The sequence below is a fragment of the Drosophila pseudoobscura genome, chromosome 4, assembly GCF_009870125.1.
Source record: "Drosophila pseudoobscura strain MV-25-SWS-2005 chromosome 4, UCI_Dpse_MV25, whole genome shotgun sequence".
Lineage (NCBI taxonomy): Eukaryota > Metazoa > Arthropoda > Insecta > Diptera > Drosophilidae > Drosophila > Drosophila pseudoobscura.
Genome location: NC_046681.1, coordinates 14,801,528 through 15,014,598, shown reverse-complemented (window position 1 = coordinate 15,014,598; position 213,071 = coordinate 14,801,528). Strand labels below are relative to the sequence as shown.

Sequence of the window (213,071 nt, the reverse complement as noted above, 5' to 3'; positions counted from 1 at the left end):
TGGGAAAACTCATTAACTGTGCACGCTACTTGGCACCTTTTCTCCTCCATGCTCCTCCACCTTTCACTTCCTTCATTCCTTTCAATTTGTTTTCGCCTCTCTGTTGTCTCTCTCCCGCTCTGTGCTTTCTTTATTCTTTATTCTTCTTTTTCACTGCTCTTGCGCCTCACTCACATTCCGTTTCCATTTCCATTTCCATTTGTGGGCGAAGGTCGCTCAACTTGCGAGAGTATCTGCATAGCAAAAGCTGGGCTGGGCGCCTTAATAGCTGGGCGTGGCCCCATCCGCGTGTGTGTGTGTGTTTGTGTGTGTGCACACACACGATTGCACAATAAGCCGCTTTCAATAACTTGGCCAAGAAACGCGGGGAGATGGGTTCGGATGAGAGCAAGGGGACCTACATTAAATCGAGCACAAAATTTATGCCATCGAAATTGAAAAAATGCAAAACGAATGGGGGATATATATTAGAAAATAATATATAAAAAAAGAAAATTGGGCGACATAAAAAATAGGATATGGGATAAATATAATATACAAATTTATTTGCTTAATTTATTGCTAAAAACGTTTATTTTAAATTGTTTTTTTCTACGCGCAAAATGATAAATGATAAATGAGGGCGTGAAGGATAATGGGCCACTGGGATTTACTGTATATGCTTTGAATTTTCCAAAATTCCACCCAATAATCATAGTACCAGTACCTAATGGAAACAGAAAAACCGTACGATCTCACTTCCTTTTTTTGAAACCATCTACGGCTTTCTTTATAAAAGTTTACACCACGCAATTCCATGGGAAGATATTAGCTCTTATCGGACGACCAGCAATCTAGCGAAGATCGAAGCACCATAAAATACATATGTGTTCCAGCATATATTTAATTAAATACATTTTTCAAGAAAGAAATTGTCGAAGGATAATTCCATTAGGAATTAATATTAAATTATTAAATATTCATGTTAAATATTCAATAATTAATATTTAATCTTAAACCCTGATATTTTCTAAAAGTTATTCAAAACTTTAAACCCTCTCAAGTTGATTACTAATTTCTTTAACTTTTCTCTCCCTCTCTCTCTCTTCTAATTACAGAAATGACGAAACTTCCTAGCCGCAACAAAATTGTTTGATAAAAGTTTCTCCATAAATAACAAGAACTTTAATTTTTTTTAACCAAAATTAAACATAAACTTTGTTGAGCAAAAAACAACAAAAAAAAATGGTTAAATAAAAAAAAGAAATCAATATATTTGCACTATTTAAAATCCCATAAGTAAATAAAAGATGCAGTAAATAAATTATAAATAATCCCCAGAACACAGCAAATATATATATATATATAAAATCAAATCAAATCAAATCAAATAAAATAAATTAAGGAGAAAAACACACAGTCGCAGGGAAACCAAAACAGCAACCCTCCCAATTTTTGAACATTGTAACCGACCGACAAAATAGGCAAACATTTACATAAATTTATGCAAAATAGAAAATGTTAAATTCCCACAACTCTGCAAACCAAATTACGCACAATAAAAATAATAATAGAAGCCACAAAAACAAAAACCAAAGCAACAGCCACAGCATCTGCATCTGCATCCGCAACAGCAACAGCAACAATAATAACAATAAAAGCCACAAAATGCATTTGAAAAGTGCAATAATAACAACATCAACGGCAAAGGCAACAACAGACACAACAGTAGAAACAACAACAGCCACAAAAATACTGAAGCATATGTTAAGCAAATTGTATGGATACTACGGATACGGATACAGATACGGTTGGATGCAAGTCTTCCTACTACTGACACTCCACGTGATTGGTAATCAAAGTGCCTGGCAGGAGAATATACGACCAAAACTCTATGTGGAATTAGGTGAGTCTTTATAGATCTGTAATAACCATAATATATAAACGACAAATATTTACTACACATATATACACAAGCAAAGCGCGTGTGCAGGGGTCTTGCCCCCTAGCGAATATTTAAAATACTTACATGATGGGGGATTTAGCTTCTTTTCTGGTTGTAGGCAAGCCCTAAGACATGATTTTAATGGAATTTCGTTAGTATTCCATACCGGAAATGATTGGGATTGTGAAATATCTGCCCTTAAAGATTTATTTCTGGCTGAAACGATTTCGCTATGGTTTCTTTTTAATAACTCTCTTGAATCGCAACATAAAATGTATTCCATTTTGATCAAATCTCTAGGTTGAATTTTATCTAGTACTTAACATTCTACCAATCACATATAAAATTTACATATTTATTGCAATTTCGTCTGCTCATAATCGAATTTATGCTACGTCTTACATTGTGTGTCGTGTCAGATGTGGGATCTGTCAAAAGAGTGACTGTAGTCGTAGCTGGAGGAGCCTGCAATCATTGAAACGAGATTAAAACTACAGCAAATGTCAATTTAAATTATGACTAATAAAAGATGCAGACGAACGGAGAGGCAGAGAGACCAAAAGAGAGAGAAAAACGAATCGAAGTCAACTGCCAAAAACTTTAATGACAATTTTCTATTTTTTTTTTTGTTCTCCTTCTTCCTCTTGTTTCTTGTGTGAGACTACAGAATGTAATTTGACTGCAAGACACACACACAGAGAGACATGCAGTGGATAGAGAGATGGCAGATGGTAGATGGTAGATGGTTACTTTCCTATATTCAAGTTTGACATTCAAAAACTTGCCCATCCATCCACCAGCTTGGGCTCTTCTCCTCGAAAAGTATCCACTTTTGTCAGGTGCTGCAGAAGAAGTTTGCCCGAGAAATGAAGCAATAACTTGTATAGAGGAGAGAGAGCAGGAGACAGTGTGTCCCGGGATCTACGGAGACATGGCTACTAATGCACACACACACGTAGATAGTTTTTGAGATATATCCACAGACATCCACACGTTTTGCTATCTTAACTATAAATAACAAAAATTCCAGGCAAGACATTATTTGCATAAAAGTGGCGAAGCTTTCAGGAGTGCTGCCTGGCTGCTGGCTGCCAGCAGCTATTCCTACCCAGTGCTGAATGTCCTGCGTGTGTGCCTGTGTGTGTGTACGACTCCTTGCGACATCATCATCATCGTCATCGCCAGGAGTAACGTCGTTGCATATGCAAATTTTTACTTGATTTTTTTTGTTCGTTTCGTTTTGTTTTTTGGGCTAAAAAGTTGGACGACTCACGTAGGTTGAACCTCCTATGTATCTAATGTGTGTGTACATAGTGCCAGATACATATGTATCTGCAGTGGAGTTTGTTGCAAGATGAAGCAGAAAAAGTGTGGAAGTTGCCAGCATCAGCAGCAGCAGCTGAAGTTTTGACGAGGAAGAACAACTAAATGTTAAAAATATCTTTTGCACGCTTCAGAAATTACGTTATTAAACGTGCATTTGGCACACACTTAAATCTGAGGAACAACAAACATGCTGGCACTTTCTTTGGTGTAGTTTTGAAAACTCCCTCCAGAGGATACACATTTTAGAGGCAAAAGAAATAAAATTCGAATGTTTTTTCCAGCCAGGAAGTCGTACAAATGAATGGGTTACCTTTTTCCCAAAAAAATGGTTCTGGAAACTGCCACGTGTGCAAATGAAACAAAATTACACCTCGATAAGAAATGATGGCCACCCATAAGGTGGTACCCCTCCCAAAAAAATAGGAGATATGTCAAACTTCATAAGTTCTGCAGGGCTAAAGGTAATTTCCCGCTTTGATAAAACGATCCAATTTTCATTATACTCAATATCTCATTAGGAAAGAAGAATTTCATTTCATCGTGGCACCATCTGTTGCCCTGAACTCTGAGCGGAATGAAACGTTTTTATTATTAGTTTAGCTCTCTCAAAATCAACTCCGAGTATAATCTGTGAAACGAACCCGTTCGTGCCACGCCCTCGAGAGCACTGCTAAACCAATTACTTAGCTTCGTTCCGCTCCCAAGGACCACCAGGGACATCGCGCACGTGTTAAAGTTCATTTAAAATCCATCAGGGAGCAGAAGCAGAGGAGAAAATGGGAGAATTCATCGTAAAAAGCGTTCTCCAAACGGGGTTGGACGGACACCCCATAGCAGAAGGGTGACGATATCATCTTGGAGGGGCCACTCGTGCATAACAGGAAAATAAGGTTAATGGGGAAATTATGAGTGCGCCAAATGAGAGGGGAGGCTGGAGAGCAGTATCGTAGGGGTAATGCCATTCATATGCCATTTTCCATTGTGTTGGTCAAAAAAAAAAAAAAGAAAAAGAAAAAAACAAACATCAGGCATCTCCGCAGGGTTGCCCATAAAATATTACAACCCTGCGTGCCGTGCAGAGTTGCATTTGACAGCCGCAAGTGGTTGTCATTAGAGGAGCTGCGACAAAACGGTCATTTAAATGCACTCTTCTTCTGCTGCTGCTGGTACTGCTGCTGCTGCCACTTCAGCTTCGTATTCTTTCATCTTGCCCCTGCCTCGAAGTCGGCGGCGCAACACTTGCTGCAAAATTACGTCTATCAAGTGGGCGCGGCTGTTGAGGGGGCCAACGGCAGTTAATGTTGATCGTTTTGTGGCACTCTCTTGCGTTGCATCCTGCACACTCACACACACACATACACACTGTAAAAAATGCCCGCCCCCGCCTTTCCTCTCTGTAATTTTTGTGGACATTTTGTGAAATGTTTCTTATGCTTATTTCTGGATACGTGCAAGGACTTTCTGATTACATCACAGGCAGGCAATCAGGAAAAGTAGAGTGCCTGCACCGGGATGCCGGAGGGGGAGATAAAACGAGACAGCGCTTGGGCCATCGAAAGAGTATCTCTGCGCAGTTTCAGATATTTAAAGGAGCAAGTGCTACGAGATATGATGGAGGAATGGAATCGTACTTCAAGCACTCTGAAATATAACCCCATCGTATTATCTGATATGTGAACTCCAAAGTTCTAGGACAACTGCATCACAGATTATTTTACTGCCATTCGAGACGTTCGAAATATTCGAAGCCCTCGAAGCGTTCAAAGAGCTCGAAACGTTAAAAGTTTTCACTCGATCAGACAGTAGTAGGCCTCGCCTATGTCTTCCGAAACTGGCTAGAACTTCCCATAGCTCCAAAAGAAACGAAAATGAGTAATTCATCTTGGCTCGACTTGGACTTCATAAATTCCTTCACTCCGGTCGAGTGTGGCACCACCATCATGGCTGCCGAGTTTGACGGTGGCGTGGTGCTGGGTGCTGATTCCCGCACCACCGCTGGGGGCCATGTGGCCAATCGAATCACGGACAAAGTGACTCGGATCACGGATAACGTCTACTGCTGTCGCAGTGGCTCTGCGGCGGACACCCAGGAGCTCTCTGAGGTGGTCTCGAATTTGATGTGGCATCGCGAGATGCACACGGGGGAGAAGACCCTAGTGCGCGACGTGGCCGCGGAGTTCCGGGACAAGTGCTACAACGGTCGCAAATACCTGTATGCCGGCATCATTGTGGGTGGCTGGGACGATCTGCACGGGGCCCAGGTGTACAACATTTCGCTAGGCGGCATGATGATGCGCGAACAGTTGAGCTATGGCGGATCTGGATCCATATACATTAGTGGCATGCTCCGGGACGGCCACCGTCCGAACATGGAGAAAGAGGAGTTGGTGCTGCTTTTCAGGTCGGCCCTCAAACAGGCCATCCATCACGATTCCTTCTCCGGGGGAGTATCGCGCATCGCGATCATCACCAAGGAAGGCATCGAGCGACGGGTGTACTACAACACCAGCACTGGCAAGGCTCAGGCCACAGGCACTGATGTCCTCTTGGGCTGTGGCGAGACCAAGAAGCCACGCAAGTCTTAAGTCATAAATAAATATAATCCTCCAACGTAGCTAATCGTACTAATGTGTCCGTTCGCTTATGGGAAATTACCACAGCTAATAGGGAACAGTGGAATGGGAGAACTGTGGAACACACCTTTTCCCACTTGAGCTTCCTTGAGGAATGTCCAACCCTCAAGGTCTTTCTTTCTTTCTTTATTGGCATCTTCCGCGCAATTGAACCACCCATTCCGGAGTAAATGTCTTGGCCGCCAGATGTTGACCAGAGTTGCCACCATCGAGTTTAAATTACACGAACTTCCGTTTTCAGCCAATTACGCGGTGATAGGGTGATGCTAGGGGGGGGGGGGGGGGAGTGAGGCGAGGCGAACAGTTACTTCCTGTGGCATGGGGAGCTGGGGATGTCCAAGTCACCTAAAAATAGTTTTGCCTCGAGTCCGCGTCGCGTCGCATCGCGTCGTCCCATCCCGACCGTTCCGACCGTCCCGACCCGTCATTAAAACTGTCTGCAACGTGTTGGAACAGCAAACATAACTGTTAATTGCCATTTGTGTGCGGAGTCTCCTCCAGTGGCGGAGGCTCCACTCCACATCGACTCGATTCCGCTACGTCGCGGGGTCTCATTTTCATATTTCGCCGCATGCGCCTCATTACAATTTAATTCAGAATGTAATTGCAGACGTTGAGTGGAATGGTGGTATGGGAATGGGTGGGCTGGCGAGGAATGGAGATGGTGGCGAGGAATGGAGGCAACCACCGACTTGGCAAAAGTTTTCTTACAGTTTTGTGCCACTTGACACGCGCCTCGCATAATTTCCACACGTCTTATGTGCCACAAAAACTCCAATCCTCGCATATGTACACTGCTCTCTCTCTCTCTTCCTATTCCCCCCAGTCATTGTCTCTGCATTTCCATATGCATATTTTTTGGCAGTCGCTGTCGGAAAGGGCGGAAATGCGACAACTAAAAAAAGTATATAAATTCCCCCTTGTAACATCGGTGGCTTTTGTTCTCCCTAAAAACTCCCTACGCCCTACGCCCTGCCCATGTCGCTGTCTCTTTGTTTCCTCTTCACTTGCCTCCATCTGGATTTACATACTACTTTGATTCCATTTATATTTCTGTTAAGTAAATTGTGAATGTGAATGTGAATTGATAATCGCAGTTGTCGCCCGTTTTGGCTTTGTCTATGTTTAGTTTTGTTGAAAAATATTGTGAGAGTATGTGAGATGCATAATTAAAGCGATGATAGTGTTCTTCCAGATAAAGGCAATCATTCATAAGAATTCTGAACAAAAGTCGAGGAATATTCATTGATGGTAAAGGTATTCCTTTTGACTTCCATATGTTCCAGATTTTCTAATTGTTTCAATGGTTCCACTGTTCCAATTGCTGTCCAAAGGGCGGCCCTGTTCATTCGACACTCATTCGTTTTACATTCGAAGAACAGAGACCCTTTCCCATAGAGATTGTAGACTTTTTTAGAATGAAATCCTTAAAATACGATAAATAATCCCCACACTCCTTTAAAGCCTCCTTAAGGCCCATTTTCAAATACAATTAATATCAGGAAATGCTGCGCTTAGTTTTCTTCAGTCTCTGGGCTCAGTTTTAAATGGAGAGGAACATTTGGCCATGTAATTTGAAATGGGAATTACAAATCACTGGGATGTGCTTTAAGCACAAAAAATAAAAGGAGCAAAAAGAGAGAGAGAGAGGGAGAGGCAGAGGCAGAGGCAGAGAGAAAAGTAAATCCAAAAGGCACACCCAATCAATTATATAGACAGCAATTTTTACAGCCCCCACTGGGCAATGTCGTTCATCCAGTCCCCCAGCCCCCGAGCCCCATCCCCCCTCGCCCATTCCTCAGACCATTCTGCACATTCTGGCCATTCGAGCCATTCAGGGCATTCATCCTCCTTCCCGTCGTTCCCTGTCGACTGCCACTGCAGTCCGTCTATGTGTGTGTCTGCAATTGGAACATTTCATGGATTAAACGTTTTCTTAATTGAGTGCCTCATTTTCCGGTTAGGAAGTTTTTCTCATGCCGAGAAAATAAATTACACACATGAGTGCAATTTGGTAGCAGGCAGGCAGAGACACGGCCAGCAGGACTCGTTCCAGGTTCAGAGGAGAGCAGCCTGATAGAAGCCTCCAACCTTAACTGGACAATCACCTCATAATGGCGTTAATCAAAAAGTTGCCTCCACTGCAGTTGCAGTTGCTGTTGCTGTTGCAACCCGTTGATGCAGCAGATTGAACGTTTAACGATTGAACCCTGTACATACACACAGGATTTTGTTCAGGAGTTCAATGGCTCTTGGTCACCAGGGAAATTAGTAATATGACAAGTGCAGCAAGCAGCAAGAAGCAAGCAGCATCATCCCCCCCCATTGTTCGGGATGTGCCACCATTTTTACACATTTTACTCACTTCCTTTGTTCGCTCTGGCTATGGTCTGTGTTGGTGTCCTTTTCTAGCTTTTTGTCTCTATAAATTTGCCACCGATCGTCCAGCTGTCCAGCTGGCCTGGCTCTTCGTCCTGTGTCCTGGCACTTGGCCAGTAATTGAAATGGCGTAACGACTGGCGGCGAAAATTGAGCAGAATCTCCTTGCTGCGCTCCCCTTGCCCACCAATGGGAAAAGTTAGAGGTGGGCCTGGGAAAAGTTGTGCCGCCCCCTGCACACAAGCAAAAAGTTAATATTGATAAATTGATTAAAAGTTTAATAATTGTACATTTTGTTTTTGCACAAACGGGGCGTGTGTGGCATGGCGTGGTGCAGTCGTCGTGGCACATCAAAGTTTGTTTGACGGTGTGAAAATTACAAAAATGAATAGCCAACGATTAATGCAAAAATAAAGTGGAAAAATGGGAGAAGGAGAAGAAACTAAATGTGTGTGTCTATGAAAATGTAAGAAGATTGTCTTTAAGAGAATTAAATACATAAGGATTAACCTGGGCCAGGAACAGAGCATGCCATGCCGTCGCAGATGCTAGGAGTAATTTTTTATTGGCGGTATTCCGGCTGATGACACGGATCGCTTGATCATCCTTGCCGGCCTTGCTGGAGTCCGTGCCCCAGGAATACAGAAGACCATCCGCGGTGATGGCATAGGAGCAAACGTCTCCGCAGGCCACAGACACAATGTTGCTGGACTCCAGATTCCTGACGGGCGCCAGTTGGGACACGCTTTCGCCCAGCCCAACGACAGAGAATAGGCGATTCCCTTGGAGCATCAAGGTATCGTGATCCCCGCCAGCAATCTGAGTGACGTCCTTGAGGGTTGTCTTGATTGGCGCGAAGTGCTGGCAGTTGTTCAGATCAGCGGCCCAGATGGTTTCCGTCTGCGATTCCCGCAGGAAACAGCAGGTGTTTGTGGTCCAAATGGCATTGAAAGGATTGGCGGAACGGATTTTTATTTGATTTGGGCGGAGCACTGAGCGCTTTTGGATGCTCCGCAGCTGTCTGTGCTCGGCGCTGCCCATTGTGTAGACCTTGCCGCGAGTTGATAGAACCACCAAGTGATTCCTGCCTGAGGCGATGCTGCAGCACTCTGTGCCGGCCAAGATCTGGGTGGGTTTCAGTACAATGCCATCGATCGTGAGGCGGAACGAGCCCCACGCGTAAACGCTGCCATTCGCCAGCAGGCAGGCCGAGTGCGAGCCGCCTGCAGTGATGCACAGGGCCTTGCCCGGCAGATCGACCACGGCGGGCAAGGACTCGCTGCCTGGCTCACTGGAACTGGTACTCCTGCCCAGAGCGCCCTCGCCGTTGCAGCCAAAAGAGTAGACATCCCCACTCCGCGTCAGCACCAGAGAGTGCTGCCCACCCGCACTCACATCAACGGGATCAGGGATGTTCTGTATCTCCGTGAGGCGGCCAGCCGTGTCGCAGGCCAGGACACTGCCAATGGACTGCCGTCGCTTGGGTAGTTCCATACAAAAGTCTCGCACTGAGACTCTGCGCTTGCTCATTATTTTCGTTTTCGTTACGATAAAGATTGTAATATTTGAAAATAACTATGAGTTTACTGATCCCTAAAATCGAAAATGTTGCTTCTAAAGAAAAACTTCTAAAATAGAAAACAGAATTATCAGAATAAGTGTTTTCGAAAGCAAATAATTGCAATATGCCCTTGGATTTGAACGAGGCTCAATCGTTATCTCTCGGATAGTGCTTCTCTGTCTCTCTCTCTCTCCCTCTCTCTGCGCGTATAGGGAGCTTTTGACACCTGTTGCTCAAGTGCCGAAATAGCTCAGTTGGGAGAGCGTTAGACTGAAGATCTAAAGGTCCCCGGTTCAATCCCGGGTTTCGGCAATCATTAATATACTTTTTTCTTTTTATATATATTTTTTGTTATGCCTCACATTCCACTTTCTTAAAAAAAAAAGAAATATATGTAAGTCATGCTTGTGCCTGTGGGAGAGGAAAGTCGTTGAATTCCTACAACAATTCACTCACTGCACACAAATCACAATATGAAAGAACTTTTATTTTACCAAAAAAAAAAGGAAGGAAACTTTTCCACCGAACAAATGTAGAAAATGCTGTGGCTGTGGGGCTGTCCCTCTCTCTCTCTCTCTCTTTGCTGCCGAGCAGGAGCACAAAAATCAGCATGACAATTATAATGATAATGAGGAGGAGGGCGCTACGGGGCAGGGGCAGGCAGGATCTTGATGAAAATGTCATTAAGTGATGGCAAGGAATGCACCCACCCATCCGACCCACCCCGCCCCACCCAAGCAATTCGTCAACGTTGGCAACTTCATCATCATGGAGTTTTCTGCTCCTATCTCTTTCTCAGTTTTTTGTGGGACTCTCTCTCTCTCTTTCCCATCCTTGTGTCGTTGTCCTTGTCGTCGTAGTTGGCAGCTCTACATTGAATGCAATTAAAAAAGTTTAGCTTGATTCCCCGCTTTATATGCCCCTTACGCAGGGTATATTGTGTGGACCAGAGGTTTGGCAGTTCCCCCAAGAGACCCAGATTGGATCCCCATAACATAAAGAGATCTTAGCAGCGAACGATCTGGATCTGGTAGGGTATGCAAAGCCTCGGCTATCCTCCTTGGCTTTTTATAAATTATCTTATTATGCTCTCATGACATTCTTTTGTTCTCTAATTAATTTAATTTACAGGAAAATGAGTTGCTCAACAGTTGGCCGTACCTTAATTGAAAGTTGAAAGATTTTTGCATGTGTCAGAGCCGCTCAACTATTTCGAAACTCATTTGTGTCTGAGGTGGAACAGTGCCTAAGGTTATTCCACAAATGTGTGGATAATAAAATGACAAAGGAAATAGTTCTTACCAGGTGGCTGGTTCCCTTAGATCGCTCCCTCCCATACTTTTCCATGTAATAGAGAGATATTTCGAAGGATTAAGGCACATGTTTTTGTAGCTTCTAAGCAATAACCTCAAGAAGCCTTGAAGGCGCTTCATCAGCTTATATTCCCTCTTTTGGCCGTCCAGCAATTGCCATGATCCTAATTACCCATTGGTATGTTTTCTGCTGTCCGCTTCCTGCTTCCTGATTCCCTCTAGGCACTAAAATAATAAACACTGTCCTGGACAGCAGCAATAACTTGCCTTCCACTTGAATATTGCAAGCCATTAAACATAAATCAGACTTTTTTCCTCCACATAAAACATAAAACATAAAACTTCTTCAAGTTGGGGCCGCGACGCGCACGCCTGTCAGTGGCAGAGCCTCAAAGTTGTTATATTTTTATTTTCTTGAGCAAAGAAGTAAACGTTTACCCCGCACGGGGACTGCTGTCGTCGTTTGTGTCACTCTCCTTCCTTCCTTATTTTATTTATTTATTTTTTGTTTTTTTTTGCGGCTGGCAACGCTAATGATCTGCGGCTATGGCGCCCACGTACCAACCTCGTCCTCGTCCTCATCCTCCTCAGACGTATCCGCATCCGCATCCGCATCCGTAGCTTCGATTGTGTTGTCGTTGAGGCATAAACTTTGCTGCGGCAGCTGCCTCACGTGACTTCCATTCAGTTGCAGGCGAAGCTAGAGATGTGCCATGGCCGATAGGCAATAATAGATCGATTTTTGTAAAGAGGCGTCGATTAAAGGGGAAAGCTTCTCTCTTTAGGCAACCCTTTCATAATTGAAACATCTGTTTGTCGGCCCTGACATCGTTTATCATTCCCAAAGACATTATTAAGACTGGAACGGACAGCTCTAGTCGTATCCCCCGACATTATAACCCATTACACGCGTCTCATACGGATGCTTGTGGCGTAATTGTGCGAACAACCCTCGTTGCGATGACGTCTCGAGCTCTCGGCCCCCCCCTGACATCCGACCGTCCGACCCTCCGACCATCATCATCAGGCGACAGAAGTTGACATCCACGAAGGCCCACGCAAGCTGCTGCTCACTTTTTCCCCCGTGCAAATCAGTGGACGTCATCAGGGCGGCCTACCACTTGTGCACCCCTTTGCTCCCCTTCCTCCAGCTCCAGGGCTGAAACAAATGTCTTCCGTCTCCGCCTCCGTCTCCGGCCTGGCCTGGCCTGGCTCTGGCTCTGGCTTCTGTTTTACCTTCTTTTCTGTGCTTTGGCTTGAGCCAAATCCGTTGTAGAGTTTTTCTTGGGCTCTGTGTTTCTTTTGGCGAGATTTATCGCCTTTTATTCATCATTGTCACTGTGAAGGGTTGGGGTTCGGGCGCTGGTGGTGTTGCCACTGCCACACGTTTTCTGCGGTGACAACGTGCAACCGCGTCAACGCAATTTGCCGCCATGTCGGGATCGAAGTCGAAGACGTGGCTTGTGAGAAGGCCCTGTCTGAAATCTTTGCGACGCCTTTTGGCCTTCATGATGAATTATTGAGACGCATGTCGCTGTGACAATCGGCAAATCAGCCTGGAGCCCTGATGCCATGTGTTCCTTTATCTGGGAGGAGGAGTATCTGTATCTGTATCTCTATATGTATCTCTCTCTCTCTTTGACTGATGATTTGTTAAAGGGACATCCGTTGTGGGGTCGCCACTGTCTCTGCATTTCAAGTGTATTAGATTTAAAAGTCATTTACGAGTTTTGACCTAATCCGCTTACCATCTAAAGTGTTTGTCACATGAACAGCAGATGTCTTTGCTTCTATTTGTATTGGCATTAGTCCTTATCTATATATATGTCCTCCATCTGTGTGTGAGTGTCTCTGTCATTACATTAATTTGCGGTATTATGTCCTGGCCTGAACTGGACTGGACTTGACGCTTAATGAAAATCTTCTGTAAAATCCCCTGGCCAAAGCAATTTGTAAAAGCATTTTGCAATTCGCCCCCAAGCGCCATTCAAGAGGGCGCAGGAGGATATTATCGATAGAAACAGAAAGATAGGCATACAGAGGGGGAGAGTGGGGGAGAGTGCGAGTGGAGTAGACGTTGAGATCTTAAAGTTTTGGGTTAAACGAGTAGTAGTTTTTACTAAATCATTACTCGTTACTTCTGGGACTACTCTTAATTTACTAATCATTTTTCACTTAATATTAGCTACTTCGTACTACTCGTTACTTCATAAAAGTAGTTATTTAATACTCCTCGTTACTTCATGTTCCTTGTTACTTCATACTACTTGTTACTTCGTACCATTCGTTACTTCGTACTACTAGTTACTTCGTACTACTCTTTACCGTACTACTCGTTACTTCATATTTCGTACCACTCCTTTCTTCATACCACTCGTTACTTCGTTCAGGTCGTTACTTAATTCCACTCGTTACTTAATACCACTCGTTAATTAACACTCGCTAGTTTTTTATAATTTTTGTTTTTTTACTCTCCTGATAAAGTAAAGATCTTACTCTATAAAGTAATTCCATAGTTGTTCCATTATCAGTTTTTATACCCGGTACTCGCTTGAATCAAGCTTTGGGATCTTTATTTTCTGCAATTCTACCGTTGATTATTCTTGATTCTGCTTTATAGTCGAAATTTATAGCTCAATTTAAGCAGAAAGAGCTTTGCTTTTTTCATAGTTTACAGCTCGTTAGCTCTTTTATAGTTGGATGATTTTTCCGCATACATATTTAATAGATGGTCAGCGGGACAGAAACTGGTGACAGCTTTTCACTTTTCACTTCGGTCAAGGCTGCTGTTGCTGCTGCTTCGGCTGTTGCTGCCACAGTTGCTGCTGCTGCCACTGCTACTTGAGCTGTCATCGTTTTCAGCCATAGTTTTCTATGGTCCTCCTCCCATTTGGCCATGGCATCTGAATCGAATGTCTGCCTTTGCAGTTATCGGAATGGCATTCGGCCACTTTGAAGTTGAAGCTGAAACTTAAAGCCACGGGAGCACAAGAGCCGAAGAGCAGAAGAGTCAGCGTTTGAGGATCTTGTTTTTTTTTTTTTTTACGAGCACTCGTATGCCTTGCTTTGGTTACGTCTCTCTTTTGGGCCGTCTGCAGGTTATGGTGCTGCCAGAGGTACAGAGGCTGGCGGTAGGCTGGCAAAAACACATTTTAGAATTTTTAATGTGCCGCCTTCTGCCTTTTATGGCGACAGAAGCAGAAACTGTCCGAAACCGCAGCAGCAACCAGGAGGCCAGTGGACAGAGGACAGAGGACACCCTGCTCTGCTCTCAACGTGTATAGCCAGAAGATACCCGTTCTTTTCCATCCACATCCTCCTCCAGTTAACATGCACATGACATTTGTCTTTAGACGTTAATCTCATTAAATAAGCAATGTGGTGCAGACCAGGCAAGGGCTTTGTGGTGCCACACTCTTTGCCCCGGCCTGGGCCATTGTGCGTCCTGAATTGTGAGCTACTTTTGTCGCCAGTACAGTGGATACAAGATGGGAAAGGTACTAGATATGACACTGTAATTATAAGAGAAACTCTAGAATGAATAGAGTTCGAAAGCCAGGTGTTCAAATAGACAAAAAACTGATAGTAATGATTGCAATCTACAATCTGATAGATCGCAAAATACATCCCAAAATGTATCTAAGTCACGCTCCACGATTCTATAGGTTCGCACCACTGTGCCGTGTGATTTGTGAGCCTGGAATATTGGGTCCAACCTCCTCTGACTCCAACTTCGACTCCTACTGCGACTCCGACTCCGACTGCGACTCTCTGGCTGTCTGACAGTTTGGCTCGTACCGCTTTTAATGCAAATTCAGAAGGAGTAGGAGCTGGAGCAGGAGCAGGAGCAGGGGCTAAAGCGCATTAAGAGCGGCACAAACGAACGGCCGCAAAGTAAGCTGTTGGTAGGCGGAGGTGAATGGTGGATGGGGCTGCAGATACTGCAGATACTATGCATACTAGTAGATACAATGTGCATCTTTTATGACATGGCAACGAGAGTGACTCTCCACCAGCAGCGATTGGGTTGTGTTGGGGAGTTTGCATTAGGCTCTCGCTTTGTGTCTGGGCAAATGTTTCGCCATCGATTAGTTTGCTGCCAAATTGCCAAAAGCCGCACATTGCCAGAGAGAGAACGAGCTGAAAGCCTGGATCTACCTCCTGGCTGGCTGGCCTGTGCCCAAAAACTTTTCAGGGTGGAGGGGTGGGGTGGGGGGGGCGAACATTTGCATTTTGTGGGTGATGCGCCGGATGCCGGATGTGAAATGGTGAAATGGTAATTGGTAATTCTATAAAGGCAGGGTTTAATTGATGAATTACTGTTGCACTTTAGAAACCAAAATCCCCAAATGTATCTTTGAGATACATGTACACATTGTGTGTGTGTATGTGTGTGTGTGCTTGTGCGACTTTTGTGGTCGGTTGCTTGTCTGTGGAAGCAAATTTCGTGTGTCCACAAAAGATAATTCGAACGAACGAACGAACGAACAGCTGACGGGGCACTCAGCCGTCTGATTCCCATTTTAGACTGAAGCAAATACGAATACCAGTAAGAGATACAGATGCAGATATTTGCATGAAGTTTTCCACTTTTAATTCCCCAGAACACATCTTCCATCTACAGATACGGACGGTTAAAGCTTGAAATTAGTAAGGATTTCCAGAGATTCAGTCGGTGGGTCCTTTCGACCAACAATTCAACTGTGGAAAACAATGGAAAATCTTCATCTCACAGAGAGGGACGGAGGAGGAGGCGGAGGATTCGGGGGTCACTTGAAGCTGCCAACGGATGCGCAACTAAATCGTCCGTGTCATCACGCAGAGCGACCCGAGACGACCCGTTCCGACCCGAACCCTCTTCTCATGCCCATTCCACATTCACATTGCATTTTGCTATCCGTCTACACTGTTGACTTATTTGCTTTGAGATAAACGCCAAGTTGATTTATACAACCCACCGACAATTCATTCAGCCATTTGCACCAGCAGCAGCAGCCACCACCACCCCCACTCACGCGCTCGGTCGTTCATTCATTCATTCGTTCATTCAGTCAGTCATTCAGTCAGTTGGTCGCTTTGTCGCTGCTGAATCGCTCGTGGCAGAGACATGCAGTCAAGCGCACAAAATTCTTGTTTGTTTGTTTCTTTATTCATTGAGCAAGCAGCCCGACTTCCTTGCCACCAGAGTGTGCTGCTGCAGTGCCGTGGCAATGCCTGGGCAGAGGCTAACCGAACGACTAACAAACTAGCAAACAATAAGTGCAAGAGGAGGCTCCAAGGATGCGTCTGGGAGAGTGGCAGGAACTCCACAATCAATCCGCATCGACTGCGGGCCAAAGTCGGAAATCATTTCCAGTCGTGTTCAGAGTTCAGGTCTCTTTTCTTCTTCTGCTGCTACTCTCGCATGTTTAATTCAATCAAAGACCTTGCCTATTCACATAATTTAATTCTTGATTAAATTAGGTCCCAAAAATACTATACTAATAAATAAATTGAATGTGAAAACAGCAGCTCCACAGCTGCCTGAACAATTGATTTACTTGTTTGACATTTGTCGCCGTCGTCGGTGCTTTCTTCTATAGATACTTTTATCTATCGGATGTTTTTGTTGGTTGCATGCGACGGCTGAAGGTTCAAAGGGTAGCAGCACCCTGGCATTGTATTTGATGATTGATTGATGATTGTAGTTCCATAAATGTGGCCCCTGGCAAAGGCAAATCAAGGTCGAAAGAAAAGACACTCGATAGACTATACTTTACAGAGCTAACTTAACCTAGAACTAAATACTTGTGTTTAAAAAAATGGTTAAAATTTGTAATTGAATAAAATAAACAAATTTCTTTGAGTAAAAATTAAATTAAAAACTAAAAAAATCGACAAATCAATAAGAACAACATAATTGAAAAAAGAACTAATGAAATAATAAAAAATACATTTTATGTAAAAAAACGAATTTAAAGAAAAAACTAATTACAAAACGCAAAACCTAATAAAACTAATTACAAAATAGAATAACTAATTAAGCAAAGAAAAAATGAGAAATTTTAGCTTATCAAAAGAAAAAAATAATTAATTAAATGAATTGAAAACAAAAACGACTCTAAAAAATAAACATACATAGTTTAAATAAAATTAAAAAATAATTAATTACAAAATATAAAAAAATTAGCAAATTAAAAAATAATACGTTATAGATAATATAGATACATATATAGAAGTAATTCAAAAAACTATTGGTACTATGCAAAAAATAAAAGCAGGGTTCTATTTTAAGGAATTTCCAAAAGGTGACATCATCTATGATACTCCACTGAAACGGTGCCTCCACAAAAACGACTGGCTTATAGAGACCAAACAGATTGAAATTGAAGAAGTTGTAGGTGTATCCATCTAGATCTCCCTTTGAGCTTCAGTGCTCTTCGTCTTCAAGAAGTCAAACCTTTTGTGTTCCTCTATGTACAGAATTGTATACTCACCATTTCGTTTATGTGGGGATCTGTTTTATGTATAGCCTATAGACCGTACGAGTAACTGCCACCCTCTGTGGTCTTTTAGTCGCTGGGTCGCTCTGCGACTAGTATACGTGTATATTTTGTGGGCCTTTTCGTGGGATGTGGTATGGCGGTTGAATAATGGCGGCTTGTATGCTTAGCGGCAATTAATCAGCGGAACTGTCCGCACCCAAACATGCGTGAACACCCCACCCACAAAGACACCACACTCCCAAGCAAGAAAGAGAGCAGCGATAGTATAGTGAGAGCGAGGGAGAGCGAGAGGGAGATGCGAGGCGACCCTAAAAATGTTTTGCTGTAATTAACTTAGATAAACAAAGAGCAAAGAGCCAGCACGGCCATGGGGACATTCAGCGTCGAGTCTGAGTGCCGCCGAATGGCAGTTGACGACGGCAGTGTCCTTGTGTGCCCGGAGACCATCATCCCTCACCGGGAAGGAGGAGTGGAAAGGAGTGCTGTGGTGTGGTGTGGTCTCTGGATTATATCGGACAGACTTCCGTTCTCATCTATGGCCGCTGCTGTTGCTGCCACTTGGCAGACTGGCAGTTGAGAAAAATGATTGCCTCAAATAAATCATAATTAGGCATGTAAACATTTAACAGATGTGAAACGAGTCGGTGTGTGTGTGTGCATGGGGCAAGACAAAGCGATAACATAAATTGTTGATTGCGTCCAATCCAATCTGCAATCCAAAACCGAACCAATCGTGTTCTTTAGCGCATAAAAATTCACTCTCCAGTGGCAGCCCGTACAAATTTATGACCGCAAAAACAGAAAATTGTACGAAAATCTCTGCGCCTGAATTGTATCCGATAAATCAAGTGGTAAATATATCAATTTCATTGTTGATTTACATGCATAAATCTGGGGCAGGTATTAGCTTTTTGATGTCGTCCGCCGCAAGCAATCGAATATTATGTCATACTCGTGTTTATTTTTGGTGGTTATTCTATTCATATAAAATCATGGCCTATGGGCAATAGCCACACTTCAAACAAATGTTTTGTTGTATTTTTAAACGTTAGAAATAATTGAAATCGAATTCGATTAATTATATTGTGGATTTATGGCACCTATCGAATGGTGGCGCTTTTCGGGTAGTAATTTAGGCAATCTTACGTTGTTTTTAACAGTGGAAAACAGTCATTGGAACCCGAGAGGTTCGGATAGAAGATTGAGATGTTCGAGACATTCGTTCATTCTCCTTCTTTCCAAGAAAGAGTGATGCCCCAGTCTTTGAAGCATCTCAAGCATTAATCTTATTAATTACCCACTGATTTGCTGTTGCTGATTAAAGAAAAACTTTTAATCGCTTGTTCATCGTTGCAATATCGATAGATATCGATCTGTTTGCATGGCTGCAAGCCATTGGGTCATCTGGCCATCGTCTTGAGAGTTTATCGCTCCCTCACATTGTCGGCTGCTCGTAAATTTCATGGAATTAATTAGAGCATCTGTTGGCTGCTGTCGCTGTGGCTATTGTTATTATTATTACTGTTGATATTGTTTGAGAGAGAGAGAGAGAGCTCTTTTAATTTCTCCGTCTCCGGCCTAATGATGCATGAATTACTAGACGTGGGCGTGTACACAGGCCCAAGCGTTGGGTCGAGGTCAACATTGTTCATGTTGCATGTCATTCGCTCTGCGGTTCATTGACTAGGCCCGAGGGGGGGGGCCCCCTCCCTCCCCCCCGCAGCACCGTTTTATGGTAATTGATTTCTTACCTCTTTCGCCGAATGGCCGAAAGGAAAACAGGGAAAATACCCGTAATTACGAGTATTGCTGACATGTGAGTGTAACGCTGAGTACCTGTGCTGTCTGGGCAGCCCATTGTGCGGTAAATGATTCAGTTTACGAGTTCTTTGTGCATTCGTAATTGGCTGTGCGTGCGAGTGGGGTCATCGTTATAATTGCTCCGAGAATAGGATTGGTAAAGGGATTTAAATGGATTTTCTAATGATGGAAGGCATGATCTTGATGTTGAATCATTTTCTAACCAGATTCGTTTCTCTTTTCTCTCGTTTCAGGTACGTAAATTAATCAAAAACTGGAAAAACAACATGAATAGAATGTTTTCAACGAAGGTTTGGCCTTAAAACTTTGCTTGTATTCACATTTAAAACCTTTTTGCAGCGCACTTTTCAATGGTGCCCAAAAAAGGCGAACCCGAACGTTTTTTCTCCCTTTGACTTTCGACTTTTGGGCTGCAATTTATTTGCAGCAGCTTATCAAATTAAAGTTTTGCGGGATCTTTCCAGCCAGCACTTTTTTTTTTGTGGCAGCTTAACCTTGCCACTCTTCCGCGCACACCCACACACACACACCCAGGGGATCCACTTTTCTCTGCTTGTTTTTTTTTTGGTTCCGAGTGTCTGAATGTTGTCGCTATTTGCGTTGAATGGCGACAGCAACAATAGGAGCAACAACACTGCGTAATAGAGTCGGTTAGTTGAACCCAGACTCCCGACCCCGCGACCCCGCGACCCCGCGACCCCCCGACTCACGGCACCCGGCTCCCGGTCGAGAACTAGAGGACTTCTCCCCAATTGGCTCTGGCCAAAGAGAAAGAGGGTGGAGGGAGGATGAAGGGTGAATTAAGTCTTTGCAGCAGTCAGCACAACAATGGAATGTCGTGCTATCTCTCGGGTGCACAATGTTAGAGTTGCACTTAACTTCAGACACAGGAAGGCAAAAGGAAAGCAATAGAAAGGAATAGAAAGAGCTCCACAATAAGCGCAAGGACAACCGGAGAAACGTTAAGCAGGATGCTGAGCCCCCACTTTCTCTATGTGTACGCCGTACAGCGGTACTCCTGACAAAAACAAAAGTCGCCTGAACGTTGCATGAAATAGCTGCAGCGTTTGCCATTGCCGTTGGCAAAGTCAAGTGCCAGGCGATTTTTCTTGCACAATAATACACTTTTCCCTATTTCGCTGACAGGGCACCCACTTTAATATCCTGTAGGTATGCGCACTGGGAAGGTATGACAATTGTTGAAGAGAAGATGTAACCATACAATAAGAATGCAGTTTGTGGGGTCTTTAAAGAACTGTCCAGGGAGTTAGCCATTGATTGGATGTATCTTAGGCAAACCAACCTGAAAGTTACAAGAATACAGGAGGAAACGAATACTTCCGAATAGTTTGTGGTATATAAAGAAAGCCTAGAATGAATCTCTTAGGGTACTTAATACCCTTCGTAATATTTACCGAAAAAGTTACCTTAGAAAATAATATTTAAAGTCTATGATTAGAGGCTTTAGATTAGAGAGCGCGTGGCTCTGTCATTGAAAGCCAGGTGTTCAAAGAGCCAGACGCCAAGTAGTTATAGGTTATAGTTTCCGTGATTCGCATACACACGCTCAGAAATGTTAATCGTATTGCTAGATGTAATCGATAATTATCGATTAACAAAAGTTCATTCCAATGGAGCTAAGTTTTTTTTTAATGGTAATCTATAGGGTCTAACCGTGTAATCAAATATTCTTTGCTGTAATTTTTGTCTCATTTCATTTCATTTCATCTGCGTCTCCACTCGAGTCGTGGAGTTCTTGCACATGCAGCGTATGACGTCACTTAGCGCAGACAACTGTGATAATGATAAAATTAGATTATAGATGCTTTTCATTTTTCACACCCAACTTGGTGTGGCTGCTGTTGCAGCCTCTTTTGTTGCCTTGGAGGCAGAGTGGAGCACGTAGGGTGGCGTGTGGTGGCATGATGGTGGTGTGCGGAGTGTATTTCAATTTATGGCTGCTCGGCTGCCTCCCATGTGGTGAATTCCATGCGGGTGTTGCTCTGGAAAAATAATTACCATCAAAGTTTTATATTACACACATATGTATTTATTATGGGAGCAGCATTGTCGCAGCGGCGGCATTGTGGAGCGGGTGCGACAAAAAGTCAAGTGGAATGAAGCGAAAATATCCAAATGCATTTGACAGTTTGCTTAAGCGCATTTGTTCTCGCAGAAAGAATTTTCCGAAAGATGCGAATACGTATAAGAGTGGGGGAGGGGGCTGGTGGCTGGTGGCACAGCCGTGCAACAGCTGCCACTGTGGCAACAGTTGCTTGAAGCAACTTCAGCTTCAACACTTTTGACGATTATCAAAGTGCCCCCCGGACCCTATCTTTCCACAGCTGCTGCTACATCGAACAAACAATTTCAATTGAGAAAAATATTTCTATATTTGTCTTTTCTCGTTGGGCGCTTTTCTCTCTCTCCATCTCTATCTCTATCTCTGTTGTCTCTGCGAAATTCGACACAGTTTCGTTAAGTAATTGAATTCAATTGTATCCGCAGTAACCATCGATGAAGACTTTGGTATTTCTGAAAATGTTGGTGAAATGTAAACGAAACTGCCACACACGAAGGCAAGTGGCAAGTGTTTTAGGAAGATATCATATGAGGCAGATACTGATAGGGGGAATGTACATTTAGGCAAGATATTTATTCCGGAAACAGCATTCGATAGAAAGAAATGGGGAAAAATGTGTGAATCTAGGAATCTGTATCGATAGGCACCGATTAAATACACAAGAAAAAGCAATAGATCGATGTCCTACCACCGTTGAGCCGCTGAACTCCTCTCAAATATATTCTATATACATTTAATGAATTAAATTAAATACTTTTGGCTTTGTCGAAACACTAAAACCACCGTTTATTTCGTTTTGAAACGAAAAACCAAAATAATTCATTCGTAATTCAATCCGCTGCCCCCCCCCTCTTCTTTCTCTTTCCCCCTCCTAACCTTTTCTGTTGTTTCCACAACAATTATTTTCACATTATGTGGGATTTACGTTCTGGAAAAAAGGGTGAAAATATACAAAAATTAAACAAGGCAAACCATCAAATTAGTGTTAGCCGCAAAGGATTTTGAAAACTATTCCGAGCCCTGTCCGACAGAAAAACAGGGAAACGCCATGGAAAATACTAATTACACTCCACTAAAAAAAACTTTAACGATGAGTGTCGGGCAATCTTGACGAGGGTAGAGGCAGGAGTGAGGGGTGTGGGATGGAGCAAGGGGCATGGTAACCGCATTGCTATAAAACCAGAAATATTTGAGTGTAAACACAAGTTGCAACCATCCTCTGGCCCAGCCGGTATAGAGGCGCCACACAGAAGAGTGTTTTTCATGGGCGTTGCAGGCCACACACACGCGTTGGCTGCCTGCCTGGCAACGCAACAGCCCAGATACATTTGTATCTTCTGAGCTCTCTTCTAAAAGAGGGCGAGACCAAATGTAAATGTCTGCCCGTCTGTCTGGGTCCCCTGCCCAATGGGTGGATCTCTAAGGAGGGGGTGCACAAGTTGCAAATGCATTCGACGTGAACGTGTCGAAAGCAAGTTGCAGTTGCAAGTGACAAAATCGCGTTTTGCTACGTGATACAGGCTTTGGGCAACGGCCATAAGCCACTCCGAAGCTACAGAGACTCCTGTACGAGTATGCAGATACATGGATACATATGTATCTACGGGGCACTGACAGCGCAAACTATTTGTCACGGAATTCCTTCGACACTGGGATTAAGTTCTCGCATTGCACTCCGCGCGTCTCGGAAATTTACTTTGCCGAGAGAGCCAGAAGCGAAAAATAAAGAAAAACGAAAAAGTAAAAGTGTCAAATGATGGCAGGGGCATGTGGCAGGGGCATGTGGCAGGGATTCCCACCTGATTTTCCAGATTCTTGTACTTGCAGCAATTACGGAAAACTTTCTTCACTCTTGTGTGCTGGGGTTTGACTTTCTGGGGCACAAGTCAAGTGTCCAATTAGGCGTGAAAATGAAAGATTCAGATGGGGGACAGTCGTACATGGAAAGATAATTAAGGGATGTATCGATCCAAAGAAAGCAAAGGAAAGAGCCAATTCCCTGAGAAGCTGGAAATATCTCTCAAAGATACATAGTACGTATCTCTATCTTTCTATGGCAATCTGTATCTACATGTGTATATATATCTGAGCTCATTTATAGATACTCTTATGAGTGGAAGAACGGCAGCACTCTGAAGTATGTAAAAAAATAACAATAAAGAAATAAGAATAAAAATATGATCACAAAAAATAAATGATAATAAATAAATAATAAAAAAGCAATAACAATAAAGGAATTATAAAAAATTAATAATATTAAAAAGAAAAATTAATAAAGAAATCATAATCAATAAAAAATTGTATGTAAAAGTATAATAAAAAAAGGAAAATAATAATAAAGGAATAGTATTAAAAAACAATAATAATAATAATACAAAAAATTGTAAATAATAAAAACAACATAATAAAAAATAAAAAAATTATAAAAAATGTATTATAATAAAAATACAAAAATTAAAATAAAAAATAAAAAGTTATAATAAAAAAATTTGTAATAAGAAATTATAATGCAAACATAATAACAAAAAACAAAAACAAAAAATGTATAACAAAAATAATAATGAAGTATTATTATTAAAGAAATAATAACAACAAACTAAAAAATACTTGAATAAAGAAACTAAAAAAAAAATAATAATAATAAAGAAATGCTTATAAAGAAATGGAAATCTGTCTGTCGATAGAGAAATTGTGTGGAGAAACATCCCCAAGAACAGAAATTCAAAGGAAATCCTGAAATCGATTTGTTTTCCCTCCACTTAGGATCGTTCTGTCAACATCTAGGAGAAGTTGTACTGCCCGCAAACGAGTGTATCTACAAATTAACGCAAAAATACAAGAAAACAAAAAAACAAAAAAAAAACTAAAAGAACAAAGCGAAAAAGATTGCTGTACAGAGTGGAGTCGTTTACATGAACACAACAAACAAACTACTGAACAGAGCAAAAAAAGGAGGGAAAAACCAGGAGAGGAATAGGGGGGAAGAACCAGCGTGTGACGTTCTGATATGTGGAACACGCCCCGTGGATGCCACACCCACTACTGGCCCCTGGCGGAACGGAACTGTACGAAAAGAAATAGAAACATGTGTCTACATTCGCATCAGAGCCGAAAGGAAACAGCAAAGGAGGAGGCAAGAGGCAGCATGCATTAAAAATCCACGCTTCCGGCAGGAGTTTTTCCCCCCCCAGAAAGCCATCGCCCACACTGCCGCCGCACACCCTCACACCCTCACACCCTCACCCCCTACCCATTCAGGGTTTCAATAAAAAGATACAAACCAACACGGGGATGGGAGGGAGTTTGTATCTAGGGGGAATGGCAAATGCATTTGGAGTGTTTGCGGCAAATGCCAAAATGAAATACATAATACTCGTACTCCCGTACGCCTCTCTCCTCCCTCCACCCTCCTCCCTCGTGCCTCCTCCGTCGTTCTTCGTTTCATTTTGTTTTGCGCTGAGTTGCATTTTTGTTTTCGCTCTTGGATATATACATATACAAATATATACTGTATATATATCATGACCGATTTAGCTAAGGGAAAACCTCCCTCACCAAATGTTTTTTTTCTCATTCAGTTTTGGTTTTTTTTGTTGTTTGAAAATTTAATACCGTTGGATGGTATTTTTCCCCGTGTTTCGTTTCGGCAGAGATGTTTTGTAATCCGCTTTTAAAATAATGAAAGAGCGACAAAAAATAAAAGTAAAAAATGTTTGCTGAAAATTTTTAAAGCTAAACTTTTTACTGAATTTTTCGAGTTTCGCTGGGAGTCGGGTTCTTCAACTTTTTAATGTTTTTCGAACCCTGGGAGTACCCTAGGAGCAGTACTATATATATCTATATATATTGTTGTGTGTCTGGAACAATAAATCTCTGGCAGGCGAATCAATAAAACTTGCTAATTTTCCGCTCCAATTAGCAGATTATACTCTCAACAAATCTCGGCAAATGGCGATAAGGGGGATAAAAGGAAATAAGTTTGCACAATGGCGAAACAAGCTCCGAAGGAGCACCAGCAGCAGTAGAAAAACAGTTTAATTCTTTATTTTTTCGTGTACATGGATTTTGCCCTCGCTCTAAGGAAAGAAATAAAAACATTGGAAGACATAGAGAACCGAGGGCACTGGCCGGATTATAGAGAAGCAAGTCCTTGCCTTGGTGTCTTTTTTTCGGGGCATTCATCGCGTGGGATCTAAGCGACGACAGAAAGAAGACTTCATTCTGTTCTGTAGATTGAAGAACTGTGTAAATGTTGGACAAAGAAACGAAAGCACGGATTAAATTAGGCTTTTCTTTGGACGGGAATCGTTGCTCCCTCGATTATTTGTATAATTTTAAGCAGCTTCCCAATCGATAGTTGATCCAATTCCAAATGTATCTGTGAAGTAAATTAATGCCGGAAATCAAATGTAAATTCCAAGTGTAAGCACTTGGCCAAAAGCTATCAATTTCGGAATTACAGCTCCCCCAATGGGGATGGTGGGGCTTCCACCCTTTTTGAACTGTGCAACTTATAAACAAGATTGCAAATTTAATTTAAAGACCAATTGGAATTCTGTTGAACAAGAAGAACAATATTTATCCAGGCCATATATCTATCGTTTGTGTGTTGTGTTGTGCTGTGCTGTGCTGCTGCAGTGCAACCGTGGTGCTGTGTGGCAACTTTATAGCTGATTTGTAGCATGCAGCAAGCAATAATTCAATGCTCTATGAAGGGGCGGAGAGATGCAGCCAGATGGAGGACACCCCATCGATGGGCGGTAGAGAGACAAAAGCCTTCCATTGCTGGATATTCCAACACCTTCGACAATGTCGTTGTCACTTGGTGGCAAACGGAGGGACGGATGGCGCGGCAGCGGCAGCGGCAGGGGGCAGGAGCAGGCGCCGGCTGCCTGCAACTGCAATCTGTCTGCCCTGCCAATCTCTCTGTCTGCCTGTATCCCTGCCTGCTTTGCCCTCCCGTCTGCTAGCCAGCTCTTCCCTCTATTCTGTTTGATTCGCATTCTCGGGGTGAGGATTCGGAGCCTGCCATATGCGTCCTCCTGACGCCAATGCCAATGCCGCCGCCACCTTGAGTGCAGCGGCAGCAATCGGTTGCACCTTTGAAGCGTGTCCGTGTTGCACCACCAACAGCGTCAGCAACAGCAACAATTTGCATAGACAGTCGCACTCCATGGTCTGCTTTCATTGATTAGAGATGGACGATGTTTCATTTGTCAAAAATGGGAGAGGGACTCGGGGATTGAGATTCGAGAGTTTGTCGGGCACTAAAATCCTCTATGAATACCACAAAAATAAAAAATTAATTAAAAAAAAAAAAATAATTAAAAAAATATTAAATATTAATTTAAAAAAAATTAAATTAAATTAATATGAAGAATAAAATGAAGTGTTAATAAAAAGTATACATAAAATGTTAGAAAAATGAAATTAAATTAAAAAAAAAAGAATAAAATAAAATTTAAACATAAAATTATTTAAAACACATTATTTTGACCGAAAACAGTTTAGTTGAACAGCAAAGTGCCTCGTTATTTACACTCTTTGTATTTTGGTTTTGCATTTTCGGTCCGTAGGCTATTTTGTTTTTGCATTCTCGGTCATTATATTTGGCATTTTTCGCTTGTGCTCCTGGCACTGACTTCGATTAATGATAGAAAGTCTAAGACTATTCGATAGTCACGAGCACGTCTCTAGCGAAGCATGCCCAATCCTATGGTCTCTTTGTCCCTGGTCTCTGGCTCCGTTCCCTCCCACAAAATGCATATGCAACATTGTATCTATATGTGTAAGCAGATGATCTGCACCCGCCGCCAGCCGGACGGCAGCACACACACACGCTCTCTCTTTTGTTGCATGTTGCATGCCTTGTTGTGGTGTTTATTTTTTCCCTTTGTGGAGTGCAATTTGTTCTGCAACGCTAACATAAACACCCATGAATCCCGTGCATCCGTCCATCCCTTATTCCGCCTTGCGAAAGTTCTTTCAACTTCCACTTCAACTTCACCTTGTGTTGCATTTGGATTTTGTCATTGCCATTATAATTGATGGGAGTATAATTTTGTTTCTTGCTGTGAAACCAATTTCCACAATCCCTTTGCCGATGCGATGCCAACATCCATCCCTTTGGCTTTTGCCAAACGGAGTTTTATGCAAATTTTTGCGTGCAAATTGGTTTTAATGCATTTTGAATGCAATTTGTGTTTTGTATGTTTGAAATTGGAGTGCGCCACAGTGCGCCAGCGCCAAAGCCAATGCCACTGCCACTGCCAACCAGAGAGCCGGAGAGCCAGCCAGAGAGCCAGGCAGCCAGGCAGCACACCAAAAACTCGTAATTGAAACTGAAAGATTTTAATTTAATTTGAGTTTCTGTTTCTCTTATCGCCATCACAGCCCACAGCAGCTGCCTCACCATCTGCCCCATCTCTTGGCGGCTATTGTGTGTTGCCTTTGCCCCTCCTCGGAGTGCGGAGAGTGGAGAGTCGAGAGTGGTGTGGAGAGTGTGCTCTGTATTTTTAGCTTCAGCATGCGGAATGCGGCATGCGGGATGCCTGCAACCTGCCCAGCGCCTCTGATGTGTCTGCCTGCATCTGCATTTCGGTTGTGGGGGCCATTCATTGAATTGATTTAGATAAAATTCATCCGTGTTTCTGTTTTTGTTGATTACGCCACGCACAAGCAGCAGCAGCAGCAGTAGCATGCCACCAACTTCATTATGCCAGCCGAAATGTGGCATGTAAATTGTGCATCATGGATGCTATAGATTGAGGTGCCACACACCACACCCCACACCTCACAACCCACACCCTGTCCCTGGAGTTTCTGTCAAACGAGCTTGTAAGTGTGTCTGGAGGAGGGTTTTGGGGTGGGGGCAGGCTCTGAGATTTATGAGATGCACACACACTCCATACGGCAAATAAATCTCAATCTGGCAGTGTCCCTGGAATTGGGAGGGTTCCACAGCCCCCACAGTCATGTGTGAGGTGAGGTGTGATAAAGACTTTAATTTGATTTAAGGATTTGCATTGATTCCAGTATTCATTAAGTCATTTGGTTGTGATTATAGGAATGTCATTGCACATAGCAATCTTTTGGATCGAATCATTATTATAGCCAGAGTCGTTTGGCTCTTTGAACACCTGGCTTTGAGGGTATTTCCTCTTGTGACTCGACAGAAATAAAACTTGGACGGACACGACGCTCTTATGTCTAAGAAATGTCTGCTGTCTAATGACCTTTAGCCTTATCATTAGCTGCATTAGCCTTAAAGCATTTTGAAATAAGTTCTTAATCTGATTAGGGTCTCCTGGTCTCTGGGGCAATAAGCTCCTTCACCAGTGGAGCACTGACCATCTTCTGCGCTTTGTTACGAGTGCCCAGAGAGGGTGGGTCGGAGCGGGGCGGGGCGGTGGATTCCCATTCACCCGTTGCCGCCAAACAATGAGCAATCAAATTAAATCCACACTTCATTGTGGGATAATGAAAGACTTCCTTTCGTCCCTCCCCACAGCGCCATAAAAAAGTCTCTCTGGCCAAATGATGTTAATGAAATTAACGCCAAGTTATGGCCAACTTTTGAGCAGATGACTTACCTGCTCCGGGATTATGCTTAACTTTTGTTGGAAAATCAAAAACTTTTACTAACCCACACACACACACACAGACACACAGAGAGGGGTCTACTGTTGGCCACTTTGGATGGCCACTGCCAGAAGGGATTGCCATGGCCACACATACCACACCACATCCAAAAGGGGGATTTCGTTTACGAATAAAGTAATTTTTAAATCCCCAGCTCGGGTTACCACTCGAATCCACAGTGCGTGGTGGGGCGACCTTTTATAACCTTCAAATGAGCAGCAAGCAGGCGGGTAGCAGGTGGGGTGCGGAGTGTGTGGTGTGGGGTGTGGGGGATGCAAATAACAATTTAATTATGAACATACTCTGTCTTGCCCGTCCTCTTCCTCTGTGGAGTGTGTCCCAATACGAATTCAAGGACAAATTATAGCCATAAAGTTACCGTCGGCAGCAGCCTCTGGGATAAGCTGAGAGCTCATTAATGTCACATTCACGGTGGCACTCTCCATCTGGATAGAGCATAAAACGAGCCCAAAATTCTATCAGGGCATATCCCAGGACTGGGACTGGTATCCATTTAAATTGAGTGCACACACAACAAATTGTTTATGGGCGTGTGCTGTGCTGTGCATCTCTCTATCTCTCGCTCTGGGCCAGCGAGTGCCCCAGCGAGTGTCGTCTGTGAGGTAATTAACGTGGAGTCCCCCCACTCCAGCAGGCAGTAAAATAATCAAAATTAGCCAGAAAACGCCATCATCGTTTTGGGGCGGACTTTTTTGTTTGGAGGCGCAGCAATTTATTTTTGCTTGCATTTTGCTATCCACCAGAAGGACCTGCTGTGGCTGTGGCTGTGGCAGGCGAATTATAAAGGGATTTGCCTTCAAATTGTGTTTGGGGTTCGATCGAAAGGGTATGGCTCATAGACATTAGAGGGGGCTAACATTACACCACCTAATACATGGTAATGGAACTAATTGTGTATATTCTGCGGTAAAAGATAGAGATGTTTGCTGTCCCTCAATTGCTTGTTTTTTCATGTCGGGCAGCATTAAAGAAGCATCAGATTGTGGAAAATACTTCTAAAATATAGCCAGAACCCTCGGAAAGACATACGAGGCAGCACATTTCTCAATTTCCATAATGAAAAGTACCGAAATCTCTTAAAAACTACAGTCGTATATGGAGAAACAATTCTTCTAAGCCGTATTTCTATTTGAATGTGGAATATTTTAAGAAATATCTATCTTTGAAAAAATAGCTTTAACCAACCTTCGAGAGAGGCTTTTCCTGTGGCTAAATTTATGTTTACCCCGTCGCTCTAATTAAATTTAATATGCATATTGCCAAGGCATTTGAAGTGGCCAGTGGCCAGTGGCTAGTGGCTGGTGGCCAGTGTCCAGGGAACAGAGAACCCGCCCAGAACCAGTTAAAAGGGGAGCGAAGGAAGGACGGTCGGGCGGCAGGGAGGGACCACCCTTGCGGTTGGTCTGCCAGTGTCTGTGTCCCTCTTTATGTGTGTGTGTGTGTGTGTATGGGTAATAAATTTGATTAGTAGGATTTACGGACCGGGGCCTGGGACCCTGCTACGTAAACGCCAAATGTTTCTTGGTGCAGTAAATTTTATGCTAAATAGCAAAGGAAAAAATGGTTGAATGGCTGTCCGTTCGAAGGGAGTTTGTTGGCCTTTTCTTTACTGGTTTCGCCATGGCGTTTCTTCTGTTTTTCCTGCTTTTCCTTTTTCCCTTCTACATTTAACGAGTTGTTACAATAAAATGTTTATTGCATGCTTTATGGCGCTCAGTTGTTTGGCATTTTCCTTGCACTATTTTGCTGCACGACAGACAGAAACGGAAGTGCACAGAAAGTCCGAGAGGGAACCCAAAACTTCGCTTCCTTTGAGCTGGTCCCAGATGCCGCGCCCTCCGCAGCGCCCCTTCCCATCAGCATCATTTTGGGCTGCCAAAAAGTATGCAACACATCGGCCTCCTCGTCATTAACGTCATTATCGGCTCATAAAGCCAGAGAGCTGCAAGGGGGCAAAAAATGCCCACAAACGATGCCAAGCATCGGTCGAGATAAAGCCGCTTCACGACGTGAAGTGCCGTCGAAATGGCCAAGATTTCGACTCCTTGCTGTGGCTGCGGCTGTCAGTCCTGCTGTGAGGCTGCTCTGAAATGCAGTCAATGCCTCCTGGATTTGCCATTCACTCTACTTCCGTTCACTCATTTCCAGCCAAAATTATGCGCATTGGACTGCTTTTGGTATTGAAATTACGAGCATTTTCCACTAACCCCCCCTCCCCCCGCACTCCCCACCCACTCGTGTTTTTTGGCTGCTGCCGCTCGTTTGTGTGCTGCTGCTCTGATGATGATGGCATCCACACCCTGCCCTTGTGTGCCTCTGTGTTTGTGGTTCAAAAGTGAAAAGGAATTTTCTGTGTGCCCAACAAAAAAAATGCACTCAAAATGCATTTTGATGATTTGCGCTGCAGGGACATAAATCTACATATCCCGAAATTTAGAGCGAATGCATTGAGCTGAACGCTTGAAAAGGTGCCAAAGAACGCATCTTGAATGGTTTTGATTGTAAGATTTGATATGGTTTTCAATATATTATATTTAAAGGTTTTTCAATGTTTAAATCAACAAAATTTTAATGTATTTTTTCGTTTATTTTTCATTGCAGGTAAGCTTTGATGAACTCAGGAGGGACATAGGAAACAGACAAGAAGTCTGTTTTCGTTCGGCCTTAAATTTTATAATAGGGGTAAATACTTTTCAAATATATTAAGAGTCTTGAAAATTTCCTTGTATTCACTGCTCTGCTCTACACTTTGTTGCTGTTTTCTGTACCCTGATCGTGATCGATCCTGACTCATCAGGCACCCGGCACACCGATAATCACTCTGCATTTTGTCTGTTTTGTGCATTGAGAGCAGTGCAGGCGCAATAGTCTTATCTTTTGATCTTTATTGCATTTGCGAGCTTTGCTCTCTTCACACGCAATGCACATGCTCTCCCGATTGCTTCGTTCCCTTGCTCTCTGAGAAACAACAACAACAACAACAATGCGAGCGCAGGGCAATCTACACTTTGTTGCTCGTTTCGATCGATCGTCTCGAAAAGCGGGCCTCGTCTTTGCGTTCCACGAGCACCGCTCTCAATCTCACGCCATGTACGTGCTCTCCCAATAGCTGCATTACATTGCTCTCTCTCAGTGATGTCATCTATCGCTCTCTCAGCTAAAATAACGACATTAATGCGCACCGCAGCTCTCTAGCTCTTTGAAATTACGAACCAAGAAACGAGACTACACCGGTACCCTTCATGTACCGTAATGTATGCTTATTTTGTTCTTTATTCAATCCTCTCTCATCACCCAGTCATAAACATTGAGCTTTATAAAAATGGACATGGATATGTATACCGTTTGCCAATCGATTTCATGATACATGATTCCCCAGGCACACAGCACCGCCAATTGGGATTTATGAGCACTTAAATAAGCTTCATTTCGCTGCTCAAATTATCTGAATGAACTGATGAAATTATAATTTCCGACCAGCTATATATACATATTAACATATCGCATTAATTATTATGCATTTTTAAAAGAGGCTGAAGCGGGGGAGGAACACTTGAAAAATTTGCGACACATTTTCAGCATTCGGTTCGATGTTCGGCGGGGGGTGGGTGGGGGTGGAGAATGCTAATAAATCAATGCAAATGCAAACGCCAGAAGCGGGGAAAAAGAAAATCGCAATCAATGACAGCAACACCTACCTACCCGAGGTGGAGTGAAGAGGGAGGTGGACTCTGCGTGTGTGCGTGTGTGTGGCTGGGGGCATTAACATAACAGTTATGTGCATATTAAGTGTACATTATGTTCCTTAATCCAGACAATAAAGCACCCAACAGTGCGGCAGCCGAGCAGCAGAAAATTAATGAAATTATGCAACAATTTTACAACAAATCAATGAAACGAAAGCCCCAGTCGGACCTTGCAACATTTCCAAAAGATTATGCGAAAATGTTAATGCCACATGCCACATGCCACTTGCAGGAATCAGGTCAGAGATTAAATAGAAATATGTATGTTTGTTTCATTCACTTTCCATAGGGATTAGTGTGGGAATTTTATTTTGTAAACGTCAGAGGCAAAAGGTCGATAAGAAATTGTGTATGCGATTAGATTCAGGCCTCATTTTCCGCCACGAACATTGCAAACGCGGCAATCGCCATTAATAATGACGTTTCCTGGGTTTAGAGGGGTAGCTAAAAGCAAAGAGAGTATTTTTTGATTAATTTAAGGAACTTACTTTTATATATTCCGTGGATATTTACCATTAGCCAGAGCCAAGAGGCCGAGCACGAAGGCAAGCGAAAGGAATTTCATCTTTGAAGAGATACTGCAACAGAAGCTGTAACTGAACTGATGTCTGGACCAGTGGCATTCATTGGCTTTTATACGCTGCCCCACGATCGTTTTGTTATCAGCTAAGGGAAACCCGTATAATCGGCTCTACGGGTGGATTTGCCCTGTTCTGTCTGTGAAATTCCCAACTCGAGCGTAATGCCAGAGACACTGAGAGATTAGCTCTCAAGTTTCAGATTCAATTAGCGGTGCAGCAAGGGAATGAATGCTTCTGTTCTTCAGAAGTTTAGAACCCGTTTGCTAATCGCCTTTGATTGACAAGCGTTCTATGGAATCTACGATGAATGCGTTAAAACAGGTTTCTAGCTTGGAACTTGTAGAACTTGTGCATTCACGTGTGTTTTACGATATTACTTGGAAGCGAACCTGTAAAAATTCTACATTTGGGGAAGGGAAATACTGCAATTTAAATATTCTTAAGCACAGATCACAGTTTTACATCATTTAAGATTTGTTCAATCCTTGATTCTATTTTATTTGAAATCAAACATGGTTTTAAATTTTATTCTGTGGCAATAAATAAGGCACACATTAAACATTTTCCACTGGTTATTGATTTCCGTATTCGGTTGATTTTGTTATATCGCACTTCCAGATTTTGGCATTCGGCCTGGGCGTGGGGCTGTGGGGTAACCAAAACACTTGTTAGTTTTTCACTTGTTCGACTGCCATATAAGTATTATTTTGTACCAGTTTTCTTCCATTGCCCCACCGACTAGGTACAACATCATCAGAAGAGCCATTGAAAATGTTAAAAATTTCATTTTAAATATTTGCTCGATATTTTTTTCGGGACTATTCACTGAAGTGGAACCAAAGTTGAACTGATTTCAGTGACCGCTGTATAAGGAACTTATATATGAATATTTATCCCATATGCTGTGTGGGTGGCCCTTATCGGAGTGCGAATTCTCTTGAGTAATGGCCTGTATATTATTACTCTTTTGCTGATGATTCAGGAAATTCAGAGCAATAATATGAGAAGCGAAAATTTACCATATATTGAGTATTTTTTGTATCCCTAGAGATGAGGAATTTCCTATAGAACTGGCAATGAGATTCCACAATTATTTCCACGAATTTTTTGGGCGTCTCTTTGTTTTTTCCTAAAATTAAAATCGTTCGAGCATTAATTCAGAATTTTTTTTTTCCTGCGATTATTCCGTGTAGCAATGATCAGTGCTTGAACTCACGTTTTCCATTCGAATGAAAATTGCAATGGCCAAAGTGAAAACGAATTTCGTTTATTTTAGGGCAAATAAAATGGCAGGATGTGCAATGGAAAAGTGAGAAGAAATGTAAGCAAACATAAATCAGTTCATCATCAGAGTAGGAGGGACTCCGCCAGCCCCCTGGGTTCTTGTTCCATTTTTGCGAATCGTATCGAGGATTTTCTTGTTGTTTGCAAATCGAATACCAAGTGAACTACGAGGAGAATTTTTTTCAATTTTCCTCGCTGCATTTTGCACTATCTGCGATAGTTTCTCTACCATTTCTATGTGGAGGAATAAATGTAATTCGTTAAAATCAAGCAAGGAAAAAAATCCACGGGGCAAATCAAATGAGGGAGCGTCTGAGTGAGTGGAAAAGGAGTGGAAATTGTGGAAATTGAGGTGAATGCTGAGGAGAATGATGAATGCAAAGGGGAGTCCCCTAAATTTTGCCCCTAACTTGCAAATCAACTCAGAATAGGGGTCCGTTGTCCTACTATTTTTTATATATTTAAATTTATTTTTATTTGGGGAAATTTTCCTTTTTATTTCGTTGCGCCAGGGTTGTTGGCGGGGGGAAGGGGCAGACATGAAGAGACATGAAAAGCTCAGCGAAAAATTTGCGATGCATTTTCATCGACTTCACCTTTTCAGCAGGAGTACAGTCCTTAATTTATTTTATTTTTCATTGTACTTTCGTGTCTCCCTCTCGTTTCTGCCTGTCTCTTTGGGGCTGCTTCTTTCCGCCAGGTCCTTCTGCAATTTATGTGCATACAAAATAAGTCCAACAAAAAGGAGGGACAACTTTTTAAGTGCGAAAGTGCGCTTTTGTGCCACACTGCCACAGCAGGCTTTGTAATCAGATTTTCAAGTAGTTTGTTCATTAATTAACAAATATATACAAAAAACACCACAAAAAAAAATACGATTAATTATCTGTAAAATATATATTATTATATTATATTATATATTTTTATATATTTTTATTGCATACTTTCGGGCTGCAACATACAACTTTTCTCAATCAATATTTTTAAATAAATTACGAAACAAATCTCCTGCATAGCCCACTCCTTTCCTCCGGGAAAACTCTTCACTGGAGACAGCTTAATTTAATTTCGCATTTTTGTCAAATATTTATCAGAGACAATGTTCTGCCTCTGCTTTGAGTTCTGCTGTAAAGTCCATTAGCTTAGGTCTATTAAATTAGAATAGAGAGAATTCATCTATTCATTCGAATGATTCATCTTTAATGACAGCCATGGCATATTTTCCTTTCAAACTTGTACCAAAAATGATAAATGCTGCCATCAAACTGATAAGGAAATATACGTACAGTATATTGGAAAGATACATATATACTGCTGTTAGAGCTCTTTAATCAAATTACGCCACAGGACACACACACACACACGCGCACGCACACTCACGCCCCAGCAGGCAAGGCATCCTAGCAGCTCGCTCAGACAATAAAGTTAATTAATTTACTGGGCCTCGACTTGGACACTGGGTTGGATATCGGGGTCTCCGGTCCACTTGGTGCGGTTGGCCTTTGGCTGAGGCTTTCGGGGGTTTCGTGTGGTGCCAAAGTGACACGCGCTGGGGGAATGTCAAGTCCTGGCCAAAAGTGCATCGATGTCGTGCGGCGTGCGTGTGCAGTAAATTAAATTTCGTTGGACACACACTCTTTGGCAGCTCTGACAATCTGCAGTTATTACGTGTGAGTACCCTCTCACACACAGGACTCTGAGCGATTGTTTAAATGCCCTGGCATCCTTTGCGACCGAACTAAATATGCAAATCACGAACGAAATTCGATTATAAAATATTAATTTATTAATTTGCATTCCATCCTGGGCACACCCCTTCTCGCCACACCCCCGTCTAATCCATTCATAAATCAAAGCGAGACCTGTTAATGTCCTTTATTTAAAGGATCCCCCTCCCACCTCCACCCTCCCCCCTGCCCAAACACATTTACATGTCACCTTCCAGGCCCTTCATCTATGGTTATAATCGAATGCGCTGTTGTCAATTTTCATGCCACAATTTATGTTAATTTAGTTGTTGAACCTTTCTTGAACCCAGAAAATGGTTTGGGCGCTCAGCGGAGGGAAAGTACCCAAAAAGAGCAGCCATTACGCACACACACACACACACAAAACACATGAATGGATGATGGGACAACAATCCATTAGTGGGTTACTAACGGTACACCCCGGCCGCCATTTTGTGGCAACAACTGCAAATCAATGCTCTGACATGTGAAAAATGGCAAGTCAGGGCCATGCCATACCCTTTACCCGAGGCAAAGAGAGGGTTTTATGATTTACTAGAGAAGTTCGCGCATTTCTAAAGGGCGATATTATCAATCTGCTGTGTCATGCCCAAGCATTTGCACGTCGCCAAAGACTGGGTATTTTGTTGTTGGATTTTGGGGACCAACTCAGCTGCCCGAGGTACCGAGGTACTGCTGTCAGAGGCGGAGGATAGCCCAAAAAATAATTAAAATACCATGAAATGGGATTTGTGCCTTATGCAATATATTGGTATTTTATAGGCTTTGATCCAATCCAGACTATTATGTCATATTTCCTGCAATGAAACGACTGTTGTATCCTTCGAGAAAATGCCAAAAACTTTAGTTAAATGATTATCCATCTATCCACCTTTCTCTCCATCAATGTGTCTTCCAGGGTATCTGTAAATTCGACCCCCATATGGGCTGCTGTTGTTGCTGGCTGATGCTTATGTTGAATGTCTATTATAATATTGCCATATTATTTTATGCATGCGACTGCGGCTCTGTGTTTGTCTGTGTGTCTCTGCTAAGTGTGTGTGTGTGGCCCACACATAGAAATTTTGTGATTGTGTCTGCATTTTCGTAATCAACCTCATGATAAATCGTTTGCGCAAAATTTATTGAGTTTTTGCATGACATTACCAGGAGCGACAGCGACAGCAGCTGCAGCAGGAACGCAGAAACCACCCATAATAATGGCAGAGATGGCAGAGAGTAGTCCTTTTCTTTTCTTTTTTTTTTGGGTTCCATGCCCGTTCTTTTTGGCTGTCGCTGGCATTTTATCTCCACCATATATCCATATCCTTTACATCTCATCCCTTTATCCTGTGCTACTTATAATTTCGGGCACACAGCATGGGTATCCTTGAATTTCAACCCGTTGGAGCCTGGCTAATGGATTGTGGAGGCTCCCGTTTACATTCATGCAAATGGATGTGGTACTTCAATAGCTCCTCAGATGGGAGCAAGAGCAAAAGAAATATTACTAAAAGCAATTAGAAATTCCATGATAGTTTGAAAGTTCATTTACAGAATGCAAATCGAAGCAATTATTTCCTGTTACACCCATTTGACAAAAGATAAAAATCAATTTTCATCTACAGTCTACAGTCTGGGAGGCATCCTCCGAAATGCAATTTGCAGAATTGAATCAATGTATGTCCTGTATTTTTTGGGGGTCCATCGGCATCGTCATCGGCATCGGCATCGACATCCTTATCGTGTTTGTCCAGCTGCTGCTGCAATTGCTTTGCCGAAAAATATCTCTAGAACACATTTCTCCATGTAAACCAATCGCAGTTAGATTTATATATTGTACATATAAATAAAATATACATATATCTATTCGTATGTGTAATTGATGAGCGAACCGTTGGATTGTGTTTTGGGTACAGGATGCCTGAGCATTTTCCTTGAATTTTTCCTGCCTCTTCTACGGAATGATTGATGACCAAAATGATTTTTCCCATTGAATTTTGTTTAGTTTTTTCGTTTCCGTTGCTTTTACCCACTCTTTAATTGAGATAACGTAAATATTTTTCCCCAAATTGTAAAACATTTCGCATACTATACCATGGACACATATAAATATTTTTGTTCATGCATAAATATGGATTTTTGGGAGGCAGGCGGCACTTTGATGCCATTAAAAGCCATTAACATGCCTTAACACTTTTGCTCTGTTTTTATGATTCTAAGCTGACCAAATTTATGCTAAAATCATTTGGATATATCGTATATTTTGCATATATTTTGTTTATTGGTCTACGATGCTGCTTGATTCAATTCTCATATCATTTTTTGCCATAAAAGGGGAATCTCTTAGAGAGAATTTGGTTGCTTTAAATATACAATAAATATATGAAATACGTATTTAAATATTCATAAAATTGAATTAAATATAAATGAATTCAGTTTATTTTTCATCAGAAAGCAATCATGGGGTAAGCATATATAATTTGTATCTCACATTCTGTTCCAACTTAAGAAAGACACCTATAATGGCATGAAAATTCTGCACTGGAATGCAAGTTTTACAAGTGGATTAAGTCATTAGAGCTACCACTGCCCACAAGAATTGTATAACCCAACAGTGGAGATGGAGAGGGAGAGAGTGAAGCTCCAACTATCGTAAACACACTCGAAACAAGTGGCAGATGGACATGGGACTGGACAATGGCACTGCACTGCACTCCATCCTTGAGGCTTGTCGTCAATAAAGATGAAATTATGAGTGGGGAAACCCTTGACTTATATGGGTTATTATGCCCGGCCCCCGCCTCAGCTCCCCCCCCCGCTCTAGAGATGAAATTTATTTATGAAATATGGCTAGAGGGAGTCCAAAGTCCGAAGCCAAAAACCAAATGACAAATGAGTGGACTCTGTAGTGGGTGGGGGGACTGGAAGTGGGGGGGAAGTCCAGTCGTCTGTCCCTGGTCTTGTGGTGGGACATTGTGCCAGTGCATGAGCATGAATGAAAACTATTAGCCTGACATGTTGACTGCCAACGCAGGCAGAGGGGGGATTTTGGGGGGTTAGAAAAAGAACATCATTGTGCAGTTGTTAGGTGACTCCTCGCACAGACAGGCCAACCAGAGATGGACCTACATGACACAGGAACTGCATATGTCCTCTGCCAGACGGAGAACAAGTTTTTTGGTTTTTGCACCCGACTGAACCCCCCAAACACAGCCAAAGCCAAAGCCAAAGCCAGGGGTCAGGAAATGATACAAAAGCCATGCAGCAAGGCAGCAAATACGAACAAGTGCTCTCAAAAAAATCTAACCCTCTCCAATCCCCATTTTGTGATGTGGCAGTGTGTGGATGCATCATCCGGTGTTCTGTTGGCCATGTTCGTCGTGTCGCTAATGTCGCGCTCTCTCCCTCTCTCTCCCTCTCTTTATCTCTGGAACAACAACAACAACGGCAGCGGTTTTGTGGACAGCAGAAATATTTTCTGTCATCGTTGGGTTTTGGGTTTCTAATGCGATCACAGCCAAGGGTTTTTGGTGGGTTTTTGGCCTGTCTTCAAAGCCAAATATAAAGAATATATTTTATTTAATACCTATTACTTTTTACCTTTAGAAAGTGCTAAATATATCTTTTAGATTGTTAAGACCTTGCTTGATATTTTCAGAAAATTTGCCCCACACAAATCCTCCTAAACACTTTTGTTGTAAAATTTTCCAATTCTTTGGAATCGCTTCACCCTCTGCTGCTAGGCCACACTGGGAGAGGGAGAGGGCGAGAGCGTCATAGCCATCAGTATTCCATTTTTATGCTCATATAAATACGGCGGCACACACATCATATAAAAAGATTTCTGTGAATGGTTTAACGATGAAAGACAAGCCCAAAAAAATGGCGACGAAAAATATCAACCAAAAAACGAAAAATTGAGGAAAGCCGAAAAAAGGGACAACAACAAAATATTTGTTTGCCTTATTAAAATTCCATGCAAATTCGCTTGTGGCGACTACGGTGGGCGTAATCCCCCCACCCCCTGCCATGCAACATCATGTGTGTGTGTGTGTGTGTGTGGCAACAATTGTTTCGACTGCAGAGCAGCAGGAAAATAAGTGAAAACCTAACGAAAAGTTATTTCATATGCGCACCAGACAAAACAGTGGAGCAACAACCCTCGCATCCACAAAGAAAAAAGAAACAAAAATGGAAAAGGACGAGTATTCGAGACGAGCCAAGGACTTTTCCTGCACAAGGACCACAAGGAATGGGCGTGGGGGGCGGCGGCGCTGATGTGAGCGCGCGTGTTAAGCATATTTAGTTCATTTATTTCAAATTAGATTCCTTTTTTTTTTTTGGAGCGACAACAAAGGAATTGCCACGACGGCTGGCTGCTGGCAAAGGGCTGCGGAGGAAGGACGAGTGTCAGCATTGATAAGAAGGACAACTGTCTGTCTGGCTGCTGCCCTGCCACTCTTGTGCCACACTGATGGCTGCTCATTTTGGGGGACTTTGCATACATTTTCAAATTATTATTCAGCATTTATTTTGCCACACATTCGCTCGTTTGCTAAGAATCCTATTACACAGCATATACGAGGACGAGCACGAGCACGAGTGGATATATCCTTCTCCATTTGCTGATTAAAATGGCCGTGACAAGGGTGTTTCCTCTGTGTGGCCCCCGAAAAAAGGGTTAAAATTACAATAACCGAAAGTGCGCTTAAATTTTGGGAATTGTTTGATGTGCCTTTGGGTTTTCCCTCTCCATACATTTCCCCACTTTTTCCACTTTTTATTTTTGTTTGGCAGTTTTGTTTGGGTGTGTGTTTGAATGGTTCATTAAGTTAGTTCTGTGCATGCATTCGAGTGGGCTCTGGGACTTGAGTCGGACTGAGGGATTAGCTCGGAAAATAAATAAATAATTCAGAGACCTTTGTGGGGGGCTGACAACTGGTCAGCTTTTGGTTGAGGCGGCAAGGGGATGTACGGATCTCTTAAGTGAACATATAAATATAGCTATTTTGGGGCTATGTGAGGCATGGGGCGGAAGAAGGGGGTTTCAGCGAATGAATGTCCAAATTGTAGTGATATTTTTTAGAGGTCTTTGTTTTATGGGGAAACTTTTAATTGGAAAATTAAAGAGATTTTAGATTTTCGAGATTGAACTATTCGTTTAAAAATTATACAATGCAACACAATAATAAATAAAAAATAATATATTAAATAAATACAATAATTAAAATAGAATAACAAATACAAAATAAAATACAAATTAAAAATACAAAAATTTAGAATAAATAGAACTATAATTAAAACTATAAAAATATAATACAGAAAAATTATACAAAATAATAATTAAATAATACAATTTGTATATTTTAATGTCTTGAACGTTTAAAATGTACATATACATAACTAATAAATTTAAATCTTGTTGGAACAAGTTTATTAATGTTCATGAAGACTATACTAAATAACAGAGTGTGTTTCAAACCCTAAAATAGCTTATTTCTTATTGAACAACCTTGTATTTGCGACTTGAAAAGAGTTTTTCTTACTCAAAAGATGATGGAGAAAACCAGTCTTTTGTCATCGCTTGTCATCGTCTCACGGGAAGACTTTTTAGTTTGTTTTGTGTAAAAGGAAACATACTTATTTCCTTGTGCTAAAATATGTTTTCAATATCAAAATGTTGCTCTTTGCTAAAATGTGCCTACAATACGTGTCTCGTTTCTCTGCGAGCAAAAACCTCTTCGATATTATTGCTGCCATCAGCCTGCAAAATGCTGCAACATTTTTGTGGCTCGTACACCTGAATATGGCCTCGGGGGCACCTATGTATGTACACTCCCGAAGAGGTTGGAATATTGCTTTTGCGGGGCTTTAGTTTTAGTCTTGTTTTTCCCTGCATCAATGTCCTGGCCCTTGGACCCTGCACTGCGCTTTGTTTCCATCGAAATGAGCAGCGGCTGTGGCAGTGGCTGTGGCTGTGGCAGTGGCAGTGGCGGCATGTGTTGTGCATGCTAAATTGTTTTTCTTTTCTGTTGTTGTTCCCCCCTTCAATTTTTTAGGAATTTTTTTCCTGGCCCTTTACGGCTCAGGGCTCAGGGCTCAACCGGCTACTTGGCTGCTTGTTTGAGTTTATTTTTCGTTCGTTTTTTGTTCGTATAGCGGGTATTTTTTGCTGCCCCCTGGTTTGGCGCTCGGTTGACCTTTTATGAAATCAGCCAAAAGTCGTTGAACGTTACTTGGGCCGAGAAACGGGGGCCCCGTACCCAAAAGAGTCAGGCAGCTGTCAAATATTAGTTCTTGTTAGTGGAAGGCAGGACGAACGAGCACCAGTGACGGGTGGTACGGGGCACGGGGGGGTGCAGAGAGCCTGTGTGTACATGTTGCGACCAACATTGTTGGTCAACACATTCGTCCCGTCCCCGTTCTGTCCCCATTCCTGCCTCTCTGCCACTTGTTATAATTGTGTTTGCGTTTTTCAATCTTTTCTTTTCTTTCGTTTTTTTTTTGTGCACCATTTTCCCCCCTTTGCAAGGAGTCTCCTGCACATCCTTTGCTTGTTCGCAATGTCATAAAATTTTTGCTTGCTCAGCAACATTCTTCTTTTGCTTACTCAACACTGGCTCTTTGCTCTTTTCATCCTCTCCCTCCGGCTGGTCCTGCGACATCCTTTTGGCATTCAGTTTTGCGGTACTTACAACGCCCTGCCCCCCCTGCCACCCTCCTCGCTCTGTTTCACTCTGTTTGATTGAACAGCGAATTTATCCCAAGATCCAGACAACAGACAACAGGAAATTGTCTTATTGTGGGTTTGGTCGAGAGGGAGGGCCGTGTCGGATGGCGAAAGGGTGTGTCCCCACAAGGGTCCGACCAGTCCAGACCTCAACAAGTAATAAATGGTTTAACAATCATAAGACAAGAGATCATCTTTGTTAAGTATCCCCCAAGCCCTTACAATTGTGTGATTCCTGAATTGATTTCACTGTCGATAACTTAAATCCCTTTAAACCCTGGCAATCCTTTAGTTTTATAATTTACGGCCTCCCCCTTTGTTCGGCTTGGCAGAAACCCATTAAACAAATTAAAAATGTGCAAAAAACGAAAGGGATTTCCGTTTACTTTGAAATGTGAACAGATACCCACAGATATCGAGGGGATGTTGACTTTCGACGTGGTCCTGGGGGCCAGTTCAAGCCAAGGACAGAGCCAGACACTCAGACATTCAACTATGCAAATCTCCATAGAGAAAACCCTGCACCTGCACTCTCGAACGAAAGTTTTATGTTTCATTTTAGAACGGGATTCACAGGGATTCACAGGGATTCACGGTGGGACCCCTGTCTGAGCGAGGGCACAGTGTGTGGAGAAATGCCAAATCTAGTGGAGGGTTATGCCCCGACACATCCATCAAGTCGTGCGGCCCAATGGCAACCCCTGAATGCATTAGCCATAACTCTCATTATGTGGCCCCCAAGGGTCCGGGCTTCATGCGTGGTCCAAAGACCAGCGAACCATTCAATCACGCCATCGCGCCCCACAAAACGCCTCTACTCCATCGAATGGGGTTTTTAATGCGAAAAGGGATCTCTGGCAGGCCAGAAATCAACCACAATTTTAGGATTGGTTTGGTGGCTGCACTATAGTAGCGGTGGGAAGGCTTTGGGAGGAGTCATGCACACGACATGTATGTTGTTTTTATACTTTTCTGTGCAATGCCAGCATAAATATGCTGCGTGCTCTTTAGAAACGTTTTATGGAAGTATTCCGATATGAAATATTGTAGTGCTTTGAATCAGCACGAGATCCAGGTGTCTTTCGCTGCCACTCGTGTCACGCTGCCATCTCTGGGATGTGGTTTTCACCCTGTGTATTCACTCCTAGTGCATATCCTTATGCCATTTGCTGTTCGAATTGGATTGCAGATTCCTGCTCCAGCGAAAGGGAACCGGAAGGTGCAACAAATTATTCGGACTGCAGCAAAATGGATAAGTGAACGGGGACTCTGCCTTGTCCTGCCTTTGCCGTTGCTGGAACGGGGAAAAGGCAGTTTGCTGCTACGAGTGCTCCTACGGTTTCTCTGGTGGACCACTCCCGCGGTGATGAATGCGAGGCCTGGCCACCTGGCCACCTGGGCCACCGGCAGCTTCAACTCTCGAACTCTAACTCTAACTCTCTAACTCCGTGATTCTGGGATTCTGTGACTCTGGGGCCGGGCATCACGGGCATCCCGGGCATCAGATTGGAGAGCGCCGTCCAAGTGGGGAGTCGGATTAATTTGCCACTGATAGCACTGGCGGCGCCTGGGCTTCCCCTCTCCGCTCCCAAACTTTTGGTGTTCTTTTTCCCCAAAAACTTTTTCGCAGTTGTGCAAATTTGTGCAGCAGCATAGCATCACGGGGAAAGTTGAAATGAAATACAGGAGAGGCATACTGGAGAGCGTGGAAATTGGAACGTGGTACGTGGCGTGTGTCCCGTCGTGTCGGCTAATCAACTTTTGCAAATTTTCGCAGTAAAAAAAAAACAAAAAGTGGATATTGCGTTCCCCCACTGCCCTGCCACTCCTGCCTGTCTCTTTGTCCAGGGCCCAAAGTGGGTTAACAACATTTAAAACTATTAAAGTTCCCTGTGCTCTAAAAGTTAATTAAGTTTTCTATCCGTGTAATTGAAGCCTGAAGCCATTTGTTAGTTGGAAAATCAGTCGGACAACAAAACCCGATTAGTTCTGATGAAATGATGGGAACATAAAGAAAGGATTGCCGGCACATACACGAGCACTCTCTAATATAAATTACCATAATTTTAATGGAGAATGGCATTAAGAGATAATTATGTTTTGTGTGTGTTTTGCTTTGTTTCCCAAAAATTATGTTATTAAATCATGCAACAATTCCGTATCCTATATTCCCGCTATCCTCAAGCTAAATTGGCTTCGAGTTTAATGTGGGATTATAGAATGGAAAGTTTTAAGTTGTTTGCCATTACAAGGGGCCAACTATTCTGACAGGATCTGCCTTCCACCAGCAGTTGATACAAATGTCTGTGGGCATTATATTTTATTGGTTGAAGTTGGCTAACGATTTATATTGGATATTTTGAATGTTTCAGCTTAGCATACAAATAAATAACCAGCCCGCAGTGCCAGACAAGACATCTTTCTTAGTCCCGTATCCCGAGTCCTGCCGCCTTATCCTTTCTCTCTGCTGCTGCTTCACACAACATCATTTATATTCAACTTGTTTTCGAAGCGTCTAGAGAGCCCTGTAGACTACTGGATGTGTGTGTGTGCGACAGGCAGCCATTTTTGCGTGTTTTTACAGCATTATGTGGTGGGTCGGCTGTGTGGGTGGGTGGTGCGGTGTCTGGTGGCCTGGCGTTGTCCCGTCTGGATTGCACGCTTCAGTGGAACGCACAGGCAAATGTTGTTGCTCAATCGAAAGTATCAAATTGCCCACAATAACACTTAAATCCAGAGCGTCTCCTCCCAAGTCGAAGTCAACAGCTGAGCTGGTGGATGGCCTGGTGGGGTGTGGGGTGTGGCCCTCAGTCGGTGTCAAGGAAATGAGCAGACCAAATAAAAATGTTCAAAAACTCAACAAGAAATACTGTCAACATTTGTTGGCTAGTGTTCGGTTAATCGAAGGAAAATATTTGAAAATACTTGAACATTTTATGGCGCCAGAATGCCATCGAAGAAGAAGGCTAGATTTTTGTGGCCAACAAACAACCATAAAAGAACAAACATGGAAGAGATGGAAAAACAGACCAATAAATATGAAATTGTGGAATTTTAGACTTAGGCGAGTATTTTAGTGCCTTGGGAGACGGCTTATTCTCCAGAAAATCAGAAAGAGATGCACAACAGTTCAAAAGTAGCTTGACTCATAACGAATGCATACCCTTTCGCTTATGGGATATTCATACAGCGATTCAATGTCGCTTTCTCATCGTTCCAAAAGGGTGCAAAATGGAACAGTGGAACTTGTGGTTTAGCTAAATCTTGGCGCACGTGGATCCTTTTGACATTTTCAAAACCTTTATCAACCAAAAATTCTATTTTAAGCTTCTTTTACAAATCATCCTTCAAACCAAAGAAAATCCATCGAAATCTTTTATGTGCAAGGCACTTAAAATTACTTCTTTTTGCATGCAGATCTATAGAGAAATGTATTCACGAATGCTCTTCTCATTATAACATTTTCAATAAAATTTGTTCCCAACGGGTCTCTGCCTCTCTCTCTCTCTCTCTCTCTCTCTCTCTCTCTCTCTCTCACTGTCGTTCTAATAAGCCAAGCCTCAAATTTAGCTGCAACTCCAAGTCGAACTCCAAGCCGATTCTTGGACATCTCAATCGTCCGCGAAACGAAGTTCTCTGCCAGCAATAAGTGTCATAAACTTTCCTGCAGCATTCCTTTTTTATTCCTTCGCATTTCGCTGGCAAATCTTGGCAAGTATCAGAGCCAACTTATTCAATCGCAAATGTTTGAAAAGCAGACACCAGAAAAGAGAAAAAGAATTGAAGAGTTTTTCGAGGAAGTCGGGTAAACAGCAGTGAAGCAAAAATGGCAATGGGAAAAACTTTGCGATGGCTGGAGCTGAGGCTGCCAACCATTCGATGGACAGAAGACAAAAACAAAGCAGCGAACCAAAAAAGAGGAGGAGAAGCTTCCTCCTGGAAGCAACTGCTGTGCAATCGTGTCAAATATTAAAACATGAAATACATATTAAACGAGCACTGAGACTAAGCGGAATACCAATTGGAAGAGGAGTCCCCCATTCCCATGCCCATTCCCAGTCGCCGTCGCAGTCTCAGAGTCTCGTGTAAACAGGAGCACAATAAGTTTGAAAATATATACAAAAAATATACTCGTACTCGTACGTATATACAGTCTGCTGTTGGATGCATCCACTATCCTGTATCCTGCCATAAAGCATTGCAAATCAGTAGAAACAAAAACAGAAGCCGAAAAACGAAAAACGAAGGCAAAAATCAACCATCTGAAGCGAAAGGAGAGGAGTTCTAATGGCCAGAAAAACAGATACCAGATATAGGAAAACCCCTCGCATTGCCAGCTGCCTGAATGGCATATAAAAACTATATCAGAAGGGAGAAATAAATAAACCCAGGCTACGATTCATGTGGATATAAATAAACTAAGGGAATATCAAAAGAAGCAGAACGAATGGGGGGGAAAATGCGTATAAAAGCATAACATTTATACCCTATCTATATGGAATGTGCTTCAACCGAACACATACTACAGGACAGTCGTTTCCAACTAATTTCAATAAAGATTTACATACGAAAAGCCTTTTCTTACGAGGGATTTACATGGAACCACATCTGATTCCTGCCTCAGGGATAGCTCTGCATTCCTAAGACACCCCAAAATGCTTGTAATCATATTGTTGCTTACCCCATAATCTGAGAAAGACCCTCGCCAAGGAGTACCAAAAAGGTACTGCGAATTCCAAAAAAGATGACACTAATGACCTTCTGCTAATGCCACCAAATGTTCGACTTCTTGTTCTTTCTTTTTTGCTGCTGCCACGCATCTGACACGGAATGATGCCCCAGCTGTGCTTCCAGCTAACGAGAAAACTCTCTCTCTCTCTCCCCCTCTCTCTCTCTCTCTGTCTCTGACTGTCTGTCTTTGTCCAGGGTCAACATTAATATTTGAACAACGTACGCGCTCTCCATACCACCACCAAGCGGACCACAATCCAGTCCAAGTCCATCCGATTCCGACTCGATTTTGGTTCTGTTTATCTGTTTGGCTCTTTCGTCCTGCTGGCTGTTGTTGCTGATTATTCAAGGATCAGAGCCACAAACAAAGCACATGGCAGCCAGCAGCACCAGCAGCGGCAGCAACGCAATTTCTTCACACTCTGCGGCGTATAAATTTTGCTAAAAAAAAAAAGAGAGAGCAAACGAAACCCGCAAAATCAGCAAAAATTTTCTAGTGTAAAAACACATTTCGCCACCACCAAGCAGCCAGCAGGAGCGGCCACCATTCTCCTCTCCGGCGGGCGCTCTAAAGGGGGAGGGCGTGGCAAAATATGCGGCGTACGTGTTAAGTGGCAAACGTTTTTCAGCCAGAATCCCAAAAACTGAAGCCCTGGCATAGCTCTGAAGCCCAAAGCTAAAGCCGAGGCCAAGTCCGTCAGTCAGCGTCAGAGACGAGATGTGGACGCGGCCGCGGATGAGGATGAGGATGAGGATGCGGATGGATGGAGTTCGAGTCAAGTCACGAGGTTTTTGCCACGCATTTGTAAACTTTATAAATCAGTTCGTGTCGAAGCTAAAGTTGGTTCCCCTCGAAAGCAGCGTAGGGTGATGCGGGCGGCGGGCGGTGGGCGTGGGACCCCAACGATGCGTTGCGAAAATATTTCACGTTATTTTTGTAAATTGCATACTTTGCGGCGCTACGCTGTACGTCGATTCGACGACTGAGCTCTTCTTTTGGCGCTGCCTCTTCGCTGGAGAGACCATTTCTATTTGTTATACAGAGAGAGCGAGAGTGCACTCCTTCTGATGACTGAAATGAACAGAGTTTGAAAGTAGCAGCTGGTTGCAGGGGCTGCACTCCTTCTAGGAATATACTATATAGTGCACTTCGTTATCATTTTTGATGATTGCTTGAAGCCTTGGCATGTTTTCTGTATCTTTATTGTTGGTATATTTTTGGGGAAATATCTTGGAAATGTATGAATGAAAAGAGCTGAATTTCTACAGCCAGAGAAAAAAGCGGTGGAATTTTAATATTGGCACTTGGATTTTAAAAACTAATAGATTTTTTGCAAGAAAGGAAATTGTAAAAGGAAAGAGGTTTCACTTGTATTTTGACATTAATATGAAAATAATTGACTTAAATATATTTTAATATTTAAAATAAAATATACATATAAAATAAGTATATTTCATATTAAATATAAAAAAATATGATTTATATATTTTTTGTATAGAAAAAAAGGTTTTTTAAAATTTAAAATAAATATATTTGATATTTTTCCATAAATTTGCTCCGTCAAACTAAATATATTTCCTTCAAAAATGAGCATATATTTATTTAATCATTTAAGGTGCTTTATATTTACATAAAATAAATACATATTACGTTTAAATCCAAAGGGACTTCTATTTAATTTCACTTTGTTTGTATTTATAAACCGAATGGGTGTTTTTTTTGGCCCTGCGTTTGAGCAATCTGCTTTACTCCTGCCATTATTTGTTGTTGCTGCTGCTGTAAATCTTTCGTTTTATTTTCAAAGTATCTATAATTATAGTCCAATCCAATGAAAGGTGTGTATCTTCCAAGCAATTAGCCCAAATGGAGGATTAATGCCACTCAATCTATGAACAAATAAATGCACACACAGCCATTATACAATTTCTAATCGAATGCCATTCTCTCTCTCTCTCTCTTTACATTGCAGGTATGTTTGGGTTCTGTGACAAAATCAGATACCGAGTATCGATGCCTAATTGAAGCTATTAAATTGAGTAAGAAACTAAATACCTAAAAGCATTCAATGCGGGGTCCGATGAGAAATTTCATTGTTGCAACTTTAATTAATGGCCATTACAGAGGAAGTAAATTGCTATGCTATGCAGAGCAGTCCATCCCCCCTCCCCTCTGTCTCTCTGGCGTCGGTCGTCTGGCGACTGCTGGGTGGGTGGATGGATGGGTGGATGGGTGTGTGTGTGTGTGTGGGCGTGGCACAATTTCTGCTTTAATAAGCAATTTTTAATTTGCAATTACTCAGAGCATTGTGCGGCACACACTCGAGTGAAGCGATTGTTAAAATTAATTTTTATTGCAAATGCACACACACACACACGCGCACGAATTACGTATACGAGGCGTTGGCCCGCACACGCCACCCACAGAACGAACCACAATGCGCCAATCAATGCTCCACGAGTAAACGGATGGATCCAGGATCCATCGGATGAATGCATACAGATATAGAAGTTTAATAACTCTGGTGCTGCGGCTGCTGCTGCTGCTGGTGCCCGTTAACCATGGCTAAGTCGACAACTTGGTCATTAGGGAGCTTTGACCGAAATGTTAATCACATTACCGCAAAACGCTATAACTCCTTCATTCTCTCTCTCTCTCTCTCCCTCTCTGAGGCAACAATAACAATTATTTTGACCAGGCCAACACACACAGAGCAATAGAGAGATGTGTGTGCGTGTGGCGCATTGAAATAGTAAACCGCAATTTGGCTGCCGCCTGACTCTCATCGAGACCTGCTAACTAGTTGAAAATGCAAACACAAACCGAGAGCCGAGAACTGAGAGAACCAAGAGAAGCCCTTCTCCGCCTCCGCCTCCGCCTCCTCTGTTGCCACGCACCACTCTGAGGCAACAACATAATCAAAGTCTCAACTAAACCACAGGCCGCTCCACACACACACACACACACACACACACACACACACAGCTAGACAATCGTTGCCCACAAGCCGCTCACTGGGCCAACCCCAGCCACCCCACAAGTTGGGGGTTTGCCTGCACTGTCCTGTCCTCTTTGCCGTGCCCTGTCCGCCTTCTTGCCCCAATGTGTTAAGCGGAGTTCGATCTGCCGCATGGGTTTGGGGCATGGGCGTGGTGGTGGCGGTGGCGGTGGCGATGGTAGGGTGGGGTGGGGTGGTATTCTCATATGGGGCTTACAGACCATAATTGTTGGCAAAGTTACCATTTCCTGTCTTTTGCCTACACTGAGCGAAACTTTCACTCAGGCAGAAACTTTGATTAGTTCAATCAATTGAGCAACTCAACTGTGAATAATACTCGTACTCGACGGACGACGCGTCGATAGTGGAAAAATGTCTACCCCCACCCACATATTAGCCAACTGAAGAAAATGTGATATGGTAGCGGAAGGAAATGAAAGAAAAGGAACCAATCTTTAGAGGCAACAGCTAGAAAGTTGAGGAATTGTTTGGTTTCGATGTGAAATGATGATAAATATTAAAATTTTGAAAGAGTTTCGAATCGTTCCTGCAGCAAAGAAGGAAAACACGTTGAGAGCATTTTTCATAGCCTTAATTGAGAAAAAACGCCAAGAGGTGTGTTTGTAGCTCGTGAATTGTCTTTGGAGATGTTCCCAAACTTACATTTAGGGAGGGCATTTCTATAGAATATTTATTATATTTTTATTTATTTAATTCTATTTTTTTTATTTATTCATTTTTTATTTATTTATATTTTATTTATTTATTTAAATATTTTGTTGTACCTTCCTTTTTTGCAAGAAATTTTCTACACCAAAATATTAATACCCTATGGTTCTGAGGCCCTCTTCGAATTTCTGTTGACCTTATCCCCAAAGATATCTATTAAAATGATTATATATAATATTTACAGGGTCTTTAAACGTCAAATTTGCAAAACTGATTTCTTGTTTTCCTTTTCTATAATTTTAGTAATTATTCACGCATTTTTAAATAAATAAAATGCTCGTAAAAATTAACCCTGCCAATACTGGGCTCTTTGCCATGTTTTACCATAAAATAAAATACAATTGCTATACCTTTTCGTACCAGGAAAACCCCTAATTTGCCATATCCATAAAATGTAACCAAGATCTCCTGAAGTATTCTTCGAAAAATCTCAAATTATTTTCCCCGGGCTTTCCGGTTCTCATTGTGTATCCCACGTACGATTAAAAGATACATTGTGTGCGTGTGTGTGTGTCTGTCTGATGGGCTCTCATCGGCCGCCAGTTACAAAGCATCAAATCGATCGATACAAATTACAAAACCAACGTAAGGGCTGGGGGCTTTAGGGCTAGGGATAGAGGATGGACCATGGACCACGACCAGGACCAGGACCTGGACATGAACGTGGCTGACTGCCACCGCCTGGACGATGCTGGATGCTCTCGGGGGTGGTGTTCGGGGGTGGTTTATCCCCAGATCCCGAACTCCCAACTCCCTTGGCTTCCTTCCTCCCCCGTTTTGGTGCATAGTTGGCGCATTGATGGCTCCCATTCACATTCACATTCACATTCACGGAGAATGTCTCTCTCTCTCTGCCCCTTCTCTGTTGTGTGTGTGTCTCCTTTTGTGCGGTGTGCCTCTCTGTCCCTGTCTCTCATGTCTCTCTCTGCTTTTCTCTTCCACTTCAATCATAACTGTGTTCAATTGTTGTTTTTATTACCACATTTTGCTTCACCTTTTTCCCGGGGAGGCACAGGGACAGGAGTTTTGGGAGGCAGCAAATTGGTTGGCTCTGCCTCTTACCCCGCCTCGTCCTCCTCCTGTCGTTATCCTTTGGCGTACATTTTATTTTATTTTTTTTTGCTTTGTTTTTTGTGGTCCTTTATGGGGTTTCAGAGCCTCAGCAACCTTTGCACGGTGCTTATCTTGCGGCCTGCGTCTGCCCCTGTCCTCTGATGTCCCCTCATTTTGTACATGAGATTTTCCGCATGAGAGGCAGCCGCCACAAGCGACTGTGTGTGTGTGGCACGTGTGGGTGGGTGTGTGTACCCTGCCCCGGCCGCGGCCCCGGCTTTGCAACAATTGCGCATAATATAAATTAATAATGCAACAATTGCATTTTGTTATGCTTCCACATCTCGCCCTCCGTCCACATTGTGTGGCACTGCTGATTTCATTAAATATTTTTGTTGCCTGCCACTCGACCTCCCCCTCCTTGCCTTTTGGAGTCGGGGGGTGTTTTTATTGCCGCTGTCCCTCTCACTTTTACGAGGCTGCTGTGCAGACATGGGCATAACCATTAAGCGTGAGATCTGCAGAGAGAGAGAGGGAGAGGGAGGACCCCGCCATCAAATGCATTTGGCATACTAACGGATGTGCCCCCCCACCACACGCTCCTCTCCCTCTGCCCCTGCACCTCCCCCTTACGATTCTGGGGCTCCTTTTACGAGGATACCAGGGATAACCAGAGTGCTGGGACGAGTGTTTCCTTTCGTTCCTCCTTCATCGTTTGTTTGTTCTATCAAATGTCGAACAAGATACGTGTTGGGTTTTTTTAATGGCCAACGATGGGCAATGGGCAATGGTCAATGGGAAACGAGATTTGTAGTTGGAACATAACTAATTACTTGAGCAGAGAGATTATAGTAGTTGTTGTTCCTAGAGTTGTGAACAGGAGAAAACACAAGACCTAATGATTCCATTTCCCAGGACCACAGATAAATGGCAGCTACAAGAAAATTAAAGGAATGACATGAGGAAAGGCAATTGGAAACTGTAGAGAATCTGCTTCAAAAGGCATTTAAACAGTACAGGATAGTGGGAGAAGGATTATTTTGATTGAAAATCAACTCCCACACTGGTGATTGAAGGGAAACCTTAAACGAAAATATGAATAAACTAGAGACACTAGACACATATCAAACGGGTTCCGCTCGATATAACCCATTATAATCAGCTTAGACCGAAACAGTCCTTGCTAATAAATATACATATAGCAGGTACCCATCTAATAAACCGAATGAATGCCCAGATTCAACCATCCATTGTATTCCCAAGGAAACTGCTCCACAAATTTGCTGCTCTCCCCAGGTGCCAGGAGGAGGAGTAGGCTCCTGCCAAGAAGTAGCTCACAATATAGTATATGGATACAACACAAGATTTCGTACATCAATGAATCGCCAACTCCTCAATTCTCATTTCAATTAGCATTTGGGCTGTGCGCTCCAATTATGTGCTGCTCCAAGGGGCAGCCATAGCCTCTCTGGGCCATCTAAATGCCATTGACTAAGCAGAAACTACAATATCTAACGAGCAGAAGATGGTCTCGGGGAGATGGGGAATAGCAGCGTGTCTCATTATCAGAAAATATCAATATTAATTAGTATGTATTACGTGACAACTGCTGGTCGGAGCAGTTGCTCTCTCTCTCTCTCTATCTCTCCCTAGTTTCGCTAACAATTTGGCCATGGCTCCTGTGGATCCTGTGGAAAGCTAGCCCGTCCATAATTGTTTTCCGAATGTGCCATGGGAATGGGCATCCGAGTGCTGGAATGGGGCCATCATAGAGGAACTGGCGGGGGGGAAATCAACTAACCCGTCCTCGATGGATTAACAAAGTGATTGGCAACGACATTAACATTTTCATCAGGCCTCCGGCCTTTCAGTGTTTCCGTAGATGGGTTGGGTGGGGGTGGTGGTGGGAGTTGACGTCGTAATCCATCATCGATGCCATTTCAGGGGTTGGGACTGGGGGCGGCACAAAAGGAGCTTTGAATTTTTATGATTATTATGTGCGTTGCGAGCGGGTTGTATGTGTGTGTGTGGGGGACTGTCCATTCGATAGATGGCTTACTATCAACGGATTCCGCTGTGTCCGCCATTTATCGCAACTCATGGCGCACGTTTCCCCATTAGTCTTTGAGTTTATGCCCCCTAACCTGCCCCATACCCTTCTCATTCGTGTGTCCCCCACGGATGTGTTCTCTTTGTGGCACAGTGGGAGTGACTGGGAGTGGTGATTGGAGTAAAGGGGTAACATAAAGGGAACAAATCAAAGGATTGGTCACTTAAATAGAGATAAATTCGATAAAAACCGAAACATTCGATAAAAATCGAAACAATCGATAAAAATCGATAAATATCTATCGATTAGTATAGATCACTATCTAGGAAAATACTCAGATTTTTCAATCAATTCTTGGCACCCACTGTATCGCATTTCGTGCGGCGGGTGGCAAAGTGCCGATAATCATGACTGACTTCTACAAAGACAACTCATTCCATGCCATGCCTCATTCCTCTTTTTGGAGTGGACTCCAACTCATTCCTCATTCCCCATTCTCTGCCTCTCCCTCTCTCTCTATCTTTGGCTGTGAACACGTTTAATCTGCTTGCCACAGATTTCTATCACTGTCATGGTGGCTGTTGCCTTTGCCGTTGCCGTTGCTGTTGCTGTCATTGACATTGGCGACGTTGCGAGCGGACGCTGACTCTGACTCTGATACGCTGTCACAGTCCCCATCTCCGTCGCTGTCGCTGTCGCTGCCATTGTCAGTGCCCCATCGATACAGCCCAGGCTGCGGTGCGGCTTGAGCCTGGAGCTGTGTTGGGTCTTTTCGCTTTTTTCGCTGTCCTGCCGCTGCCTCCTTTTGGATTAACATCAGCGCCGATGCTCCGATGGTCGGAGCTGTGCCGTTTCGCCTTTTTTAATGATACACAATTAGTGCGATGATAAATGGTCTGTCAAATGCAGCATCAACAGCAAGGAGCCAGCTTGGAGCCAGTCCTGCTCCTCCACTCTCCACCCTCTCCTCTACTCTCCTGCTGCTGCTGCTTTGTCGCCCATCTACTTAGCCCGAAGCTGAAGCTGGCCCGCGCTCGCCTTTGTTGTAGTTTTGCCCATTGATATCGTCAGCTTTTTGTAGCTGGAAGTGAAACATCTCCTCCGTCAGATAGAAAAAGAACACGAGAGGCGAGCGGCGAGAGGCAAGATAGAGAAGGGGCAAAAAAATAAACTAATGATGGCAGCATCCAGATATTGGATATTAATTGTTACAAATAACAAGATGCGCTCGCCACGTCCTGCTGCAGTTGGAGCCCTCGGCTGGGAATCACTTCGGGGGCGACGCCAAGCGACGGAATCAATTAAAATGACGGAAATAAATTGTAGACACAAAGTACATTGTAGCCAAAGGACTAAGGACTCGGAGCGGACATCAGGGAACTATTTCTGATTAGCGTCCTCGTGCTCCCACCAAAAAGGGGGATAAGAGGATAAGGGCCATAAAATATTTCCAGCAGCAGCGGAAGGGAATACATATGTAGATGTAATCGATAGCCGGATAACTAAGGATACAATGTACATATACGGGCATACATATGTATTGACAAGTGCTTACGAGTGTACATACAATGAGTCATAAAACTGGAAAGGACTTACCCCCAGTGATGGTTGGCACATGGCTGAGAAAAATGCCATAAAATCAATAGAGCTTTCGCAGAGATGATATCTTGAAAGAAGACAAATTCATGCATAGCAGTGTGGAGGGAGTGATATATATTATTGGGCTGAGCCTCGACTTTATGAAAACTCTGTCGAGTACTGCTCTGCTCGGCATTGATTTGTTTCATTAAATATAACTCATATCCTCAGAATCCCTTCTTGGTCAAACATCAGAACTTCATAATAATAATGATTAACCCACTCAAGCATTTAGTGGTGACCCCAACCTTATGGTGACCCCGACATATACATAGATTTGACTTGTTTGATTAGATTAAACTGGCGCTGATAAGGGATTACCCGCGAAACGAACACCTACTCCCCATTCCCTTTGTACATTATTCGACTATTGCCATTAGGAGCCACCTTTCCTGCCGCCTACAGCCGCCTCCTCCCTTTAGGTAAATGCAAATGTGATGGCCTTCATAACTGTAAATTATCGTTAGCACAAATCAGGTTGCCACAACGGATACGGATCGTATAACGCGTCGGCAGGACGGTATGTTCAGTGTTTGTCTTGTGATTCAATTGGGCGCCGACTGCCTGTGCCTGCCACATCAACGTCCAGAGGTCGGAGTGGGCGGAGCGGGCGTAACTTCATTTGCATGTTCCCTGACTATCGGAATCGCTGATTGTTCTGGGCAACGTGTGTATCGTGTAACGCACCCACCCGCATTGTTATCGAATAGCCAAATTATGTGGCAGAAGGAGAGGGCTGAGGCTGGGACTGCGACTGGGACTGGGGGTTAATTTTGTGTACCATTCGGGGTGGATGCCATGCCACGCCAATTCTCTATCTCGTTTAACATTTTGAACTTTATTATTAGTTTTTGCGGTTGGATTTCGATTGCGAAAGCGAGTGCAATCAGAGCCGAGCCGCCGCAGTTTGCGGTGGCCAATGTGACCCATTAATTTGCGGAACTGGAACTGGAACTGCGATGCCAGTCATTCATCTTGCGATTGTTTGCGGTGTTTTATTTGTGGCTTTAAACATGAACCCACCGAAGAGCAGAGAAGTGAAAGATCGAATTGTGTATTGGTTGTTGTTCTTTATTTTAGTTTTTCGTTAGAGTTTGGCTTTCGTTAATAGTATTTTGTTTTTTTTTTTTGGTTTGGTTTTTTTTCGCCTTGGGCATTGCAAAGAGTTAAAGTTAAGATGGTTTTTAGTTTAAAACTAGATCCAGTGCTGGAGTCTAGAATTCGAAGTAGGAGTAGTCGAAGGTGCCGAACTGGGCGTACTTCTTCTCGAAGTACTTGGCGAAGGTGTCGACGAAGAAGATCTTGACATCCTTGAAGTAGCCGTTGGGCACGAAGAAGGTGTACTCATCGATCTGGCGATCGAAGGGATAGCCGAAGGGCTTGCTGTCCACGTAGCGGGTGCCGCTGCCGACGCCCGACGAGTAGGTGTAGTCGAAGTTGGAGAACTGCTCGTAGTCCGCGGTGTAGGGCGAGACGAAGAAGTAGAACTGCATGGGCATGCCGGACTCCCAGCCCTTGGGCAGGACCAGGCGGTCGGGGAAGGCGCTGTGGGGCTCGCTGATGTCCAGGGGGAAGTCGTACTTGCCCTCGGTGGCCAGCATCACGTACTTGTACAGTTCGGTGTAGGTGGTGCGGTCCTCGGCGGTCCACGAGAACTCCTTGGAGCTGCGCTTGATGGTGTTGCTGCCGGCAACGAAGGGATACACGAAGCTATCGATCTGCACGAAGTTCTTGCTGTTGTACACGAGGGGAATCACGCGGCCGTACTCGTCGAACTTGGGTCCCAGGAAGACGCGCACGACTCCCTTCTGCACCTTGTCGGAGTCGATGGTGAACTCGAAGTCGAAGGGCTTGTGGTTGAGGCGGGCCTGGCGGGCCAGCAGAGCCTTGTCCCACACGAACTCACCGTCGACGAAGGTCATCTTGTCGTTCAACAGGGTGGTCACATCGAAGTCAACAATGTCGTAGTAGGTCACCAGCTTGCTCACGCTGACATCCTTGATCTTGATGCCCTCGTAGACGAGATCCTTCTGGGTGTAGGGCTTCAGGTAGTACTTGAACTGGTAGAACACATCCGTGAACTTCTTGTAGAAAGTGTAGAAGAAGGGATCGCGCATCATGGTCTCGAAGTTGAGGAACACGTTGGGGAACACCTCGAAATCGTAGAAGTCGACATCGGCAAAGTACATGTGCGACAGCATGTAGAAGTAGTTGAAGAAGTACTTGTCGTAGGTATCGACATTGCCCTGCAGGTAGTTTCCGATGAACTTGATGGCCTCCGGCTTGCGCAGATCGATGACCACACCGTCGGCGGTCTTGTAGAAGCCGGTCTCGAGGACCTTGTACACGCGGCTGAAGAAGTTCTGGATCTGGTTGAACATTTCGAAGTTGCCGTAGGTCTGGTAGTCGTAGTAGTTCTTGCGGTAGCTGTAGCCGACACCGTTGTAGTAGATCAGCTGGGGATCGTAGCCGTACTCGATCTGTTTGTACCAGAAGAATTCGGGAATGTCACCGTAGCCGTTGGCGAGACGCTCCTGGTAGTAGCGGGCGAGGATCTGCTGGACATTGTAGATCCACCACTCTCCGCGACGATCCTTGTCGAGTCCGAACTCCTTGCCGTTGAGGAAGAAGGCGTAGTCCATGTTCAGGTAGTACCAGTAGGCGTTCCAGCCGAGATCCTCGGTGAAGTAGGACAGCTTGCTCTCGGCGTTGAAGAAGTCAATGTCGCGGGTGTAGTCGACGGGCATGTAGAATTTCTTGAGTCCCTTCATGATGTCGACGTACTTGGGGTCCTTGTTGAAGGTCTCCAAGTTCTCGCGGAGGAAGTACTTGTCCTCGACGTACCATTCCTGGTCCAGACCCATCATTTTGTACCACTGCCATGTCTTCCAGTCCTTGGTGTAGAAGTAGAAGTTGTCGCTGAATTCGCTCACGTCCTTGTACAGGATGTCCTTGTACTCCTTCTCGTACATGATCAGCTTGCTGAACACCTCATAGTCGAACTTCTCGGCCTCGTACACGAACTTGCTGTTGAAGAAGTACTGCGGGAAGATCTCGTAGATCTGGGGCAGGATCAGACCCTCGAATTCGGGCTTGTGGATGACGGCGAGGGTCAGAGCATAGACGAACATGCCCTCGTTGACGTGGATGCGGGCCCATGCCACGTTGTGGACGAAGGTCTCCCAGTCGTTGGCGTAGTAGAAGAAGTTGAACAGACCGTAGGCCTGCTTGTGATGGGTCTTCACCAGAGAACCGAAGAACTCGCCCTTGGGCAGCAATGCACCAAGTTTGTAGGACTCCCAGAATTTCTCCATATAGAAGTCGAATTCCTGCAAGGACAACACATGGTCAAACAGTCCTTGAAAAAGACAGTGAGTGTTGCCTTTTGCTTACCTTGTACTGGGCCTTGTCAACGATCAGCTTCTGTCCCATCTTGATCCACTCCTCGAACATCAGGGGATCCTCGACACGGTAGACCATCTCGAAGAGGAACTTTTGCTTCTCAAGGAAGTCCTTGTCGGCAATCTTCACCTTCTGTGTGGGCACACTGAATGCGCACACACAGCCCACAAGGGCCAGTAGTACTAGGCACAATTTCATCCTGGATTTTCCTGTCGCTCCTTCGCTCTTTGTTTGCTTCAACTGCTCCGGCTTTGGTTCGCTCAACGACCAACACCTAAAGTCTGTTGTCTGATTGCAGTCAGGCCGGTGTCTTTTATACCCCTAGAATGCTGTTCAAAATCTATCGATCCGTATGCTGCTTGATCCCCATGGCCCCCACAGCACTGTCCGTTGCACCATATCAGTCGCAGACAATGCCATCAGCATAGCCCACACATAGCTGCTGCTGCTACTGCTGCTGCTGCTGTTGCTGCTGTTGCTGCTGCCACCGAAAATAGCATCATATCATCCAGGTCGCCTTATCATCACCGTCGGATGCTGTCATCGCACGAGCGAACCGACCAAACGGACGCTTCTGTGAAGTGCACGTCAGGTGCGATAGCATCCGTGGCACTGCTGCTGCGTTCGCTATTGTGTAATTGATTATAATGCTGATGCGGTAGCGCCATGATAATATTTTATTGGATTATTATGATCCGTCAATGACACTGGACTTTCGCTCTCTGGGCTATGGCTGGGCGCAGCTTCTGTTGCCGCCTTCTGATATGATTTATGCAAAGTTCAAGTTTATTTTCGGTGCGCTTCAATCTGAGAAATGAATCTCTTGTTGTTTTGCAACAGTAGCATTGCACGAACGCATTAAATGAGTCTAAGATGAGATGAAAAAAGCATCAGCATCAGCAGTAGACATTCCTTTTTTCCCTCTATGGCTACATCAGAAATGTCTTCAACTAAAGGCATACCATACCATACCACATTTTTATTGTTCTTACTTTTCACTGTCTTCTTAATACCTTCTTTCAATCTGCTAATTGTTTGATGATTATGAAAACCACACACGCATAAACCCTTTCTGCAGGCGCCCTGTCCTCGGCTCCCTGCCCCTGCCCCTTGCCTTCAGTCAATGGCACTCGAGGTTGCACGGTTAGTTAACTTTTGCCACCGCAGCACAGCACCTGAAGGAGTGAAGAAAGAACTGCAGCAAAGTTGTTTTAAGGAACATCAGCAGCACCTCTCCACCCACCCACCTCACGGGCTCTGGTCCCGCCAGGACGCGAAAACTCACTCAAAATAAATGCGCAATTAATTTTCATGGCAAAAACTCGACAGGAACTTGGACTAAAGGTTGAGTGGAGTTGAGTTGTGGCGCGGTGCGGCGCGGCGCGGCGTGGCGAAGGGGCGAGTGGGATTTGGGGAGCAAGGAAATTGTTTCCTGCTACACAACTTTTGCCATTCAAGGGAGAAAAATAATAATAACAAGCTGCTTGCTGGCTCGGTTCGTTCGTTATTCTGGCTAAAAGTCCATAGAACTTTGCTTAGAATGGATGCAGAGAAAAAAAAGAGAGAAGGCATCGAAGGACTTGTAATGAAAGCAGTAACCGAAGTAAGCAGCAGCAACAAAATATTCTTTTCAATAAAAACAAGCGTGTGAAATATTTATCTATATATTATGTATAGAAAAAGGAGTCTATGGAATATCAGATATCCTATAAAAAGGCTATAAAAGCAAAACAGGGGTATATCAAATATGCCAAAAGTACGAGTATATATTCTTGAACAGAATCGATAGTCGAGTCTATATAGCCACAATTTTTAAGCTAAAAGAAAACTCCAAATAAAAAATACTAGATAAAGAATATAATCTACATCTTTGAACACCTGGCTTTTGTGGTATCATAGGGTCATGCCACGTCTGCCGCGACTCCAAGCGTTTTAGTAGGGTTTTCCACTTCTTTTTTTTTCTTGACTGAATTATGTACTTCCTCTACAAATTCGTTGGTTAATAGTAGGATTTCTTGTAAGAAAATCCTCGCTCTCCTTTGGCAGGAAATTGAAACTTTTACAAATTATTGTGTGTTCTTTCTGTACTTTTAATTTTCTTTGCTGAATGCTGGATGCTGGGAAGTTGGAATCCTGTGTTTGGGGTGCTGCAATTCTTAATTTATTGTATATTTTGTGAGAGTGAGAGAGAGAGAGAGCTTTGCTGAGTGAATATAAAAATGAAATCAAAATATGCAGCGGCCGCAAATGAGCAAAGTTTTCTTTACAGTTTTCGCCATTCCGTTTCGTCCTTATTTTTTGTATGTTCTGTTTATGTTGTTGTTGGTTTTTTTTTTGTTTGGCCAACTTCAGCGCCAAAGCTGCAGAATTTATTGCTTTTGAAATGCGGTTGCGCATAAATGTGCAAAGGAGCAACAATGGCAATAGGAGGGAAAATAGTATGAAAATAGGAGGAGGAGGAGGAGGAAAAGCTGTAACAAGCTGCGGTCTGGAATGAAGTCTGAAATGAAATGAAAAATCCTCACATAATTGCAAATGCGTGAGATATTTGCCAAATGGTGAAATTATGAAAATGAAATGAGACCTTTTCCTCTCCCCCACCCAATCCCCCCGCCGTGGGGGTGAAAATCTTTTGGGGCTCTCTCGCGTATTTATTTTTAAGTATTCCATTCAGGTTTCGGGCCTTCGAGGCATTTTGACGCCTCGTTTTTGGGGGTTCGCCCAACTATTATTTGGATGACTTGCTGAATTTTGGGTGGCAACTTATTTTTCTGCCTTTCACATTGGAAATGACTTTGACGGGGGGCATTTTTTTTAAATCAAAATACTGACCTTCAGCTCAAGCTCTTATCTGCCGAAACAAGGGGCAAGGCGAATAGATAGTGGACCTAGACAACCCAGAGACTCGAAACTATTAAATATTCGAATATATAGTATAATTTTTTGGTTTTAAATATTCAATTAGAGTGTTTGACAGCTTATTACTTGGGTCAGTGACCATTCTATTAACCACAATTATTTGTTAATTAATTAACGTCATTAAATGAATGTGAATATAAATTTAAATAAATTCAAGTGTTTCTGAATTGATTTCTTTTCCATTCGTTTATTTAAATTGATATTCGAGACTTTTTAACCGACAACTAATTAAATCAATAGCTTTATAATTTATTTAAGTTTTATACTGGATAAAATCAATTAAAAACCAAAGATAGTTTTCAGTATGTTTTTTTTGCGAAAAAAAAGAGAAATTTAGTGCATAATTTAATTGTGTCTTTAAGAGTATTTCTGTGCTTTCATAACTAAGGGAATTTTTGTCATTGGTCTTATCTGGGGGTCGAGGAAACATCCACTGATTAGGTCTGTTCCCAAAAGATGGCAAAAGGAAGAGTATGGGATGGAAAAATCATTTCAAATTTCGTTATAGATTCTTTTGTCCTCGAAAGTGCTTCAATATTATAATCTCTCTCTCTCTCTCAAATGAATTCACAAAGCAATTTCAAATTCTCTGCAGAGACCACCAGACCTAATGCAAACAGACCGAAAAGGGCTTTAAATCAACATCAAACATTCATTGTTTGATGGAAGTCCACAGTATAAAGTGCATGAATATTTCAACCCAACCACCGACTTGCTCACCGACTTCCCATCGACTCTTCATACAATACGCAGGGCAGAGCCCACATAATTGAGTGCTCTTTTATTTAACATGCAAAATTAATGGCCAAGCTCTACATGAATACAATAAAACTATTAATCAATAAGCGCTCATATGCCACCCGGATGGTCGGACGGACGGAGTCTGAAGTGGAGGGAACCCTGGAGGGAGGGACTCGTAAAAAAAAAAACGTTAAAGAAAAAGAACAAAACTTTTTTTTTGCCCACTTTATACATTTAATGGAGTTTGCCAAAGCAGCACACAGCAATTATATTTTAAAACTTTTTCCATCCGCATGAGCAATGAGCAGTACAATATATTGTTCAGATACCCTTCCCTTGCCAGAGGAGGGTATTACGAAGTTTTTGACACAGAAAGTCGTTCTATGGAATGTTTTCTAGAATGGTTTCTATCAGATTAGACAAACATTTTGCGACTGTTTACCCTCTAATTGTGATACGGATGCTTATCTGTTGAGTTGTTATTATTATTCATTTTAAAGCATCATTAAAGAAATTATTATAATCCAATAATCTTTTTTTTTTGCGTTTGATATAAAGTAATATCAGAATTGATATGCAATGAGGCCTTCCCTCATGGGAAAAACTCTTTTCAAAACTTCTTATAAAGCCACATTTCTGATTTCTCATGGGGTATATAGGGCTTCGACCGCCCCAGCACTCCCCACCGACTCTTTGTTCATTTCCTTTTTTTTTATTATTTTTTAGAGGCCTGTCGGAACTGGCTTTAGTTCGGCCAAAGATTCCAGAGAAAGTCCGCAGCTGGAAGCGGGTGCAGGGAAAAAAAATGTACACGAGTATATCCCCAGCAGGGGGTGGCAGGGCGGGGAGTGGGGGCCAGAAGTACAATAGCGCAAAGTTTCAAGTGGACTCGCATGTTGTGGATCGTAAGGAAAAAAGGGAATGGAGGGGCAGGGTACACTGGTCGTTGGCATCTGCTCAGCGTTGTGGCGCATATTCCACTTTTGTCTTTTATTGCCTGTTGTTGGACTCTCTCCCGCTTGTAGCGCAGCTTGGTTTCGACCGCATCTACCCCCTGCACGCCCTTTGTCCACCATTTAACAGCCAGCTTGTACGAGAGCATTTCATTGTTTTAAAACAATGTTCCCCCCCTCCAACTTGGTGGCGCTACTGACTTTGATTTTCCATCCCGTTCGCACGCCCTTTCATTAAGAACTAAGGTCTTTAAGGTCTTAAAGCTTTCAAATATTTGCATATCAAAATATCAAAGTTCTATTAAGCTCGTCTCACCTACGAAAGCTTTTTTGGATCAAGCTTTTGTGTTCTAAACAGTTCGTGATCTCAGCAGATGATAATAAAACGTGTTTTTACTGCCAAGATCTCAACGTCCTCGATAGTATAGTGGTCAGTATCCCCGCCTGTCACGCGGGAGACCGGGGTTCAATTCCCCGTCGGGGAGAGATGTTAAAATCTTTTTTTTTCTCTTTCATGCTTATTCGAACATTCCGAACCCTTTTTAAAGCAATTGTTCTTGTTGTTTCTTCTACAAAATGCCCCTTCAAAATTGCGTTGAAAGCAATAACAATATATCTTTTTGTGCTAGAAATAAGAATAAATTGTTTTCGTTAACCCTCTGCATCCCCAACACCACCGAAAGCAGTCAGCAAACAAATTAAGGTGAAACTAATAAATTTTCAACACTTAACAAAATGCAAAAACAAACCGAAAAAACCCCCAACTTTTGCCAAGCCCCCGCCCTTGCCACGCTTGCCTCAACCACGCCCGTGCCCCAAAGGCACTTGAAAATGTCTGGGTGTGTGCTCCTTCTTTTTTGGTTTTTTTTTTGTTTTTGCTGGCTGTGGAGCACATGGCGAACCTTAACAAAGTTTCACTTGAAAATTAAGTTGCCTTCCTGGCTACTATGCGAATTCAATAAATTTTCCTCAGGCAATATATGTGTGTGTGTGTGTGTGTTTGGAAAAGCCAAAGAGAAGGAGAGTGAGTGGAGAAAACAGGGGAAAACAGCAACAGAAACAGCCACAGAAACAGGAAAAGCGAGAGCGAGAGCCAGAGGAGAGAAAAGTTTGTACAGGTTCAGACGCAATATGAAGACCACAGAACGGAACCCAAAAGCAACACCCACGCACACACGAACCACTTCCCCTTCCCCTTCCACCCTCTCTGGCATAAAATATTTAACGGCCAAGGGGGCTCGCTCCCCCCTTTTGAAACAGTAGAATTTGAGGCTAGCATTGAAAAAGTGCGTCCCAAAAAATGTTTTCCTTTCTGGCTCTGCAGCAAACAATGAAAGTTCGCTCTACTCATTTTCCGCCATTTGCAGCCTGTGTGCTGAAATGCAAACGAAAGGACACACAGGCACAAACACGCAACGACACCTGCGGCCAGGGTTGCCAAATACACAAAAAAAAGCAATACCATATCGGAGCAAAAGGGGATCCGAATCTGGGTTACAAACTTTTTCAAATTGCATTCTGTTGGGTTGTTTTTTTACGTCTCTGCCGCTGCCCTCAAAGTGAATTTATGCCAACGCGAATATTTCCATTGATTTTGGTCTTCTTTATTGGTATTTTTGCCAACCCCTCCCCCATAAAACCCCACCCCAGAGAGCCATCCTTCCACTGTTCGCATCTTAAAATGTTGTTACAAACGATATTTTGTTTGTTTCTTTACCTACACTCCACTCGACTCGACTCTCTGCCACTTCGTTGTTCCTGCCACTGGCAAATAAATTGCTGGCATGATAAAAAACACACTCCCAAAACTACCGAACAAAAAAAAAACCAACAAAAAGAACTGCATAAAAACCAGCTGCAACGGAACCAACCAAAAAGGCAATATGCACACAGAGGACAGACAATGATTCGGTACTGTTCTGTTCTGTTCGGTTCCATTGGGTGGACCAGTGGCGAGGAGGGGGCCGGGGTCGAGGACGAGTACGGGTACCATTCGATTATTCATTTCGGCTGACAGCAGTCGCCTGGGCAACCCAGTTGCATTACTTCAAATCGACTCCTAATGGCTGTTCAAATTGAAAACTAATCAGGGAATTGAATGAGTTGCCTTGCAATTGGGGTCCTCGAGCAAATGCGATGAGAAAGCGCTCTCAAAAGCGTCTGCCAATGCAAATAAAAATCAATACCAATGCAAAGGAAAAGTTTCAGCAAAAAATTAAACCCAGGGGAAAATGTAATTGATAATAATCCGTATCCAAGATGATAATAGAATAAAATACCAATTGAATTCCATATAAAGATAGATTTAAATAACCTTTATTTTTTCGTATATTTTTCGAAACAAGAAAACTAATTCGATATTCGTTTCTGTATCTTTGCAGGTGTGTATCCAAACATAATGGAGCTATAAAAACTACAAATCCTTAATATCCTTCCTAGAATCCTACACCCCATAAACCTTAAAGATTTCCATTGAATCACTCGCGAGCTTTTTTATAGAATTGCAGTATTCCATTCATCAAGAGTCCCCGGTCCACCTCCAACGGACTCCGTTTCCAAGGTGAAAATTATTGAAATATTTGCCTTTGCCAAACGCGGCGGGCGTACCTTTGACATGATGGAGCAAAACGAGTAAAATGAGTAGACTTCCCCCTTTTTCTTCATGTCTCCTCATCAGGTCCTTCTGCCTCCTTCCTTATCATTGTCTTTGTACGTTTTCACTGGCCTGAGGCACTTTTATCTTTACTCCCAGTTTACTTTATATCTTTTGTGCTCTTTATATCTTTTGTATTTCTGCTACGTGCGCCGTTCGCTTGTTTTGCGCTTCCCTTTTCGGTCCTCCGCCATACGCCCCCCAATGGCAGGGTAAAATTATAAAAGCTTCTGCCTCCTTTACTGCTCTCAAAGCAAGCGTTTTCCTCACTTAAGACTTTCGGCTTCATCGGCTTTGCGTTTAAATAAATAAAACGCTGCTGGAGAGAACTTTCGCCCCGACAAAGCGCTCAGCAGGCGGAAACTCCTCGCTAAGACCCGGAAAGGACCTCGAAAAGCCACAAGTAGTCCAAGGGATCTATAAATATGCCCCCACCCAACAACCAGGCCACCCACCCATCAACACACATGATTGGAATGATGACATTGACGATTTGAATGCTTGAGAGCGTCCATAGAAAAACAATCCCAAAGGAAACGTCTGTACGATATCCTTTCTTATGATTTGATGGACCATTGAAGCTATTGAAATATTTAAACAATTGAAACTAAACTGAATGTTAGTAACAACCAATTAATGTGAAACTAAACATCTTTTGGGGATTTCAAGTGCGAAAGGATTTTAGACAGGATTTAACATAGTTTAATTTGTTTGACAAAATTAGTAATGCCATGCACAAAAAAATCTTTTCCCTCACGTAACGGAAACATCGTTGGGAGGAAGATTTCCTGTTTCTATGAGCAGGTCTTTCCTTAAAATCATTTCATGAAAATGACTGCGTGTAAGCCCCATTTCATGAACTCGGCTATGAAATGGTGTGGCGCAACCAACTTAACACCGTACAGAAACCAGGTGGCAACGCCAAAATGACTTCTAATTGAAAAAACAAATCTCTAGGCGTTTTTGCAATCAACTGAAATAAAATAAACAAAAATTTAGGCAAAGGAAAATATCTCTTCAATATTTGATTCTCTGAAAGATTATTGCCTTAAAATTTTGGTAGAGAAAAGGGTTTATTTATGAAATTTAGAGAATCCTCTTGCACAACTTTTATGAATTGCATTTCCAATGAAAACTGAGATTTTTTTGTGGGATTTTATTGCCATATTGTGAAAACTAGAATCCTTCTTCAATGAAAACCAACTTTGAAAAGGCTATCCTCTTGACTAGGCGGACATTTATAATCCCATGGACACCATCCATGAGAGTTCCATCCCAATGAGTGTAATCGTTGGCCCCAATTCGTTGGGGATGCAGATGCATCGATGGAAATTGGCAGAGGGTTTGGTGCTGGGCTGACAGTTACTAAGTTAAGCCCTACCCGTCTCTCTCTCTCTGTGTTTCTGTCTCTGTTTGTATTTGTGGCCAGGAGTAGTCCTCCTGTAACGTAGTACCTGCAAACGCTCGATTTGACATGACCCGCTTCTCGTGCACATGTGGATGAGGACGGAGGATGAGGATGAGAGGACGAGGAGGAGGACGAGCACGAGGACCGAGTATAAGCGCGCGTGCCATGTGAACCACAAAAGCCTGGCAAAGCTGATTCTGCTCCTGATGCGATGCTCCTCTTTACACTACAGGGCCAGCGTCCGTTTTATGGGTCATTGGAGCAAGCGTTCAGAGGAGCGGACATGATGCTCTGACTGGCATGCAGGCAATCATTGGGCCCAGCCCGGCAAGGCCCGGCCCGTCCCGTCCCGGCTCGGCTCGGGACGAGTTGATGAAAAGCCAGCGAGCGTGCAGCGACATAACCTACATGACGAGGCCAGGAGTGGAAGAGGACAGCCAGTTGAGGGCTCAGCCACGTTAAGATGAGCCAGAGAGATGTCTGGTTGACAGCCAAACGGCATCATTAAACACGAACAAAGTGCCATACTCTTTCGGCGTCATCATCATCAGTCGGAGCATCAGTTGGCGATGCAAAAGGGGGGGGATCTGGGAGCATAAACTTTAGCACGTGCTTACGACTCTTTGCCGCTTTCTCTCTGGCACTGCAAGAAATTCAGAGAAAGAATTTCTAAATACCCCAGAAGTTTCCAGAGAAATGTTCTGCCAGCTGTAAGTGCATCACATACTCGTCAGAGTCTTTCGTGCCAGGAATTTCTTAGAGCATCTGCATCCAAAGTGGATGCCAATTTATGGGGCGACTGCCAGTCATTGTTTGATTGGGTGCGTGCCCCAGTCAGCGTTGATCAATTACACGAGCCCCGCCGCCGACATTTGTTTGGCTGCATCCAGAGCCCAGCCATCCATCCTTGTGGAAGGCAAAGGCAAAGCCTCTCGTGCTCATATTTGTGGCGGGTCGCAGCATATCATTGTCACTGTAATAAGTGACGCGTGTGCTTAGTGCATACACCTGAGCCCCGGGACCTCCTTCGTGCTTTTGGCCTGTTTGCGATTCATTCATGCGTGCGCCCCGGTCCTAAATGGATGTGGGTGTTGCCTGCACCTGACAGCAGACCCCCATGCCGTACCTTGCCTGAGCCTCGGCCTCGGCCTGTGCCTCCTGCCTCCTGCCTCCTCCTCTTTGCCTCCATCTCTTGGCCTCGTGTTTGTTTAGGCACATGTAAAGCACATCTTATCTGAGCCATGTCGCCCCCCAGGAGCTCCAAGGATTATGCGAGTAAACACATGCACAGCAGCTAGCTGTAGCACAGAGTGGCATCATTCAGATTCTGTTTGTATAACATATCACGTTCCTGCCATGGAGAGAAAGTTCACAATGACGGGGCAGGCACCAGGAGTACGAGAATTATGAATTTTTAATTTCCCAAATTTCAAGTGCCGCCCAAAAGAGTGAAAGTCTCATAAGGAAAGCTGATGAGTTTCCCGTGAAAAGGATATGGAAAGGGTTGTTCAGTTTACTTTTAGGAAAAGTCATAACGAATTGATATCCAAGACTTTATTGTGCGGGAAAAGGTGCCGTGCCCGGAAACAAAGTAGAATTTCATCAGCATCCAACGCGTTCTTAGCATCGTTCCGTATAGCATTTAATTTAACACATTTCCCTCGATGAACTTTCCCCATCAACTTGATCCACATTAAACTTGATATGCCATTCTCGTAAAGTCAGCGAGGTGGTGGCCCCGCTTCGGTTCACTACGCTACGCATCCTGAGGCACATGTCCTGTTGGCTGTGGCGGAATTCTTCAACTTTCGCTGGGTTCTTGCCCTGAAACACCTGGGCAATTGGTTACGACAATTTGTTGTCATTAAGGAACCAGACTGTGGCGCCAAGTGATGCTCCACCAAGCCGCATCACCAGACACCAGTCTACGGGTCCTGCCTGGTCCTGGTCCTTGTTGCATCGCTCGTAATGAGTGAACGTTGCGCGCATCCATTGCGGGCGAATGCACAAAGGATATCAGGACGCCGAGCGCGAACGCGAAGAGCGTAAATAAATGCAAAAATAATACAATAATAATTAAAGCAGCATAAAATACAAACGAGGTCCTGGATGCTGGCTTCCCTACTCCAGATGGAGGCTCTTGGAGGTTCCATGGTCTGCTTTACTGTCTGTAGTGCCTGGTCCTGGCGTTAATTGCTGCATAAATGGCGTGTAGTTCATATCCTGTCACATTTCGTGGCATCCGCAGGACATGCGGAGGCGCCCGGCTCGCTCTTACGGCCTAAATGAATTTAAAGGCCTTTATGGCTATGGTTTTTCGCATCCCCCCTCCCCCCCCACACCCTCTGAACATTTCTCGATTAATTTAATTTTATTCGAAGCACGCACTGCACGCGGAAAATCAACGCCAGGTGGTGTCTTGTGCCGCACACAGGGCTGCATTCTGCATTATCATTTATTTATATTAATTTGTACAGCAGTCGCCAAACAAATTCCATGCCCATCTCTACAATAGATTTAGTTTTTGTCTATTTTTCGCAAATCTCTGCGCAGTTTTTTCCCGTATTCGATAAATTGTTGATGAATTTCCGATTGTAATTGGAAAACGATTTGAAATTTTAATGACGGGCAAAAAAACAACCATTTCCCAAAGCTATTTATTTGCGGTTCTCTGTTTTGTTTTTTGTTTTGGTGGATTTTTCCCACCCAAAAGAGAAAATATGTGGCCGGCGTGTCGTCTGTCATCAGACGAGGCGGCAAATAAATTTGATTTGGTCAAAATTGTTTGCATTCAAAAAAAAGAGTGAGCGGGGGACAAAAAAACCATATCATGCGGATAAAATACGCAGAAAATTCCCCACTGATTGGGGGATGGTTTTCAATGATTTTTTTGTCGCATAATAATCGTCGGGTGTGGGGGACAGAATATTTAATAGGATAATTTGTATGATTTGTGATTGTGATTGGTCTTGTGGCGACACGACAGTCGCCAATGATAGAATGCAGAAAAAGAGAGAGAGCAGTGGGGTAGGATTGGGGGAAAGCCAACGTTATTTGGCCAGAATTAATCGATAAGTAAGCGGATTATGTAAACGATATCTAGCGCGATAAGCAAAAAGGAGATCCCTCTGGTTTCCGCACTGGATTATCTTTCGGGGGATTACTGTGCACAAAATATTAGACAGCGGAAAATTGGCAACTGGGGGAAAAAGGTAAACAACACAAACCAAAGAAAGTCAAACAAACATTGCAGTTCCAGCTAAGAGATGATACATGCCCATCGATGGGAGAGGGAGGAGACTGCCTTCCGATAAGCTCAAGGATGGCACAAGGATGATAGCGGAACAGTGTCCTTCAGTCCAGAGGGGCATTCATTTCTGATTTCATTTCGGGCTCCCAATGATTTTTTCATTCTCTGGACTGCCTTTTGCCTTTTACCGTTTGCCTTTCGGGTGGCTCTCTTGCCTCTCCATCCATCTCTCAGGCCTGTCTGTGCCTCGTGTGCCTCTTGCCTCTTCCTGGCGACTGGGCTGCCTTTTGTGTGTCCGATTCGGTTTCGGATTCCGATTCCGATTCGGATTCTGTCTGGTCTGGTCTGGTCTGGCCATTTGATGTCCTTCTCTGTCGACCGTTGGCGTTCATTTCAATTAAATGCAAATCTCAACGAGGATTCTTTTTTTCCGTTATTGCTGCCTTTTTTCCGCCTTTCTGGCAGGAGATGGCGATGCCGATGGGTGGCTGTGGAGAGAGGTGTGTCGAAAGTCGTGGAATGTTTTTCACGCATCGCTGCATTTTGTTTTCCGGCAAGTGAAGCCGCTTTTCCTTCTACTTCTCCTTCTCGTTCTCCCTCTCCCTCTCGCTCTCGCTCTGCCTTTCCCTCCTCATCAGACGCTCCTTGCCGTATTTTCGTTTCCGCATTATTTTTTATGACGGCATCCAGGGATTTTTATTTGGTTACCCCCGGGGCCTGGGCTGGACAAGGTGAAATTTTACACAATAGAAATGTTCTCTCTCTCTGGCGCTGGATAAAGATTATTTTATTTCCTGCAGATACATTTTTGATGCATTTTAAAGCTCAAGAATATGTACTGGCGATGGAGACGGGGCTGGAGCCTCCGCCGTAAGTTTTTTCTTGCACCGGAACTTTTATTATTGACAGACTCTCGACTCGACTCTCTCTTGGCAGCACTAAAAAGCAGCATTTGGCTTGCATTTTTGAGCACGGCTCTTGCATGTTTAATGTTGCATTATTGTCTGCCCGTGCCACGCCCCGCCGCTGCAGAGGGTCTCCACCATGTGTCGTCGGGCGTGAAGGCTATTTAACGCTTGGCGGTTGATCAAGAATTCTGCAAGTTCTCGTAAAAATGAAAAATTCATTAAGAAAATATTTAATAATCAGCTTATTTTGTCCCATCTGACTGGCTGGCTCCTCTTTTGTGTAATTTGTGTAGGAAATTGTCGAGGAAATGCCTTAGCACACACTGAGAGAGAGAGAGAGAGAGTGCTGGTGGTTGGTGCCTTTTCCTGGCTCCTGGTCGGAAGTTGACCATTAAGTTGGTTGGTTCTTGCATGGTCACGTCCCGCAAGTCAATGTCAAACACGGCAGGACTCGACTCGACGGCTCTACGACTGGACGACTCGACGACTCTCCGACTCGGCTCTCGGCGCATTTTGTAGATTTTCGTACGTCAGGAGGTGGAATTTTATTTCATTTTATTTTCTGTTGAATTTGCATAATTTCGAGCAGAACAGTCAGCGACGGTGCAGTCGGTGGGTCCCAGGTCCAGGTCCAGTTGATTAAAGTGATAGACTCTCTGTTCTGTCAGGGTTCTTTTCATTTTTATTTTCCATTTCCTTCTACTATTTTATTTTTTCACGTTTTGTTCAGCTGTCCAGCTGTCCTGCTGTCTGGTCCGTTGTCCTTTGTTCAAACATATACATATAGATATGGGTATATGGGTACTACGGGGGACTATGGGGAAAACAGGAATTGGATCTGGGACCCCTCCATGGTGCTCCATGGACCCGGTGCCTGGTGCTTTTTTGAGTTTGCAGTTGACTTTTGTGCAAAGTCAAGGTAAATATTAGATTTTTGGTTGTGGCAATTTTTCCGCTCTTTTTCCAGTATCTATGAAGAGGGTTGGGCCGCTATCCCTGTGTGTGGGTGTGTGTGTGTGGGTGGGCGTTCCACCTTGTATTGTATGTAGATATAGGTAAAGTAAATATTAGCTTACAATTTTGGGCTTACAAAGTTTTTTGGCCAGGTCGACAAAAAGGCCCGCGGTGGCATTAAACAAAAGTTGGACCTGGCCACATAAAGCATGGTCCAAGGGGCAGGCAGCAGGGGCTCGGTTGCGGCAGCAGAGCAACAAATGAGAATGATTATCATGCAAATGATAATGGAAGGCAGCTCAGGTGTAGGGGGGCTAGGAGAGGGTATATTGAATCAGGTAGGGCAGAGTGGATCTATAGTTACAAATTGGGAAAGAAAAGGGACTTTTTATAAAGATATCCTTCAATGGTCTTTTATTGTGATATTTTAAACATATTCCTCAAGATCTAGAGTTCTTGCATATTTCTAGAAGACCACTTCTGTGTCCTTTAAGTATTCCAAACATTTTCTCTATCTATCCATCTACCTCCTATGTTTTTCTCTCTTCTCCTATCTGCTATATCTTTTGCTTGTATCTTTTACTCACTGTTTTCCCTCTGCTTTCGCTCTTCTCTTGTCCGTTACACCTTTTATTTTATGTACCTTATATCCTTCTTTTCTGCTTTTCCTCTGCGGCTGTTGCTTTTCTTATTCTGTGTCCATCTGTCTCTTCTCCTTCTTCTTTCTCTTTTGCCCTGAGACATTCTTCATGTTTTGTCTGCTATAATTATTTTTCCATTCTCGTGTTTTCCTTTGGCGACTTTCTCCAGCTTTTGTTTTCCTTTTCCCCCTTTCATTCTTTCTCTTCCGTCTTCCGCTTTTGTTACTTTTAATTAAAGCAAAAAAAAACAAAAAAGCAAAAATGTCGCTTCATTTGTACAGTTTTCTCTGTACAACTTTCGCTGTAGTTGGCACCACACACCACATCACTGCGCTCCTGCCCCCCTTTTCCCTTCTCCCCTCTCCGCCTTTTGGGGCGGCCTCTCTTTAGGGAGCCCTGGCTGTTTTTCCGCACATGTCCCACGTGTCACGTTAAATGTCAAACAAACAAAAGGCTTCTTCAGTCCCGCGCATAAAAGCTCCTTTTTTTCTACCCATTAATTTTAGTATTTCGCTTTTTCAATTTTTTATCCATGCCGCCCCATTGAAATGAAAAGTGGGCGGCCGCGAAAAAGAGAGTCCAAATGTACTTTCAATAACCAGGTAGCCTCCCCCATGCCCCATGCCCCCCATCCCACGGAAAAGAGCATCGAATGAGGGCAAAAAAAGCGAGGAGGAGTCACCAACTTTTTCGCTCTTTTGAGGTTGACCGAACATTTGCTGTTAAAAGTTAAAAGTCCTCGGAAAAAGCGAGGAAAAAGTTGAGGGAAACTCCACAAACACACACGCACGAAATGCAGGCAGTGCCACAGACACACACTCTTTATACATACAGTATTTGGAGGCGATTTTCCAGCAGCTAATGAATGTTTATAATGAATAAAAGATTGCTTTGATCGGCACCCATTGGGGAATGACATGATTTGCCTTCCAGAGAGCATCACCTTACATTGTAATCCCTTGTGGGAGGACTCGAAACCTTCTTTGTTGCTGTTTCGGACAGACAGATAAACCGGCTACAGTTTGTGGCAAGTGACAACCATCAACGTTTTTGCCCCCATCGTCATCATCATCATCATTATCGTCATCACAGTGGGTACAAAAAGTAAATGCGAATAACTAAAGTACACAGCTGACAAAAACTTTACTGCGTCCTCCCTGAAGGACCACAGCATCGGATGGGGGGCAGGGGCCAGTGGCTGTTGCTGTTGCTAAACGGGTGGCTATTCTTTGTGCTGCTTCTGCTGCCTGCCCGCATAGCCCACTTACCCCCGAACCCCTAACCCCTTACGCCTGACCGCTTGCCCCCAGCCCTAGTCTATGGAGTTTTTTGCATATCAAGCTAGAAGGATCTCCACTCTCCAGTCACCATTTCCATTCCCAACTTCTGCTCTTTGCCTTGTGCCGCCCCGGCAGCTGCATTGTTTTCCTGTGCGGCGCCATTTTGCAGCATTTTCCTACTCCCACTTTCGTCTCTTGCTCCTGCTCCCTGTTTCTGTTTATCCCCCCACCACGCCCCTTTTGCTTTTTCCTTTCTTCTCAACTGCTTTTTGTCGCCTTTAACGCCGCCTAATTGCCTAATTAGGCATTTGCATGCTGAACCAAAACCATCTCATCTGTCTCCCATCTTCCACCACCTACCACCTCCCCACCGTCCGACCTAACTCATTCGGAATCCTCCCCGTTGGCCCTGTTTTCTGATGCAAATTTTGTGTATAACTTTTTCTCCTGACTTTACTTGCAGGTCCCGAAGATATACTGAAGTTTCTGGGAAACGAAAGTGTCGTGGATCACTTTAAGCTCGTCACCAAGGATGGCAACAGTCTGCTCATCGGTGCAAGGTGAGTTTTTCCTATATACTGTATACAAGAAATGGCTAAAAGATAAACCCAGTGGAGATGGAGGGTACCGTAGGGCAATCCCCGACTACCCATTCTATACCAAAGAACCCCCAACCGATACTCTATCTTTCTGATTGATACCAAAGATATCAGTGAGGAATACCAGCTATGGATTTATATAGACGCCCCCTTTTATGGGGCTAAGTAACCTGCTGACATCTCATGGATAACATGCAACAGTTCATGGTGCAAGTTTTGTCCCCATCATGTCTCCTCCATAATGTCAGGTACCTGGTGGGACAACCCTCGTATATTCGATGTAAGTCTGCTCTCAAGCATTTGTTTAACACGTTTAAATGAAAACTCCTGAGAGAAAAGAGGAAGCAAAGATTGGAGGGAGGATATGCAAGTGAAAAATTCAAATAAAGCAAACTTCAATTTACTTTTCGCACACATTGTATTTGATTTAAGTAGAAGATACGAGTGGGAGTAGCAGTACGAGTGGCAGTAGGATGTAGTATGTAGTATGTTTCCATCTACCAGGATATACTCGTACAAACAGGACCAACTTTCTCGGGGCCAAATATGAGATAGAAGATGTGGGATGGTGGTATGGTGGGATGGTTGGATGGGTTCCCGTGGCAACTTTGATTTTGCAACACCGACAACAGGAAAGAAAAGGCAAGGAAAGGGTAAAAGGAAACGAAAAACTTTTGCAGCAGGTGCCCCTAAGATATGAGGAAATGTGCTAAAGTTTCTAGTAGTTCCAAAGACTTAAAGGGTTCCCAAGGTTGTCCGGGGGGGTTGGCCAGGGTTGCCAGTCTGCGTGTGTGTGCGAGTGTGTCTGTGGGGTTGTGTAAATTTTGTCGCTGCCAGAGACCGCAAAAGATGCTTACTGCAAATTTAGGGTTTGCTGGGTTTATTATATTCCGCACAGACAATGCCCCCAAACCCACTGAAAGGCACACACACACACACACACAGTCAGATGCAGCTGGTGACACACATATTAAAATGTTGCATACTTTTTGTGTGCCCAGCCAGACATAATAAACTTGCCTGCCCTGTGTCTCTATGCTATCTAGGATCCTAGGAGCCTAGGAATTTGTGTGGCAAAGGAATGCGTGCAGCTTGTAAGACAAGACATCAACACATACGCGCATGCATACACCTAACCCTTTTGGCCCATTGTCTACCCGTTTTCTCACTTGACAGTCTTCTTTCGAGACTCCAAAACTGAAGGGCGGAGATGAGAACGAGAGCAGAACTAAGCAAAAACTTTGGTAAATAGTTTTTGTTTTGGTTATTTAATATTAGCACGGGTTGGACATCACACAAAAATTCAAGAAATATGTGAAAATGTAAGGGAGGAATCGTAGGCTAGTCTGGAAGATTGAGAAATCTTTAAATTAATCTATAAAAATTGAAGGTTTCAATGAAATCACATGTATGGTATAGCAATAGGAGCCCTGAATGAACAGGCAATCGAATCGATTCGGTCTATTACAATCAGCATCTCTCAGCATCCCCATTTTTACTGTGTCAGAACCGAAAATTTCGGTTTTTTTCCTCGCTCACTTTCTATTTGATTTTCTGGTAGAGAGATTGAGCAAGTACTACAATAATTTGCTGGGCTCTAACATATGTACATATATGTATGTACATATGTATAGCGTTTCTATCTTCTATGCTAGAAATTATATGCTTTATTTGTTCCAAAATAACTCGAGTGCCTACTATTATTCCTTGAACAGCAAAGAGCTCTTTGAAAGCTCTTCCAATTGTTGGATGAAATGCCAATTTAAATTCAATCTTAGAACACGATTTAGTTATGAGAACTTTAGCGACCTTCGGGGCTCCATCTTCGTCTTCGTTTTTCGCCAGTGGAACAATTTACAATGGAAAGATAATGAGGCAGCAAAATGCGAAGGCATAACCAAAGCAGGAAAATTAAGTGAGATCCCACACACACGTGCACACACAGACATTCGAAAGGAATTGCTTTTGTGTGTGTGTCAGTGTGTGGTGTGTGGGTGGGCGAGGGCGCCAGTGCGGGGGCGGGGGTGAAGCTTCTCAGCTTATTTTTTTCTGCACGCATGAACGAATTTGTATGCCAGCGATGTCGTTGCCAGAGTTGCCACTTACGTGATTAATGGATTTTTAACAAGTTCCACACACACACACACGCATTTCGAAAAAAGAAACTTACACACACACACACATACACTCACATATATCCACTTATCAAACCCCAAAAAGAGTCAAAGTAACCGAAAGAGAACCGAGCACCGAGCACCGAGAAGCGATGGGGCGACTGTTGGTGAAAGCCAAAAAGCGCCACGTGTGCACACATGTGTATCTGTATCTGGGCGTGTATGTGTGTGTGGATAGGGTTTCGTGTTGTGCGGAATAGGGGCAGAGAGGGGAGTGGGGATCCTGGAACGGGCCTGTGGAGCCCAACTAAACTAGGATGACAGGCGGAAATGCGAATGTGACACGCGTTTTGCATGTGAAACGTCATGAACAATGTAGAAGTAGAGAAAAAATAGAAAATTGTACAACGCCTCAGCTCCCCCCCGTGCCCTGTGCCGCTTACCTGAGTGCCCCTTTTACATTTCCCGTGGTGTTGCAGGTACCATGTTATGTGTCCCTGCACCTGATGTCGGCCATGTCAAAGGCAATTCGTTTCCAAGAGCCGAGGGGGTGGTGTGGAAATAAATTGGTTAAGGAATCAATTGAGAATGCTTCTTTTCACAGCAATTAGGCGGTTTTATGTGAGGTTTTAGATTTAGAGATTAATTTGTACAATGCCTAAGGTTGATTTGATTGCAACGATTTTCATTTAAACTCCAAATTTTCGGAATTAATAGGTGCAGGACTTCAAGCAGATGTTTTTCTTAGTAATTCAGGAAGAAGATATCATCTCTTTTCTTTGATTACAAATTCCAGATATTCGTACAAGTGGGAATATAGTCGTAAATTCTTAATTTCAAAAGTTTCTAAGATTCCCAGTAAGCATTTGCCCCACTTATTCGCTTCAATGCGAATTCCTGCCTTAAACTTTCGACTCATTATTGTAATTGTTGTTGTTGTTGCCTTGTATCTCTGGTGACACTTATGCAAATTATCGGGAAATTGCTGGCTTAAACTGGGCTGCCTTTCCCCTTCCCGCTCCTCGCTAAAGCAATGCCTAGGCAAATCGGTGGCCCGTAACTCAACGGTGAATGTTCGCTCCAATTTCGGGCTCCTTCTAGTCGGATCTGCAGCCTGACTTCCCCTTCCCCTTCCTCTTCCCCTTCCTGGCCGGCTGCCTAAGCGCTCAACATGAAAATTGGGTTAACACATTAAGATGGAAAATATGTGGCAACCGTTCTTTCGGTTCACTCCGCTCCATATTCCATGTACGTTGCTCCGTTTCCTTCTTGCTGTTGTCGCTGTCGTTGCCCCGCGCATTCCATGCCATTCCATTTCCCGACTCTCCATTCTCCATTCCCCATTCCCTTCCTCCATTTCTCAGGTTGGCAGGCAATCGAATGAATCGCGACAAAGGCGGAAATAAAATTGCTAAACGAACAAAGAAAAAAACGAAAGAAAAAAAAAACCATTTTGTTGCCTAACGGTACGAGTACTTGATTCATTCGGCATCTCCTTCTCGCTCGCCGCCGTTGTCCCTGTCTCTTTCCGTCGCTCTTCCCTGTCGCATTCTGCATTCGGGTGTGCTCTATACGTCAGCCTATCTTTTGGCTTTTAGCGTCTTTTTCAACGCAAGGGAATGCGTATGGCTCCGAGTTCACGGTGGGCCAGGCACGGCCCAAAAGAGGTGGACATTTGATTGAAGATCGAGTAAAAATGCTGCAGGAATTTAAGGATCCAAAGATTGATGTTCAGTAATTTTAACTGGAAAATAAAATTATTTAGTTGTAGCATTAAGAAATATATATTTATTTTAGTCTTTACTTCATCTAGAAATCTGTAGTAGAAATGATCCTTCCCAAGATTTTGTGGAAGAATTTTTTTAAATTATCTAATTTACAGAATTATTTTACATGTGCGGCGTATCCCCTCTCCCTAATATTACTGCGGCAAATGATTTGCCGGGACAGCTAGTATTTTTATTAATTTTTTCTCCACCAACATCTCTGTTCTGTTCCACTGTCACTGGCTTGCATTTGGCAATTTCAATTTTTGTATGCAATTTTATTTTTTGTCGGCGGGCGCCACTGAGGATTCTTTTACACTCAAACACAAACACGTTCATGGTGGGGTGTCCATCTTTTCATTTCATTTCGTCCTTGTTCTTCTCCTCTGCGTCGGGCAGGAGGATCTGTTTGCGGGCTGCCTGCCGCCTTTGTGTGCAACCGCGCAACAATCATTTTTGCACCGCAAATTCATTTCCGTTTGCGCTTGTTCCCGTCTCTACAGGCGGGCATGTATGTGGCATGTGGCTCCGTGGCTGCGTGTCTGTGCAACAAAAGTCCGCTAATTTCGGCGGTGATTTAAGCGCCACTCTCCACTGAAGGCTTTTTTGTGCACGAAAATTCCATCAATCCTCGGCTGCAAGTCATCCCCGCCACTGAACGGTTCGGATTGTAATCAACGGCTATCGTCCCATACAATTAGCACACTGAAGGATTCCCAATTGAACTGTTCAGCCATGTCCTAGTCCTAGTGCATGCATTCAGCAGGTCGTTGAGTCGTCGACTAGAGCCTCTATCCGCCGTTCATTGTTGTCCGGTGGCCATTGTCTACGCCTTGGCTTGGGGAAAGATATTGCCGAGCAAGAAATCGAATGCACAATGGATTGAGTGCTTCTAATCGTTAGAGCCCATTTTTGTGTGGAAATAGCTTTGAGGAGCAGAATTTAACGTGCCAAAGACGAATCGACGAACCAATGGCTCATTTAACCAACAATAATCGAGTAAATTGAAGCATTTCAGACAGCAAATAACAATGGACTGCATAATATACTTCATTCTCTGGCTCGTCCTCGCACGTAAGGATATTGAATTTGCATCGATTTCAATCACAAAATGCCTGGGACTCATTTGGCAAATGGAAAATGTCACGGCAGAGAGTCAATTCCATTCGAATAGTCGACCAAATTAAAATTGACCCAAGGAGCAGTTAATATTTTATGTGGTCAGTGGAAGGTGGAAGGTGGCCGGGGTCGTCGGGGTCGACGGGGTTAGCGAGGGGTTGGGGGCTTAATCATGCTTATGAGACCACAAGCATTGAATGATGAAATGCAATTTGCTTTGTCATGTTTGCCTGTGGCCGGTACCGAACCCATCCATCGCTCTATTGCAGACTTCGAGTGGCCAGGGGGCACAGGTCAAATGCCACCACCTGGTTAACAACTCTCTCTCTCCATATGTGCGTGTGTGTACGCGCGGTGTGCTGCAACTGCAACTGCAAACTGAAGTTGTGGCGCTCAGTTGATGTTTGAAGCTCAGTCACAAGGCAATTCACATTTGGGTTTTTGGCATTTGACAGTTTCGACATTTTCCTGCCCCCTTTTCCTGCATGGAGTGAGTGACAGTGGGTGAAGGGGAAGCCCTCTGTTTGTGTGTTTGTGTGTGTGTAGTTGGTTTGTTGCACAAAAGAAAAACCTTGGTCAATAGCATGGAAATTTAAACCATCAACTGTCCCAATCGCAGTCCCATCTAGGGATAGGGACAGAGGGGGCACACACACACACATGACATCCAGGAATCCTCAATCCAGAATCCTGAATTGGCTTAGTCAGCATCATCGAATGATGGCGGGGAGTGGGGACTGGTGAGTGGTCGATGGTGGAATGGAGTTGATGCTGAAGCCGTAACCCTTCCAGAGTCAAAAAGTCAATGAAAAATGACAAAAGCTAAGTCCGGAATGGTGATGGATGTGGAGGGTGCATCGCTTCAATAATTTTTTTCCTGCAATGGCAGCCATTTCACAGATACACATACACGCACACACGAACGATCTGAGATACAGAGGGATGCAAATGGCGGCGACAAACATAAATTTCCCCGCATGGAACGCTTTGGGTGGGGGTTAGGGGGAGGAACATGAGAAGTTTTCCTGATTTGCTTAGCTATTCAGAAAAGCCATTTACCGTCCTGTCAGCCTCCGTTTCCATCCATCCTTTTGCCGCATCTGCATCTGCATTGGCATCAGGCATCGGCAGCAACGCATCAGTGCATTTCTCTGGTGGGGAGTGTTCTTTTCTCTGATTGCCTCTGGGGGTATTCCCTTTGGTCGCTGACGACGTGTGACATTGAAAGTTGACTGGCACTGGCACTGGCAGGACTTCATCCCCTAGAAGAAGGCCGGATCGGGGTCACCACAACCCCAGGTCACTTCCTACCGCTTTGTAGAGGTCCCCCCTACAATTTGCCATCTCAATTGACAATGCAAAGGAAATTCATGGAGAAGCAAATGTGTTTTATAGATAGCCATTGCCATAGCCATGGCCGTAGCCTTTTCTTCTTAGAAGATTGAGGTACCAATCGTCGACGAATGCCTTGGACAATTTGGGTACCCTTTTTAGAGGCTGTTTGAACTCTAGATAGTAGGGTATATAATCTTCGCTGCCTTGCCTCAAGTTTTATTGCCACAAAAACTTTTATTCAAAGTGCTAAATTTATGCACATCTGCATTCGTCTTCATTGGAATCGCATTTGCATTTGCAAGAATTCCATTCTATATTCAAGGAAATTTCCGCAAAATAAATTCTCGCAATTCTATAGCCGACATTTTTCGCATTGAATAAAACCCAAGCGAGTGTGCTCAATAATCAGGGGATGGCTATGCTCGTATAAATTTCAGAAATTAATGAGCAACGCCAATGATAAAAAATCCCAAGAAATCCGGCTCGTAAAATTTAATCAATCATTAATGTGGCAGAACCTGAGCCAAACGGTTGGAGGGCAGAGGTTTTAATCGTGCCTATAACACGATAAAAGCGTTATGGATTGAAAGAATATCCCTTGCTTGGGGTTTGTCTGCGGCTTCTAGTCTGGTTCCCAATGCCTGCGGCCAACGTTGCGTATGAGTAATTTGAAATCTTGTTTGGCTTTTCTTGATGTTCTTTGGGGTCGGGTCTAGACGCAGGCCAAAGGACTTCTGCATTGTATTGTGTATTGTGGGTCAAACCACAAAAATGGCGGCGGTAGCGATGGTGACATGAATTTTATACCCTACCCCATGGCCCATGCCCCATGCCCATGGTCCCATCGTCTTGCCTCGTTAAAGGTGGCTTTCAATCTATTTTATGACAGAGCCTCTCACACTTTCTCCACTCTTGCACTCTCTCTTTCGCCTTACCCAGTTTCCAGTCCTATCTCTTGCTCCTCTTTTTTCCCTGCTCTCCTTTGTACACCCTCTTCGTTGTCTCCATTTCTGAGAGCTTGTCGACCACAATACTGTTATTTATGTGGATGTGGCTTTTGTTTTGCCGTTGCCGCTGCCGCTGCCTCCTGGTTGATATTTGAAAAGGGTCGGATCCTGGTCCTTGGCCTGCGGGTTTCGCCAATGCCATTTGTTGTCCTGATGGCTGGCAACGCGGCTGATTTGTTTGCTCGTCGTTGGCCGATTAAAGACATTGCCCACAAAAAGGAGACGGTTTTGAACGAATTTAAATTTGTTTGTCAAATACTCGAAAGAGTGCCAGGCGCCTACGGGTCGAGTCCTTCATGTAAAGGGATTATGAAGGATTATTTTCACTAAAGGGCAGCGGTATTTATCGCTTAAGACATACTTTTCTTATTCGTTATAATCCACTCTCTTTCATCATTTCATTGAAGATACAAAGAAATTGTTTCGAAGGCAGCTTAAAAGCTGCTTTATTTCTATATATTTAAATTCCAGAATTATCATAAATACCAGGCTGTGCCACTTGAAAGCGTTGAGCATTTTGCATTTGGCTGGCTCATTTTGAGGCTGGCGCCAAAACCACGAATCATTTTGAGGTTCCATGGCACTGCCCGCACAAACCGCAAATATTTCAAACCATGGCCAGACATCAAATGCCTTTCTATTCGGCCCCCAGCCTGCCCGAATGATGACCGTTTTTGGCTGATTTGCCTAGTTATCGTTAACATACATATACATATGTGTTTTATGCATTCCCGCATGTATGTGTAGATTGTGCAAACATTGTGCAATTGCATCCTGCATCCTGCGTCCTGTAGAGGTGTATCCTGCTATTAGCCCCAATTTTATGTTTCATTTATTTTAAACAGAATATTTCGCAAATAATCGCATATTTGCTCTAAGCTCTTGGGAGGAATTTTAAAATGGATTTGATCTATGGAATGCGGAAAATCTGCATTCATTTTGTTAATTGAAAATCGAAAAATATTTTAAAAATCCAATTAAATAATATATAAAATGAAATTTCTAGTCCTCCTCTTGAGAGGAATAGAGGGGCGTTCATTTTTATAATATAAAATTTAATTGAATAATGATTTCTACAGAGTTTTCTGCTGAAAATTTTTCAAAATCCCTGCTTTTGAATTCAGAAAAATTCAGTTTCTGATAATTTGATAATTAAAAATACTTTGAAATATAAAAATGCAATTAAATATTGATTTTTACAGAGTATTCTGCTTAAAATGTTTCGAAATCCTGCCTGGAGGCACTCCCAACATAACAAATAATATGCTTTAAGCTGTTTCTGATAGCAGTTCCCTTTTGGGTTCGCATAAACTCCAATATAGTATCTATTTCTGTGAAATTATGTGCAACATTCGCTCTGTAACATCATCCTGTTTGCTGTGCTGTGCTTTGCTGTGTGCCTCATTATCGCCCGGCGTTTCATCCCGCACTAAACATAAACGTAAACGTTTTCATAGCGGAAGCCTCTCTCGCACACAGAGGCATTCGCTTTTACACTATTTGCCAACTGCATTTAAGCTGAATAATAATAAACTGGCAAAAGCAGCAAAGCAGCACCGACAACGGGATAACTACTCGGCGCTATGGATAGCTGGTAAATGTGCAATGGCAGCAGCATCCTACCAAACACGAGGAAAGCAGTGAAAATCCTTGCGTAATCGTTGCGTTCGCTGCTGCGGGGAAAACTACTGCAACACACACACAGACAGAAACACTATGCCGTGTGGAAAATATTTATGAGCTCGGTTTTCACGCCAAATGCGTTCTTTAAAATGCTCGAACATCCCCCGCCCCAAGCCCAACCCCATGGCCCATTGCAGGCTCCAGAGCTTGTAGCATCCCCACAGGGATGCCCCCCTCCCTTCCGCCACTTGCCGCTTTGCCATTTTCCGCGACATTTTCACAAAACGTTGCATTGGTTGTTGCACATTGCGTTAGTCCGTGTGTGTGTGTGTGCGCCTGCCTATGTGTGTTAAGCATTGCGTTAAAGTGTTTATGTGTTTGTGTGCATTAGAAGCCAACAAGCGACAACACAGGAGCGCAACATCGACGTCAACAATTTCTATACTCTTCGGCCCCGACATTTGTGTACGTTTTTCCCCCACGACATGTACATGGAGTAAACTCTGTAGATCCTAGAAATAGGAGCAGATGGAGGTGTGGAACAGGAGCCTCAGAAGCTTCCAAAAGCAGTCCATGATCGTGTATCTTTTTGTGTAACTGTAGCGTATCTAAAGATCAACGCTAGCTATTCCCCATTTTCCGCCAGTCGACTGCGTTTTCCTTGGCTCTTTTGGCACCTGCTTGTTTGGACAGGACCCAGGACCAGGCCTTGTCCCCTTTATATGCTAATTTCGTTCAGCGCATTTTGTTATATGTACTACATACGACAGCAGGGGAGGGTGAGAGGCAGAGAGGAATGCAGCTGCTGCTGCTGCTGCTGCTGATGTTGCACGTTCGTTTGAAGTTGCATTTTGCCGTTGTCATAATTAAAACGCGCTGCATAATTGCCAAACAATGGCCACATCCTGCTCTGCAGGAGTGCAGGAGAGAGAGGGCTAACATACTGGCAAATGGCGAACGAATGGCGAATGGCTACCAACCTTGGCCCGTGGCAAACACGAAATGACATCCTGCAACTTTTCTGCTGCTATTCTCTGGGCTCTGAGCAGCCGCATACCAAAAAGTGCAAATTTGTGCGATTTTGTGCTCCATTCCGCAGACCAAAAGTGGATAATGCTGCCACAGAGTCGAAGGAATAGCTTTTGGGACTATTTTTCCTACAGTTTAAAATGATTCTAGGCCTAATTCTTTGGAAATCTATCCGCTCCAGTGGGGTAGAGTCTACTAACCCGATCTCAGCACTCAAAAACGAATGATATTTTTAGAAAATACTCGTAATATTTGCAGTTTATTTTGGGGAGTAAGCGAAGTGTGAACAAACAATCAATGGCTGAAGAGATACTACCATTGGCACTCGCATACGCCACAAAGAGCTCCATAGCTATAGGGAGGGCCCCTTCGACAACAATTTGCCATTCTGTATGCAAAATCATTGGCACACACACACAGACACACAAAATATGCATATGCAAATATATATATGTATGTATGTATGTTCATTCATGTATTTATTTAAAATTTTCCGCTCTTTTTGTCTGCATTTAACAACAACAAAAAAATACCCCCCCGAAATTTGGAAAGTTTCGATAAGGGGCTGTCGTTTATGCTGTGGGTGGTGGTCCTTGCTGATTCCATGACACGTCAGCCATAAAATACTCGACCAAAGTGCACCCCCGACCACACACACCCACACCCACACACCCACACACACACAAAGTGGGAGCCACACGTAGCTGTGGTTTCAATAATCAATGAGTTGATTTTATGAAATTTTCCGTGCACCTCAGATGCCAGTGGGGAATGGGGTGGGCTGGAGAGGGGAGAGCGGTCTGGGGCTTCGATGTGGTTTCATGTGAGTGTGCAAAATTTTATTAACGAGAATTTTTTGGGGAATTTGTGCATAAATATCGCATTGAAGCTGACAGAAGGCTAAAAGGAAAGTAAAACATAGCACAGGCCGTGCTCTGCCTGTGCTTTGTGCTGACTGCCATTCCTCGTCGCACTGCTGACTCCAAAAAAAAGGTCAAATGAATTTTAATTAATTTTTTAATTAATTTCCCACAAAACCCGACACCCAGCACAAGGCGTCGTCGGAACCTTCGGGACGGGCCGAACTTTTTTGCCAAATGAAAACCGAAAGGAAATCAGAAATTCTATTAGTGTGGAAAATGTAAACTTCTTTGCGTGTGTGGGGGGGGCGGGAAGGGACCAAATTCTTGTGGCTGATATACTCACGTACTGTACTGATATCCTTTTGTTTTCTTTCGTTTTGTCTTTTGCAGAAATACGGTCTTTAATTTAAGCATACACGATCTCGCTGAGCAGCAGCGCCTGGTCTGGACATCGCCGGAAGATGATACCAAAATGTGTCTCGTCAAGGGTAAAGATGAGGTGAGTACTGCGACAATTACTTCTCAATTAAAAGGCATCAATAAATGATTCAAACATGGAAATAGTTTAATGTTCGGCCATCGATTTTGACGACAATTCGGGCCACTGTCGTGGCACTTTCTTGTCCTTAATGGCAATGCTCTAAATTTTGAATGCATTTCCTGCACCTGGAATCCCCTGTTCGTAATCAAAATACACAATTATTTATGTTATTTTTTGTTGTTGTGTGCTTTTGTGTGGATGTCTTTATAAACTTTTTAGCACTTTGGCCTGGATGGCCTTGCAATTTCCATTCGCATTTCCATTTCGATTTCAACTTTTGCTGTTGCTTCCGTTGAGCGAGTCGTTGCAACGCAAGAAATGCGAAAACAAAGCAATAAAGTGTTCATTCTCCCCCACTTTCTCCCACTTTCCCGCACTCTCCGCCACTCTATCTGGCGTTTTTTATGCGCTAAAAACATGGTAAACTACGAGAAGCTAGAAAGAAATTGATTTATGCAACTTTTTCTCTGCTTTTGTTGTCCCTGTTTTTGTTTTTTTTTTCTCTTTCTTTGTGGCTAAGAAATCAAGGAAATTTATTGAAAACTCTTCTCCACTGCAGCAGTTGACCCATTAAGAAAGTGCTGGCTAACAGAGAGAGAGAGAGAGGGAGAGGGAGTGAGAAAGGGTTGAGAAAAGAGAGGAAGCGAGAAAATCAAAGCCCAAAAGCAAACTTTTGCTTAATGGAAATGGCAAACATTTTGGCTTTCAAATTGGTTTTTTGCAACGCTCTTTCTCCCTCTCGCTCGCTCGCTGTTGCGCTTCCGTTTCCGGTCAAGCAAACCAAATGGCGGCACAACCCACACACTCACACACACACACATGCACAGAAACCAGCAATGAAGCACTGAAGGACGAGGTTATTCCCTTCAGTTTCCATTACCTTCCGTTAGGGTTTTTGAAGGGGGGCATTCTGGCTTTGATTAAAACTTCTGTACTCCCCTTCTATGCATCCCTATGGTATGCAATCAAAAGCAGGTAGCTCTAGCACTAGCTGTGCCAGAAATCCAGGTGTTCAAGTAGCCAAACTACTTTAATACTTTATTTTGGCTTTAATAATGATCCGATCGCAACAATATTCTGCAATCCAGTAGATATGATCCTTCTCCATTTGCGGCTTAGTCGTATCTTGCAAAGATCTTTCTGAATGACCTATGAAAGGGTATTTGAAGCCGAGTTTCTGCCCCAGTTCTTCTTCTTTTTGCATGCTCAAGTGCACTTCAGGTTTAGCTTTTTCTGACGTAATTAGCCAACACTTGTTGGCTGGGCGTGCCCCAGTCAGGGCAATAGCAGCTCCAGCTCCAGCAGCACCAACAACCACTGGGAGAAGCAAAACATTAGCAGGTGTAATTTGTTGAACTCAATTTGCTTGCCGACTTCTTGGGGAGGGGAGGGGCTGGGTGGCGGCCCCACCCACTGCAGTGCACTGCTGTGGTGGTGGTTGTTCGTGTTATTTATGGCATCAAAAAAGGGAGGAAAGAATTAAAGTTTCTTTAGATTGGCCGCCTCAAAGGGGGATTTGTGGCGTGCATGTTTGCCATTTGCGGCAAAAGGTTTTTCTTGCTCCAAATATAAATTGCAATTGTTGGCAACGAAAGAAAACACCCAAAGACCACAAATAGAAAAGTTCAAAATTTACAATTTTAATTAACTGACATTTTGGCCGCTAATTTGAAAGTCAAAGCAATGCTTTTAATGCGGAATGCAATTAGCAGCAGAAGATATATATCACGCTTCAGGAAGTCAAGTAATTAAGTAAGAAATTTCCCCAACATAAAAGCCATACTATTTATTACTCATTTAAGGCTCCGATCAGATTGTGTTTTGAAGTCGATAATGTGCGTTGTGTGTACACACTGTACACCACATGTCGGTGTCGGTGGAATGCTTTTCTTTCTTTGCCATTTTCCATTTTCCCCGGCTGGCTGGAGTGGGTGTTAAATATTTAATTGATTGATTTTTTGCCGCAATATTTTATTAAAAACTGCGCAAACAACACTCATGAAAGCCAATGCCCCGCTCTGGCCAAAATGAGCAATCAATATACATACATACATATATGTATATGTATCTGCAGGTATATATATATATGTATATGTACATTCAATCCATAAACTGGCAAATGGCGATTCATAAAAAATACACACGCGGCTGGGTGTATTGAGCATTTCAGCATATGGCGGAAAAAATACTCGTAAATCAATTTAAAATATTTATTTTAATTGCTCAAGTCAAATATACATTTCGGGATCTATTCGGATAGAGGGTTTGCTGTGGCACATGTTTCTTTGTTTAACCAGAACGAAAGGCGCTTTAAGCCTTCACGGATTCATCTCAGCTCACATCTCAGTCGCCATTCGGGCCATCATTAAGCGTTTGATTTGGTTTGCAAATTGTTTTGCTCTTTCTCTGCTCTCAGAGCCAGCAGAGACCAGTCTGATGGAGGGATTGCAGCCATTGTTCAATGGCTGAATGCTCCTGCATTTATGCAAAGACACGGCCAGCCCTTTCGGCCTTCGGCGCCACAGTTTCTGGGGTAGTGTCTAATCCAGGCCCAGGCCCAGGCCCACGCCCAGGCACATCTATCCGATGGACACACTCATTTATCTCACTTGTTGTTTCGAGTGCGGACTGTTTTCGGGCCGCCTCCCTGATAAATCATATTTGCCTGCTGGCATTCGAAGGCATTTTCATTTTTGGCCCTTTCCAAGGCTGCCATCCCTACGAAAGCCACATAATTATGTGCCAGATGAGTTTTTGGAGCTGAATCTTACAGAGAGTTACTGGGAATCCTTCCTCAAATCAAATCGGACAAGCCAGAAAATCAGGCAAAAGTAATATCTTGTACCGCATCAATCACTCTCCCACAGCAGGAGGAGGGGCTGGAGGAGGGGGCGGAAAACTTTACAGAAAGTAACAGAAAACAGTGTTCTGTGGCTGCCAAAGCGCCTGCAGGTAGGCAACAATTTCGTTAATGACACACAAACACGACCAAGGACCAAGGACCAAGAGAAAGGCATGGGAAAAGCATTTTTACTTAATAATTTTTAAACATGAAAAATGAATGACAGGCCGAGAACAGCCAGAAGGCAAAACTCTGGATTACATTTTGACTCGATTCACTCCCCCCCACCACCAGCCAGGAACGGAGGTTCCTCCCAGTCCCCCACTCCTCCCCCCCAAAGCCTCTCCATTTCATATTGCAAATTTTCAGCCAGAAATCCATATTGGGCCAACATTCCCCAGCCTTTTTGGTTGCCTCTCGCATATTTGCAAATGCTAGTATTTTGCCGCCAAAAAACGGAATAAAAGTATTTCTGGGCAACTAAACTAAACTAAACTAAGCTAAAATAAATGGAAATTCTTTTGACAGAGAACGAGAGATATTTCATGGGATAATGGTATGCAAAGCTAAAAGCAAAAATTATTTATTAACCAGACAGCGAACAACAACCGGCGCCAGCCGCAACATTTCGACTGAAAATTAATAAATTTTCCAGTTAATTGCATTCTAAACAATGTCCTCCCCCAGTGTGTGTGTGTCTGCTGTGCGTGTTAATTACAACAGAAATAATGAGAGTACACATTGTCCCTCTCCTCTTTCCTGTAATTGTTTTGTTAATTTATTTAAGTTTATGCACCAACTGTGTGTTTGGTTGGACACACAGAACAAGGCCAAAAACATGTTAAATATTTCAAAACAATAAACTAAATGAAATGGAATGGAATGGAAACGAACGAACGAACGAGCGAACGAAGTTTGCAGCAAAACTGAAAAGGGAATGGAGATTAAATGGAGATGGAATACACACAAGCGAATAAATACATATTTTTGTGGAGTAACTAGAGGAAGTGCGGTCCAAACTAAATTCAACTCTGAGTCGGGGAACAATTTTAACATAATCAAAGGGCAAAATAAACGACAAGAAACTGAAAATAAATGCCAGTTTTTTTCTATCAAAAGTCTAGGTTGCGTTTGGCCATTTTTGTGTATTATTTAAATTAGAATTATAAAAACAAAATAAAATAAAATTAAAGTCTAATTTTTATAAAAAATATTAAGTAAGCAAATCGAACTATTTTATATTATATTAATTATATAATATTAATAATATAATATTATATAATATTTTGATTTTTATTTAATTTTTTTTAGGTAAATTAGGAAAATCAGAAAAATAAATTAAAATATTTCGTCGTTATTTTATGGAGTTTTTATGATACTTTTCCTAATACACTAGTACCCTTAACGTCGCCCATAGCAGTACCCTTATAGATACTCTAATGCGATAAACGAGGGGCCACGTGTTCTAAAAGTACGTGTTCTATGTGATCTAAAAGTAGAAGAACCTCTGCAGATATAATAAAGAATATAATTAATAGTTTAAAGAACCCACAAACTCAGCCATACTTTCAATAATTCTCCTCTACAAGAAATCATACTGCCACTTGGCACTTTTCATTAAAGTAACACTCACATATTTTATGAGACTTATCAAAGAAATATTACACATTTTTGTTGCTTAGCTGAGCCTCAGCTTTGACCAGAGCCACAAATCACCTTCGTATAATTCGCCAGAGAGCGTAATCATTGCCCCAATTAAGCAAATGCTGCATTCTGCATTCTGCATTCTGCATGCTGCATGCGCAGAATCTTGTGAATAATTTCCATTATAGTTTTGTACGTGTATGCAATTATTTTCATGGCCTGCCCCGTGCTGCAGCTGCAGTGGGGCAATCAGAACAATGGCATTGTTGTGGACAAGGATGCCAACGGGTGGATAGGCAGCATCGGCAACGGCAGCAGCAGCAACAGCAGCAAATGACAGAAACCAAAGCGACACAGAATGTGGTATCAACATGGGCTGCCTGCTGGCTGGCTGGTTGGCTGGATGGTTGGCTGGTTGGTTGCTTGCTTGCATAAGGATGACAGCGAAAAACTGTGCAAATTAGTAGGCAAACAAACAAAATGTTTAAATATTTTAACGCAGAAGAGGGGCGCACAGTACACAGTGCAGAGTGCACGGTGCAGAGATGCAGAATGGAAACTGCTGCCAGAAGGACAGAATATTGCAAATGATTTGTCATGTCAGAGTGCAAACACTTCCGGCTGTAATGGCTGCTGGGATGCTGGGCTGCTCGACTGCTGGGTGGGGAGGGGGCGGGCAAATGGTGGGTGGTTCAGGTGGTTATTCCTGGCAACAATTTTCCGCAACTATGGGAAAAGTTGTCATTGTCGTTGTCCTCGCTCCCTCCTTCCCCCGGACTATGCTAAATGGGAGCAAGTTACACATTTGCCTTTTAATATTTATTGAGTTGCAGGTGCCGCACCGCACCGCACCTCCCCCCCTCTCTCTCTCTCTGTGTGTGTGTTTGAAGTGCATTCGTTACGCATTAAATATTTCAATTTGCAAAACATTTTTGCAAAGCACACAACGAGGGAAAGAGTTTAGTTCCACAACACACACACATACACAAAGAGTGAGAGGGAAATATATGTTGCATTCAGGTCAAGCCCTCGGCTTGGGCCTGTGGCAAAAAAAAAAAAAAAAAAAAAATTGGTAGAACCTCAAGACCCTGGCCTTTTGTGTAAGTTTTTCCATTCGCAATTCCCTTTTGCGCAAAAGCTACTTTACAACGCCTCCGGAGGGTATACGTTTTCCGAATTAAAACTTTTAATAGAGGCTTTTAACTAAGAGCTATTTTAGTTTAGTCTCTGGCACAAAAAGAGAGCATCGAATGATTTAAAACAAACCTCTGTGTCTCTCAGCTGTCAAGAGTTCTTTCCCGTTCGGGGGAACAGCTTTAACAGAGCAACAGCGCTCTAAGCACCACAGTACAGGTGACAGTCTCTCACCTCAGTACTCACGCTCTGACAGCGCTCTGGGAGCGGACCCCCCTCGCTCTCCACACGGCACTCGGGCGGTTAGAGCCGGTATTATACCAAGAATATAGTACACATACGATTTTAGCTCAGTGTATTTTTAATTTGGACGTTGATATGCAATGACTGCACCATCAAGTGGCCCATTCGATCCCAGCAGAAGGCTGTTACGCACGGATCCCAGGCACGAACGCAGTCTGTCTATTCCGTGAGAGGGTGTAACGAGAGACTCGATAAGAGAGGATCCCACGTCGAGTCCACACTGGCTAGAAAGACATTGATATTTAAATGGCAGTTTCCCCGCATACAATGATTGTCGTAGAGCTAGGGTTTCGCTGAGAGAGCAGTTGGGTTTGAGAGTTGGGCACACATTATGGCCGACGTTAATGGTGAAAACAGTGACAGTTATACCCAGGAACCGACATCTTTCGATAGCTATTCCGAATCATTCTTCATAATCGTACACTTCGTGGGATTCCGAAGAATCCACCCTCCTACGACCTTCCATTTGCCTTCTGTATCATTGATGCCAATGCACTGCTCGTCAATAAGTTAGACGCACCCATTCTAGTATTTCAATTTGAATTGTAACTTTTTATTTTTAAAGAATTGAAGAAAAGTTGATATGCAAAAACCTTGGTTATTTAATGATTCTTCAAGTATGGCAAAATAATGTTTGGACATAATATATAATAATGTCGACTAATACATAAAAGCACCCTACCCTACCCACCTACCCTACCCTACTACTACTACTACTACTACTACTACTACTCAAGCATTCCATTCTGATTCCGTTTTCCCGATTCTCTTTTTATAGGAGGCCTGCCAGAACTATATCCGCATCATGGTGGTGCCGTCGCCGGGGCGCCTCTTTGTGTGCGGCACCAACTCGTTCCGGCCCATGTGCAACACGTACATGATCAATGAGAACAACTACACGCTGGAGGCGACCAAAAATGGCCAGGCTGTCTGCCCCTATGACCCCCGTCATAACTCCACCTCCGTGCTGGCGGGTAAGTGCACATTTTATTCAGATATATACCATATATCCTTGCTGTTTTGTTATTTTTTTAAATTCTTTTTACTTTTTGGCACTCGATGCGAATAATTTATTGTGGCTGAGGATTGTCTATTTTGTTTTGTTTTCCAGAACAAAGGGTGGAAAAAATCCATTCGTGGGGGTGTGAATCGTACTCAGGCAGGCACTCACTCACCCTCCCCACACTCCACACTCCTTTTCGCATACATATACACAAATCGGATAAAAATTGTCATTCATCATGCGATGCGATGCGATGTGATGCGATGCAATGCCTGTGCCTGTGCCTTCTGAAAAATGTTTTCAACTGTTTTTCTTTTTTTGCGGCTTTGACTTCTTCGATGGAGGTCGCATGATAAATTTTTAGTATTATTGGTCGGACGGGCGTTGCTGCCTGCCATCCTGCGAATTATGTGCGAAGGTATGCAAAGGCCACCTTGCATAACCGATAAAAGGATTTCGAATTCTGCCGTTTGCTTGATATTTGATTGAAATTTATGGCCCGGCACCAGGTGCAGGTCGTGTGTGGCCTGTGTGGGTTGATTTTGGTGTCTCAAGTGCATAAATTCACTCGGAAGACACAGAAATTGTGGGCATATTTGGTTCTACACATATAAGTGATTATACCTAAGTGGAAATCAAATATAGTATGATAGCTTTCGCCCTGCAGATATCTGCAAACAAGCAAATACATTTCGTATTCTGCAAGATTTGCAGCAAATAGAATGAAATTTTATTCCAAATACCCAACCAATAAACAGACACATCTTGTGGATATCCTCTAGCCACCACCCTGCATCCTGTATCCTGCATCCTGCTGAGTCATAGTTTTGATAATATTTCCACTTGGCACCACCCATAAATCGACATTCTCTTTTGGCGGCATGTTGTGAAGTTTTCGCGCTGTGATTTGTTTGCATTTCATTGTCTCCAGACCCCACCGAAAACTTTCCAAGAGCCCCGGCCCCACAGCGAGGGAGAGGGGCCGAAGACGGAAGGAACGAGCAAAAGGCGAATAGATAATATTGATAAACGTTTATAACTAACTTTAAAGTGTGCGAAGGAGCAGCAGCACATGTGCTGGCTGGATGGCTGGCTGAGGTGGAGGGACCCCAAGTGTTGCCACAAACTTCCGCCGGATGCAGCTATCATCCCAGTGTGTCTGTGTGTGTGTGTGTGCATGTGTGTGCCTTGGCTCTTCGCCCAGTTTTCGCCTTCCGCAGTCCTGCCTCCGCCATGTGGGTCATAAGAGTTTATCATCAACAAGCTGCCACATCCTGGCCAAAAACGAAGCCCAACCTGAAGCTATTGTCAGCCGCCATTTTCTTTATTGCTTGCCGCAATTTATATACCCCTTAGCGAGTGATGAGCGACACGGGGTATATTCGGCCAAGCTACGTTTGAGCTGTGAAGGGTTTTTGGTTTTATACGGGTCGAAGGTTGAGGTCTGATCATCACGAGGTATTCCTCTGGCCTCCATCTTTCCTTGGCTCTCCACGATTTTCCTTGATTCATCCGCTTTTTGTTCCTATTTCATTTTGACTTGCTTTCCATGGTGCTAATATTAAATCGACATTTTTACATACACACCGCACACCGCATATCGCACACCCCTCGCCCACTGTCGTTAGTCATTTGGCGGCTGTCGGCTTCCATCGCCTGTCCTGACAGGATTTTCGGATATTAGCGGAGGGAATCGACTTGGACGGGAAAGTGGGGGAATTGCTGGGGGGACTGGGGACAGCGATTGGGATGGGATGGTTAGCTGGGGCATGTTGTTTAGATTACAAATTGCCCCGGACACAGACAGCGCATAAAAAAAATCCCATCGTGCTGCACCAAACAACAACAACAGCTACTAGGAACAGATAGGATAAAAAAAACTCTGCAAAAATAAAATAGAACATTTTTTGGGGGAAAAAATCGCCAAAAACCCAGAACAAGCTGAAAAATGTTATCAATTCAGTTTTTATTCGTGACAGGGCGTTGATGTCAGGGGTTGACGATGGTCGGTGGTGGGCGTGTTCGGAAACTGGCACAAAACTTTTCCTCTCCCCTCCCCGCCCCTCTAACGCTCTCTGGGAAAAAGTTCGTGGACAACATTTTTGTGCCAATTTCGTTGTAAAAATATTGTTGTAACCATGATGAAGTTTTCAATTGCTTTTTCCACCAATATACGAACATCTCCTCTCCGCTTGGTTTTTCCATTCCATTCCATTCCCCCTTCCCCCTTTCGATAGCCACTCCAACCACATTCCAGTGCTTCAATACGGGCGGAAGGAATCTATTTTTGTTCGATTTAAAAGTGCATGTGAAATAAATTTCTATTGCCGACAGTGTCACCCATTGATCCGTAAAAACTTTTCCAATAAAAAGAATTAAAAGCACGGACAAAACAAAACAAAAAACCGGAAAGGAAAAGAATAGAATAGAAAAACCCGCGAAGACCATTGGAGCGGCAGATGAGGTGGAAACACGTATTAGCTGGCTTTTGTCGTTTAATTTGTTAAATGTTTTTATTGGGAATTAGAGCAGAGAATGGCAGCACCGTCCCATCCAGCAATACTTTGTGGCATCGGAATATCTGTGCTCCAAAATGTCATTTAGCCATTTCGTTTCCAATATTCCTTTTCGATAGCCCCTGTCTGTATTTTCAGCTACATATTTTTTGGACTCAACTGGCCCCATTTTGTGGCGGCATTACGCTGCTTTGAATATTAAAATGCCTTCCATCCAGATGCTAGCGACCCCCATGGGGCCCACCATTGTGCTGCCCTGCCGTGCCCTAGACCTTTGTGGCACTTGAAAATATGGCTTAAATGTCTTACCAATTCGCACACGCCTCAGAAAACAATGCGAAGAATAGTAATAAATAATTTATAAGTGCGCATTTGCCACATTAATCACGAGCCAACGCTGCGCTGCCTGCCTGCCTCCCGGGCAGCAGCAACACAACGTCGAACGGAGGGAAAAAAAAGAGGAGAGTGGCCAACAACGAACGGGGCCAAATCCCTTGGCAGCAAAGTTTTCCCGCTCCAAAGCCGACGCATATTAATTTCGGCACACTCAACCCCGTGGACGTGGATCCCGCCACCTCCTGGCCCCTGGCCCCTGGCTTGGCCGGGCCGGGCACAGCCAAGCGTACAAATTGCCATCACTTGCGTTCAATTTTAGACTTTTCCAAGCAAATGCACAAACGCGATTAAAACGCTGACGAATGGCACGGGAGGTGAGGGGGGGGGGGGCGATGGGGACAAGGGATTGTGCTGTCGGAAACAAGGGGCAAGGCAAAAGGCGAGAGGCCAGAGTCGAGGCATGGGGTCAGACGTTGGTGCCAACGAAAAATGTCAAGGACTCGACAGACCGTGCGGACCCTGAGCCCTGAACCGGGAACAACATTGAAAAACGGGCAGCTACGATGAGGCGCAGGATCAGGACGGGCAACGGCATCCGCAGCAGATTCAGGGAACAAGCTGCATTTGCATATCACGCAAACCGCTCCAATTTCGCACCACATTGGCTGTCGAATTTTGGTTCGGCAGGTTAAGGCCTCCTTTCCGAACATCCTGCCAACCAGCCATCCCTGTGCCTTGGCTCTCTTTCGGTACGTGTGGTATGTGTGGGTGGTGTGGGTGGCAACTTGACCTTTTCCATTATAAGCCGTTGCCGAAAAGAAGAGTTGAAGAGCTGCGTTAAATATTCATGTTTAATCGGGAATTTATAATTAGCCAGGATATTTCCATACATGAATACACAAGTAGTAAATATCTATGCATGAAAATGATGGCAATGAAATGTAAAGATATTTCCCGATGAATTGGCAAATTTCAAAGCTTATTAAGCCAGTATATTGATGGAGGACACTGTAAAGGGGACAGAATTTACATAAAATGAATCATGATTGAGACCCTTTCAAGCTTTCAAGGTACTTTTGGTATAAATATAACCCCCTCTGGTTCCCGAATGTGAACTAAAACTACTATGGCATTCCCTTAAAACACCCTCAATGCAATCCGTTTCAACCTTTGCGAAAGCGAAAAGAGAACAGCGGGAACAGGCCCGGATGAATATGTTTTTGCAAAATGCGAGCAGCAACGGTTAACATATGGGGCACTGGACTCCCCTAGCGTGGGCGTGGCACGATTGGAATATAAAATGAATATCAATGAACAGCAGGAGCGAGCAGCCAAAAAAAACTCACCCACGTGCGCACGCAACAATAAAACAGCAGCTCTGCTCTCCACACGAGAGAAATAATAAAACACACTAAAAACAGAAACAGAAAGCCGGAACAACACCACAGCAGAACTGGGTCACGGCGCCAGATACTCGTATCGTGGGGTGAACAGCAACAGCCCCATCAACAGTCAACATCAACAGCCCACCCACCCATACGTGCCGTGCCCTGCCACCGTGCTCATGTATGACTCATGCCACCGATGGGGGCCGGGCCTAGCTGTTTTATGCCGAAGATCTTCCACCGGTAACAAAACTTTATTTGGGGGCACTTTGAGCACGGTCCTCGATAGTATAGTGGTCAGTATCCCCGCCTGTCACGCGGGAGACCGGGGTTCAATTCCCCGTCGGGGAGATGGAAAATTCCAATTTTTTTTTCTTTTTTATTTCAAAGAACTTGGTTTTAGATCTAGAAGCATCCAGGGAAACCATTCGGTGTTTTTCTAAGATGTTTGAAGAGTTTTCCAGCCCCGTCAACAAATTCCTGAAATAAAAGCCAGTGGTGCAGAGTCACATAGATCCACCTACATTCATTTGCTATTGTTTGCTATTTGTACTTTGTATCAAATCATTGCTTTACCCGGCAGCGACCTCTTCTTCTCTTTCATCTCTCTAACTAGAGCATTTTGCTGTTCTTTCGCTCTCTATATCTTCATATATCGCTCGTACTCGGCTTAGCAGCAACCAGAGCTGTTCTAACGCTCTTCTTCTATCTCTTTCTTTAGTGCACTTGCTTGCATTAAGGTACAGGCACTCAAGTCCGCCTCGAGCTTATCTTCGTACCCATCAGAAAATACATACAAAAAACATATATTCTTTCGCTTTCGTCTAACAATGTATTGCAATATTTGTACATACATACGTCGGTCTACACATAAAAATAGATTGTTTAATGGGTAGCGAAAAATATCATTAGCTTTAACAATACTTTAACACAGTATTTTAATTCGCATTCTTAGTAGAAACCAACAAAAAAAGAAGAAAAATAGAAGAAAAAAGAATTGTACATCTCTCCCCGACGGGGAATTGAACCCCGGTCTCCCGCGTGACAGGCGGGGATACTGACCACTATACTATCGAGGATGTTGAGAGTCGCTTGTCAGATTTATGTTTTGCTTTAAAGATAGCCCTAGCTCTTAGACCCAAATAGATCGTAAAGCCATTTAAGAATGTTGGAACATTTCTAATAGCATATTTAATCCAGTAATTAAGGGTCATTTTTCCGCAACATTTGGGGCTTGGGTGTGGCTTCCGTTGTTGGCTTGGATGGTTTTGACCCTGCCGGAGAGCTCGTTAGAAAATAAAGGAGGGCTAATTTATTTTAGCCAACTTAAATTGGCTTAGGCGAATGACCAAAAGAAAACAAATGGCGCGTTATCTCGAAACCGAAGCCAGTGCCCAAGGATGGCATGGGAATAGGGCCAAAGGACACAGAATGCGGGTGCAATGCAAAATGAGAACAACACCAGCAACAAGAGCAGCAACAAGAGCAACAGCAGCAACAGCGACAGGGACAGAGACAGGGACAGGGACAACTGTCAGTTTCATTAAAAACAATGAAATCTGCTAAGAGCCAAAAGTTTAAATGAGCGTCTAACAACTGCGAAGGATGAAAGGACCCTCTCACACTCTCGCACTCGCACTCACACTCACCCTCGCTCACAAAGGGGCACTCGAAAAACTCGGCGAAAAAAGCAGCAGCCAAAAGCGTCTGCAGTAAAATATGTACTCGAAAACAAAGTCCAAACAATAAACCAAATGGCGGAAAAACAAAGAAGAAATGCTTGCAAAAAAAGGACCAAACAAGCACAGCTTGTGACCCTTTTACGGACAATGCACGGACTCTTCTCGTATTTCCCTTTTCTGCTTCTACTTTTCAAAAATGTTGGCACAAAAAAATGTGAGAAGAAAAAAAGCATTAACAAGAAACAATTAGCTGCTAGAAACGAGGACAGCAGCCGAACAGCACGGAACAGGACAGAACCCTTTCATTAGTCGCTTTTATCCGGCAGGACCTTGAAGAGGTTAAACTTAGACCCTATTACCGAACGAATAGATCAAGTTTGATCCATAAGGCGATCCGATGGCAGGAGTATCCTATTTTTGGGAAGCAGTCTCTCAACTTACAACCTTTTGGCTGTGTTTGCTTTTCATTAGACTGATTCAGCTGTTCGTCAAGTGGAAGCATTCATTATTTAAGGGCTGCTTGTTTCAGCCCTTAAACCTGCCCCTCGTTGGGGATAAATCAGAGGCACTCCGTTCAAATGTGCAGCACTTTAGGGGGGGCCAAAGTCGCGCCCTTGCCTTTTCCACATGAAAACAGGCAACCCATAATTCCCCCAGCCGCCTCTGTGGCATGCACCAAATTTGTAGCATACATTGCGGCGCGGATGGCCCACTAAATTAATGTCTGAGCAATGTTGGCGCCAAACCCCAAGCCTGTCGACGACGCACACATCGCACCCATCGCACACATCACAGAATATTACATAGTACGTACGCAGACAGTTTTCATAAATTATGAATTATGTTCTTTGATAGTTTTCCTTGTGGCTTCCTCGCCCCAACGTAATCGATATATTGAGCTCTCAGCTTTCCATTTTGATTGTTGGCCTTTCCTTGGGAAAGTTTTTAACTAAAGGGAAAATTTCATGAGTTGGGGATGCATAAAGATTTCCAAGAAAATAATTGAGTAGAATGGAGTAGATATGGGGGTTATGTTGATCTTTTTAGATAGTTTTATTGAGTGCTCTTGAACGAACTAGAAGGAGTTATATCTCATCTCTATGCCTTTTATATCATGCTCTTTCTTAATATCATTCCAACATCATGCTTTTGCCTGAAAAATTGACCCAAATTGAAGAGCAGTCGACAGGTGAAAACAGCATGAATAGTTTTAGCTTCCACATTCAATTGTCTCTTTGTTTTCCTCCACACACACGATATTATCCCTACACTCGATGAGGTGTTGCCCCATCCTTATTGGACAGAGGCTTGTTGTGCTCGTGCTCGTACTCGTACTCGTATTCGTTTTCTTTCTGCATTGCCAATTAGACAGCAAACACATTTGAAATCCCTTTTAGCTGCATAAATCCCAAGCACAGCTCGAGCACGAGTATCTGTGTGAGAAGTCCTAGTCATAGTCCTCTGTGTGTGCTTCCTTTTTTGGGACTTGTCCAAACGTAACATAATTCATAAGACACACACACACTCAGATAGAGAGAAAACAGGATAACGACATTTGAGTGATGTTAGTGTGCCACACAGAGAGCGATGGATGGAGAGAGGGGGCACAGCAACAACAAGAGATGGCAGAGAGAATGCGCCGAGGAGGGGCTCGGAGAGACACAGAGCATGTGTGAGATGGTCTGTGATACATCGAGGGAAAGAGGTCCTTGAGTTTGGTGTTAAAAATGAGAGCCAAAACCAACAGACATGATGCATATAACCCGAGATGATGCTGCCTAAACATATAAATTACAGGCAAACTGCCATAAACACGCACCCATCCTCCCATATGGCCAGCATCCCCGAACCCTGCCCCCAACCACCAACCCCCATTAACATCCTGTTGAAACAGTGGACAGGTTTCTTGAGCGGTTTCCAGGGTGTTACTTCCTTCCTGAAGGCAGACTGCCTGCCTGCCAGGAAGGAGATGAAATGGATGGGAAGTCCTACTAATCCGGCATCCCCCTTACAGCTTACACGCCCCTAATCTAGATCCGGATCCCGTGCTGCTGCCATCGGCATATGTAAATCTTTTTCCATCCGACTGCTTAGAGGAAGAGAGAGAGCAACCATTAATAACAGATAATTACGCCACGAGTCAGTCCCAGTGCCAGTCCCACTTCCAGCCCCAGACTTGAGACTCGATTTTAGCCAGAATTGGATGCTCTCAGATAGTGGTTCTTTGAATGCATCGAATCCAGTCGGATTCCCAGTCGGCCACTTGTCTTGGAAAGCCAAGGCTCTCGGAGCCATTTGGCCCAACTTTGTTCCCCAAATCCCAAAAAGAGGGCCATTGGCAAGCTGCCTCTTGGCCAAGACCATTACTTGAATATCCATTTGGGGGCAAACACAAGAAAGACATTAACTTTTAATTTGATCATTTCTAAGCGCAGTGCCAGATTCACACAGATGCAGATACGGATACACAGATGCAGAGATGCAAATACGCCTGGGGGAAAGTCAAACTCATTTGGCCCCTTGGAGTGGTGCTTGCAGATTGGAGAGGGGAAAGTGGAGACTGGAGACTGGAGTGGAGTGGAGTGGAGTGGAGCGAGCCAACAGCTGATAATTGTGGTGCGCCAATAAAAACCAAATTAAGCTAATTGCAAAATTTGCAAAATCCCAAAGCCAACGACGAGAATGAGAACGAGAACGAGAACAAGAACAATCAAAAGCATCTGAAGGAAGATGCCCAGAAAATGGTACAATAAAACCGAAAAGAATAATGAAAGTGGAGCAAACGAAATGTGAATCTGCTTCTTTGCCTCCTACTCCTGCTCCTCCAGCGTCTTGGGGGAGGACACATGTTGCCAAAACTTTGCCTTCGATTTCCCTCCACACAGAGTTTGCTCTTTGCCTCTGTCGGTTGTGGGCTGCATTTCTATCAGAGTAGAGTACAAGTGAAATGTAATTACAGCCAAAAATTGATAACACACACACACAAAAATGGCCAAGAAAATGTGCACAAATGTGTCGACTACTATGAGAGCGTTGGGCCCTCTGCCAGCGAATGTAATTAAAGACTTGACTTGACTCTACACTCCGTTCGGGCTGGGGTGGGCTGCTCCCATCCCATGAACTAGGAATTTGTGACTCAAGATGGGATCCTCCTGCCATCGAACTAGGTCAGCCACATGGCTGTAATTATACTAATTAATAGGCCAAAAAGTCAACTTCAAAATCTCCATATCCTGCTATCTCTCTTCAGTACCCTCTGTCAGTCAATTTCAAGGATAAACCTTGTGAAAACTACTTGGGAATGCAAAATCTTAAGGCAACAAACTATGTGGAATAAATGGAAAAAAAGGGACAACTGCAGCGACTGCAGGTGGCTCTTCCTTTATTCCTAGATGAGTAGATCACTTTATCATACTTGGATTTGAAAAAGTTTGAAAAAGAATTGTGCGACCTTTTACAGGATTTCTAATGCGTGTCCATAGAGTTGATATGCCTGAAGGGCATAAGGGCCCTAATCATTAAAACTGTCCAAAGAATGTCAAAGCTACGAACTAATTAGTAAATATAAATTATATCAGACCTAGAAGCTGTATGAAGCTATGCAATTGATCCGCTAATATCCCTGCAATAAACCATAAAATGCTGTCCCATTCCACATTCTTAATATATCCACTCATAAATTTGTAAACCTCAGAAATTCCTTGGCAATTTCGAAGCAAATAGAGCAATTTAGTCGTGTGCAACTCATTTGATGGGTTGCACCCCTCAGTCGTTGCACAGCAATCGCTTTATGGGAATTATAATGGCTAATGTATGAATCGTTGCATATGCATGTTTGAGTATACAACCAGCTTATGTGTAATTATTCCAAAGCGAGCTATTGAAATGAGGGCTCGACATACCCAGCCCCATGGAAACAGAGCCTCAACCATGGCACTGCCTCGAAAAACAATGGGCCTCTGTTGGCCCTGAAAGTGGGGGAGTAAAAAAAAACGTAAATTATAAATATGTTCATGGATGTGTGTGTGTGTGTGGATATCAAATATTTAAAACGCAACGTTTCGAGCAAAAGCGGACATGAGCGGCATGTAATAAAGTTACGCCTTCCTGCCTGATCCGCTCACCAGTCGCTTTGGGTAACGGCCTGTGCGCCGTCTGTCCCTTCCGTCTGTCGTCCGGCGTCCTGTCATTGAAAATGAGTGTAATTTATGTATTAGCGTGTGTGTTTGTGTGTGTGTCTGCCGCATAATAAAACATGCAAAAATATGCAAATTGCCGCAGTCAACGCGATGAACTTTCATTACGCCTTGTTCTCGTCATTCTAAAGAGCGTTTTCCGCTCTTTTCCGTTCCGTTCCGTCCCGTTCCATTCTGTACGCTGTTATGAAAATCGATTATGAGTAAGTCACTTAAAGAGTTTATCGAACTTTATGCCACACTGAGAGAGGACTAAAACGATTGCAGCGTGGCCTAAGAAGGCATTCTGAGAAGTGCATTGAGAGGCTCCAGCAGAAGGATAAGGGTACGGGTTCGAAAGAAGCATGAAGCATAGAGTAAATGTAGAAGTAGAAGTATAGGAGATATGGATGGTGGGTGCATAATTTGTGCACGCTAGATTGTCATTTAAAGTAAGTTAAGTCCCCGGCAATTGCTGCAATGCGGAAAACTTTCCCTGTTCGGGGTCTCCAAGAGACCTGTGTGTCCCGTGTCCTATCTGCCCCGATGCGCGCCTGTTCGTTGGACGTTGGGTTGTTGGGTCGTCGGGTGGGTCGTCAGGTAGCTGGCGTTATAATGAGCAAACAGTAAAAGCAAACGTCGCTGGCACGAAACAATGACGACGAAGAGACACAGACACAGACACAGGCACAGAAACAGCAACAGACAAAGAACAGAAGATAGAGCAAGAGTGCGCTGGGCAAAAAGAAAGAGTGCGAGAAGGACCCCAGAAAAAGACACACACAAACAAAAACCAATTAGATGCAACGTGGCACAGAGGCGCTGCCACACAGCGAAGGCCAAAGGTGGCAGCCACTTTTCGTGTCCTGTCGATGTTGTGACAAGCGACGGACGGGTTGACTGATACTGCTACTGCTACTGCTCCTGGCTGGCTATGGCTATGTGTATCTATATCTGTTTCTGTTTCTGTATCTATATCTGAGCAAGTGGACAGTGGGGATAGTGGCGAGGGGGTTCGTCCATTGTGCAGCTTGTTAGCCAAGGCAAAAAAAAGAATACCCTAAAATAAAGCTATAACAATGACAACTTTTGGTCTCTATGCTAATTGCATTCTCTGTGTTAATCACCTGCCATTCAGCAGCGGTTTTCACACAGCTTCGGGGGTAGATTCACATCTTTAAAAGTGAAAAAAGGGATAGTTTGCACAGATACTTAGATTACACGACAGCTATTGAAGCAGATCAGGAAAAGGTTTACTTTGTGCTAACAGCACAGTGCTGTTCTAAGGTTAGAGAAAGGCACTATATACATATGTATATTTAACGTTAAAATATGTACATTTTTAGCGGTTTCTTGATAGCTTTTTTAAGGCATATCTATACGGTTGCAAAGATTTTTTATTTTCTATATAAACTTCTAAGAAAATGTATTATTATAAAAAGAAATGTGGAATAATAGACGACAAGACCCCTCGAACTGGTTTCGGTCGTGCGCCAACCCCCGGCTCACTCGCTTCGCTCGCCTGCGCCGATATGGACGACGACCCAAAAGTTTTTGAATAATAGAGATATAACTTTCAGATGGATTCCCTAAAGATGCCTATGAACGATGTTGTTTTGCTAGGATATGCCATCTTCGCTTTTGAATGAGTGAAATGCTTAAATCTAGGAAAAACGATACAATTTTCTCAAGAAAATCGGCACAAACAATATTTTCCACTTTCTTCTAAAAAATACAGTACTCAAAATTTAAGATTTTGATTTAACTCTCCGAAAAAGCTGCCCTCACCTATTACCATTCCCCTAACTTTGAAAATTGTTTTTATTGGCCGTTACCATCACCTGTCCCCCGTCTGTGCCACACCCCTAAATGGGGCCTGTTCGTCGCCCCCTTAAAGCCTCTTTCGCTTGTCGAGTGCCTCGCAGCGGATTCTTGGGGGGTTCCGGACACGAGCCGATTTTACTTTTCACTCACCGCGTGACTTTTACAGCCTCTTAATTTAAGCACTCGCCTGCAGCAGTAGCTCCAAGGAGTTGGGGTGTAATAGCGCCGGGGGGAAAGGAGGTGGGTGGCGTGGCCCAAAATTAATTTGTTGCAGACTCGCGCTTTTAATGTGGCTTTTTGTTGATTTAATGTTCTTGTTTCCCTCCATTCCTCCCTCCACGCGCTCTTGTCACGTAATTTGCGTTTTCTATTCGATTTTTTTTTTTGTTATGGGGGGCTGCCACGCCCACGAGCCTGATGACGAAATTCTATGGTAAATGCGGCACCCCTTCCAGAGATGTAGATATTTTTCATGTTTCAAAAATATATTTAAGCAGAAATATTCTTGGACTCGCAGCTACGGCCGCGGCTCTACATTTATACCCGACAGTCAGTCGGTGTGGCTGCCCTCCGCCAAGGTACGAACACTGCACGACGTAGAGTGTGTGAGAGGGAGACAGAAAATGATTTGGCCTCGTGGCCAGGCTACTTAGACACTGAAAGTTCACTTCTTCCTTCTGGCGAAAGAGGACGCGGAACAATTTGGATATCACAGGAGTCTGGATACACAATTTCATTGTGCTCTTATAGTCTCTGAGAACTAGGTGTCAAACAAGACGATATCAAGAATATATGTGCCTTCCTTCGGGGATTCGATTAGATTAAGCATTAGATATGTAAGCTATAAATACTGCTCATGATATGATGACTGATTTGCCGTGCAGCGATCAACGTCCTCGATAGTATAGTGGTCAGTATCCCCGCCTGTCACGCGGGAGACCGGGGTTCAATTCCCCGTCGGGGAGAGATGTCAAATTCCTTTTTTTTCTCTTTTTTCATATATCCAATATATACATATACATATAGCGCCAGAACACTCTTTCACTGATTATTCCAGAAGCACAAAAACCTGTACAACTTTCGCTATGTCTGAAAATCTCTCTGCGTGTGTGTGTGAGTTTGTGTGTATCTGACAGGCACTCCTTCCGTCTCACAATCACAATTTTGATAAATTAAAAAGATAACGCCATCTGCAGTTGGCTGTCTCTCGTGTTGCAGCCATAGAATAAATTATATGTAAATAAATGAAGTCCTTTTTGTACCAAACAAAGTTGAGATGACGCAGGCAACTCCCGCCCTACCCCTGATCGCCTATCTGCTGCATGCCCCGTCTGTCTGAGTCTGCTGCTGTATGGTATCTTGGAAGATGCACGGATAATCTGTGGGGATCAGACCTCCCCGCATCCCCGCAGAGCAATCGATGATTGCATTGGAATCTTCAGAGTCTGCCTTTGGTAATGTAGGGATGGACAATGGACTGGGAGGGGAGTTGAGTTTTTGGAGGCCGTCGGCAAAGCCATTTCCGGCCAGACAATAAACGGGCTCTCGGCATTTCCGCTTGCCTGTTTTTCCATATTTCCTTCTTGCGTACATGTTATTGAAGCTCGACAATGGCAAAGCCATAGCCAGAGCCGGCGACAAGCCCAAGCTAAAGCTAAAGCCAAAGCCAATTCACGGTACAAACAAAAATCCAAAACAAAACAAAACCAAAAAAGAAGCATCCCAGAAAAAGAAAATCTCATTTATCTTCGCTGAGGGCCGCAGGGGCCCCGTCCGATGCCGATGCCGATGCCGAGGCTTGTCGAAAAGTTTTCCCTCGATGTTGTTGTCGTTTAGCTTAATGGAATTTGGCCATGACCAACAGGGCGTATGTGTAATGATTTGTCCCAGACAATCAGCAATTGATGAAAATTGTATGAGACATATTTCTAATGTGTTTTCCTTTTCGCCATGAACCATCAACAAAACACCCGAACAACAGGGTATTCTAATGCTCTGCATAAATAATTTTATGGACAAAATTCCAAGGAAAATTGTATGTGTTTTGCAGCTAATAGAAGTTGACACATATTTGAAATTTATTTGCAAATAAAGCCACTGAAAAGTTGATGAAAATGGATAATAAATGCCGGCCTTTACGTTGATTTTTTTGTTATTGGTGTTGCTGTTGATTTAAGCTCTTTCTGAGAGAATATTTGTATTATTTATTAATAATGTATCTTTATTTCTATCTATTTTGCATGTGGAAATCTTGTGTGACTTTTACTAATCAATCAATTCGAATCCTTCTTTTCATTTGCAGACAATGAACTGTATTCGGGCACTGTGGCCGATTTCAGCGGCAGTGATCCGATTATCTATCGAGAGCCCCTGCAGACCGAGCAGTACGATAGCCTCAGTCTCAACGGTAAGTTGTTGCAACCACTTCTGGTAATTGAAAACGTCAAGACTGTCATGATAACGCCAGCATTCGCCCATTCCCTCATTCCCATTTCATTTCCGTGTGCATCTGAGAGGGGAGGGGGGTAGTGGTCCCGCCTCTCATTGTCAGTGTCTCCTGGCCGCCTGCTGTCATATGGCGATTGCGTGCGATTGCCTTTTGCATATTTCAAGGACCTCGGTTTCTCGCTCGCTCGCTCGCGTTGCCATGTACAGCTTCCATTAACTGAATCTGAATAGACATGGCACGTTCGACTGTCATTTACCACCGAAGATGAGACCCCCGTCCGTCCGTACGTCTGTGTTCATAATTTATATATCGAATGGCCTGCAAGAGGAGGGGACCTGCCTGCTGGTGCTGCTCGTGAAGGCTGTGAATATTTCATATAGTCCACTGGCAGAATCGAAATATTTGTATTTATCATTATCCACATATGAATGAATGAATGTGCGAGAGTGTGCGAAGATAATTCTAGCACTCGTACGATTATACTCGCAATTTAAAGTCAAGAGTACCGAATGGGGCTGCCATTAAACTGCTCCTTGAAGCATGCACGACCGAATGGCCCACTTATTCTCGAAATATTCATTACGTAGCCAAAGCTTCACTTGTCCCTAATCATACCTCTATCCCCCACGAAATGAATCCATTCACATGTTCATGTCCCACCATAAACTTAATGCCCCCTTCACCGATACTGATAAATCAGATGACACAAATACTCGACGCATCCCGCTAGGGGAATTGTGTCCACGTGGCGCTCATAAATTCATGAAAATTCGACGAAAATCGAAAACTGTCTGCGATAAAAATGTTTACAATCTGAAAGAACAGAACTGTAAATACATTTTGATGACTAAACTTTTTTACTATTTTTCCAATATTTTTTTCCTATACAGCCCCGAACTTTGTGAGCTCGTTCACGCAGGGAGATTTCGTGTATTTCTTCTTCCGCGAGACAGCCGTGGAGTTCATCAACTGTGGCAAGGTGAGTTGTTTTTCCACTTCCCAATCAGTTTAGACAACAACAGCCACAAAACAAAGCCAATCAACGGATAGCATATTGTTTGTGGTCCATTGTTTGTGGTCAGCAGATTGTCTCCCCCTCACAGTGGATACAAAATTTATATTTTTGTTCGATTTTCAGGCGATTTATTCGCGTGTGGCCCGCGTCTGCAAATGGGATAAGGGTGGACCGCATCGGTTCCGCAACCGCTGGACATCGTTCCTCAAGTCCCGCCTGAATTGCTCGATACCGGGCGATTATCCCTTCTACTTCAATGAGATACGTGAGTGTCTACCCAATTACTGCAATCACAAGAAATATGGGAGGTTTTTCATTATATTTTCGCATCTTTAGAATCGGCCAGCAATCTGGTGGCGGGAGAGTACGGTTCGATGAGCTCGAAACTAATCTACGGAGTCTTTAATACCCCCGCCAACTCGATACCCGGCTCAGCGGTGTGTGCCTTTGCCCTGCAGGTGAGTGAACGAACCTTTTGGAGTCTTGGAGTCGATACGAAATATTGAATATTCGTTTTGCCATCCGCAGGACATAGCGGATACCTTCGAGGGCCAGTTCAAGGAGCAGAGCGGCATCGGCTCCAACTGGCTGCCGGTAAACAATGCCAAGGTGAGTGCTGCTTCAGGCCAGCAAAAACAGTTCCGGGGATACTTGGGTCTCAACCACAAGTTAGGGCTTGCGACCCGACCGCACTTTGAGGCAGCTGCTGCCATGGAAATTTATGACTTATGGCCGGACAGCATGCCATATAAATGCCTGGAGGCAAATGTATTTTTCGTTTGGCACAAAATTTGCATTTGCATCTCGGAAATGCTTTTGCCAATTTCGGGGCAGATGACTTCACTGCACATGTCGCCATCGGTTTGGGCGCTTTTCTTCGTTTTTGTCAATTGTAAGGCAGTCAGGCCAGAGTCAAGGGAAGGAAATTATAGGGAAAATACCGAAGATGGATAAATCCATATTGAAAGCTCTTTGGTGTCTGCATAACCATCAATATATAGAGAATTGTTTAAGGTTCATGCAACCCTCAAAGAAATTATTAATAATACAAAAAATTACGAAAAAAATCCTCAACAAAGAAAGAGATTTCATAAAAATTAAAAAGCATCCCAAAAATGCTATCTAATATTATTTCTTTTGTTTGTTTCTTGTATCTCATTCGCTTGCCATTTTGTGGTGTGCTTCTGTTCTGTGTTTTTTTTAGGTCCCTGAACCGCGTCCCGGCTCCTGTCACAACGATTCACGAACGCTTCCGGATCCGACATTAAATTTCATCAAAACACATTCGCTAATGGACGAGAATGTGCCGGCGTTTTTCGGTCAGCCGATTTTGGTCCGGACGAGCACAATGTGAGTACAATCAGAGGTCATATAACCAGCAGAGTCACTCTGCTTTGGCCTCATTTTTATTTTGTTACTCCGTTACTTCCGTTTCCGGTGTGGCATGGGGCCAGCAAGGGACTAAGGGAGATGAGATCCGTCCGCTGCGGCAGTGTACATATTTTTTCCAGCGGTTAAGTGAGAAAAACTGCTGATGATACACCCATAATTGTGCATTTGAATACGTGACATCTAATTGCGAGAAGCTATAATGATCCATTCAGCTACGTTTTATGGAACTTTTTAATGTGGATCGTCTTTGGGATGGCATCAAAATTCTTAGCAGATATTAAACGCTTAAACCACGGGGAATGCAATCAACGAAATCCTATTGGGTTTAATACAAATTTGATACTCGTTCCGGACAGCTCTCGTTGCACATTGAAGCGCTTGCACCTGGAGGCACTAGCACCATATATGGCTTCACTCGTCCATACTTCAATGTTTCAGCACCTGTTCCGCATCCACTCTCAAAATGGAAATTGGCTAAAGGTGTTAGCCAGAGCATATAACCGTAAACTATAACAATCTGAACTTCTGGACGCAGGCGAGGGGGGCAAGGGAGGACTCAGTGGAGTGGCGTGGGAGGAGGTTGGGTCGCTCCCATAAATTATTTCGAAATGCGGATGGGGATGGGGGCTTGAGAATTTAAAAATTCAATTTGGCAACTTTTCCATGTAATTGAGCCACAATTACGAAGCACTGTTGAGATGTGTGGCCAAAGCGGTAAAACTTTAAAGAGGGTAAATCATAAGCGAGAGCCACTGAGCAGCCCTCGACCGAGAGGGTGGGATACAGGGGGCGTACAGGTGGGTAGGGGTGTGGAGTGGAGCAAGCTGCTGCTCCTGGTACCGGTGGTTCTGGCGTGGCCGGGCCGGGCCGGGCCGTGCCTGCCCTGGACTGCTGCAGTGAAGCGATAGTTTGAAGCAAACGAACCGAACCAGCCAGAAGGAAATGCATGGATGCGCCGAGGAGGCAACCCGTAACGAAAATATGTATGCACAACTGAATAAATTAGAATGAAATATGGAACACGTAGCAACAACGCAGACTGCCGACTACCGACTACCGACCTCCTCCTATTCCCCTTCCTCCTCCTCCTCCTCCTCCTCCCCCTCCGCATCCTTATCCCCACATCCCATACCCATTCCCATTCTCATACTCATTCGCATAGCCATTCGTGTGCCACATGAGCACACCACAACAAATGCACGGGCAAAGGGTGTGGTGTGGTGCGGTGTGGTGCGGAGCGCTGAGTGGATAGAGTGGGACAAGTGGTGTGCGAGTGGGGGGTGCCAGTGGGGGCCCAGTGGTCCCGCAGGGGGAGGGAGAATGGCCACTTTCTGCAACTGAATCATTGCATTTTGGGTCTGAGGCCGGCAACGGATGCGATGCGATGCGATGGGATGCCAGAAACAGGGACGGGCATGCATCAGAATTTAATCAAGACCCAAGACTCAATTCAATTGCATAAAAATGTGCAAAAGTTACTTGAACATTTTTTTTGGCTCAACTATTTTCATATGGGAGGAGGGAGAACCCACCGACTGGCGCATTTCCTCTCCAGCTTCCTGGGTAACCCATATATTAAATTAAATTCCAATTTCTAATGGTGGAAATCTCTAAGAGGCGCATCATATACGTGATATACTAAGCTGTGCGAATAATAAAAGAAGCGGCCTAATGAAGTAGGGCAACCAAATGGAAAAGTACATCCACTTGAGGGTTTTTCTATAAAAAGTATCTAGAAGATGCACCCAAAACGAATCTGTGTAGTTTACTAGGTGGAATGATTCCACTATCTTTTAGATACAGCTGTGCTCGACGACAATTTGCACTGAGAGAAAGAAAAGGGAGTGGGCGTGCATGATTTGATATAAATATCTTAAATAGAAACTTAAATAGAGCTGCTCTGAACAGACACATATCTTTCATTCGATTGCTTACAGTTGAATTGTTAAACGAATATCTTTTACCTAATAGATATTCGGTTCAATAGTTCACCGCTTGACAAACTTCAATAAATTTTCGATACTTTATACAAGGTCCAGCTTTGTGAAATACGAGTAGTACGCCTTTTTGACTTTATTGGCTATCATTTACTTTTCACCTTTAACTTTCCCTCTTTCACTTTTTGCCACATCTTCAACAGCTTAATTCCGATTTGGCCAGGGCCAAGCCCTCAAGACTAAGAGCCACAATTTCATTTATCATATTTTCCATTTTCCATTTAAATTTGAACAATTCGAATAAATTATTTCAAATAACGAACGAGACAACCGCAAATTCACGGCACAGCGAGGTGTGAAGTTTGCGGGGAGTGCATCGAACACAAATGACAGAAAATCAAATCAAAAATTGCCCAAAAATGTCTATGGCACATTTTGCAGGGATATATAGAGAGAGAGAGACAGAAATTGATTATAATTTCATTTGAGGCCAGAGAATCATCGTTTGACTGGGCGACCACTTCCGCTCTTCGAGGGATATCCAGCCAGAGCAGGGGCGTGGCATAAATAAATCTTGGAAAAGAAAGAACATGGGAAGGGACAAAGGACACAGGACACAGGCCAGGCCAGGACAGGCAGCAGAGACAGGACACAAAGAGAGACACAGGCAGAGAGCAACCAGCAGGAGCAGGATTTGCATGCTGGGAAGGGATGGTTTGGTTTGGGAGGTGGGAGGCAAAAGTTTGCCGCAAGTTGAAAGTTGTAGCGTCTCTGGAAAAGTTGAATGTTTCAGCAAGTTGGCAGCTTTGGCTCTGTTGCAAATTGCTTCCTGACTCGGACCGGAAGTATCCCATATTCAACTGATTTCTGGCAGCTGGCTGACCATATCCCGTGTCTCTTCAATGCCTTGTCCTTATCGTGTCTCGCCGTTCTTATCGCCAGGCAACGGCGACGGGACGGAGAGAAGTCCACCTCAGGCGGCGGCGGCGGCGGCTATGTGGTTCGAGTTCGGGTTCCATGGGGTGGGGGGTAGTGGAAGGTTAACTTCCTTTCTGCTTTGTCTGTCCCTGGACCTGTCCCTGTCCCTGGCCCTGGCCCTGGCACCCAACTTGTTGTTGTTACTGTCATCGTCGCCCTCCAAAACCCATCCAAGCGATGCAAAAGTTGGCAACATTTTTGCAAGTTTCAATTGCCCCCGGACTCTGGACTTTGACCCGAAGCTGGACATGTTTCTGGCCCTGACTTGGATCCCAGACCCACCCTACACACAGTCGCCTCTTTAAACAATTTTCCCATTTTTTACTTGGGATATCTCTGTGTATTTATTTTGCATATGTACTATGTATGTCCCATACATTCCATACTCTGTATTGGCGTGGCCTTTTGCCTTTAATTTTTCTAATTTTCGGCCATGGAAAAACTTTTGGCCAACTTTGTTCCTGGACAACGTTCACAACTCTGTTCTGTCTTCCATTCCAGCAGCAGTTTAATATTTGAAACGCCCTTTATTTTGAATAGCATTGGCAATCAGTGTTTTATTTATTCATTTGATCCCCGACCTGCCCCAAAATAAAATATACCAGTATGTTGAATAAATAAGTACATACGAGTATTTCAAAATGAATGCCCAAAAAGTTCGGACGAGGAAGCTTTAAAGAGAAGGCAGAGCTCTACAGAGAGATTAGTTAATTAACAATAAAAAGCAAAAGCAATGGAAGCGAGGGACATTGTGTGGCACAGTGGCAGCTTCAACTCCAGCTCCAGAGCCAGCGCCAGCTCTAGTCCTTGCTGCAGATAGACATTTGCATTTAAATCGAGGCAGGAGGCATGACAGCAACAATAGACATGGCCCAGGCCAGGCCAGGCCACAAATGTTGCAGCAACTGGCGAAGGCAGAGCCATCCACGTTTTTGTGGTCAAATCAGAGAGAAATTTTCGCTTTTATTTCATCTACTTTGTGTGTGTGTTGCTGTTGCTGTTGATGTTGTTGTTGCAGTTACTGCGAATATGTTTTTTTACACAAAAAATACACACAAATTGTTTGTTGCTGCCTCTTGTCCATCGTATCTGTGTATCTGCTGGTGTGGCTGCCACACTGTCGTTGCAGTTGTACGAGTAGCTGCTGGGTCTGTGGCTATGGCTGTGGCTTTCTGGCATTCTGTTTCCCCTAGCAGGCGCCCGCCTCGGAGCTTTTGTCAGCGGACAGCAGCAGCGGCGACCGTTTCGGCGTCTGTCTATTATTAATGGACATCTAACCAACATGACAGACATCCATCCATCCAACCATCCATCCGTCCATTGTCAGTGGAACAGAACAGACGAAAACAATGTTCCAAAATAAAAGAAACACAAAATAAAGAAAATATCCATTGACATTTCGTTGTGTCTACTCGAATAATAGAAGCAGACAAAGAGAGCTGCTATAGAAAACTGAAATCGAATCCCCCTGACAGCTGCAAATGTAATTAAGTATCCAATAAGATAATAATATAATGTTATTCTATGTACCTTTTTCCAGATATCGCTTCACCCAGATAGCTGTCGACGCACAAATCAAAACCCCGGGCGGCAAGACCTACGATGTCATATTCGTGGGCACAGGTGAGTGCTCTTTCGAACATTGTAAATCAATGAAAATTCATCCTGTTCACTGTATCCTCTCCTCTCTATATGTAGATCACGGGAAGATCATCAAATCGGTGAATGCCGAATCAGCTGATTCCGCTGACAAGGTCACCTCCGTGGTCATCGAGGAGATCGATGTGCTGACCAAAAGCGAACCGATACGGAATCTGGAAATAGTCCGGACCATGCAATACGGTGAGTAGAGCCCATTGAGTTGATGGACAACACAACTTAACTCTAGGTTCTTCCACAGATCAACCCAAGGATGGCAGCTACGACGATGGCAAATTAATCATTGTGACAGACAGCCAGGTGATAGCCATACAATTGCATCGTTGTCACAATGACAAAATCACCAGCTGCAGGTAGGTCCATCTACCACCTACCGTCTACCATCCACCAACAGCATCTGCATCTGCATCCGCGTCCGCGTCCGCAGAGCCCAGAGAATGGCATTTTTATTATCATGTAACAATTTGCGTGACTTTCATGGCATGTCGTGCGCCTGTCTGGCCACTTGACTGCCGCCGCCTCAATATGCTGTGCATTTATGGAGTTTTACTTTTTCGCATTTCGCAATTTTGCAATATATTTATCCAGCATCTTTCCAACTTCTCTTTCCTCAGCGAGTGCGTCGCCTTGCAGGATCCTTACTGTGCCTGGGACAAAATTGCCGGCAAGTGTCGCTCCCATGGCGCACCACGTTGGCTGGAGGAGAACTATTTCTATCAGAATGTGTCCACTGGCCAGCATGCGGCCTGTCCCTCAGGTGAGTCCCAGAAGCCGTCTCGACCTTCCATCGAATGCGAAATTAACCTCTTCTCTGTGTTTTCCCTCTGTTTCTGTAGGCAAAATCAATTCAAAAGATGCCAATGTGGGCGAGCAGAAGGGTTTCCGGAATGACATGGACTTATTGGATTCGCGTCGTCAGAGCAAGGATCAGGAAATCATCGACAATATTGATAAGAACTTTGAAGGTGATTTATCTAAGCGTTTTACTCTCCTCTCCTCTCGTTCTCTCTATCTCTATCCATCTTTATATTGCCATATTTTTGCCGTTCGTTTTTTGTATAATGCACGTACTTGCTTGTCACTCTTCCTGGGCTGGAGCTGCCTCTCCCCAATCTCTGCCCTCAGCTATCTCTCTCGCTCTCTCCCTTTCTGCTATCTGTATCTGTGTACCTGTTAACCTGTGCGCCCCCCCCCCCCCTGTTGTCTTCTGTTGCAAATCACATTTTCATTTTGCCTGGATTCGCCAGACTCCGTTGGCTTATTGCCACTTTATGCTATTCAATTTCAATCCTAAATGTTTCCCATGCACTTTACTTCACGCGAAAAATACGAGTAAGCTCGTATATATTTTCTGTTTTCCTTTGAAAAGTCATCTATTGAATGATTAGCCATGAGATAAGTGAGACATTACCATTTGCAATGGAAAATGCTCACTCCTGTGGCGATAATTGTCTGCTCTTGAAAGGATTCCTTGGAAATTTTTAGGGAAATTCCTGATCTTCTGTTAGTATATTCTTCTTTTGAATGCTTGATAAAAACTAAATAACTTTACATATACCTATTCTATATATATATACTCAAATATTCAATATACTACGTGTTGTTGTTGTACAATTATATTAACAATTCTTGTTCATGTTCTCTTGTTTCTTTTATCTTTATGTATCTGTATGATTTCATCTGTTTTCCGAACAATTTCCGTATAACGTGCGTTCTAAATTCGATGTTTGGATGTTTATTGATGTCGTAATGGATCATCTTCCATATATGTACTCCCCACACTGAAACCGCCCCACCCGAAACCCGACACAACCAACCAACCAACCAACCAACCAACAAACAAACAACAAAAACCAATCTATACAATATGTTTGTTGTGAATTGTTGTGAAATGTGTGTTGAATGTTTGTTTTACCTACTGCACACACTGTATCGATGCGAACGAACCGAAATATTGTGCCCATAAATTGCATTGATCTCTAATCGAAGGCCCTCAAATTTCCGCAGACATTATCAATGCCCAATACACGGTGGAGACCCTGGTGATGGCCGTGCTGGCCGGATCGATATTCTCGCTGCTGGTTGGCTTCTTTACAGGCTACTTCTGCGGCCGGCGCTGCCACAAGGACGAGGACGACAATCTGCCCTACCCGGACACGGAGTATGAGTACTTTGAGCAGCGTCAGAACGTCAATAGGTGAGTCAGGAGTCCCGTCTGCTTAGCCATTATCCACTTATGCGAATCTTTCTCCCCAGCAGTTTCCCCTCGTCGTGCCGAATCCAACAGGAGCCGAAGCTGCTGCCCCAGGTGGAGGAGGTGACCTATGCAGAGCCAGTGCTGCTGCCACAGCCACCGCCGCAGAACAAGATGCACTCGCCGAAGAACACGCTCCGCAAGCCACCCATGCATCAGATGCACCAGGGACCCAACTCGGAGACGCTCTTCCAGTTCCAGCCAGATGGCTATAACACCCAGCAGACATATCGCGGACGCGACAACTTTGGAACGTTGCGCTCCCACCAGGTGATGGTGAGTATTTCCATATATCCTTATATATGAAGGAGTCTCATCTGTCATCTGTTTTCCCATACCCACAGGGCGACAACTATCGACGCGGCGATGGCTTTTCGACCACACGCAGCGTCAAGAAGGTAAGTTTGTCAATTTCCTCGTCTAGCTGTGGCGATTGATTATTTTCATTTCCGATTATAAATCGTATCGTACTACTACTACTACTATTACTACTACCACTACCACTACCACTACTAATCTCTAATCGTAACTCTAATTGCGCTCTTTCGATGTTGTTGACATTTATTGACATTAGCTAACTTAACGTAACTTAAGTCGGAAACCTTGTGGTGCGCTTGTATTTGATTGAACTCTCCTCGCACACTCGTCGATTGGTGTATTTCTTAGACTCACTTTTCAGCATATGTACCTACTAAATGTATCGATGTATCTGTTCTTCTGTTCATGTGCGTGTGCCTATGAGTGTCACCCATAGTTCCGTACCTATCATATAAGTGTTGAAATAACAGAGCACCTACATAAGCGTATAGCTATCATCCACATAAATGTTGTACTTATCGATGTTGCATTATCATTTATGTAGTATTACTACTTGTCGTACCATTTGCATGTCTGTTTTATTTTGATCATATATATGCATACATACTTTCTTCAGTTCAGTTTATTGTATACATTTAAGTCATGGCAGGGATCCTAAAACTTATCGAAAAACCTATTAAATCTGTCTAACATCCATCCATAGTTTTTGTTTCCAAATTGGATGCTTCTTTTGGGATAATTTTAATTATTTAACGATTCCCTAATCCCTAAGAATACCAAACGCCATTTGTATATATCATAGGAATCCCTGTAAATCATCATCAACCATATCTTTCTATGTACTTCGTAACTCTTGGGTTCTGTCTTCAAAAGTTGGAAATACACCAATCGTTCGAATCGGAGTCGGGTTGGATCTTTGCAGGCCCCTCTCTCTCTCGGGCTCTCTCCTGCTCTCTTTGGCTCTCTTAGCATTTTGTATAGCAACTACTATTCCTCACTCAGAGAAAAACCACTTTCTATATCGTTACTAACTTCTTCAAGCTATCCGAACTATTCACAAAACTCGAAACTCACAAAAATCAGACTACAGAAACGTCATTAACACACACGAAAATACCTCAAAGAGAAAACGAAAACAACAAAAAACCAAAACAAAAACTCTATCTCTATCTTTTCTCTCTTCTTTTTCCCTTTTTTCATCAGGTTTACCTTTGAGACGGGAGTGGGGCGGCTGAAACCAGTCAGGGACTAATTACCCAAAATATGGTAAATACTTATGCATAAACTAAAGCAAATTTAGTTCATTTATTTCACCCAATCTTCTTTTTATTCATATTTTTTGTATATTTTTTGGCTTTGTGTTTTTTTTGCCGGGCGTTCAATAATTGTTACCAAATATTCTGCTCAAAAGCTGCAATGTGGAAGCTCTCGTCACATCGAGCTCAACAGAAATTCGCTAGGCAAAAAGTAATTTCTGAAAAATATCCACCGTTTGAAAATTTGCTCTCACCTTTCGATCTTGTTTCGATCTCTTCTTTTATTGGTTATATCCTTTCCGTAGGCACAGTTGAAGATTTGTTGTTTGTTCTCTCTCTCTCTCTCTTAAATCACTGTTTCATTTGGTTCCACATTACATATGTATTTGCGAATGCCGAAAACGAAATTCTCAATCGATCAATCAGTTAATCAATCAATCCAGTCAGCCATCCCGCGCCCAACTCGCTTCGTCGTCAGCCCATCACCGCCATCGCCAGCGCCTTCTTCGCCTCCCTCCTCCAACCCATGTCTGATCTTTTTTTGCCTGAGGGTGTGTGTGTGTGTGTATCTGTGGGTGTATGCTTTGGGTTGGACCTAGCGCTATATATGTATCTCTAAGAACTGTCTCCCCAACACACTTGAATCGCTTGAACTCTTCTGCATGGGCGCCGTTCTTGACTCCTTCAACAAACAAAAACACCCAAGAATCCCTCTTCAACGATTACCTCCTCGACAAGTGTGATAGATATACTATATATACATCTATACGATAGATATATCCAAGCCACACCACAACTACTCCTATATGTAACTGCAATAATAATACCTACCCCACTGCTATCCTCCCACCATGATACATGTACTCTAGTAACCTTTTACTTTCGATATATTATATATTTCAATATGCTACATGATTCTTCATTTTATTGCTTGCCAACTTACAAAAAATTGAAACCAAAAAAACCACCGATTGGATCATTTGAGAATTCGCAAAAAGATCGAAAGTTGCAATTTAAATAAATTTTAATCCGATTGAGAATTCAGTAATTACAGTTATTTCGTTTATCATTTCGGAGCCATTAGAGCCAAATAATTTAGATCTTTAAATTGTGTTTGCCTTGCAACATTTGAGAGCCACCAAAATTGACTGCAACGTTTTTCCTTAGATTAAAAACGCAAATTAGAGATATGTTTTGTTTGTTATATTTCCTTTTTTGTTCATTTGTAAACATATGAATATACCTTTTGCGAACTGAATAACGAATAACGAATATATGAGTATAAAAGAAAGTAAATGACACTCCAACCCCTAGGCTGTAAACAACACAAACACACGAAACAGAAGTCTTGGTCGCGCAAGAAGACAGCCGCCCCGTCATGGTATCGGTAAGTTTCTCTTCACTTCACTTCTCTCTCTCTCTCTTCTCTTATTTTTACCAACACAGACATACACAGAGAGGCACAACACATACACTCACACAGACACTCTCCTTCCTCTCTATTCGCATCCTCTGTGACTTTCTCTCTCAATTTCTCTCTCTCTGAATGACCTTTGGAATGGGTGGACGCCTCTTTTGGATCGCTTGGATCTTCTGAAACATCCATGTGTCATGCCATGTCATTTTCGGACTTATTTTCCCCTTAATGATATCATACTATAATTTATTTGTATTCTATAACTGTAGTATCTGTCTGTGTGAGTGTTTATGTGCATGTTGCAACAGATTCGATTCGATGTTTTTCGTATTCCTCAATTCCTTTCTTGCAATCTGTGCTTTGTGTGTGTACCCACCACCCCGTAGGCAACATGCACCCAAGCACTTGTACATACACATATAGCATCTTTGTGGCTGTGTCTCTGTCTCTGTCTCCACCGATCCACCAATATCTATATATACTGCATTCAGATATGTGTGTCTATATCTTTTGGTTTGTTCCCCCGTTACAGTAACTCAACATCGCTCGAATAGCCCCCAGCCACAACCACAGCAGCAGCAGCAGGCACAACAGCAGCCGCACTCCAGCTCCGGCTCGTCGCCGGTAATGTCGAACAGCAGCTCCAGTCCAGCGCCGCCGTCGAGCAGTCCCAGCCCCCAGGAGAGCCCCAAGAACTGCAGCTACATTTACCGTGATTGATTGATATGTAACACCAAGTCGATGCCCCTCATTCAGGCCATGCCCACGCCCACGCCCACTCCGACACCGACGCCGACACCCACGCCCATGCCACACCCTGTCGCCGTTCGAGTCCAGCAGGATCATCATCAGCATAACCAGAGCCCAATCTTCAAGACCTATGCCAAGTCCATGCCCGTGACGCCCATACAGCTTCAGTCGCCGATGGAAGAGACGCCCTCCTACGAGCTCTACGAACGCCACGCCCGCTCCGATGCCACATTCCACTTTGACGACGATGTAGATGTGGATGATGACGACGATGATGTGGAGGATACATCATCGCTGGCCATGATCACACCGCCGCCACCCTACGACACCCCCTATCTACTTACGAGAAGAACCTGCAACAGTGCGGCGGCTCTGTCGCCGCCGCTGCCGCCTCCCCGCAGATTCCGTTTCGGCAATCGGGAGTTCTTCAGCATGAGTCCGGGTGGTGGCGGTGCCACGCCAACATCCACATCCAAAGGCAGCGCCATAACACCCACGAAACTGAGCGCCGCTGCGGCGGCCATGTTCGCCACCCCACAAATGGCCCAGCTGAACAGAAAGTGGGCGCACTTGCAGCGGAAGCGGCGACGGCGAAACAGCAGCTCCGGCGACTCCAAGGAGCTAGACAAACTGGTGCTGCAATCGGTCGATTGGGATGAGAATGAGATGTATTAGACACAATCGATGCACAGAGACTTAATCGAGCTGCAAAGCTGAAATCAAGTATATGGTTTAAGAGTGCTGATGTTGACCCTGTCTACATCTGAGAGGGTCTAGGGCTGAGGCTGAACTGTTGCTATTACGTATATCCTTCCCCTTCTCCACTTATCCTCGCTTGTCCCTATCCTCCACCCAAGTCCATTTATCGAGCGTAAGATGATAATAGTTTGCATTTTTCCGATAGGCGCTGGATGAGGATATACTTAGGCACAGAAGCCAGAGAAAATATACACGAAATTTACAGTTATATATAGCCTATATATACCCAGTTCTCCTGGCACACACATGCATCAAATACGTATATATACGATTATATACCATACACATACTTGAATGAATATATATATATATACACATGTAGTGACGGTTCGGTTCGAGGTAGGGGCTAAGCTAAAGTAGAGCCAGCTGCAAACGAAACGATATTGTTAATTAAGATTGATTGATTGATAACACATTTGAGAAGAGGAGAGACTGTTGACTCCTCAACAGTTTGTACATATTATTCTTAGAGTTGAAGTTGAAAGGAAACCTTATTTGAATAGAGTATACGCGATATACACACACGTTTTTGCATTTAAACCAGACAAATGGAAAAATAGAAGAAATTTACAAAAAGAAAAGAGAAAACAAAACGAAACGCTTATTACTGATTTATACAAAAAAAAGAACAACAACAACAACAAGTACAGTACTCGTAATATACCAAAATAGTAGAGCAAACAAATTAGTCTTAAGGGCAGCATAGCATTCGACGTTCGAAATTCGAGATTCGAATTTCGAGATTCGACATTCACATTCAGATCCAACTGCCAACCGCAACAGGAAATATAATATATCCTCCAAGTCAGACACGACACCAAATCACACCGAGAATCTATCGAGTGCATTTTCTAAGGTCAATTTTATTTGCAGAGCCTTAAGCTTCTTTTACAATCTTTCAATCTGCTTCAGAATCTGCTATAGAAATGTGTAAATTATGTACAGCCGATCCAAGGATCCAAGTAACTGTACAGATATATACATACATACTCGTACATGCATAGATATGTGCTATATGTGCCATAAATAGGGGCGGGAATCCGCTTTGAGTTTAGTTGTTATTATAGTTTGCATTGGGTTTAGGACGGTACAGAACAGAGAGCTCTCATTCTCTATGATGTATATATACTTATCTATACCAACATATATAAAACTATACGTACACGAGTATATATACGATGAGCATGAGAAGGGGTAAAAAGGTAACGGTAACGGTAAAGGTAAAGGTAAACACAAATTCCGTGTGAAGTGATCGATCAAAATTTAGTGAAAGAATTAACTAAACTGTAGCCTAGCCACATAGGGTTTGTATTATAGATTAGGCGACAGGATAGAGGAGAACTTTTGAGGATATTTGCACTAGGGGCGTTTGCTAATGTTGTTCTCATAATAGAGTATATATACACAATATACAATTAACGATATACAATACATAGGGTATATAGTAAGTTAAGGCTAACCGATATTCAAATATTTTGTATGAAAACCTTAACAGAAATCCTTAAAATCCGATTAAATTCAAATATTGTATGGAACACTCGAGCGCGAGCTCGAGGCATTCCAAGTTGCAAGAGACTCTCTCTGCACGAGAAAAAGCGTAGAAATATCTAAATCAAAGCAAATTGTAAGAACAAAACAATTGACAAATTGTAGTGTAAACAATAAACACACACACACACACACACACACACACACATAGACGACATAGAAGTGTATGTATGTACATATGTACTTGCGCTATATACTTTATGGAGCAGCAAACTAATGCTTTTATATGCAATTTTACTTTTTGACAAAACGTATACAAGCCGAAGAAGTAAAGAAAAGAAGGGGGAAATCAGAAAGAGAAATGCAATAAATTTAGACAGCCAAAGACACAATTAATTACTCGAACGATTCTAATTATAATTTGTATTCATCATAATTGTTTGTGCTACATTTTATTTAGTTTTAGTTGTAAATAAATATTCTTTATAGGCTTTTATTGCACTGAGGCAATATACATATATAGCTTTGGTTTATTTAGTTTTTACTCTTTGTTTTCTTTGTTATTAACAATCAAATCAATTGTGTGGAGTACTTCGAAAGCAATATGAACACGTAACAGAAATATGTACATATGCATATGGTAAATATTTCATAGGCAAAAGGAAATCAAACAAAAGTCAGACACATAGCAGATTGGAATGAATGAATTAGGAATACCTTAGGCATACACTAGGAGTTTGAACTATTTCTAGAACTACAACTACATCAACTCTACTTATACAATTGCATACAATTGAGTATTAACTCGAAATCAGATCATTAACTTTTATACACTTTACCATTTACATATACGAATATATACAACAAGCGAACAGAATAACGAATACTGAATACTCGATTCGAATACCGATTTCATAACAAATAGTTAGTTGTACTCGTAATTTAGAGCCAGGATGCAATTGAAAGGTTTTACAGTGAATCATGCCTACAAAGAAAACAAACAACCAGCAATACAACAGCACACACACATAAAAAGATCCATGAATATACCGAATATATATATAGATGATCCATATACATACACTTATTAGATACTTTAGAAGAGAGATTCTCTAGAGATGCTTTTAAATACAAAACAAAATCGAAAATCCAAAAATCCAAAAAAAATGAACAAACAAAAATAAATGAATTAAGCAAATGAAAAGTATTTTATTAAAACACGACTCTCGATCACTTGTTGATGAAGGGGAAACCGAGTAAAACAGCTAAAGATAGAACATACAATATATACATAAATTTCTTAAAACTTCTGCAAACGCAAAATCACTCGTGAGATCAACAAAACTCAGCAACCTTTTTTTTAGAGAGCCCAAGAGCAGCCCAACCCCTGCCTGAGGTTCGAGCCGGACGGAGCTGAAGATGGAGGTGAAGATGAAGATACTTTAAAGATACATTGTAAGCTAATTGAAAACGACTTTTAACTTTCTCCAAATAAGACGAAAAACGATTATTAGCCAAGTATGCCGAAACCAGATTGTAGCGAGCTATTTAGCAACTAATTATAAAAAGAAAAGAACGACCGGCAACAATGGCATTAACAAATTAGTGACAAAACATAACAAATAGAGGGAGGAATAGGAATATGGAAAACCAAGACACACTCAAGTTTCATTTTTCCATTAAAACGATATATATTCAAGTGCTTCTTACATAAAAATAAATATATATATATATATACATATATACATAAGTATATATAAATGATATATAAAATGATTACATGGTAGATATTATTATTACGGGCAGAATCGGAAGCGAAAGGCATTGCATTATGAATACCTACTAACTAGGTTAAGGCATTTACTAAAACTCTATTATTATTATTATTATTATTATTACTATTATGTTTTGTGAGCGAACACAGAGCGAACTATTACAGATTACAGAATGAAAGAGCAGTTTTAGGGTAAGCCTTATACTACCTATGCAATGCACGATTCCCGGTCCCGGATAATCGTACCGTGCCGTGTCGAGTCATGGCACGAAGCGTTTGGTTTTATATTATTTCTAAGTAGCCAGCAGCTCTCTATGCATATAGTACATACGTATATATAGTATACACAAACAAACGTACGAGTAATCGATGCATTTTACTTACTTGAAAGCCATCAATGAAGCAAAGCAAAGTTAAAGCAAGTTCATGATTCAATTTATATAATTATGTTAAGATTTTATAACGCAACATGCCTAACGTATACATTACCTATATGAATACTATTATACGAGACTTTGTAAATACTTCACTTCACCAACCAAATAAATAATCTTTCATTCGAGCAAAAACCAGGACAAAAATCATAACGAAACCAAGAAAAATACCGATTCCAGAATCGATTTTCACAGCCTTGGTTCCACGTTCCACACACAATCCATATACACAATCCACACACGATCCATGATCTACGATCCACGGATAGGAGATGAGTATGTTATGCATTCTTTAGCGGTTACAAATACGTAAGGATAAATTTAAATTGTTGAATATGTAGCGCAAAGCATAATTGAAGATAAAGATGATAAAGCCCCAAAGGAATAACAAATATTTAACCAAATAAGTTACAAAACGCTATACACAAAACGGTACTTCCAAGCAACTATAGAGCTAACAGCAAACCATTTAAACAGTTAAACAGCAAACTTAATGAAGTTAAACGAAACAAAATGAATTGAATTGAATTCCGAATAGATCCGCACTCCTGATCGGGCACTCACCACCACCACTACCTCCCTCCCAATCCCTCCTGTTATCCTGCTCGCACTCTCACTTCCATAGTACCCCCATAGTACTGCCAATCAGGAATTCTCCATAATTTAGAATTTAGTTCGAACCAAACGCTTCAGAAATTTACACAAACGCCTACATGAACACAGCGGATTTCGTGCGGATTGTGTGCGAAGTCGAAAATCAGAACAGCAACAGCGAGAAGAGGAACATCCGTTAAATGAAAGACAAGAACAACAAAAATTGTTAGTAAAAAGACTGAGCTACAAAATATACAAGAAAACAAAACAAAACAAACATAAAGCAAACAAAAATGCTATCGATATCGAAATCGAGACAAAAGCTAAACGAAAGCAAATTGATGAAACCTTTGATTTACTGAGGAGTTAATTAATGTGCATTTCTGTGTAAACGGTTTTCTAACTAGACGCTTGACTAGAATTTCGTTCGATTCGTATGATTTGGTGGCCAATCGATACACATACGAGTATGTTGAGAAGTTCCTAGCACGCAGCGCACTTGTGCACTTGCACTTGCAGATGGAGGCAGCCCGAATAAGTATCAATCATCAGTAAAACAATCAATCAATCAATCAGTTCAGTTTTAGCAGGCTGTTTTATAATCCATCTAAAACCAGGAAAAGGAACTTCTTCCAGGCCACGATGATTGCTTTGGGCAACATTATCATTATCTGCTGATGTCTGCCATAAAATACGTAAATTGAGAACTTTTGTTTCCGTTCGGAACTCGAATTGTATTTGAGATTGAGGTGCTTTCTATTCTTTGGTCACTGCCACAGCATAATCGAGATTAAAATACCTAGACCATATATATAGTATATATATATATATACATATATAGAACACGTATATATGCATACACTTGCTTTTAGCTTTCCTAGAACTCTGATTTCCATACTTGAACGTACAGTAAGCTGCGAGTAATAGGAATTAGTCTCAGACACGAAATAATCAAACTCAAGGCGATGATTCGATTCAATTCGACTCGATTCGAAACATTTACAATTAATTCCACTCAAAAACACTCAGAACAGAACTAAACGAATCGAATCGAAACGAAGCGAAGCGAAGCGTATACCATATACTTATATCGAGACAGCGCATTCAATTCTGAAGCAAACCAACAAATTTAACACGCAAAGCTAAAGGAGAAGCAGATAAAAATGAAAACCACATATTATTAATGATTATTATATTGTATTATTATAACTGAAATATTTAGACGAAATGACGATTCTTAATTATAACACATTATTATAGATACATACTGAACAAACCGATACAAAAAACCAAAAAACAAAAACAGAAAATGAAACAAACAAAAAACGGGAACGGAGAAAAGGGAATCGAAAATGATTAATAAAAATGAAAATATAGAGAATATTATATTATGAACATCGCCAATGACTTTCAATCGGTTCGAGTGAATCGCTTCGCATTTTTCGCCATGGTCTGCCTGTCCCGTGCGAATACCTCACACGTTTTTATAACTATTTTCCATAATAGTAACCTGTACATGTGCAATATGTACCTTAAATATCGTAGTAGTTGTCGTCTATTGTGTTAAACATCTGAAAAATGAGTCGGATTTAAGAAAGCCCCTCAAGCTGCTTCTTAAGTAGATGCCAAGAGATCGGTGTCGATCTCCAAGACTCTCTTTTCATTGTCTATTCAAACTATTTTTCTAGCTTTGTTCGTTCCTCCATCAATTTGTCCTTATACCTCTCTTCGTTATTAAAACTCTCCAAGTAGTATTGTCCCATACAGATTTTCTGCTTGGTGGAATATCCCTTTGAATTATTCCTCTCATGGGAAAGCTTCTCCTGTCGATCTGCTTTAACGTCAGAATCAAGAAACTCTTTATTTCGAAATGGTTATCAAAACTCTGCCTCGTTAAAAATAGCAGTCGGGGGGCATCATCCACTGTGCTGTTTCAAATCTCCATAGATTGACCACACATACCTAATCAGCGGTTATATAGTAGTCGTACCTAGGGCCAATTCTATCATCAATGCTTTAATGGAGCAAACATGGCTCTGGCCCAACGAACTGACAACTGACAAGAGGAGCTGCTCCCGTCCACCATACGCACCCAGACTGATAACCCAGAGGCAGACTCGTACATAGGACGGATGAGATAAGGAACGGACCCAGAGAAGCGGAGTTAAAAACGCAGTGACGACATCTCGAAGTGGAACTAAGACTTCGAGGGCAGTCGCAGAACTAGCTGGAAGGCGCAGACTCAATCTCATTGTTGCTCAACGCTCAACCCCCTTTGGTTCAGCCAGAACTGCTGAGATGTGGGACTACTTTTGGAGCCCGCCTCGTGGGTCACTCGAATCAAGGCTAGTGCTGGCGATAGATAGTGTTTGAGCTGGTCCGTCTGTAGAAACTAAGTCCGAAATCAGTTCCCATTCAATCGCGACACAGAGAGCAACATGCAGCCGTTGCCTTCCTGGGTCCAGCTCCTGGCGTTGGCACTCTGCGTATGCCAGATCTGCGCCCTCCAGACCAGGCCTAGGACTGATGATATCGACTATGAATTAAGCGAGGAGAACGAGGGTTCCTTTACTCCTCAACCACTAAGGCCGCCACCGTGGCAGGAGACTCCCCAGCCTCAGGTGGCACCACAGGAAGCGCGTGTGCAAGTTCCCGGAGTGGGAGATATAGTCGGTTTACGTGGCTACAAGACGATCTCGAATCGGCCCATCAATGCATTCCTTGGCGTGCGTTACGCTCAAGTGGGAGGCGGCCTGGGACGTTTCCAGCAGGCCAGGCCAGTGCCCTTCCAGGGGAGAGTGGACGCCACCACAGCCAGTCCGAATTGCGCCCAATTTCCGGAGTTGCAGCGACTGCAAACGGCCGAGGCACGGGGAGAGAACGTTGACGACTGCCTGACCCTCAACATCTATGCCCCAGAGGGGGCACGCGATCTGCCCGTCCTGGTCTTTGTGCACGGCGAGATGCTATTCGATGGCGGTGCCGAGGAGGCCCAGCCAGACTACGTGCTGGAGAACGAAGTTGTCCTGGTTTCGATCAACTATCGACTGGCGCCCTTCGGGTTTCTCAGCGCCCTCAGTGAGCAACTGCCTGGCAACGTGGCGCTCTCAGACATCCACCTGGCGTTGGAGTGGCTGCAGCGCAATCTTCCCTACTTTGGCGGAAACTCCGGAAAAGTGACCTTAGTGGGTCAGGCCGGCGGCGCCACTCTCGTTCATGCCCTCAGCCTCAGCGGCCGGGCAACGAACCTCTTCCAGCAGCTCATCCTCCAGTCTGGCACGGCACTGAACCCCTACTTGATCGACGAACGTCCTCTGGAAACTCTGGACACGTTCGCACGCCTCGCCCGCTGTCCAAATGCCGGCCGAAGTCTGGCACCGCTCTACGACTGCCTCAGCCGTCTGCCCACCTCCCAAGTGGTCAGCGCATTCGAGCAGCTGTTCCAACAGAACGAGGCCCGCGGCCTCAACTTTCTGGGCGGTTTCAAGCTGGTGGTGGGCGATCCCCTGGGCTACCTTCCCGAGCATCCGGCCGCACTGGCGGCCAACTCGGCCAACAGCACGGTTCCCATGATTGTGGGAGCCGCCAAAGATGCCAGCGCCTTTATACTATCACGTGAGTGCTAAGCTAAGGAAATTGTGTCATGTTCGGTTGGGTCAGAACTGGTCAAATGAGATAAGACTATCAACCGATTAGAGAATATTTGATAGATCATTGCGGACTTGGACTTATTACACTCCCTCCCATTTCCTCCTAGGCTTCTACGACCAGATACAGCGCGTGCAATCGCAGAATGTGAGCGACTTCATCAACGTGGTCCTGCGCCACACGGCGCCACCAAGCCAACACCAGCTGTGGCTGGATTGGGCGCGTCGCGAGATCTTTTCGCAGGAGCATGATCGCACGGCCAGTGCATACAGTGTGTCCCAGGGTCTGTTGGAATTGAGCAACATGATCCTGTATCGGGCGCCCGTCGTCTACTCCATCCGGCTCTCGCACAAAAAGAGTCCCGTCTATTTGTACACCTTTGACTATCGCGGCGAGTATCATCGGTTCGGCCACCTGGACAATCCGCTGCCCTTTGGTGTGGACGCTTCCCTGAGCGACGATAGCGTGTATCTGTTTCCGTACCCGCCGGAGGCCAGCCGCCTGAATCCGGTGGACAAGTCGCTGTCTCGAGCACTGGTTACCATGTGGGTGAACTTTGCCGTTACGGGCATACCCAACCAAAATCCTGGTGTCTGGCCCAAGGCCACTTCCGAGTACGGTCCTTTCCTGCGCTTCACCAACTCGAGGCAGAACATGCTGGAGCTTGACCCACATTTCGGTGACGGACTTTACGCTCCTAATCTCTATGGGCAGTACTTCAATACAACCAATAGCACAACAACAGCTACAACGACGACCACAACAACGACGACCAGACGTCCGTATGTCTACAACCCGTATCCTAGCTGGCAGCAAAGCCCCTATGGTTACAACACAACAACCACAACTTCTACGACGACGACGACTACCAGGCGTCCAACGTATGCGTACAATCCTTATGCTAATTGGCAGCAAAACCGACAGCCCCAACCGCCTCAGGCCTTTCCAAGGAGGCCAACGGATCCTGCATACGAAAGAGCTCAGGAAATCAGGCGACAACAGGTGATCCGGGAGCAGCAAGAGCGAGAGCAGCGGTTGCGTGAACAGCGCGAAAGAGAGCAGCAACAGCAAGAGAATCAGCGTCGCGAAGAGGAGGAACGAGAAAAACAGCGTCTGCAAGAGCAGCGAGAACAGGAAGCCCAGAGAGAATTGGAAAAGCGCTACCAGTTGCAGAGAGAGAAACTCCAGCGAGAACAGCTGCAGCGAGAGCAGTTAGAAAGGGAACAGCGTGAACAGGAGGCAAGGGATGAATGGGAGCGAAACCGAGAGCCAGCGCAAGTAAATCCGGAGGAGCAATTAGAGCAGCGTGAGCGGGAGCAGCGTGAATGGGAGCAGCGTGAACGGGAGCAGCGTGAACGGGAGCAGCGTGAACGGGAGCAGCGTGAACGGGAGCAGCGTGAACGGGAGCAGCGTGAACGGGAGCAGCTTGAGCGGGAGCAGCGTGAGCGGGAGCAGCCATCCCAGCCAGCGGAACAAGACGAGCGCGAACTGGAAGATAGGGAGCAACAAGAAAGAGAAGAACAGCAGCGACAGCAAATACTGGAAGAACAACGTCGTTACTACGAGGAGCGTCAGCGAGAACTGCAACAGCTAGAGCAGGAACAGCGAGAGCAACAAGCCAGAGAACAGCAGGAGCAGCAAGAGCAGCAGCAGCGGGAACAAGAGCAGCGAGAGCAGGAAGAGAGGGAGCAACAGGAGCGCGAACAGCAGCAGCGAGAGCAAATGGAGGGTGGACATCAGCCTTACGAGCCAAATCAGCCGGAGGAAGATCAAGAAAGCTCTCGCAGGCCCTATCCAAGCTACGAGGACTACGTGCGAAGAGACGATGAAGAAGAACCAGCCAACTATGAACCCGATAGCGAACAAAGCTTATACCGAAACTATTCCGAGGAGCAAGAACGAGAGCAACAGCAACGGGAGCAACTGTATCGTGAACAACAGGAGCGGGAGCGGCAGTCCCTCAACCCAACTGACGATGAGGAAGATCAGCAGGACCGTCGGCAACCTTACCAAACCTACGAGGAGTACTTGAGAGTCAATGCAGAAGCTGAAGCGGCAGTGGCAGCTGCAGCTCAGGAGCAGACTGATCCCGAGAATGATCCCAGCGCTTACGAAAACTACGAAGATTACATTAGGGCGCAGGAGGAACGTCAGGAGGCAGAGGAGCGAGAACGGGCTGTTCAGGAGGGCTGGGAGGACTCTCGCCCAGAATACCCAGGTTACCGACAGTTTGTTAGGAATCATCACAACTCGCCGCAGAACGCTAAGCAGCTGCGCAGACAGCAGCGACCCAAGCTGTAGAACGGTATTCAATCATATTCCATAGAAACCTGAGTACTATTCTAAAGAGTTCTTTATTAAATATTATATATATCATATGAGTAATCAATACCAATTGTAAATCATTCCCTGCTCAGATACAGGCTTTAAAATGTACCTATTGGCTCAGTGCATGGCTTTATAGCCGTATCTTGTTGCGATTTGGCCGCTTCACCAGACTCTTGCGGACCTCAAGCTTCTTCATCCTACTGGCAGTTGCCGCAGCCAACTGCTTTTTCCGCTGGGCTTTGGCCCTCTTCCGGCTTTGGCTGCGAAGGTAGTAGATTTCGCGTATCAGACTGTGGCCCTGATCCTCGTCGCGCAGCGTGGCGGAGAACTCATTGAAATAGTTGCCTCCAATTGTCAGCGTCTCGTCAATCTTCATGTACGGGCCGTATAGCGTGGTCATTGGCGGCCAATAGCCGGACCGATAGGAGCCCAGGGGATTGCCGCTGATCACAAAGTTTGTCCACAGGTCGACCATGCGGTGGGCCATCGTCACGTCCGGTGGACTCAGGCGCTTCACATGCTCGGGATAAGGAAAAAGGTAGAGGGCCTCGTCGGTCAGCGAGACGCCCGCCTTGAACGGACTCTGCATGTTCGTCTCCTCGTCCATCTCGCGATACCTATTGAACTCGCCCGCGTAGTCGAAGGAGTAGAGGAACGTGTTATCCGGATTATGTTTGTTGTTCATATTCATTGCCAGCAAAACGGGCAGCTTGTGATTTAGGGTTCCAGCCACCTGTAAGACCGATAGAATTAGAGATTGATGTGGATAGTTTAGCGGTGTGCTTACATCGACAAGCCTGGGAATCAGGGTGTCGAAAGTTCCGTTCTCCAGGAGCTGGCGATTGAAAAAGTCGTGCGTGACGAAGCTGGTGAGCAGCATGGTCTTATCAGTGCCCACTACCTGCCGTATCACATGATCGATGTAGTCGTAGGTATTGTAATCATCGTCCGGGATCTTTCCCTCGAAGTCGTTGTCTACGATCTCGTTGAGGACTCGAGTGCCGGCATTTTTCGGACAGCCGCCCATGGCTGGATACGAGAAATTGGACTCCAACATGAGATCGTAGGGGTGCTTGGGCAGCACGCCACTCGGCCCACCAATGGTGAACTGTATGCCGCCTGTGTGGCCAATGCCCAGGTCAGATTTCTCGAGCTGTCAGGTGAGGGCTCTCGTTAATCAGAGATTGTCTGCAGTATGATGCACTTGATGTACTTACCGCATGTTCCATGAAAGCGGTGAGCAGCTCCAGGGCCGTGAGTTCCATGAGGCAAGTGTTCAGGTCCCGCACCGTCACCATCTGGCAGTCAGCCTTCTTGGCTATCTCCTGGGCATGCTTGCGTGGATCCTCCTCGAGGAAGATGGGCATAATGGCCGAGCCCGAGTGGTAGATCACCTGGCTGAAGAGACCCCGCTGCACCATCGGCGAGAGGGTGAGCAGATGTGCAATGGCTGCCCCACCCACCTGTCCCGCGACAGTGACACGCGTCGGATCGCCGCCAAAGTACTGGATGAAGTGCTTAACAAACTGCAGGGCAAGGAAGATGTCCAGAAAGCCAGCGTTTCCTGGTATTTCGTCTGTTTTGGTGGAGAGGAAGCCAAAGGGTCCCAGGCGGTACTGCGGAGTCACCAGCACCACATCCTTCTCGAGCAGATAGTCTGGCGGCGCCTCGGAATTGCTGCCCTCGTACAGATACTCGCCGTGTATGTAGACAAGAACGGGCAGCTTCGCAGTCACATTCGGCGTAGTGACGGTCATCGTTAGGCAATCCTCAACGTCCAGCACATCGTCCAGCTTGCGCAGAGAGTCCATCGACACCACCGAGGGACATCCAATCTTTTCCGCTGTAGCATCCATTACATCTTCCCAAGGCTCTATCGGGCGCGGGGCCTATGAAATAGAACCAAATCCAAAATAGCCAATGAGTCATCGTTTGCAATTGGAAACTCTTCAAGTCCCTTTTTCCGGAATCTATAAGGAGCAGATGACACAAAATAACAATTTGACGGCGGGAGAACCACATCCTCGATAGTATAGTGGTTAGTATCCCCGCCTGTCACGCGGGAGACCGGGGTTCAATTCCCCGTCGGGGAGATTCCAATTTGTTTTATTTTTCTTCAGAGAATTTAATTTTGTGAGATTTGCATATTTTTGAAAGTTTCTAGTAGTAGAAACCGGATAACCAATCAAGCTGAACATTTCTATTCGAATGTTTTAAAATTAGCTCTCATTTTTCTTTCACTTTCTGATGCTTCCGTTCAGAAAGCATTAGCCACGACCATACCTTGAATCGATGCTGCCCCGTCGGGGGCTCGGCGTATCTGACATCGACAAACTGCAGCACCTCGCGCTTGGTCCAGGCAGTCTCTAGGATTTTTCCCTGGATACTGCCCAGCTTTGGTAGCTCAATGATGGTGTCTTTCTCCTCGTCGTAGACCCTGCCGCGGACGCGTGCCTCCGCGCCCCAGTGGAGGGCCAGGACGATGAGGACGGCGAGTGGTAGCACAGATACGTGGTGCATCTTGGAGAACGCGATCAGAAGAAACCAAGAAGCCAGCGCTCTCGATGGCGCACTAAACGCGACTGATCTATGCCGTGTGGTGTCTAATAGATTTTAGTCCGGTCTGACCCGAAGTTTCACCCCAGACCTGACCGACATACCCAAAAGAAGATTTCGCAAACGGAGAGACTAAGACAAAACGCCAAAATACGAATGACGCCTTGTCCCCGTGGTCGGTCTCTGCCGATTCATAGATTTATGCAAATAATTAAGAATTTCGCTGCTCCGCTTTTGCCCACTCCGGGCGCTTCGGGGCAAGTAAAAGGGAAAAGCCCGGCGACAGACCAACAAACCGACAGCCCGAACTTGATTTGTCAGCTGGTCAGTCATTAGGCGCCGAGATTGATTTGCTGGCGAATATTTGCCGGCAAACATTGGGCATTCGCTGAGTTTGTCTTTCTCACGCCAACAATGGCCACGAGGAAAGTGCGGGCAGAGCTGGGGTAAAAATTAATATCTTAAAAGCTGCGGGCGCTGCCTATTTTAAATTTTAGATTTTACAAATTGATTTTCCATATTCTCCTCGCTACTGGTATTCGAGGCCCATCGCGAATTATCAATCATCCCGAGCTGCGGGAGAAAGCAATATCACGCTTTAATGTCCAAAGCGACTTTTGCACTTAATAATCTCTGTAGGTTCTTCAGATATACGAGTTTCCCTTGTTTGAAAAGGGAAGGCCCGCTACAGCAGCTACAGCAAATTATTTTACTGATTATATATTCCCGACTAAAACTGATTCTCTTTTAATTAAGTTATCGAATCAGGCATGGCATTATATTGAACACAGAACATACAAATGAGAGCTTGATCATCTTTCTAATCGAATAATTATGCAAATTTTGGTCGCAATCAACAGTTATCCATTCCTCTGGCTCTCTGGCACATCAAATATGATTTATGGAATCTATACGGAGAACTCTCGCGAGTTCGTGAATGCGATATATATCTTAAATAAATATGTGGTCGAACACTCTTCCCTCTTCGACAGAAAACAGTCTGAATGCAATTTATTTATTTATTCTTCACCTTATCTTATTAGTACATGGTAAGTCATTCATCAAATAGCCACATTGTGATTTAAGTTCTACACAATGTTCCTTATAATTCTTGTTGTCTGGTTGGGCGATTTAGCCGATACCATGATACCACTTTCGAAAAATAGCCAAGATTCCCGTGGCCTGCGACACAAACCTGCCCTCATCGCCCAAATCGGAAATTCCAAGATAATAGTAGCTGCGGCCTTTGGTGAGCTTTACTTGAATGGCATTCAGCTCTCGGACTCGCCAGATAACCCCCCAACTGACCCCCCAATTGACTGTGTTACTCTGCTCGATGTAAAAGAACCGCGATCCGATCTGAACGGAGCTCTTCAGTTTCATTACTTTCGGCACCTCCTTCACTGCTTCGATTGAGGAAAATTTATTCTGCAAATTCCGATCTTCTGCTGTTGCCCATTTGAGGTAATTTGTAGAATAATGTTCAAGCTTGTGTCTTTCCTCCTGTATATGCTGATTGCTGGACATCTGCAAGGATCCTTGACATCCTTGATTCGGTGAGTGGAAATTCTAGGATAAGATTGACGCGCTGCATACACATACATATATCTATCTAATTGTAGGAATTGCTAATTATCAGTGATTCGCTTACAAGTACAAAATAAATTTACTCGTAATATAAGGAGGTAGACCTCTAAGTATTTCTGATATCAAAATTCATTTCAATTGCTAAGACTTTTATTTTTCCCAGGGTGTCTACTTCAGATAAATAGTATCTGCTGCCCATATGGCAGACATTTAATTGATTCGGTGATCAGAGTGTGTACAAATGAATCATAAAATCATTTTAATGACATCCTTGAATAAATAAATTAAGTGGAATGAAACAAGTAATTAAATTGCTATTGTTTTTGGATCCGCGTTGACTTCTTGGCAATGAACACCAAATTTTGGCCGCGCGCCTCATTGGCTGTCGTCTCATTATTGTCCTCCTCTTCATCCTCCTGATCGTCCTCGGCGTCGGCGTCAGGCAACCTATCCCGCATGGTGGCCGCCAGCAAGGCCGATTCCAGGTCATAGTAGTCCTCGTTGACCAGACTGTATCCCTTCTTGACCTCCTCGACCGCAATGCGGTATTCGTCCAGATAGTTGTCGCCGAAGCTGATCGTGCGACCTATGCGCATATAGGGTCCCGTGTCGTCGCTCATTGGTGCCCAAGAGGGCAGACCCTGGGCAGCGGGTACTCCCGTCTTGGCGAAGGACGTCCACAGGGCCACCATCCGCTTGGCTACCTTGATGTCGCGGTTGGAGTTTAACGTCTGGTAACGTGGCCAGGGGAAGAGGTAGAGGTTGTCGTCAGTCAGCGACACTCCCATGTCGAAGGGCACAAAAGAGGCCTCCTCATCGCTGCTACCGTAGCGGTTCAGCTCCCCCTCGTAGTCGAAGGTGTACAGATAGGTACTGTTGGGCAGCTTCTTGGCATTGGCCTGGAGCACCAAGAGCACGGGATTCTTCAGGGAAATCGTGGTGCAGAGCTGCTCAGGGTAGGCCATTCGGTGACTATTAATATTAGCATTCGGAAATGTTCATTTGCTACTCACGTCGATCAGTCCTGGGGTAAGACGTTTGAAGCTGCCGTTCTTGATGTCCTCGACACTGAAGATCTCCTCGTCGGCAAAGTCACTCCAGGAGCCAGTGGGATCCGCCCCATTGGCCTGCGCAATAATGGTTTCAATGTACTGGCGTCCAGTCAGCTTGTCATCCAGAATTGTTTCGTTGAAACTGTCCGCAAATATGTCTGCAGAGATGATGGTGAATTCACATTTAGTCCCAAGGTCATACAAGTGGGTCAGTGTGTTCACTCACCCCTCAACATGAAGGTACCGCCATGCTTGACGCTGCCGCCCATTGTGGGATAGGCCTGGAACTTCTCGGCGGCCAGCAGTCGGCCCGGATGCTCCGGCAGGATGCCTGACGGTCCACCGATGACCAACTGGACACCGCCATAGGCGCCGCCGCTCAGCGAGGGTTTGTCCTCGCCATGGATGCTGAAGGCGGCCAGCAGCATAGTGGCGTTGAGTCGAACCAGGCACTTGTTCAACGACTCCACCTTAGCTAGCTGCTTGCAGCCGGCGATGCGAGCAATATCCTTGGTGGCGGCTAGTGGGGTGTCCGTGATAAAGGCGGGCGACAGCGCCGTGCCCGACTGGTAGATGACTTGATGGAAGAGTCCCGCCGGCACGGCCGGGCTCAGGGTTAGCACGTTGACAAGTGCTGCCCCGCCCACCTGGCCGAAGAGAGTGACCCGCTGCGGATCGCCACCGAAGGAGGAAATGTGCTTCTGCACCCACTTAAGGGCCAGGATGATGTCGCTTACGGCCGCGTTTCCAGGCATGTCGTCGCTCATTGTCGATAGGAAGCCGAATGGCCCCAATCGGTATCGCACCGAAACCAGCACCACATCCTCCTCCAGCAGATAGCCGGGAGCGGCTTCCACGGAGTCGCCGTCGTAGAAGAAGTCGCCATGAATGTACACCATAACTGGCGAGAGATCTCCCTCCATCTGTCGAACGGTAGGCAGAGGCTAAGTCAATCAAGAATTTTCACTTGCGGAGATTTTCACCTACCGCCTTGGTGCTGATGGAGAGTCGAAGACAGTCCTCGACATCGAAGCCGTCCTCCTCCAATTTGGCGTACTTGAGCAGATCCTGTATGGAAGGGCATCCGGGGTGATGGCGATGGGCGGGAAGAACGCCCCGCCAGGAAGAAGCCGGTTCCGCTGCCTAAAGCCAATGAAATTTAATTTTAAGTCTCTAGATTTTAATCTATTTGGCTTCGATTTATCATAACTGTTGTTATTATTAATGTAGCTTATATATATATTTTTAGTCGCCTGACCAATCGACGTATTAGATTAGAGTATTCTTAGCTGGTTCCACAATCTTTTCGCGTTCATCGGATGAAGGTTTTTTGGCCAAAGTCTATCACGCGGGATACTGGGGGTTGATTTCTCGTTGGAGAGATTTGAAGAAAACTTGTATTATGATTTTATGACCTTTGGTTTAACATCATCTCCCGGATATTCTACGTATTTGATTCACATTCTTAGTAGAAACAAACAAAACAAAAAAGAATAAAAATATAAAAAGAAATCTACATTCCTCCCCGACGGGGAATTGAACCCCGGTCTCCCGCGTGACAGGCGGGGATACTAACCACTATACTATCGAGGATTTTCTTCTTCTGCCGTCAAACTGCTATTTTACCACTATACTATCGAGGACTCTGACAGTAGGGCCAAGATATAAAAATAAGGAACCAATTTTAAGCAGAGAAATTCTTCTTGAACATATTTTTGAATTTGAGTTCCTTGACCTTTGGAATAGAAACTGGAACAAGAACAAATATGAACTCACCTTGAAGCGATCTGCCTTTCCGTATGGCACATCGAGGAATTGCATTATTTCCTTGCCAGTCCAGTCCGTGCTCAAAGTCCGACCACGGAGCCTGCCCAGAACGGGCACCGATGCGGTGAACACATTCGACTCGGGAGTGCTGGGTTTCTGCTGCTGGAGCGGGGGCTGCTTCTGTTTGTTGGGTCGCTGCTTCTGCCCGGCCGCCTGTTGGTTCTTGTTGGGTCGTCTGTTCTTGTGGTTGCCCATAGCCTGTGCGGATCCGGGCTTGGTCCTCTGCTGCTTCTGCTTTTGATAGTTTTGGGATCTCTCAGCCTGACTGCTGGCCGCCAGGGCCAGAAGGACGATAGCCAGGAGGATCAGCACACCACCACGTATCCTTGCCATATCTAGACTTCACTTTTTGGTTCTGTTGTGGTGCGAGGGACGGGACAAGAAGAACTGCTGGCTGCTTCGACCACTAGCCACGAAGAAGACTTTCTCGGCATTATCGAGTGACTCTTGACCGGGCACGAGTTCTATTTTAGATGAACCGCTGCCGCAGCATCGCGATGAAATGGGGTCAAGTCGTAGTCGTTGACAGCTCTCTGCCTCTTCTTTGCTCTTTTCCTGCCCTTCGCAAAACTCTCGACCGATCCAAATCCACCTCTCAACTCGCGAACACACTCCATGAATATTCATTGAATCGTACCCATAGCTAGATTGGTTCTTGAGGATTATGCTGCTGTTGTTAGTAAAATAGAGCCACTGCCAAAGAACCAATTCCATCAGCGAAGACCCCCACGGCGTTTTCTCCCAATCAGTCGGACCTGGATCTGGCGCCAATGGGTATGGTATTATCAAATCGAAGCCAATGCCAAAGCCAAAGCAAATGAGAAATGACAAATACCATTATGCTAAGCCATTTCTAATCTAAATTGAATAGTTTTGCTTGCAGATACATTCGTTTTTTCACTTAGATTTCTAGAAGGTGTTGATAATCGTATGTGTGCATATTACATTCGTTAACGCTTTATTAATAAATTAATATAGTATGTATCGTGTAAAATTATATTAAAATGCATTCATCTAGAACTACAAACGCACTAACAATTGCATTGAAATGCAGAAACTTCAAAGAGAAGAGAACTTCTCCCGTTTCGCGGAGAACATTTTGAGACGTTGGTTGTGCATTAGCAACGGGCAGAATTGCAGAAGATCTATATATATATAGACTTATGTATATGTATACATATGTTTGTGGGCGAGTGTGAAGAGTGAACACCTGGCCGTGTGCGAGTGTGGGCCGACCGACGCTGACTCACATTCATTTAGATGTAGTAGAGGCGCACAACCGATTTTGTGATGAGTGTTTCGTTGTCATAGAAACTGGTTTGAATTGTCACATTGCCATTTAAGACCTTGGCTGGCATCATTTGGGACTCGGGGGCCGCCTCGATGGTCGACTGCCAGGTGTTGGTGGTGCTGGCGCCGACGAAGCCCATCTCGAAGAACCACTCCTCCATGATGCGGCCCTTGAAGAGCACCTTCTGGTCGAGCCTGAAGTTCTCCATCGACTCGACGGTGCTAAAGTTGATCTCACGCGATACCGCCCGCATGTCCAGTATTTTGACGGGCACCCGCGCCTCGTGCTCCACATCCGGAGCCGAAAAGTCCTTGTTCTCTTGCCATATTATCTTGCCGCTGTCCGCGTCACGCAATATCATGTAATTTATCTGGAATCCCTTCTGGATCTTGTCGGCGGCACTCTGGTCGTCGGAACCCATCGCTGTCGCCGGTCACGTCACTTTCAGTCTCAATCCTGTGCACAACCAAGAGAGCGGCCACTTTGCGCAGCTCGTCGACTTCAATATTTTTGGGTAGAAAATCAATTATATTATGTTTATTTTTAATTCTAGTGCCAGCGAACAGCTGTTTAATAACGATGTATATATCGACTACACAAATATCGGTATATCGATTGCGTGTATCGACAGGATGTCCCTGCGATATATCCACAACCTAATCTGTTTGGCAACACCAACAGGATGACCAATACTTTTTAATCTATTACATTTCATTTTCAACGTTATATAGAAATCCAATAAAAGCAAGTATTCAGTATAGGCCAGTCAAGTAGAAAATTGATTCATCAATCGTATAAAATTATGTGCTCTTGGCTATATGGTCTACATAGCTAGTAATATTCCACGGAAGATCAAAAATGTGGAATATGTAAATTTAAAGTTCAAATCGTCAGTATATTTACGGTATATTTTTTAAATGAGACGGTATGTTTCGGTATTTTTCTGAGGGTCGGACGGTATATTTTATCGGTCACACTGAACACCAATCAACACAAAAACATTCCTCACAAAAATTGCAACAATTAAGCCATGATTATCTATGGCGTCTATATAGTTAGCAAATCGGGTGGCCTTATTTTCAACCTGGACAACCATGTACCCCGCATCGAGCACGAGAAGACATTCACATATCCCCTGGACCTGGTGCTCGACTACGACTCCAAGAAGGTGTCGGTGGCCTTTAACCGGAAAGATGGAATAAACGGTAGGCGTTTTCTTGGCTTAATGCTCTCTAATTCTCTGTACCCATTTTTGGCTTTCTAGTGGGCCACGTCCTGGTGGCCGTGAATGGGATTCCTGTTAATGGCATAACCCTGGACGATGGGCGCGACGTGAAAACGACTTTGGAGGCCGCGGAGAACTATCCCATAAACCTGAAGTTCAGCCGCCCCAAGACGACCACCAACGAGAAGATCTTCCTGGCGAGCATGTTCTATCCGCTGTTCGCCATCGCCAGCCAACTGAGCCCCGAGCCAAAGAGCTCCGGCATCGAGCTGCTAGAGGCGGACACCTTTACGCTGCACTGCTTCCAAACACTCACCGGCATCAAGTTCATTGTGATCTCAGAGACGGGGCTAAACGGCATCGATCTGCTGCTACGCAAGGTCTACGAGCTTTACTCGGATTACGTCCTTAAAAACCCCTTCTACTCGCTGGAGATGCCGATTCGGTGCGAGCTCTTCGATAATAAGTTGCAGGAGCTCCTCGCGCAGGTGGAGAAGACGGGCATTAGCAATATTGATAAATAAACGTTAAATACATTTTATACTCTGTTATCGAAATGAGGAACCTGTTGCTATCCAATCTTCTTTATTACGAACCGATTCTATAGTCGATTGGAGTGGCTATACGATACGGTAGGTGTAATCTGATGTCTCTCTGGTTTTCAGTTTCGATCTGTTCGCAATTGGCAAATATGTGTGACCCTCCAGAGCCCAGATATAGCGCACTTCAAAAAATTCAATCGTGACGCTACGTGTGCCATAGTGGACCATAAGCATTTATTGCTAGCTGGTCTGACACACGAAATTAAAATGATTTACATTTGGTTTATGTAATTTTTGATTTTGTTTTTTATTCATTCAGCCATCTTACAGCTATTTTTGTATTTTATACATACTCATATAAAAATAGTTCTTCGCTTAGCTTTAAAGATACTCGTATTTTACACTTTCAGCGCATATTCTAGACAACACCCTAACCTAAAACAATATATTGCATGGCCTGTACGAGCTGTACGCTTTGTGATCGATCCACGCACAAGGATAAGAAGGTAACGTAACCAAATAACCAACAAACTCAGTATTACATGCTAAATGGTATATATCTATGTATATATTATAATGGTGTAGTGTGTATGTTGTATACATATATCATAGTAATATAGTTCTTGAGCAGAATATTGACTCCAAAAATAGATTGCAACTGCGTTAAACATTTAAAAATTAAGCAACAATTTCCAAAATACCTACTTAAGAGCTAGTAAAAAGTATCAAAAAGGTTTCAAGGCATAACAATTAAGTAAGTTTTTCATTTCATTTCTGTATAGCACTTGGCGGGGTTTATGTGTACAGCAAGATGGGGCCTGTATGTGTGGGGTGGGAGAAGTGTGGATTGTGGATTTGGGGTGTGGTGTGATTCCTATAGCATACTATTGCACCATTAGTAAGATACGATGCGGTTTTATCCACCGTTTCCGATCAGTAGCCCGTTTCCGGTTCTTGCTTCAGCGTCATGCGACAGGGTTCTGCAATGAGCCGCGAAAATACAATCTTAGATACATGATTTAAATCCAATTTCCGAGTAGACTCACCCATGCCATAGCCGGACGGTGATGTCAGCAGCTCGGGGGGGCGAATCTTGAGCGGTGTGCGCCGCAACAGCTCCTCGGCGCTGCTGCCCTCGCTGCGATTGTACTCGTTGAGCGTAATGTCCGCAGGATTGCGCAGGCCCAGCCCCAGGCCCGACTCGCCCGGCGACGTGGCCGTTCTTTGGTACGGATGCATGCGCTGGGGACTGTGGTGCGGCTGCAGGGATCCCGTCGAACGGCTGCCGTTGTAGTGCTTCACGGCTGCATCCATGTACGGGATGTCCTGCTGCTGATGTGACGCATTCTGCAGCTGATGCTGCTGCTGTTGTTGTGACTTGGGGCTGTTCAATGGGGGCGAGATGGAAGCCGGAGCGACGGCCGTGGGCGTGGAGGAGGACGAGGCTGCGGCGGCTCCAGCCGAGCTGGCGGTATAGGCCCGGAACGAATCATCGTTGTTGGCTTCGATCAGGGCCTGTATGTGCTGCACGTCCAGCGTGTCCAGTGTGGCGTTCACTTGGCTGCCATCCAAATTGGTGGCATGGGTGGGGCTCTGATAGTCGTTGGACTGATTGGGTGGCGACAGCGGAAGCGGGTTGTCCGCCAGTTCTCCTGTGGAAACGAGAAAGCAAAACATATGAGCTTCTTTTTTCGATTTGGAAAGATCTATCCAGATAGAACTTACCACCCAGGAGCATCTCCTGCAGCAGGGAATCGATGTGGGCCACGCCAAAGATCTTGGCGAACTGTATCTGCTCTATCATCTGCCAGGTGATGGACTGCAGGACCGGCAAGATGAGCAAGATCTCCCCGAAACGGCCACGTGACTCGTACTGCCGATCGGATATATAGTCCTCGAGATTGTTGAGTATCTGGTGGCGCAGCGACTTGATGCGGTGCGGCTCGTTCAGGCCCTTGGCATCTGTGAGAGAAGAGTGGGGAAATGGTTATACACCACGGATACAAAAAGGGATGCGCTTCTGAGCATTGTTCTGTACAACTTACTTGGATCGAAGAAGACCAGCGCCTTGATGCAGGCGAACTCCGTGTCGTCGATGCCAATGTCGCGCATTACCGTCACCAGTTCGTCAATGATGCGGGCGCCAATCCGCGATATGTCTAAATTGGGTGACACTCCAGGATCTGCAAAGGACACAGTGAGACGTAAGAAACAGATGGGATGCAAGCAGGAGTGAGGGATATCCGTACCTGGACAGTGCCTGGTGATGACACAGTTGTTGCTCAGCAACAGGACGTCCTTCAGGTGCATCGATCGCCGTGAGAGTCCCAGCAACAGGTGCTCGCCGGCATGGGCGCGCAGCAGGGCCACCTGGTCGTCCAGCTGGAGCTCATTGAAGGCCGGTATCTGCTTGGCCCACTCCACGAGAGTAAGCAGCTGTTGCTTCATCGACTCGCAGACATCGTTGATGCTGGCAAACTGCTTGGTCGAGAGATCCTCATTGATGTTCGGCTCCATGGCGGCGCCCGCCTTCGACTGCCGCGACTCGTTCTCCGCCTTCACCAGCGAGATCACAGAGAGCCCGTTTCCCGGATCCGGGTCATCGTTGGAGGTACGACGGCAGCTGATCCTGTCCCGCTCGTTCTGCACCGCCTCCTTCTTCATGCCCGCCTTGAAACACTTCCTCAGGCGGCAGTACCGACACTGGTTCCTCTTGTCCTTGTCCACAACGCAATTCCGTGAGAACCTGCACGTGTACTGGTGGTTCTTGCGCACACTTCGCCTGAAGAATCCCTTGCACCCGTCGCAACTGGAGGCCCCGTAGTGCTTGCCCGTCGCCCGATCCCCGCAGATGGCACAGACCGTCGGGGATTGCGTTTGCTGCTGCTGGAGCTGTTGCTGCTGACTGGTAGCGCCTCCGACTCCAGCTCCCCCGCTGCTGCTTCCCCCTCCGCTGTGGTTGTGGTTGGGCGAATAAACGTTGTTGTTGTTGCTGGGGGTACCGCTTCCGGCGCCATTGCCGTTTCCGCTTCCGTTGCAGGGCGTAAAGTTCTCGCTGCTCTGGTTGCTGCTGTTGCTCAGGCCCAGGCCCACGCCGTTGGGACTGAGGGCGTGCCCTATGGGGCTGTGGGGCTGCGAGGCCGGCGGATAGCCAGAGGTCAGGGCATCGGCGTGCATTATATGGCTTTCCGATTCTGTAAAAAGAGCAAGAGAGTCGAACGTTAATAATAAACAAGAACGTGGAGCATTCATTCATCAATTCAAATAAACTGTTGAGTTCGAGAGCCATTATATCTTGAGTTTTCATACAGTTTTACATCCATGATTTTCACTGAATTGTACGACAGTTGGAAAGCCATTCGGATCCCCTTCCAACGCTAAAACCCGCTTGCACAGCTTTAAGAGCTTCTGAGCTTTTCCGTAAATGTACATACTGCATTAAACATTTTAAAGTTTTACATTTAGAGTTTGCACAGTTTCAGAGCCATACTCGAACTTTAGTTTGAGATTTATTGAACCCTTCGACGCTGCAACCGTTACAGTTTTCGAATCATTCTACGATTTGCGAACGCCTACGCAACTGCTTCTCCACAGTTTTCTATCCATTGGATTTTCAATTTGAATATCAGTGAATATCTTTCCATACAAAAAGCAATTATAATTATACATTTTTTAAGACGCACACACGTACACGCACATACATATGCATGTCCACTTGTATGTGTGTGGAGTGTGGCTATCGTTAAAAATTGCAAAAATAAATCGCGCAATAGCAACAAACAAAAACAACAAAAAATTACAACAAAAACACACCGTCACTTGAGGCCGTGTGGCTGGCGCTGCTGTCTCGTCGGCGTCGACGTCTTCTGGTCAACGACGCTGCCTCCATCGAACCCGCCACCGCTGCGCTCTCCCCCGACTTGCCACGCAACAGAATGTTGCCAAAGCTGGGGGCAGCGCGATTGCGACTAGAAATTTTAACTCTACCGGACTTGCGCACCATTTTAGTGCAACTGATTAGTGGAAAACACGACGACAAAAAGCGCTGCGCTCCCCATCGAAAAGCCCCATCGCCGCACACACGCCATCGTCGACGTCGTCGTCACACCATCGTATGTTGTCTCTGCTCCTCAGAGAGAGGCTCAAGCAGACACAGAGAGAGTAAAAGAGAGTCTGAATGTGTGTGCGTTAATCGTCGCTTAAATCAATTCGACTGCGTTTGCATATCGTTTCAGTGTGCAGGTCCTCTCTTTCTTTTGATACCCTTGCAGAGGGTATTTATTAGAATGTGGGCGCACACAGGGAGCATCTCCGATATATTTATATTCCATCAAGTTTGATACGCCAAGATGGGAGCGCTGAAATTTGGACAACATTTCTCATAATCTGGTGCCCAAAACATATATGTACATATGTGTATGGCTTCCGTGAAATGATCTGTAAGGGTATCAACACCATCGGCCATCGCACATAGCCTTTCTTTCTTGTTTTCTCTCTTACGCGGCCCATGGGGCGGAGAGGGAGAACCGAACCTGACTTGGAGCGCACACGCGAGCGGCAGAGACAGCAAAGCAAGGCAGAGAGACAAAGATAGAAATTCAACAGCAAACGAAGCAGGCAGAGACAGTGGCAGAGGCAGCAAATAAACAAATAAATAAATAAAATGGGTAAAAAAAAGCCGGCTTTAATTTGGACATCGTTATGGGTGTGAGTGTATGAGTGCATGTGGAAAACACAACAGAATAAAAATAAATGAACACAAATACGGCACACCGAAGTGCATATACCCTCTCCAATTGATTAACTCAACGACAACTACAATGATACCGTATTTCGTCTTAGTGGTTTTTTTTTTTTTAACTGTGGAACTAGTTTTTACAGAAACACATAAACGGATGTGGCTATTTCCAAGACGTGTCAAAAGTTTAGGAAAAATCATAATACCGCCTGCTAAGAGCTTCAAAATAGACAGCGAGAAAGAGCGCCAGAGAGCGACACGAAAAACGAGAAATACACGACACAAGCAAACACCGAACAACAACAAGTAGAAGAAAAAGAGGAGGGAGCGGCGGTAAATAGTGGCTTTAATAAAAAACAATCAAAATTCTGTATTATTTTAATGCACGCAACAAGTTTGTGCACAGTGGGCGATATACACAAGACTTCACTCAAAATACTTTCGCTCAACTAAACTGATGGATAAACATTTACTGTTTCAATACACTTTTCACAAATTAGCACTGCGGTTAGATATTCTAACCAGACGGTTAATTGGTTCAACCGATCGACTGTTTCAATTGTCACCTCACCCGCTGCCCCACCCACAACCACTGCGTCACGCCCACCCATATCTCCTCACCTGAAATCTCAGCAGAATCAATCCGTGGTGTAGTGGCGATCAGTCGAAGCCCACAACCGAAATAAGAGCAGACACGGTCGGGTAAGAGAAGTTTAAGTACAAACCAAAAACGTAAAACCAGCCCCCGGGAACAACCATTCTTATCGCCTGGTTGGTCTTTTTATCACAAAAATACTAGTTCTGAACACGAAAAAAAGACAAAAACAAAAATATGCTCCGGCTTGTCCTATCTTTTCGCGCATAAAACTTTCTCGCTATTTCTGACACTCTCTCTAGTTGTCTCTCGCTCTCTCTTTCTAGTCTCTCTCTGGTAAAACGGGCCCCGGTGTAAGTTTTTTATGCCAAGTCATCGTTAGAGCTCAGTTTTTTTTGCGAAGAGTTGCTGCGTCATCGTTAGTATTGCAAAAATGTTGTTGTTGCTGGCAATGTTTATACTTGAGTGGGGGCATCGCCGCAATCATAATCTGAGATTAGAAAATATCGGATTCTGAATATTTTTGAAGGATTCGCGAATCGGGTACTCGCCCTGCCTGTGGCCACAAATAGTGCGGTTTATGATCGTTAATAAAACGAAAGAAGCAAAATATATATGTACATATGTACACACATATGTATGTATGTACTATTTGTTTCTCCACGTACTCGTGTTTCTGCGCTGATAAGAGACAACAGCGTTTATGGATGGATGCATCATCGTGAAACACCTGTGCTGCCAAATGACTGATCAACATATTCACTTTCGTGGAATATTTATATAGAAGTCAACGTATTCCTTATATATTCCTTCCCACATATCTACTTATTTGAGCGTGTTCAGTTTAATTTGCTTAATTAATTTGCCCAGCACAACATTGGAGGCCAGCGGGCGACGAGCCCCCAAAGCCCCCCAAATAATGTATAAATAAATAAATCGAGAGAGCGGATCCGGCATACTTCACGCTTCGACGTTAAATTCCATATTTATGGATACTTGTACGAGTATTTATCTGTAGAAGTGCATGCTTCTGTATACCCTCATGTTTGCTTTGTTTGATGTTTGGTTTTTATCTCTGAAATGAAGTAATCTTTGAAAGCAAACCAAGTGACCCACAGAGCTCTTGAGTGAAAAGTATTAAGGAACTGTTCTTAAGATACATAACAGGGATTAAAAGTCAGTCTTGTATCATTATCATCTTTATATCGAAATTACAATAAAAGATTGATACCTTTATAAGAGTATTGCCAAAATGATAGCAACCTTAGCTAGAGAGTATAATAATATATTCAGGCATGTGTGTCTAATGTATGTTTATGTGTATTCTAAATACTCGCACGTATTGACATACACACCTAAATATGTTTCCAAAATATTATTTTTTAGCCGCCCATGGTATGGATGGTTGGAAACTTTGGTCGAACTACGCAAAATTTGTATTTATTTATAGCCCAAATTGTTTTTGTTTGCTCAAAATTTGCTCTTTTTTGTGGGAACATATACTACGTCTGATGGAAATAAAATTCTAGCAAAAATGGATACAAAACCCCAAAGAGAGAAACCGGTTGAAATTCAAGAAATCCAATTGCTCTGCAGAACTGAAGCGAAATTTGTCTATCGGTTGTCAATGAATTAATTTACATTCATAATTATGCGAGTATTTGTCCGCAGTTTAGTGCCGAATAAGTAGTTTAGATACGAACACGAGTTTGTAGGAACACGTGTGGTGTATTTGTCACCAATTAGTCACCCGAAAACTGAACAATTTTAATTGATAAGAGAACCTGGAGAGTTTCCACTATGATGCGATGAGAATGAAATGAAGAGCAAAGCAGTTCTGAGGAGTACTCACTGCCTATAAGAAGTTCAGCTACATACCTTCACAAAGAACACAAAAGTGGAATATTTACCATTATTTTGAAAACCATTCTTGTCCAATTTTAATGATTGTTCGATAAGCACACTCGATTAAAGAGTGCAAATGAACTCAAGCTAATTGTAAATGCTTTCCAAGTTAATACTGATAAAAATCTCTCTTGAAGTTTCCCTGTACAGATGTGTTGTATATTTATAGACGATCGTTCAGACACAGACGGATCTTTTGGTTGAACTTGATCCGAAAAATATATATATTATATTGTCTATGAGGTCGTAATAAATATAGTAGCACTCTTAATCGTTTGCTGATCTATTAGGTTTGGGGTCGAGCTTTTAAATAACTGAATGATTGATTAAGGAAGTTGCACACTGAATCTGGAAAAATCTTGAAAGTTATAATGCATATTGAATGTCTATGATCGAAGAGAGAGAGTGAGAGAGACAAATACCTTAATTATTGTATTGAACGAACGACTAGCATTAGCCACGTACTACATACATACATCTGTGTGTAATTTTGAATGCGCCGCTTATCCGCAACCCCTCCCCCCCCCCCCCCATCGCACACCACAATCGAATTTTATAAGCTCTTATCGCTCGGCAGAGCCTCAATAACGTGCTAACGGCACCCGAAGCTCCTGCTCCCTGCTCGCCTGCCAAAGCTGATAGCAGCCACAAAAGCTCAATTTAAAATCGAACAAAAAACAACCAAACATTCGAAATCGAAATCGAAACCGACATGCGACAATCGCAATTAGCGAAAGAAGGAAGGAAAGCAAGAGACGGAACAAAAGGAGAGCCGGAGGAGGAGGAGCAGTAGAAGGAGGAAACTGAGTCAGAGTAAGTGCGATATCAGGCGGAGTTATTATTCATATATGTATGTATGTAGTTGTGCCCTCACAAAGGGGTATATGGTTCTATTATCAATCGAAACATAGACAATTTCGATCGAAATCGAATGACTACATCAAAATTGGACACAACATGAAGATAGCCAACCCAATTGTACAGTTTGTAGGATCGAAAAACTATAGGCTTAAGAACCTAAAATATAGTCTTTTCTTCCACTACCGATATATTGTAAAACTACAAATGATTTACTGCTACCACAGTCGGTTATTGGGCTGATTCATCCAGGGTAACATGCAGTCTAATTGTAGATCTTGTTGCTGCCCAGCTGTTTGTTTAAATATAAATTGCATGTCAGAGATCAAATTCAGTTGAGATGCATAAAGTAGACGCAGCAGAATATTGTTAATTGAAAGGTACACATAAAAGATCATCCACATAAGCTGGATGCACACTGGTTGGATGTTACCAGATGATGCTGAAACCTCTCCATAATACACGATACCATACAATCTTGGTGGGTGGTGCGTACGTACGTATGGTTCGTATGAACTTTGCCAGATTTTAACTGTTTATTACCACAGGGCTCTACACACTCTATTCAGTGGCGGACGTGCCGATGGGTCTGTAATTTCTGAACCTACTTCACCCATACAGCACATACATCATCAGACACGCGTCGTTGTCTTGGCTCCTCCTGCAAATTTTCTACACTTGAGAGCTAATCACTTGGGCTTTTAATATTCCTGGACTGCAATTAAGACCCCACATTATACCAGACAGATGCCATACCAGATGCTATAGACGCGCTTTAGCTATATAGCTAAACAAACAATCTACAATGAATATCGGTTTTATGGCTATTACCAGAAATCCCCAAAAGGCCCAACTTTGTAGTTTCGATCGCGTGTGTGCTGTGTTCGAGTGTGTCGCTAAGCAAACATTTTTGTGGGCGGAAATTTTCTATGAAATCGTGGTAAAACAACAAATACCCAACCTTGGATCAATCAGACCAAGGGCAAACGTTGAGCTCATCTCCAGAGATCCCCAGACGAAGGGTTTTTTATTGGATGCCTGCCCCATAATTTCACGTCATTCGCACCACTCTGCGAACCCACTTTGTGGGTATGGGGGATTCAATCATCTCTATTGGCGGATGTTTGTGCGAAGCATTGGAAATCGTCAACTGTGTGAAATTTGCACAACTTTTTAGTTAGACCCCTTGACTTTCGTCTGCAAATATCGGTCGATCAGAAGCTATATCTGACCGGTGACCGCTGACCGGTGACCGTTATAAGGGAGTGGTTCATGCAAATTGGAATGGCCATCATGCGGTTGTGAAATAATATCAGGTAAATACGACCTATGCATGTCTATAGTTTGGGCATTTCCCACCAAACGAATGCGATCATTCGGATATAGTGGGCTATGTTATGTCAGTCCAAGAAAAAACCCTTATCAGCGATTCTCATGGGCTCTCATCTGCAGCATTCGCTTGTGCGTCTCGAGCATCAGAGAGTTGGTAGCAGTCGGGAGCAAAGGCGTGCATCGATCATCCGTGCGAGAGGCATGCCGCATGAAGCATTAGCGTTGTAGGTCCCTTCTGGCCCGGCCCCATGCCGTGATCCAATTATTGTACAGGCGACAGACTATAGTAGAATTCTACGTTTTTTTATTGGCTTTATCATTAGTTTTATGACTAATAATTGCGCTTATATTGTCTATAATTAAAATACTAAAAACGTCGTCTCAATTAAATTGTTATTAACAAAAAGTCAAAGCGGCAAAACAGAACACGTTGATGTTGATGTTGATGCCAGAGAGCTGGCTGGTTGGGTGGACCAATCGTAATGCCAATGCGAGTGCTTAAACTATTGTATCTACGAGTACGAGTATCTGAGTATCACAGTATCTGTGTCTGTGTCTGTTACGTGCGGCAGCCATCAAATGCTGCTGAAAGTAAAACTTCTCGTTACTCGTACTTAGAATCGAGTCAAGTGTAATTTCCATTAACTATGTTTGTTATGGTCTTGGTGTCCGTCTGGCCTCTTAATTGGGCGCTAACGTGTTTCAGATACATTTGTATCTACGAGTGGCAGCCCCCAGCCCCCTCGAAGGCAATTAAACAAATCCTCGCCTTGAACTGCGTATCACGACATTTAGAACTTGACTTCGCTAAGCATCCATTTAATTTAGATGTATATAAAGTCGAGCTCCAAATAAAACCCACTTTGATTTGATCAGCATATCTATCTATATCCCTATCTGTATCTGTATCTGTGTCTGTATCTATATCTGTGTCTGTGTCTGGGTCATCATTCTACCATCTCTAACTAGACTTTTGCTGGTACTTCGAACTATTCCCTTTATGGCTCCTCTAATTAGCATACGGGAAAATACCAGAGACTCTCTCAGTCTTTTTCTCAACTGCAAGTCACGATGAACACAGTGGAACCGTAAGTGGCTCTGTGGCTCAGTGGCTGCTGAAAGCAGCGATAAAAACCAAGCCAAAAGCTGATTGTAAGCCAAAGTATTTTATGCAAAACCCAGAGAGAGGAGGTGATTGTCGAGCAGAACCCAGCTCCAAACTGGCCACTGAACCTACCCCAAAAATATGTGGCATGTTTTATATTAGCATTAGGCTTGGGTTTATAAGTTTTGGGAGATCAGAATAGCCGGGGGTTTAGTTTTCTATAGAAAACATATATTAGATCTTTAGACATTTTAAATGCCTATGATTCAGAGTGTATTCGAATTGAAGTCATTTTTAAACAATCCGAATGAATTATTGAACAGGAAGATTATCTAATGAAAGCACTTGTAGAATTGAGTAATTTAATGGATTAAATCAAAATTGTATAAATTGTTACTCCATAAGGACACGTGTGGAATTAATTACTTCCAAAGATTAAATCAGTTTTCGTATAGGAAAATTAATCAGTCAAAGAGATTATGTTTTCGTCAAAAGTTGAAAGAAATAGAATTGTTGTTCAGCTTTCGACATCGTACGAGTATTTTTCAGTATGATTTATGACTAAACATAATCTTTAAGAGAATAAAGATCTGCTTGAAACAAATACAGCATAAAATCGACGTAGGAATAGTAGCAACAGTATCTTTTGTCCAAAGTTAAGATATTATTTTCTGATTCTTGAACACTCAATCTAGGGCTTATCTTCGTATGTTTTTTTTTTGGACTTGGTAGATCGTATTCAAGTGTCTGATACTCGAAAATCAAACTCAATTTTTCCACTTTCATTTTGACACTGCTTATCGATAACTATTTGGCTGTGGATCGTTGTAGATTTCAAGTGGTACATTTCGGTACATACATTTGAATGTACGTTGTTCGTAGAGATATGCATACAGTACTGTATGGTGGCCAGTATTTCCGGTTATATCAGAGATAGAACCAGTGATTAGTACAATAAGGTAGCTGAATAATTAAAAAAAAAATGTTAAGTACACACAACACTTGCAGTTGTAGTTTTCGTTGAAGTTGTTCTCCTCTCGTCTCTATCGTTCCTGTTTGGTTGCGAAGTGCTCATCACCCTGATCCGTGGATAGAGCGGGGAGCTCTCCATAAAGGTATCAATAATTCCATTGTATTGAGAACAGCAATTAATAATTAATCAAAGCATTCGTGTGTGAAAATACATCAAATCGGTTTGTTATTATTTTTTAGTCGACCCCCTGGCCTCTTGCTCAACTGACCCAATCATCGCTTGAGAGAGAGAGAGGGCGAGGAAGTCGCCAAAAGGTTTTGGGATAGAGATAGAGATGGTTCTATCTCTTGGCTGGTAATCACGACACCACATTCCCTCCACCCAAAAAGATGAAATAAACAAGAACATATAATTATAATGTTCATAATCTGGAATTGTACCACCCATACCACCCAATGGAAACCCACTTTATAATCGCATACTCGTACAATTCTGTCAAAATACAAAAAATAAAATCATATACTATAAGTAGTGAAGCTTGGATTGAACGAATCTTTTAATACACTACAGAAGACCCTTTGAATGCACTATAAAATACCCCTTTAAAGGCACTAGAGAGTGTTCTTTGAAAATTCTGCAGAGTACCCAAAGAATAAAAGAATTTGGTAATATAATTCTAGGTACTACGACCAATACTTAATAAGCGTTTTTCTGATGACAACATGCCTCCCTTCCTAACATACATATTCAGACAGATTTCCTTCCTGAACCGACAAGTTGAAGGACAATCTTAAGGATAGCTTAAATCGGAAAAAAGATAAACAACATCAGTTGTTGTGCTAAAATTCAATGGGAAATAGTTGCCTAGTTCCCGACACCCTGTACCATCTAGTGCTACTCTCTTTAACGGTACACACGCCTACCTCTAGAATTCTACAACGCAAATTGCCCAATCCTGTTGTTGTTGTTTTCTGTTTTTTGTTTGCTGCTTTGTGGGTCTTTCTTCTTTGCTGTTGATGGAAGGAATCTTATCGTCTCTCGGATGCACAACGATGGCACAGCACAGCACAGCACAGCACAGCACAGAGAATCATAATCGTTGATAAGCATTGCAATAAAGTTGTTTTTATTGTTCGCGGGGATCTGATAAAGCACCATTCTGATAAAAGAAAATGGCCCCCGCAATCAAATGAAAGGCAGGCGCATTTATAATACTCTCATGTAGCTGATATGTCAGATACTCGCAGATAGAGAGCACATCGGGAGGATGAGCTGAAACGAATGTCTTGATGGAGGATCTGGCCTGATTTTGGCAACAAATTGTTTTCTATGTTGTCATGGACGCAATTAAATGTATCTTATCAGAGAGCCATTCAAATCTGAAACGATTACAAAACAATGGTCATCGCCGACTTATGGCTACCCTCTACTCCTTTACTTCGTATTCAGAGGTGACGCAATGAGTGATCAGGATCGATTAGCTCCTTAAAGCACTTCGATTTGTGCTGATTAATTTACGGGGGCCCTCGAAACAGTAGCAAATTATTGGAGATTCCCAAGTGGGCGTGGCTTTCACATACCTCACTGGGGTGGGCGTTTTTATGAGGCAGAAACACTTTTCACCATGACTCGGTGCAAATTTAAAGTGCTTCCACTGCTGCTGGAGCAAACACATTCGATGGGGATCCTAACTAATCTTAGCCCTGCTATGTTTCTCCGAAAAAATATCTGCTGCACCTCCGAAGCGAAATCACTTGACTATTTGACTCTGTAAGGATATCAATAGATTTTTAATGAAGTTTATTCCGATTTCTATAGTTTTTGGTGGGAAAAAGATTCAGCTGATCCCAAATCTTTTAGGAATCACTGAAATCAGTTTGGAATAGTAATTATAATAACTGAAGATCCTTTACGACATGGATCGGAAATGACAAGCTCAGGATTTCAGTAGGTCTCAAATATTTAGGGAGTATATGCATATCCTTAGTGAAAAGAAAATCGATCTTCGGTACTGATAATTAATATCATATCAAATTATTCAGGAACACGTTTTCCTGTGCTGAAAGACTACTTATGACGTGGTTTTAAAAACTGAAAAGAAAACCCCTGATTAGTCCGAAACGTTGAACAGTTCCTTGGGAATGTTTGCTAAAATTCAAACCATTTCTATAAATCGATATCCTTTCTTTGCTCCGATGCCTTACATTCCACAAATGAATTCCTATCCAGAGAATCTTTCTCAACAATTCCGTTCCCACCATTCCCAACCATCTCTGCCCTTCAGTTTCTTTCCGCCCCCACTCACCCATCATGTGCAGGAGGTTTTCCTCGAGAAGGAAGGCATCATCGTAGCTTGAGTTGGTCAGATTCTCCGTTTTCATATTCAATAAACTGGGCAACATTGAGGCATACATTTAGGTAGCGTTAATTTTTTCGATTCTTTGGGGTTCTCAAAATAGATTGCAGTGCAAGCGATTGGGGATTGCGGATTCAAAATCAATCAAAACTCAAAGTCGCGATACGTAAATATTTGAAAGTCCTTCACACTCTTTTGCAAATTGATTTTTTCACAAATTTATTTGTTGCTGTTTCTGTCGCTGTTGGTGTTGCTGGTGCACATTTTTTATGTTGGTTTTTAAATAAATTTTTTTTACAATTTTTCGTAGTTATTTTTACGCGTTGTTTGGTGTTTTGCTGTTGTTGTTGTTTCTGTTGTTGTGGCTGCTGCTGTTGCTGTTGTTTTTTCAGCTAAGGTGAGGGGCCATAGACACACTTAAGTAAAGTTAAATATTTGCACAAATTAAAACCGAAAATAGCTGAAGCGATGAGAAAGTTTCAGGAGACTAAACCGCAGCACAACACACTGGTAGAGAACACCGACGGCAATTGCTTCGATACGATACGATACGATATTTGCATATGTGGAGATGGAGGGGCCGGAGACGAGGCAGGGCGAGTGCATAAATAAATAATGCAAAACGGTTGACCGACAAAAAATTTTGGTATTGCAAAAGGAATATCACAGTCCTTTCTGCAAGTAATTGTTCACTCCTTCCTGTACTTTATTTCTCTATATATTTTATTTGTATTTTTTAAGCCTCGGAGTCTACCGGCGTTTCACGGAGCAGGAGGAGGTGGAGGTGCTGGTGGCGGGGAGCCTGCGGTGCTGCCTCTGCGGGCTGTATGTATTATTACCGCCTAGTGCAAAACACTGACTAAACCTCAAATAATGTTCTCAACACGTACTAACTGTCTTAATATTATTTGTTGTAGATATAGAAGCCGACGCCAGCGACACCGACAACGACAACGAAGGCAGCGGCTGAGGCGGCGGCGACAACGAAAGCTCCAGAGAGACGGACAGCGAGACGATCGACGGGGAATTCTCGGTGTCGGTGAGTGTAGCTCGGTGTCGCTCGCTCTTTCAGGCCCATGTTCGTATAAACTTTAATAAATATTATTACTACTACTACTATGCCCGACGCTGTTGTTGTTGTCCGTATTAACTGCTGCACTCGGACGCACTCGTACTCGTCTTGGCAAAATATTGTTAACAGTTAACACTACAGTTCGGCTCGGATCGGATCGGCCGTTGGTTGGCCGCTGGTTCGCGCCTCGGATCATTTCGGATCGCTGCTTCGTACCCTCCTCTTATCGGCGGAGATTAAGCGACTACTATATATATGTATGTATGTACATACATATGTGTACAATACATCTGTACATAAATCCATGTGTACATATAATTCAAATTGTTTAATGGCCCACTAAATGTGTACATATATATAATCTGTATATAGAACGCGTATTTGTCTGTGGCTTTGTATGTTTTTGAGCTTTCATTAAAATAAATATAGTTTGTTATTTCTAATTTTCTTTTTCGACAGTTTCTAAGGATTACAAAATGTTTAAAAACACGAAAATCTCAAAAAAATAATCGGGGCTTATCCAAATGTTTGGCAAGGGGATAAAAGTAAGAGAGAATTAGAAAATAGATTAAGAGGGAGATATACTATCTATAAGAATAGATCAACTCATTTTCAAAAGTACCATTTCCATTGGTACCTTTGTGGGAATTTCTTTTTCTTTGGAGAATAAATATGAATACTCTTTTTCCAGTAATAACACTAAAATATAGAATAGCAATGGGCATATAAAAATATATTACAGATCATCTTGTTATAAAGGAAATGTAAAGATACAAATTCTTCTGTTACATCGGAAACTGTGCGGGAATCCTATATTCTTTTCTTTTATTTGAGACTTTTAGCTATATTTCCATTCTTTGGGATGGTAATACTTCTTTATCTATGCTTTGATTTCAAGAAAAAGGATTCCAAATCATTAAATATAGAATATTTATACATTTTTTCTTTTTTAATTCCTTTTTTTACATCATTCTTTGTTGGTGAATCCTCTATGTATATGGGACTCTCTATCCATCTTTAGTTGCACTAGTTTTTCTCTTGGATTCCTTTTCAGTTAGATATATCTTCTCCTGGAAAATCGTTTTCCACGAGCACTTGCTTCTTGCTGTCTCCTAGAAAAGCATTTTCCACTATTCCCCCGTATTTGTAGATCACTTCACTTTCAGCTCGACAAACACAAGAGTCGAGGGCTCTCCGTCTGGTATCGTCTCCTCCGTATAGCCAGGCCGCTGCTTATCAAAACCGGAGCTGCAGCCTCGCCGGCACAGACAGCGATAGACAGAGACAGGGACAGAGACAGAGACAAGGGACAGCAGTGCATGAGAAAGACAGATAGACAGATCCCCAGTAGCAACAGCAGAGCAGAGCTGCACTCGTCGTATAATAGGTCGCTGTTATTGTTGATATACATACATATGTATATGTAAATATATACGTAGAGCATGTAGTATCTTCGGTTGAGTCGATTAGTAAGCGCCTTAAGCTGGGGCAAGCTAAGCCGTTCAAGGCACCCACCCCGCTTATCAGAAGTGCAACAACAACAGAGAAGTGTTGTATGTGACAGAGACCACAGTTCTTCAGAGAATCCCTATAGATAGGATCGACGGATAGAGTGCCGAAAGATCTTCAAATGCTTTGTTTTGGTTTTGAATCTGATTCAATTGATTATAATTTTCCTCCCTCTCTCTCCCTTGCTCTCTCGCTGGCTTACTTGCCATCTCTTTCGCATGCACAATCGCAGTCTCTTTCATTCCACTGTGTACTCGTACTTTATACGGCGGAATTTCTGTGACGAAACAGAGCTCCACAAGACTCATTGTGTACACTCGTTCATACTTTGCATTCATTCCATTCCATTTCACTTCGAATGCCCGCCGATTGGCGTCATCGTCAACATCCACCATCACACCATCATCATCGTGATCATGATCATGATCGTCATCATTGCGGAAACGTGATGGAATTATGGAGGCATGGAGTGTGAGATTCACACACCACACTGCACTTTACACAGGGAATTACCCTCTATTGGATCAATATGAACCAAAAGAATTCGAAAGACAGAACAAGATATGTTGTGACTTTTCAGAGCTTGAATCCTTCTTCGTTGCCTCCTAAACAGATCTCTCTTGCAGTTTCCTTTCAGATTGAGTCTTTCCAGAGACTATACAGATATAAACAAAGAATTTTACCCCCATTTTGTTGACTTACTTGAACAGAAAACGTTTCACTTCACAAGGAACTACCATTTATGGGGCCAATTCGAAAGACAGAATTTTGACAGATTCTACACGATCTGCTGTGACTTCTCCTTACAGGTTCTTTCAACAGACTTCTTCAGAGTGTGAAGCCGACAGATCTTTCTTTTATTTTCCATTGAGTTTAAATCTTATATCTCTCTCATCTGTACCCCCTCTTTCTGTATCTCTCACTCTCTCATGCTGTGATTCTTTCGCATGGTCTATGGTTCTGTTCCTCTGATGGCCGTATGCAAAACATCATCCAGATGACGATTATCCCCCTCCATATGCTGGTTGAGTGATTGCATTAATTGCAATTACAAAATGTGTCGCCCTCAGATACATTATTTGTATATATACCAGACATACATATATCCCTTATCTGTGGTCTGCTTGTGGAGACATACGATCACTATGTGACGCATATGTTTTTGTTTGAAACAAAACAAAAAACCGATGATCCGCACCGATCAGAACTATCAACCATTTGGCTTGCTGTATGAATGAATAAATGAATGAATGAATCACTCATGTAATAATCCGAATTTGACTCCAAATCGCTTACTGTTTGTATCTGAGAGATACACACGTTTCCTGCATGGGGTGTGGTGTGCACGAAGAAAGGAAAAACTAGAATTAAAATAAAATGCATGTCATGTTCATGGCTGTTGATGGCTGTCGCTTTTCCCCGGCCGCACACACGCACACATGTGGCCCTCGCTTGGGGCCCTTTCCAGATTGTCAGTTCCAGAGAATTATGGAAAAATTAGCCAAGCCAAACATATCCCTCTTTCTTTTGCCTCTCTTTCCCTGCCTCTCTCTCTCTCTCTGTCGTTTTCTTGGGGAATTCGTTAAGTAAATACTGTGCGAAAATTATTATTTTATTTGCATACATTTTTATAGAGAGACAACACAGCCCGAAACCACCAACCAGGCAGCACTTGTACTCGAACATACGAGTATGTACATATCCATAGGATGCACATGTGATTTGCATGTGTTGTTCGTCATCGGATTCATGATCATGATCATTCATTGTAGTGCCTTTCTGCTGACTGTGACATGAATGCAACGACGATGCAACGCCACGATAATGATGATGATGATGATGAGTGCCACGATGATTATGATACTCATAATGTTTGACTGCAATTTACTATTTACACTTCATTTAGCGGCGACAACTTTAAGTGAAATGTGTCCACATGGCGGCTGAGTAGTTTGCCTCGTTCCGCAGTCCCTCTCTCCCCTCGCCTCTGCGACCTGCTGCATCCGTGAGATCTCTGTGCGATCTCCTGCGTGTAAAAATAAGAAAGCATCGCAATTGAATAGCAGTAGGGCTGGCGGCAGCAGCTTTGGCTAATTGAAAAATTAGCTCAAGTGTGAGGATAGTCGAGCAAGTGGCTTGTTGTGTAAGGAGCAAATCTTCCGAGAGAACCCTACGCCACTCCCCACTCCCCATCCCACAGACACTTGACTGGAAGAAGCTTTTTCTTTTCGCAAAGCTTCTTTTAGCGCTCATTGAGGTACGACTTGAGTTCTAGAGTTTTACATAAGCCTAAGGCACCGCACGGGCACGGGTGCTGCTTAAAAGAGTCAAGTCTGAGAGTATAATTTATTGAAGGGTCAAACAGTCTTTAAAATGCTTTACTTTTAAATTTTAGCTTACATCTTTTAATAGATAATGCAACGATTATGTATTACTTAAGGAATGATTTGGAATAAGGTTTGTAGGAGCTTTTTAATTAAGCAAATCAATTCGAATATAGGTACAAATGAGTTTCCGAGTAATTAGGGGTAGGAGACAGGGGTATTTTACTCTATTTTAAGGGCTATATCCATACGAAATCCCTTATTTTATATGGCTAATAAATATCATTGGCCCCCAAAACAAACACTGCGGTGTCAACATAAAGAGTACGAGTATTGCCAGCTCTAGTAGTATCCATCGTTATCTGACGATATGCCTTCGGAATTGTGAAACCCTTGGAAGATATAATTCTATATAGTTTATACGTATATCACACAGGCACACACACACACACAAATACAGATGACGCAAGGCAAGGCCCCTGGTATTATCTTTATGGAAATTAATAAATGTCAGAAGCGGATATCGGTTTGAAACACTACAATAAGAAGCAGAAAGAGAAGTAAAAAATAAATACGAAATGTGGGTTATTTCCTAAGTTTGTCTGCCGTTCATCTAGATACCGTAGAGTAATTCTTATTTTTAATTATAAAATGACTGAACCAAAACAAAAAACAAAACGAAAAACTCAATGAATTGAAAGACCCACACCCCGAAATGAGATCCAAAGCGAAGGCAAAATGCAAATCGTAGCGGAGTTCGCGTCTGGGCGATAACCCCCCCTCTATATGTATATCATATCAGCCGAACCATGGGGATATGTGTGTGTTTGTGGGGAGAGTCGCTAGGCCTGTCAGTCTGTCCCCCAGTTTATATGGGGCCTCTGAACAGTACCCCTCTATGCATATTGCTAGAGCCTCGAAGGAGGCTCCTCCACCTCCGTTTGGGGTGTCTTGGAAATCAAAAACTTAAATACGAAATGAGAGAACGAACCCCGTCATGACATCCAGCGACTAAGGTGACACTAGTCCGTCCCCATCGGAGCTTCGTCTAGAGCTTCAGGTACAGCCCAGAGGGGCCTCCCTGTGTGATCGTCGGTGTCGTGTCTCTCTATAAATATTCAACGAGTAAAAGCGCTGAGGCTGACGGACTGTCGTTTGGGGCTTGGGGCTCTCAGGGCTCTCGGGGCTCGGTTGTGTTTGCTGTTGCGCATATTTAACCCTTGGGTTAAGTTAAACATTACGATTACGTTTTACTTCGCTTAATTTTGTGCGCGTTTTCCCCATGGTTTTCCATACACTTTACAGCCCAGCCAGGCTCCTACTTTTACAATAATTCATGGAAGCTTCAGCCCCAACAGAGGCTTCAGTTTCTGTTTCGATTACAACTCCCTGAACAGAGCTACAGAGTGGCAGCAGTGGCAGTGGCAGCGGCAGCGGCAGCAACAAGTTTTTCCTAATCAATAAACAAATTATAAACATTTATAATGATTGCAGGTGCCTATCGGTTTTCGAAAAGCGGCTCGGTCTTATCAAGGCTATAAGCGCTCTATTTTTATACCCGATACTCAAAATGAGTATAGGGGTATATTAGATTTGTGATGAAAATGAATGTGTGTAACGTCCAGAAGGAATTTTTTCCGACCTCATAAAGTATATATGTACATATATTCTTGATCAGCATCAATAGCCAAGTCGATTGAGCCCTGTCTGTCTGTCCGTCCGTCCCTATGATCGCCTAGTGCTCAAAAACTATAAGAGCTAGAGCAACGAAATTTTATATCCGGCCTTCTGTGATATGCCACTGCTACAAGTATATTTCAAAACTTCGCCCTGCTCACTTCCGCCTCCACAAACGGCGAAAACCTGTGGCATCCACAATCTACAATCTGGGGCATCCACAAATCTCAGAGACTATAAAGGCTAGATTAACCAAATTTGGTATCCTGTTAGATCTCACTATAAAACGTATATCTCAAAATTAAAATCAAAAATAAAAATCAAAAATAAAAATCAAGAATAACAGTTATAATAACAATTATTCAAAAAAATCAAGAATAACAATTATAATAACAATTATTCAAAAAAATCAAAAATACCAATTATAATAACAATTATTCAATAAAAATCAAGAATAACAGTTATAATAACAATTATTCAATAAAAATCAAGAATAACAATTATAATAACAATTATTCAATAAAAATCAAGAATAACAATTATTCAAAAAAATCAAGAATAACAATTATAATAACAATTATTCAATAAAAATCAAGAATAACAGTTATAATAACAATTATTCAAAAAAATCAAGAATAACGATTATAATAACAATTATTCAATAAAAATCAAGAATAACAATTATTCAAAAAAATCAAGAATAACGATTATAATAACAATTATTTAATAAAAATCAAGAATAACAGTTATAATAACAATTATTCAATAAAAATCAAGAATAACAGTTATAATAACAATTATTCAATAAAATCAAGAATAACAATTATAATAACAATTATTCAAAAAAATCAAGAATAACGATTATAATAACAATTATTCAATAAAAATCAAGAATAACAATTATAATAACAATTATTCAAAAAAATCAAGAATAACGATTATAATAACAGTTATTCAATAAAAATCAAGAATAACAATTATAATAACAATTATTCAAAAAAATCAAGAATAACGATTATAATAACAATTATTCAATAAAAATCAAGAATAACAATTATAATAACAATTATTCAAAAAAATCAAGAATAACGATTATAATAACAATTATTTAATAAAAATCAAGAATAACAGTTATAATAACAATTATTCAATAAAAATCAAGGATAACAGTTATAATAACAATTATTCAATAAAAATCAAGAATAACAGTTATAATAACAATTATTCAAAAAAATCAAGAATAACGATTATAATAACAATTATTCAATAAAAATCAAGAATAACAATTATAATAACAATTATTCAAAAAAATCAAGAATAACGATTATAATAACAATTATTTAATAAAAATCAAGAATAACAGTTATAATAACAATTATTCAATAAAATCAAGAATAACAATTATAATAACAATTATTCAAAAAAATCAAGAATAACGATTATAATAACAATTATTCAATAAAAATCAAGAATAACAATTATAATAACAATTATTCAAAAAAATCAAGAATAACGATTATAATAACAGTTATTCAAAAAAATCAAGAATAACAATTATAATAACAATTATTCAATAAAAATCAAGAATAACAGTTATAATAACAATTATTCAAAAAAAATCAAGAATAACAATTATTCAAAAAAATCAAGAATAACAGTTATAATAACAATTATTCAAAAAAATCAAAAATAACGATTATAATAACAATTATTCAATAAAAATCAAGAATAACAGTTATAATAACAATTATTCAATAAAAATCAAGAATAACAGTTATAATAACAATTATTCAATAAAAATCAAGAATAACAATTATAATAACAATTATTCAAAAAAATCAAGAATAACGATTATAATAACAATTATTCAATAAAAATCAAGAATAACAATTATAATAACAATTATTCAAAAAAATCAAGAATAACGATTATAATAACAATTATTCAAAAAAATCAAGAATAACGATTATAATAACAATTATTAAAAAAAATCAAGAATAACGATTATAATAACAATTATTCAATAAAAATCAAGAATAACAGTTATAATAACAATTATTCAATAAAAATCAAGAATAATAATTATAATAACAATTATTCAAAAAAATCAAGAATAACGATTATAATAACAATTATCCAATAAAAATCAAGAATAACGATTATAATAACAATTATTCAACAAAAATCAAGAATAACAGTTATAATAACAATTATTCAAAAAAAATCAAGAATAACGATTATAATAACAATTATTCAAAAAAATCAAGAATAACGATTATAATAACAATTATTCAAAAAAATCAAGAATAACGATTATAATAACAATTATTCAATAAAAATCAAGAATAACAATTATAATAACAATTATTCAAAAAAATCAAGAATAACGATTATAATAACAATTATTCAATAAAAATCAAGAATAACAATTATAATAACAATTATTCAAAAAAATCAAGAATAACGATTATAATAACAATTATTCAATAAAAATCAAGAATAACAGTTATAATAACAATTATTCAAAAAAATCAAGAATAACGATTATAATAACAATTATTCAAAAAAATCAAGAATAACGATTATAATAACAATTATTCAATAAAAATCAAGAATAACAATTATAATAACAATTATTCAAAAAAATCAAGAATAACGATTATAATAACAATTATTCAAAAAAATCAAGAATAACAGTTATAATAACAATTATTCAAAAAAATCAAGAATAACGATTATAATAACAATTATTCAATAAAAATCAAGAATAACAGTTATAATAACAATTATTCAATAAAAATCAAGAATAACAGTTATAATAACAATTATTCAATAAAATCAAGAATAACAATTATAATAACAATTATTCAAAAAAATCAAGAATAACGATTATAATAACAATTATTCAAAAAAATCAAGAATAACGATTATAATAACAATTATTCAAAAAAATCAAGAATAACGATTATAATAACAATTATTCAATAAAAATCAAGAATAACAGTTATAATAACAATTATTCAATAAAAATCAATAATAACAGTTATAATAACAATTATTCAAAAAAATCAAGAATAACAATTATAATAACAATTATTCAAAAAAATCAAAAATAACGATTATAATAACAATTATTCAAAAAAATCAAGAATAACAATTATAATAACAATTATTCAATAAAAATCAAGAATAACAGTTATAATAACAATTATTCAAAAAAATCAAGAATAACAATTATTCAAAAAAATCAAGAATAATAATTATAATAACAATTATTCAATAAAAATCAAAAATAATAATTATGCAATAAAAATCAAGATACTTAAAATGAGTGTAGGCGTACATACATATATTAGATTTGTGGTGAAAATGGAGGTGTGTAACGTCCAGAGGGATTGTTTCCGACATAATAAAGTATATATATTCTTGATCAGCATCAATAGCCGAGTCGATTGAGCCCCGTCTGTCTGTCCGTCCCTATAAGCGCCTAGGGCTCAAAGATTATAAGAGCTAGAGCAACGACATTTTGTATCCAGACTTCTGTAATATGTCACTATTACACGTACATTTCAAAATTTCGCCCCACAGGAGGCGGAAGGGACCTCCACAAAGGACGAAAATATGTGGCATCCACAATATTGAAGATTCCAGAAAACTAAAAAAGCGCAATCATAGAGAATGACCAGATTGCTATCAGATTGATGAATCTGGTTCTGATCGGATCATTTTTATAGCCAAAAGGAACAAATCAATTTGCAGTGGCTACGCAGCGCCCGACGACATGTTCATACTGATTTTCTGTCTCTCTCGCACGAACTCTTTGTCGTGCCGTTTAATATTAGCGACGTCTGCCGGAGGAAAGCCATACTGACTAAGTATCGGGTATAAATGTGGAGTTGCGGTCGCGGCAGCAACTCACAACGTTCCCCCTCGTTACAATTTACCTTCTAGCCAAGCCGCCATACGATTGAGGGGAACACACTTCTGACTGCCACACGTGGCACGTGTTTGGCCACAAAGAAAGGTGAGCCGCACGATCGTGCACCTTGAACAGTCATACAGTTTACGGCAGCCACAAAACTGATTTGAAATCATTTCTGAATCGTAAATATTATCTGGATTGGCAGTGGAAATCATACATTTTTTTTAAGTTTATCGGCACGCGAATTTTTCAAGGACAATCGGAGATCAGTTTAGAATTAACAGAGAGTAGAAGAGGACTTAAATTCTTCTGGATTGTAGACAGGTTTTACATTCAGTGATAGCCTTCTGATCAGGCGGACGGTGCTCATTCGCTGTAAAAGTATCCCATAAAGGTGGGCAAACAGAGACTATACGAAACGAGGAGTCCCTAATAACTATTTTAAACCATTTATAGAACTAAAAGATAAAGTTGGCTGATTGTGTTCTCAGGATGAGATCATAGATAATACTCAAGTTATCCACTAATTGGTCCAAAAACGAATCATTGGAAGGAAGGTACCTCTTTTCAGAGTGATATTCACTTACCAGATTCATGCAACTCATGCTCCATTTCCTCCACCTTGTTGATCTTCAATAGCTGCTGTCCATCGGTGACCCTCAGATCTTGTGGGTGCTTCATTATATGGTTATGGGTGGTGAGGGTAAAACGGACCCAATCACATAGTCATAAAGTAATGCCCCTCCAACTGCAAGTGAAAGAAGGCTGTCTGTCATATATCAATCGATCCACGATGGCGGACTAAACTTATAGAACGAATCGTTAAAATTAAAGTTCCAATGATTGTCCGATAATCGTAGCTGAAGTAATCGTTTGTAGATCTATAAATATTATACACATTGTAGGTGTCAAGCGATTCAAGTGCCTGACAACCAAACGTTTCACATTACAAGACCATCGGAGGCGGGGATATTTGGTGGGGTTTACGATCCCATATCAGTGATGCGTATGCCAGACACACCTGCCCAGAGGCCCACAGCCCCAGAGCCCCAGAGAGCCCTCTTTATGGCCTAAGGGGGCTATAAACCAAAGCGAGCTACAGTTCTCCCTGCAGACATGACGTGCAGTGTGTACTGTACAGGCTGCCCACACTAAAATACCCCGAAATCATAATCTTCAGTGCTTTATTCACTTGCGGAGTCGCAGATAAAAAACCCAAATAGCTCACAAATAGCATTTACACTACGATAAGTTCTGCCAAAAAATATTCTGCTCAGAAATAGTCATACTCATAGGTGAAAATTCGCTCTTCTCTCGTGATAATGTTTTCTGATTATCAGACAGTTATTGTTTCCTTTGGCGTTTTCGCTCGAGTGCCAGAACAGCCGATAAGCCTTCCCGGGACTATGGGTGTAATGCCTCTTCTCTGTCTCTCTTCACACCGCTCTTATCATGCCACTGCCACTGGCGCTGGCTCTGTCTCTGGCGCTGACGCAGAGACCCCCCTCGTACGCCTCGTTTTCACCTTTGAACGCTCGTGATTGTCGCGAGCCGAGCCATGGGGACCGACCCACAGAGCCCACAGAGCTCACAGAGCCCACAGAGTCGGTTGTTATTTGATGCGAAATTGTAGATTGTTTATCACTTTCACTGTCACCCGTGTGGGTACTGCAGATAAGACATGGAATGGTTCGGCAGGGGGATGAGCATGGCCAATTATCCAGTAATCTCCACTGTTCCCATCGTATCTATCATAGTATTTTATATATATTACTCTTGGTAGGATTATGAGGGGATTTCAGTTAATAGACAATCTCTTCCTTCTCTTAAGAACTGTTCACGAAGATTACGAATCATCATTCTATTCCAGGCCAATGAGACGAGTAACGGACAGCGAAATTAAGGATAAAATGCACAGAGAATATCGTACACGAAGAATATGTGCTCCATGTGGTGGGAAGGGGAATGGGAAGGCCTTTCAAAAAAAAACCTTTCCACCTTCCAAATATTTAACATAAAAAATAATCATAGTTTACCTTTGGATTAAACTTCACTCTTGATATCTCTCCTAACATTCCAGTACAAAATCATTACAATACAAAACATCTTCGGTTACAGTTCAAACTTTTTTAGCAGGGAATAATATTCACATACGAAAAATTCGAAATCCAAAGATCTTGCCGCAGCTATCGAATCGAAATTAACAATGTGTTCACGTGATCCGGCCTCGAATCAGTTGATCGACTACAAGACCAACGATTCGGAGGTGCAGAAGGACTGCACCACAGCCAGCGGTACGCCAGTGGGTGTGAAGGATGCCATCATGACGGTGGGGCCGCGGGGACCAGCCCTGCTGCAGGACTTTGTCTACCTGGACGAGGTGATGCACTTCGACACGGAGCGCATACCGGAGCGGGTGGCCTATGCGAAGGGCGCGGGCGCCTTTGGCTACTTCGAGTGCACCCACGACATCACCCGGTTCTGCGCGGGCTCGCTCTTCGAGAAGGTCCGGAAGCGCACGGCCATCGCCATGCGGTTCTCGGTGGCCTGCGGAGAGAACGGCTCCGCGGACACCATCCGGGAGCAGCGGGGCTTCGCCGTCAAGTTCTACACGGACGACGGCATCTGGGACATTGTGGGCTGCAACATGCCCGTCTACTACGTGCGCGATCCCTCGCTGTTCCCCAGCCTGATCCACGCCCAGAAGCGGAATCCGCAGACCCATCTACGGGACGCCGACATGTTCTGGGACTTTATGACCCTGCGCCCCGAGACGCTGCACGCCCTGCTGATGTACTTCAGTGATCGGGGCACGCCCGATGGCTACCGCCACATGCATGGGTACGGGGCGCACACCTATCGCATGGTCAATCCGAACGGTGAGACCTTCTACGTGAAGTTCCACTTCAAGACGGATCAGGGCATCAAGAACATGGACGCACGACGATGCTCCGAGCTGATGGCCCACGATCCGGACTATGCCATCAGGGATCTGTACAATTCGATCAAGAAGGGAAACTATCCCAGCTGGACCATGTACATCCAGGTGATGCTCAACGAGGAGGCCAAGAAGAGCCGCTTCAATCCCTTCGACGTGACCAAGGTGTGGCCCCAGAAGGAGTATCCCCTGCTGCCGGTGGGAAAGCTAGTGCTCGACCGCAATCCGACCAACTACTTCACGGAGGTCGAGCAGCTGGCCTTCAGCCCCGCGCACATGATTCCGGGCATTGAACCCTCGCCCGACAAGATGCTGCAGGGACGGCTCTTCGCCTACGGCGACACCCAGCGCCATCGTTTGGGCGTCAACTACATGCAGATTCCCGTCAACTGTCCGTACCGCGTGCACGTGAAGAACTTCCAGCGGGACGGGTCCATGACGGTCACCGACAACCAGGACGGGGCCCCCAACTACTTCCCCAACTCGTTCTGCGGCCCCAAGGAGAGCTCCCGGGCCCTGGCCCTGCAGACCTGCTGCCCCATCTCGGGCGATGTCTACCGCTTCATGAGCGGCGACACCGAGGACAACTTCAGCCAAGTGACCGACTTTTGGACCTACACCCTGGACAACTGCGGACGCAAGCGCCTCATCCGGAACCTGTCGGAGCACCTTTGCGAGGCCAGCCAATTCTTGCAGGAGCGCGCCGTCAAGCTCTTCACAATGGTCCACTCGGACTTTGGTCGCCTGATGACCGAGGCCCTGAACACGGCCAGGATCTCAAAGTTCTAATTCGATTGTTTATAAATAAATGTTGATCATAGGCTCTACTGATGATCGTAAATGAGTTTGGAGTTTCTTTTTCCTCCTGGGAATAATCCTTTAAGCTGCTACATTGCATACTTTTGGGCCCGGTTGAAGGGTCTGGAAAAACCTTGCTTTGGCTGGAATGTTGTATGCACATCTCTCTCTTATCTGGTTACCCAACAGATCTGATCTGCGAGTGATTATCCCGCCGCCACACACCCACCAGCCATCAACCATCGAGATGTCATTAGCTTCCCGCTCTGTTTACATGCGGTACACGTGGCCCATCGGCTTCTACGGTTGAATGCATGCCTACTATCTCTTGATCTAGCTGTGTACAGTGCGTTTCAGAACTTTAAGACTGAGCTTTGACGTCGATTAAGTCGAATGGTTATTGATGCATGCAAAAATATAAGAGATCCGAACAGCCAATTTTGTAAATGAAAAAAGATAATTTTTGTATATGAAAATCGTGCTTTTCCTTCAATATATGGAATCACTTTCTAAAATATTTGTTCAATGTCTGAAATGTCCGTAAATAAAAATGTACTGATTGCTGTCCTTTATGTTTCAGAAATTTAAATTATATTACCCTTATGGCCCCTTTTTATAGATGTAAAATGTAAAATTCCTTGATATTCACCGCTCGATTTATAAACAATAAATATGTATATAATTTCCATCTCTCACATGTTCGTAAATCCATTTTTGCTCCAAACACCCACGTACCCACGAACCGCACTGTATGGCTAAATGATTCTCCCCTCAATTATCCACCGATTTTTAAACCAAAAAGCTTGTGTGTCCCACAAAAACGCTTAGCCACAAGCGAAAAAATCGGTAAGGGTTCCTACTAACGGTTAAGCGACTTGCGCTAGGAATGGAATCAACGACTTACTTAAAGCTCTCTTCTCTGTGTGTCTCTCTTTCGGTCAGACAGACTTCTAACTGGCGTTGTAGTTGTAACTGTTGTTGTTGTTGTTGGTGTTGCTGCTGCTGCTTCTGCTTCTGGGCTTTTATCAGCCTTTGTTGCCGTTATTGTTGTGGTTGTCGGTGCTCAACTTTGAGCGCATGAATGAAAGCGAAACAGACGTGAGAGACCAGACCCAGACGCACACTTGTTGATTTCTTTATGTGATTCGGATTCGAAGCTCGTTATAACAAAAGTCGCTGCCGGGTGTGATTTTTGTTTTTGTTTTTATGATTACTTTGATTTTGTTTCACTTTTATTATTGTTGTCTGGCTTTTGGCACTCAAATTTTAATTTTTATTGCACTTTTACACTTTTCGCTGCTTTGGCTGCTGCTGCATCTGTGGATATGGCCTGTGTGATATTCATCTCTGGCGTTTAATTAAAACCCGGAGAAAGAGCAGGAGGAAGATTGCACACACACACTTGTAAGAGAGTGATTTTGTTCCAGTTGTATAACTGTATAACTGGGCCGCACTGCATATTCATTTATATCAATCAAACGGGGAATATGCTTTAATATTTGTTGTGTTTTTCTGGCCTCTGCGCCGCCGTCTTCGAACGTCACTTGACTCAACTAGGGCTTCGGCGAGGTCCGTTATAAAAGCGACCAGCGCGAAACGTCAGAGAGTCGGTCGCCTTTCCTCTCCTCTCACTTATCACTCTCTTGCGTAGGGGGCGCTCTTTGTGGCGCTCGCTCTCCGAGCAGCAAGTGTCGCGTTCTCTTTCTGCCGCTGCTGCTGCATTGAAATGTTACGTAGTTGTTTTTGCAAGACAAAATAACAAAATATTAATTTGCTTTAATATTTTTATACAGTAATGAAACGCATTCAGTAAGTATGCTTCTGTGCTCTCTTCTCTGCGGCAGTGTTAGGCCTCGTAACTAAGTTTTGCCGTTTCTCCAGACTAGTTGGGGAATGTCATACTACTGGAATAGTACAGTTGATTGAACCCGCTGACACTCTCACACACTGACACTCGCATTACACATTCCGTACGACTGACAGAACGACAGCCAGTCCACCCGGTGGACCCCGCAATTCGATTCGATTTGGCGACTGAAATCAAAGTCGCCAATTTGGGCAGAGGGGGCTAAACAATAACACACTTACACACGCGAGCGCGCACAGACACGGAGGGAACGCGAGTGCAGGGGGCCGGCCGCAGTGGAAAATCACATTTTATTGTTTCAACTAACTAAGTTAAAACGGAGCTGGTGCAGAAATAGCAACAAATACTATTACTGAATGAGAGTGAGAGTGTGTGCCGTTTCGCTCATGTCAGAATTTTACTTGCCGATCGTGTTGAGTGCTGCCAGGGTGTCACAAAACGCGGCGATCTGGCTGCACTCTGCGAGTGCCCTGTGACATCTGGATTTACTGCCACCGTCGGCAGACGCACAAGGCACTTTTGCTCAAACAACAGTAGCACAAACAAACGAGTATCGTTCCAATTGCTCAATTTTGATATTCCGGCGAATATTACTAGCTATATTGAACATTTAGCCATGCCCACATATTTTTATACGATTGATGAATCAATTTTCTACTTAACTGGCTTATTTTTAATACTTGCTTTTTTTGGATTTTGCTTAAAAAAAGGTTTTAGCGCCAAAGGTCGCCGCTGGTCTGTATTTGAATGGTATCATTTGAATTTGGTCCAGCACAACGTCCAAGCCTAGGGTTCACGTTCGGCTTTGGCGGTACTTTCGCTTTCCCTTTTTTGTGTTTTGATTGTAAATTTTTCCCGATATGGTCTTTAAAAAAAGCCAGATCTGACGGGAAAAAAGCGTAGTCGGCAGCACTGGTGGTCACACCTACATACGCTTATCGTTCCTCGGAGAGAGAGAGAGCGCCGATGAAAAAACAAACTTAGCCCACTTAACCCCCCCCCCTATTTAAACGGGATGGAAACTGTAGTTAAACCGCTGGAAAACATATAAATAACACATACATATAATAAAAACTCCTGTTGGTCCATCCCAACCTTTGCTTAAGAAAAGACCACGTTATATTTCACCTAAACTGCACTAAAATTCTTCTACCCACTGGAAATAAACAAAAAAATTGTAGTTTCAGAATAGGATGATTTCCCAGTAAGGTCTGAGCTGCAAACTGCAGGGCCATTGCCCGTGGCACACCCTGCTTGACACCACCATCGGCCAGAGCCTCTATTATTGTGTAGACAAAGGCTGGCCCACAGCCAGCCAAGCCGGTGACGGCGTCGATCATCTGCTCCGGCACTTGCTGGGCCAATCCCAGCGCGTTGAGCATTATGTGCACCTTCTCCAGATCCTGGTGCGTAACCCGAGCGTTGCCCGTGTACACGGTACAGCCCTCGCCGACCTGCATCGATGTGTTGGGCATCGTCCGGATCACCTTCGGGCCCGAACTTTCGATGAAGTCGAACTTTTCCTCTAGGGTTTTGAGGCTTGTTCCCGCCAGCACAGAAACGATGAGCTTGCTGGCATCCTTGGCGGACGGCACATGCTTGTACTTGAGCTGCGAGGCGCATTGCCCTAGGATGTGCGGCTTGACGCAGATGAACACAACGTCTGTGTGCTCCAGGACCTCACAATCATATGTTAGAAAAATTTGTTTATTGAGATATTTTTTGTCCAGCCAACTGGTACAGTGGGGGTCAATATCTGTATGCGTGTATAATATAGGGGGGTTGGGTTTTATATGGTAATTATTACATTAATTATATTTGCATGCTCGCTAAGAATATATAAAATATATAGTTTAGTGGGTTTTTGCATTGCTTATGCACTAGAATTGTACATGTTTGTGTGGATATTTACAGTTACAGCTTAGCACATGTACTACATGGATTACTCGTTACTCGTATATGTTAAATAAATTATAATAAATTATCATATATGGAGGGGGAGGCCGAAAGAGACCGAAGAGCCGCCTCCATAGGGTTATGAAATGCGCTGTCTGGGCGACGACATTTTAGTGGTTTTACACTTAAATTATAGATTAAGTTATTACGTATTACGCATAGAATCAACTATAGAGAAGGGGGACCATTTCAGAATACGATTATAAAGCATTCAGATTAGTGGTAGTAGGAGGCTTGGGGCATGGGACATGGGGCATGGTCACGGGCGTAGAAAACAATATAAATTGCACTAGGATTTAGATTTAGTTTAGAAATAAGCTTAAAAATTGTCACGTGCTGGAACTTGAATACAGGTACGAATTAGCAACGATCGCGATTGTTGTACGCCTGCACCTTGGCCACAGTGCAGTCAAGGGCCGCCCGTATGTCATTGAACACGGGCACGCCCTGCCGCTTGGCCAAATCGATGAGGTACGACCGTCCGCGATTGTAGTCCTTGATGGCGGCCACAGTTAGCTGAAAGGAAACCACAGAATGATTAGCAATCCAAAACCAATAGCCCATTCAATCTCTTAACTTACCTTTTCGCCACCGAGCACACAATCCTCGGGCAGCATTTGGACCGCAAGCACTACATTGTACATGAGGCCAATGCAGTGGGCGGCCAGTGTCATGGGGGCCAGGGAACGCGTCTCATTGGTGATCACAAAGAGCAGCACTCTGCTGGAGTCAAGCAGCGAGGGATTGTACAGGTTATGGCGCACGGACACCGGTGGCAGCGACCAGCTGAGCGACTCCTCGGCTACCGTCAGCTCTTCCTGCTCCTCCAGCTGCAGCTGATTGCCGCGGCACTTTCGACGCGTGCGGACAAACGAGCGCTGCTGCTGCTGTTGCTCATGCAGTCCAGGCTGCTGCTGTTGCTGCGGTTGCTGCTGCTGCGGTTGCTGCTGCGACTGAAGCTGTATGCTCTCGTGCAGGGCTGGGCTGTGGAAGCTGACGTTCTTCGACTGCAGGTAGGGAACGGCCAGCTCTTGACGCCACTTGGTGCGCATCACACAGCTGCCGCCCAGATAGACATCGCGCAGATCAAGTCCGCCACAACAGAGTGCATCCCCAGCACTGGCAATGGAGCTGCTGCTCGAGAAGACCGAATCGTTGGAGTCGCTCTCCTCCTCCTCGGTGGGGGCCGCCGCAGACGCAGGATGCGTGCCGCCTGGCTTGGTTTCTATCGTTTTGGTGGTGATTATTTCGGTTGTTTCAATGGACTCGACGTTCAGCAAGATCTGAGGCTTGGAGCTTTTACCTAGACTGCTCGCGGCGGCTGGCTGCGGAGAGGAGGTGCCACTGTCCCGGCTGCGACTCAGCTGCTCGAACAGGCTCTGGCGTTCCAGATCGTGGCCAATGCCGCTGCTGCTGTTGGACGGTACACTGGCGTTGCTCGAGGTGCGCGAGATGTTCTTGCTGGCCGAATAATAGATGTCCACATCGGGTGCTGAATGAACGAGCCAGGGATTAGTCGGGTGTCAGACGAATGTAGGGGGAGGGCAGGACCTACCGTTGGTAAAGTAAACCTGTGGTGGTGGCACATTTGTGCCCTTGATGGGCGAGATGCAGCCACTCTCGTGGATCTCTTGCTGCAGGACGGACAGGTAGGCCGAGATCACACAGAATAGATCAAAGTCGATGAGCTCCTGGTTGGCCATGATGGGCAGATCTGAATCTTCATTTGGATCGATCTTTGAGCTGTGCGTTTGCAGGAATTTCAGCGATTCGCGCTGATTAATTATGATCTTGGTTAGATTATCTAAATTAACTAAACTCTGAGCATAGCCTAAGAATAAGAGAGCACGTTTGCACTGTTCCACAGTGAGTAGGTCGCTTTGCGGGTTCACCCGATCGAAGGCCCCGCGTACGGTACTGCAAAAACACATCGAAAAATTAGCAGAGGAAACATTATTTAAACTCTTAGCAAAACTCACTCTAAAATGGAAGATATCTTGGACGGCGGATCCCTGATGCCCGACAGTATTTCCTTGGTGCGCTGCAATCCGGAGGGTATGTTCTCCAGGACTGGGAGACCGCGACGGGAGACCAGCTCCTTAAGTATCATCTGATTGCGAGTCAGATCGAGGTATTCTCTGTGGAATGACATTGGTTTTAGTTAAAGGAATGCTCTACAATGCGTTTTAGGAGCTTTAGGCATAGCAGGACACAATTTTTGGTAAGAACAACATCATCAGCGAGTGCGAATGTGCTCCAAATGGAACTGGGTTTGCAATGCCCTGCCGTACATCGAAAGATAATTGATTTTATATCCCCTCCTATAGCTCTTAAATGCATTCATTTTTCACTCTTTACGTACTGCTGTGAAATAGGCTCGTTCAGTATCTTCTGATTTGGTTTATACGGATGCAAAACCAACACCAGCTGCTTGCAGTTTTGACCCGCTATGTGTGCCGCCTCGATGGCACCAGCAGATGCGCGTGTTTCCGAATCCATAACAAAGAATAATACACGGGCCTTTTCCTTAGCTCGATGCTCGAGCTCGATGAGATCGGGCGTCCAATCGGATACTTGCTACAAAAATCGAAAGAAAATTGATAATAAGCTATTGCTTCTTCCCAAGCTATCTGGGGGGATGTGACTTACAGGATTATAGAATGAAATGCCCAGCTCTTTCAGGGCTGGTATGGCAACGTCCGCTCGCCAGGTTGTGGGATTGCAGGAGCCCCCAAGGAACACCTCCACGGGCTCATTGCTGGCGTTCTTTTTCTTTTTGGTATCATCGACACTGCTAAAGGATTTGGTGCTCCGCAGTTCGGTGCCATGGTTGTCCAGCTTCTTGCCATTGCTATGGCTGTAGGCGGCAGGTGAGGCGGCAGTCGATGGGGTATCATCCTGCTGCTGCTGTTGCTGGAGCAGAGAGCCTGAGCCCGCGGATAGTTGCTGGTACTCGCAGTAGTTTGATGTCTGATTCGAAATCGTTGAAGCCCTGCAGGAAATATTTGTTAAATCAGGGGCTAAAGAAAGATCAATCGAAAAACACTCACCGAAAACGCTTCAAATCCGCGGCCAGTACGCAAAACTGTCCAAATGTCAGGCCATTTGGCTGTCCACTGCCCCCCTTGCGGGCCACCTTCTTGGCCGTTTGCAGCATTTCGCTAACTGTTGGGTGAAACAATCAATTAGTTATCTGTTCTAGTGGACATTCACTGTATTTAGAGTACTTACTCTGCTTTTGGCTGGGATGGAAGCTTAGCTCGTGGAAGAGCTCCTGGGTACGCTCGTCGGGCACCACATTGCAGCGGGCCTTGGCACGCCATGCATTCAGGACTTCTCTGTAAGGAGAAAAGGATGGAGGGGAAATATTAATAACAAATAAGTGGTTACTCAATAAAGTTAACGTTTAAAAATAGACTCTCGAGAAAGCGATGGCCAATCGCGAGGAAATCGTTTATGGAAGCAAACTATTGATCACTTGTGGATATGATTCTGTGGAGGGGATCTATCAGATATAAATATGCATCATACAATCATTCATTATATTGCTGAAACGTTCTACATGCTGGCAGCACACTTTTTCATGAAATATGCCCAAATAAATCAATTCGGGAAACTGTTTTTCTGGTTCTCCTTATAAGTGAACAATGAATGAACTCCCCCAAGGACAGGCACAGCCACCGCTGATTCGTACTATAAGTGGCAATATGTATAATGCCACAATCCGTATGCCAGTCACGTTCCCAGTGGCGACACATCGAAACATGTGCCACCCAATCGAGAGACGAATACGAGTACGAGTCCGAGTACGAGTGTAAGCGCGACCCATAAATAGGGAAAAACAAAAACAACAACAACAAAATCTATATGCACATTACGAGATTTTTGTGGCAGCTTCGTCTGCCTCTTGCTCCGTGTGTTGGCAACAAGACATCGTCATCACCAGAAGCAGCAGCAGCAGCAGCATCAACAGCAACAGCGGGGGCACTGACAATTGCATCATTTGGGCAAATGGAAATTTAAATATCGCGTATACGTAGCGTATGCCACAAAAGGGGAAAAATAGATGGGATATTATTTATCGTATATAGCCATATTTCTCTGCGACGCAGTTACTTGATTTCCATTTCATTCTGAAACCGTTTCACTTTGTTTTTGTTTCTTGTTATTTTTTGAAATATTTATATCACAATTTTTGCGCTATATATTCGCTCATATCTGTTGTATCTGTATCTTTTTTGCGTTGTGGCTTAAACAAATTTTGTAATTGATTGCGTAAATCATTTGTAAATGATTTTGTTTTCGCCGAATACAATTACAATTATCCGGCGGCCCGTTTAATTCCAATTGAGTGGAGAATCGCGACTGAAACACAAGTCTATTTCCTGCTGAGAAACGTTTTATACATTACTCTGGGGCCAACGGGGGCTTATCAATGCTAGAGAGCGGCACGGCAATGCCAAGGGGAAGAGCCGCTTCGAGTGGGGAAGGGGAATGGAAATGGGAATGGAAATGACGTCAAGTCCAAGTCCAGTGACAACTCAAAGTCAGAAAACAAATCAAAATCGAAATATGTTTCAATGGAAAACACACACGCAAAATGTATGGCGAGATATAATTAATGCAGGTCTCCCAAATAAATCTTTTGGCAAAGTCGATCCCAAAAGGCAATAAAATTACAAATTGAACGATTTCATTCAGAGAGTCTGATCTCCATTTCTGATCTGCCAATTTCCGCTATAAAGAATGTTCCTTAATGACTACCTCAAGCGGGTACACTTACACCGAAACACCAACCATAAAAGTCGCCTTTGAGATGGGGTTTTAAGCCTTGGAAGCCTTAAGAAGCCACTGTCGGGCACACATAACCCAAGCTAGATCCTTTTTAGGATCATATATCATTCCAGCCTTAGCCATGGCTCATATAGTCTTAGGTTTAAGACTTTTTCCACCTCTGCCAAAACATAGCAGCACTAAAAGAATCAGATTTACGGCTAGAGGGACAACATTTTTGGTTTTACAAAAGAAAAAACTTGTCTGCAGCTCACATACCTGGAAACACCTGAAAACCGAAACAAACAAAAAACATAAACTATGCAACAAAGAGGTAAAAAGAAACTCTTGCAACATGTTGGGCACAAGAGAGAGATAGAAGAGAGACAGCCGAATGGGAAGCCAAATGCCAAGCGATTATGTCAGACAGAGCGAGAGACCCAAGAGCAAGTGCAGACTGCGGCGGTCAAACGTGTATAGATGCCAATTACATGACTGCATCGATCTGCAGCAGCAGCAGCAGCTGGCGGAGGAGACACCACCGTTTCTGTGGCACGCCCACGGCATTCACATCATTTACTAAATTTGGCCCGGCCGCTGCCTCTCTTTCTATGTTTTTTGTTTGGTTCTTCTATTTTTGGACTGATTCTTGGCTCTTGGTCTCTCATGTGTGGGTGAAGTTGCGCCATAATCGTAACATTTTCACTCCCCCCATTTTTGTTTTTGGTATTTTTATGGCAAACAGACTGAAGCGAAGCTGAATTTATGCTTTGTTTACAACAAAAACAAGAACAAAAGCATCCATGAAAGAGGAAGAGCATTGGCCGCCAGACGATGAACAAATTTGGCTGTGGATACATTTCCGGGGGACGAAAAACAAGAGTGTGGAAACGGATCGGATCGCATCGTATCGGTCGGTTCGGTTCGGTTCGGACATAAGGAAGTGCATCAGAATCATCATCTCGCACAGAGCACAGCATCAATGAATACAATTAACAGATTTTTTCGTACACAATAATGAGACCTGTTCTCAGCAGAAATCATTTAAATGAAACGGAAAGTTCTTCCGTTTCCGGCTTTTTCTTTAAGAGACAGTTGTCAGCTATCGATAATTAATTACCATATAGACCGATTGATTCTGCGATTCATATCATGCTTTCTTTCGTATCGTTAGATATTTGTCTATCATATAGACCCTTAGATCGTAGAAATATGACCAAAATTGCATTAGCATTTAATTTCTCTGGAACAACTATCGACATGTATTTTGTTGTTGCACTCTCGTCGAATATCTTGAGAGCAAGGCCTTACTATGCTTCATACTTCATCGATATTTCTAGAGTCGCTTCAAATAATAGATCTTCCAGGCACTTATTTCATTATAGAACTCTTACAAATGGGCTTCGATTCCGCTAAAATATCTTTCGATTCATTAAACAATAAAACAAACAAAAAATAAACAAAACAAAGTACATTTCTGGGATAGGTTTTCCAGTCTCCAGAGTTCGAACCCAAATGGATTTCGTGCCTGATTCATAATCAGAATTCATGATGAAATTGTGGGATTCTAAGAACCTGATGACATGATGTGTGCTACTAAAACTGCGACGACATTTTGTGGTAAACAAGTTTTACGTTCTCGTTTTTTCCTTCTCTTTATGCTGTTGGGGCAATGGAGTGGAATAAAGCGTTAACAAAGGGAGCGTATCGGAAGGGAGCGGGAAACACCACGTAGAGGCAGAAGAGAGAGTAGAATGAGTAAGATAAAATGTCTGTAAGTTGTGGATGGACTACCGGAAATACGCCGTGACCTATTAAATGCTCTCTGTACTTGCAGATAAGGCCCAGTTAACAAGCCAAGGTCCTCCCTCCGCTTGTCTCGAATCGTAATCTGCAATCTACTTCTGCTTCTGGCCCTACTGCTGATAGCGCCTTAAACGTTTCTACATGAATCAAGGCAACGCAATCTATGGCTGGGCTATCTCCCAGATAATAAGTGCCTATAATGCCAAAATCCAATTGTAAATTTACTTAGTATAAGCCATTTATGGACTAATACACTTGATAAGAAATGAAAAATGGAAATTCCTGCTGATGATTAATACAATTATCCGATTATTATTCATTGATCAGAAGAGATAACTATTATGATTTGATCATTGGCATGAATCAATGATAAATTGCGGGAAATTGTACGATCGTGCATCATGAAGCAGTTATTCTCGGTCGGTTTGCGTTCAACGTCTTTCTACATTGTTAGCGCGTTTCCCATAATACATATCATATCATGATTAATTCGAGATAAAACGGATATGTGCTATCTGTGAAAATCCATTCATAAATGGTAACGCGTGCGCGTCATACATCATCTATAATTTGTTTTCCTACTAAAGGGGCTTTCCATACAATTCCAATGAGTTATGTAAATATTATCATTATCCAAAAAGCCTAGCAACAATCTCTTTAATACCAAAACGGCAAATATAAGTTTATAGTTATTAATAACAACTATCCGGCATTATCCGAGCTCAAACTAAGCAACGGATAAGTTAAATCCTTGTTTTTCAGTTTGAATTCATTAGAAATTAATCTCCAAATCACTAATAATGCTTATCCGGCTTTATCCAAGTCGAAACTAAACCACGGATAAGTCATATTCGCAGTCATCTGTCTGAATAAATTAAAAATATGTAGAATCGTAGCTTATCCAGCATTATCCAAGTAAATTGTATTACTTTTTGATCCAATATAAATTATCACTTTCATGTAGCATCCGAATATCCGACTTTATCGGCATTTATTCAGTTTATTCTGCCCCCGGTCAATGGGGATAAGCCACAAACGACACGCCCATAGATCAGAGTATTAAACAGATCAGCATTTCCGCAAGTGATGAATGAACGTCTCACCATCACCGCATGCCGCATGCAATCATTATTTTGGCCTGGGGCCAAGCTGAATGACGCTGCTTTCGACCAGTACAGATCTCTTACGAAAACCCATTAAAAAGGAAGAAGCATAGAGGGGAAATATGGGGAGGGAGGCGAATATGCATTTGTGTAAACGATTTCATTGACCCACGCTCTCGAGTGCCTTATTAATGAGTAATAAACAATTTCCGAATACAATTGAACAAAATGACAAAATGTACATTGAACTCTGAGCCACAAAGAGAGAATAAGAGAGGGAGAGTGAGTAAGAATGCCGCTAGTTTTAGCCATAAACAAAACAAATAATCAACATTAAAATTAGCACATGCGCCTAAGCATACAATTTGCACTTGCTTTCGACAGTTCGTAAACCAAGCGTAGCTACGCGTAGAGGCGATTAAAGTTTCTAGTGATGATAAAACTATCTCGAGCCTATCGATAATTATCGATCAAGCGATAGGCATGAGTTTTGTAAGAACTTTATAAAGACATATAGGATAAAGAAGGATAGGATTCGTGGGATAGATGGAGGAAGCTACAACTATCGTTAGTTTGGAATATAGGAAGATCTGTTTTAACACGCGTGGAAACACCTCTGAAACCCTACCGATAACAGAGCAAACAGAGCCATTAAAATCAATAGTTATGGCATTTAACACTTGGGTAACACTCAGGGGCAAAATATTTGTCCACAAATTATTAGTAGAACACATGTCACACGCGGACGGACATGCATGTCTGGGCTAATCAGCATCGATCTTTGCCTGGGCTGGGAGATGGTGGAGCAGAGAACAGAGTAAATCTCACTCGAAATTCAAAGGTGTGTTCGATTATTTGCACAAGACTTGTGGCGCCTCTGGCCAGGCCTACGATACGATATAAGGTAACTCTTTGGCACAGGTAACAGGTAGCGTAGCCACAAGGGTGGGAGGGGAGGGGCAGCAGCAGCAGCAGAGGAGGAGAACGGGCAGGGGGCAGCTGCAGCGGCGATACACCGTTCCGTTGACGACTCGTTTCAATCACACACACACTCACACTCACACAGAGAGAGGGACAGACAGAGAGGCACAAAACTCTCTCAGCAATAATCGATGATGAGGTCATAACTAATAATAAAAATGACGCTGCTCTGCCGCCGCCGCCTCAGTGAGTAAAAGCAAACAAAGAGCAAAGACAGAAGCAGAGAGGCCAAAGAGAGCTAAAAACTAAAGAGAGCTATCGGTTGTCTCTCTCTCTCCATTGGCGAACAGCTGTTTTTGTGGCGGGCCAAAAGCATTTTCCACATTCTGTTTGCTTGAACGTACGCGGTACGCACTTCGTATTTGTATTTGTATTTGTATTTATTTAACAAGTGTTGCCACCACTCCACTTCACGTCTTCTACACTGTCCCGTTATCGGCAGCAAATCTTGGGCGATTATTTATCAATGGCTCTCCTCTGACGTCATTTCACAGCTCTTTGAACTCTCGTACAACTCTCTACAAATATATTTTTCTTAGTATTGTATCTTAATCCCCACCACAGACATTTATATATATATATTATCACCACTACTATGGACATTCCCAATCTCTCAATAAATCAAATTTATAATCCCCGTTTAATAGGGAATTCGGTGCAAAAGGAAGGCCCGACCGAACTACGTGAGGTTCTTAATGGAATTTTATCATTGGAAGAGGGTTATACAGGGGGGTATACGTATGTTTGACTATTTGAACAATTAATTGTGTTTGGCCAAGCAATAGCATGCTTTGGTGGGACTTGTTAACTTATAATATACATAAAAGATAAAGATTCTTTTTATCTTGCCGGAAATTGAAAAAAAATTAGAGGTCTAGGCGGTAATTATCACTTGAAAAGGCTTTACTTTCAGATGATCTGTTTGTTTTTAATGAATAAAAGTACTATAATTGTACCCTAGTACTCGCGGGTGGAATCCAAGATTATATAATGGTAGTTAAATAATGGATTTAAAGATTGTCTATTGTCTATAATTTATACAAATATTTACGAATGTCTAACCAAAAGTCACTTCAAGATTATATTTTTGAAGCCTGCCATAACGTGAGATCTTTCACTTCTATTTGTTCTTTTCTCAGCCATGATAATTATAATTAGCTACCACCTACTCCAAGGAGCTTCTCCAGGGGTGTCTTCGGCTTCTTTCGGTCCACTCGTTAGGCGAAACCCTACCTCAAGCGAAGCCCGTATCTGATTAATCGGCCGTGTTGTGTTGGTGTTTATTTTTAAACGTTGCTTCTACCCATGAGACCGCTGTTCGTCTTGGCCCCTTTCGACAAGCGACTATTTATAGAGAGACAGCAACAGAGAGGAGACTGAGACTGGGCAAACAGGGCCACCTACCACTTCCACACAGACAGAAAGAACAATGCGGCAGAAGCTTTCACAAAGCAGTTAGGCCATGGACAGTAGTAGTTGTAGTTTTGTCTGCAAAAGATACAGATACACTCGTACTCGGACTGGGACTATGAAAATGTAACGTCATCGTTCGACTGCGACTCTCTGGGGGGCTGCTCGGTGGGTTTTGTATCTTGATTACAGTGTCGTTGTCCTATAACCTTTTTTGGGGTCTGTCTCCGCTTTGTCTATTCGTCTGTTCGGTTGTGACATCAACGTTTATTTTTAAGCTTCGCATTTCGTATTTCTATATATTTACGAGCATTTGTTGTATTTGCCTTCTCCCCATTTCAGTATTTATTTATTTCATTGTATACCAAAATTGTAGAGCGCCAATGATATCACTCTTTTTTTACCGAGTAATTTGTTTACCTTTGCAAACATTTCAGACTCCAGTATTTCCATCCATCCATTCTATGCCATTCCATGCCATTCCAAATGCGATTGCCGCGCAGCTGTGGATCGGATTGGGCTGTCGGCTCCACCGCTAGCGATTTACTGTCTGATTTCCAATCTGTCCAATATGTATTTTGGGTCGCGCAAATGGAGTGTACAATGTGATTTGTCCTATCGGAGAGTGGCATCTAATCTAATCGAAACTTTTGTCGGCTCAATCCGACCTAGGTTTCTGCTCTGTAATATTCATTTTTTTTCTGCTCTGTTGCTGTGTTTGCAATCGATACGGAAATTGATTCCAGATTGCTGAACGTGCGCGATTTGATCATGTTCCACAAAAAGAATCGAAACTGATACTTTCTTTTCGCTTATAAAACTCTTAGTATACATATAACACTTGTTGATATCTTACGCGAGAGTCGCAATAGAACTGGAGGACTGACTATCGCTGTCATAAATTGTTATACAAAATTATGGTCAATGCAATTTTTATGGTCTTTGTTTTATGAGAGACCCCCCAAGACTGTCCCGGACTTTTAATGGCTAACGGATAGCAGTCGTATAATACAGACCGCATTTTTGTCAATAATATCCATCGGATATCGGCCGTATAAATTTGTGATAGTCCTTAAAAATCCTTCAAATAACATATTTACGGGAGTCAATTGCAAAATAATGTCTAATTAATGTACTATAACCTTCATTCTTTTGAAAATTCGATTAATAAATTAAAATCTATGATAATCCCTTATAAATCCTTTAGGTAATATATTCTTAATTTATTCTTCGTTAAGGTTTGTTTCTTTTTTTAGTAAAATAGTATGAAATTTTGTTACCTTTTACGGTTAAAAAAGTCAAATTAAAAATTCTATGAAACACAATACGTTTTTTTTTTCATTATATTTTAAAAATCCTTTTTTTATTTAAAAAAATTTAAATTGTTTTTTAATTTAAATTTAAATAAATTTGAATAAATTTTAAAAAATTTAATTATTAATTAAATGTAATTATATATTGAAAAATATTTCCTTGGTTAAATAAATAACCTTACCAGAAAAATTCTTGAATCCCGAAAATTTGAATCTATTTTTTAATTAGTTCGACTATACTTTCTTTATCCGAAACAAAACGGATAGAGGAATAGCGAACAAGATGTATCCCTTGAGGGTATTTTTCGAACATATATCCTTTTTGATTCTTATCCTTTATAAACGGAAAGTGTGAAAGTGAATGTGTGAGGGGGGCGCGACTCCAAGGCTCGAGATCTCGAGACGGCGGCAGACAAACAACCGAACCGCTCATTAGAGGCGCACGCGGGCAACTGAATCGATGATTACCTTCTCCCCAGATTGGCAGTGCCAGTCAGTGCAGTGCTTCCTCCCGCAAGTGGTTTTCCATGGCTCTCTTTTGATTTCCCAATAAAATATCTGCCTGCTGCCTACTGCTTCCAGTCGGGGCAGCAGGCAGGCAAAAATTGTTCTCAATGAGATTCCGATTATGAGAAAATCGGTACCCAGTGGATTTTCGCCTCACGAACATTTGATGTCATGGTGGATGGTGGAGAAACAAAGAAATTATAGAGTGGATTCGGATTATATTTATAGGTATTACAACGAGTCAGTCAGCGGCAGCAGCAGCAGCAGCAGTAGCGGAGGGGGCTTTCATTTATTTAATATTGTGTTAAATTACTAATTAACCCATCCACTGAGGCGGAGAGCGGACGGACATTGTTACGGATGGTTGCCTCCATGAATGATGTCATGAATTATTGTTTTCTGATTGAAAGTATCCGAGATAGGGAACAACCGACGACCATCGCCACGCTCAGGCGTTGCTCTGGCTTGGGCGGTTGAGAACAAAAGGCCTACACGGACTATCCCGCTGTCATTCAATCGGTCAATCAGTCAGTCAGACAGTCAGTCAGTCAGTCAGTCAATCAGTCACTCCGCTGCTGCCACATGCTGCTGCCTATAATGAAGTTGTCATCGACACATTTGGCCGCCCGCTATCGTTTTACTCCCATGCATGGCATGGCACGCCACTTATTTGTAGGCCTCTCTCCCACTTGGGCTGCGGTGCGTATGAGGTCAACATTTCGAAAATAAATAGGTTACATATTGTGTCGTTTTTCTGTCGTCTAAAACAAAGAACCCGAAAAGCGTAGATCTACAGGCGAACGATAAAGCGACCACCGCACACCGATGTACGATGTTTGGTTTTTATTTTTTTGCGCAAGGTTAGTGAGGCATCGAACACACCACACATCTGGCATCGACTGCCTGCCACACTAATGGGGAATGCAAATCTCGGTGAAATTCTCAGAGTGACTCAGAAACAGTCACTCCATCGGTGCACCGTGCGGATGTGTAACCCATTTGGTATCTGAGGTCACACACACAATGGAATGGAGGAGCCTCGAGAAAGAATGAATCCTAGATCATCGATGATGATATCACTCTAAAGGAGCGCCTCACCCGAAAACAACTGAACCGAAAAATTGATCCAAGTTGGAGATCTTTTCATTGACTCATTGAAAATACTTTAAATTTATCTAGATCTGGGGCGGGAAGTTTAAACATAGTTTGCAAGTCAAATTAGGTTGTAGATCGATTCATGATTTATCAGAAACAAGAGTAAACATTAGCATATGACGAATAAACGGATAAGATAAGGGCAGTGGGATAAAGGGGAGTCCCTCACTCTAAAAGAGTCTCCCACGACTGGTTACATATTTTCTACATTCTTCTGAAATCGAGAGCCGGAGATCGGCTTACTGAATCATTGAAAATACTTTAAATTTATCCAGATCGTAGCGTGGAAGTTTTAAGATCGTTTGCAAGTCAAATTAGGTGTTGATCGTTGGCATATAAAACATTTTGGTTCAAGACATAACTTATCCCTTTAATCTACATATATTAAGGCCATGGATAACGATTTTCATCAATCGGATAAGACGGATAGCTCGAGAGTCACCTATACGACTGAAATTTCTGTATTTTTTTTTTCGATCCCGCCATAAAATTCAGATTAGGATTTAGAATACAAAGCGCATTTTCCTGTCATGCTCCCACCGTAGGATTAGCCTTTGAATGCATATCATATAAACACCGACAGACAGACAATCATCATGACTTAACTCAAAATGACAGACATCCGAAAATTGGCGGCGCCCCCGCACTATTTGAGCATTCCATAAAATTCCATTCTAAATGATTGTTTTCGTGTATCCACTGCGATCTACTATACACAAATGGATATATCTATGTATTTTTGGTGGTGTTTTGTGGTCTCACATGATTTAATGGCATTTCTTTTCTTATATTTTGCAATAAAAACTGCTAAGCTCTTTCCACACACACTTTTTTGTTTGCTATTGTTGCTGCTGCTGCTGGCTTCTGGCGATCTTTGTTTGCTTTGTAAATTATGAAGTAGCCTCCGTTATGGCCCTCAAAAATTCACACTTTCTTTTGGCTTTTGGATGGTATATTATTTTTAGAACATGCTGCTTCGCGTAAATAAAGCGACGAGTGCAAATCAAATATACACAAAGCATACATTGTTTAAGCGCTCTTTTTATTTAGTTTGTGTATCGAATATTTTATGGCCAGGGGGGCACGTCACTGACGGAATTTTTCGGCCATGAAAAGCAATGCCAAGTGCAAGCGAACAACAATTTGGCCATCATCAAAATATGAACATAAATCGTGTACCAAAAGCGAGTGTAAGCGAGTGAGGACTCAAGAAATCTGTTGATACTTCGGATAATAATTCACTCATATCATTTTGGCATTGTGGATAAAACAAAAAATATATTTGTTGATATCCGTGTAATGCAATATTAATTTTTGATGAATTTGTAATTCGAATAGAGCGGATAATATCTCATTAGATACTTAGGGTAATCATCAATTGCATAATCCTCCATACATTAATTAAACAATCAATTCATTTTTGCAATTCGGATAAAGCGGATTAGATTTCTTAGGATAATCATCCATGGGATAATCCACCTATCAATCACTTCTGCGACCCGTGATATCACTTTTGCCATTCGGATAAAGCGGATAAGGAATGTTTTCATACTTTGGCTAAGCATCCATCCAATGGGTCATTCATTTCTGTTTTAAATGATCTCATTTGCAATTCGGATAAAGAGAATGCTTCCCACGCTCACTCCAACATGTTTTTTCTCTGCCAAAGATTACATCAAATCGAACCAAATAAATTTTGCCGATGGGTTAGATCATGTCTAAACTCTTTTAGAGGTGACATCAACGGATGGTCTCAACGATAATGGGTTACTATTATCGATAGCCAATCCATTTGGGCGATGACTACAGCCCATTGATCATCTATTTATCAGCTAATCGCAACTATAACTCCACTTATCGTCTGCCGTTATCGGAGCAATCAAAAAGTACTCGTAACATGCTTTTGGCTTGGCCGTTTGCCCTTTAGATAGCCCATCCATGGTCTGAAGCGGAAAAGGCTGCTATCGTCCCACCCGACCACATCTATATGTTGTGGTTCGTCTGTCACGACTATTCCTATTCTTAGGCGCAGATTGCAGTGCAGTTCCGCTGCAGCAGACTAGGCTTTGATTCTGCAGTTGGGTTCTGGCTCCCGATGAGGGGGTTATTTTTAACCGATTAGCTCAGTGGAGGCGTACTCCGACTTTCCATTTGCTACTAGATATTTATGTTTGGTACTGGATCCGATGGACGTTTACAGTGCACTCTCCACCAGTGCCGCACTCTCTGCAATCTTTCAACTGGTGTTTGTTTACCGCACGTTTCTCAATTATGTCGAATGAATAATTAATGCGCACATTTGCTAAGCCCATTAGTGCATTTTCCACCACATTTATTCATTATTATTCATTGCCGTAGTTCCGCAACGAAAGCGCATTCTCATTCGCCGCGAATCTCATTGTCGATTCAATGGGCCCCTCAGTGTGAGAATTGGGTGTGCGGGTAATTTTCCTAATTGATTTCTCCATGTTTTTCTGAGACGAGATGCGCCACCTGACATTGATGCCAATTGGCAATGGTTCGGTGATGAATGACAGCAAATGATATTCGGATAAGTGTTTTGAACTAACGGATAAACTTGAAAATTTAAAAAATGTAATCAAAATGTTTTTTTGAATGTGGTTTAACATTTTATGCCGATTGAAATCCATTTAAAATCAAAAATGAAGCATTTGGATAACAAAAACTGTGCAGCTAAGCCACACTGTGACGGCTAGTGATTAAAGCGCGGGAATCAGCCGGGCCTGGTCACGTGTTGTTTTTTTCATTCGAGCTAAAAACACTTTGTAGTCACATCTACACGCTCTCCACTTATTGCACCTAAAAAAACCTACAAAGATGTTAAAACCACATAAATGTAATCCGTAAAATTATTTCATCATAATGATGAGTTTTCTCTGTAATCCGGATAAAGTGGAAAACCTGTTAAAACACATCTAAAAATACAACGAAATATCATTGGCCGCTTGCTGCATTTGGGATTTAGCTAACGCTAAAGGAAAAGTGCTGGGAATTCTCGGAATTAACCGCGCTGAGACAAATGGAAGTAAAGGGTAATTGGCATTTTATTAAATTAATTATCCGTAAAGTGATTGCGGCTTGGATTTTGATGCCATGCCATGCCGTGCACTATGCCATAATCAAGTTAAAAATAAAGCATAATATCACGAACCCAGAAGCAAACGAAGACAACAGCTAATTAATACGAGTATGTATTTTTTATACAAATTGATAAATGCACTTCACATCATATGGGAGACGGAATAATAACAAAACAATAAACGAAAAGAAGGAAGAAAAACGAGATTCGAGTACGAGTAATAAAGACAAATAGTTGCCACTAGCGAAATAATTGACAAGGAATGCGGCATTTAGATGAATTGAAGTGCCTTTGATAAACCCAGACATCAGACGATTCTCTGCCCCGGTCAATGCTTGATTTATTAAGGCGTCAACATCTCAATGGAATAAAGACAGAGACGACCGAACGAGAGACGACCGAGCCTGCCATTCAGCGGCACAATCAAATTAAGGCGAAATAAAAGCAAAGACAAACGCATTCAACTCTTTTAATTTAACTTTTTTGCGGTCCATATAGAGTCTTTAATGACCCAACGCCAGAGAGCGTCGTGATTTATGACCAGAAATTAGTTGACGCTTTTTTCTTTTTCTTTTTGTTTTGCTTTTATCGAGGGCCACCAGAATGGGCCTCACAATCGTAATCGTATCGTATATTCTCCCTCACCATTTCCAGGGCAATGGCAATACTTAGCAAATCGCCAACACGTGCCCCATGGATTACAAATTGTGTGTGTGTCACGGAGGAAGGTCAGAGCCGACAATAGATCATGGCTAAAATTAAACATTTCTGCCATCGAACATCACATCGAACCACAAAGAGGAGGGCCACATATTGAATGAATTGAACTTTTTTGATTCCTCGTAGCGACTCTAGAGAGTGTAGTAGGCCACAGATTGAGTGGGAACTATTATCCACAATGGACAGAACAGTCAGGGTATCCAGAAGTCGCTAAACGGATATAAATGCAATGGTTTTACGGATAACTTGATAATTATCTGATTTTAAGCCAACAAACATAGTCATTGTACTAAAAATACGTTTAAAGGTGTGACTACTGGATAACCGGATAATTAGTTAGGAGTTTTTTCAAACAGATTTAAGCAAAAACTCACTGGGCGAGCTGATATAACACTACGGATAAAACGAACATCGTTTTAGGAGGCATTCTACGACTTTTCCAGTTTCAGAACTATTTGATTTCCTTCTACGGATAAAAGGGATAAGAGTGATACAATTTAAGGATTATTTGATTTCCTTCCTATCACACATCGAGACAGAGGGGTGGCCCTCATGCAGGGTATCAATAGTTCGTTAGCTGTTCAAGCCACCACAATTGCCACTGCCTGGAGGCAATGTGCTCAATAAATATGTTATAAATGTGACAATTTGTTGGGTTATTTATGACTTTATTATATGCAAATTGAGACAAATGTCCAATCGAATCGTACAGCGTGTATACTCGATACCCGCAATCGCATACACACCCGATACAACCACCCGCTACACCCGATATTCCTCTCTCGATGCTTGGATGCTTGAGTTCGTGTTTACAGCTCTCGCTGTGACATTTTAATGCTTTGTTATTATTTTTTGAATACAAATAAATGCAATACACGCGCCTTTCTGGATGACTAAATGGTCGGAAAAACAAAAACAACGAGTGTGAGGTTTTGTCACACAAAGATCAAGTTCAATGAATTTTCACACAGCACCAAAGAGAAACCCGCACCGGGGGAATGGTAATTTCATTAATTGAATATTTTCTGTGTCGTTTCTGTGTTTCAGTTTTTGAACGCACGCGCAAAATAAATATAAATATATACATTTTAAAATAACGATGACAAAATCCCTCAAGAAACGAGAGAGAAACGCAACCAAACAGAACGGATCAGATGGAGAGAGAGAAGCCCTGCCCCCATGATGCTGAAGAGGCGTGGCAGGTCGTGATACAATGCTCCAGTGATAAATCACGGAAAATGTCCAAAGTTCAATAGAACTTATGGGATAATGGCCATTAAATTATGCATCTTAATTCCCGGAAAAATCAACAAATTTACCAATACATAAACTCAATATCGAAAGGTAAGTTGATTAATGGCACCAAGACCTTGTGGATAAGGTCACTACCCCACACTTTTTGAACTGTTTCGATCCGGCATATACAACAGGGGCCCATCAATTCAATCAAAGCCACCCATAAATATTTACACGAACCCCCTGGATCGTATACATCTGGGATTCCTTTTTGGCGGCGACCTTGGTTAATCTCAAAGAGATTGACCATCGAAGACAGGGAATGATGAATGGGCCAAAACTATAAATCGAACTTTTATTTATCTTTCTCCAAAATGCGAAGGCTTTCCTAGGCAAATATTACTGAAATGGATGCAATATTTGGGTTATTTCTTGTCCTTGAAGCATAAATTCTTAGTCGGGAAAAGTTCTGTCGTGTTTACTTAGGGTAAGACAGATTTATGGGCCCCTTGTTCCCCTAGGGAGCATTCGTTGAATGCTACGAGTGACGTGGATTCGTTATACCCATGCCCATAAGCAAAAGGCTACAATCGTTAAGGTAAAATGCGAATGTTAAGGGATCTACTTTGGTCCCCTTACTTTTCAAAGCCACATTTATAAGAGCTGTTTTAGAGATCTCTCAAGACGAATAACCCAGTTTCTTTTGTTGTGTTTGTAAGTCTGTTAGTAAAAGCCATAACCAAAATATAATGGAAATCAAAAGAAAAAGGGAAAGAAAAACGTACCCAAAAAACATTTGCGTGATCTGCGCAGGCGTCTGGCACACATTGTGGACATTGAGGGTGCGGGGGCGGGCATAGAGCATCCCGGGTGTCGTCTGCGAGCAGTGGCCCCCAAAAGGCGGTAGACCCGCTCCGGCCAGTATCGCGGATGTTGAATTGCTGCGAATGGTAGTGTAGGCCCGATAGTGGGAGCTGGCCGAAGATCGCAGCTCCACCGAAGTCGTGGTTGTGGGCTCTTCGGTTTCGGTCTCCGCCTCCTCCTCCTCGTCCTCGTCCTCCTGTTTTTGGGGGACCAGAGACGACTGTATGGGGCCCTCCTCCAGCATCAGCATTTGGTGGTGCCTAGTCACTGCCACTGGGGGTGGGGGCACGGTGGGTGGTGTGGCGGGGGGCATGGCGGCTTTTGATGCTGTTGCTGTTCGCAATTTAATGATGCCGTTGCTGTTGTTGTTCAATTTCTTGGCTCTCTTGTTGTTGGTGTTGTTGTTGATGATAATGTTGTTGTTGTTGATGTTAGTGTTGGTGCTGTTGTTGTTATTGCCTATGGTCTGTGTTTTTGTTGTTGTGGCTGGATTGGGGTTATAGCGATGTTGCAAGCGCATCTTGGTCGAGTTTTTTGTGTGTGTTTTCTTGTCTAGTGAAAGAGATTTGATTGTTGTTTTAGCCGCTGTTATCCGCTGGAATTTGTATGGATTTTGTTCATTGATTTGTCATTTGATAGTTGTTTTATCCGTTGTTATCCGTAGGTATCTGTGTTGCTTATTCGCATTGGTTTGTCAAACTTTATAATCGATTTGATTGAAAGAGTAGATAGTAGTCTTATCCGTTGTTATCCGGCGAATTTTGCTATGCTTTTCTACATTGATCTGTCTAGTTTTAGCATTGGTTCAAATGAAAGATTTGATTATACTTTTATCCGTGATTATCCGTTGACGTCTGTTATGGTTTTATTCATTTAAAGTCCGTTTTGTCCGTTACTATCCGCTGGCATTTGCAATGTTTTTCTGCATTGATTTTGTCTACTTTCAGCATCGATTGGTTGTCCTCTTTGTCCCATGTCATTAGCATAACTTGTCCGCTCTCGCCGGCAACAGCATTTCTCGTGGGACAGCGTCGCGCTTTCACTTTCAACTGAAGAATTTATGTGGAAAATAAACAATGTTCAAAAAACTGATATGGAAAGCAAACAAAGCAAAGTAAAAAAATCACAAAAGCAAATAAATATAATTCAAATGCAGCAGAAAACTATATATGCATGTATGTTCGTTTGGATCGTATGGATATATAAATCGTGGGACTTTATTTCCCCATCTATTTTTCTGTATGTTATTTAGCACTTTTACAGGTGTATGTATGGGTGTGTGTTGTTTTTTCGTGTGTGTGTGTGTGTGTGTGTGTGTGTCTATGTCTCGACTTTCTGTTAATTTTGCACAAAAAATTAATTTGGTTTTAATTTTGTTTTGTTGGATTTTCTCCGCTTCGAGCGGGGGGAAAGCTCTAAGGAGACAGATGTGTGTGTATACGCGTTTTGTTTTTTTAAAATTAGAAATGATTTTCTGCCACACACAGAGACACAACCCAACACGGGAACAGACCGGAGCGGAGCGAAGAGCAACGGAACGGAAGTCAACGAATTTTCGTAAATATCGAAAGAGAACTCACATAAAGACACTCGCACACACAGGCAACCGACAGGCGTTCGTTCATTCATGCACCTTTTGTCATGTACACATTCGTGCAACACACGCAACAGCCCACGCTTCGTATACGCAATGTACGTTGTGAACGCGTCGAAGCAACGCAAGCGAATGAGGCGCGCAGCTCGACGAAGCCCACAGAAGTACTTCGAACATTGATCGCTGCCTCCCTCTGTGGGGGAAGAGAGAGCGACGAGCCCCAAAGAGAGGCAGTGATAGAGAGAGCACAGAAAGAGCGAGAGACAGCTGTCGTGTGGGGCTCTCTTTGGCAGCATGGTTTTTGCCGTTCAAAACAAACATTCAATCAGAAATAAGTGAGGAGTGTCTCGACCAACAGATACCCATTATTATCCAGTTTGCGATTGATATTAGAAGATCGATAGATAACGACTTGAGGCACAATATCACCGAATGTCATCACCGAGCATTCTTCGACTCAGGCGTATGCTGCACAAATTTCTCATAAGCAAACGGACACAGATTCATCACGAGTGAACATCCCCTTAAACTGTACAAATTCCGAGGTATAGCACATTTTTGACCAGCGTTGGAAGCAGAGGAACAACAACAGCAAGACACTGGCCCACGCGTGGTCAATTCTCAAATGTTGAACACTGTTTTTGGGAATAGGGAACCCAACAAAATTAATTTACACAACCACCAATCGAATGGGACACACACACACACACACACGCGAACACGCATTCACAAAAGTTATACAAATAATAATTTGATCAGAATCGTTAAAAGCTTAAAATCCCATTGAGCGTGGGCGCATAATCAAATGACACATATTAGGTATTCCTAATTGCATTTCACATTCTGATTATTGTATCCACAGGCAAACGTTTTCAACGTTTAAGCAATATAATAAAACATCAATTTATCATTAATAAATATTTAAATATTTATATTAAAAAGTGGAAAATTTGTTGCAATATTTTGATTACTTGATGATTTGATTGCTAGATCAAATCTTTGATTCCAAATAAATCGTTCAGTGGTGGCCGCTCTTCCGGGGGGGATGAGGAGACTTTCGTGGGTCTCCCCCTTCCTCTGATTTGTAGTAGCAAGTGCCGATATCCTACTTATTACTAATTACTGCACATTACTCATGGCCACAAAAAATGTGAACTTAGATTGGGCATAGTTTGACCAATAATGCCGGTGCTCCGGGTACTGCGGCGCTGAGTAACAATGGGAAATGGGGAATGCGTGGAGCTCCCTTTGGGACACAGATAAGTGCCTCGATAAGCGGCTCAATGGGTCCACCGCCCCCGTAGGTTGCGCCCAAAATAGGGATAACAGGTAAATTAGTTATTTCCGTTTCGTTTCGTTTCGTTCCTTCTATTTCTTTTTCGTGCGACTGTCAACAGCTGTTTGTGGGCGTGCTGAAGACAATCTGCCAAATAGATGAGAATATACATATGTACGTGGTATATATGAGTAAATCTGACTATATCTGTAGCCCGGTCGCAAAAATGTATTGATGCCGTCTCAAAATGAGATTATGCGCGCGTGTAGGTAAACAACAAATATACATGTATATATTTTTGGAGAGGAAACAAATATGTTTAGAAATGTATAATAAAAAGAGGGCGTTGCTACAAATTATAATGTGTGTCAGGGTTTGCTCTTGGCACTTGTTTCGCTTTTGCCACCGCGAATGCGAAAGTTCAAAAAGATTTTTGCGCACATGTCCAAGACGCTCATTCGCTCGCTGCGATTTGCTGCCAAAAATACTCAAATGTTTCCATCACTACACAACACTACTACCACTACTACTACTACTACTGCGACGGGGAGAGGAGATGCTGTCATAGGCGCGCCTTTTATGAGCATTTCGCGATGATGATGATGCCATTGCGCCGATGTGGGCTGCTGGGTTATCTCGGGTTATATTGTGGTTATAAATCCATCTAAGCCTAATTAATTGCTGGCCACGAGCACTGGCTCGCGGACAAGGTGAAAACATTGAGGTTCACATGATTTGTGGTTCCGGATAATCGCGGATAACAATGTGCTGTGTGTGTAATGTCAAGATCACAATGGGAAGAGCTTCAAATTATTCCTGGGTCAATGATTCGACAATGCAAGGGAGTAAAAACAGAATCGAATTTTAAGAGAATAATAAATTACAGCTCATTTTTCATTCGGATAACAACAAAAGATTGTAATGTGCCATCGGATAAGCACTAATCAGTGCTTAAGTAATTCGGGATAAAACAAAAGTTACTTGATGACAGCTTTATCTGGATAACACGACGGATAACGTAGCCCGTTTTGGTAGAAATTAATATATTTGGGTCTTAAAGCACTCATAACAGCTTTTAAGTAATGCAAATAAGCCCAGGCGTTTCTGGAATTTCTCTACGTCGAATTGTTTCCAAATGGGAGTACGGGGTAGCAGTTTGGAACCGTTTGAAGGTATATTTTCATATCGGATAACACAGCCCATAGGTCAAAGGCGGAATAGAGTTCAATGGACAGCAAGAGATAAGTGTACCGATAGTATTAAAACGAACAAATGACAAAAAGAAACACTCGGATAAGTGCGGATAACACCCGAAGCCAAACGGCATTACCCCTCGACAGACCCCGTTTCCGATTGCGAATACGTAAAGCACGGAATCATGTTGTCTAAATGGAAAATAATTGCCACAAACGATGTATTCGATTAGTCAGTCTTTCTGCTTTTGTGCAGCTCTGCGGCTTGCTCATCCTCCAACCTCCCTCCATCACCGTTCAGAGTCAAGAGTGAATCTAGAATTCACCTCACCCACATATTCGTACTCGTATGACGATTGCTTCTAGGGCGCAGCGGGCTGATTGGCAACTGATTGATTGATTGATTGACAAATTGTTTGATTGTGTGGAAGGAAGAGCGGGAGAGCGATGTTGCTCTCTTTATTGGGATGATAAGCAGCTCCCGAAGCATAAAATACATATAAACCATTCAATCAAGTATCCATCACACACACACCCATACAAAAGCCACCCAAAAAGATAAGAAACAAAGCCTACAGATACACACCCATCCACTAGCATTTCATGCTTTGTTTTTATATGTGTGAGTGATATTTGCTTTAAACTACAACAAAAAGTTTATCGCACCGCAAACAAAAACGACCTTCAGTAATGATGGTTTGTTTTTTTTTTTGTATTTGCTTTGCCACAAATATTTTATGTCAGGCAGAGCCACAAAATTGTCGATTTCTTATTGCCAATTTTCCCATTTATTCGTATATTTTCAAAAACATTTCCATTTCCGTTTTCTCAGGCCAAGATTGTTTTTGTTACGGTACTGTTTATATTGGGGCATGACTTTGTTGATTTTACATTGATGTTGATTTATGCCACAATTGTTTTCGTGTTTTCCATGGCACGCGTACGTACCCTTCCTCTTACGCTGTTTTCGATATATGTATTCCCTTCATCAGACTGAACTAACGGCACTGGACACTACTCGCTTGCTTGCCGCCGAAATGAGTGTCTAAACACAAAAGCTCTTTTCCCACCCCACGCCACACGACACTCTCTCTCACCTTAATTGTCGCTATCTTTCTACCTCACTACATCTGCCTCTTTGCTTTTGTACTCTTCTAGGTCTGCGCTCACAACCACAAGGAGAACGGAAGGAAGCAACAAAAGTGATTGATATGACACTAATTTAATACCTTAATAAATGGCCAAGCTGGTACATTTGTATATAGAATGTGAATCTATTCGAATTTACACCAATGCCAAAAACAACGTAAATTGGAGTTATTTTCTTTCTGGAATTATCAACTTTTGCAGAGTTCACTCCCTTAACACTCTCATTTGTTTAGTGTGTAGCCTCAACAAGTCGCAGATACCTTTTCTCAGGCAGGGTATCGTCAACAACGGGACAGACGGCTGCTGCAGTTGCTGCTTCTTCGAAATCGCTGCTTTTCGACAATGGGCTGACTGTGTACAACTTTTATGTGACAACAAAAATATTTATTTTATTTGTTAATAAACACGCGCATTGTTATTTCCCCGCTACCGCCTCTGCCCCACAGCCCAGCGACGTGTTGATGTTTATTAATTTTGTGGGCTGTTGTTTTTGCTATTGCTCACTTTTGTTATTGCTAAGAATTTATCAAAGTGTTACATCTTTCATTGCATTCCTGTTTCCGCCTTCACCATAATTAAGTGCATTAACTTAATAATTGTCCGAGTGTCACAACAATAAGAACAGCGACAGTAAAGTGGATGATCGAGTGGTACACGAAAGCTTTCAAAAATACTTATAGGAAATGAAGAGAACTACAGTGTATTCTCTTGTGGAGGGACATTGGCGTTCGAAAGTCGTTTTGAGCGCTCAAGGCAGATGTTCGAATATGCCAAAAAGCGGTAGGATCGTATAGTCGATTATAATTATAATGGATTATTAAACTATTCAAATCGGGGGTCTATGCACTGCGACCCAGAGGACCTTTAAGAATATTGAGCGGAAAGAGTCTTTTTAGATCAAGATCATACCTATGTATGTATGTATGTGTGTGACCACACAAAAGGTCAAGGACGTATAGCTAGGAAAACAAGACGTTCTACTGGTATTTTCTCACCTCACCTCTTCACATTGAACCCACTATAACATGTGCTCTCAATGGCAGCCGCAGCTTCGCTTTTGTTTAAAGAGCGAAAAGGAGAGGGAGAGGGGAGGGCAGGCACTCAGCACGCGTTCAAATACATTTTGAATACGAAGCCAGCCCCAAGGCTGCCCCACAACTAGCGGTAAAGCGAAATTAACCTTCGTTTCAAGCAAACACACACACACACACCCATGGAAGAGTATAAAGTAAACTTTTCCAACAAAAAAGTTTCTGCTGCTTTGGCAAAACGAAATGCAAAAGCAGATGAAAGAAATCCAACTAACGGACTAAAAAGCTTAGGTCATTGACCAAAAAAAGAATAACCAAAAGAGAGAGAGAGAGCGAGAGCGATGGGGCTCTCTTAAGCTCTCGAGCACGTTTTCCGAGTAACAAAAACAAAAACCAACGACGCCACTTTTATTCCTGACTGTGTGTGTGGGGAGCGCGGCACTCTCAAAGTGTATTAATGTGGGGTGAGGCTTTGCCCCTCTTACTGTTTCATATTTCATCTGTCCACTATTGCACGCATTGAAAATCGTCTGTTGTTAAACCGATCTCTAGGAATGCCTTACCTTATATTAATTCAACATGATCACAATCTCCCATTGCTCCCACACACACGCACACATATTATATTCCGTTTTGAGTTGCCCAACAACAAAAGCACAACGCGCTTACGTCATTCATAAAAATACAAGCGTAGCGTAAGGCAGAGAGGAACAACAAAATAAGAGAGATGGAGAGCGGTAGACAGCCGCGGTTGTAGAATGCATTTTTCTTTTGCCATTTACCTGAGGAATAATTTAACCATTTTGTGCATTATTTATGCTCTCTCTGTCGACACTTTCCACGCGAGATGACTCTCAGTTTGACGGGGGATGTGTGGAGGCGTTTGTTTAATCAATTCTTGTACGGTTGCTCCATTACTTTCTGGTTCTCTGCCTGCTGCTGCTCTATTAAGCTGAATCGAAGCTTCCGCATGCGGGCCACAGGGGCTTACGTTTAGTTTTATGTTTTTTGAAACAAATTCAACTTATAATGGTTACATTTTATATATTTAATGTTTTTTGTTTTGGCACGCCGCGTCGTATCGTTTTTGTTGTTGTTATCGATGTGGGTTTATCGACATAACTGAACTTAGCCCACTTAAGCCCCCTTTATTTAAACAGCTGAACAACTAGTAAAACCGTGGGATATATTACTATTTGAAAATTCTTTTCCTCTTAACTTACAAAAACCCACGATATATTTCCCTTGAACTGCAATTGACAAATAAATTTTCGGCAACAACGGCTAATTTTAGACATTTTTTTTTTGGTTGCTTATAAACAAAAGGGTCAACAAAAACTTAAATCAAAAAACGTTAGTGTGAATAGAACATTTCGTTATTTCTTACACGTTGCTGGTATTTGAGCACTTGTTGCTCGTCACCCGAAGGTATGGACATATATATACCCTATTTCAAGCTGTTTTGTAACATAATCCATAATGTCTCTTATGCAGATTGACCTTTACGGACCTATTTATGTTATTGTCTGTATTGATCTCGATGTGATTTTCTTGTGGACGTAAAATCATTAATAAGTAAACTTTCCGTGTTCAGGGGAAATCGACACTATTTTTTTTTTGTTTCACGTTCTCTGATCAGATATACCCGCGACTTTTGATTTTTCTTATCGATGAACAAATAATATCGGTATTTTTGTGCGGGACCTATCGGCGTTTTATTTAAAAATTAGCCATGAGCTGCCAGATTGAGCGAAAAAGGACTGAACGCTTTTCTTAGCCAAGTTTCAAACCAGAAACGGTTTCAAGACAGGAAAATCCCTCGGAAAATTATTTTCCTTTCTTCGTTTTGGTCCTCGGGATATATGTAAATGGGACTAAAATTACCCAGGCTTTCTTACCCGCGCATTTGGTTAATTGCAAAATGTATTTCGCATTTGTTTAACTGTCGCCGCCTTACCCTCTTGTTCTTAATATTCTTCTTCTTGTTCTTATTGTTTGGGGTTTTTAATTTGCAATTACCTGTTTGACTAATGGACAACCCTAGGAGACATGGACAGTGGAGGCGGAAGGTGGCTGTGAGATGGGCAGGTGAGCGACGGTACTCATGAGGAGCCTCTTAATTGTGGCAACAACAAGAGGTTCTCCCACTCACTTTGCATTGTTTATTGCCACTCAAAGTCGCGCTGAAAACCCACCCCACCCCACTCTCTCTCTCGCGAGCACTGCAGCATTAATCTTAATGCACGTGCAACAATGGCGAGTCGACACGACGGAGTTTATGGCGCCCTCTCCCACCACCCCAGTCCAATCTACGCCCATGCATCCGTACCAGTTGCGCCCAAGGTACAAATAAACAAGAAGGTAAGGTAGCACAGCTCGATGGATCGAGTAATTATTATTAATATTTTCCAAGAGACACTTTGCTATTTTTCTCACAGCAGGGAAAATACATACGAAATGATATCAGAGTTGTCGGAAAAATTGTTAGTGTCATTAACAGTTTTACAACTCTTTCCTTCTCTACTCAAAAAGCATTAGGTTTTGAAAAACGAACAATAAAATAAAACAAAAAAGCTATGGATGTCCGGGACGATAAAGAATCGATCAGCGTTACTGAGATGAAAACCACAGAGGAACCAGGCCAGACACCGAAATGGCTCCCTTTTCCCCGTAATGTACGTACATTTCTCTTGCCACTGCAGGTGTTGTGCAAGAATCCAGTGCTTGTAAGTGTCGAGGACAAGGTCTTTAAGTGCAGCAAAGTTGTGCTGGTCGCCAATTGCCAGATCTTTTCGAGTACACTCGAGATAGGACATACCCTCAAGCTGACTGCCTCCTGCCTGAGCTCCAAAAGGTTCATATTTGCCTACGGTTGGATGGTTACGAATCATGCCGCGATCCCATACGAAGAAATGATCAACATGCTCATGGTCGCTGATTTCCTGAAATGCAGTCCACTCGAAAAAAGCATTTTGACAATTTTCAATGACGTGGATGGCTACCTGGTGAAGGATTCCGTGCGTTTCTACTTTGAGGTCATCGAGAAGGGAGAGAAAGGAGACCGCCTTGCCCGAGAGATGCTGCCGCGTGTGGGCCACTCCTTTCTGATTCTGGTTGCCTCCAAGGAGTTCGCGAAAGTCACTGCGAAGCAATTGTACGATCTGTTGAGCTCCAGCCATCTGGCCGTGCAGTCAGAGTCTGAGGTATGTACTCCTGTCCCCGCATTCCCTTATTCAAATTCGAATTCAGTCTCCAAATTGTCTTCCGACTGTTGTCTGTGTTCCAGGTTCTCTGGGCAGTCATCTGTTGGCTACGCGAGGACTATGAGAATCGACAGGAGCACGGAGGGTATTTATTCAAGCAACTTCAGAACAAACGCATTTGGATAAAGGATCCCCTATGTCCGTACCTCAACCGTACCTCAAAACTTTCTATGAAAATGTTCCGCGACTACTTGCAACTGTTAAATGCTGAACCAGAGGCGAATTTCCTAAGCCGCATAGAGATATTGTCGCCGGAGATACCGCCTGCTGTCCCACAAGAAAACATCCTCGACAAAATTCTTGAAAATATCTACGAAAACATCCTCTCATCCTCTTAGGATGAGTACGAGCCAACACTCAATTTTGAAACCCGCTTGATTCAAAGAAACGTCCACCCATGCCAAAGGGATTCAACTTTTTTAGATAAAGTATAGATTCCATGGAATCCGTGTATACATACGATAAGCAACGACACCTGATAAAATCTCTTGTTCTTGGTTTTGTATAAGCCCCAAAATATTACAGATCAATAAAGAGAACACACAAGCCCAACAAATCTTCCTCATGCTACCCATAGGGAGGATGCAACATTGCTCCCATCGTTGTTCAGGCAACGTCAAGTTCTGGCACTTCATTATTCACAGTAAGATACAGATTCTTTGGTGCGTGGAGCGGTATCTAACTTAATTTAACCAACTAGGGACCTACGTGAAGGGTCCCCGTGGGGGGTGGTAGGGGGTGCCACACGCGAGTGTGTGGCTGTGTGTGTGTGTGAGTGTGTTTGTACTGCTAATGGGCTTAATAAAAAATGCAACATTTTGATTTAATTTAATTGAAATTCACGCCACTCGAGCAACTCCATTAGGCAGAAACGTGTCCAACGTCAAGGATGCAGATGATGGTGGCTGTTGGCGGGAAATCAAATTACCCCAAAGGCAGTGGTTCTGCCCTCTACAGGAGAGTCGGGGTTGCTGGAGGGAAGCTTCAGCGTACGTTACGGTGTGAGACAGAGAGAGAGAGAGAGAGAGAGAGAGAGAGTGGTGTGGTAGTTGTAGAAATTTCAAATAAATATTGTCAAAACACTTGTCAAATGGCTAAACAAAAGAGTGCACGGCACGAGCAGGGTGGCCCCTGCTCTCGCAGCACTCTTCCCAAAAACCTCCTCCGCAACCTCAGTCCTCAGTCCCCACCCCTACCCCCACCGTTGTATCCATTTGAGTGGGCGTGCCAATTGGTACTCGTTCGTAGGCGAAAATGAGTCGAAAACCTGAGAACTGGAACTGTAAGCAAATCAATTTGATTCGATTTAAATTTAAAAGCATCTGTACCCTGTACCATTCATCACCCTCCCCCTCCTCCCACTCTCACCACCAGGCATAAGCCCTACCCAATACCCCCGCCCACCCCGTTCGCTGTTCTCTGGGTTCCGTTGAGCGATCTTGAGCGTGATTTTCATGTTGGGGGTCACGTGCCGTGGACGCGTGCCACTGACATAAGTTTACAGTTCGAGTTTCGCAGCTCTTCAGCTGGGAAAAGGGGGGGAACACATGACCAGGGGTCGGTTGTCCTGGGATAAAAAAAGGGGTCCAGGCCGGGTCTCTCTCTAGGATTTTTCGGTGTTCAGCGACACGTTTGATTCGGTTTAGTTATCAGTTTATTAGTTGAAGGGATTTACAGAGAAGATTTTTTAAATTTATACCTTCTCCATTACTTTCTCTAATTCTCTGCATGTGTGTTTGCAGTTCTCATTAATGATAAGAGATAAGAGGGAAGAGTGAAATAGTAGAGAGGAATTAAGTTTCTTTGGCAATAAGCAGATCGGAATGGCTTTTGAATCCATCAACGATGGAGGTACATCATATGTAACACCATCTTCAGGGAACATATTCTGTCAGCTTTGTTTTAGCTCCTGTCGTTGTCTGTAGTTCTTTAAGGCCAACTTTTATACAGCTTTTGGACTGTGCCCAAGTTTTGGCCTTCATTCAAGAGTATCTTAACATTTACCAGTTTTCTAAGCCCACAAAAGGATAATTTTAAGACACCTCTCTTGCTGTTTGTATGGCCCCATTGTTGTGGCTTTAATTCTTGAATGCCTTCTTTATCCAAACCTTCCAAAACCACTTGAACCGCTGCAATTTTCCGGCGTAACTTTAGCGATTTGTCCAATCGCAGATGACAACCGCGCAGCACATCCTGTGTACCACCTGTACTCGCGGTCTGCCTGCCCCCAACCCCTCATCGAAGCCACACTCGAAGTTCTCCAAAGTTCTCGGATCAAATCAGCCATAGAGGTGTCAATATACAAAGGACGCGCCCTGACACGCGTCTGACGTTTATTGGTGCCCTCCAGCACTGCATCGAAACTTTTGCCAAAGCAGAAAAACCTTTCAAGGAAAAGCCACATGTGGAAATTGTAGACGACAAGCAGACACAACACAAAACACAGCACACAGAGGAAAACATTCTAGAGGGCAGGAATGGAAGGACCGAAGATGGGGATACACTTTTGAGGGATCTTTAGGGCAATGATGCAATGATTTAGTGGATGTCTAACATATATTATTCTTACTTTTATAACCGATCGTTGCCTAAGCAATTGTGATGTTCTCAAATGGTTTGCATTCATATACGACTGGGAAAGTACTCTACTGGATCTGTAATAAGCAACACAAGGACTGCAAATCTGAATAAAGGAATATATTTATTTTGGCATTAGTTTAGCTCATACACTCCATAGTATGTCAAGGGTATAAAAAAGTCAAACAATTATCATACCCGGACATCCGTCGCACCATTCCAACCCCTCCCCCCTGAATCAAGGCTATAGATATAGAGTGAGGTCGCGATTTGTATTTTTGTGTAAATATTTTCATGTCAATATTGAAAAAGCAAACGAAGGCAAAGGGAGTGGGCTGCAGAGGGTTCGAGAGTGGGGCAGGGCCTTTTAAGTGCTGGCTGCCCTTTAGGCAGCTGCCAAGTGGGTTTAAAATTTCCCATGTCCATTTCCTCCATTTACTCCCCCTTTTGCCCCCGCTCTGGCCCACCTCCCAGCCAACTCTTGGCGTCAACTTGTCCAAACATTTTCCCTTGGCTTTCTTCTCGCCAAATATTTGAAGTGTTTCAGATTTCCCAGCGATGGGTGGAAAAAGAAACAAAATTTTTCAAAAATACAATTTTTCTTTTCTTTAAAGTGTTTTTTAGTCGCCATCCCACTCCAGGCCACCCCGTGCCACCCCACTCCCCCAGGGCGGTCTCCTTTTGGCCACCAAGTGTTGCCAACTCGCTCAATGATTTCTGGCTTACAAAAATTCGAATACCCTATGCCAAGCAGAGTATTAGGGTATATTTTATTTGTGGAGAGGCATGAAATACCTCACAACAAATTGTCTAGATATTTCTGTGAAAAATACTGTGGTTCTTATTTGTATAAGAAAACTATTATCCACAAATCCCCAGAAATTCGTTGAGATCGAAATGGTTTTAAAAGTTAATTAATGAGAAAAAGTTTCTTGAAATTTGATTCCTTGACTATTTCCGTATCTTTGAGATATTTATGGCGGGTATCCTCATAGTCGTAGTGTCGACTGTGGCATTCTTGCTTGTTTTTACTGTGCTTCTTTTTGCTGCGTGGAGGGTTTCTGTTTCAAGCTACACTGCACTCTCCTCTCCTCTCCAATGCTCAGGAGAGGGTGGCAGTGGCAGGGGCAGCGGCAGGGCCGTGGCAAGGACTGCGAGGCGTGGCCCTCTCGAGTGCGTGCTTGAAAATACAAAAATTTCACCGCATTTCGCGTTATTAACACGTAGGTGCCAAGAACCCTCAGGGGTTTGGGTTTGGGTTAGATGCGGTTTCATAGTGGTGCACGGTGGTGCTGTGGTGGTGCGATGGGTTGAGGTTTTTGGGTTGGGTTTGGGTTTGGCCTGGACCGCTGACACCGTGTAATAAGGAGTTTTCATGGCCTCTTGAACGCTCACGCTTACCAAGCGAGGACATTTTAATTGAGAGTGTTGCCAGGAAGGACGACAGCGACGACGATGACGACGACGACGACGACGTTGTCGATGATGATGATGGTGACGATGTCGACGCGGTACTTGGCCAGCTGCCGCTTCTTCTGTTCCTGCTTCTCTGAAGCGCTTTAAGTGCGGTCCGTCGTCGTCCTCGCCACTCGGCGACATTCTTTCTCATCTTGGGCGTCTGGTCTTGCGGCACCTTTTCTGCTCAGGTGTTGATGGATGAAATGCAAAGGCTGGGAGGTGCTCCAGAGCTCAGCGGACACTTACGCCCGGCCGCAAAGCGCTTTCAGAGTTAGCCATGGATATGATTTGGTAGCTAACCGAAGGTAACTCTTACTCTAAGTTCTTCTACTTCTAAAAACAACTCGTTGTTGAAGCATTTGCCATTGCTGATGGAGAGAGTATCTAAGAGAAGAAGAGACCTGATTACAGACTTATTCTTTCTCTTGATTATATCAATCACCCCCAAATCTACTTATAGTAAGGTGCATTCTCACTCGTTCTATTTATGGTATATCATATGGTTGCTATATAAACAATCGTTGATTATTTCTATGAATTCTATCGAGGGTGCACTGTATCCCCTCCTATTTGTATTCCCTGTTTTGCATACCTACCGATGAATGCACAACATCCAGCATTGTATCCTGAACCTTGCAATGTCACACCGCAGAAGTAGCACTCTGTGGGGACCGCAATGTGGTGTTGGAACCACAGCAACAACCTATCATCATCCTCATCAGCATCATCATGAATGAATCTGTCATATTATTTCGGCAATGATGTTGACAACGACAGCAGCAACAGCAACAACAGCGACCGCCGCCGCTTCTTTTATAGCCTCAAAAAATCCCCCAGTGTGCAATATTTATCATGTCACATAATATTTTTCTGGCATTTGCACGTCACCTCCATTCCACTCCACTCCACTCCACTTCCATTCCCATCTATCCACTCCCTCAACCATTTCTCTATCTTCCGCCCCAGTCTATATCATTCTCGCCGCCCCTTAGACATATAGAGAGACATCCAGAAATCACAACCCCTTCGCCTGCTGCTGCGCTAACCAAACGATGTGGGTTGGACCTGAGGTGTGGGGGAGTGTTGGTTGCCAGCCAGCCATCAATTGCAGTCATCAACCACCGCCAGGACATCAGGACGATATCGCTGGAGAACCCACCCAAGCCAAAACCCAAACCCAAACCCAGACGTAAACCAAACCAAACCCATGCCATGTTCATTGAATTTTCTGCTGATTTCATTTCGACTTCTTTTGCTCCGCTGGGAACCCAACATTAAGTGTGGGATTTCTGGGGAGGAGTGGTTGTTGTTGCCAGCCAGCTTCTGTTTTGCCTGTAAATATTTTTTGGCAAGTGCCGCCTTCCCCCTTGAGGGCAAATTAATGATGTCTTCCCTTCGGAGTACCCAAAATGGAAATTACTTATAAATTGCTCTTGCTGAAGTCGTTGGCTGTTGTGGTTTTATCACACTATTTAGACAAATATATTAACCCAATCGCTGGTGGCTGGTGGATGGGAAGTTCCTGTTAGATAGGGTGATAATCCCTGAAATGGTGTGTGGGAAAATGTTTGTACATTTATAACATTTTGGGAAGTATATATTCAATATATCTTGTAGGGTAAAACGGAAGCTGGCCTGACCGTTAATGCTAGATATTCAAATGAAATAGACTTCAATACTAGTTGAATCTAGTACGTATGCAAATAGGTTCCAGGAAAATGGCTAATTTGATCGAGGTCCAGGATCCTTTTCCACCTTTTCAACCATTTTGGAGCACCCCACGATTCGCATTGCCATTTCAGTAGCCTTTTGGCCGTGTCTGTTTGTCTGCGCCTTCTGTCTACCGGGGTCTCCTCTTGAAGCTCGGAAATGACAGACATCCCACCCCCATCAAAATAAAAAAACCGCCAAGAAAAAGCAACGAAAACAAACCGAAATTGTTGCCAGGAGGAAAGGGAATTCCTTTTGTTCTTATTGGAGCACGCGCTGCCAAATGCCAATACAAATGGCGCAAAAAAGGACGCGCCACGGTCGAGGATGTGCCACAGAGAAGCGAACAAAAACAAAAAAAAAATAAGAGAAAAAGTAACCCTGGCCAGGGTTGCAACCACTTTGAAGTGTTGCTGTTTGCTCTGCTCTGCCCCTGCCGCCCTTTTGGCGGGGACTTCGTCCTAAAACATGCGCACTAAACGCTAATAGTTTGCCCTCCGACACCGCGCTTCTCCCCAGCACCCATCCCCAATCACTCCCCCAATCAACCCCGAAGAAGTCGCTGCTCCATTTTGTTCCATTTCAGATTCATTTCAGCCCCCAAAATCCCTTAGATGAGGAGGAACTTTCATATTAAATATTCGAAAAAATGCATTCGTTCACTTATTCATTCGCATATTCAGAGACTAGAAGGGGCAGGAGGGAGACACGGGGGATGGTTGTTTACTTCCTGTTCCCGCAAGATTGATTCACAGCGTGACCAAAGGTCCTGCAACAAAATTATTCACGCATCTCGTCCCTGGACATGCAAGCCACCAAAAAATAAAACATAATAAAAAAAAAGCCGGACACGTGCGCTCTCTGATTTTTTACGACTTTAAGGCAGGAGCAAAAGGAGTCGTAGGCGGGGAGGAAGCGTCGGAGGAGTAAAAACATTTTACGAGGGTGTCGTACAAGTTTCAATATCCTTGCCCCATGGCTCCTTGGCCTTCTGGCTCATCAACGACAAGTCCTGCAAGGGGTCCTCTTGCCACACCCATTCAACATATTTTCTTCCGGTATTTTTTGATGAAAATACCTATAAACCATATGGAAAAGTATAATCTGTGACAATTCTCTGATATGTCTTTAAGCATAGAATTCTTTCTAGAAGGGTTTGATTCATCTTGTATTAAAATTGTACTCCGTTAACTGAAATTAAACCTGAAAGAACCTTGAAGTGATCTATTTGTTTCACTGATTTTTCTTCAAAAACCCCTTACCACTTCCAAAATCTCTTGTTGCAAGACTCAAATCAATAGAGGTTATATACACATCCCTGACCCACGCAAACACAAGATGACCAGCAGGAAAAAAAAAAAATGGGAAACCATCTAAAAAAAATCACATTCCATAAAAACGAAATGCCGAAAAACTGGGCGTTTCCGGAACCCGCAATAACTGTCAAATATCAATGTGCCCCGAAATGAAAAAATAAATAGCAAGAAATACCATAAAATAAATAAATTTATGTAGGACAATAAAAATAAAATCCAATAAAAGTTGCTTTCCTCCGGGAACCCCCCAGCAACCAAGGAAATTCTGTTCTTCCGAACAATAAGGATGTGGGAATTATAACCAAATTATATTTAATGGAATGTACAATCAGAATATATTTACATGCAATGTGTGGAGGTAAAGTAGCGACCCTACCCGTATCCCGTGATCGTATTCAAATGGAGGTCAAGTTCAGTGATAAATATTATTGGGAAAGTCGGCAATGATTTTTCCTTAATTTTCGTATTTAATTGTGGCCCGCATTAGCCCTTGAGAAGCTGCGATTGTTGATCTCTCTTTGGGGTAATTATTCAATAGTTTGAATTGCAGTCCGATCTGACAGATTACCTACAGTGACAGTGACCCCCGATGGCAGATTAATCCACCCCTAACCCATTTCCATTTGATTGTTTGCATGTCCCGGGACAAATGATGCTCATTAGGTGCCCTGCCGTCCATGAGGGTTGTTGCTCGGCGCAGTAATAAATTTAATTATAGTTAATCTTCAATAATTTGGCATGAGAAAATGCCACTCGGTTTGCTTTAGTCATGGTCATGGTTTCGAGTGTGATTGGTTACAAGATAGAGCTTCTAGATACCTTTTTTATCCAAGAAATCATTAAGCATCCCCATTTAGCAATCCATCAGCTGATCGATAAAGGAGATGGATAGCAGCAGCATTCAATTAAGTAATCCCCTGTAGACATTTGCAATATCCGCAACCTGTTCATGTCACAGATCCCTCGATAAGGCATCTGCCATTCCCTGAATAATCAGCTTTAAGTCCGATTACTGCGGATTTTCGCTGCAGGGTGGTGGTTTCGATTAAAACAGAGAGGACGGCCGTTAGATAAGCCACACAAATTTACATATACTACGTGTGTACCTTCGGACCTACATCAAAGAGAACACAGACATTCGGGCACAGAGAAACTTGACATTTTGCACTTGGTCAAGCATGGAGAGCGGAGCAGCGAAACTGGGCGACATCTGAAGGGGTTTGCACAACTTATGGCGACATCGATAGTACAAATACCAAACCGACAAAAAAACGAAACCCCTAAAAAATAAAGATACACTGAGACTCACGCTCACGCTCTCTCTCTCCCTCTTTCTCCTTCTGTGGAAACCACTCGACAAGCTGTTGGCATACATACGATACGATACGAGAGGAGAATGTGCTGAAAGACACTCGAAAGTATGCTACAGTTGCCGGCGAATGTCTCCACACGCACACACACAAACACACCGACACACACAGCCCGAAACATATTCGTTCTCATTCTCATCCTGATCCGTAATCCCCCCGGCCCCACAGAGAACTCTGCCTGTCATTTATCTTCACCGTTTTTTTTTGTAACGAGAAATGTCGAGCATCCAGCCCAAAGTTTGTCTGTTCCTTTTTCTTTTTTTTTTATCTTTTACAATTAGAAATTCTGTCCTTGGGCTCTCCATATACATACATATATATATATGTATATATATATTCCTTTTTCTGATTTTTTCGTCTTTTGGTCAGATAAATGCAATTTTCGGTGTGTTCTCCCCCTCGCTGTTAGCATGTGATTAAGGAAGGAAATTGTTTTGGACAACGCACAAAACAAATAACGCGCATGGGGCTTGTCCTGCGGCCCCTGCGGCCCTTGCGGACCCTGCTCCCTGTCTGTCTGTCTGTCGGAAGAGGATGTTCTGTTCGTTCGGTTCTTATCGCCTAAGTAGCATCATTTAACTGCTGTCTGTGGTTGCTTTTTGCCGCTTTTTCCAACTTTTTATTGCATCATTTGTTTTTGGTTGTTGTTGCTGTTTGTTTTTTGGGTCAAATAATCGCCTGGGCAGTATAATTTGTCGTGATGAATGTTTCGTGAATGTTTTTTCCTGTAATTTAAGGTAAATATGTCTTTCCGATTGAGGATATGTGATTCATGGTAGCCAATGGTTAAAGAAAATTTTCGAAGGAAAATGGACCTAGCTTAAAAGTTTCTAAGAATATACCAAGGGGGAAGCCTCCGGCTCACTCGCTTCGCTTGTACGCCAACCTCCGGCTCACTAGCCTCGGCTCGCTCGCGCCGATATGAGTCAACTATCTGAAGATGACCCAATACTTTTTTAAACAATAGAGAGATGATACGATGATACGTATACACATTATTTAGGCAAAAAAAACTAATATGGGCCTTTTGTTAAATCTATGTACATAGTGCCAAATGACGAAAGATTTATGATTTTAAAATGATTTTCTGGTTATGTTATGTTTTGGGATATTACGCGAATATACTAATTAATAAGAGCAGATATTTGGAAATATTTTCACTTATGTTTTACGAGTGTAATGGAGAACCATTAATTAAGCTTCTCTACATTTCATCACCCTTCCAAAATTAGAGCTTTATCCCTTGATCTAGAGACAATTGATGGTGATCCTTTGAGAAGTCACCCACTAATTGGACATATGGAATT

The 213,071-nt window shown here is 43.1% G+C and overlaps 16 protein-coding genes, 1 long non-coding RNA gene and 7 other non-coding genes across 39 annotated transcripts; 13 read left to right on the top strand and 11 right to left on the bottom strand.

Moving 5' to 3' along the window:
* The first annotated feature begins 1,695 nt into the window (after window positions 1–1,695).
* LOC4816208 (semaphorin-1A) lies at window positions 1,696–121,831 on the top strand. Of its 6 annotated transcripts, XR_004469437.1 has the most exons (21): window positions 1,697–1,885; window positions 76,028–76,124; window positions 87,410–87,518; window positions 94,262–94,457; window positions 108,707–108,811; window positions 109,744–109,832; window positions 109,992–110,133; window positions 110,205–110,326; window positions 110,397–110,477; window positions 111,073–111,218; window positions 115,716–115,798; window positions 115,874–116,017; window positions 116,076–116,187; window positions 116,449–116,591; window positions 116,671–116,799; window positions 117,824–118,031; window positions 118,091–118,364; window positions 118,433–118,486; window positions 119,610–119,672; window positions 120,977–121,049; window positions 121,612–121,678. XR_004469437.1 is itself a non-coding variant. In XM_033380740.1 (20 exons), the coding sequence occupies exons 1-20, from the start codon at window positions 1,744–1,746 to the stop codon at window positions 121,797–121,799; spliced, it is 2,619 nt and encodes an 872-aa protein (XP_033236631.1). In that variant the 5' UTR covers window positions 1,696–1,743; the 3' UTR covers window positions 121,800–121,831. The 6 variants fall into 6 exon arrangements, 4 of the variants coding, with proteins under 4 accessions (XP_033236631.1, XP_033236630.1, XP_001355818.4 ...); XM_033380740.1 differs by lacking the exon at window positions 119,610–119,672 and having other exon boundaries at window positions 1,696–1,885; window positions 117,842–118,031; window positions 121,612–121,831; XM_033380739.1 differs by lacking the exon at window positions 119,610–119,672 and having other exon boundaries at window positions 1,696–1,885; window positions 121,612–121,831.
* LOC6902385 (proteasome subunit beta type-6-like) lies at window positions 5,062–5,874 on the top strand. Its single transcript, XM_002133288.3, has one exon. It carries the CDS (start codon window positions 5,119–5,121, stop codon window positions 5,833–5,835), a length of 717 nt encoding a protein of 238 aa, XP_002133324.2. The 5' UTR covers window positions 5,062–5,118; the 3' UTR covers window positions 5,836–5,874.
* On the bottom strand, window positions 8,520–9,872 carry LOC117184193 (regulator of chromosome condensation-like). The gene has a single exon (XM_033380741.1). The coding sequence runs from the start codon at window positions 9,790–9,792 to the stop codon at window positions 8,719–8,721; it is 1,074 nt and encodes a 357-aa protein (XP_033236632.1). The 5' UTR covers window positions 9,793–9,872; the 3' UTR covers window positions 8,520–8,718.
* Window positions 10,063–10,135, top strand: TRNAF-GAA (transfer RNA phenylalanine (anticodon GAA)). The gene has a single exon. It is a non-coding gene; the product is annotated as a tRNA-Phe (tRNA).
* Window positions 33,196–33,597, bottom strand: LOC26534101 (immune-induced peptide 3). Its single transcript, XM_015181472.2, has 2 exons — window positions 33,447–33,597; window positions 33,196–33,377 (listed from the first exon to the last, which is right to left on the bottom strand). The coding sequence occupies exons 1-2, from the start codon at window positions 33,496–33,498 to the stop codon at window positions 33,304–33,306; spliced, it is 126 nt and encodes a 41-aa protein (XP_015036958.2). The 5' UTR covers window positions 33,499–33,597; the 3' UTR covers window positions 33,196–33,303.
* Lsp1gamma (Larval serum protein 1 gamma) lies at window positions 57,566–60,142 on the bottom strand. The gene is made up of 2 exons (XM_002133286.3): window positions 59,849–60,142; window positions 57,566–59,784 (listed from the first exon to the last, which is right to left on the bottom strand). Exons 1-2 carry the CDS (start codon window positions 60,053–60,055, stop codon window positions 57,670–57,672), a joined length of 2,322 nt encoding a protein of 773 aa, XP_002133322.1. The 5' UTR covers window positions 60,056–60,142; the 3' UTR covers window positions 57,566–57,669.
* Window positions 64,884–64,955, top strand: TRNAD-GUC (transfer RNA aspartic acid (anticodon GUC)). Its single transcript has one exon. It is a non-coding gene; the product is annotated as a tRNA-Asp (tRNA).
* Window positions 99,003–99,074, top strand: TRNAD-GUC (transfer RNA aspartic acid (anticodon GUC)). The gene has a single exon. It is a non-coding gene; the product is annotated as a tRNA-Asp (tRNA).
* TRNAD-GUC (transfer RNA aspartic acid (anticodon GUC)) lies at window positions 99,731–99,802 on the bottom strand. Its single transcript has one exon. It is a non-coding gene; the product is annotated as a tRNA-Asp (tRNA).
* Window positions 107,298–107,369, top strand: TRNAD-GUC (transfer RNA aspartic acid (anticodon GUC)). Its single transcript has one exon. It is a non-coding gene; the product is annotated as a tRNA-Asp (tRNA).
* Window positions 121,794–125,243, top strand: LOC117184194 (SH3 domain-binding protein 1-like). Its single transcript, XM_033380742.1, has one exon. It carries the CDS (start codon window positions 121,821–121,823, stop codon window positions 122,502–122,504), a length of 684 nt encoding a protein of 227 aa, XP_033236633.1. The 5' UTR covers window positions 121,794–121,820; the 3' UTR covers window positions 122,505–125,243.
* A 4,029-nt stretch (window positions 125,244–129,272) lies between these two features.
* Glt (Glutactin) lies at window positions 129,273–132,915 on the top strand. Its single transcript, XM_033380738.1, has 2 exons — window positions 129,273–130,493; window positions 130,636–132,915. The coding sequence occupies exons 1-2, from the start codon at window positions 129,317–129,319 to the stop codon at window positions 132,825–132,827; spliced, it is 3,369 nt and encodes a 1,122-aa protein (XP_033236629.1). The 5' UTR covers window positions 129,273–129,316; the 3' UTR covers window positions 132,828–132,915.
* Window positions 132,916–132,939: 24 nt separating this feature from the next.
* LOC4816224 (glutactin) lies at window positions 132,940–135,374 on the bottom strand. Its single transcript, XM_033379800.1, has 4 exons — window positions 135,138–135,374; window positions 134,072–134,743; window positions 133,642–134,007; window positions 132,940–133,587 (listed from the first exon to the last, which is right to left on the bottom strand). The coding sequence occupies exons 1-4, from the start codon at window positions 135,372–135,374 to the stop codon at window positions 132,985–132,987; spliced, it is 1,878 nt and encodes a 625-aa protein (XP_033235691.1). The 3' UTR covers window positions 132,940–132,984.
* Window positions 134,876–134,947, top strand: TRNAD-GUC (transfer RNA aspartic acid (anticodon GUC)). The gene has a single exon. It is a non-coding gene; the product is annotated as a tRNA-Asp (tRNA).
* Window positions 135,375–137,228: 1,854 nt separating the features above from the next.
* Window positions 137,229–140,715, bottom strand: LOC4816198 (glutactin). Its single transcript, XM_001355780.4, has 5 exons — window positions 139,826–140,715; window positions 139,037–139,192; window positions 138,276–138,972; window positions 138,011–138,207; window positions 137,229–137,944 (listed from the first exon to the last, which is right to left on the bottom strand). Exons 1-5 carry the CDS (start codon window positions 140,207–140,209, stop codon window positions 137,312–137,314), a joined length of 2,067 nt encoding a protein of 688 aa, XP_001355816.1. The 5' UTR covers window positions 140,210–140,715; the 3' UTR covers window positions 137,229–137,311.
* On the bottom strand, window positions 139,571–139,642 carry TRNAD-GUC (transfer RNA aspartic acid (anticodon GUC)). The gene has a single exon. It is a non-coding gene; the product is annotated as a tRNA-Asp (tRNA).
* A 96-nt stretch (window positions 140,716–140,811) lies between the features above and the next one.
* On the bottom strand, window positions 140,812–141,782 carry PrBP (Prenyl-binding protein). The gene has a single exon (XM_001355779.4). It carries the CDS (start codon window positions 141,586–141,588, stop codon window positions 141,133–141,135), a length of 456 nt encoding a protein of 151 aa, XP_001355815.1. The 5' UTR covers window positions 141,589–141,782; the 3' UTR covers window positions 140,812–141,132.
* Window positions 141,783–142,115: 333 nt separating this feature from the next.
* Trs23 (trafficking protein particle complex subunit 4-like protein Trs23) lies at window positions 142,116–142,956 on the top strand. Its single transcript, XM_001355778.4, has 2 exons — window positions 142,116–142,372; window positions 142,432–142,956. Exons 1-2 carry the CDS (start codon window positions 142,198–142,200, stop codon window positions 142,914–142,916), a joined length of 660 nt encoding a protein of 219 aa, XP_001355814.1. The 5' UTR covers window positions 142,116–142,197; the 3' UTR covers window positions 142,917–142,956.
* Window positions 142,957–143,232: 276 nt separating this feature from the next.
* Hnf4 (Hepatocyte nuclear factor 4) lies at window positions 143,233–173,323 on the bottom strand. 3 transcript variants are annotated; one of them, XM_001355777.4, is made up of 7 exons: window positions 171,941–173,323; window positions 167,888–168,048; window positions 145,184–146,128; window positions 144,980–145,117; window positions 144,660–144,896; window positions 143,981–144,586; window positions 143,233–143,914 (listed from the first exon to the last, which is right to left on the bottom strand). In XM_001355777.4, exons 2-7 carry the CDS (start codon window positions 167,979–167,981, stop codon window positions 143,868–143,870), a joined length of 2,067 nt encoding a protein of 688 aa, XP_001355813.3. In that variant the 5' UTR covers window positions 167,982–168,048; window positions 171,941–173,323; the 3' UTR covers window positions 143,233–143,867. The 3 variants fall into 3 exon arrangements, with proteins under 3 accessions (XP_001355813.3, XP_015036954.2, XP_015036953.2); XM_015181468.2 differs by lacking the exons at window positions 167,888–168,048; window positions 171,941–173,323 and adding an exon at window positions 156,746–157,058; XM_015181467.2 differs by lacking the exons at window positions 167,888–168,048; window positions 171,941–173,323 and adding an exon at window positions 146,748–146,999.
* LOC26533711 (uncharacterized) lies at window positions 150,708–158,344 on the top strand. 2 transcript variants are annotated; one of them, XR_004469039.1, is made up of 5 exons: window positions 150,710–150,985; window positions 157,538–157,621; window positions 157,714–157,835; window positions 157,998–158,263; window positions 158,328–158,344. It is a non-coding gene; the product is annotated as an uncharacterized lncRNA (long non-coding RNA). The 2 variants fall into 2 exon arrangements; XR_004469038.1 differs by lacking the exon at window positions 158,328–158,344 and having other exon boundaries at window positions 150,708–150,985; window positions 157,998–158,311.
* On the top strand, window positions 169,356–171,083 carry CatB (Catalase B). The gene has a single exon (XM_001355776.4). It carries the CDS (start codon window positions 169,507–169,509, stop codon window positions 171,025–171,027), a length of 1,521 nt encoding a protein of 506 aa, XP_001355812.1. The 5' UTR covers window positions 169,356–169,506; the 3' UTR covers window positions 171,028–171,083.
* A 681-nt stretch (window positions 173,324–174,004) lies between the features above and the next one.
* On the bottom strand, window positions 174,005–174,711 carry LOC6902373 (pyrroline-5-carboxylate reductase 1, mitochondrial-like; the record flags this gene model as incomplete). The annotated part of the gene is made up of 1 exon (XM_033379661.1): window positions 174,005–174,711. A coding segment is annotated over one exon (684 nt), but the record flags the coding sequence as incomplete, so codon positions are not given.
* Window positions 174,686–201,200, bottom strand: raw (NDT-like domain-containg protein raw). 8 transcript variants are annotated; one of them, XM_033379656.1, is made up of 11 exons: window positions 195,408–195,574; window positions 193,749–194,876; window positions 178,091–178,197; window positions 177,910–178,024; window positions 177,509–177,851; window positions 177,222–177,436; window positions 176,839–176,997; window positions 176,415–176,776; window positions 176,163–176,351; window positions 175,441–176,084; window positions 174,686–175,375 (listed from the first exon to the last, which is right to left on the bottom strand). In XM_033379656.1, the coding sequence occupies exons 2-11, from the start codon at window positions 194,345–194,347 to the stop codon at window positions 175,220–175,222; spliced, it is 2,889 nt and encodes a 962-aa protein (XP_033235547.1). In that variant the 5' UTR covers window positions 194,348–194,876; window positions 195,408–195,574; the 3' UTR covers window positions 174,686–175,219. The 8 variants fall into 8 exon arrangements, with proteins under 8 accessions (XP_033235547.1, XP_033235545.1, XP_033235544.1 ...); XM_033379654.1 differs by lacking the exon at window positions 195,408–195,574 and adding an exon at window positions 200,853–201,200 and having other exon boundaries at window positions 175,441–176,351; XM_033379653.1 differs by having other exon boundaries at window positions 175,441–176,351; window positions 195,408–195,573.
* A 1,365-nt stretch (window positions 201,201–202,565) lies between these two features.
* LOC6902372 (kelch repeat and BTB domain-containing protein 3-like) lies at window positions 202,566–203,889 on the top strand. The gene is made up of 2 exons (XM_002133282.3): window positions 202,566–203,273; window positions 203,357–203,889. Exons 1-2 carry the CDS (start codon window positions 202,647–202,649, stop codon window positions 203,669–203,671), a joined length of 942 nt encoding a protein of 313 aa, XP_002133318.3. The 5' UTR covers window positions 202,566–202,646; the 3' UTR covers window positions 203,672–203,889.
* The last annotated feature ends 9,182 nt before the right edge of the window (window positions 203,890–213,071 follow it).

Bases quoted from the DNA above. Each gene is read 5' to 3' on its own strand.
- LOC4816208 (XM_033380739.1), top strand. From the start codon at position 1,744: ATGTTAAGCAAATTGTATGGATACTACGGATACGGATACAGATACGGT. The intron at 1,886-76,027 runs GTGAGTCTTTAT...CTTTACTTGCAG, and splicing joins AAAACTCTATGTGGAATTAG to GTCCCGAAGATATACTGAAG. The intron at 115,799-115,873 runs GTGAGTGCTCTT...CTCTATATGTAG, and splicing joins TGTCATATTCGTGGGCACAG to ATCACGGGAAGATCATCAAA.
- LOC6902385 (XM_002133288.3), top strand. From the start codon at position 5,119: ATGAGTAATTCATCTTGGCTCGACTTGGACTTCATAAATTCCTTCACT.
- LOC117184193 (XM_033380741.1), bottom strand. From the start codon at position 9,792: ATGAGCAAGCGCAGAGTCTCAGTGCGAGACTTTTGTATGGAACTACCC.
- LOC26534101 (XM_015181472.2), bottom strand. From the start codon at position 33,498: ATGAAATTCCTTTCGCTTGCCTTCGTGCTCGGCCTCTTGGCTCTGGCT. The intron at 33,378-33,446 runs GTAAATATCCAC...CTTTGCTTTTAG, and splicing joins CCTCTTGGCTCTGGCTAATG to CTACCCCTCTAAACCCAGGA.
- Lsp1gamma (XM_002133286.3), bottom strand. From the start codon at position 60,055: ATGAAATTGTGCCTAGTACTACTGGCCCTTGTGGGCTGTGTGTGCGCA. The intron at 59,785-59,848 runs GTAAGCAAAAGG...TTGTCCTTGCAG, and splicing joins TTGACAAGGCCCAGTACAAG to GAATTCGACTTCTATATGGA.
- LOC117184194 (XM_033380742.1), top strand. From the start codon at position 121,821: ATGCCCCTCATTCAGGCCATGCCCACGCCCACGCCCACTCCGACACCG.
- Glt (XM_033380738.1), top strand. From the start codon at position 129,317: ATGCAGCCGTTGCCTTCCTGGGTCCAGCTCCTGGCGTTGGCACTCTGC. The intron at 130,494-130,635 runs GTGAGTGCTAAG...ATTTCCTCCTAG, and splicing joins CAGCGCCTTTATACTATCAC to GCTTCTACGACCAGATACAG.
- LOC4816224 (XM_033379800.1), bottom strand. From the start codon at position 135,374: ATGCACCACGTATCTGTGCTACCACTCGCCGTCCTCATCGTCCTGGCC. The intron at 134,744-135,137 runs GTATGGTCGTGG...TCTATTTCATAG, and splicing joins CGGGGCAGCATCGATTCAAG to GCCCCGCGCCCGATAGAGCC. The intron at 134,008-134,071 runs GTAAGTACATCA...CTCACCTGACAG, and splicing joins CCGCTTTCATGGAACATGCG to CTCGAGAAATCTGACCTGGG.
- LOC4816198 (XM_001355780.4), bottom strand. From the start codon at position 140,209: ATGGCAAGGATACGTGGTGGTGTGCTGATCCTCCTGGCTATCGTCCTT. The intron at 138,973-139,036 runs GTAGGTGAAAAT...ACCGTTCGACAG, and splicing joins TCTCCATCAGCACCAAGGCG to ATGGAGGGAGATCTCTCGCC. The intron at 138,208-138,275 runs GTGAGTGAACAC...TCATCTCTGCAG, and splicing joins CGGTACCTTCATGTTGAGGG to ACATATTTGCGGACAGTTTC.
- PrBP (XM_001355779.4), bottom strand. From the start codon at position 141,588: ATGGGTTCCGACGACCAGAGTGCCGCCGACAAGATCCAGAAGGGATTC.
- Trs23 (XM_001355778.4), top strand. From the start codon at position 142,198: ATGATTATCTATGGCGTCTATATAGTTAGCAAATCGGGTGGCCTTATT. The intron at 142,373-142,431 runs GTAGGCGTTTTC...TTGGCTTTCTAG, and splicing joins CCGGAAAGATGGAATAAACG to TGGGCCACGTCCTGGTGGCC.
- Hnf4 (XM_015181467.2), bottom strand. From the start codon at position 146,937: ATGGTGCGCAAGTCCGGTAGAGTTAAAATTTCTAGTCGCAATCGCGCT. The intron at 145,118-145,183 runs GTACGGATATCC...TGTCCTTTGCAG, and splicing joins CATCACCAGGCACTGTCCAG to ATCCTGGAGTGTCACCCAAT. The intron at 144,587-144,659 runs GTAAGTTCTATC...TCGTTTCCACAG, and splicing joins GCAGGAGATGCTCCTGGGTG to GAGAACTGGCGGACAACCCG.
- CatB (XM_001355776.4), top strand. From the start codon at position 169,507: ATGTGTTCACGTGATCCGGCCTCGAATCAGTTGATCGACTACAAGACC.
- raw (XM_033379654.1), bottom strand. From the start codon at position 194,347: ATGCGCTTGCAACATCGCTATAACCCCAATCCAGCCACAACAACAAAA. The intron at 177,852-177,909 runs GTGAGTGTTTTT...TATTTCCTGCAG, and splicing joins GCGGATTTGAAGCGTTTTCG to GGCTTCAACGATTTCGAATC. The intron at 175,376-175,440 runs GTAAGTTAAGAG...GTTTCCTTTCAG, and splicing joins GTGTGCTCGGTGGCGAAAAG to CTAACTGTGGCCGCCATCAA.
- LOC6902372 (XM_002133282.3), top strand. From the start codon at position 202,647: ATGGATGTCCGGGACGATAAAGAATCGATCAGCGTTACTGAGATGAAA. The intron at 203,274-203,356 runs GTATGTACTCCT...TCTGTGTTCCAG, and splicing joins CCGTGCAGTCAGAGTCTGAG to GTTCTCTGGGCAGTCATCTG.